The sequence below is a fragment of the Salvelinus alpinus genome, chromosome 31 (genome assembly GCF_045679555.1).
Source record: "Salvelinus alpinus chromosome 31, SLU_Salpinus.1, whole genome shotgun sequence".
Taxonomy (NCBI): domain Eukaryota; kingdom Metazoa; phylum Chordata; class Actinopteri; order Salmoniformes; family Salmonidae; genus Salvelinus; species Salvelinus alpinus.
In genome coordinates this window covers 19,963,415-20,169,823 of record NC_092116.1, presented here as the reverse complement: position 1 = coordinate 20,169,823, position 206,409 = coordinate 19,963,415, and the positions used below count along the sequence as shown (strand labels likewise).

The 206,409-nt window shown below is 42.5% G+C and overlaps 6 protein-coding genes and 2 pseudogenes across 20 annotated transcripts; 5 read left to right on the top strand and 3 right to left on the bottom strand.

Moving 5' to 3' along the window:
- Positions 1-20,942: 20,942 nt before the first annotated feature.
- On the top strand, positions 20,943-43,489 carry LOC139561581 (cell adhesion molecule CEACAM5-like; annotated as a pseudogene).
- A 5,502-nt stretch (positions 43,490-48,991) lies between these two features.
- Positions 48,992-72,761, top strand: LOC139561422 (leukocyte immunoglobulin-like receptor subfamily A member 3). 2 transcript variants are annotated; one of them, XM_071378496.1, is made up of 12 exons: positions 48,994-49,139; positions 55,906-55,950; positions 61,587-61,844; positions 61,928-62,209; positions 62,971-63,243; positions 63,346-63,624; positions 69,040-69,312; positions 69,511-69,783; positions 69,877-70,197; positions 70,472-70,720; positions 70,803-70,919; positions 71,085-72,761. In XM_071378496.1, the coding sequence occupies exons 1-12, from the start codon at positions 49,109-49,111 to the stop codon at positions 71,162-71,164; spliced, it is 2,481 nt and encodes an 826-aa protein (XP_071234597.1). In that variant the 5' UTR covers positions 48,994-49,108; the 3' UTR covers positions 71,165-72,761. The 2 variants fall into 2 exon arrangements, with proteins under 2 accessions (XP_071234598.1, XP_071234597.1); XM_071378497.1 differs by lacking the exons at positions 70,472-70,720; positions 70,803-70,919; positions 71,085-72,761 and adding an exon at positions 70,304-70,380 and having other exon boundaries at positions 48,992-49,139.
- A 3,585-nt stretch (positions 72,762-76,346) lies between these two features.
- On the top strand, positions 76,347-110,419 carry LOC139561420 (Fc receptor-like protein 5). 8 transcript variants are annotated; one of them, XM_071378493.1, is made up of 23 exons: positions 76,347-76,447; positions 85,643-85,728; positions 92,546-92,590; positions 92,755-93,024; positions 93,145-93,423; positions 96,651-96,935; positions 100,665-100,949; positions 102,747-103,019; positions 103,196-103,465; positions 103,565-103,885; positions 103,981-104,259; positions 104,434-104,682; positions 104,901-105,017; positions 105,135-105,159; positions 105,232-105,326; positions 105,595-105,645; positions 105,755-105,838; positions 106,129-106,191; positions 106,322-106,393; positions 106,816-106,878; positions 107,158-107,232; positions 107,651-107,713; positions 109,052-110,419. In XM_071378493.1, the coding sequence occupies exons 2-23, from the start codon at positions 85,698-85,700 to the stop codon at positions 109,057-109,059; spliced, it is 3,303 nt and encodes a 1,100-aa protein (XP_071234594.1). In that variant the 5' UTR covers positions 76,347-76,447; positions 85,643-85,697; the 3' UTR covers positions 109,060-110,419. The 8 variants fall into 8 exon arrangements, 7 of the variants coding, with proteins under 7 accessions (XP_071234594.1, XP_071234593.1, XP_071234589.1 ...); XM_071378492.1 differs by having other exon boundaries at positions 106,319-106,393; positions 107,161-107,232; XM_071378488.1 differs by having other exon boundaries at positions 106,319-106,393.
- Positions 110,420-112,868: 2,449 nt separating this feature from the next.
- LOC139561423 (SLAM family member 8-like) lies at positions 112,869-123,998 on the top strand. Its single transcript, XM_071378498.1, has 7 exons — positions 112,869-113,236; positions 116,826-117,122; positions 117,373-117,642; positions 118,619-118,738; positions 118,965-118,996; positions 123,295-123,366; positions 123,515-123,998. Exons 1-7 carry the CDS (start codon positions 113,170-113,172, stop codon positions 123,590-123,592), a joined length of 936 nt encoding a protein of 311 aa, XP_071234599.1. The 5' UTR covers positions 112,869-113,169; the 3' UTR covers positions 123,593-123,998.
- On the bottom strand, positions 123,703-131,459 carry LOC139561425 (SLAM family member 8-like). 2 transcript variants are annotated; one of them, XM_071378499.1, is made up of 6 exons: positions 131,306-131,459; positions 128,860-129,168; positions 128,254-128,526; positions 127,907-128,017; positions 127,699-127,732; positions 123,703-127,410 (listed from the first exon to the last, which is right to left on the bottom strand). In XM_071378499.1, exons 1-6 carry the CDS (start codon positions 131,352-131,354, stop codon positions 127,302-127,304), a joined length of 885 nt encoding a protein of 294 aa, XP_071234600.1. In that variant the 5' UTR covers positions 131,355-131,459; the 3' UTR covers positions 123,703-127,301. The 2 variants fall into 2 exon arrangements, with proteins under 2 accessions (XP_071234600.1, XP_071234601.1); XM_071378500.1 differs by having other exon boundaries at positions 123,703-127,380.
- A 3,500-nt stretch (positions 131,460-134,959) lies between these two features.
- On the bottom strand, positions 134,960-147,818 carry LOC139561116 (vang-like protein 2). The gene is made up of 8 exons (XM_071377994.1): positions 147,059-147,818; positions 142,288-142,549; positions 141,684-141,807; positions 140,837-141,444; positions 139,814-139,950; positions 139,492-139,627; positions 139,079-139,325; positions 134,960-137,729 (listed from the first exon to the last, which is right to left on the bottom strand). The coding sequence occupies exons 2-8, from the start codon at positions 142,356-142,358 to the stop codon at positions 137,469-137,471; spliced, it is 1,584 nt and encodes a 527-aa protein (XP_071234095.1). The 5' UTR covers positions 142,359-142,549; positions 147,059-147,818; the 3' UTR covers positions 134,960-137,468.
- Positions 147,819-150,738: 2,920 nt separating this feature from the next.
- On the bottom strand, positions 150,739-181,606 carry LOC139561788 (rho guanine nucleotide exchange factor 11-like). 6 transcript variants are annotated; one of them, XM_071379068.1, is made up of 43 exons: positions 181,078-181,606; positions 179,344-179,597; positions 177,513-177,527; positions 176,704-176,795; positions 175,936-176,040; positions 175,796-175,845; positions 175,628-175,685; positions 175,195-175,382; positions 174,811-174,882; positions 174,218-174,325; positions 174,035-174,083; positions 173,295-173,332; positions 173,101-173,187; positions 172,828-172,890; positions 172,585-172,689; positions 172,395-172,493; positions 172,200-172,242; positions 170,792-170,888; positions 169,963-170,085; positions 169,364-169,387; positions 168,528-168,657; positions 168,255-168,348; positions 168,042-168,071; positions 167,624-167,753; positions 167,298-167,504; positions 167,054-167,104; positions 166,792-166,940; positions 166,365-166,505; positions 165,987-166,063; positions 164,579-164,704; positions 164,371-164,488; positions 157,370-157,518; positions 156,868-156,943; positions 156,326-156,508; positions 156,009-156,090; positions 155,763-155,843; positions 155,502-155,560; positions 155,165-155,335; positions 154,798-155,031; positions 154,391-154,492; positions 153,761-154,086; positions 153,526-153,658; positions 150,739-153,340 (listed from the first exon to the last, which is right to left on the bottom strand). In XM_071379068.1, exons 2-43 carry the CDS (start codon positions 179,376-179,378, stop codon positions 153,282-153,284), a joined length of 4,359 nt encoding a protein of 1,452 aa, XP_071235169.1. In that variant the 5' UTR covers positions 179,379-179,597; positions 181,078-181,606; the 3' UTR covers positions 150,739-153,281. The 6 variants fall into 6 exon arrangements, with proteins under 6 accessions (XP_071235169.1, XP_071235173.1, XP_071235171.1 ...); XM_071379072.1 differs by lacking the exon at positions 154,391-154,492; XM_071379070.1 differs by lacking the exon at positions 168,042-168,071.
- A 3,956-nt stretch (positions 181,607-185,562) lies between these two features.
- On the top strand, positions 185,563-190,438 carry LOC139561787 (myeloid-associated differentiation marker homolog; annotated as a pseudogene).
- The last annotated feature ends 15,971 nt before the right edge of the window (positions 190,439-206,409 follow it).

Sequence of the window (206,409 nt, the reverse complement as noted above, 5' to 3'; positions counted from 1 at the left end):
GATTGACAATAGAAGGACTGCTCAGGGCAGGAGTATTGATAGAGATGCCCAGTGATTGCAATACACCCTTGCTACCTGTTCTTAAAGCCGATGGTAAAAAATGGAGACTGGTCCATGATCTAAGAGCTGTTAACGATATAGTGCAGGATTGTCCTGCTGAAGTCCCAAACCCTCACACTCTGCTGACCAATGTTCCCCCGGAGGCCAAATACTTCACGGTTATTGACCTATGTGGAGCGTTTTTTAGTATACCCCTGGCGGAGGAGTGCAGACATTTGTTTGCATTTAGATATAGGGGCAAAACTTTGTCTTATACTAGGACCCCACAGGGTTTTAAGGATAGTCCACATTTTTTCAATCAGATATTGAGAGCAGACCTGGAAGAATTAATGTTAGATGGCACACTGATCCAATATGTGGATGACCTGTTGATCTGTGCCTCCACTTTGGAACAATGTCATTCTGACTCACTAAAAGTACTGCAACGCTTAGCAGAAGGAGGACACAAAGTCTCTAAAACAAAACTACAGTACTGTCAACCTCAGGTTGAGTACTTAGGCAGAACAATAGCTCATGGAACTAAAGCAATAGCTCCTGGACAGCTAGAGGGTATTAGCAAAGCACCGTTACCACAAACGGTAGCTCAAATGATGACCTTTTTGGGAATGACAGGATTTAGTTCTGATTGGATAGGAGTGTATGTAGTTAAAACAGCTCCTCTGAGAGAAATAATGAAAGAAGCTGGACAGCTTAATCTAAGAGCAAGACTAGATTGGAACACTGATGCGTTGGTTGCATTTGAAACACTTAAAACAGAAATGCAAACAGCACCAGCTCTAGCCACCCCAGATTACACTAAACCATTCTTGTTATACGTCGCAAACAGGTGCAACAATTATGCAGCAGCTGTTCTTATGCAAGAAACTTGTAGTGGTAGGAAGAAACAACCTATTGCTTATTATAGCTCTAAATTGGATCCGGTAGCTCAGGGATACCCACCGTGTTATCAGGGATTAGCGGCATTGCATTATGCATATGACAAAGCATCAACTATAACCATGGGGTATCCGGTGATTATCAGCACTCATCATAAAATAGTGGAGTTGATAGAACAGGGTAAATTTGTGTTAACTAATGCAAGGACGATGGATTATATGAGCTTACTCACGTACCCTGACGTTCTCATTAAAAGATGTAACACTGTGAATCCGGCAGAAAGGATTCCATTTGATTTTGAAGGAGAAGCACATGATTGTGTAGCCGAGGCTTTAACATTTACCAAGCTACGTCCAGACTTAGAATCAATTCCATTAATAGGTCAAGAGGGATATGACCTGGAAAGTTACTTTGTAGATGGTTCTTGTTTTAAAGATTATACAGGTACTCATGCAGGGTTTGCGGTAGTTAAGCAAAAGGGGAAAGCTTTCACTGAGGAAATATTAGAGCATTGTCCTCAGCCTTGCTCTGCCCAGCTAGCTGAATTACAGGCTCTGACTGCAGCATGTGGGCTAGGAAGAGGTAAAACAGTTAATATCTATACTGATTCCGCTTACGCACATGGCGTATGTCATTTGTTTGGTGCTGTCTGGAAACAGAGAGGATTTCGAAAGAGTGATGGAACTCCCATCCAACATCATGCTCAAATTGTTAAATTAATGACAGCATTAATGTATCCTCGGAAATTAGCTATAATCAAGTGTCAAGCGCACAAAAAAGGTAATGATTTTGTAATTAGGGGCAATAATGCAGCGGATGAAGCTGCCAAAAGAGCATCCAAATGCATTGTTCCAATTCTCATTGCACCATTAATGGACATGGTTGCTATTGCACCTATTACATCTCCGGCTGAGCTAATTCAAATTCAGGCTCGTGCTGGAATTACTGAACAGAATACCTGGCTACAGAGGGGGGCCTCTGTAGATAGACATGGGATATGGAGAACACATGATGGTGCCATATTAGCCACCACCACTCTACTGACGCTACTTATTAATGATGCACATGATGTTGATCATTGTGCAAGGGGGGAGGTGATAAGAAAATAATCAAAAAACAAGGTTTTTGGTCACCTTATCTACAGGCAACAGTAGATGAGATTTTGTCAAAATGTGAAATATGTGCAAAAAACAACATACGTAAAGGTATAGCTACGCCTATAGGTCACATACCGGTTCCAGAAGGCCCGTTTAGACATATTGTGATGGACTATGTAGACATGATAAAACCTATAAGGGGTAAAAGGTACATGTTGGTTATCATAGACAGGTTCAGCAGATGGGTAGAAGCAGTACCATCAGTGGATCAGGGGTCAGGAACAGTGATAAAATTCTTATCAACAGAAGTAATTCCCAGATTCGGGATTCCGTCCGAAATTAGCTCAGACAATGGTTCAGCGTTTATACAAAAAGTTGTAAAAACAATAATACAGCAGCTAAGGATGAAACAAAGGCTGGGATGTGTCTATCATCCCCAATCGCAGGGGATGGTTGAGAGAGTTAACGGTTTTCTGAAAAACAAGATAACAAAGATTTGTAGATCTACAGGGCTTAATTGGGTGGATGCTTTACCGCTTGCACTAATGAGTTGCCGCATGGAAACTAACAGAAACACGCATCTATCGCCGCATGAAATGCTTACGGGTCGACCCATGCCTATACCAATGTTAGGAGGATTGTATAAAGGTCCCTCCTTGGATATATTGCAAAGTGAATTAAAATCGTATGTGATGTATCTAACCAAAATACACAAAGTTATATATTCACAGGAGAAAAAGACGGTGCCGGAGCCTGGACCTGAAGGACCTCTCCCAGTGATACCAGGAGATCTGGTCTACGTTCGAGTGTTCCGAAGGAAGTGGGATCAGCCGAGGAGAGAAGGACCCTACGAGGTGGCCGCAGCCACAAAAACAGCAGTCCAGGTGAAAGGAAGCAAGACGTGGTATCATCTAAACCACTGCACACGAGTCCCAACAGAGAAAAGGATACAACCACATAGAGATGAGAACACAGAGGATGCTGATACACCAGGCGGGAGCTCGGAGGGAGCAGGAGCAGAGGAAACGATCAAAACACCAGGGAGGAGTCAAGAAAATGGCAGACCAGATACAAGCCAAGATACGACGAGTGCATCAATTAAAGCTCTCAGAAGAAGTACCAGGGGAAAACAGTCTAAACAGGAAAGGGACAAACAACCAAAGCTTCCTCAGGTATGGTCAGAGAGCCCAGAAATGGGGGGGAGTAACATGCCTGCTACTCCTGATGACATACCTGCTGTGGCAGACCTCTTTGATAGAAGCCCTCCACAATGGGATCCCGAAGTACCACCTGCAGAATGGGAACATCTCTTCCCTGAAATTGATACCCTTCCAGATGAAAGCCCAGTCCGGCCTGAGGAGGGAGCCTCAGGGGAAGAAAGAGGAAGAGAAGCCTCACAAGAGAGGGAAGGGGATTTCCCCACAATTGACTTTTCAACTCTTGAAGGGTCCCCCTAACAAACAATTTAAGTTAGAATGGCGGAAGAAAGACATTGACATAGCAAAAGTAATAATGAACACTAATACAGAAACAACAGACTCACACACGATCAAGAAGTATGGTGGAGGCAGGAAGAGAAGAGAGGAATCAGCCGAACAATTAAAAAAAACTGACAAGGTTAGAATTTCTGTTCCACCTCAACTCATAACTGAAACAGGAGAACAGAAGACAATCTCAATCAAAAGGATCAGGCCTCTACCTGAGATTGCATTCTGTGGATGGACACATCACCAAACAAAGGGAGAAGTCATTTGGGACCCAAAAGGATGTGACCTGACATTAACCAAAGAAGTAGATGAGTGGGTGCTCACCATGAATCAGATTGAACCAGTTGAAGGTGAAGACTTAATAGTTGAAATAACGAGAACCAGATTGACCAAAGGGAGTAGCACCACAGTCATTAGAATTGGTCCTACGCCAATACCTAAACAGGAAGAGCTGGTGATAACTAAAACGACAACAACAGTGGAAACTGCTGCAAGGATTACAGCGGTTACTACCAAGGTATCATCCATTTCTATTAACAAACAGTCTAATGTACCCACAAAGAAACCTGAGGCATCAGAACCAAAAGGGTTTTTTACTGACATTTGGAACTTTCTGAAAAACACTAACAATCTGCCTCGAGAAAAGGACAATGTGTCTCCAACTGATGCTTTAGCCCCAGAACTATACAAGGACAAATCATTGAAGAAATTAGTAGGAAATGAATGGTATGAATGGGCTCAATATACAGCAATGAAATTAAAATTGACAAATTGCTTACTATGTGCACCCTCTCCGCTGACAGAATTAGTGGTGGTACCAAGTCCTTATGATTACAAGGACTGTGCTGATTTTAATAAGAACTTTTGTCATTTGAGTAGACCAGAAAGGCCTTATTGCCCAGCTGAATGTTTGTCATATTTGGGTAATCCATATTATCATCAGTATTACAATCAAACTGGTTGGGGAAAGTGGTGTAAGGAATTGGATATAAGGATGGAAGTACAGAAGCTAGAGGTCCCACATAAATATCGGATAGATTATCAACAAACATATGAATGTTTTAACAGCACAAAAGGACAGAATGAGATGGGGAAGTTTAAAGGTCAATGCGAGATCACATGGCACTTAACTACGGATACCACATGGAATGCAGACACTCCAAGAAGGGCTACTTATCAAGCAGCTGGAAGTTGGGTGGGAAAAGTGGTCATTCATGATAGTTGTCAAAATCAAACTCTAGCACTACCCTTAATTGCACCATATGAAGAACAGACCAAGGTAGTTGCAGATTTCTTCTGGATATGTGGGGGAAAGAGATTAAGGGCAACATTGCCAAAGGGATGGACAGGTCTCTGTGCAAGAGTTAGGTTGATTCAACAGATAACTATCATTGAATGGGATCCTAGTGATGCTAGGAAACAAAATACTAAAAATAGAGTAAAAAGAGAATATGAGTCTGACCCCAAGGTCTATTTGGATGCAATAGGCCAACCTAGAGGTGTTCCTAACGAGTACAAAGCAAGAGATGAGATTAAATCAGGATTTGAATCAATCTTTTTGTGGATAACACCTAATAAGAATTTAGAGTGGATTAATTATATTTACTATAACCAACAGAGATTTATTAACTATACCGACTCGGCTCTAACAGCGTTGGGGGAACAGGTACAGGCTACCAGTAAAATGACTTGGCAAAACAGACAGGCTCTCAATTGGCTATTAGCGGAGAAGGGTGGAGTTTGTGTTATGTTTGGAGATGATTGTTGCACTTTTATTCCCAATAATACTGCGCCTAATGGATCCTTCGCAATTGCTATGGCTAAACTTAAAGGTTTACGAGCAGAGGTTAAGGCAAATGCTGGGTTTGACTCTCATGTTTGGGATTGGTTGGATCTAGCATTAGGAAAGTGGGGAGCTATGTTTGCTAGGATGGCTATTGTGCTGGGAGGGGGGTTATTGGCTCTGGGTATTGTATTTTGTTGTGTTTTACCCTTGATAAAATCACTTGTGGTCCAGACAACAGTTAAACAGATGTCTGTAAGGAGTGCTGACCCTCTAGTGATAATTAATCCTGTACCTGGGAGCCCAGGCCATTATACCAATAAATATGGAAAACTTTGCAATGCAGTTGGTGGACCTCTGGACTGCCCCTTTGGCAATCCAAACTGTCTCTATGGAGTGATGCCGGGAGGTGGTTATGCTTGCCATGATTTCAGTAAGGATGGTCTACCTGTATATGCTGTATTCCCAAATTCAGACGACTGTCTACTGGTACATGTCCACAAAAAGTGTCATTTGCGCCGTAGGTGCAAGTGGTGCACAAAATTTAATGTGGAAGGCCATGACCATCACGGAGACCCCGTGTTTTGCGCAAAATGTCAAAGAGGTGATTGTAGAATCTGTCAGGATGAGGACTGTGCTCCTATGTAAGGATTTTAGTATATCTATTTTTGTTTAAGGCCTTGTGTTTCTGTATGTTTGGTTGAATTTTTAGATATGTATATCAATGAATATATATATGGTTTCCTTTAATTAAAGCTAGTTATGCCTTCTAAAAAACTAGGTTACTTTCAAAAACATGTTAGGTAACAAAGGGTATTCCGGTTACAAGTGTCTATGGACCATGTCCTTAATCTTCTAAAACAAAGGTTGATATCATTGATATCACTTTATTAGAGAGGTGTCTGCGAGGGAGGATCATGTTGAAATGCTTAAATTTAGAATGATGTTGTGTCAATTTTCTTTTGTAACTGCATGTAGGTCTTTTATTTTTTTCTTATTCATTTATTATTATACTCCTTGTATTATTTTGATTTTCACATAACTGAGATAACCTCAGGCAAGGCTATTTACCTACACGCTCATGCGTCATCAAATATGTAATATTTTATCCTTATATTTTTATACCAAATTTGATCTTTTACTCTTATGAATATTGGAGATGTTTGGTCTAGTTGGTTTTCTTTAATGTTTCTGATTGGATCTTTTACTCCTATTTCACATTGGAGATGTTTGGTCTAGTTGGTTTATATGCTTCACTTTGTTTTTATTTTTTGTATTTTCTTGTTTATCATAGGTATTTTAATTTACTATCCCAAAGTCTTATTTGTATCATTTATGTGGCTAAATAGCCCCAGAGGGGGGATTGTAGTAGTAACATAAGACACATGGATAACATATAAAGACATAAGACAGCTGAACATTAAAGTAACGAACCACATGTTCACGTTGATCATGAGACTGTGGTAATGGAGATATACTAAGAGACGTTCTGGCCCTCTTATTTTCTCCATTGTGCTGACAGACTGACCAGACACATGGGCACCTAAAACAATTGGACACACTAGACTTATAGTCTACACATTCCACTAAAAGCACACATACCAGAGAAATATGCTTAAGGCAACTGGACACTAATGATAAGAAGAGACATAGAGTCTGCCAATTCCAATAAGGACATACCAGAGAACATGCTGGGGCATTGAATTAAATACAGGGTTGAGTCATAGGCCTAGAGGGTAGATGGACATAGATTATTTTTAAGACAAGCATGGGTCTGGCCACTATTATAATTTAACTGAAAGCAGATAATGGGCGTTAGTAGGCGTGAACAAGCAGGAAGCCTGAACTAAAAAGATAATGATGGCAGGAAGAATTAGGGGAAGTATGCTTATTTGCATATGGGGTGGACCCATATGCTATTTATGTATAAATGTTGGAACCGGGGTTGGGAAGCGGGGTGTGTTCCGCGGACATTCCAGATTGTGATACAATTTGTATTAAAAATCATATTTGAGTTCACAAAGTTCTTGTAAGAGTTATATTTGAAGTGATTTTCTACGACACTAGCATCCACCTGCAAGGTAAATGACAAATCCACACGAGGAGCAGCCAGCACCGGAGTTGAGGTAAGCAACCTCTTGGCATCTTCAAAAGCCTGTTGACAACGAGTAGACCAAACGTAAACAGCCTTTGCTTTCAGCATATCTGTCAAGGGAGCGACCACAGTAGAGAAGTTATTACAAAAACTACGGTAATAACCAATCATGCCCAAGAAACGCATCAGTTCCTTTTTAGTAGTTGGTGGTGGAAAAGCATCAATAGCTACCACTTTAGCCCGAACAGGACACACTTCACCCTGCCCAACCACCTTTCCAAGGTATGTAACGGTCGCCTGAGCAAACTCACATTTAGCCAGATTGATCGTGAGGTGACCCGCAGCCAGACGTTCGAACAAGGATTGAATACGGGACAGATGTTCTTCCCAAGTATCTGCATATATCACTACATCATCCAAATAAACAGCGCACCCGGTCAGAACGGCGACAACCCTGTTCATAAGTAGCTGAAAAGTGGCAGGTGCATTACGCAGACCGAAACTCATAACCGAATAGAGTACAGACCAAAGGGTGTAATAAAGGTAGAGATTTCACGTGCCCTAGTCGTCAGTGGCACCTGCCAATAGCCTTTTAACAGGTCAAATTTGCTTACAAACCTAGCTGCTCCGACTTGATCAACGCAGTCCTCCATCCGAGGAAGAGGAAATTAATCTGGCTTTGTGACACTGTTTACCTTACGGTAGTCCGTACAAAATCGGTTTGTTCCATCCGGTTTACTGACCAAGATACAGGGAGAAGCTCAACTGGAGAAAGAAGGCTCTGCAATATCACTCTCCAGCATGTACCTGACCTCAGCATCCAGACAACGCAGTTTCTCTGAAGAAACTCTATAGAACCGCTGACGAATGGGGTCAGCATCTCCAATGTCAATATCATGTTCTATTAAGTTTGTACGTGTAGGTGTATCAGAAAACAATCCGGGAAATCTCTGAATCAGACCAACCATCTCTTTCCTCACATCAACAGGTAGGTGAGTGAGAAGACTGTCTAAAATAACCATTGTCTCTGAATTTTTCAACCTACCCTGCAATATACAATCGTCAGGACCAGGCACATCTTCCTCCTCATGCACAGATCTAGCATGACAAAAACCCAAGGAAACAAGGGTATCAGCCAAAAGAACAGGTTTACCATCCTCTGTAGACTCCCACTGTTCATTCTTAGAGGAAGGTGCATAATAGGGTTTTAACAAATTTACATGGCACAGCTGGTGTGCTTTCCTCCGTTCTGGAGTGGCAACTAGATAATTTTGCTCAGTGTACTGGCGCACCACTGTATATGGACCTTGAAACTTGGCTTGAAAAGGAGAACCAACAATTGGCAGCAGAGCAAGAACCTGGTCACCCGGACTAAAGTGACGAGGCTCAGTTCGGCGATCAAATATGCCCTTCATCCTCTCCTGTGAATAAGATAACTTCTCTTTAGCCATTTCACAAGCGGCGTACAGGCGTCGCCGGAAATCACACACATACTATAACAGGGACTGAGGAGGCTCGGGAGACTTCCAGTCATCCTGGAGAACAGATAGAAGTCCACGCACCTTATGTCCAAACACAAGGTCATTTGGACTGAAACCCGTGCTCTCCTGTGAAACCTCCCTAGCGGCTAACAGTAACCAAGGCAACCCCTCCTCCCAATCATTATCCATCTCAGTACAATAAGCTCTCAACAAAGACTTAAGTGTTTGATGGAAACGTTCCAGTGCTCCTTGACTTTGCGCATGATAGACGCTAGACAAATTGTGTTTAATATGGAGCTGTTGGAGAACCTGACCAAACAGATTAGAGGTGAAATTAGAACCTTGATCACTCTGAATGACCTTAGGTATTCCAAACATTGAGAGAAACTGAGTCAAAGCTTTTAACACAGACTTAGTCGTGATAGACCGGAGAGAATAGGCAGCAGGAAACCTAGTGGTCTGACACATCAGTGAACAGGTAACTACTACCCTTTTTAGAACGAGGCAGAGGACCCACACAGTCAATAATCAGATACTCAAAAGGTTGGCTGAGTACAGGAATAGGAAACAATGGTACCGGCTTAATAGCTTGATTAGGTTTACCAGTTAATTGACAGGTGTAACAAGTTTTGATAAAATCAGAAACATCCCTCTAATCTAGGCCAAAAGAAATGTCTTAATATGCGAATGTAGGTTTTCCTCACCCCCATATGTCCTGCAACGTCATTGTGAGAAGTTTCCAACACCAACTTACGAAGTTTAATTGGTACAACAACCTGACTAATTGCCTCCCCCAGAAAACAACTACCGAGACACCCACTTTCTCATCAGCACATCCTCTTGGAGAAAATAGCCATGGGCGACATCTCCCAACTGTTCCACAGGCACAATTTGGTCACGCAACTCTTCTAATGTGGAGTCATCCCATTGCGCAGTGATTAGATCTGAGCGGGTTACAGATAACGGGATAACAGGGAAAACAGGGACATGCTTCTTTGTATTATTAGTCGGAGCAGTGACCAGTTCGCCACGGCTCATAGAACGTGTCACTGCACACGCAGAGAACACCTCTGGGAAACTCTGTACACTCTCATCAGGAATCCCAACAAATGACGGCTTAGTGGAAACAACTAGAGATGGAACCTCGACAGGCCATACACGATCACCAGCCAAGTTATTCCCAAGGATAACGTCGATACCCTCAATAGGCAACGAAGGACGCACCCCCACAACAACTTCACCCTTCACCAGCCCACAATCCAACATCAGTTTATGCAATGGAACTGACAGTGTGTTCAAACCTATTCCCCTAATTAGAACACTATTCCCTGAATCAGTCTCGGCAGAAAAGGGTAACAGACTCCAACACAAATGATTCAGAGGCACCTGTGTCTCTCAGGATCTTCACTGGCACTAGGTCCTTACTTCCTAACAGACACAAAACCTTCCGTAATGAAAGGTAAATAGTCTGGATCAATATGTACCTTCACATGCTCCTGGACCTGAGGCAATGAGTCATGAATGAACTGATGTAGAATAGGCGCAGCTAACGCGGTAGGCTTAGATTTAGCGTAAGCACCCTTTGATCTGAGAAGTGGACATTCGTTTTTCCAATGACCTGAACCTTGACAGTAGTGACACTCTTGCCCAAAGTCAGCTTTACCACAGGAGTCAGGCTCAACCCTAGTTGAATTGAACTCTGACCGTGAACCAAAGTATCTCGGTGAGCGAAGCCCAAATCTATCCGAACGCCCCCACTCATTCCGAATACGGGGCTCTGCAGAAACACTTTTGTGAGTCAACACATACTCATCCGCCAAAACCGCAGCTTCAACGACATTCTTTACTTTTCGTTCGTTAATATACGTGGCAATACGATCAGGTATTGTGTCCTTAAATTGCTCTAACATAATCAGATCACACAGCCCTTGGAAAGTCACAACTGCAGAGGCAGAACACCAGCGATTAAACTGTAAAGATAATTGTCGCGCAAACTCAACATGAGTCTGTTTATCATCCCTTTTTAAAGTTCTAAATCGTTGGCGGTAAGCCTCAGGGACCAATTCATAAATTTGTAACACAGCCGTTTTAACCTTATCATAACTGGCACTGTCGTGTACACTAAGAGATGAATATGCTTCCTGCGCTTTACCAGTCAGCACACACTGCAACATTAAGGTGCGGTCAGAATCAGGCCAACTCCTAGCATCAGCAACACGCTCAAACAACAAAAAGAATGTCTCAGGGTCCTTTTCATTAAACTGAGGCAATAACCGTAAGTTCCCAACAATATCAACTGTGTCCGGGGCACGACCAAAAGAGGAACGACCCCTAGGTAAATCTGGGTCACCTTCCCAGAACAAACTCTCCCCTGAAATCTTTCCTTCCCTAACCAACTCTATCCGTTCTTGTTGCAACTTGATTTTAACATGCTCCACATCTAATTCCTTTTCATACTTTACACGATCATACTATAGCTTCTCACGATCATGCTGCCGATCATACTCTAGCTTCTCACGATCATGCTGCTGCTGTAACAGAAGCAGTTCTTTCTGCTGTTCAAAAAGAAGACTACTAGGACTAACCGATGGAATGGCCATTGTAACATTACGGGGAGATGATTCCTCAGCAGAGGCTGGCCCAGTGGTAACTTCAAGAATACCGCTCTCCATCAGATTGGCCTTCAATATCAACCTAATAGAATTCTTTAGACGTTTATCACTAATTTCAACCTTGTAGTATTCGGCAATTTTCAACAGCTGTTCTTTAGTACCTAATTCTAACAATTCCTCTGATGGAAAGTGAATGAACTCAACAAAAGACGCCATAGTTATAAAAAAAAAAATCTCACTTCCCCTCTGCTGAGCACACCAGACCACAACCCAAGAAATGACAATCACCCTGAGCACCACAGAAGAGAGATGAGATACGGAGCTTCCCCAAAACCTACATTAACTCAACCCTAGTCTTCGTGCGGATTTGCGGTGGGTATTTACGCACTGTAGCCCGCTGGCAAGGAAATAAACCCCCCAGCACGCTGGCAGATTCCACCAAGCCATGGATGTGCCCCCGAGACAACTGCTCAGTCCACAGACACCACACAAAAATAACAAACATTAACCATGCCCAACATATTCCAAAAAGGAAACACGTCGCTAAGCCTATCAGGGGTAAAAGGCTATAGCTCCGGGTAGCAAATTCCACTACCCTAACCAAATCTCCCACTGAGGTACACAGCCGATTACTCACCTCAGACCGATGTCCCAACAGAAAGTAGAACAAGAGTTTCCAGGCTGGGCAGGACCCTGGAAACTAACCAATGTACTCTCTCCAACGCAGCACACAAACCAAACAACAAAGGCAACCAATACTGGGCCTATCAAACTCAAACAAAATATGCAAACCAAACACGTACCTCCACGTTCTCCCAAACCAATACATTCAATTATCCCGGATGAGCCCCCACTTGTCACGAACCAGCTCAAAGCCCGTAACAAAAGGGAGACAACGTGGAGATAAGGAGTAACAAAAAATATATTTATTAAATAAAATAACCTAAATGCAATTAACAATGGTGTGTGTAATCAGTAGTGTAAGTGAATGTTTTGGCATGCATGAATGTGATAATGCGGTGTGTTGAAAGGTGCTAAAGCAAACAACCAAAAAGTCACAAAAAACCACAACAAAATCTATCAAGGTGTCTGCATGGAGAGAGTCTCCTCCATGAATGGGGAAGTGGTGTATTTATCCTGGGAGACACCGGGCCCAGGTGTTTCCCATGTAGCTGACGACCCTCCCAACTCTGCCCACCGACATCCTAATAAGGGAACAAGAACAAAGAGAGAATACGGCAGACAGAGTGGGAGGGTCGTCACAACCCACAGAAAGAACACAGTTTTGCTGTTTCCACTCCTTTTACAGAAATAGGAAGTTGACTAGAGATAAACAGGACATCAGATGCTAATTTACTAGGTTTCTCTTTAAAGCATCTGTAGCTTTCTTATTCTGACAAAGCCCCATTTGTGTCACAGACACAGGAACTGTAGGGGACACTGGACACTAACTTTGAAAAGCAATGTTCCAATTGCAACTCTCAACTTGATATAGAGTGTTATGTAGTAGGTAGTTTAGTGTTCGCACACAGTTAGGCAACACACTCAGGCACAGGCCGAGGGCATGAGACGTGAAAAAACTACCCCAGCTCCTAGTCAGGTCAGTAGGAAAATAGTCTAGAGACGCTGCTGACACTGTTTGTGAGATGCCGGACAAAAGGCATTTTTTTAACCGTCCCTCGACTCCTGCCATGTCACCCAAGCAAACAAAAATAGTCAACCACCAAACCCCTGAGAGGAGTTAGTTACTTAGCATGCTGACTGTGGTTTTGACATGCTCTCCAAAGCAGCAGTGTGACAGTGAGAGGTGAGAAGAGCTGTGTGTGTGTATGAAGGGAGGGGGTGGCTGAAGATGTCCATTTCCTTTGTGGGCAGTGGAACAATTTAGGTTAGCTAGCTAGGCCTGCATATATATATATATATATATATATATATATATATCGTTGTCTATTGTCTGTACTGTAATGACTTTTTTTGTCTTTGTTGAATCTACTGTGAACACTGTGGTGAAGATGATGGTAGATATTCATTTATTTGATCAAACCTCCATCTTAATGTTTCATCCTCTTTGTCTCTGTCACTGCTTTTCCTTTCTCACAGTCATTGTTTTTGATGAAATAGGTGATTTAGTTGAAATAGGTGATTGATACACTATTTATATTGAGTCATTCATGATGTATGTGTCAGTATTCGGTTGTGTTTGTATGCTCTGTATAGAAAAGTAAAACAAATGAGTTTTATTTGTCTCATGATACTGTAACAAGTATAAGGTAATGGTATTGTGTTGATTGTGTCTATGCAGAGAAACCTGTTCTGAACATCCAGCCTAACAGCACTGTACCCTGGAGAGACAGTTACTCTTACCTGTTCAGTAGGGTCTATGTCAGTTCCTGACATGTAATCCTTGTAAAAATTCCCTGTCTTCCCTGTCCACAAATCTTCGATAGAATTGAGGTCAGGGCTTTGTGATGGCCACTCCAATACCTTGACTTTGTTGTCCTTAAGGCATTTTGCAACAACTTTGAAAGTATGCTTGGGGTCATTGTCCATTTGGAAGACCCATTTGCGACCAAGATTTAACTTCCTGTCTTGAGATGTTGCTTCAATATATCCACATAATTCTCCTCCCTCATGTTGCAATCTGTTTTGTGAAGTGCACCAGTCCCTCCTGCAGCAAAGCACCCCCACAACATGACGCTGCCACCCCCGTGCTTCACAGTTGGGATGGTGTTCTCCGGCTTGCAAGCCTTCCCCTTTTCCTCCAAACATAACGATGGTCATTATGGCCAAACAGTTCTATTTTTGTTTCATCAGACCAGAGTACATTTCTTCATGTGCTGTTGCAAACCGTAGTCTGGCATTTTATTGCTGTTTTGGAGCAGTGGCTTCTTACTTGCGATATGTCGATATAGGACTCGTTTTACTGTGGATATAGATACTTTTGTACCTGTTTTCTTCCATCATCTTGACAAGGTTCTTTGCTGTTGTTCTGGGATTGATTTGCACTTTTCGCACCAAAGTACGTTCATCTCTAGGAGACAGAACGCGTCTCCTTCCTGAGCAGTATGATGGCTGCGTGGTCCCATGGTGTTTATACATGCATACTATTATTTGTACAGATGAAGGTGGTACCTTCAAGCATTTGGAAATTACTCCCAAGGATGAACCAGACTTGTGGAGGTCTACAATTTTTTTTCTGAGGTCTTGGCTGATTTCTTTTGATTTCCCATGATGTCAAGCAAAGAGGCACTGAGTTTGAAGGTAGGCCTTGAAATACCTATCAAAAGCTTCTAAAGCCATGACATCGTTTTCTGAAATTTTCCAAGCTTTTTAAAGGCACAGTCAACTTAGTGTATGTAAACTTCTGACCAGCTGGAATTGTGATACAGTGAATTATAGGTGAAATAATCTGTCTGTAAACAATTGTTGGAAACATTACATGTGTCATGCACAAAGTAGAGCGGAGTGGTTGAAAAATTAGTTTTAATGACTCCAACCGAAGTGTATGTAAACTTCCGACTTCAACTGTATGTTGGTCATATTGGTCATGGCTCCCGAGTGGCGCATAATGGGATTGCTTTGCAGTTCTCCAGCTGTATCCACAGAAAGCGTGCAAGGTTCAAGGGATGAGGGCAGGGAGCATGGGATGGGCCGCAGAGCCACACACAGAAGACGGACCTAGCCCATGGGATACCCCGCCACACTGGGTCGCACAGAGCAACACTTTAAGGGGCATTGCACTAATAATGGCACTGACAAGGGAAACGTTCCCACTGTTCTTAGTGCCGGTCTGCACGTTCAAACTAAAACAATGTAACTAATAATGGCATCTTTATGCTTTCGTTAATTAAATAATGATACAAATACTCTTTCAAAATGCCAATGTTTATTTTGTTATGGATCGATAATGAACTACTATGGGAATAAATATCACTGAATTACAGAAATATTTAAACAAAGTTGTCTAATGAAGGTAAACAAATTGTTGCTTACTGGAACATACTCTTTCAAACACACACACGGTCACGTTGTACAGCGTCATTATGGCCATTAGCAGGTAGCTGGTCAATAAACTTGCATAGAAGGAAGGTAGGGGGAGAATTCTATCGTCAAATGTATTTCTTAGTTAGGTTGGCTGTATCACAACCGGCCATGATTGCTGCCTGCCATCCAAGACCTCTACACCAGGTGGTGTCAGAGGAAGACCCTAAAAATTGTCAAAGACCCCAGCCACCCCAGTCATAGACTGTTCTCTCTACTACCGCATGGCAAGGGGTACCGGAGTGCTAAGTCTAGGACAAAAAGGCTTCTCAACAGTTTTTACCCCCAAGCCATAAGACTCCTGAACGGGTAATCAAATGGCTACCCGGACTATTTGCATTGTGTGCCCCCCCCAACCCCTCTTTTACGCTGCTGCTACTCTCTGTTTATCATATATGCATAGTCACTTCAACTATACATTCATGTACATACTACCTCATTTGGCCCGACCAACCAGTGCTCCCGCACACTGGCTAACCGGGCTATCTGCATTGTATTCTGCCACCCACCAACCCCTCTTTTACGCTACTGCTACTCTCTGTTCATCATATATGCAGTGTCACTTTAACCATATCTACATGTACATACTACCTCAATCAGCCTGACTAACCGGTGTCTGTATATAGCCTCGCTACTGTTATTTTCAACTGTCATTTTACTGTTGTTTTTATTTCTTTACTTACCTATTGTTCACCTAATACCTTTTTTTTTGCACTATTGGTTAGAGCCTGTAAGTAAGCATTTCACTGTATTGTCGACACCTGTTGTATTCAGCACACGATACAAATAAACTTTGATTTGATTTGATTAGATTGGTTTCACTTTAATCCACCAGAAAAGACAAAACAAATAGTACAACAAAAATAATTATAATTATAATTATGTATCACATCCGACCATGATTGGGAGTCCCATAGGGCGGCGCACAATTGGTCCAGCGCTTCTCTCCCTCTAAAAACAGAAATGAATGTTTTGGCCTTTACAAATACTATTTTGGCCTTTATTCAGATTACAATCGCTCATTTTTGTTTTTTTGAAAACGAAATAACCTCCAAAATATCGTTATATATTGTCAAGTTGATGGCAGAGTCATATACTGTAGCGGCACCTACATAAAGCTGAGTGACTCACTCATTCATGGCTTTGGATGAAAATAAATAAGTACCAACATTCTTTCTGATAATCTTTAATAAAGAAATGTTTTGATTATCCTGACCTGGACACCATGTAAAATATTATAGTAGCCCATTATGGGCTAGCTGCAGGATAATATACCTTTACCAACACCTCTCTGTATTTTCATACTTTGTGGATGGGTCCTCCCCGGTGGCGCAGCTGTCTAAGTCACAGCAACCCAATACAAAATGCGTTGCTACAGATACCCGTGCCGGCCTCCACCGGGAGACCCATGAGGCAGCTTTTGGTTTTAATTTAGAATCCTCCAATCCTCTATATGTAATTATTGACGGAGAGTCACGTCATATTTTTCGATATACTGTAGGCCTACCGTAGGCAAAATGAGTCTCACTAGTGTTGAGTAATGTGCTGTTAAAAGTGGTGTGTATTATTTATTTAAAGAGCAAATTGAAGTTAGAACCAATAGGATTTGAAGCAATAGCCGTTTCGCGCTGCTCTGATGCAAGCATGGGGACTGGTCATGATAAATCAATGAGATTTTTATTTTGACTCCGTTTGGGTATTGGTTAGACTACAATTATACAATTAGGGTGTAGAAATGTTATGCTCATAGTGAAACCTTTATTTAACTAGGCAAGTCAGTTAAGAAAAAAATATTATTTACAAGGACAGCCTACTCCTTCCTCCCCGTCAGGGAATTGAACCCCCGTCTCCCGCGTGCCCGCACGACACAGGATTCTTTAGCTAAATAGTCCAGTACTGTAGCCTACTCCTGACGTCAGGTTGTACAGTGCCATATTATCCGTTCCATCACAACGGAAACCCAAAGGGTTTTTAGTTTTCTTGGAATACAAACACCATAATATTATGAAATTTCACCAAAATTTCTTAAAATCAGTCCCATATACTATGTTCTTACAAAAAAAGTACAGCCACTATTGAAGGCTATCAAATGCTTCTTAAAGATGCCCTCTCGTGGTCAAACTAGCACTAACTAGCATTAATGGCACCAGTGGTTGGCACTTAAATAACGTGCCATAGAATTCTGCGGCACCATGCAAGCTGTGCCGCAGTACACTGTAACTTTTAAAGGAAAAACCACTGTATGTTTACCGATCACTGCAGCTGATCGCTGCAGCTGTACACAGCCCATCTGTAAATAGCTCATCCAACCAACTACCTACCTCATCCCCATACTTGTTTTTTGTTTTTTCTGCTCTTTTGCACACCTGTATTTCTAATTGTACATCATCATCTGCACATCTATCACTCCAGTGTTAATTGCTGAATTGTAATTACTTCGCCACTATGGCCTATTTATTGCCTTACCTCCCTACTTAATTTGCATACACTGTATACAGATTTTCTATTGTGTTATTGACTGTACATTTGTTTATCCCATGTGTAACTCTGTGTTGTTGTTTTTGTCGCATTGCTTTGCTTTATCTTGACCAGGTCGCAGTTGTAAATGAGAACTTGTTCTCAACTGGCCTACCTGGTTAAATAAATGTGAAATAAAATAACAAATAAAAATTGTTGTCTAAATCAGATTTTCTGTATGATAGCAAGAACAGATTCCTGTTCAGATTCCTCCATTATCTCATTCTCATTTCATGTAATAATTGAAGCAACATGGTGGTCATACACTACATGACCAAAAGTATGTGGACACCTGCTCGTCGACCATCTCATTCCAAAATCATGGGAATTAATATGGAGTTGGTCCCTACCTTTGCTTCCAACGTTGAGGTCAGGGCTCTGTGCAGGCCAGTCAAGTTCTTCCACCACGATCTCGACAAACCATTTCTGTATTGACCTTGCTTTGTGCACGGGGCATTGTGATTTTGAAACAGCAAAGGTCCATCCCCAAACTGTTGCCACAAAGATGGAAGCACAGAATTGTCTAGAATGTCATTGTATAATGTAATGTGGAGTTAAGATTTCTCTTCACTGGAGCTAAAGGGTCTAGCACGAACAACAAAAAACAGCCCCCGACCATTATTCCTCCTCCACCAAAGTTGACAGTTGGCGCTATGCATTCGGGGAGGTAGTGTTCTCTAGTATCCAGAATCCAGAAACGCCCATCGGACAGCCAGATGGTGAAGTGTGATTCATCCCTCCAGAGCACTCATTTCAACTGCTCCAGAGTCCAATGGCAGCATTGTCATTTAGTGTTTTTTTTCAAATATTAGACTTACCTCCCTTTATTTCATTTTTTTAATTAAACAAGAGCATAGTGTCTCTTTTTACATGCAGGTGGACATAAACTATATGTGAATCGTTTCCATTTTTAATTCGTATTTTAAAACCTAAAGATGTGTTTATACTTGGTTGGTCGACCTACTATAACAGCTAAGATGGAACACGTAACTATAGTTTGTTATTAAAAATGTATATTTACATAATGCAGCTTTAATGCTTATTTTTATAATAAAGATAGAATCAGCAAAATCATGTTGCCACGAGTAGCACCGTAGATGTTGAGATGAGCGAGATGCAGGACTTCACTCTCTCACAGTCACACACAGTATCTGCACATATGCACGGGTTCATTTCATGTTCACAGTCTGGAAGTCACAGGACCAAAACAGAGGAGAAGTTGAGCCTCATGCTTCAACACTCTTAGTTGTTATGGAAATTGAACCACTATGCAGTTTACTTTCTACATCTACATAAAATTGCTGAGTCTACCTTTAAACTCCACTTACTTTTGACTTATATTCATTTTTAAATAGTGTAAAGTATTTTGTAAAACATTTTCAACACGTAAGTCTTTTGTAATATCATTTCAGAAGTTGTTATAGGATCCAGATGAGTGTTCCACCATGGAACTTAAAATGGGAGAAGGTATGTTATATTTTGTGTGAATTCTCATATATCAAATAAAAGTGATGATTCAACTCATCATTGTATTGCTTTGAAATATAACTTGATTTAAGTACATATTAATTTTACTTTCTGTATTTCTAAGTTGAAACAATGCATTTACATCTTGAACGTTTCTATATATGTCTTATTATGTAAAGCAACACTTTCTAACTAAATCTCTATGCACCATATTGCTGTCAGTCTTCTGTAAAGCACATTCAGATTGACTTCTACTGATATGAACCCATACAGTAGTGTTCCATGTCTGTACTATTATGATGAGATAGAGAGAGGAAGGAATAAGAGGGCAGAACCAGTAGACTGAGGGCTTATGCTGTTGCCATGTGACCAACGACCATATTAGTTTCTACGTTGTGATCCACTAGAATGTGGAGTAGTTACAGGCCTGTCCCTGAAGGGGAATATAAGAAACCCCAGATGTTAACCTGGCTATACCAACTAAAGGTGAAGTCTGACTGCTTTTCCCCTGTAACCTTCCTCTCTCTATTTAGGTTTGCTCCTTCACATGTCGCACGTGTGTCACACACTACACTCTACAAAAATACACTTTCATATACTTAGAGGTAAACTGTTGGAATAAATGGGAAAATTCTAAAATGTTTTGATTCATGTACCCAGTTACAGCTTTGGAACTCCTAGCTGACTGGTTTTTACACATGCTATTACTGAGCAGTAGTGTGTGTGAAGACAGGGGGTGAGGAGGGGGAAGGAGGTGGGGGTGAAGATGTCTATTTGGGCTCAGTGGAACAACTGAGGTTAGCACCCTAGGCTTGAAGGGAGGCCTATAGTCAGTATCTATCTATCTATCTATCTATCTATCTATCTATCTATCTATCTATCTATCTATCTATCTATCTATCTGTCTGTCTGTCTGTCTGTCTGTCTGTCTGTCTGTCTGTCTGTCTGTCTGTCTGTCTGTCTGTCTGTCTGTCTGTCTGTCTGTCTGTCTGTCTGTCTGTCTGTCTGTCTGTCTGTCTGTCTGTCTGTCTGTCTGTCTGTCTGTCTGTCTGTCTGTCTGTCTGTCTGTCTGTCTGTCTGTCTGTCTGTCTGTCTGTCTGTCTGTCTGTCTGTCTGTCTGTGCATTGTGGGTGGAGAGATGAAACAACCATCAACACATTCTGATATCAAACTACAAGCTCTGATCTCATCCCATCTCTATTCTCATTTCACCCTCCTTTATTCCAGTAAAGAGGAAGGAACCAGTGTGAGGTCATGTAGCTAATCATAAGTTGGTCAGAAAATAATCTTGCCAGCAACTGTTACTCTTTTTTTCAGTCTTCGTACATTTCTGTAGAATGCTTCTCTCTATTTCTCTGTATGTCGGTAAAGAGGCGTGAATTAATCCATCTGTCATCTTATAAGAAGTAGAAGGGTTTGTCAGAAGAACTGTAGTTCAGAGATCGTCGGCAGGACAGAATGGAGCACACCTTGCTCTGTGTGTTACTCTGTAAGTACTGAGTTAGTGTGTTTGTGTATGAACACTAATTACCTGATTTAATAAGCCTTAGATTGAAAAAAAGGAATAAGACATTCATGTAAATTAAAACAGTTTCATGTTTTAGCTTTTTAGTGTATTTTGTACCTTATTGATATAACAGTGCAAATACTTATTAGTAAATTGCACTACAGTTGGATAGCAGCAAATTTGGTGTAGGTCTACAGATGTAGGATCTTAATTTGGTCACTCTTTTGTTGCTAAGAATTGTCGTTAACCACAGGAAATGCAGATGAGCTTTTTGATTTACATAAATTAACTGAAAACCAACACATGGTTGAATTAACAGTATAGCACTTTTCATGTAGCCTACTTTTGCGCAGCTAATAGCCTAACCACCAATCAATCAAGCAACATTTTGGACTAAACATTTAAATCCGGTTACTGCAGGATTATTTTGCTGTGACAATATAGTTTAAATTAATATCATATACAGTATCTGTATATGAGGTGGGGGTGAATGACCACCCTATATTGAAGTAGCATCTCTGTGAGAACCTGAGCTTGTATAGCAGATGGTGTGGTGGTGTGGTGTGCATTTAACCAGGTCACCACTCAGGAACTAAAGAGTAGCTCTAACTCAGTGGTTGCTAAATGTGCTGTCAATGACAATGAATGCAAAATGCTATATTTGTTGGATGTGTTCTAGTATCAAGTTGTGATTATTGTAAATGGTTGAGAGTTCCGTCTCTACAGTTATAGTAAACTCTACTATGAGATTATTGAGTGTTGACCAGCTATACCTCATGGTGCTATGGACAAAAGAGTCTATCAAGACTGGAGACTAACAATGCTATTCATAAGGTTGTCTTCAGCTAACGTGGTACTATCTAGCTAGGCTATTAGCCAACTAGGTGAACACTAGCTAGCTAACACCAAAAGCTCACGGCTAATCATCGAATTGCACACGCAAAACCCGGTTAAGCAATGCTTTTCCCCCAAAGTTATTATGGGCCCCTGTACCCAGTGGAAAACAAACATTCTTAGGATGCTCTCGAACAAGTCCAGTGAGTTTTGTAAGGTTTTACTGAGTACCGGCCTGTGCTGAGCTTAAGCCACACTCCTAGTCCTCATGACTAATGAAAGCTAGCTAACCACCGTCTGGGTATAGCTATTTTAGCTCTTGTATTTAGTTCACCTTGCATTGAGTTGCTTTGTGCCTACTAACTGAACCAGCCCCACTTTGTGGGGATTCGGTCCACGTGAGTTATTTTGCTTCAAGTGCTTGTTTGATGTCACCTCTTTGACACCAATTAATCTGGTGAGCACGAGTCACCTGGCACCTGATGCACACTAATTACTGTCTACTATTACCAGTCGCAATTTAAGCATGTAAATCTTGGTGGGGCAAATAAAAAGTGGAATGCATGCCAGCAAAGCCACTTCACAACACAACACTAAACAATACATGAATTGCACTATAACGGTGACAAACGTAGCCCACAAACTGTTAGGGCCTACATAAAACAGTGACAGAATTCAGAACATGAGCCGTTCTTACAGTGTTCTCCCTGTACACCAAGTCAGAACCGTAGGATATATAAAGGGGGCATATAAGCAGACAATGAAAGCTCTTACAATATTCAATGATTACATTTCTCAAAAGCAGGTTATAGGCTACATGTGCACCACCAAGTCACAACAGTAGACAAAATTAAGAGGTGAATATGGACCACATTATTAGGGCGAGGCACATGTTCTTCTAACAGCTTACTACACAACATACACTTAAGTATTACTTTCTTAGCTACAGTATACATATATCCCTGTCATATGACATAATTTATGCAGCAGCATACAATACATTTTTGGACTCACCTTGTTGTGCTGTGTTCACTTGAACAGGAAGGTGGCGCGGCGGTCCTTCGTGAACAAATTTTGTCATTAAAGTCTGGCATTCTCTGGATTTATGGTCCTTTCAAGATAACTGGGAACTCTGGAAAGAAAAAGGTTGATGACATAAGTGATGTTCAAGTCGTAGCTCTAGAAAAAGGCCCGAGTTGGATGAAAGTTCAAAACGTATATTCCCAGTCGTAGCTCGTTTTTCCAGATTTCCCAGTTGTCTTGAACTCCCTAAAGGCAGATTTTACAGTTCTGAGTTAACAGTTCCTTTGATAAAGGCACAAATCATGCTTCATTGACAGCATGGCCAATGTTGATTGTTTATCATTTTAAACTAGGAAAATAGACCCCTAGTCTTAGACTTGGGACCACACAGCCACTCCCCTGAGTAGCAGGCTAGTGATTGCTTTGCAATGCTTACAGTTAGCCACTGATCCCTTCCAAACCACTCATTGTTGAATTTGCAATTTCCAACTTGTTGTGTAATGTTTATCTCCAACGGCCGATGAGCACCGATATGTTTTATCTATAATTTCTCTTCATTATTTCTCTTCATATGACAAGGATTAAAAAGGATTTGCCAGTAGATTGTCAACTTTTGAGAGCATTTCTCTACGGCTGGCCATGCGTTCCACCTGGCTACCCCTACCCCGGTCAACTGCCCGGCACCCTCCACAGCAACCCGCCAAAGTCCCCACCATTTATCCTTTACCCAAATCCAGATAGCTGATGTTCTGAAAGAGCTGCAAAATCTGGACCCCAACAAATCACCCGGGCTAGACAATCTGGACCCTCTCTTTCTAACATTATCTGCCGAAATTGGTGCAACCACTATTTCTAGCCTGTTCAACCTCTCTTTCGTATCGTCTGAGATTCCCAAAGATTGGAAAGCTGCCGCGGTCATCCTCCTCTTCAAAGGGGGTGACACTCTAGACCCAAACTGCTACAGACCTAAATCTATCCTACCCTGTCTTTCTAAGGTCTTCGAAAGCCAAGTTAACAAACAGATTACCGATCATTTAGAATCCCACCGTATCTTCTCCACTATGCAATCTGGTTTCAGAGCTGGTCATGGGTGCACCTCAGCCACGCTCAAGGTCCTAAACGACATCATAACCGCCATCGATAAGAGAAATTACTGTGCAGCCATATTCATCGACCTGGCCAAGGTTTTCGACTCTGTCAATCACCACATTCTTATTGGCAGACTCGACAGCCTTGGTTTCTCAAATGACTACCTCACCTGGTTTACCAACTACTTCTCTGATAGAGTTCAGTGTGTAAAATCGGAGGGCCTGTTGTCCGGACCTCTGGCAGTCTCTATGGAGGTGCCACAGGGTTCAATCCTCGGGCCAACTCTCTTCTCTGTATACATCAATGATGTTGCTCTTGCTGCTGGTGATTCTCTGTTAAACCTCTACGCAGACGACACCATTCTGTATACTTCTGGCCCCTCTTTGGACACTGTGTTAACTAACCTCCAGACGAGCTTCAATGCCATACAACTCTCCTTCCGTGGCCTCCAACTGCTCTTAAACGCAGGGAAAACTAAATGCATGCTATTCAACCGATCCCTGACCGCACCTGCTCGCCCGTCCAGCATCACTACTATGGACGGCTCTGACTTAGAATACGTGGACAACTACAAATACCTAGGTGTCTGGTTAGACTGTAAACTCTCCTTCCAGACTCACATTAAGCATCTCCAATCCAAAAATAAATCTAGAATTGGCTTCCTATATCGCAACAAAGCATCCTTCACTCATGCTGCCAAACATACCCTCGTAAAACTGACCATCCTACCGATCCTCGACTTAGGTGATGTCATCTATAAAATAGCCTCCAACACTCTACTCAACAAACTGGATGCAGTCTATCACAGTGCCATCCGTTTTGTCACCAAAGCCCCATACACTACCCACCATTGTGATCTGTACGCTCTCGTTGGTTGGCCCTCGCTTCATACTCGTCGCCAAACCCACTGGCTACAGGTTATCTACAAGTCTCTGCTAGGTAAAGCCCCGCCTTACCTCAGCTCACTGGTCACCATAGCAGCACCCACTCGTAGCACGCGCTCCAGCAGGTATATCTCACTGGTCACTCCCAAAGCCAATTCCTCCTTTGGTCGTCTTTCCTTCCAGTTCTCTGCTGCCAATAACTGGAATGAACTGCAAAAAATATGAAGTTGGAGACTCATATCTCCCTCACTAGCTTTAAGCACCAGCTGTCAGAGCAGCTCACAGATCACTGCACCTGTACATAGGCCATCTGTAAACAGCCCATCTATCCACCTACCTTATCCCCATACAGTATTTATTTATTTATCTTGCTCCTTTGCACCCAAGTATCTCTACTTGCACATTCATCTTCTGCACATCTACCATTCCAGTGTCTAATTGCTATATTGTAATTACTTAGCCACCATGGTCTATTTATTGCCTTAACTCCTTATTGCCTTATCTTACCTCATTTGCACTCACTGTACATAGACATTTTGTTTTCTTTTGTTCCGCTGTATTATTGACTATGTTTTGTTTATTCCATGTGTAACTCTGTGTTGTTGTATGTGTCGAATTGCTATGCTTTATCTTGGCCAGGTCGCAGTTGCAAATGAGAACTTGTTCTCAACTAGCCTACCTGGTTAAATAAAGGTAAAAAAAAATAAAAATAAATAAAATAAAACTTGATTCATGATGATGACTGCTACCTAAGATTTTGAAAGGATAAGTCCAATCAAAGCTACTGTACATGATTTGACGTCATTTTATCTGTGTCCAATGACCTTGAGGCTTCTTGGATGGGCACTTCTAATGTAACTCTATGGCAGCACCCAAGGGGCTAGAATTTTAGAGGTCTACCCTTAGACTTGGTGGTGAAGTAGTGTCCCCGTGATTGACAGAACACTGAGACAATCACAGCGCAACGCTCCGTATTTTCTGCTGGCTTGCCCCACCACCACAGAAAGCACTGAGCTAGGCTGAAACACCTTCATTTTGGAGCTGCCTTACTCAAGAAAATGAAAAAAGAGACCATGGCTGTGTTTGAATACTCAAACTAACCACACTAACCTACTAAAGTTCCCGGATGTCGTACTACATTTGCCGAATCAAGAAGTATACACGCAGTGGACACTATTTCCATACTTTCAGGGCCCATAATGCAATTCTTTAGAAAATGGGTGTGGCTTCACAACATTTTCAAATTTGAGGAAAAAGGTGGAAAATATGCAGCCGAAGTCCAACGAGAGCGGATTCAAATTCATTGCTTTAACTAAATATGACAAAGCTAAGACAATGTTGAGCAATGTAGTAAAGTAATGACTTTTCAAATAAGTTACACTACACGTTTTTTTGGCTGACAATGTGTTGGCTACGCTATCGTTACGAACCACATAGCATATCATTACAGCAGTATAGTTCGCTAACGCACTTCTGTATTGTAATGCCCGGGGTGTAGTAGAGGAAGGAGTCAAACGCAGGAGACAGAGTGTTCAGAGTAGCGTTCTAATTTAATCACACAAAAATAGGTGAACACGACGCCACTCCAAGTGAATGCTCCACCACATAAACGAGAACACTAATATCCAAAGAGACAACGTACACTAACCGTGACACACAAGCATGTACAACCTGTACACAAAACAATCCCGCACACAAAGCCACACTAATCACCCTAACCACAAACAGGTGTAACCACTAAACAATTAAGGAGGGGGAGGAAAAGTCAGTAGCAGCTAGTAGGCCGGTGACGACGACCACCGAGCACCACCCGAACAGGAAGGGGGGCCACCTTCGGTAGGAGTCGTTACATGTATATTGCGCTGTAACGTACAATTGACCTTTTTTTAATGCCCAAAAAACGTAATACTTCCAGGTCAAAAGTAATATGAATATCATTGTAAAGTACAATTTCTCCCCTTTCCAGCAAAATCAATGATGAGACCTTCATGCTGCCCGGCTCTGCATAATTAAAGAAGGCAATGAGCTCTGTCGAGTCTTTTAAAAAATAGCGTGAAACCTAGTGAAAGGGCCAGGGGGAGATTAGCCATGTGGGAAAATAGCTTTTTCACCCGATCTGTCCAACTTCTCATCTCTAAAATGTAAATAAAACACTATAAAGAGTTTATATGTGTCATTAAATACCTATTTGAAGATTTGTGTTGAATTTGAATCTGGCTTTTAGGGCGGCGCTAAAGTTATCTTCAGAAGTAAACAGCGGCTGTCGCGGCTTTTGAGAGTCATGATGGCTTGCAATGATGATGTAAAAATGAATGCATTCAGTTGTACAATTGACTAACTATCCCCCCTTACCCTGTCCCTGTACAAGGTATTTCCATAGCTGATAAAGAAATTATTATAAGCCAGCTGGCTGATGATACTACACTTTTTCTGAAAGACGCTAACCAAATTCCCATATCAATCAATGTGATACAATCCTTTTCCAAAGCGTCTGGTCTATATCTTAACATTAATAAATGTGAACTCATAGCTGTCAAAGATTGTGTGACAATTATGGTATTCCAGTAAAAGAAGAACATACATATTTAGGCATAACCATTACAAAGGATCAGAAGTCTAGAGGCTTACTAAATTTTAACCCTCTTATTAAAAAAACCCAGAAGAAGCTAAATCAATGGCTACAGAGGGACTTATCTTTAAAAGGTAGAGTCCTAATAACCAAGGCCGAAGGTATCTCTAGACTAACATATGGTGCTCTATCTTTAAATCTTGACAGTAAAATAAGCAAGGAGATAGACCAGATGCTTTTCAACTTTCTGTGGAGAAACCGTACCCATTACATTTGAAAAGCTGTTGTAATGAACACTTATGAGAATGGTGGACTGAATTTTCTGGACTTTACTACTTTAAATAATACTTTTAAGATCAATTGGATAAAACAATTCCTAAAAAGACCCACTTCTATCTGGAATTGTATTCCTCATCATGTCTTCTCTACTTTTGGTGGCCTTCATGTTATTTCGCAATTATAATATTGACAAAGTTCCAGTGAAACTTTCTGCTTTTAATCGGCAGGTTTTCTTGTCATGGTCCTTAATTTATAAACACAATTTTTCTCCACACAGATATTATATATGGAATAATCGGGATATATTGTATAAAAATACGTCTTTGTTTTTAGAATATTGGTTCCGAAATAATATCCTATTGGTGAGCCAACTGGTAAAGGGCCATTTACTCAGATATATAGAATTCTTATCACTTTACAAGGTCCCTGTAACACCTAAAGATTTTGTAATTGTTTTAGATGCCATTCCCTCAGGTGTTGCTGTTATTCAGGAACGTGTCAAGACCTGACCCTCAGAGCCTACCTTCTATTGACCCTGTTGACTCATCAGTAGGAAAGATTTGTTTCTCTTTTGGTCCATTCAACAACAGAGCGATACGAACCTTGTTTCAGCAGGATGTTGTATCTATACCTTATGTCATGCCATGACGATCTCCCGGGTGGCGCAGTGGTCTAGGGCACTGCATCGCAGTGCTAGCTGCGCCACCAGAGTCTCTGGGTTCACGCCCAGGCTCTGTCGCAGCCGGCCGCAACCGGGAGGTCCGTGGGGCGACGCACAATTGGCATAGCGTCGTCCGGGTTAGGGAGGGTTTGGCCGGTAGGGATATCCTTGTCTCAGTATGTAAAATGTAATAAAATGTATGCACTCTACTGTAAGTCGCTCTGGATAAGAACGTCTGGTAAATGTAATGCCTTATTGGAATGGATTTATTGATAATATCTGTTGGAAAGAAAATTGGGATGTTGCCACACATACCTTCTTGTTAACAAAATTAAGGAAGTTTCCTTTAAAATTATTTATAAATATTATCCTGCCAACCACTATATGAAGAAGTTTAAAGAAAACATCAACTCAAATTGCTCCTTTTGTAATGACCACCCAGAAACAGTGTTGCATCTTTTTTGGCATTGTATTCATGTAAGAAAACTGTGGCAAGACATCAGTATAATTGAACACATTTATGAAGATTTTATACTATTGTGGAGAGATGTACTGTTTGGATTCTTTACATACAATATAAATAAGCTGAAACATTTTTATGTAATTAATTTCATTATTCTTTTGGCCAAATTTCATATACACAAATGTAAATTTACAAACAGAAAACCACATTTTCGTACCCTACAAAAATAAATTGAACTGTATTTTAAGACAGTTAAATACTCTACTAACAAAAAAGCTGTTAGAATTGTAAGTATATGTATGTCCCTTAAGGTCCTTGTGTAATTGTAATGTGATATTATAATCCCTAGCTCGATTGTCCATTGTTTGTAATCTATGTATGCTTGTGTTCCCTCATGTGCTTTATGTATTGATTTGTTGTTAATAAAAATAATAAGAATTAAAAAAATATATATATAATAATAATAATTAATTAATATATATATATATATTTTTAAACAGAGTGAAAAAGAAAATTGACTAGGTATCCCCCCCTTACCCTGTCCCTTACTTGTTTTTAACGAGTTGTATTGTGCGCGCTGTACATTACGTTATGAAACGTCACAATTTAACGTCAACTTTTCTCCAATACTATCGGGCCAATACCATGTCAATCAACGCTTGGATAGAAACACACCCCAGATTTTGAAGTCAACACATTCGCTACAGTCCCATTAGTTTTCATTGCAGTCTCATTTGAATGTAGCCTCGCAAATTTGTTCAGAATGGGGTTAGTCAACAGTAGGTAACAGTATGTTAGCTAGCTACCTAGTAAGTTGGCTACAAATACAACAAACTTGCCTATATGCTATCTACCTAACTACCCAACATTTATTGACATCATTCTTAGCTGAGTGGTATAGTCTTTGTGCGTTCACAATGAACATACATTCGCTCAGGCTATCTACTCTAATTTTAGAGCACTCTGGTCTGAGTGTGCGAGAGCGCAGAACAATTGATGAATTTGTGAACGCTCAACACACGTTGAATATGGCCGGTGTCAGTAAACGTCGGCAAAAAAGCTTCATTAAATTGTTGCCAGCAACACAGTTACAGTCACCAACTCTCTGGATAACATGAAAACAGCCTAACCAGCTCTGCTGTGGTGAGTAAAATTGTCAGAGTAAAGTGTTCTCTCATTTGTGCCTGGAAGTAGCTAGCCAGTTAGCTTGTGATGTGTGTTTGACTGCCATTGTGATGGTCAGAACGCTCGGATCAACCCTAGTCCTCTGCCAGTGTGCGCTCTGAACGCTCCGACTTCCAGCATCAACTTCCAGTAGACAGGAATAGTGCTACGCTAGTATGCTCAACTGAAAGGATATCGTTCATTTGCAGTATACTTAAATTACTAAATAGTAAACTCAGCAAAAAAAAATATATTTTTCAGGACCCTGTCTTTCCATATATATATATATATATATATATATATATATACCCTTGTGGGGCCTCTGTGTTGAGAATCTGTGTTGATGAGGTAATGTTGCCTATCTTCACCACCTGAGGGCTGCCCGTCAGGAAGTCCAGGACCCAGTTGCAAAGGGAGGAGTTCAGTCCCAGGGCTCTGAGTTTTCTGGTGAGCTTAGAGGGCACTATGGTATTGACGAGCTGTAGTCTATGAACAGCATCCTCACATATGCATTCCTCTTGTCCAGGTGGCTGAGGGCTGTGTGCAGTGAAATGGTGATTGTGTTGTCCGTGGATCTGTCGGGGCGGTAGGGGAATTGGAGAGGGTCGAGTGTGTCGGGGAGGGAGGATGTGAATGTAGTCTTTGACAAGCCCCTCAAAGTATTTCATGATGACGGAAGTGAGTGCAATGGGTCGGTAGTCATTTAGTTAAGTTACTATCTCTTTCTTGGTCAAGTGGATATCTTGAATAATAATTACACTATAAATAAACAATCACAATGTAATCATGTCAAAGTGTGTCAAACACTGTGAATGTGTGACGTTCCGGGGACATCCTAACAAAAATTTTTAGGGCATCACCTGTGAAATGTAATGTTAAAAATATCCACATCTGAAACTTCATATGAAATATTCTCACGTGAAATGTTCCAAAACCAAATGGTTTTCATTGATTCCACATGTGAAAGGTTATGTGATCACATGTGAAGATCCATGTACACAGTTCTCACCCACCTGGAAAAGAGGAATACATATGTGAGGATCGGCAGGACAGAGAAGCTATGTCTGGTAAGACGAGAGGCGGGGGTGTGTGTCCGTTTGTAAATAACAGCTGTGGCATGATTTACAATATTAAAGAAGTCTCAAGGTTTTGCTCACCTGAGGTAGATTACCTCATGATAAACTGTAGACCAAACTATCTACCAAGAGAGTTCTCATCTATATCATTCGTAGCCATCTATTTACCACCACAAATCGATGTTGGCACTTAGACCGTACTCAACGAGCTGTATAAGGCAATAAGCAAACAAGACATTGTGCATCCAGAAGCGGTGCACCTAGTAGCCGGGGACTTTAATTCAGGCAAACTTAAATCAGTTTTACCAGATTTCTACCAGCATGTCGCATGTGCAACCAGAGGGAAAAGACTCTAGGCCACCTTTACTCCACACACAGAGACGCATACAAAGCTCTCCCTCGCACTCCATTTGGGAAAATCTGACAATAATTATATCCTCCTGACTCCTGCTTAAATGCAAAAAACTAAAGCAGGGAGTACCAGTGACTCGCTCAATACGGGCGTGGTCAGATGACCAATGACGGAGTATACCTCCTCAGTCACCATCTTCATCAATAAGTGCATCGACGACGTCGTCCCCACGGTGACCGTACGTACATATCCCAACCTGAAGCAATGGATTACAGCGAACATCCGCACTGAGCTAAATGCTAGAGCTGCCGCTTTCATGGAGCGGTACACTAATCCGAACACTTATAAGAAATCTCGCTATGCCCTCAGATGAACCATCAAATAGGCAAAGCGTATAGGGAGGAGGTCAGAGACCTGGCAGTGTGGTGCCTGTTCTTTTTCTTTTAATTTGACTATTTATTACTTTAGTTTATTGAGTAAATATTTTCTTAATACTTTCTTGAACTGCATTGTTGGACTTGTAAGTAAGCATTTCACTGTAAGGTCTAACCTGTTGTATTCTGTGCATGTGACAAATACAATTTGATTTGATATGTGTAGTTTTCCAAAACATTTGATTTGATGTGGAATCATGTGTTATTTCCTAATGAAGCAATTAAAAGTGATACTCTTTCAGAATGAATGGCTAGTATTCATATAAAAGTGCTAAAATCTATGTGGAAATTGCAGATTGCACCTTTAAAATAAAGTACAGTAAGTATAAAGTATTTGGTAATCAGTACCTGAATATGGCATGTTGTTATTTATTTCAAGCTAATATTGGTGCAATATGACTTTCTTTGTTGTAGTGCTGAATACACACATCTACTCTGGACACTCTGAAGATGATGATGGTAGATATTTGTTCCCTTCATCAAGCCTCCATCTCTTTAGGCTTCATACAGTTTCTTTATTTGTGATGTTTAAAGTTGATTTTGGCTGGAAATATTTTGAGTTTTTGTGTTTCGAAATAACATGTGTAACATAATTGTATCATCCTGGTTTGATTTTGAGCAGGAGTGGTGAAGGCTGTTCTGACCATACACCCCAACAGCTCCCAGATATTCAGTGGAGAGTCTGTCACTCTCAGATGTGTCATACAGGGGGGTGGAGTCACTGACTGGGAGTACAGATTGTTAACACCCAGACCAGATCAATGTTCACGGAAAGAACATGTAGTAACCTGGTATATTTATGTTTACCAATAGATGGCAGTATTGACTCAAGACGGGGGTTTGCTTTCCGCTATCCGTAGCTATTTCCTATGTCTGCCTATTTAACTATGATTAAGAAAGCTTCAGGTAGTTCAAGCCAGGTGCATAAGATAATGTAAAATCTAAGTTACAATTAAATACTAAACCGTACGTAAGTCTCATGAGTCGTAATTCTAAGAAGCCTTTAAGGATACTACAGAACATTAATGTATTATCAGTGCAGCTGAGTTTTCCCACAGTGGTGACTACAGATGTCTGGGTTCACATCAGCAGCAGGATTCTAAACGGAGTGATGCAGTCACACTGACAGTGACACGTACGTCTTCTAATCTCTCATTCACATCTGTGCCTCCATTCTTTTAACCACTTGAATTTGGGCCCCATTTAAAGGATGCTGTTAAGTTGTTTTAAAAATGTATGTCGTGTGTTTTCACAGCTCTTCCCAAAGCTACACTGACTGTGAAGCCAAACCCTGTGTTCCCTGGAGAGACAGTTACTCTGATGTGTTCAGTAGAGTCTGACAGTATCTGGAACTATCAGTGGTACAAAGACAGGAATGATAATGTAGTATCCCAGTCTGTCAGACACACTATAACAGGAGACACCCTCACCATCAATGGAGCAACAGTGAATGAGGGTCCCTACTGGTGTCAGGGAAAAAGAGAGTCCAGACCCACTTCTTCATCCATCAGTGACCCTGTCACTATCACTGTCAATGGTGAGTAGTGTCATACAGATACACACTATTTATATTAAGTCAATCATGGTCTGTGTGTCAGTATTCATAGTTATGATAGAAAAACAAATACTTATTTAATTAAAGAAGTATGGTGATCATACTTTGTAAAGATTGGTGCTCTAACTACATTTAATCATGATAGAGCAGATTCTATGTATGAATCAACTAACTACATTAAATCATGATAGAGCAGATTCTATGTATGAATCAACTAACTACATTAAATCATGATAGAGCAGATTCTATGTATGACTCAACTAACTTCATGTGTCTTTCCACAGCTCTGCCTGTGGCCTCAGTGAGTGTCTCTCCTCAGGGTCTCCTCTACTCTGGAGAGACAGTCACTCTGCAGTGTGTCGTACCAGGCTACACAGACTGGACGTACTACTGGTCCAAAAACAACCAACACCTTCCCAGTCAGACCAGTAAAGCCATAGATATCACCATCCCCATCACTCTGACTGGTCAGGCTGGTCAGTACAGATGTGAGGGGTTGAGGACAGATCGGCACCAGAGGTCACAACCCAGTGATGACATCACCATCAGTGTCACTGGTAAGTTCACTATAGTCAGTATCACTATAACAGTGTAAATTCAAATAGCTACTCATGTATCCAGTTTAGGTATTATGTCTAAACTGTGACATGTTTCCTCAGCTCTGCCCAAAGCTACACTGACTGTAGAGCCAAACCCTGTGTTCCCTGGAGAGACAGTTACTCTGATGTGTTCAGTAGGGTCTGACAGTAGATGGATCTATCAGTGGTACAAAGACAGGAATGATAATGTAGTATCCCAGTCTGGTTACAGTAACATTGGAGTCTCTCACACCATCAGTAGAGCTGGTGTGTCTGACCAGGGTCAGTACTGGTGTGAAGGGAACAGAGTGTCTAGACCCACATCTTCACAACCAAGTGATCCTGTCACTCTCACTGTAAAAGGTGAGTTACTTTGTTGTGCTTTATTGATGTTGTTGACTATTTATATTGAGTCAATCATGGTCTGCGTGTCAGAATTCTTAGTTACAGTGAGTTCTAAAATGATTGGGACAGTGAAATATTTTCTGTTCTGTTAAGCAATAACAAACATATTGTTAATTTAGTATAGAACAGAGTCATTGTTTATACACCTATTTCTATTGAAACGAGTCTGTCCTGTACACTGACTCATAAACTTCATGTTTGAACATAAAGGAAAACATTTATATAGAGGTTTCATCTTTGTATCTGTGCCATTATGGTGTCTGTTACAACACAGGCGGCACATCTACATGTTAATGTTGCATGTGCCATAATCTACCAACTGTGTTACAGAGGACCACCATGTGGGTAGTGGACACTTCAGGAAAAAGAGTAGAGTATTGAGATGTATAGACAACAGGGGGGTTCCAACCCTCCAAGACCCCAAACATTGACATCTATTTGACCAAAACACTACTACTATATACTACTCTACTGTACTGTACCCTACATTACTGTACTGTACCCTACTGTACTGTACCCTCCTCTACTGTACTGTACCCTACTGTACTGTACCCTCTACTGTACTGTACCCTACTCTACTGTACCCTACTCTACTTTACTGTGCTCTACTGAACTGTACCCTACTCTATTGTACTGTACTGTACCCTAATCTACTGTACTGTACCCTACTCTACTGTATTGTACCCTCCTCTACGTTACTGTACTCTACTGACCTGTACCCTACTCTATTGTACTGTACTGTACCCTAATCTACTGTGCTGTGCTCTACTGAACTGTACACTGTTTCTATTGTATTGGTTATCTTATGCTTGTGTGCGGCTTCTCGGCCATGGAAACCCATACCATGAATCTCCCGACGAGCATTTATTGAGCTGAGTTTGCTTCTAGAGGCAGTTTGGAACGCAGTAGTTAGTGTTTCAACTGAGGACAGACAATTTTTACGCGCTCCGCACTTCAGCACTCGGTGGTCCCGCTCTGTGCGCTTGTGTGGCCTACCACATTGCAGCTGAGCCGTTGTTGCTCCTAGACGTTTCCACGTCACAATAATAGCACTTACAATTGACCGGGTTAGCTCTAGCGTGGCAGAAATTTGACAAACTGATTTGTTAGAAAGGTGGCATCCTATGACGGTGTCACGTTGAAAGTCACTGAGCTCTTCAGTAAGGCCATTCTACTGCCAATGTTTGTCTATGGAGATTGCATGGCTTTGTGCTTGATTTTATACACGTCAGCAACGGGTGTGGCTGAAAAACCAGAATCCACTCATTTGAAAGCGTGTCCACATACTTTTGCATATATAGTTTATATGTCTAAAATAATACTTACCGTACTACTTACTGAAGTCAGATCATACTTTGGAAAGATTGTTGCTCTGACTGCATTTGTCTTCATATAACTGTTTCCACAGCTCTGCCCACCGCCTCAGTGAAGATAGTCACTCCACAGGGTCTCCTCTACCCTGGAGAGACAGTCACTCTGCAGTGTGACATATCAGACTACACAGACTGGACGTACCGCTGGTTCAGATACAATAAAGAGCTTCCCATTCAGACCAGAAAAACCATCACCATCTCTCTCCCTGACCAGGCTGGTCAGTACCAGTGTGTTGGGACGAGGAGAGGTCGGCCCCAGAAGTCAAATCTCAGCTCAGCTCTCCCCATCATCATCACTGGTGAGCTCACTGTTTGTCTTCAATCTGGGCTTTCTAAATTTAGAGCCAATGAGGGTTAATCTAATTGCATCCACTGTAAATTCTAACTGAACGGAGTCAACATATGTAAAATATACTTTTATCACAATGTTACACCTTCAGCTGAATCACCAGGCAGGTATCCAGATGTTTTGTGTTTATTTCCACAGCTCTTCCCAAAACTACTCTGACTGTGAAGCCAAACCCTGCATACACTGGAGAGACAGTTACTCTGACCTGTTCAGTAGGGTCTGACAGTATCTGGAACTATCAGTGGTTCAAAGACAGGAATGATAATGTAGTATCCCAGACTGGTTACAGTAACATTGGAGTCTCTTACATCAGTAGAGCTGTTGTGTCTGACCAGGGTCAGTACTGGTGTGAAGGGAACAGAGTGTCTAGACCCACATCTTCACAACTTAGTAATGCTGTTACTCTCACTGTAAAAGGTAAAGTACTTTGTGTTTTTGTCATAAAGATGGACACTATATTGTGTCAGAATTCTTAGTAAAAATATTGGGACAGTGTTGGGACAGTGAAGTTCTGTGAAGTCTCCAAACTCCAAAGCAATAACAAACACATTGTTAAATTATTTTAGTACAAAGTATTTGTTTATACACATACTGTATTTCTATTGAGAGGAGTCAGTCCTGTACACTGACTCCTAAACTTGATGTTTGAACATAAAGGAAAGCATTTGTATAGAGGTTTCATCTTTGTATCTGTGCCATTATGATGTCTGTTACAACAAGGGCAGCACCATTGAGGATATCTACATGTTAATGTTGCATGTGCCCTGCTCTACCAACTGTTACAGAGGACCACCATGTGGGTAGTGGACACTTCAGGAAAAAGAGTAGAGTATTGAGATGTATAGCCTACGGGGGGGCTCCAACCCTACAGGACCCCAAACATTGACATCTATTTGACCAAAACACTACTACTACCATATACTACTGTAACCTACTGTACTCTATTGTACTGTGCTCTAATGAACTGTACCCTACTCTATTGTACTATAATGTACTGTACTCTACTGAACCGTACCCTACTCTACTGTACTATACTGTACTGTACCCTACTCTATTGTACTGTGCTCTACTGAACCGTACCCTACTCTATTGTACTCTACTGTACTGTACCCTACTCTATTGTACTCTACTGTACTGTACCCTACTGTACTGTACCCTACTCTACTGTACTGTACTGAACTGTGTTCTACTGAACTGTACTCAAGTTTACTTTACTTGAGCATCTTACAATTGCAGAAAGGGCCCATGTGCTCGGGATCTAGTGGTCTTGGCCTTGAGACCACTCAGGATCTAGTGGTCTTGGTCTTGAGACCACTCAGGATCTAGTAGTCTTGGTCTTGAGACCACTCAGGATCTAGTGGTCTTGGCCTTGAGACCACTCAGGATCTAGTGGTCTTGGCCTTGAGTCCACTCAGGATCTAGCGGTCTTGGTCTTGAGACTACTCAGGATCTAGTGGTCTTGGTCTTGAGATCACTCAAGAACACTCACATTTGGTCTTTATCTTGTTATGGTCTCAATTCACTGGTTCTGGATAGTGGGACCAATGTTCTGGTCTGAAACTTGATTTACAAACCATAGGCAACACATGGACTTAGATAGACATCACATCATTGTCTACATGTATGTCCCATCATGGCATATGTGAGAGCATGGTCAGCTTCATTGAGGCCATCTCCATTTAGAAATTGTCAATTGTCTTCTTCTACTATTTCTATGAGTTGGTAAACAAACAGAAAGGGTTCACACTGCCACCTAGTGTGTTGTTTGAAATGGTAAAAAAGGTTGGCGATTTACTGCCACCTGCAGTTATGGAATGTTTACTCACAATTATAATTAATTGGCGATCCCCTTGACGACCTGAATGGAATTATGTGATCCTTTCTTAACCCATAGGAAGTCCAACCCAGATGAATACTTAAAAATTGTGAAAGTCCTCAATAGTGCTGCCCATGCTAAAACATGCTTTTGGGCACTAGAGTCCTCTATCTTTCTCTATGAGGCAACCAAACTGGAGGAAGACAATACTCTCTGATCATTGGCTGATCATTGGCTGATCTCTCCCAAACCATAGGAATACCCACCCAGTTGACTACTTTTAAATGGTGGAAGCCGTCAATGGCAATGTTTATAGTAAAATGAGTTATATCCATCTAGCGTTGTCTATTTATCTCTATTTTTAAAACCTTACACCAAAACACCTGCTATTTTGCCAAAATAATGAAAGGAAAAGTGATAATTAAACATTTAACAACATCATGAATTAGTAATTAAACCAATCAACAACTTCCAGATTCAACAATCAACATTTAAGATTTTAGAGAGAACAATAGAGTTTATATTTCTGTAAATTCAATTTAAAGGTTATGAAAATTGGTTAAACATCATGTTTCTACTATTTAGTTAATTAGTTATGCAAATACATTTTCTAAAATTAATCTGTAATAGATTAATCAAAATGATCACTACTGTCCATGGTGCTCCCTTTACTGCTTATATGTCACTATGTTTCTGTAGTGACCAGTTTAGTGTGGTGGTAAAGAATTCAGGTATACAATAGAAACAAAGTGTGTGAGAAGTATATATGTCTATCTGACAGATGCTGGAAGACGTGTGTTGAAAGTTGGGAAAATAGGATACAACTTAGGAAAAAATATATAAACCCCCAAAGTGCACCAGTTCTGTAGAACGACCCATAAACAAATTATAGTTTTAACAATGTTTTGAGGCTTTACATTGTCTGTTTACATTTACATTGTTTACAAACATTGGAGTAAAAACAGATTATATTCTTCAATAATCAATGGTTATGAATGGGTATACATTATATTTCATTTATAAGTAGAAAAATGGATGTAGAAACTAAGTATTCTAGCTTTAAATTCAACATACACCTATAATGAACTTTCCAAAACCGCTAAATTTATGGAAATGTCTAAGGTGTCCATATGTTTTGATATTCAGTGCTCTTTTCTCTCAGCTCTGCCTGAAACTACAGTGACCGTAGATCCAAACCCTGTGTTCCCCGGAGAAACAGTCACTCTGACGTGTTCAGCTGGGTCTTACAGTGACTGGAGCTATACATGGTACAAAGACAACAGTGAGATTAGCTTGTCCCAGTATAAATACCTTAATACCAGATCCACCATCAGTAGAGTTACTGAGTCTGACCAGGGTCTCTACTGGTGTCAGGGAGAGAGAAGATCCAGACCCACATCTTCATTCATCAGTAGAGTTACTGAGTCTGACCAGGGTCTCTACTGGTGTCAGGGAGAGAGAAGATCCAGACCCACATCTTCATCCATCAGTAGAGTTACTGAGTCTGACCAGGGTCTCTACTGGTGTCAGGGAGAGAGAAGATCCAGACCCACATCTTCATTCATCAGTAGAGTTACTGAGTCTGACCAGGGTCTCTACTGGTGTCAGGGAGAGAGAAGATCCAGACCCACATCTTCATCCATCAGTAGAGTTACTGAGTCTGACCAGGGTCTCTACTGGTGTCAGGGAGAGAGAAGATCCAGACCCACATCTTCATTCATCAGTAGAGTTACTGAGTCTGACCAGGGTCTCTACTGGTGTCAGGGAGAGAGAAGATCCAGACCCACATCTTCATCCATCAGTAGAGTTACTGAGTCTGACCAGGGTCTCTACTGGTGTCAGGGAGAGAGAAGATCCAGACCCACATCTTCATTCATCAGTAGAGTTACTGAGTCTGACCAGGGTCTCTACTGGTGTCAGGGAGAGAGAAGATCCAGACCCACATCTTCATCCATCAGTAGAGTTACTGAGTCTGACCAGGGTCTCTACTGGTGTCAGGGAGAGAGAAGATATAGACCCACATCTTCATCCATCAGTGATGATGTCACTGTTACTGTGAATAGTGAGTCATTTAGTTGTTGTTGTTGTCTTATCAATCAAACATATTGAAATACCAACAGATTATCAGCCAAAGACCACACTGAGTTCTGACAAAGAGAACATATTCACAGGAGACCGTGTGACACTGAGCTGTACTGTAGAGTCTTCTGGATGGAAGTTTTACTGGTACAGACACAGACCAGACTCTACACCAGTAACCACAACCTCTGGATACTCCTACACACTCAGCTGGGTCAGTGTCTCTGATGGAGGACAGTACTGGTGCAGAGCTGGGAGAGGAGACCCAGTCTACTACACCCTGTACAGTGACCCAGTCCAGATAAACATTACTGGTGAGTCTAAAACAGTTTTAGGATAAATTGTTATTTTATATGGAGAGACGGTAATCTATGGTATAATATCTATGGTATAATATTTTTTTATCACAACAATGATAGCTAACTTGAAGCTATAGTGCAACTGTTTATTCAGTTAGTTGTCTGTGTTGTGTCTGTGCAGAGAGACCTGTTGCTGTTCTGACCCTCCAACCCAACTGGACCCAGATATTCATTAGAGAGACTGTTACTATGAGATGTGACATACAGGGAGGAGGAGACTCTGACTGGAACTACAGATGGTATATGAATAGTCAGTTAGTGATCCCCTTTAACACAACGCCTGAGTACAGAATCAGTCCTGTCTACAGGTCTAACAGTGGTTCATATACCTGTGAGGGTGTAAAGGGAAACAAGTTCTCCAAGACCAGTGAGGCTGTAAAACTGACCGTGTCTGGTAAGTCTATCTAATCATGAATAAAATCATTTGGGTTCACTAGAATACTTTCTAAGACTAAATGGTTGTAACCTGTCCTCTATCAAATCCCAGATCAACCCAAGGCTGTCCTGAGTATCTCTCCTCAGTGGCTGAATCCTGGAGACTCAGTGTCTCTGAGCTGTGAAGTTGACAAGGCATCTACAGACTGGAGGATCTCCTGGTACAGGACTGTTCCCTACAGAGCTGGGTTACCCTCCCTATCAGACAAGTCTTACTCTCTACAGCACCTATCTGACAATGGGACTAGTGAAGACTCCTACACTCTGATCCCTGCTGGTCCTACTCCCACAGGAGGATATGTGTGTAGAGCTGGGAGAGGAGACCCAGTCTATGATACAGTCTACAGTAAATCTCAGTTTCTCTGGTCAGGAGGTAACTAACTGCATTCAAACTGTATTGAATTATATTTAAGTCACCCTCATGTGTCTATATAACTATAGTTTGACTCTGTCTCTCTTTGTTTCAGATCTGCAGCCTTCAGTGTCTCTTACAGTAAATCCCAACAGAACTCAACACTTTAGATCGAAGTCTCTCTCACTGAGCTGTGAGGTGAAGGGGAACTCTACTGGATGGAGACTGAAGAGATACACAGAGACAGCATGGCCATCAGTGTCCATCTACCTGGAGATCAATAACAGAATCCACCTGCACCATCACATCATTGAACACATGGTACAGTGGAGTGTTCTGGTGTGAGTCTGGATCAGGAGAGTACAGTAATGCTGTCAACATTACAGTGAATGGTACGTCTATTGTACAACATTCACTAGCGTTTTTACATTTCAATGCATAATGTTATAATTCATTCTGTAACTGAATGATTGCATGTCATAAAATAAAATACAAGCTCATAAGATGTTGATGTATTGTGAGTGATGATTCCAGATTTACAGTATTATTTATATATTATGTTACACAGATGGTGATGTGATCCTGGCGAGTCCTGTCCATCCCCTGACTGAAGGAGACTCTGTGACTCTGAGCTGTACATTTAGATATCAGGAAACAAATCCTAACCTCAAGACTGATTTCTACAAAGATGGAGAACTCATCAAGAATGAGACCACAGGAGAGATGACCATCCCTACAGTATCCAAGTCAGATGAAGGATTCTATAAGTGTAAATCTGGTCAAGGAGAATCACCAGAGAGCTGGGTGACAGTGAGAGGTCAGAAGACCAGTGTGCGCTTGTGAGAAGAGCAGTGTTTGTGTTCAAGTTTCTTGATGGTAAAACATGTGTTTTTCTAGTCCCTCCAGGTTCCGTTGTCTCCATCTCTCTGACCAGGCTGCTGTGTGGTCTACTGGTGATGTCTCCCTTTCTACTGGTGTCAATCGTGCTGACGGTGAAATGCTGCAGGGCTCGAGGTGAGAACTTTATTTCAGTGTATTTACAATCAGTTTATCCAGCTGGATTATCTCCTTCTTTATGTCATGCTCTGTGATGGGATACATTGTATAACTGTGTACAGTTGAAAGAGCAGTTTGATCAGTTTATCTCTAATGCTGCTTTCATCCATTATATTCCTGTAGGTTTGTATTCAACAGTCATATCTCAAGACCAGATACCATGTGAAGATGTCATCGAACAGAACGAATCATCCGTGTGATCATTACAGTATTAACTGTAAACTGAACAACCATTTTATGATTGTAAAGTTTTTACCATTGATATATGATAGTGTTTACTGAGTTTAATATCACTGAATGGAATTTCACAAATGCTGAATGTTATGATTTTGTAAGTTGACGATTTCAGCTTTTGGTGGATTGTAAACTTTCCTTTGTTATTGTTGATTGATGTAGATTTTTCTTGAAATATTACACTTATCTGTCTTTATTTCAGTGTGTTAATTAAACAAGACTGTAGTTCCTGCTTTTGTTTAAAAGTAGAATTTGCTGTATTTGTTTGCTGCATATTTGGGGAATATGTTGTATTTTAAATAATGTCATGCTTTTTACATGCAGGTGTATATATACTGTATGTGAAACTTTTCAGTTTTTTATGTTAAATGAAAATACTAAAGATGGGTTTATATTTGGTTGGTCGACCTACTATAACAGTTAAGATAGAACACATAGCTATAGTTTGTGATTAAAAATGTATATTTACATAATGCAGCATTAACACTTATTTTTAAATGAAATGTACATTCAGCGAAATTACATTACCAAGAGTAGCACTACAGATATTGAGATGAGCGAGATGCAGGACTTCACTCTCACACAGTCACACACAGTATCTGCGCATATGCACTTCACTCTGTTCGCAGTGTCGTAGCCACGGGACCAAAACAGAGGAGAAGTTGAGCCTCATGCTTCAACACTCTTAGTTGTTGTGGAAATTGAACCACTATGCAGTTTACTTTCTACATCTACGTTAAATCACTGAGTCTACCTTTAAACTCCACTTACTTTTGACTTATATTCTTTTTCAAATACTGTCTACTAAGTATTTTGTGGAAAAAAAGGTTTTACAGCAGATGTATATTTTCATGTATTTTGTAAATCATTTTCAACATGTAAGTCTTCCGTAAAATGGTTTCAGTAGTTGTTATAGGAGCCAGATGAGTGTTCCACTATGGAACTTAAAATGGAGAAGGTGTGTTTTGTATTAATTCTCATATATCAAATAAAACGTTATGATTCCCCACATCATTGAATTGCTTTGAAATATAACTTGATTTAAGTACATATTAATTTTACTTTCTGTATTTCTGAGTTGAAACAATGCATTTACATCTTGAACGTTTCTATATATGTCTTATTATGTAAAGCAACACTTTCTAACTAAATCTCTATGCACCATAGTGCTGTCAGTCTTCTGTAAACCACATTCAGATTGACTTCTACTGATATGAACCCATACAGTAGTGTTCCATGTCTGTACTATTATGATGAGATAGAGAGAGGAAGGAATAAGAGGGCAGAACCAGTAGACTGAGGGCTTATGCTGTTGCTATGTGACCAATGACCATATTAGTTTCTATACTGTGATCCACTAGAATGTGGAGTAGTTACAGGCCTGTCCCTGAAGGGGGCGATAAGAAACCCCAGATGTTTACCTGGAAATACCCACTAAAGGTGAAGTCTGACTGCTTTTCCCCTGTAACCTTTCTCTGTCTATTTATGTTTGTTCCTTCACATGTTGTACGTGTGTCACACACTCTACAAAAAAACACTTTCACATATTTAGAGGTAAATTGTTGGAAAAAATTGGGAAATGCTAAAATGTTTTGATTCATGTACCCAGTTTCGATACTCCTCCCATCTCTGGTTTGTGGTAATGCATGTGTATGCCTCTGACGTACACACACACACACACACACAAAATAAATGAACAATTACCCTGATACACATCACATAAACAACACAATAACAAATACATATCTATATCAGTATTTAACTAAACATATCCCTCAGAACCATCTGAGTAATGAAGGAGTTAGCTAGCTGACTGTGGTTTTGACACATGCTACTACTGAGCAGTAGTGTGTGTGAAGAGACGGGGTGAGGAGGGGGAAGGAGGTGGGGGTCTAGGTGTCTATTTGTGGGCTGTGGAACAACTGAGGTTAGCACCCTAGGCTTGTATGGAGGTCTACACTCAGTAAGGGATATCTATTCTATCTATCTTTCTGTGCATTGTGGGTGGAAAGATTAAACAACCATCTACACATTCTGATATCAAACTACAAGCTCTGATCTCATCTCAGGTATCTATTCTCATTTCACCCTCCTTCTATCCAATAAAGAGGAAGGAACCAGTGTGAGGTCATGTAGCTAATCATAAGAAGTTAGTATGAAAATAAACACGCCAGCAACTGTTACTCTTTTTTTCAGTCTTCGTACATTTCTGTAGAATGCTTCTGTCTATTTCACCTGTGTGTTGGTAAAGAGGCGTGAACTAATCCGTCTGTCATCATATAGGAATGAGAGGGGTTTGTCAGAAGAACTGTAGTTCAGAGATCATTGTCAGGACAGAATGGAGCACACCTTGTTCTGTGTGTTACTCTGTAAGTACTGAGTGAGTGTGTTTGTGTATGAACACTAATTACCTGATTTACTAAGCCTTTGATGGAAAAAAGGAATAACACAATGTAAATGAAGACAGTTTCAATGCTTTAGATGTTGTGTGTGTTTTATCCCTAATTGATAAACCAGTGCAAATGCTCATTAGTAAATGGTACTAAAGTGGGATTTCAGCAAATAGAGTATAGGTCTACAGATGTAGGATCTTAATTTGATCACTATTTTGTTGCTAAGGTTTGTCCTGCACCACTGGAAATGCAGATGAGCTTTGTGATTTACATAAACTAACTGAAAACTAAATTAACAGTATTGCACTTTTCATATAGCCTACTTTTGGCCAGCTAATAGCCTAACCACCAATCAAGCAACATTTTGGACTTAAACGTTCAAATCCTGTTGCTGCAGGATTATTTTGCTGTGACAATATAGTTTATATTAAGATCATATATCTGTATATGAGGTGGGGGTGAATGAACATCCTACATTGAAGTAGCATCTCTGTGAGAACCTGAGCTTGTATAGCAGATGGTGTGGTGGTGTGGTGAGCATTTAACCAGGTCACCACTCAGGAACTACAGAGTAGCTGTAACTCAGTGGTTGCTAAATGTGCTGTCAATGACAATGAATGCAAAATGCTATATTTGTTGAATGTGTTCTGGTATCAAGTTATGATTATTGTACATGGTTGAGAGTTCCATCTCTACAGTTATAGTAAACTGTGCTAAGAGATTAATGAGTGGTGTTTTGATTATTTTGGTCTCTGTATTCTCTCTGTGTGCAGAACATTTGAAATGTATGAACATTATGAAAGCTTCAGTCCCTAATTCAAACTATCACCAAATGTTCCCCCTTCCACTTGTTGTGGTATATGACTGAGGGATGGGGCTAGGGAAATTCATTCATCTATGTTGTTTACAATAATTGCAAAATAATAACCGTATATTTAAGGTTCTCTTTCAATGATTCGTTTCAGTAACTCTAAATGGGAATTTATAGGAACGCCTACTCTCAGAAGAAGCGTCTGTTGGAGACAGACAGGTAGAGTGGAGAATGAGGTGAGCCACTCACCTTTAAAAAGAGCCAATGTCCCGCCCTCTGATTATTCTGACTTTTTATCACGAAGAGCATTACTCTCAATCTCTCCTCAGATTGACTGGATCCCTGTTTACTGCAACCCTCTAGAGTCGATTGACTAACCAGTGCATCAATCTAAGTTACATAACAAAAACATCCCCATTCAAATCTGTTTGTTTAAGCTAGATATATCTGTTTAAGCTAGATACATCCACTGCATCCGCCAGTGTCACACTTCCGGTCTTCTCACTTAAACATCTGTAGCCTATTACCACTCTGTGGAAAGTTGAGACTCTCATGAACATGATGGTGTTCTCTGTTTTGCTCATTGACCCCCAAAGGTACAAGGAGACTCGTCTGAAGTTGGTAACGTTGATGTGCAAACTTCTGAACACTGCTCACTTCAGGAAGCCATTAGCCATGAGGCATCTATTGAGCTAGCTCATGCCTGTCAAGGCAAATTCACAGCAATGCTGAAATGTATTTAGTTCGCCTTGCATTGAGTTGCTTTTTGCCTATAAACTGAACCAGCCCCACTCTGTGGTAATTCTGCCAACGTGAGTTATTTTGCTAAAAGTGTCTATTTTTGATAACATCTCTTTGACACCACTACCTCTGGTGAGCATGAGTCGCCTGGCTTGTACACAGCTTCTTCTCATAGCGGAGATTTGATGTGCACGCACAGTTACTCACAAATGCTGTCTATTGTTACGAGTGCGTACAAGATTCAGTTTGCTATGAAATTATTTTCTACTGGGTTCTATTTTCAATAGCCAACGGCGACAACAAAAGCCTCGACCATACAGCAGAAGTGTGACATTCACAGGAAAGAATGTGAAGCCTTCAACTTCTGCATGCCCCACAGACCTGGGCCCCATGGCAGCCTGTTTGTTCTGTGTTCCTGCATCTCGCCCCAGCCTCACAGCTCGGGGGGGGCAACAAGCTGGCCTTAGGGACTGAGGTCCCGGCGACGCAGCAGTCTGACAATTCTCAGGCTAGGCCCCTGAACCAGGCCAAACCTGTAGGGAAGCTGTCCTACGCTGCAGCAAGGACAAGTCCCTCTAATTCTCCTAAGAGAGGTAAGAAGGGTCGTCCAACCTAGGGCATAGCCCTGGAGGCTGAGAAGGATAGAGTGCAGAGCCTATGGCTCCCTGCCCTACCCTTTCTCTTTATGTTTAATATTAGTCACTCCTTCCACTCTCTGAGTTTTGCAGCAGTGGGAAGGCAGGGCTGCGTTAAGACAAAACCCTATTCTCTGTGCAGCACCTGACTTCAGTGGCTGTGTTGTGCTCACATCAGAAAATGGAGGACACACACTTTTTGTTCCCCCCAAATGCCCATCTCCCTCAGGCTCTCCTCGTGGCACTTTCTCATGTTTTCATCCAGGGGTGGATTCAGCATGTCAGCCCTCCCTCCAGTCTCACCAACACACAGAGCAGGAGGGTAATATGTCTTTCACTCTTCACCATGGCCCTTTTTGCCTCTAACTGTTGGCGCAAACAATCACAGTCAAGGGACTTCTTTGTCATTTGCACAACTGAACACATTCAACCGAAATGTGGCTTCCGCATTGAGCCCAAACCCTCTGAATCAGAGTGGTGAGGGGGGCTGCCTTAATTGACATCCATGTCTTCTGCGCCTGGGGAACAGTTGTTGTGGGGGTTAACTGCCTTGCTCAAGGGCAGAACGGAAGATTTATCCACCTTGACGGCTCAGGGATTCAAACAACCAACCTTTCAGTTACTGTCCCAACGCTGTAACCGCTAGGCTACCTGCCACCCCTCCGTTTTCCTATCAGAGGGCGCTGTTACTCTGTACAACAAGGCATGTGAAACCATATTGGCTTCCCTGTTCTACGGGAGAACAGGTTTCCAGCGCTCACTGTTAAAGCCCCTCAGCCCTTTTAAGGATTCTGAGAGATTTTTTTGGCAAAGGCGACTTGACGCTGTTATGGATAACACTCTCCTTTGAGCTAGAGATCAGTCAGTATATTCATTTCTTACTTTACTTCTGGGTCTTAGGGAAGAAGGGGGGTCGTGGTTTACTTCACCCTCATTGGGCGGCAGAGCCACAGACAGCTATCTGGTACTCCCCTAGAGAAAGAAGCGAGGTCAGATTTGTCATCGTCATGGTGGGACCAGTAACGCAGCAAAAGTGGCTAGCTTCTAGCCCAACCAGTTCAAAAGACCCATATTACCAACATTTTTATCTCCTTATAGCGAATCGCCGTCATTAACGTCATTAACCATTTGTTTACACTTTGTTCAGTCACCTGACATTTTAAAGAGACACTGTACAATTTTCAATGTAACGCATCTCAATAGGAAAATAGTGCCTTTACACAATTTAGAATCCTAATCCACAAATTACTGTAATTTCAATGACAGGTATTTGGAAACACTTTTTAGCTTTTATAATAAACAAATGTCTTTACAGTGTTACATATTAGTTTGTAGGGCACACCATGTCCTTCAAAAGTAACTAGAATTCATAGCAATAGATCTTGGCAGCTATCATCATGCAGGGTTTATAACCTAGCGAACAAAGCAATTCTCTATGGTGCGTGCACAGGCCTGTGTGCACATGTGTGTTTGTTATAAAAACAACTTTATTTAACTAGGCAAGTCAGTTAAGAACAATTTCTTATTTACAATGACGGCCTACCCCAGCCAAACCCTAACGACGCTGGGCCAATTGTGCGGCACCCTAAGGGACTCCCAATCATGGCCGGTTGTGATACAGCCTGGAATCAAACCAGGGTCTGTAGTGACGCCTCTAGCACTGAGATGCAGTGCCTTAGAACGCTGCACCACTCACGAGCCCTGTTAAGTTAGGGGGTGGCTAAAGTCGTTATATTTCCTGTGTGGGCAGTGGAACAACTGAGGTTAGCTGGCTAGGCTTGCTACTTGACAACTTAGCAAAGGGCCTACAAGCATCTATTCTATTCTCGTTCCATCCTCCTTTCCTCCAATAAAGAGGAAGTAACCAGTGTGAGATCATGCAGTGTGGGGCCATACAGAGAAGTTGGTCAGAAAATAAACACGCCTTTAACCACTACTATCACAGTCTTCGTACATTTCTGTAGAATGCTTCTCTCCATTTCTCTGTGTGACGTTAAAGAGGCGTAAACTAATCCGTCTGTCATCATATAGGAAGTAGAGGGGTTTGTCAGAAGAACTGTAGTTCAGAGATCATCGTCAGGACAGAATGGAGCACACCTTGCTCTGTGTGTTACTCTGTAAGTACTGAGTGAGTGTGTTTGTGTATGAACACTAATTACCTGATTTACTAAGACTTTGATGGAAAAAAGGAATAATACATTCATGTAAATTAAGACAGTTTTATGCTTTAGCTTTTTGGTTTTATTCCCCTTATTGATAAAACAGTGCAAATACTTATTAGTAAATGGTACTAAAATGGGATTGCAGGACATGGTAAGTCTCTGGCCTTTTTGAAGCTGCAGTCCGTAATTGAAACTACCACAAAACGGCCACTTGTTGTGGTATACAGCTGAGGAATGTTGCTAGGGGAATTCATTCATGTACATTGTTTGTTTACACTGATATTGTTAACAAGACTGTGGCACTACCCGTATGGAAAAACACATGAATTTCACATGTGATCTCATGTTATCACGTGATCTTATGAGAAGTTACTGTGATAACAAAATTAAAAGTTGATTGGATTTATATAGTGCTTTTCTACTAACTGAGTTACTCAAAGTGCTTTACATAGTAGGGGGAAACTCACCTCTTCCACCAGCAATGTGTTGCACCCACCTGGGTGATGCAAGACAACCAGTTGTGTGTCAGAACGCTCACCACACATCAGCTATTAGGTGGAGAGGTGAGGAGTGATAGAGTGCCTTCAGAAAGTATTCATACTCCTTGACTAATTCCACATTTTGTTGTGTTACAGCCGGAATTCAAAATGTATTAAATTATGTATTTTTCTCACCCATCTACACACAATACCCATAATGACAAAGTGGAAACATGTTTTTAGAAATGTTTACAAATCTATTGAAAATGAAATACAGAAATATCTTACTTACATCATTTTTTTGCAGAATTTCTTGCAGAATTACTTTAGTGCGTTGTTGCAATCAGGATGCATGTTGTGGAATATTTGTATTCTGTACAGGCTTCCTTCTTTTCACTCTGTCAATTAGGTTAGTATTGTGGAGTAACTACAATGTTGTTGATCGATACTCAGTTTTCTCCTATCACATCCATTTAACTCTAACTCTTTTAAAAAGTCACCATTGGCCTCATGGTGAAATCCCTGAGAAGTTTCCTTCCTCTCCGGCAAGTTAGTGAGGAAGGACACCTGTATCTTTGTAGTGACAGGGTGTATTGATACACCATCCAAAGTGTAATTACCAACTTCGCCATGTTCAAATGGATATTCAAGTCTGCTTTTTTATTTTATTTAGCCCATCTACCAATAGGTGCCCATCTTTGAGAGGCGTTGGAAAACATCCCTGGTCTTTGTGATTGAATCTGTGTTTGAAATTCACTTCTCAACTGAGAGACCTTAGAGATAATTGTCTGTGTGGGGTACAGAGATGAAATGAGGTTGTCATTCAAAAATCATGTTAAACACTATCATTGCACACATAGTGAGTCCATGCAACATATTAAGTGACTTGTTATGCACAATTCACTTCTGAACTTATTTTTTCACGTGAAAATGCAATTCTACAGAGAGTTAGGTTTTCCCATGTGAAAGTTTTTCACACGTGAAATTGTTGCAATTCACATGTGAGGTGGAAACGTAATTTTTCTCTCGTTAAAAGGTGGTGTTAATATGAATTTAATACATGTGAACATATGGTTTCAAGATCTACCTCACATGTCTCTGGTTTTCACATGTGAAAATGTCAGCTCAACATGTGAAAACAGCAGTGCAATTTTCATGTGAAACTGCACATTTCACCAGAGTCTTTTTTGCAAGGGATGTAATTAAATGGTGTAAGAGTTTTAAGGTGAGTGACATGCTGTACATTTGACATGATCACTTCAATATGACCCCACCTGGGATTTGAAACTCACAACCTCTACATTTGGGGTACGCTGATCTTTCTGCTGCGCTAACAAGTCTGTACAGTCGCATTCTCAGAAGTCCCCCACAGATGAATTACCTATACATCTACGCACATCTGCCATCTGCACCTCTATTTTAGTTATCAGTTAATCTGACTATTCTGTCATCATTGATTTAATTTACTGGATTCAGCAATTTGAGTGTTTTCTGTATAATTGTCTAATGTTGGTGGGGCATATTATTCTGTTTTAATGTTACTCCTGAATAACTATGAAAAATATAATAGGTTTAATTGAGTGTATTTTAAACAAAGCTGAGATTTACAGTAAAGTTCAACGTTTAGGAATACAAGTGAAATCAGTTATCAGACACAGAAACGGTGCCGTGGAAGACTGGAATGCCATGAACCAAGAGATTGTGAGTTTCAATCAAATCACATTGTATTGGTCACATACACATATTTAGCAGATGTTATTGCGGGTTTGGTGAAATGCTTGTGAGGACATGTTGCATTTCGATTAGATTAGTTGTTTATTTAGTCACATACATAAGGTCACAGATGTAATTGCAGTGTACGGTGAAATACTTCAACTCTGAGATCCAACAGTTCAGGTGTAAATGAAACAATAATATAAACATTAAAAATTATATATACATATTTACAACTGTGACAATGAAAAATACAAATGTCCTTTAGGGTGTGGGCAGGGTAATTGTTGGTATCAGGCTGTGATGCAGTTGACATACTAGGCTGTAATGCAGCCCGACAGCATGCTCTTGATGGTGCTCCTGTAGGGAACTGTGAGGCCCCTTGGGAAAAGGCCGAATTTTATCATCCTCCTGAGGTTAAAGAGTTGCATTCGAGCCCTCCTCACCACGGTGTCTGTGTGGTTTGACCATTTCAGCTCCTCTAACATATGTACGCCAAGGAACTTGAAGTTTTTGACCATCTCCACGGCGACCCCATTGATGAGGATGGGGGCGTGTCCAACCTGGTTCCTCCTGAGGTCCGCAATCAGCTCCTTTGTTTTGCTGAAGGTCAGGGAGTGGTTGCTTACCTGGCACCAAATCGGCAGAGTGCCTACCTCCTCCCTGTAGGCTGTCTAGTCGTTGTTGGTAATCATCACTACTGTTGTGTCGCCAGTGAACTTGATGGAGTTGGAACTGTGTGAGGCCATGCAGTCGTGGGTATACAGGGAGTACAGCAGTTGACAGGGAGTACACAGGCACCCTTGTGGGGCCCCTGTGTTGAGAATCCATGTTGATGAGGTAATGTTGCCTATCTTCACCACCTGAGGGCTGCCCGTCAGGAAGTCCAGGACCCAGTTGCAAAGGGAGGAGTTCAGTCCCAGGGCTCTGAGTTTTCTGGTGAGCTTAGAGGGCACTATGGTATTGACGAGCTGTAGTCTATGAACAGCATCCTCACATATGCATTCCTCTTGTCCAGGTGGCTGAGGGCTGTGTGCAGTGAAATGGTGATTGTGTTGTCCGTGGATCTGTCGGGGCGGTAGGGGAATTGGAGAGGGTCGAGTGTGTCGGGGAGGGAGGATGTGAATGTAGTCTTTGACAAGCCCCTCAAAGTATTTCATGATGACGGAAGTGAGTGCAATGGGTCGGTAGTCATTTAGTTAAGTTACTATCTCTTTCTTGGTCAAGTGGATATCTTGAATAATAATTATAGATAAATAAACAATCCCAATGTAATCTTGTCAAAGTGAGTCAAATATGAAAGTTGAAAACACTGTGACTGTGACGTTCCGGGGACATCCTAACGACACATTTAGATGAATCACCTGTTAAATGTAATGTTAAAAATATCCACATCTGAAACTTCATATAAAATATCATCACATGTGAAGTCTTTCAAAACCAAATGGTTTTCATTGATTCCACATGTGAAAGGTTATGTGATCACATGTGAAGATCCATGTACACAGTTCTCACCCACCTGGAAAAGAGGAATACATATGTGAGGATCGGCAGGACAGAGAAGCTATGTCTGGTAAGACGAGGGGCGGGGGTGTGTCCCCGTTTGTAAATAACTGCTGGGGCACGATTTCTAATATCAAAGAAGTCTTGAGGTTTTGCTCGCCTGGGGTAGAATACCTCATGATAATCTGTAGACCACACTATCTACCAAGAGAGTTCTCATCTATATCATTCGTAGCCATCAATTTACCACCACAAACCGATGCTGGCACTAAGACCGTACTCAACGAGCTGTATAAGGCAATAAGCAAACAAGACAATGTGCATCCAGAAGCGGTGCACCTAGTGGCCGGGGACATTAATGCAGGCAAACTTAAATCCGTTTTACCAGATTTCTACCAGCATGTCACATGTGCAACCAGAGGGGAAAAAACTCAAGACCACCTTTACTCCATACACAGAGACGCATACAAAGCTCTCCCTTGCCCTCCAATTGGCAAATCTCACAATAATTCTAACCTCCTGACTCCTGCTTACAAGCAAAATCTAAAGCAGGAAGAACCAGTGACTCGCTCAATACGGAAGTGGTCAGATGACCAATGACATTGAGGAGTATAACACCTCAGTCACCATCTTCATCAATAAGTGCATTGGCGCCGTCGTCCCCACAGTGACCGTACGTACATATCCCAACCTGAAGCCATGGATTACAGGGAACATCCGCACTGAGCTAAAGGCTAGAGCTGCCGCTTTCATGGAGCGGTACACTAATCCAGACACTTATAAGAAATCTCGCTATGCCCTCATACGAATTATCACATAGGCAAAGCGTATAGGGAGGAGGTCAGAGACCTGGCAGTGTGGTGCCAGGTCAGAGACCTGGCAGTGTTGTGCCTGTTCCCGGGAACAGGCGAATTGGAGTGGGTCTAGGGTTTCCGGGATGATGGTGTTGATGTGAGCCATGACACAAGATGGCGCCGGAGAATAAGGCTGAAGTTTTACATCTTCCTAACCAATTGTGTTTTTTGTTCATTTCTTTGCGTTGTTTGTAACTTATTTTTAAACTTATTTTGTACATAATGTTGCCGCTACGGTTTCTTATGACTGGAAATAACTTCTGGACATCAAAACTGCAATTACTCACCACGAACTGGCGTTCTCCTTTTTTTTCCCTTTGAGTCCGACGAGCCCGATGTGAATGACATACTGCTTTCCCAGGAACAGGCCCAGATCCCCGTCATTTGCATGAAGAGAGGGCAGAGAAAAAGGGGCCGGAGGGCAGGCTACCTTCTAAGAATTCGTAGGCTATCGAATAAACCCCCACTGCCTTCCATTCTGCTAGCAAACGTGCAAACGTTGGAAAATAAATCGATGATCTAAGCGGAAGATTAAACTACAAGCAGGACATTCAAAACTGTAATATCTTATGCTTCACGGAGTCATGGCTGAACGACAACATTATCAACATACAGTACAGCTGGCTGGTTATACGCTGTATTGGGAGGATAGAACAGAAGCGTCTGGTAAGACAAGGGACGGCAAACTATGTATTTTTGTAAATAACATCTGGTTCGCGATATCTAAGCAAGTCTCAAGGTTTTGCTCGCCTGAGGTAGAGTATCTCATGATTAACTGTAGACCACACTATCTACCTAGAGAGTTTTCATCTGTATTTTTCGTAGACGTCTACATACCACCACAGACTGATGCTGGCACTAAGACCGTACTCAATGAGCTGTATTCCGCCATAAACAAACAGGAAAACGCTCACCCAGAGGCTGAAGCTCCTAGTGGATGGGGACTTTAATGCAGGGACACTTAAATCCATCTTACCAAATTTCTATCAGCATGTTAAATGTGCAACCAGAGGGGGAAAAAAACTCTAGACCACCTTTACTCCACACACAGAGATGCATACAAAGCTCACCCTCTCCCTCCATTTGGCAAATCTGACCATAATTCTATCCTTCTGATCCTTCTCCTGCGTAAAAGCAAATATTAAAGCAGGAAGCACCAGTGACTCGATCAATAAAGAAGTGGTCAGATGAAGCAGATGCTAAGCTACAGGACTGTTTTGCTAGCACAGACTGGAAAATGTACCGGGATTCCTCAGATTGCATTGCAGAGTACACCACATCAGTCATTGGCTTCATCAATAAGTGCATCAATGACGTCATCTCCACAGTGACCATACGTACATACCCCCAAATGGAAGCCATGGATTACAGGCAACATCCGCACTGAGTTAAAGGCTAGAGCTGCCGCTTTCCTGGAGCAGGACTCTAACCCGGAAGCTTATGAGAAATCCCGCTATGCCCTCCGACGAACCATCAAACAGGCAAAGCTTCAATACAGGACTAAGATCGAATCGTACTACACCGGCTCGTACTACACTGGCTCTGGCGCTCGTCGGATTTGACAGGGCTTGCAAATCATTAAAGTCTACGAAGGGAAGCACAGCCGAGAGCTGCCCAGTGACACGAGCCTACCAGACGAGCTAATCTACTTCTACGCTTGATTCGAGGCAAACAACACTGAAACATGCATGACAGCACTAGCTGTTCCGGAACACTGTGTGATCTCGCTCTCCGCAGCCGATGTGAGTAAGACTTTAAAACAGGTCAACATTCACAAGGCCACAGGGCCAGACGGATTACCAAGACGTGTACTGGGACAACTGCATTGTTGGTTAAGGGCTTGTAAGTAAGCATTTCACTGTAAGGTGAAACACCTGTTGTATTTGGTGCATGTGACAAATACAATTTGATTTGATATGTGTAGTGTTGCAAAACATTTGATTTGATGTGGAATCATGTGTTTTTTCCGAATGAAGCAATTAAAAGTGATACTCTTTCAGAATAAAAGGATATTATTCATTTAAAAGTGCTAAAATCTATGTGGAAATTGCAGATTGCACCTTTAAAATAAAGTACAGCAAGTATAAAGTATTTGGTAATCAGTACCTGAATATGGCATGTTGTTATTTATTTAAAGCTAATATTGGTGCAATGTGACTTTCTTTGTTGTAGTGCTGAATACACACATCTACTCTGGACACTCTGAAGATGATGATGGTAGATATTTGTTCTCTTCATCAAGCTTCCATCTCTAAATGCTTCTTCCTATTTCTTTATTTGGGATTTTTAAAGCTGCTTTTGTCTGGACATATTTTGTGTTTTTAGTGTCTCAAAATAACATGTGTAAGGCAATTGTATCATCCTGGTTTGATTTTGTGCAGGAGCGGCAAAGGCTGTTCTGACCATACACCCCAACAGCTCCCAGATATTCAGTGGAGAGTCTGTCACTCTCAGATGTGTCATACAGGGGGGAGGAGTCACTGACTGGGAGTACAGATGGTTAACACCCAGACCAGATCAATGTTCACAGAAAGAACATGAATGTATTATAAGTGTAGCTGAGTTTTCCCACAGTGGTGACTACTGTACCCTACTCTACTGTACTGTACTCTACTGAACTGTACCATACTCTATTGTACTGTACTGCACAGTACCCTGCGCTAATGTACTGTACTCTACTGAACTGTACCATACTCTATTGTACTGTACTCTACTGAACTGTACCCTAATCTACTGTACTGTGCTCTACTGAACTGTACCCTACTCTATTGTGCTGTGCTGTACCCTACTCTATTGTAATGTACTCTACTGAACTGTACCCTACTCTACTGTACAGTACTCTACTGAACTGTACCCTACTCTATTGTACTGCGCTCTACTGAACTGTACCCTACTCTGTTGTACTGTACTCTACTGAACTGTACCCTAATCTACTGTGCTGTGCTCTACTGAACTGTACCCTAATCTACTGTACTGCGCTCTACTGAACTGTACCCTAATCTACTGTACTGTGCTCAACTGAACTGTACCCTACTCTATTGTACTGTACTGTACAGTACCCTGCGCTAATGTACTGTACTCTACTGAACTGTACCCTAATCTACTGTACTGTGCTCTACTGAACTGTACCCTACTCTATTGTACTGTGCTGTACCCTACTCTATTTTACTGTGCTGTACCCTACTCTATTGTACTGTACCTAACAGTACCCTGCTCTACTGTACTGTACTGTACTCTAATCTGCTGTACTGTGCTCTACTGAACTGTACCCTACTCCATTGTACTCTAGTTGAAGTGTACTGTGTTCCACTTAACTCTACCCTACTCTATTGTGCTGTGCTCTACTGAACTGTACCCTGTTCTACTGTACTCTTGTTGAACGTATTGTACATTGTTCTATTGAACTGTACCCTACTTTGTTGTGCTGTGCTCTACTGAACTGTACCCTACTCTATTGTACTGTGCTCTACTGAACTGTACCCTACTCTATTGTACTGCGCTCTACTGAACTGTACCCTACTCTACTGTACTATACTTGAATGTATTGTACTGTGTTCTACTCTATTGTACTTTACTGTACTGTACCCTACTCTACTGTACTCTACTTACTGTACTCTACTATGCTCTGCTGTACTGTACTGTGTTCTACTGTACTGTACTCAAGTTTACTCTACTTGAGTTTCTTACAATTTAAGAAAGGGCTCAGGATCTAGTGGTCTTGGTTTTGAGACCACTCAGGATCTAGTTGTCTCGGTCTTGAGATCACTCAGGATCTAGTGGTCTTGGTCTTGAGACCACTCAGGATCTAGTGGTCTTGGTCATGAGACCACTCAGGATCTAGTGGTCTTGGTCTTGAGACCACTCAGGATCTAGTGGTCTTGGTCATGAGACCACTCAGGATCTAGTGGTCTTGGTCTTGAGACAACTCAGGATCTAGTGGTCTTGGTCTTGAGACAACTCAGGATCTAGTGGTCTTGGCCTTGAGACCACTCAGGATCTAGTGGTCTTGGTCATGAGACAACTCAGGATCTAGTGGTCTTGGTCTTGAGACCACTCAGGATCTAGTGGTCTTGGTCATGAGACCACTCAGGATCTAGTGGTCTTGGTCTTGAGACAACTCAGGATCTAGTGGTCTTGGTCTTGAGACAACTCAGGATCTAGTGGTCTTGGTCTTGAGACCACTCAGGATCTAGTGGTCTTGGTCTTGAGACAACTCAGGATCTAGTGGTCTTGGTCATGAGACCACTCAGGATCTAGTGGTCTTGGTCTTGAGACCACTCAGGATCTAGTGGTCTTGGTCTTGAGACAACTCAGGATCTAGTGGTCTTGGTCTTGAGACCACTCAGGATCTAGTGGTCTTGGTCTTGAGACAACTCAGGATCTAGTGGTCTTGGTCTTGAGACAACTCAGGATCTAGTGGTCTTGGTCTTGAGACCACTCAGGATCTAGTGGTCTTGGTCTTGAGACAACTCAGGATCTAGTGGTCTTGGTCTTGAGACCACTCAGGATCTAGTGGTCTTGGTCATGAGACCACTCAAGAACACATACATTTGGTCTTTATCTTGTTATGGTCTCTATTCACTGGTTCTGGATAGTGTGGACCAATGTTCTGGTCTAAAACTTAGATAGACATTGCATCATTGTCTACCTGTATGTCCCATTATGGCATATGTGAGAGCATGGTCAGCTTCATTGAGGCCATCTCCATTTAGAAATTGTCAATTGTCTTCTTCTACTATTTCTATGAGTTGGTAAACAAACAGAAAGGGTTCACACTGCCACCTAGTGTGTTGTTTGAACCGGTAAAAAAGGTTGGCGATTTACTGCCACCTGCAGTTATGGAATGTTTACTCACAATTATAATTAATTGGCGATCCCCTTGACGACCTGAATGGAATTATGTGATCCTTTCTTAACCCATAGGAAGTCCAACCCAGTTGAATACTTACCCAGTTGAAGTCCTCAATAGTGGTGCCCATGTAAAAACATGCTTTTGTGCACTAGAGTCCTCTATCTTTCTCTATGAGGCAACCCAATTGGAGGAAGACAATACTCTCTGATCATTGGCTGATCACTCCCAAACCATAGGAATACCCACCCAGTTGACTACTTTTAAATGGTGGAAGCCGTCAATGGCAATGTTTATAGTAAAATTAGTTTAATCCATCTAGGGTTCTCTTTTTACCTCTATTTTTGAAACCTTACACCGAAACACCTGCTATTTTAACAAAATAATGAAAGGAAAAGTGATAAACATCTAACAACATAATTAATCTGATGCATAAGTAATTAAATCAAACAACATGTTCCAGATTCATACAATCAACATTGACAAACTGACTTGTTAGACAGGTGGCATCCTATGACGGTATCGCGTTGAAAGTCACTAAGCTCTTCAGTAAGGCCATTCTACTGCCAATGTTTGTCTATGGAGATTGCATGGCTGTGTGCTTGATTTTATACACATGTCAGCAACGGGTGTGGCTGAAAAAGCCGAATCCACTAATTTGAAAGCGTGTCCACATACTGGTCTGTGTGTCAGTATTCATAGTTATGATATAAAAACAAAGACTTGTTTAATTAAAGAAGTATGGTGATCATACTTTGGAAAGATTGGTGCTCTAACTACATTTAATCATGATAGAGCAGATTCTATGTATGAATCAACTAACTACATTTAATCATGATAGAGCAGATTCTATGTATGACTCAACTAACTACATTTAATCATGATAGAGCAGATTCTATGTATGACTCAACTAACTACATTTAATCATGATAGAGCAGATTCTATGTATGAATCAACTAACTACATTTAATCATGATAGAGCAGATTCTATGTATGAAACAACTAACTACATTTAATCATGATAGAGCAGATTCTATGTATGAAACAACTAACTACATTTAATCATGATAGAGCAGATTCAATGTATGAATCAACTAACTACATTTAATCATGATAGAGCAGATTATATGTATGACTCAACTAACTACATTTAATCATGATAGAGCAGATTCTATGTATGAATCAACTAACTACATTTAATCATGATAGAGCAGATTCTATGTATGAATCAACTAACTACATTTAATCATGATAGAGCAGATTCTATGTATGAATCAACTAACTTCATTTAATCATGATAGAGCAGATTCTATGTATGAATCAACTAACTAAATTTAATCATGATAGAGCAGATTCTATGTATGAAACAACTAACTACATTTAATCATGATAGAGCAGATTCTATGTATGAATCAACTAACTACATTTAATCATGATAGAGCAGATTATATGTATGAATCAACTAACTACATTTAATCATGATAGAGCAGATTCTATGTATGAATCAACTAACTACATTTAATCATGATAGAGCAGATTCTATGTATGAATCAACTAACTACATTTAATCATGATAGAGCAGATTCTATGTATGAATCAACTAACTACATTTAATTATGATAGAGCAAATTCTATGTATGAATCAACTAACTACATTTAATCATGATAGAGCAGATTCTATGTATGAATCAACTAACTACATTAAATCATGATAGAGCAGATTCTTTGTATGAATCAACTAACTGCATTTAATCATGATAGAGCAGATTCTTTGTATGAATCAACTAACTGCATTTAATCATGATAGAGCAGATTCTATGTATGAATCAACTAACTACATTTAATCATGATAGAGCAGATTCTATGTATGAATCAACTAACTACATTTAATCATGATAGAGCAGATTCTATGTATGAAACAACTAACTACATTTAATCATGATAGAGCAGATTCTTTGTATGAATCAACTAACTGCATTTAATCATGATAGAGCAGATTCTATGTATGAATCAACTAACTACATTTAATCATGATAGAGCAGATTCTATGTATGAATCAACTAACTACATTTAATTATGACAGAGCAAATTCTATGTATGAATCAACTAACTACATTTAATCATGATAGAGCAGATTATATGTATGAATCAACTAACTACATTTAATCATGATAGAGCAGATTCTATGTATGACTCAACTAACTACATTTAATCATGATAGAGCAGATTCTATGTATGAATCAACTAACTACATTTAATCATGATAGAACAGATTCTATGTATGAATCAACTAACTACATTTAATCATGATAGAGCAGATTCTATGTATGAATCAACTAACTACATTTAATCATGATAGAGCAGATTCTATGTATGAATCAACTAACTACATTTAATCATGATAGAGCAGATTCTATGTATGAATCAACTAACTACATTTAATCATGATAGAGCAGATTCTATGTATGAAACAACTAACTACATTTAATCATGATAGAGCAGATTCTATGTATGAATCAACTAACTACATTTAATCATGACACAGCAGATTCTATGTATGAATCAACTAACTACATTTAATCATGATAGAGCAGATTCTATGTATGAATCAACTAACTACATTTAATCATGATAGAGCAGATTCTATGTATGACTCAACTAACTACATTTAATCATGATAGAGCAGATTCTATGTATGAATCAACTAACTACATTTAATCATGATAGAGCAGATTCTATGTATGAATCAACTAACTACATTTAATCATGATAGAGCAGATTCTATGTATGAATCAACTAACTACATTTAATCATGATAGAACAGATTCTATGTATGAATCAACTAACTACATTTAATCATGATAGAGCAGATTCTATGTATGGATCAACTAACTACATTTAATCATGATAGAGCAGATTCTATGTATGGATCAACTAACTACATTTAATCATGATAAAGCAGATTCTATGTATGAATCAACTAACTTCATGTGTCTTTCTACAGCTCTGCCTGTGGCCTCAGTGAGTGTCTCTCCTCAGGGTCTCCTCTACTCTGGAGAGACAGTCACTCTGCAGTGTGTCATACCAGACTACACAGACTGGAGGTACCTCTGGTTCAGAGACAACCAACACCTTCCCAGTCAGACCAGTAATAGCATCACATTCCCCATCATTCAGACTGGTCAGTACAGATGTGGAGGGATGAGGAGAGATCGGCCCCAGAGGTCACAACCCAGTGGTTATGTCACCATAAGTGTCACTGGTAAGTTCCCTACAGTAGCTTGTATCACTATATCAGTGTAATATGAAATAGCCAATGTATATGTCTAACCTCTGTTTCCTCAGCTCTGCCCAAAGCTACACTGACTGTAGATCCAAACCCTGTGTTTCCTGGAGAGACAGTTACTCTGACGTGTTCAGTAGGGTCTGACAGTATCTGGAACTATCAGTGGTACAAAGACAGGAATGATAATGTACTATCCCAGTCTGTCAGACACACTATAACAGGAGACACCCTCACCATCAGTAGAGCTGCTGAGTCTGACCAGGGTCTCTACTGGTGTCAAGGAGAGATCCAGTCCAGATCCATATCAATCATCAGTGATCCTGTCACTATCACCCTGAATGGTGAGTAAATTTGTTGTGTGTGTTTTTCTTTGTCAAACAGATGGACACTATTTATACTGAGTGTACAAAAAATTAAGAACACTGCTCTTTCCATGACATAGACTAAACAGGTGAAACCTATGATCCCTTATTGATGTCACTTGTTAAATCCACTTCAATCTGTGTAGATGAAGGGGAGGAGACAGGTTATTAAAGAAGGATTTTTAAGCCTTGAGACAATTGAGACATGGTTTGTGCATGTGTGACATTCAGAAGGTGAGTGGGCAAGACAAAATACTTTAGTGCCTTTGAACGGGGTATGGTAGTAGGTGCCAGGTGCACCGGTTTGTGTCAAGAACTGCAACGTTGCTGGGTTTTTCACACTCAACATTTTCCCGTGTATATCTAGAATGTTCCACCACCCAAAGAACAACCAGCCAACTTGACACAACTGTGGGAATTATTGGAGTCAACATGGGCCAGTATCCCTATGGAATGCTTTCGGCACCTTGTAGTGTCCATGCCCCAACAAATTGAGGCTGTTCTGAGGGAAAAATGGGTGGGGGGTGCAACTCCATATAAGGAAGTTGTCCTTAATGTTTTGTACTCTCAGGGTATATTGAGTCCATCATGGTCTGTGTGTCAGTATTCTTCGTTATAATAACAAAAATATAATTTTTTTTCTTGTTTTTTTCTCTCACAATTAAAGAAATATGGTAATCATATTTTGAAAATATTGGAACATGAACTGCATTGGCCTTAATGTTTGTGTTTTTCTACAGCTCTGCCTGTGGCCTCAGTGAGTGTCTCTCCTCAGGGTCTCCTCTACTCTGGAGAGACAGTCAGTCTGCAGTGTGTCATACCAGGCTACACATACTGGACGTACTACTGGTACAAAAACAACCAACATCTTCCTGATGAGACCAGTAAAGTCATCGATATCACCATCCACACCACTCAGACTGGTCTGGTTGGTCAGTACAGATGTCAGGGGACGAGGACAGATCAGCCCCAGAGGTCACAACCCAGTGATGACTTTCCCATCAGTGTCACTGGTAAGTTCACTATAGTCAGTATCACTATAACAGTGTAATTTGAAACAGCTACTCATGTATCCAAATTAGGTAATATGTCTAAACTGTGATATGTTTTCTCAGCTCTGCCCAAAGTTACACTGACTGTAGAGCCAAACCCTGTGTTTCCTGGAGAGACAGTTACTCTGACGTGTTCAGTAGGGTCTGACAGTAGATGGAACTATCAGTGGTACAAAGACAGGAATGATAATGTAGTATCCCAGTCTGGTTACAGTAACATTGGAGTCTCTCACATCAGAAGAGCTGATGTGTCTGACCAGGGTCAGTACTGGTGTGAAGGGAACAGAGCGTCTAGACCCACATCTTCACCACCAAGTAATGCTATTACTCTCACTGTAAAAGGTGAGTTACTTTGTTGTGCTTTATTGATGTTGTTGACTATTTATATTGAGTCAATCATGGTCTGAGTGTCAGAATTCTTAGTTACAGTGAGCTCTAAAATGATTGGGACAGTGAAATATTTTCTGTTGTTCTGTTAAGCAATAAAAAACATCTTGTTAATTTAGTATAGAACAGAGTCATTGTTTATACACCTATTTCTATTGAAACGAGTCTGTCCCAAACACTGACTCCCAAACTTCATGTTTAAACATAAAGGAAACCATTTATATAGAGGTTTCATCTTTGTATCTGTGCCATTATGGTGTCTGTTACAACACAGGCAGCACATCTACATGTTAATGTTGCATGTCCCATAATCTACTAACTGTGTTACAGAGGACCACCATGTGGGTAGTGGACACTTCAGGAAAAAGAGTAGAGTATTGAGATGTATAGACAACAGGGGGGTTCCAACCCTCCAAGACCCCAAACATTGACATCTATTTGAGCAAAACACTACTGCAACTATATACTACTCTACTGTACTGTACCCTACTCTACTGTACTCTACTGTACTGTACCCTACTCTACTGTACTGTACCCTACTCGATTGTACTGTGCTCTACTGAACTGTACCCTACTTTATTGTACATGCGCTGTACTGAACCCTAATCTGCTGTACTGTACCCTACTGTACTCTAGTTGACCGTATTGTACTGTTTTCTGCTAAACTCTACCCTACTCTAGTGTACTGTTTTCTGCTGAACTGTACCCTACTTTGTTGTACTGTGCTCTACTGAACTACACCCTACTCTTTTGTACTGTGCTTTACTGAACTGTACTCTACTCTACTCTACTTGAATGTATTGTACTGTGTTCTACTGTACTGTACCCTACTCTACTTTACTGTGCTCTACTGAACTGTACCCTACTGTACTGTACTCTACTCTACTCTACTTGAATGTATTGTACTGTGTTCTACTGTACTGTACTGTACCCTACTCTATTTTACTGTGCTCTACTGAACTGTACCCTACTCTACTGTACTCTACTTGAATGTATTGTACTGTGTTCTACTGAACTGTGCTCTACTTTGCTATATTCTACTGTTCTCTACTGTACTGTGTTGTACTGTACTCAAGTTTACTTTACTTGAGCTTCTTACAATTGCAGAAAGGGCCCATGTGCTCGGGATCTAGTGGTCTTGGCCTTGAGACCACACAGGATCTAATGGTCTTGGCCTTGAGACCACTCAGGATCTAGTGATCTTGGCCTTGAGACCACTCAGGATCTAGTGGTCTTTGCCTTGAGACCACACAGGATCTAGTGGTCTTGGCCTTGAGACCACACAGGATCTAGTGGTCTTGGCCTTGAGACCACACAGGATCTAGTGGTCTTGGCCTTGAGACCACACAGGATCTAGTGGTCTTGGCCTTGAGACCACTCAGGATCTAGTGGTCTTGGCCTTGAGACCACACAGGATCTAGTGGTCTTGGCCTTGAGACCACACAGGATCTAGTGGTCTTGGCCTTGAGACCACACAGGATCTAGTGGTCTTGGCCTTGAGACCACACAGGATCTAGTGGTCTTGGCCTTGAGACCACTCAGGATCTAGTGGTCTTGGCCTTGAGACCACACAGGATCTAGTGGTCTTGGCCTTGAGACCACTCAGGATCTAGTGGTCTTGGCCTTGAGACCACTCAGGATCTGGTGGTCTTGGCCTTGAGACCACTCAGGATCTAGTGGCCTTGAGACCACTCAAGAACACTCACATTTGGTCTTTATCTTGTTATTGTCTCAATGCACTGGTTCTGGATAGTGTGGACCAATGTTCTGGTCTAAAACTTGGTTTACAAACCATAGGCAACACATGGACTTAGATAGACATTGCATCATTGTCTACCTGTATGTCCCATTATGGCATCTGTGAGAACATGGGCATCTTCATTGAGGCCATCTCCATTTAGAAATGGTCAATTGTCTTCTTCTACTACTTCTATGAGTTGGTAAACAAACAGAAAGGGTTCACACTGCCACCTAGTGTGTTGTTTGAAATGGTAAATAGTCAAGGTTGGTGATTTACTGCCACCTGCAGTTATGGAATGTTTACTCACAATTATAATGATTTGGCTATCCCCTTGACGACCTGAATGGAATTATGTGATCCTTTCTTAACCCATAGGAAGTCCAACCCAGTTGAATACTTAAAAATTGTGATAGTCCTCAATAGTGCTGCCCATGCTAAAACATGCTTTTGGGAACTGGAGTCCTCTATCTTTCTCTATGAGGCAACCCAATTGGAGGAAGACAATGCTCTCTGATCATTGGCTGATCACTCCCAAACCATAGGAATCCCAATCTAGTTGATTACTTTTAAATGGTGGAAGCCGTCAATGGCAATGTTTATAGTAAAATTAGTTTTATCCATCTAGGGTTCTCTTTTTACCTCTATTTTTGAAACCTTACACCGAAACACCTGCTATTTTGCCAAAATAATGATAGGAAAAGTGATAAACATCTAACAACATAATTCATCTGATGCATAAGTAATTAAATCAAACAACATGTTCCAGATTCATACAATCAACATTGACAAACTGACTTGTTAGACAGGTGGCATCCTATGTCGGTATCGCGTTGAAAGTCACTGAGCTCTTCAGTAAGGCCATTCTACTGCCAATGTTTGTCCATGGAGATTGCATGGCTGCGTGCTTGATTTTATACACATGTCAGCAACGGGTGTGGCTGAAAAAGCCGAATCCACTAATTTGAAAGGGTGTCCACATACTTTTGCATATATAGTTTATATGTCTAAAATAATAGTTACAGTACTACTTAATGAAGTTAGATCATACTTTGGAAAGATTGTTGCTCTGACTGCATTTGTCTTTATATACATTTATGTAAATTCTAACTGAATGGAGTCAACATATGTAAAATATACTTTTATCACAATGTTACAGCATCAGCTGAATTACCAGGCAGGTATCCAGATGTTTTGTGTTTATTTTCACAGCTCTTCCCAAAACTACTCTGACTGTGAAGCCAAACCCTGCATACACTGGAGAGACAGTCACTCTGACGTGTTCAGTGAGGTCTGACAGTAGATGGAACTATCAGTGGTACAAAGACTGGAATTATAATGTAGTGTCCCAGTCTGTCAGACACACTATAACAGGAGACACCTTACATTTACATTTACATTTAAGTCATTTAGCAGACGCTCTTATCCAGAGCGACTTACAAATTGGTGCATTCACCTTATGATATCCAGTGGAACAACCGCTTTACAATAGTGCATCTAACTCTTTTAAGGGGGGGGGGGTTAGAAGGATTACTTTATCCTATCCTAGGTATTCCTTAAAGAGGTGGGGTTTCAGGTGTCTCCGGAAGGTGGTGATTGACTCCGCTGACCTGGCGTCGTGAGGGAGTTTGTTCCACCATTGGGGTGCCAGAGCAGCGAACAGTTTTGACTGGGCTGAGCGGGAACTGTACTTCCTCAGAGGTAGGGAGGCGAGCAGGCCAGAGGTGGATGAACGCAGTGCCCTTGTTTGGGTGTAGGGCCTGATCAGAGCCTGAGCCAGAACCTTCACCATCAGAAGAGCTGCTGAGTCTGACCAGGGTCAGTACTGGTGTGAAGGGAACAGAGTGTCTAGACCCACATCTTCACAACCTAGTAATGCTATTACTCTCACTGTAGAAGGTGAGTTACTTTGTGTTTTTGTCATAAAGATGGCCACTATTTATATTGTCAGAATTCTTAGTTAAAGTGTTGGGACAGTGTTGGGACAGTGTTGTTCTGTGAAGTCTCCAAACTCCAAAGCAATAACAAACATATTGTTAAATTAGTTTAGTACAGAGTAATTGTTTATACACATACTTTCTATGGAGAGGAGTCTGTCCTGTACACTGACTCCTAAACTTGATGTTTGAACATGAAGGTAAACATTTATATAGAGGTTTCATCTTTGTATCTGTGCCATTATGGTGTCTGTTATTACTACTGTACTGTACCCTTCTCTACTGTACTCAACTGTACTGTACCCTACTCTATTGTACTGTGCTCAACTGAACTGTACCCTACTCTTTTGCACTGTGCTCAACTGAACTGTACTCTACTGTACTGTACCCTACTCTACAGTGCTCTACTGAACTGTACTCTACCCTACTCTACTGTACTGTACTGTACTCTACCCTACTCTACTGTACTCTACTGTACTGTACCCTGCTCTGTTGTACTGTACTGCACACTACTCTACTGTACTGTACCCTGCTCTGTTGTACTGTACTGCACACTACTCTACTGTACTGTGCTCTACTGAACTATTCCATACTCTATTGCACTGTACTGTGTTCTACTGAACTGTACTCTACTGTACTGTACCCTACTCTATTGTACTGTACTGTACTGTACCCTACTCTATTGTACTGTACTGTGCTCAACTGAACTGTACCCTACTCTATTGTACTGTACACTACTCTACTGTACCCTACTCTACTGAACTGTACCCTACTCTATTCTATTGTGCTCAACTGAACTGTATACTTTTGTACTGTACCCTACTGACCTGTACCCTACTCTATTGTACTGTGTTCTACTGAACTGTACCCTGCGCTACTGTACTGTACTGGACTGAACTGTACCCTACTCTATTGTACTGTGCTCAACTGAACTGTACCCTACTCTATGGTACTGTACTCTACTGAACTGTACCCTACTCTATGGTACTGTCCCCTACTGAACTGTACCCTACTCTATTGTGGTGTGCTCTACTGAACTCTACCATACTCTGTTGTTCTGGGCTCTACTGAACTGTACCCTACTCCTCTGTACTTTACTTGAATATATTGTACTGTGTTCTACTCTACTGTACCCTACTCTATTGACCTGTGCTCAACTGAACTGTACCCTACTCTTTTGTACTGTACTGAACTGTACCCTTCTGTACTATGCTCTACTGAACTGTACCCTGCTCTATTGTACTGTACTCTACTGAACTCTTCCCAACTCTATTGTACTGTGCTCTACTGAACTGTAGATCCAAACCCTGTGTTCCCTGAAGAGACAGTTACTCTGATGTGTTCAGTAGGGTCTGACAGTAGATGGAGCTATCAGTGGTACAAAGACAGGAATTATAATGTAGTGTCCCAGTCTGTCAGACACACTATAACAGGAGACACCCTCACCATCAGTAGAGTTACTGAGTCTGACCAGGATCTCTACTGGTGTCAGGGAGAGAGAAGATCCAGACCCACATCTTCATCCATCAGTAGAGTTACTGAGTCTGACCAGGGTCTCTACTGGTGTCAGGGAGAGAGAAGATCCAGACCCACATCTTTATTCATCAGTGATGATGTCACTGTTACTGTGAATAGTGACTCATTTAGTTGTTGTTATTGTTATCTTATCACTCAAACATATTCAAATACCAACAGATTATCAGCCAAAGACCACACTGACTTCAGACAAGGAGGACGTATTCACAGGAGACAGTGTGACACTGAGCTGTACTGTAGAGTCTTCTGGATGGAAGTTTTACTGGTACAGACACAGACCAGACTCTACACCAGTAACCACAACCTCTGTATACTCCTACACACTCAGCTGGGTCAGTGTCTCTGATGGAGGACAGTACTGGTGCAGAGCTGGGAGAGGAGACCCAGTCTACTACACCCTGTACAGTGACCCAGTCCAGATAAACATTACTGGTGAGTCTAAAACAGTTTTAGGATAAATTGTTATTTTATATGGATAGACAGTAATCTATGGCATATTTTGTCTGTTTACTGTATCACAACAATTATAGCTAACTTGAAGCTATATTCATGAGTAGACCTATTGATAAATTAATACATTTCAAATTGTGCAACTGTTTATTCAGTTAGTTGTCTGTGTTGTCTGTGCAGAGAGACCTGTTGCTGTTCTGACCCTCCAACCCAACTGGACCCAGATATTCATTAGAGAGACTGTTACTATGAGATGTGACATACAGGGAGGAGGAGACTCTGACTGGAACTACAGATGGTATAAGAATAGTCAGTTAGTGATCCCCTTTAACACAAAGCCTGAGTACAGAATCAGTCCTGTCTACAGGTCTAACAGTGGTTCATATACCTGTGTGGGTGTAAAGGGAAACAAGTTCTCCAAGACCAGTGAGGCTGTAAACCTAAGCGTGTCTGGTAAGTGGATCTAATCATGTATAAAATAAATTGGGTTCACTAGAATACTTTCTAAGACTGAAAGGTTGAAACCTGTCCTCTATCAAATCACAGATCAACCACAACCTGTCCTGAGTATCTCTCCTCAGTGGCTGAACCCTGGGGCCTCGGTGTCTCTGAGCTGTGAAGTTCACAGGACGTCTACAGACTGGAGGTTCTCCTGGTACAGGACTGTTCCCTACAGAGCTGGATTACCCTCCCTATCAGACAAGTCTTACTCTCTACAGCCCCTATCTGACAATGGGACTAGTGAAGACTCCTACACTCTGATCCCTGCTGGTCCTACTCCCACAGGAGGATATGTGTGTAGAGCTGGGAGAGGAGACCCAGTCTATGATACACTCTACAGTGAACCTCAGTTTCTCTGGTCAGGAGGTAACTAACTGTATTGAATTATATTTAAGTTAATCTTGTGTGTGTGTGTATATGTGTATATATATATATAAAACTATAGGATTGACTCTGTCTCTTCTAGTTTCAGATCTGCAGCCTTCAGTGTCTCTTAGAGTAAATCAATGCATGACGTTATGTTACATTCTGTAACTGAATAATTGCGTCTCATAAAATAAAATACAAGCTCATAAGATGTTGATATATTGTGAGTGATGACTCCAGATTTACAGTATTATTTATATATTCTGTTGCACAGATGGTGATGTGATCCTGGAGAGCCCTGTCCATCCCTTGACTGAAGGAGACTCTGTGACTCTGACCTGTACATTTAGATATCAGGAAACAAATCCTAACCCCAAGACTGATTTCTACAAAGATGGAGTCCTCATCAAGAATGAGACCACAGGAGAGATGACCATCCCTACAGTATCCAAGTCAGATGAAGGATTCTATAAGTGTAAATCTGATGAAGGAGAATCACCAGAGAGCTGGGTGACAGTGAGAGGTCAGAAGAGCAGTGTGTGTGCTTGTGAGAAGAGCAGTGTGTGTGTTCAGGTGTCTTGATGGTAAAACATGTGTTTTTCTAGTCCTTCCAGGTTCCGTTGTCTCCATCTCTCTGACCAGGCTGCTGTGTGGTCTACTGGTGATGTCTCCCTTTCTACTGGTGTCCATCGTGCTGACGGTGAAATGCTGCAGGGCTCGAGGTGAGAACTTTATTTCAGTGTATTTACAATCAGCTTATCCAGCTGGATTATCTCCTTCTTTATGTCATGCTCTCTGATGGGATACATTGTATAACTGTGTACAGTTGAAAGAGCAGTTGGATCAGTTTATCTCTAATGCTGCTTTCATCCATTATATTCCTGTAGGTTTGTGTTCAACAGTCAAATCTCCTCAAGACCAGATACCCTGTGATGATGTCATTGAACAGACTGAATCATCCGTGTGATCATTACAGTATGAACTGTAAACTGAACAACCATTTTAATGATTGTAAAGTTTTTACCATTGATATATGATAGTGTTTACTGAGTTTAATATCACTGAATGGAATTTCACAAATGCTGAATGTTATGATTTTGTAAGTTGACGTTTTCAGCTTTTGGTGTCTTGTATGCTGTCCTTTGTTATTGTTGATTGATGTTGATTTTTTTTTTTATATTACACTTATCTGTCTTTATTTCAGTGTGTTAATTAAACAATAGTGTAGTTCCAGCGTTTGTTTAAAAGTAGAATTTGCTGTATTTGTTTGCTGCATATTTGGGGAATATGTTGTATTTTAAATAATGTCATTTACATGCAGGTGTATATATACTGTATGTGAAACTTTTCAGTTTTTTATTCTAATTTAAAATACTAATATATACACATATATATATATATATATACGTTCTGACCATAGTTCTTGTGTGTTTTGCTTGTTTTAGTGTTGGTCAGGACGTGAGCTGGGTGGGCATTCTATGTTGTGTGTCTAGTTTGTCTGTTTCTATGTTTGGCCTAATATGGTTCTCAATCAGAGGCAGGTGTTTTGGGTTGTCTCTGATTGGGAATCATATATAGGTGGCTTGTTGTGTGTTGGGATTTTGTGGGTGGTTGTTTCCTGTCTCTGTGTTTTCTCTGCACCAGCTAGGACTGTATCGGTTTGCCACATTTTGTTATTTTGTAATTGTTAAGTGTTCACTGTTTATCAGTATTAAATATGTTGAGCACCAACTACGCTGTGTCTTGGTCCGATCCCTGTTACACCCTCTCTTCTCGTGAAGAGAGGGAAGGCTGCCGTTACAGAACCACCCACCAATCTCGGACCAAGCAGCGTAGCAACGGGCAGCAGCGGCAGCAGCAGCGGTACCAGGAGGAATGGACTTGGGAAGAGGTGTTGGACGGAAAGGGTTGCTACACATGGGAGGAGATCCTGGCTGGTAAGGATCGCCTTCCATGGGAACAGGTGGTGGCAGCTAGGAGAGCGGAAGCAGCCGAGAAGGGGAACCGGTGTTATGAGGGAAAACGGCTGGCCAGGAAGCCCGAGAAGAAACCCCAAAAAGTTCTTGGGGGGGGTCTAAAGGGGTGTGTGGCGAAGTCAGGTAGGAGACCTGCGCCAACTTCCCGGGCTTACCGTGGAGAGCGAGAGTACGGGCAGACACTGTGTTGTGCGGAAAAGCGCACGGTGTCTCCTGTACGTGTGCTTAGCCCGGTGCGGTACATTCCAGCTCCACGTATCGGCCGGGCTAGAGTGGGTATCGAGCCAGGTGCCATGAAGCCGGCTCAACATATCTGGTCTCCAGTACGTCTCCTCGGGCCGGTGTACATGGCACCAGCCTTACGCATGGTGTTCCCGGTTCGCCAGCACAGCAAAGTGCGGGCTATTCCACCTCGCCGCGTGTCTACAAACCGGTACCACCAGTTCCGGCAACACGCACCAGGCCTACTGTGTGCCTCAGCAGGTCTGAGCTGCCTGCCTGCCCAGCGCCGTCTGAGCTGCCTGCCTGCCCAGCGCCGTCTGAGCCGCCTGCCTGCCCAGCGCCGTCTGAGCCGCCTGCCTGCCTAGCGCCGTCTGAGCCGCCTGCCTGCCCAGCGCCGTCTGAGCCGCCTGCCTGCCCAGCGCCGTCTGAGCCGCCTGCCTGCCCAGCGCCGTCTGAGCCATCCGTCTGTCCCGAGCCGTCAGAGCCGCCCGTCAGTCAGGAGCCGCCAGAGCCGCCAGCCAGTAAGGAGCCGCCAGAGCCGGCAGCCAGTAAGGAGCCGCCAGATCCGCCAGCCAGTCAGGAGCCGCCAGAGCCGCCAGCCAGTCAGGAGCCGCCAGAGCCGCCAGCCAGTCAGGAGCCGCCAGAGCCGCCAGCCAGTCAGGAGCCGCCAGAGCCGGCAGCCAGTAAGGAGCCGCCAGATCCGCCAGCCAGTCAGGAGCCGCCAGAGCCGCCAGCCAGTCAGGAGCCGCCAGAGCCGCCAGCCAGTCAGGAGCCGCCAGAGCCGCCAGCCAGTCAGGAGCCGCCAGAGCCGCCAGCCAGTCAGGAGCCGCCAGAGCCGCCAGCCAGTCAGGAGCCGCCAGAGCCGCCAGCCAGTCAGGAGCCGCCAGAGCCGCCAGCCAGTCAGGAGCCGCCAGAGCCGCCAGCCAGTCAGGAGCCGCCAGAGCCGCCAGCCAGTCAGGAGCCGCCAGAGCCGCCAGCCAGTCAGGAGCCGCCAGAGCCGCCAGCCAGTCAGGAGCCGCCAGAGCCGCCAGCCAGTCAGGAGCCGCCAGAGCCGCCCGCCAGTCATGAGCCGCCCGCCAGTCATGAGCTCGCCCGCCAGTCATGAGCCGCCCGCCAGTCATGAGCCGCCCGCCAGTCATGAGCCGCCCTCCAGTCATGAACGCCCTCCAGTCATGAGCCGCCCTCCAGTCATGAGCCGCCCTCCAGTCATGAGCCACCCTCCAGTCATGAGCCGCCCTCCAGTCATGAGCCGCCCTCCAGTCATGAGCCGCCATTCAGTCATGAGCCGCCATTCAGTCATGAGCTACCTCTCTGTCCGGAGCTACCTCTCTGTCTTGAGCTACCTCTCGGTTCGGAGCTGTCTCCTCAGTCTAATGGGGCCCTTTGTGAGGGTTCCTAGGCCAAGGTCGGCGGCGAGGGTCGCCACTCAAAGGACGCTAAGGAGGGGGACAAAGACAATGGTGGAGTGGTGTCCTCGTCCAGCGCCGGAGCCGCCACCGCGGACAGATGCCCACCCAGACCCTCCCCTAGAGTTTTAGGGGGTGCGTTCGGAGTCCGCACCTCAGGAGGGGGGTACTGTCACGTTCTGACCATAGTTCTTGTGTGTTTTGCTTGTTTTAGTGTTGGTCAGGACGTGAGCTGGGTGGGCATTCTATGTTGTGTGTCTAGTTTGTCTGTTTCTGTGTTCGGCCTAATATGGTTCTCAATCAGAGGCAGCTGTCAATCGTTGTCCCTGATTGGGAATCATATATAGGTGGCTTGTTGTGTGTTGGGATTTTGTGGGTGGTTGTTTCCTGTCTCTGTGTTTTCTCTGCACCAGCTAGGACTGTATCGGTTTGCCACATTTTGTTATTTTGTAATTGTTAAGTGTTCACTGTTTATCAGTATTAAATATGTTGAGCACCAACTACGCTGCGTCTTGGTCAGATCCCTGTTACACCCTCTCTTCTCGTGAAGAGAGGGAAGGCTGCCGTTACAAGATGGGTTTATACTTGGTTGGTCGACCTACTATAACAGTTAAGATAGAACACGTAGCTATAGTTTGTTATTAAAAATGTATATTTACATAATGCAGCTTTAACACTTATTTTTTAATTAAATATACATTCAGCGAAATTACATTACCAAGAGTAGCACTGCAGATACTGAGATGAGCAAGATGCAGGACTTCTCTCACACAGTCACACACAGTATCTGCACATATGCACAGGTTCACTTCACTCTGTTCACAGTGTCGTAGCCACGGGACCAAAACAGGAGAAGTTGAGCCTCATGCTTCAACACTCTTAGTTGTTATGGAAATTGAACCACTATGCAGTTTACTTTCTACATCTACGTCATATCACTGAGTCTACCTTTAAACTCCACAAGCTTTTGACTTATATTCATTTTGAAATACTGTCTACTAAGTATTTTGTGAAAAAAAAGGTTTTACAGCAGATGTATATTTTCAACATGTAAGTATTTTGTAAATCATTTTCAACATGTAAGTCTTCCGTGAAATGGTTTCAGTAGTTGTTATAGGAGCCAGATGAGCGTTCCACTACGGAACTTAAAAGGGAGAAGGTATGTTGTGTTTTGTATTAATTCTCATATCAAATAAAAAGTGATTCCCCACATCATTGAATTGCTTTGAAATATAACTTGATTTAAGTACATATTAACTCTCTGTATTTCTGAGTTGAAACAATACATTTACATCTTGACTGTTTCTATACATTTCTTATTATGTAAAGCAACACTTAACAAACCCTCTATGCACCACAGTGCAGTCAGTCTTCTGTAAACCAAATTCAGATAGACTTCTACTGATATGAACCCACACAGAAGTGTTCCATGTCTGTACTATTATGATGAGATAGAGAGAGGAAGGACTAAGAGGGCAGACCCAGTAGACTGAGGGCTTATGCTGTTGCTATGTGACCAACGACCATATTAGTTTCTATATTGTGATCCACTAGAATGTGGAGTAGTTACAGGCCTGTCCCTGAAGGGGGCGGTAAGAAACCCCAGATGTGTACTTGGCTATACCCACTAAAGGTGAAGTCTGACTGCTTTTCCCCTGTAACCTTCCTCTCTCTATTTAGGTTTGCTCCTTCACATGTTGTACGTATGTCACACACACTACAAAAAAACACTTTCACATATTTAGAGGTAAATTGTTGGAAAAAGCTAAAATGTTTTGATTCATGTACCCAGTTTTGATACTCCTCCCATCTCTGGTTTGTGGTAATGGATGTGTATGCCTCTGACGTACACACACACACACACACACACACACACACACACACACACACACACACACACACACACACACACACACACACACACACACACACACACACACACACACACACACACACACACACACACACAAAATAATTGAACAATTACCCTGATACACATCACATAAACAACACAATAACAAATACATATCTATATCAGTATTTAACTAAACATATCCCTCAGAACCATCTGAGTAATGAAGGAGTTAGCTAACTGTGGTTTTGACACATGCTATTACTGAGCAGTAGTGTGTGTGAAGAGACGGGGTGAGGAGGGGGAAGGAGGTGGGGGTCTAGGTGTCTATTTGTGGGCTGTGGAACGAATGAGGTTAGCACCCTAGGCTTGTATGGAGGTCTACACTCAGTAAGGGATATCTATTCTATCTATCTTTCTGTGCATTGTGGGTGGAAAGATTAAACAACCATCTACACATTCTGATATCAAATTACAAGCTCTGATCTCATCTCATCTCTATTCTCATTTCACCCTCCTTCTATCCAATAAAGAGGAAGGAACCAGTGTGAGGTCATGTAGCTAATCATAAGAAGTTAGTATGAAAATAAACACGCCAGCAACTGTTACTCTTTTTTCACAGTCTTTGTACATTTCTGTAGAATGCTTCTGTCTATTTCCCTGTGTGACGGTAAAGAGGCGTGAACTAATCCGTCTGTCATCATATAGGAAGTAGAGGTGTTTGTCAGAAGAACTGTAGTTCAGAGATCATCGTCAGGACAGAATGGAGCACACCTTGCTCTGTGTGTTACTCTGTAAGTACTGAGTGAGTGTGTTTGTGTATGAACACTAATTACCTGATTTACTAAGCCTTTGATGGAAAAAAGGAATAACACAATGTAAATGAAGACAGTTTCAATGCTTTAGATGTTGTGTGTGTTTTATCCCTAATTGATAAACCAGTGCAAATGGTCATTAGTAAATGGTACTAAAGTGGGATTTCAGCAAATATGGAATAGGTCTACAGATGTAGGATCTTAATTTGATCACTATTTTGTGGCTAAGGTTTGTCCTGCACCACTGGAAATGCAGATGAGCTTTGTGATTTACATAAACTAACTGAAAACTAAATTAACAGTATTGCACTTTTCATATAGCCTACTTTTGGCCAGCTAATAGCCTAACCACCAATCAAGCAACATTTTGGACTTAAACGTTCAAATCCTGTTGCTGCAGGATTATTTTGCTGTGACAATATAGTTTATATTAAGATCATATATCTGTATATGAGGTGGGGGTGAATGAACATCCTACATTGAAGTAGCATCTTTGTGAGAACCTGAGCTTGTATAGCAGATGGTGTGGTGGTGTGGTGTGCATTTAACCAGGTCACCACTCAGGAACTACAGAGTAGCTCTAACTCAGTGGTTGCTAAATGTGCTGTCAATGACAATGAATGCAAAATGCTATATTTGTTGAATGTGTTCTAGTATCAAGTTGTGATTATTGTAAATGGTTGAGAGTTCCATCTCTACAGTTATAGTAAACTGTGCTAAGAGATTAATGAGTGGTGTTTTGAATATTTTGGTCTCTGTATTCTCTCTGTGTGCAGAACATTTGAAATGTATGAATATTATGAAAGCTTCAGTCCCTAATTCAAACTATCACCAAATGTTCCCCCTTCCACTTGTTGTGGTATATGACTGAGGGATGGGGCTAGGGAAATTCATTCATCTACGTTGTTTACAATAATTGCAAAATAATAACCGTATATTTAAGGTTCTCTTTCAATGATTCGTTTCAGTAACTCTAAATGGGAATTTATAGGAACGCCTACTCTCAGAAGAAGCGTCTGTTGGAGACAGACAGGTAGAGTGGAGAATGAGGTGAGCCACTCACCTACTTAAAAAGAGACAATGTCCCGCCCTCTGATTATTCTGACTTTTTATCACGAAGAGCATTACTCTCAATCTCTCCTCAGATTGACTGGATCCCTGTTTACTGCAACCCTCTAGAGTCGATTGACTAACCAGTGCATCAATCTAAGTTACATAACAAAAACATCCCCATTCAAATCTGTCTGTTTAAGCTAGATATATCGGTTTAAGCTAGATACATCCACTGCATCCGCCAGTGTCACACTTCCGGTCTTCTCACGTAAACATCTGTAGCCTATTACCACTCTGTGGAAAGGTGAGACTCTCATGAACATGATGGTGTTGTCTGTTTTGCTCATTGACCCCCAAAGGTACCAGGAGACTCGTCTGAAGTTGGTACCATTGATGTGCCAACTTCAGAACACTGCTCACTTCAGGAAGCCATTAGCCATGAGGCATCTAATGAGCTAGCTCATGCCTGTCAAGGCTAATTCACAGCAATGCTGAAATGTATTTAGTTCGCCTTGCATTGAGTTGCTTTTTGCCTATAAACTGAACCAGCCCCACTCTGTGGTAATTCTGCCAACGTGAGTTATTTTGCTAAAAGTGTCTATTTTTGATAACATCTCTTTGACACCACTACCTCTGGTGAGCATGAGTCGCCTGGCTTGTACACAGCTTCTTCTCATAGCGGAGAATTGATGTGCACGCACAGTTACTCACAAATGCTGTCTATTGTTACGAGTGCGTACAAGATTCAGTTTGCTATGAAATTATTTTCTACTGGGTTCAATATTTTCAATAGCCAACGGCAACAACAAAAGCCTCGACCATACAGCAGAAGTGTGACATTCACAGGAAAGAATGTGAAGCCTTCAACTTCTGCATGCCCCACAGACCCGGGCCCCATGGCAGCCTGTTTGTTCTGTGTTCCTGCATCCCGCCCCAGCCTCACAGCTCGGGGGGGGGCAACAAGCTGGCCTTAGGGACTGAGGTCCCGGCGACGCAGCAGTCTGACAATTCTCAGGCTAGGCCCCTGAACCAGGCCAAACCTGTAGGGAAGCTGTCCTACGCTGCAGCAAGGACAAGCCCCTCTAATTCTCCTAAGAGAGGTAAGAAGGGTCGTCCAACCTAGGGCATAGCCCTGGAGGCTGTGGAGGATAGAGTGCAGAGCCTATGGCTCCCTGCCCTACCCTTTCTCTTCATGTTTAATATTAGTCACTCCTTCCACTCTCTGAGTTTTGCAGCAGTGGGAAGGCAGGGCTGCGTTAAGACAAAACCCTATTCTCTGTGCAGCACCTGACTTCAGTGGCTGTGTTGTGCTCACATCAGAAAATGGAGGACACACACTTTTTGTTCCCCCCAAATGCCCATCTCCCTCAGGCTCTCCTCGTGGCACTTTCTCATGTTTTCATCCAGGGGTGGATTCAGCATGTCAGCCCTCCCTCCAGTCTCACCAACACACAGAGCAGGAGGCTAATATGTCTTTCACCCTTCACCATGGCCCTTTTTGCCTCTAACTGTTGGCGCAAACAATCACAGTCAAGGGACTTCTTTGTCATTTGCAGAACTGAACACATTCAACCGAAATGTGGCTTCCGCATTGAGCCCAAACCCTCTGAATCAGAGTGGTGAGGGGGGCTGCCTTAATTGACAACCATGTCTTCTGCGCCCGGGGAACAGTTGTTGTGGGGGTTAACTGCCTTGCTCAAGGGCAGAACGCAAGATTTATCCACCTTGACGGCTCAGGGATTCAAACAACCAACCTTTCAGTTACTGTCCCAACGCTGTAACCGCTAGGCTACCTGCCGCCCCTCCGTTTTCCTATCAGAGGGCGCTGTTACTCTATACAACAAGGCGGGTGAAACCATATTGCCTTCCCTGTTCTACGGGAGAACAGGTTTCCAGCGCTCACTGTTAAAGCCCCTCAGCCCTTTTAAGGATTCTGAGAGATTTTTGGGGGAAATGCGACTTGACGCTGTTATGGATAACACTCTCTTTTGAGCTAGAGATCAGTCAGTATAGTCATTTCTTACTTTACCTCTGGGTCTTAGGGAAGAAGGGGGGTTGTGGTTTACTTCACCCTCATTGGGCGGCAGAGCCACAGACAGCTATTTTTTTATTTTTTTATTTCACCTTTATTTAACCAGGTAGGCTAGTTGAGAGCAAGTTCTCATTTGCAACTGCGACCTGGCCAAGATAAAGCATAGCAGTGTGAACAGACAACACAGAGTTACACATGGAGTAAACAATAAACAAGTCAAAACATGGTAGAAAAAAAGAGAATCTATATACAATGTGTGCAAAAGGCATGAGGTAGGCAATAAATCGAATAATTACAATTTAGCAGATTAACACTGGAGTGATAAATCATCAGATGATCATGTGCAAGAAGAGATACTGGTGTGCAAAAGAGCAGAAAAGTAAATAAATAAAAGCAGTATGGGGGGTGAGGTAGGTAAATTGGGTGGGTAGTTTACAGATGGACTATGTACAGCTGCAGCGATCGGTTAGCTGCTCGGATAGCAGATTTTTAAAGTTGTTGAGGGAGATAAAAGTCTCCAACTTCAGAGATTTTTGCAATTCGTTCCAGTCGCAGGCAGCAGAGAACTGGAAGGAAAGGCGTCCAAATGAGGTTTTGGCTTTAGGGATGATCAGTGAGATACACCTGCTGGAGCGCGTGTTGCGGGTGGGTGTAGCCATCGTGACCAGTGAACTGAGATAAGGCGGCACTTTACCTAGCATAGCCTTGTAGATGACCTGGAGCCAGTGGGTCTGACGACGAACATGTAGCGAGGGCCAGCCGACTAGGGCATACAGGTCGCAGTGGTGGGTCGTATAAGGTGCTTTAGTAACAAAACGAATGGCACTGTGATAAACTGCATCCAGTTTGCTGAGTAGAGTGTTGGAAGCTATTTTGTAGATGACATCGCCGAAGTCGAGGATCGGTAGGATAGTCAGTTTTACTAGGGTAAGTTTGGCGGCGTGAGTGAAGGAGGCTTTGTTGCGGAATAGAAAGCCGATTCTTGCTTTGATTTTGGATTGGAGATGTTTGATATGAGTCTGGAAGGAGAGTTTGCAGTCTAGCCAGACACCTAGGTACTTATAGATGTCCACATATTCTAGGTCGGAACCGTCCAGGGTGGTGATGCTAGTCGGGCGTGCGGGTGCAGGCAGCGAACGGTTGAAAAGCATGCATTTGGTTTTACTAGCGTTTAAGAGCAGTTGGAGGCCACGGAAGGAGTGTTGTATGGCATTGAAGCTCGTTTGGAGGTTAGATAGCACAGTGTCCAAGGAAGGGCCGGAAGTATATAGAATGGTGTCGTCTGCGTAGAGGTGGATCAGGGAATCGCCCGCAGCAAGAGCAACATCATTGATGTATACAGAGAAAAGAGTCGGCCCGAGAATTGAACCCTGTGGTACCCCCATAGAGACTGCCAGAGGACCGGACAACATGCCCTCCGATTTGACACACTGAACTCTGTCTGCAAAGTAGTTGGTGAACCAGGCAAGGCAGTCATTAGAAAAACCGAGGCTACTGAGTCTGCCGATAAGAATATGGTGATTGACAGAGTCGAAAGCCTTGGCCAGGTCGATGAAGACGGCTGCACAGTAATGTCTTTTATCGATGGCGGTTATGATATCGTTTAGTACCTTGAGCGTGGCTGAGGTGCACCCATGACCGGCTCGGAAACCGGATTGCACAGCGGAGAAGGTACGGTGGGATTCGAGATGGTCAGTGATCTGTTTGTTGACTTGGCTTTCGAAGACCTTAGATCGGCAGGGCAGGATGGATATAGGTCTGTAACAGTTTGGGTCCAGGGTGTCTCCCCCTTTGAAGAGGGGGATGACCGCGGCAGCTTTCCAATCCTTGGGGATCTCAGATGATACGAAGGAGAGGTTGAACAGGCTGGTGATAGGGGGTGCGACAATGGCGGCGGACAGTTTCAGAAATAGGGGGTCCAGATTGTCAAGCCCAGCTGATTTGTATGGGTCCAGGTTTTCCAGCTCTTTCAGAACATCTGCTATCTGGATTTGGGTAAAGGAGAAGCTGGGGAGGCTTGGGCGAGTAGCAGCGGGGGGGGCGGGGCTGTTGGCCAAGGTTGGAGTCGCCAGGAGGAAGGCATGGCCAGCCATTGAGAAATGCTTGTTGAAGTCTTCGATTATCACGGATTTATCGGTGGTGACCGTGTTACCTAGCCTCAGTGCAGTGGGCAGCTGGGAGGAGGTGCTCTTGTTCTCCATGGACTTTACAGTATCCCAGAACTTTTTGGAGTTAGAGCTACAGGATGCAGATTTCTGCTTGAAAAAGCTGGCCTTTGCTTTCCTGACTGACTGCGTGTATTGGTTCCTGACTTCCCTGAACAGTTGCATATCGCGGGGGCTCTTCGATGCTATTGCAGTTCGCCACAGGATGTTTTTGTGCTGGTCGAGGGCAGTCAGGTCTGGAGTGAACCAAGGGCTATATCTGTTCTTGGTTCTGCATTTTTTGAACGGAGCATGCTTGTCTAATATGGTGAGGAAGTAACATTTAAAGAATGACCAGGCATCCTCAACTGACGGGATGAGGTCAATATCCTTCCAGGGTACCCGGGCCAGGTCGATTAGAAAGGCCTGCTCGCAGAAGTGTTTTAGGGAGCGTTTGACAGTGATGAGGGGTGGTCGTTTGACCGCGGACCCGTGGCGGATACAGGCAATGAGGCAGTGATCGCTGAGATCTTGATTGAAGACAGCAAAGGTGTATTTGGAGGGCAGGTTGGTCAGGATAATGTCTATTAGGGTGCCCATGTTTACGGATTTAGGGTTGTACCTGGTGGGTTCCTTGATGATTTGTGTGAGATTGAGGGCATCAAGCTTGGATTGTAGGACTGCCGGGGTGTTAAGCATATCCCAGTTTAGGTCACCTAACAGAACAAACTCTGAAGCTAGATGGGGAGCGATCAATTCACAGATGGTGTCCAGGGCACAGCTGGGAGCTGAGGGGGGTCTGTAGCAGGCGGCAACAGTGAGAGACTTATTTCTGGAGAGATTAATTTTTAAAATTAGAAGTTCGAACTGTTTGGGCATAGACCTGGAAAGTATGACAGAACTTTGCAGGCTCTCTCTGCAGTAGATTGCAACTCCTCCCCCTTTGGCAGTTCTATCTTGACGGAAAGTGTTATAGTTGGGTATGGAAATCTCAGAATTTTTGGTGGCCTTCCTAAGCCAGGATTCGGACACGGCAAGGACATCAGGGTTGGCAGAGTGTGCTAAAGCGGTGAGTAAGGCAAACTTAGGGAGGAGGCTTCTGATGTTGACATGCATGAGGCCAAGGCTTTTTCGATCACAGAAGTCAACAAATGAGGGTGACTGGGGACATGCAGGGCCTGGGTTTACCTCCACATCACCCGAGGAACAGAGGAGTAGTAGGATGAGGGTGCGGCTAAAGGCTATCAAAACTGGTCGCCTAGAGCGTTGGGGACAAAGAATTAAAGGAGCAGATTTATGGGCGTGGTAGAATAGATTCTGGGCATAATGTGCAGACAGGGGTATGGTGGGGCGTGGGTACAGCGGAGGCAAGCCCAGGCACTGGGTGATGATAAGAGAGGTTGTATCTCTGGACATGCTGGTCTCAATGGGTGAGGTCACCGCATGTGTGGGGGGTGGGACCAAGGGGGTATCAGAGGTACGGAGAGTGGAACTACAGGGTCCATTGCAAACCAAAACAATGATAACTAGCCTGAACAACAGTATGCAAGGCATATTGATATTTGAGAGAGACATACAATAAGGCATAAAGTGATTGCAGGTCTTGATTGGGAGAGCTAGCTAAAACAACAGGTAAGATAACAGCAGCAATAACAGGGTGCTAGTCTAACACAGCAACAACAGGTAAAAATGGCGGCGACTAGGCAGAGAGGGTCGGATTAACTACACACAGATCCTGAGTTAAAGCACAGAGCCGACAGATAAAACACAAATAAACAGAATGGAGTACCGTGAATTAATGGACAGTCAAGCATGCATCAGCTATGTAGCCAAGTGATCATAGTGTCCAGGGGGCAGCCGTAGATGGAGCAGGGAGGCCTCCACTAAGCTAGCACGCGGCGTTTAAAGTTAGTAGCCCGGGGGGTGGTCTGCTCAGACGGAGGGGGTCTGCTCAGACGTGGAAATGTCGACAGAGAATCCAAGCCAGATGGCGATGGCGAAAGAGAGGTTGTGAATTGTAGAATTGTGTTTGCTAACTGGTGCTAGCTTCGTGGCAGTGGCACTAGCTACAAGCTAGCTGTGAGGATCAGAAGTAGTGGCTCAGGGATTACGGCAGGAATCCGGCGTTGTTGTCGAGAGACAGTCCGATGCTGGTAAATTGGTGAGTAATATCCAGGCTAATAACAGGGCTGGTGTCTGTGCAGAAGGTAAAAGCTACTAGCAGCGGCAAAAAAAAATGGCTAAATTAGCTTGTAGCTGGTATTGTAGCCCAAGAATTCGCTGGTAGACCTCTTCAGCTAGCCGGCAGATGGGCCTAGCTCGAGGCTAGCTCAAGGCTAACTGGTGCTTGCTTCGGGACAGAGGTGTTAGCCAGTAGTAGCCACTCGGTTGCAGCTAGCTAGCTGTGATGATACGGTGTAATTGTCCAGAGCTTGCGTCAGGAATCCGGTGATGTGGTAGAGAAAAAGCAGTCCTATATGCTCTGGGTTGATATCGCGCTTGCAGACTGGCAGGTATTGGCCCGGTATTGAAGCTGGCTGTGTCCGAGTTGAGGGTGAAGACCGCAGCAGTGGCTAACTGACTACTAGCTAGTAGCTAGTTATCTGGCTAGCTTCTGATTGGGGTTACGGTTCTAAAGTATAAAAAAATAGCAGGTCCGTACCACATTGGGTGAGGCGGAATGTAGGAATGTATATTCAGTTCCTAGATGGAAAGTGAAATTAAAATATATACGAAATGTATACGAAAAATACGAAGACTATTTACACGGGACAGGACAAACAAAGACACGTCCGACTGCTACGCCATCTTGGATGATCTGGTACTCCCCTAGAGAAAGAAGCGAGTTCAGATTTGTCATCGTCATGGTGGGACCAGTAACGCAGCAAAAGTGGCTAGCTTCTAGCCCAACCAGTTCAAAAGACCCATATTACCAACATTTTTATCTCCCTATAGCGAATCACCGGAACCACATTTTATATTCATATACCACGTCGTGAGCCGTTCTAAAACTACTCTCCCGTCATTAACCATTTGTTTACACTTTGTTCAGTCACCTGACATTTTAAAGAGACACTGTACAATTTTCAATGTAACGCATCTCAATAGGAAAATAGTGCCTTTACACAATTTAGAATCCTAATATCCACAAATTACTGTAATTTCAATGACAGGTATTTGGAAACACTTTTTAGCTTTTATAATAAACAAATGTCTTTACAGTGTTACATATTAGTTTCTAGGGCACACCATGTCCTTCAAAAGTAACTAGAATTCATAGCAATAGATCTTGGCAGCTATCATCATGCAGGGTTTATAACCTAGCGAACAAAGCAATTCTCTATGGTGCGTGCACAGGCGTGTGTGCACATGTGTGTTTGTTATAAAAACAACTTTATTTAACTAGGCAAGTCAGTTAAGAACAATTTCTTATTTACAATGACGGCCTACCCCAGCCAAACCCTAACGGCGCTGGGCCAATTGTGCGGCACCCTAAGGGACTCCCAATCATGGCCGGTTGTGATACAGCCTGGAATCAAACCAGGGTCTGTAGTGATGCCTCTAGCACTGAGATGCAGTGCCTTAGAACGCTGCACCACTCAGGAGCCCTGTTAAGTTAGGGGGTGGCTAAAGTTGTTATATTTCCTGTGTGGGCAGCGGAACAACTGAGGTTAGCTGGCTAGGCTTGCTACTTGACAACTTAGCAAAGGGCCTACAAGCATCTATTCTATTCTCGTTCCATCCTCCTTTCCTCCAATATAGAGGAAGGAACCAGTGTGAGATCATGCAGTGTGGGGCCATACAGAGAAGTTGGTCAGAAAATAAACACGCCTTTAACCACTACTATTTTTTCTCACAGTCTTCGTACATTTCTGCAGAATGCTTCTCTCCATTTCTCTGTGTGACGTTAAAGAGGCGTGAACTAATCCATCTGTCATCATATAGGAAGTAGAGGGGTTCGTCAGAAGAACTGTAGTTCAGAGATCGTCGGCAGGACAGAATGGAGTCCACCTTGATCTGTGTGTTACTCTGTAAGTACTGAATTAGTGTGTTTGTGTATGAACACTAATTACCTGATTTACTAAGCCTTTGATGGAAAAAAGGAATAATACATTCATGTAAATTAAGACAGGTTTATGCTTTAGCTTTTTTGTTTTATTCCCCTTATTGATAAAACAGTGCAAATACTTATTAGTAAATGGTACTAAAATGGGATTACAGGACATGGTAAGTCTCTGGCCTTTTTAAAGCTGCAGTCCGTAATTGAAACTACCACAAAACGGCCACTTGTTGTGGTATACAGCTGAGGAATGTTGCTAGGGGAATTCATTCATGTACATTGTTTGTTTACAGTGATATTGTTAACAAGACTGTGGCACTACCCGTATGGAAAAACACATGAATTTGACATGTGATCTCATGTTATCACGTGATCTTATGAGAAGTTACTGCGATAACAAAATTAAAAGTTGATTGGATTGATATAGTGCTTTTCTACTAACTGAGTTACTCAAAGTGCTTTACATAGTAGGGGAAACTCACCTCTTCCACCAGCAATGTGTTGCACCCACCTGGGTGATGCAAGACAACCAGTTGTGTGTCAGAAAGCTCACCACACATCAGCTATTAGGTGGAGAGGTGAGGAGTGATAGAGTGCCTTCAGAAAGTATTCATACTCCTTGACTAATTTCACATTTTGTTGTGTTACAGCCGGAATTCAAAATGTATTAAATTATGTATTTTTCTCACCCATCTACACACAATACCCATAATGACAAAGTGAAAACATGTTTTTAGAAATGTTTGCAAATCTATTGAAAATGAAATAGAGAAATATCTTACTTACATATTTTTTTTGCAGAATTTCTTGCAGAATTACTTTACTGTGTTGTTGCAATCAGGACGCATGTTGTGGAATATTTGTATTCTGTACAGGCTTCCTTCTTTTCACTCTGTCAATTAGGTTGGTATTGTGGAGTAACTACAATGTTGTTGATCCTCAGTTTTCTCCTATCACATCCATTTAACTTGAACTGTTTTAAAAAGTCACCATTGGTGAAATCCCTGAGTAGTTTCCTTCCTCTCTGGCAAGTTAGTGAGGAAGGACACCTGTATCTTTCTAGTGGCTGGGTGTATTGATACACCATACAAAGTGTAATTACCAACTTCACCATGTTCAAATGGATATTCAAGTCTGCTTTTTTATTTTATTCAGCCCATCTACCAATAGGTGCCCATCTTTGAGAGGCGTTGGAAAACATCCCTGGTCTTTGTGATTGAATCTGTGTTTGAAATTCACTTCTCAACTGAGGGACCTTCGAGATAATTGTCTGTGTGGGGTACAGAGATGAGATGAGGTTGTCATTCAGAAATCATGTTAAACACTATCATTGCACACATAGTGAGTCCATGCAACTTATTAAGTGACTTGTTATGCACAATTCACTTCTGAACTTATTTTTTCACGTGAAAATGCAATTCTACAGAGAGTTAGGTTTTCCCATGTGAAAGTTTTTCACACGTGAAATTGTTGCAATTCACATGTGAGGTGGAAACGTAATTTTTCTCTCGTTAAAAGGTGGTGTTAATATGAATTTAATACATGTGAACATATGGTTTCAAGATCTACCTCACATGTCTCTGGTTTTCACATGTGAAAATGTCAGCTCAAAATGTGAAAACAGCAGTGCAATTTTCATGTGAAACTGCACATTTCACCAGAGTCTTTTTTGCAAGGGATGTAATTAAATGGTGTAAGAGTTTTAAGGTGAGTGACATGCTGTACATTTGACATGATCACTTCAATATGACCCCACCTGGGATTTGAAACTCACAACCTCTACATTTGGGGTACGCTGATCTTTCTGCTGCGCTAACAAGTCTGTACAGTCGCATTCTCAGAAGTCCCCCACAGATTAATTACCTATACATCTACGCACATCTGCCATCTGCACCTCTATTTTGCACCTCTATCAGTTAATCTGACTATTCTGTCATCATTGATTTAATTTACTGGATTCAGCAATTTGAGTGTTTTCTGTATAATTGTCTAATGTTGGTGGGGCATATTATTCTGTTTTAATGTTACTCCTGAATAACTATGAAAAATATAATAGGTTTTATTGAGTGTATTTTGAACAAAGCTGAGATTTACAGTAAAGTTCAACGTTTAGGAATACAGGTGAAATCAGTTATTGACACAGAAACGGTGCCGTGGAAGACTGGAATGCCATGAACCAAGAGATTGTGAGTTTTAATCAAATCACATTTTATTGGTCACATACACATATTTAGCAGATGTTATTGCGGGTGTAGTGAAATGCTTGTGAGGACATGTTGCATTTAGATTAGATTAGTTGTTTATTTAGTCACATGCATAAGGTCACAGATGTAATTGCAGTGTACGGTGAAATACTTCAACTCTGAGATCCAACAGTTCAGGTGTAAATTAAACAATAATATAAACATTAAAAATTATATATACATATTTACAACTGTGACAATGAAAAATACAAATGTCCTTTAGGGTGTGGGCAGGGTAATTGTCGGTATCAGGCTGTGATGCAGTTGACATACTAGGCTGTAATGCAGCCCGACAGTATGCTCTTGATGGTGCTCCTGTAGGGAACTGTGAGGCCCCTTGGGAAAAGGCCAAATTTTATCAGCCTCCTGAGGTTAAAGAGTTGCATTCGAGCCCTCCTCACCACGGTGTCTGTGTGGTTTGACCATTTCAGCTCCTCTAACATATGTACGCCAAGGAACTTGAAGTTTTTGACCATCTCCACGGCGACCCCATTGATGAGGATGGGGGCGTGTCCAACCTGGTTCCTCCTGAGGTCCGCAATCAGCTCCTTTGTTTTGCTGAAGGTCAGGGAGTGGTTGCTTACCTGGCACCACATCGGCAGAGTGCCTACCTCCTCCCTGTAGGCTGTCTAGTCGTTGTTGGTAATCATCACTACTGTTGTGTCGCCAGTGAACTTGATGGAGTTGGAACTGTGTGAGGCCATGCAGTCGTGGGTATACAGGGAGTACAGCAGTTGACAGGGAGTACACAGGGGAGTATACAGGGAGTACACAGGCACCCTTGTGGGGCCCCTGTGTTGAGAATCTGTGTTGATGAGGTAATGTTGCCTATCTTCACCACCTGAGGGCTGCCCGTCAGGAAGTCCAGGACCCAGTTGCAAAGGGAGGAGTTCAGTCCCAGGGCTGTGAGTTTTCTGGTGAGCTTAGAGGGCACTATGGTATTGACGAGCTGTAGTCTATGAACAGCATCCTCACATATGCATTCCTCTTGTCCAGGTGGCTGAGGGCTGTGTGCAGTGAAATGGAGATTGTGTTGTCTGTGGATCTGTCGGGGCGGTAGGGGAATTGGAGAGGGTCGAGTGTGTCGGGGAGGGAGGATGTGATGTAGTCTTTGACAAGCCCCTCAAAGTATTTCATAATGATGGAAGTGAGTGCAATGGGTCGGTAGTCATTTAGTTAAGTTACTCTCTCTTTCTTGGTCAAGAGGATATCTTGAATAATAATTACAGTATAAATAAACAATCACAATGTAATCATGTCAATGTGTGTCAAATATGAAAGTTAAAAACACTGTGAGACGTTCCGGGGACATCCTAACAACAAATTTTAGGGCATCACCTGTGAAATGTAGTGTTAAAAATATCCACATCTGAAACTTCACATGAAATATCATCAGAGAAGCTACGTCTGGTAAGACGAGGGGCGGGGGTGTGTCCCCGTTTGTAAATAACTGCTGGGGCACGATTTCTAATATCAAAGAAGTCTCAAGGTTTTGCTTGCCTGGGGTAGAGTACCTCATGATAATCTGTAGACCACACTATCTACCAAGAGAGTTCTCATCTATATCATTCGTAGCCATCTATTTACCACCACAAACCGATGCTGGCACTAAGACCATACTCAACGAGCTGTATAAGGCCATAAGCAAACAAGACAATGCGCATCCAGAAGCGGTGCACCTAGTGGCCGGGGACATTAATGCAGGCAAATTTAAATCCGTTTTACCACATTTTTACCAGCATGTCACATGTACAACCAGAGGGAAAAAACTCTAGACCACCTTTACTCCACACACAGAGACGCATACAAAGCTCTCCCTCTCCCTCCATTTGGCAAATCTGACCATAATTCTATCCTTCTGATCCTTCTCCTGCGTAAAAGCAAATACCAGTGACTCGATCAATAAAGAAGTGGTCAGATGAAGCAGATGCTAAGCTACAGGACTGTTTTGCTAGCACAGACTGGAAAATGTACCGGGATTCCTCAGATGGCATTGCAGAGAACACCACATCAGTCATTGGCTTCATCAATAAGTGCCACAATGACGTCATCCCCACAGTGACCATACGTACATACCCCCAACCGGAAGCCATGGATTACAGGCAACATCCGCACTGAGTTAAAGGCTATAGCTGCCGCTTTCAAGGAGCAGGACTCTAACCCGGAAGCGTATGAGAAATCCCGCTATGCCCTCCGACGAACCATCAAACAGGCAAGCGTCAATACAGGACTAAGATCGAATCGTACTACACCGGCTCGTACTACACTGGCTCTGACGCTCGTCGGATTTGGCAGGGCTTGTCAACCATTACAGTCTACAAAGGGAAGCACAGCCGAGAGCTGCCCAGTGACACTAGCCTACCAGACGAGCTAATCTACTTCTACGCTTGATTCGAGGCAAACAACACTGAAACATGCATGACTGTGATCTCGCTCTCCGCAGCCGATGTGAGTAAGACTTTAAAACAGGTCAACATTCACAAGGCCACAGGGGCAGACGGATTACCAGGGCGTGTACTGCGAGCATACGCTGAACAACTGGCAAGTGTCTTCATGACATTTTCAAACTCTCCCTGTCCGAGTCTGAAAAACCAACATGTTTTAAGCAGACCACCATAGTCCCTGCACTCAAGAACACTAAGGTAACCTGCCTAAATGACTACCGATCAGTAGCACTCAGTAGTCTGTAGCCATGAAGTGATTTGAAAGGCTGGTCATGGCTCACATCAACGCCATTATCCCAGAAACCACTCCAATTTGCATACCGCCCTAATAGATCCACAGATGATGCAATCTCTATTGTACTCCATGCTGCCCTTTCCCACCTGGACAAAAGGAACACCTATGTGAGAATGCTATTCATTGACTACAGCTCAGTGTTCAACACCACAGTGCCCTCAAAGACCATCACTAAGCTAAGGACCCTGGGACTAAACACCTCCCTCTACAACTGAATCCTGGACTTCCTGACGGGCTGCCCTCAGGTGGTAAGGGTAGGTAACAACACATCTGCCACACTGATCCTCGACACAGGCACCCCTCAGGGGTGCGTGCTCAGTCTACTCCTGTACTCCCTGTTCACTCATGACTGCACCACATCTGCAGTCCTCATGCCTCCTTGCATCATGCCTAAGGCACGTTCCCGCAGATGAGCATTGACCTTGGGCATCTTTCTTTTGGTGTTTTTCAGAGTCAGTAGACAGGGTTCTTTTGTGTCCTCATTTTTCATTACTGTGACCTTAATTGCCTACCGTCTGTAAGCTGTTAGTGTCTTAACGACTGTTCCACAGGTGCATGTTCATTAATTGTTTATGGTTCCTGGGAAACAGTGTTTAAACCCTTTACAATGAAGATCTGTGTAGTAATTTGGATTTTTACGAATTATCTTTGAAAGACAGTGTCCTGAAAAAGGGATGTTTCTTTTTTTGCTGAGTTTATATACTATAAGGTGTCAGAGGAAGGCCCAAAAAATTGTCAAAGACTCCAGTCACCCAAGTCATAGAGTATTCTCTCTGCTACCGCAAGGCAAGCCGTACCGGAGCGCCAGGTCTAGGTCCAAAAGGCTGCTTAACAGCTTCTACCCCCAAGCCATAAGACTGCTGAACAATTAATGAAATTGGAATCCAGACAATTTACATTGACATGTCTTCCCTACCATTGTTTTTACACTGCTGCTACTCAATGTTGGTTATCTATGCATAGTCACTTCACCCCTACCTACATGTACAAAATAACTCTACTACCATTCCACCGCATATTGACTTGGTACCCATACCCCCTGTATATAGCCTCATTATCGTTATTTTTATTGTGTTACTTTTTACTTGACTATTTATTACTTTAGTTAATTGAGTAAATATTTTCTTAACTCTTTCTTGAACTGCTGTCACGTTTGTTTTGATGGACGGACCAAGGTGCAGCGTGTCTTGAGATCCACATCTTTATTTAAGTGAAACTTGTAAAACAAAAACAATGACCAAGCAAACGACAAGCACATACACAAACAAACAATATCCCACAAACACAGGTGGGAAAAACAGCTGCCTAAATATGATCCCCAATTAGAGGCAACGATTACCAGCTGCCTCTCACTGGGAACCATACAAAACTCCAACATAGAAAATATAAACTAGAACACCCCCTAGTCACACCCTGACCTACTACACCATAGAGAACCAAGGGCTCTCTATGGTCAGGGTGGGACAACTGCATTGTTGGTTAAGGGCTTGTAAGTAAGCATTTCATTGTAAGGTGAAACACCTGTTGTATTTGGTGCATGTGACAAATATAATTTGATTTGATATGCGTAGTGTTCCAAAACATTTGATTTGATGTGGAATCATGTGTTTTTTCCTAATGAAGCAATTAAAAGTGATACTCTTTCAGAATGAATGGCTATTATTCATTTAAAAGTGCTAAAATCTATGTGGAAATCTCAGATTACACCTTTAAAATAAAGTACAGAAGGTATAAAGTATTTGGTAATCAGTACCTGAATATGGCATGTTGTTATTTATTGGTGCAATGTGACTTTCTTTGTTGTAGTGCTGAATACACACATCAACTCTGGACACTCTGAAGATGCTGATGGTAGATATTTGTTCTCTTCATCAAGCCTCCATCTCTTAATGCTTCTTGCTATTTCTTTATTTGTGATTTTTAAAGTTGATTTTGGCTGGACACATTTTTTGTTTTTAGTGTTTTGAAATAACATGTGTAACATAATTGTATCATGCTGGTTTGATTTTGTGCAGGAGTGGTGAAGGCTGTTCTGACCATACACCCCAACAGCTCCCAGATATTCAGGGGAGAGTCTGTCACTCTCAGATGTGACATACAGGGGGGAGGAGTCACTGAGTGGAAATACACATGGCGCAAGAATGGTAATTCTGATTCCTCCAGTACGAAGAATGAACATGAGGTCAGTGCAGCTGAGTTTTCCCACAGTGGTGACTACAGATGTCTGGGTTCACATCAGCAGCAGGATTCTAAATGGAGTGATGCAGTCAGACTGACAGTGACACGTACGTCATCTTATCTCTCATTTACATAAGTGCCTCCAATCTCATAACCACTTGACATTGGACACAATTTTAAGGATGCTGTTCAGTTGTTTTAAAAACATCTGTTGTGTATTTCCTCAGCTCTGCCCAAAGCTACACTGACTGTAAAACCCAACCCTGTGTTCCCTGGAGAGACAGTTACTCTGACATGTTCAGTAGGGTCTGACAGTAGCTGGAGCTATCAGTGGTACAAAGACAGGAATTATAATGTAGTATCCCAGTCTGGTTACAGTAACAATGGAGTCTCTCACATCAGTAGAGCTGGTGTGTCTGACCAGGGTCAGTACTGGTGTGAAGGGAACAGAGTGTCTAGACCCACATCTTCACAACCAAGTGATCCTGTCACTCTCACTGTAGAAGGTTAGTTACTTTGTTGTGCTTTATTGATGTTGTTGACTATTTATAATGAGTCAATCAAAGTCTGCATGTCAGAATTCTTAGTTACAGTGAGTTCTTAAATGATTGGGACAGTGAAACATTTTCTGTTGTTCTGTTAAGCAATAACAAACATATTGTTAATTTAGTTTAGAACAGAGTCATTGCTTATACACCTATTTCTATTGAAACGAGTCTGTCCTGTACACTGACTCATAAACTTCATGTTTGAATATAAAGGAAAACATTTGTATAGAGGTTTCATCTTTGTATCTGTGCATTTATGATGTCTGTTACAACAAGGGTAGCACCATAGAGGATATCTATGTGTTAATGTTGCATGTGCCCTAATCTACCAACTGTTACAGAGGAACCCGTGTGGGTAGTGGACAAGTGCACACTTCAGGAAAAAGAGTAGAGTATTGAGATGTATAGCCAACAGGGGGGCTCCAACCCTCCAAGACCCAAAACATTGACATCTATTTGACCAAAACACTACTATTACTATATACTACTCTACTGTACTATACTGTACTGTACCCTACTCTATTGTACTCTACTCTATTGTACTGTACTCTACTGAACTGTACCCTAATCTACTGTATTACTATTGTAGTGTGCTCTACTGAACTCTATCCTACTCTATTGCACTGTGCTCTACCGACCTGTACCCTACTCTATTGTACTGTGCTCTACTGAACTGTACCCTACTCTATTGTACTGTGCTCTACTGAACTGTACCCTACTCTATTGTACTGTGCTCTACTGTACTGTACCCTACTCTATTGTACTGTGCTCTACTGAACTCTACCCTACTCTATTGAACTGTGCTCTACCAACCTGTACCCTACTCTATTGTACTGTCCTCTACTGAACTGTACCCTACTATATTGTACTGTGCTCTACTGTACTGTACCCTACTCTATTGTACTGTGCTCTACTGAACTGTACCCTACTCTATTGTACTCTACTTAAATGTATTGTACTGTCCTCTACTGAACTGTACCCTGCTCTACTGTACTGTACTCTACTCTACTGAACTGTACTCTACTATATTGTACTGTACTGTACTGTACCCTAAACTACTGTACTGTGCTCTACTGAACTGTACCCTACTCTATTGTACTGTGCTCAACTGAACTGTACCCTACTCTATTGTACTGTGCTCTACTGAACTGTACCCTAATCTACTGTACTGTGTTCTACTGAACTGTACCCTACTGTACTTGTATTGTGCTCTACCGTGCTGTTCCATACTCCATTGTACTGTGCTCTACTGAAGTGTACCCTGCTCTACTGTACTGTGCTGTACCCTAATCTATTGAACTGTACTCTACTGCACTGTACCCTACAATACTGTACTCTTGTTGAACGTATTGTACTGTGTTCTATTGAACTGGACCCTACTCTATTGTACTGTGTTCTACTGAACTGTACCCTACTCTGTTGTGCTGTGCTCAACTGAACTGTACCCTACTCTACTGTACTCTACTTGAATGTATTGTACTGTGTTCTAATGTATTGTACTTTACTGTACTGTACCCTACTCTACTGTACTCTACTTACTGTACTCTACTATGCTCTGCTGTACTGTACGGTGTTCTACTGTACTGTACTCAAGTTTACTCTACTTGAGTTTCTTACAATTTAAGAAAGGGTCCATGGGCTCAGGATCTAGTGATCTTGGTCTTGACACTACTCAGGATCTAGTGGTCTTGGTCTTGAGACCACTTGGGATCTAGTGGTCTTGGTCTTGAGACCACTTGGGATCTAGTGGACTTGGTCTTGAGACAACTCGGGATCTCGTGGTCTTGGTCTTGAGATCACTCGGGATCTAGTGGTTTTGGTTTTGAGACAACTCAGGATCTAGCGGTCTTGGTCTTGAGACTACTCAGGATCTAGCGGTCTTGGTCTTGAGACCACTCAGGATCTAGTGGTCTTGGTCTTGAGATCACTCAAGATCCCTCACATTTGGTCTTTATCTTGTTATGGTCCCAATTCACTGGTTCTGGATAGTGTGGACCAATGTTCTGGTCTAAAACTTGGTTTACAAACCATAGGCAACACATGGACTTAGATAGACATTGCATCATTGTCTACCTGTATGTCCCATTATGGCATCTGTGGGAGCATGAGCAGCTTCATAGAGGCCATCTCCATTTAGACATCGTCAATTGTCTTCTTCTACTATTTCTATGAGTTGGTAAACAAACAGAAAGGGTTCACACTGCCACCTAGTGTGTTGTTTGAACTGGTAAAAAGTCAAGGTTGGCGATTTACTGCCACCTGCAGTTATGGAATGTTTACTCACAAGTATAATTAATTGGCTATCCCCTTGACGACCTGAATGGAATTATGTGATCCTTTCTTAACCCATAGGAAGTCCAACCCAGTTGAATACTTCAAAATTGTGAAAGCCCTCAATTGTGCTGCCCATGCTAAAACATGCTTTTGGGCACTAGAGTCCTCTATCTTTCTCTATGAGGCAACCCAATTGGAGGAAGACAATACTCTCTGATCATTGGCTGATCTCTCCCAAACCATAGGAATCCCCACCCAGTTGATTACTTTTAAATGGTGGAAGCCGTCAATGGCAATGTTTATAGTAAAATTAGTTTTATCCTTCTAGGGTTCTCTTTTTACCTCTATTTTTGAAACCTTACACCAAAACACCTGCTATTTTGCCAAAATAATGATAGGAAAAGTGATAAACATCTAACAACATAATTAATCTGATGCATAAGTAATTAAATCAAACAACATGTTCCAGATTCATACAATCAACATTGACAAACTGACTTGTTAGACAGGTGGCATCCTATGACGGTATCGCGTTGAAAGTCACTGAGCTCTTCAGTAAGGCCATTCTACTGCCAATGTTTGTCCATGGAGATTGCATGGCTGTGTGCTTGATTTTATACACATGTCAGCAACGGGTGTGGCTGAAAAAGCCGAATCCACTAATTTGAAGGGGTGTCCACATACTTTTGCATATATAGTTTATATGTCTAAAATAATACTTACCGTACTACTTACTGAAGTCAGATCATACTTTGGAAAGATTGTTGCTCTGACTGCATTTGTCTTTATATAAATGTATGTAAATTCTAACTGAATGGAGTCAACATATGTAAAATATACTTTTATCACAATGTTACAGCATCAGCTGAATTACCAGGCAGGTATCCAGATGTTTTGTGTTATTTTCACAGCTCTTCCCAAAACTACTCTGACTGTGAAGCCAAACCCTGCATACACTGGAGAGAAAGTTACTCTGACGTGTTCAACGCGGCCTGACAGTAGCTGGAACTATCAGTGGTACAAAGACTGGAATTATAATGTAGTGTCCCAGTCTGTCAGACACACTATACCAGGAGACACCTTCACCATCAGTAGAGCTGCTGAGTCTGACAAGGGTCAGTACTGGTGTGAAGGGAACAGAGTGTCTAGACCCACATCTTCACAACCAAGTGATCCTGTCACTCTCACTGTAAAAGGTGAGTTACTTTGTGTTTTTGTCATAAAGATGGCCACTATTTATATTGTGTCAGAATTCTTAGTTAAAGTGTTGGGACAGTGTTGGGACAGTGTTGTTCTGTGAAGTCTCCAAACTCCAAAGCAATAACAAACATATTGTTAAATTAGTTTAGTACAGAGTAATTGTTTATACACATACTTTCTATGGAGAGGAGTCTGTCCTGTACACTGACTCCTAAACTTGATGTTTGAACATAAAGGAAAACATTTATATAGAGGTTTCATCTTTGTATCTGTGCCATTATGGTGTCTGTTACTACTACTGTACTGTACCCTTCTCTACTGTACTCAACTGTACTGTACCCTACTCTTTTGCACTGTGCTCAACTGAACTGTTTCCTACTGTACTGTACCCTACTCTACAGTGCTCTACTGAACTGTACTCTACCCTACTCTACTGTACTGTGCTGTACTCTACCCTACTCTACACTACTGTACTGTACTGTGCTCTATTGTACTGTACTGCACACTACTCTACTGTACTGTGCTCTACTGAACTATTCCATACTCTATTGCACTGTGCTCAACTGAACTGTACTCTACTGTACTGTACGCTACTCTATTGTACTGTACTGTACTGTAATGTACCCTACTCTATTGTACTGTGCTCAACTGAACTGTATACTTTTGTACTGTACTCTACTGTACTGTACCCTACTCTATTGTATTGTGCTCAACTGAACTGTATACTTTTGTACTGTACTCTACTGTACTGTACTGTACCCTACGCTATTGTACTGTACTCTACTGAACTGTACCCTACTCTATTGTACTGTGTTCTACTGAACTGTACCATACTCTGTTGTACTGTGTTCTACTGAACTGTACCCTACTCTATTGTACTCTACTGTACTGTACCCTACTCTATTGTACCGTACCCTACTGACCTGTACCGTACTCTATTGTACTGTACCCTACTGACCTGTACCCTACTCTATTGTACTGTGTTCTACTGAACTGTACCCTGCGCTACTGTACTGTACTCTACTGAACTGTACCCTACTCTATTGTACTGTGTTCTACTGAACTGTACCCTACTCTATTGTACTCTTGTTGAACGTATTGTACTGTGTTCTATTGAACTGGACCATACTCTATTGTACTGTGTTCTACTGAACTGTTCCCTTCTCTGCTGTACTCTACTTGAATGTCTTGAACTGTGCTCCACTGAACTGAACCCTACTCTATTGTACTGTGCTCCACTGAACTGTCCCCTACTCTATTGTACTGTGCTCCACTGAACTGTACCCTACTCTATTGTACTATACTCTAATATACTGTACCCTACTCTACTGTACTGTGTTCTGCTGAACTGTACCCTACTCTATTGTACTATACTCTACTGTACTGTACCCTACTCTACTGTACTGTGTTCTGCTGAACTGTACCCTACTCTACTGTACTATACTCTACTGTACTGTACCCTACTCTACTGTACTGTGTTCTGCTGAACTGTACCCTACTTTGTTGTGCTGTGTTCTACTGAACTGTACCCTACTCTATTGTACTATACTCTACTGTACTGTACCCTACTCTACTGTACTGTGTTCTGCTGAACTGTACCCTACTCTACTGTACTATACTCTACTGTACTGTACCCTACTCTACTGTACTGTGTTCTGCTGAACTGTACCCTACTCTATTGTACTATACTCTACTGTACTGTACCCTACTCTACTGTTCTGTGTTCTGCTGAACTGTACCCTACCTTACTGTACTATACTCTACTGTACTGTACCCTACTCTACTGTACTGTGCTCAACTGAACCGTACCCTGTACTGTACTGTGTTCTACTGTACTGTACTCAAGTTTACTCTACTTGAGTTTCTTATAATTTAAGAAAGGGCCCATGGGCTCAGGATCTAGTGGTCTTTGTTTTGAGACCACTCAGGATCTAGTGGTCTTGGTCTTGAGATCACTCAGGATCTAGTGGTCTTGGTCTTGAGACCACTCAGGATCTAGTGGTCTTGGTCTTGAGATCACTCGGGATCTAGTGGTCTTGGTCTTGAGATCACTCGGGATCTAGTGGTCTTGGTCTTGAGATCACTCAGGATCTAGTGGTCTTGGTCTTGAGATCACTCGGGATCTAGTGGTCTTTGTCTTGAGACAACTCAGGAGCTAGTGGTCTTGGTCTTCAGATCACTCAGGATCTAGTGGTCTTTGTCTTGAGATCACTGAGGATCTAGTGGTCTTGGTTTTGAGACCCCTCAGGATCTAGTGGTCTTGGTCTTGAGATCACTCAGGATCTAGTGGACTTGGTCTTGAGATCACTCAGGATCTAGTGGTCTTGGTCTTGAGACCACTCAGGATCTAGTGGTCTTGGTCTTGAGACCACTCAGGATCTAGTAGTCTTGGTCTTGAGACCACTCAGGATCTAGTGGTCTTGGTCTTGAGACCACTCAGGATCTAGTGGTCTTGGTCTTGAGACCACTCAAGAACACATACATTTGGTCTTTATCTTGCTATTGTCTCATTTCACTGGTTCTGGATAGTGGGACCAATGTTCTGGTCTAAAACTTAATTTACAAACCATAGGCAACACATGGACTTAGATAGACATTGCATCATTGTCTACCTGTATGTCCCATTATGGCATATGTGAGAGCATGGTCAGCTTCATTGAGGCCATCTCCATTTAGAAATTGTCAATTGTCTTCTTCTACTATTTCTATGAGTTGGTAAACCAACAGAAAGGGTTCACACTGCCACCTAGTGTGTTGTTTGAACTGGTAAAAAGTCAAGGTTGGTGATTTACTGCCACCTGCAGTTATGGAATGTTTACTCACAAGTATAATTAATTGGCTATCCCCTTGACGACCTGAATGGAATTATGTGATCCTTTCTTAACCCATAGGAAGTCCAACCCAGTTGAATACTTAAAAATTGTGAAAGTCCTCAATAGTGCTGCCCATGCTAAAACATGCTTTTGGGAACTGGAGTCCTCTATCTTTCTCTATGAGGCAACCCAATTGGAGGAAGACAATGCTCTCTGATCATTGGCTGATCACTCCCAAACCATAGGAATCCCAATCTAGTTGATTACTTTTAAATGGTGGAAGCCGTCGATGGCAATGTTTATAGTAAAATTAGTTTTATCCTTCTAGGGTTCTCTTTTTACCTCTATTTTTGAAACCTTACACCAAAACACCTTCTATTTTGCCAAAATAATGGTAGGAAAAGTGATAAACATCTAACAACATAATTAATCTGATGCATAAGTAATTAAATCAAACAACATGTTCCAGATTCATACAATCAACATTGACAAACTGACTTGTTAGACAGGTGGCATCCTATGACGGTATCGCGTTGAAAGTCACTGAGCTCTTCAGTAAGGCCATTCTACTGCCAATGTTTGTCCATGGAGATTGCATGGCTGTGTGCTTGATTTTATACACATGTCAGCAACGGGTGTGGCTGAAAAAGCCGAATCCACTAATTTGAAGGGGTGTCCACATACTTTTGCATATATAGTTTATATGTCTAAAATAATACTTACCGTACTACTTACTGAAGTCAGATCATACTTTGGAAAGATTGTTGCTCTGACTGCATTTGTCTTTATATAAATGTATGTAAATTCTAACTGAATGGAGTCAACATATGTAAAATATACTTTTATCACAATGTTACAGCATCAGCTGAATTACCAGGCAGGTATCCAGATGTTTTGTGTTTATTTTCACAGCTCTTCCCAAAACTACTCTGACTGTGAAGCCAAACCCTGCATACACTGGAGAGAAAGTTACTCTGACGTGTTCAGCGCGGTCTGACAGTAGCTGGAACTATCAGTGGTACAAAGACTGGAATTATAATGTAGTGTCCCAGTCTGTCAGACACACTATACCAGGAGACACCTTCACCATCAGTAGAGCTGCTGAGTCTGACAAGGGTCAGTACTGGTGTGAAGGGAACAGAGTGTCTAGACCCACATCTTCACAACCAAGTGATCCTGTCACTCTCACTGTAAAAGGTGAGTTACTTTGTGTTTTTGTCATAAAGATGGACACTATTTATATTGTGTCAGAATTCTTAGTTAAAGTGTTGGGACAGTGTTGGGACAGTGTTGTTCTGTGAAGTCTCCAAACTCCAAAGCAATAACAAACATATTGTTAAATTAGTTTAGTACAGAGTAATTGTTTATACACATACTTTCTATGGAGAGGAGTCTGTCCTGTACACTGACTCCTAAACTTCATGTTTGAACATAAAGGAAAACTTTTATATAGAGGTTTCATCTTTGTATCTGTGCCATTATGGTGTCTGTTACTACTACTGTACTGTACCCTTCTCTACTGTACTCAACTGTACTGTACCCTACTCTATTGTACTGTGCTCAACTGAACTGTACCCTACTCTTTTGCACTGTGCTCAACTGAACTGTACTCTACTGTACTGTACCCTACTCTACAGTGCTCTACTGAACTGTACTATACCCTACTCTACTGTACTGTGCTGTACTCTACCCTACTCTACTGTACTCTACTGTACTGTACCCTGCTCTATTGTACTGTACTGCACACTACTCTACTGTACTGTGCTCTACTGAACTGTACTCTACTGTACTGTACGCTACTCTACTGTACTGTACTGTACTCTACTGTACTGTACCCTACTCTATTGTACTGTGCTCTGAACTGTACTGTACTCTACTGTACTGTACCCTACTCTATTGTATTGTGCTCAACTGAACTGTATACTTTTGTACTGTACTCTACTGTACTGTACTGTGCTCAACTGAACTGTACCCTACTCTATTGTACCTGTACACTACTCTACTGTACCCTACTCTACTGAACTGTACCCTACTCTATTCTATTGTGCTCTACTGAACTGTACCCTACTCTATTGTACTGTACTCTACTGAACTGTACCCTACTCTATTGTACTGTGCTCTACTGAACTGTACCCTACTCTATTGTACTGTACTCTACTGAACTGTACCCTACTCTATTGTACTGTACTCTACTGAACTGTACCCTACTCTATTGTACTGTACTCTACTGAACTGTACCCTACTCTATTGTACTGTCCTCTACTGAACTGTACCCTACTCTATACTGTGACGAACTGTGCTCTACTGAACTCTACCATACTCTGTTGTTCTGGGCTCTACTGAACTGTACCCTACTCCTCTGTACTTTACTTGAATATATTGTACTGTGTTCTACTCTACTGTACCCTACTCTATTGACCTGTGCTCAACTGAACTGTACCCTACTCTTTTGTACTGTACTGAACTGTACCCTTCTGTACTATGCTCTACTGAACTGTACCCTGCTCTATTGTACTGTACTCTACTGAACTCTTCCCAACTCTATTGTACTGTGCTGAACTGAACTGTAGAGCCAAACCCTGTGTTCCCTGGAGAGACAGTTACTCTGACGTGTTCAGTAGGGTCTGACAGTAGATGGAGCTATCAGTGGTACAAAGACAGGAATTATAATGTACTGTCCCAGTCTGTCAGACACACTATAACAGGAGACACCCTCACCATCAGTAGAGTTACTGAGTCTGACCAGGGTCTCTACTGGTGTCAGGGAGAGAGAAGATCCAGACCCACATCTTCATCCATCAGTAGAGTTACTGAGTCTGACCAGGGTCTCTACTGGTGTCAGGGAGAGAGAAGTTTCAGACCCACATCTTCATCCATCAGTGATGATGTCACTGTTACTGTGAATAGTGAGTCTTTTAGTTGTTGTGGTTGTTTTTGTTGTTGTTGTTGTTGTTGTTGTTATCTTACCATTCAAACCCATTGAAATACCAACAGATAATCAGCCGTCGACTACACTGACTTCAGACAAGGAGGACGTATTCACAGGAGACAGTGTGACACTGAGCTGTACTGTAGAGTCTTCTGGATGGAAGTTTTACTGGTACAGACACAGACCAGACTCTACACCAGTACCCACAACCTCTGGATACTCCAACACACTCAGCTGGGTCAGTGTCTCTGATGGAGGACAGTACTGGTGCAGAGCTGGGAGAGGATACCCAGTCTACTACACCCTGTACAGTGACCCAGTCCAGATAAACATTACTGGTGAGATTAAAACAGTTTTATGATAAATGGTAAATTATGATAAATTATTTTATATAGATAGACGGTAATCTATGGTATAATATTTTGTCTGTTTACTGTATCACAACAATGATAGATAACTTGAAGCTATATTGCAACTGTTTATTCAGTTAGTTGTCTGTGTTGTGTCTGTGCAGAGAGACCTGTTTCTGTTCTGACCCTCCAACCCAACTGGACCCAGATATTCATTAGAGAGACAGTTACTATGAGATGTGACATACAGGGAGGAGGAGACACTGACTGGCAGTATGAGTGGTATATGAATGGTTATTCAGTCTACTCCAACACAAAGCCTGAGTACAGAATCAGTCCTGTCTACAGGCCTAACAGTGGTTCATATACCTGTGAGGGTGTAAAGGGAAACAAGTTCTCCAGGATCAGTGAGGCTGTACAGCTGACAGTGTCTGGTAAGTCTATCTAGTGTCTGGTAAGTATAAAATAAATTGGGTTCACTAGAATACTTTCTAAGTCTGAAAGGTTGAAACCTGTCCTCTATCAAATCACAGATCAACCCCAACCTGTCCTGAGTATCTCTCATCAGTGGCTGAACCCTGGAGACTCAGTGACTCTGAGCTGTGGGGTTAAAGAGTTGTCTACAGACTGGAGGTTCTCCTGGTACAGGACTGTTCCCTACAGAGCTGGGTTACCCTCCCTATCAGACAAGTCTTACTCTCTACAGCCCCTATCTGACAATGTGACTAGTGAAGACTCCTACACTCTGATCCCTGCTGGTCCTACTCCCACAGGAGGATATGTGTGTAGAGCTGGGAGAGGAGACCCAGTCTATGATACACTCTACAGTGAACCTCAGTTTCTCTGGTCAGGAGGTAACCAACTGTATTGAAACTGTATTGAATCATATTTAAGTCACCCTCATGTGTCTATATAACTATAGGTTTGTCTCTGTCTCTCTTTGTTTCAGATCTGCAGCCTTCAGTGTCTCTTACAGTAAATCCCAACAGAACTCAACACTTTAGATCAAAGTCTCTCTCACTGAGCTGTGAGCTGAAGGGGAACTCTACTGGATGGAGACTGAAGAGATACACAGAGACAGCATGGCCATCAGAGTGTCCATCTACCTGGAGATCAATAACAGAATCCACCTGCACCATCACATCATTGGACACATGGTACAGTGGAGTGTTCTGGTGTGAGTCTGGATCAGGAGAGTACAGTAACGCTGTCAACATCACAGTGAACGGTACGTCTATTGTACAACATTCACTAGCGTTTTTACATTTCAATGCATAATGTTATGTTTCATTCTGTAACTGAATGATTGCATGTCATAAAATAAAATACAAGCTCATATGATGTTGAAGTATTGTGAGTGATGATTCCATAATTACAGTATTATCTATATTATGTTACACAGATGGTGATGTGATCCTGGAGAGCCCTGTCCATCCCGTGACTGAAGGAGACTCTGTAACTCTGACCTGTACATTTAGATATCAGGAAACAAATCCTAACCCCAAGACTGATTTCTACAAAGATGGAGAACTCATCAAGAATGAGACCACAGGAGAGATGACCATCCCTACAGTATCCAAGTCAGATGAAGGATTCTATAAGTGTAAATCTGGACAAGGAGAATCACCAGAGAGCTGGGTGACAGTGAGAGGTGAGAAAACGTTTATCATCACAACTTAGTTACCTTTTTATTATCTGTGTGAAAAACATGTGATTTAAGTGTTGATGTTAATGTAGTTTGGGATTTGCACTCTCCTAGAAAATATGATCTGTCAACTAAATTGTGAAAAGACGGGCCAGCCTGCTTTCTTTTCATGCTCTGTACTCTTAACCTATATAACCTCTCTATCTGTCATGTTCTCTCTCCAGTCGTAGCTCCTGGATCCTCTACATCAGTCCTAGTAGGAGTGGTTGTGGGTGTGCTTGTTGCTGGTGTTCTACTGGTCATTCTCCTGGTCCTGCTTGTTCGATATAAAAACAGAAAAGGTGAGACTTTTTAAATGTATCAGTTAATATTATTATGTTTAGGATAAAAATGTCTAAATAAAAATGTAAATAGTTGGAGAAAGTTCAGTACATAACACAATGTGTTTGTCATTACAGGTTCCTGTTTCAACAGAACATTCTGGTGAGTACACCTGTCTCTCAACCATATTGATACGTACAGTATAACATCTTCTCTGTGCTTCTCTCCCTGTAGGCCCCCTCAGCCCCAGAGCACCAACCAGGACCCCCAACAGGACCAAGGATCTACCCAGGGCCAGGCTCCTGATACTGTTTATACATGTCTACATGGTCAGTCTCTCAGCCCAGACCTCTACCAGTCTCCTCTCTGTAAACTCATACACTGACTCATCAACATGCACTTTTTATAACAACCAGCTTTGGGGACAAAATCATTTAAATTCCGGTCAATTCAGAAAGTAAACCAAATTCATTATACTTCCTGAATTGACTGGTATTTAAATGGAATTGATCCCATTGATCTCAATTGATCCCTAGTCAAGCTTAGGATAACCAACCTAAAAACCAAAACAAAATATCTTTCTTCTTTGACCAACAGGTGACACTAACATCTACGATACGATCAATCCCTCAGACCACCATGATAATGGTAGTGTAATGTAATGTTTTCAGTATGAATGTGTAGTAGTGTGCTGCTCTTCATTTAATATGACATGTAGAGTTTGACTAAGTGGAGGTGTTTGTGTATTATGTCTCAGATGCTGCTGGTGCTTCTGCTGCTGGACCAAGTCATGTGACTTACGCCCAGATTCAACTGAAGAAATTGGACAAGAAAAAGAAAGGTGACTCTCAACTGTGACATATGTAGCAGTGTATCCCAGAGGGAAAAATCATCTAATGTAATTGTACTGAAAAGAGTTGTGTGAGAAAATGTCGCTATGATTTGAGAACTGAAATACTGATGGTTGTTGTTGCTGGCTATCCTTGTATATTCTGCAACAATTGGCTCTTGAGACTGTTCTGTCATTTTTTTTCATGGCAATTCACTACAAAACTGTAATCTACATTTCATGTAGATGTGTGTACATAAATATATATTTACAAATTCTCTGCTCTTCCTCCTTCTCCTCAGAAAAGAGAAATTATCCTGAAGAAAATCCAGTCTACTCTGAGGTGAAGACAGGGAAAGCCACAGGTAAGACTCATTCTATAGGTTGGCAGTCATTAAAACCTTAATTCATAATTTCTGAGTTTGGGACGAGGAGGCAGAATATGCAATAATCTAAGTCCTTCATTTGTTGACTGGAAATGTCCATTGTCAGCAGCAGCTGGACCTGTTGCTGTGACCTATGCTGAGGTTGACCTCCAAAAGAAGACCAAAGCCAAGAAGAAGAGAAGTAAGTCTGGATATCCCTCCCTCCATATTCCCCTTATCAGAACCTCATATCTCTTTGACCCCATATTGAATAATTGTATAAATTATTCTGTACTTAACTGTATATTATTCTGTTTATTATTCTAGATATTAATCTGTATATAACTTCATATTACTCTCTATGTAACTCTATATTATTCCATATATAACTGTATGTTAGTCCATAAATAACTGTATAGAACTGTATATTACTCTGTATATTATTCCATATATAACTCTATATTACTCTGTGTGTAACTGTATATTATTCCATATATAACTGTATAGAACTGTATATTATTCTGTATATAACTGTATTATTCCGTAAATAACTGTACACTATTCTTTATATTATTCTGTATATAACTGTTATATTATTCTGATGTGTTATCCTCACCCCTATAGAAACAGCAACCCCACCTGAGGCAGAATCTGTCTATTCTCTAGTGAAGCCATACACAGCCCCCGGTAAGACTACATCAACAATCTATTAAACGGGTATGAAACTATATCTAAGTATGTCCTAACAAATTGGTGAGAAAACGTTTCTGATCACGTTACCTTTTTATCATCAGTGTGATGAACTATGGATTATAGTGTTGATGTTAACATACGTTTGGATTTGCACTCTCAAACCAAATATTATTTTGCAACTAAATTGTCTGAAGATACAGGCCGGCCAATTGGAAAGCAGAATATGCATTAAGCTAATTCCTTCATTTGTTGACTGTAAATGTCCATTGTCAGCAGCAGCTGGACCTGTTGATGTAACCTATGCTGATGTTGATCTCCAAAAGAAGAACAAAGCCAAGAAGAAGAGAGGTAAGACTGGACATCCCTCCCTCCATATTCCCCTTATCAGAACCTCGTAACTCTTTGACCCCATATTGAAAAGCTGGATATTATTCTGTATATCATTCTGTATATGTCTGTATATTATTCTGTACAGTGTTCTGTATATAACTGAAATATGATTCTGTATATTATTATGTCCATAACTGCTATATTATTCTGTATATTATTCTGTATATATCTGTATATTATTCTGTACAGTGTTCTGTAAATAACTGTATATTATTCTGCATATTATTCTGTATATTATTCTGTATATAAGTGTATATATTTCTATATATTACTCTGTATATATCATTGTAATATTCTGCGTATTATTATGTATATATCTGTATATTATTCTGTATATAAGTGTATATTATTATGTATATAACCCTGTCCTCTATAGAAAGAGCAACCCCGCCAGAGACAGATTCAGTCTATTCTCGATTGAAGCCACGCTCATGCCCCGGTAAGACTAATAGCCATATATTATTGATACTAAAATTATATAACAGAAAGGGAAAGGGGGATACCTAGTCAGTTGTCCAACTGAATGTATTCAAATATAAATATGGAACTAATGTTCTGATGTCAAATTCTAATGTATCTATTTAAAGTATGTCTCTATGTTTTATTCTTAGGAGTTTGTTTTACTGCATGCAGGTCCTTGCGGGAGATGGAGGGATAAATAACTTTGTGTGGTGATATGTTACAGGTCCTTGAGGGAGATGGAGGGATAAATAACTTTGTGTGGTGATATGTTACAGATCATTGAGGGAGATGGAGGGATACATAACTTTGTGTGGTGATATGTTACAGGTCCTTGAGGGAGATGGAGGGATAAATAACTTTGTGTGGTGATATGTTACAGGTCCTTGAGGGAGATGGAGGGATAAATAACTTTGTGTGGTGATATGTTACAGGTCCTTGAGGGAGATGGAGGGATACATAACTTTGTGTGGTGATATGTTACAGGTCCTTGAGGGAGATGGAGGGATACATAACTTTGTGTGGTGATATGTTACAGGTCCTTGAGGGAGATGGAGGGATAAATAACTTTGTGTGGTGATATGTTACAGGTCCTTGAGGGAGATGGAGGGATAAATAACTTTGTGTGGTGATATGTTACAGGTCCTTGAGGGAGATGGAGGGATAAATAACTTTGTGTGGTGATATGTTGCAGGTCCTTGAGGGAGATGGAGGGATAAATAACTTTGTGTGGTGATATGTTGCAGGTCCTTGAGGGAGATGGAGGGATAAATAACTTTGTGTGGTGATATGTTACAGGTCCTTGAGGGAGATGGAGGGATACATAACTTTGTGTGGTGATATGTTACAGGTCCTTGAGGGAGATGGAGGGATAAATAACTTTGTGTGGTGATATGTTACAGGTCCTTGAGGGAGATGGAGGGATACATAACTTTGTGTGGTGATATGTTACAGGTCCTTGAGGGAGATGGAGGGATAAATAACTTTGTGTGGTGATATGTTACAGGTCCTTGAGGGAGATGGAGGGATAAATAACTTTGTGTGGTGATATGTTACATGTCCTTGAGGGAGATGGAGGGATACATAACTTTGTGTGGTGATATGTTACAGGTCCTTGAGGGAGATGGAGGGATAAATAACTTTGTGTGGTGATATGTTACAGGTCCTTGAGGGAGATGGAGGGATAAATAACTTTGTGTGGTGATATGTTACAGGTCCTTGAGGGAGATGGAGGGATAAATAACTTTGTGTGGTGATATGTTACAGGCCCTTGAGGGAGATGGAGGGATAAATAACTGTGTGTGGTGATATGTTACAGGTCCTTGAGGGAGATGGAGGGACACTTCATCAGAGGAGGAGCAGGATAAACCTGGGAATATGGATTATGCACACACACACACACGCAAGCGCACTCACACATACACATAAGGATTTATATGTATATATAACAACATATATATTTTATTGAATGATGGTTTAACTGTGTATAACTGCAACAGCTTTTTAAACAATGATATGGTGTAAAGATGATGGATCTTATCTGCAGCTACAGTAATTGTATAAAAATGTAAAAAAAATAACTATACATTTTGAGAGTAATGGAACTGGAAGGGATGATGGATGATCAGGGAAGCAGATCTGATGACACAGAGGTCTGAGGAAGCATTGATGGTCTGATGATACTATGAACAGAGGAGGGAGCCGGTCAGAATAGAAAGACAGTCAGTGTCCGTAGCTTCAGCAGCGCACCATGCTGTCCCCTCATGTCCTCTGTGCTCTGGCCTGGTGATGGTTAGCTTAGCTTAGCCACTCCTCTCCACTAACTCTATGTAACTCCCACTTGGGTGATGCTATTATGCTGCCATAAAGATGCTGGAAGAATAACATTAGCAGTCAGAGTAGCTTATCCACTAGTCCCAGTTATCTCCTCATGCAGTCCTCTCACGTCTTCTGCTTCTCTCCAGTGTTGTGGCATTCTAGTCCATTCACAGCCAAACAGTCTCCAAGCTAGCTTGTTAGTTAGCAATTGAGCCAAAACTGGCAAATTCGAACTTTAAAATCATTATTGATGACCAATTAATTATGGATTCTAAATGACCAATCAAAAAGCTGATAGAAAAATGGCACTACAAATAAACTTAAAGGCCCAATGCAGTCAAATGTGATTTTCCTATGTTTTATATCCACTGAGTATACCAGACATTAGGAACACCTACCTAATATTCAGGTTCCCCTTCCCACTCAGACCACTACCAGACATTCATAGCATCACTCTTGTTTGACAAATTGCTCTTTGCTTAGAAACTATTTTTTTATTTTTTTTACCACAATCACAGTAAGATTCTTACTTGTTACCCAGAAATGATTTGATTGAGATAAAAGTGGCTGCATTGGACCTTTAAAAACCACTAAATATGATTAAATATACAAAACATTTATGGGAGCGATCATCCATGGCTTCCATAGCGGCACCATCATACTTTGTATTTATTGTTTATGTTGTCAATGTCTGAAATGTATTATCTTTGATTCATTATTTCTGTCATTCCATGATATAATAACATATTTCTTTAGGAATTTTACAGAATATTATCAGTATTATACATGTTTTTTTTTATTCAACTGTACTTTTTGAATATCTTTGCATTGCGCTTTTTTAATAAACGTAAGTTTTTCATCCACAAGATAGAATGAGTGGATGTTGTCATCATTGTCAACTCTTCCATACAACCTGCTTTGTCCAGCCCTCCCTTCAGCCTAATCAAGTTATTGGGCTCGTCAACGTGTGAGTGAAAGGGTCAATCTGTGATTGGTACATCCATTTTGTGACTTTTAAATTAAAGACATGCTCTGGAAATTTGGAGTCTACAAAGTACACTGCCTGACCAAAAGCATGTGGACACCTGAACATCGTTGAACATCTCATTCCATAATCATAGGCATTAATATGGACTTGGTCCCCCCTTTGCTCCTCCACTCTTCTGGGAAGGCTTTCCACTAGATGTTGGAACATTGCTGCCGGCACTTGTTTCCATTCAGCCACAAGAGCATTAGTGAGGCCGGGCACTGATGTTGGCCGATTAGGCCTGGCTCACAGTCGGCGTTCTAATTCATCCCAAAGGTGTTTGATGGGGTTGAGGTCAGGGCTCTGTGCAGGCCAGTCAAGTTCTTACACACCGATCTCGACAAAACATTTCTGTATGGACCTCACTTTGTGCACGGGCGCATTGTCGTGCTGAAACAGGAAAGGGCCTTCCCCAAACTGTTGCCACAAAGTTGGAAGCACAGAATTGTCTAGAATGTTATTGTATGCTGTAGCGTTAAGATTTTCCTTCACTGTAACTGAAGGGCCTAGCCCGAACCATGAAAAACAGCCCCAACCATTATTCCTCCTCCACCCAACTTTACAGTTGGCACTATGCATTGGGGCAGGTAGCGTTTTTCTTGCATCCGCCAAACCCAGATTTGTCCGTCGGACTGCCAGATGGTGAAGACTGATTCATCACTCCAGAGAATATGTTTCCACTGATCCAGCGTCCAACGGCAGTGAGCTTTACACGATTCCAGACGATGCTTGGCAATACACGTGGGGGATCTTAAGCTTGTGTGCGGATGCTCTGCCATGGCAACCCATTTCATGAAGCTCCAGATTAAAAGTTATTGTGCTGATGTTGCTTCCAGAGGTAGTTTGGAACTCGTTAGTGAGTGTTGCAACCGATGACACACGATTTTCATGCACTATGTGCTTCAGCACTCGGCGGACCCGTTCTGTGAGGTTATGTGGCCTACCACTTCACGACTGAACCGTTGTTGCTCCTAGACGTTTCCACTTCACAGTAACAGCACTTACAGTTGACCGGGGCAGTTTTAGCAGGGCAGAAATCTTTCTAAATGACTTGTTGGAAAGGTGGCATCCTATGACGGTGTCACGTTGAAAGTCACTGAGCTCTTCAGTAAGGCCATTCTACTGCCAATGTTTGGGTATGGAGATTGCATGGTTGTGTGCTTGATTTTATAGACCTGTCAGCAACGGGTGTGGCTGAAACAGTCAAATCCACTCATTTGAAGGGGTGTCCACATATTTTTGTAAATATACTGTAGTGTAATATGTAGTATGAGCAGAAGTACTGTCTTACCCTAATTAGCAAGGAAGTCTGGGGTTTTTCTGGAAGCTGTGCTGCACCGTTTTCCCTTAATTTCCCCCACCTGGGCCAGCCCCCTAGCAATTTGAGTTCAACCAATGAGCTTCAGCCCCTTGCCATATGAGTGACTTCTAGCAAGAGGTACATCATGCACCCATAGCAGAGTGAGAGAGAGAGCAATCTGCACATATGTGACGTAATACGCAATTTCAAGGACCACTTTTGGCTCATGAGCGATACTTTCACAACTACTGGCTAAAAAGTATACAAAAGTGCACATATACCCATTGAATCTTGAAGAATATAACTTATAAATGCCTCATGAGCTTAGTTCAACTGCTGTACCCCATCAGCTGAAGACACATTGAGATTTTCATAATGACTTTTTAGGGAAGGGTGTGTCTGAAAAGGACATTTTTCTAATGTCATATCCTCTCTGCAGCAGTTCTGATGAGCTGGTCAGTTCTGGTACTGTGTATCACTTCCTCTTTAACAAACCAGGAAAAGTGCTGCGGTGGCAACATTTCAGTTTCAACCACATATCTGATAACAAAACTCTATAATTGAATGTCTGGCATTACATTGGAATAGCGCTGGTAATGAAACGGAATAGAATATTATATACTATTATAGATAGACTAGAAGAGAAATGTCAAACATGTATTTAATCCATTTTAGAATAAGGCTGTAATGTAACTAAATGTGGAAAAGGTCAAGGGGTCTGAATACTTTCTACATTCAGACAGACAGATAGACTGTCTGACAGTGTGTCTGTGTGTGTGTGTCACGGATATCACCAGACAGGAAGTGACACAAGATGTTACCTGAAACGTAGAAGGGGACCTTTGTCAGTAAGCTGGGACCCACTTCCTCCCAAAAACACACAAGTTGCCGAGTTTTTCATGTACCTCAGTCACACTGAGCAATGGGCATGGAAGATAACTCATGCAAACCCTTCTGCAGGCATGCAACATCTACATGAAAATACACACAGACACTGTTCTGATACCAACAGTCTGATCAGCACAGTAACAGACCCCAAACACACCCACTCCTGATGGTCTAACTCTCAAGCTGAGTGAAGGGGGATTTTCAGAGAACGACTATAGAGTGTGACTTCCTTTTCAACTAACATACCGGGAGTATTCTAGAACAGCAGCCCTCATCAAAGGAAGTCATTCTCTTTTCTCTACTCTTCTCAGTGTGTGTTTGTGGGTCTCTAGCTACCAGTCAGTCACAGAGAGATAGGGAGGACGTACAGCCAGAGGAAACAGACATACAACTCCTAACAGAGATGTCTGTTGGACCCCTCTCCTCCTTCTCCAAACAGGGAATACTCCTACTCTCTATCCTCCACTATGGTTAGTATTGTATGGAATCTTTACTTTCTGTTGCTCATGTTTTGTATCAATAACATTTGCTTGCTTTCATGATAAAGTTAGGATTAAACGGTTAACTTCCTTGTTGGTTTTAACTAACTTTAACCCTTATCCTAACCTTAACCTTTACCCTAAACATTATTTTAAACCTAACCTTAACTTAACTTTAGCAAGCAGATGCTTATCAAATTATATTTTGTTGATAGTATGACCATCTGTAGATCATCTACAGTGCATTCAGAAAGTATTCAGACCCCTTCCCCTTTTCCACATTTTCTTAAGTTACAGCCTTGTTCTAAAATTGAATAAATAAATACACATTCTCATCAATCTACACACAATACTTCATAATGACAATGTGAAGACAGGTTTTTAGAATTTAAAAAAAATATATAAAAAATTAAGAAACGGATTCCTTACTTGCATAAGTATTCAGACCATTTGCCATGAGACTCGAAATTTAGCTCAGGTTCATCCTGTTTCCATTGATCATCCTTGAGATGTTTTACAACTTCATTGGAGTCCACCTGTGGTAAATTAAATTGATTGGACATAATTTGGAAAGGCACACACCTGTCTACATAAGGTCCCACAGTTGCCAGAGCAAAAACCTAACCATGAGGTCGAAGGAATTGTCCGTAGAGCTCCGAGACAGGATTGTGTCGAGACACAGATCTGGGGAATGGTACCAAAAAATGTCTGCAGCACTGAAGGTCGCCAAGAACACAGTGGCCTCGATCATTCTTAAATGGAGGAAGATTGGAACCACCAAAACTCTTCCTAGAGCTGGCCTTGGTCATGGAGGTGACAAAGAACCCCATGGTCATTCTGACAGAGCTCCAGAGTTCCTCTGTGGAGATGGTTGTCCTTCTGGAAGTTTCTCCCATCTCTGCAGCACCTCACCAATCAGGCCTTTATGGTAGAGTGGCCAGACAGAAGCCACTCCCCAGTAAAAGGCACACCCTCTTGGAGTCTGCCAAAAAACACCTAAAGGAATCTCAGAGCATGAGAAACAATATTCTCTGTTCTGATGAAATCAAGATTGAGCTCTGTGGCCTGAATGCCAACCATCACATCTGGAAGGAACCTGGCGCCATCTCTACGGTGAAGCATGGTGGTGGCAGCATCATGCTGTGGGAATGTTTTTCAGCGGCAAGTACTGGGACACTAGTCAAGATCGAGGGAAAGACGAACAGAGCAAAGTATAAAGAGATCCTTGATGAAAACCTGCTCCAGAGCGCTCAGGACCTCGGACCTGGGCGAAGGTTCGCCTTCTAACAGGACAACGACCCTAAACACACAGCCAAGACAACGCAGGAGTGGCTTGGGGACAAGTCTCTGAATGTCCTTGAGTGGCCCAGACAGAGCCCGGACTTCAACCCGATCGAACATCTCTAGAGAGACCTGTTAATAGCTGTCCCCATCCAACCTGACAGAGCTTGAGAGGATCTGCAGAGAAGAATGGGAGAAAATGCCCAAATACAGGTGTGCCAAGATTTCAGAGTCAAAACCAAGAAGAATCGAGGCTGTAATCGCTGCCAAAGGTGCTTCAACAAAGTACTAAGTAAAGGGTCTGAATACCTATGCAAATGTAATATTTCAGGGGGGTTTTTATATATAAATTTGCATACATTTATAGAAACCTGTTTATGTTTTGTCATTATGGGGTATTGTGTAGATTTGATGAGGGGGAAACCATTTTTTTATCCATTTTAGAATAACGCTGTAACGTAACAAGTGTGGAAAAAGTAAAGTGGTCTGAATACTTTTCTGAATGCACTGTATTTGGGACTATCCAAATAAAGTGTGACCAAATAACTCTTGCATAATAAGTTACACTGCAGGACAAGAACAACTGCTGTTATGTCCTACATATTAAAGTCTGCTTCATTGTAACTGTATTCTTTAATTCTTACTTAATGAAAGAAAACATTGTTTAAAGGTTAATAATATATGATTGATTGTAGACTGCCATGTATTTATAATGTTGCCCATGCAGTGTATGATGCATTTCTGGTGCATAATTACACTGTAAACACATTATGTAATAATAATAATAGTTCAAATAATAATAAAAATTCTAATAATAACAATAATAATAATAAACTTTGGCATTTATGTAGCGCTTTTCAAGGATCCAAAGTCTCTTACATGTGGTGTTTGCATTTCCACATAAACTCAGCAAACATGAAACGTCCTCTCACTGTCAACTGCGTTTATTTTCAGCAAACTTAACAAGTGTAATTATTTGTATGAACATAACAAGATTCAACAACTGAGACATAAACTGAACAAGTTCACACAGACATGTGACTAACAGAAATTGAATAATATGTCCCTGAACAAAGGGGGGTCAAAATCAATAGTAACAGTCAGCATCTGGTGTGGCCATCAGCTGCATTAAGTACTGCAGTGCATCTCCTCCTCATGGACTGCATCAGATTTGCCAGTTCTTGCTGTGAGATGTTACCACATTCTTCCACAATGAAACCTGCAAGTTCCCAGACATTTTTGGGGGGAATAGCCCTAGCCCTCACCCTCCGATCCAACAGGTCCCAGACGTGCTCAATGGGATTGGCTCTTCGCTGGCCATGGCAGAACACTGACATTCCTGTTTTGCAGGAAATCACGCACAGAACGAGCAGTATGGCTGGTGGCATTGTCATGCTGGAGGTTCATGTCAGGATGAGCCTGCAGGAAGGGTACCACATGAGGGAGTAGGATGTCTTCCCTGTAACGCACAGCATTGAGATTGCCTGCAATGACAACAAGCTCAGTCTGATGATGCTGTGACACACCACCCAGACCATGACGGACCCTCCACCTCCAAATCGATCCCGCTCCAGAGTACAGGCCTCGGTGTAGCGCTCATTCCTTCAACGATAAACGCAAATCCGCACATTCACGCAGATGAGCAGGGACCCTGGGCATCTTTCATTTGGTGTTTTTCAGAGTGAATTGAAAGGCCTCTTTAGCGTCCTACGTTTTCATAACTGTGACCTTAATTGCCTACCATCTGTAAGCTGTTAGTGTCTTAACGACCGTTCCACAGGTGCATGTTCATTAATTGTTTATGGTTCATTGAACAAGCATGGGAAACAGTGTTTAAAGATCTGTGAAGTTATTTGTATTTTTACTAATTATCTTTGAAAGACAGGGTCCTGAAAAAGGGAAGTTTATTTTTATGCTGAGTTTAGTTGATTTGTACGTGAGCAGAGGAGCATTTATTTATAAAGATCCAGCCCCACTTCTCTTTTCCTGTAATCTCATCCTGTTCTGCTGAATGTGGGGGAGGAGTGGACTTGAATAAAGTAAAGTATGAAACCCATTAAATAATGAAATCCATTATTATCTATTCAGTGATGGGGTAAGACTTTACATTGCAGTCTATTATTGTGCCATTATTTGTGTAGGCTGTAGGTACACTGTGTACAGTGTAACATGAGTAATTACAATACTTTCTACACTCTACTTTCATTAACAATAATTACACAGTAATAAGAGCCCTGTAGTGTAAAGTGTAACCATTGATCATTGTCAGGATGTCATGTTGTGTATTTGTGTGTTTCAGGTGTGGGTATTTCTCTGTTCAACAAAGCAGTGGGGGACTCAGTGGAGCTGCCCTCAGGCTTAGAAAGGGAAGCTATCAAGTCAATGGAGTGGAAGTATAAAGAAATGGTCATTGCAGAATTTGATGGGAACTTTTCCTTACCAAGATCACAGTTTAAGGGGAGACTAGAGATGAACGACAGTAACTTCAGTTTAACAATCCAAGAACTGACACTGCAAGACTCAGGGGAATTTCTAGTTTCTGCCGCATCAAACAGAAGCCAGATTCCAACCAAGACCATCCATCTTCAAGTCCATGGTAGAATGCTTTGTGCTTTCTCAAGGTTTTATCTTGTATAGTCTTTCTCCTGAAGGTATGGTCCATTTAGAATGATTATCTCTCCATCTCTCTATCTCTCTCTCTATCTCTCTCTCTCTCTCTTGCTCTCTCTCTCTCTCTCTCGTTTTCTCTCTCTCTCTCTCGTTTTCTCTCTCTCCCTCTCTCTCTCTCTCTCCCTCTCTCTCTCTCGTTTTCTCTCTCTGTTTCTATCTCTCTCTCTCTCTCTCAGAGCCTATATCCAAGGTGGTGATCCAGAAGGAGATTACGCTATTGGCCAACCAGTCCTGTTCAGTGTGGCTGCTGTGCAACGTGTCAGTCGGCTCCAACCTCTCCTACACCTGGGAGAGAGGGAATGAGACGTACAGGGATGACCAGCAGATACACTTCTCTCTGTCACCAGCAGACGGAGACATCAGTGTAACCTGCAACGCCTCCAACCCAGTCAGTGAGAAATCTGCCTCTACAACAGTGAAGTGTAGTAATGACACAACCACCCCAGGTAACTAGATATCATAATAATAACATTGGGTAGATGTAATATACAGTATTATGTAATACATGTGATGACATTGGGTAGATATAATGTACAGTATTGTGTAGAACTTGTGATGACATTGGGTAGATAATATATACAGTATTATGTAATACATGTGATGACATTGGGTAGATATAATATACAGTATTGTGTAGAACTTGTGATGACATTGGGTAGATAATATATACAGTATTATGTGGTAAATGTGGTAACATTGGGTAGATATAATATACAGTATTGTGTAGAACTTGTGATGACATTGGGTAGATATAATATATACAGTATTATGTGGTAAATGTGGTAACATTGGGTAGATATAATATACAGTATTGTGTAGAACTTGTGATGACATTAGGTAGATAATATATACAGTATTATGTAATACATGTGATGACATTGGGTAGATATAATATACAGTATTATGTGGTACATGTGATGACTTTGGGTAGATACAATATACGGTATTATGTGGTACATGTGATAACATTGGGTAGATATAATATGGAACTCTGTAGGCTTTAGCATATTGCATAGTCTAATCCAGTAGTTCCCAGCTCCAGTCCTCCAGTACCCCCAACAGTACACATTTGTATTGAAGCTCCGGTGACAAGCACACATGATTCTACTTGTCATTAATCATCAGGCCCTCAATTAGTTAATTTAGGAAAAATACATTCTGGTGCTACAACATAAAATGTGTGCTGTTGGGGTACTAGAGGACTGGAGTTAGGAACCACTGGTCAGTGTTAATCCTGGTCCTGGGGACCCAAAGGGGTGCACATTTAGGTTAATGCTCTAACACTACAGGAGTGATTCCACTAAGGTATGATGATGAGTTGATTAGTGGAATCATGTCTAGGGCAAGAAATAAAACGTGGACCCCTTTGGGTCTCCATGAGCAGGTTTCAGAAACACCAGTCTAATCACATCTGTGTTATAGAGTATGATACATGGATGAAGTGGTATAGGATCTACATCGTGGTACCAGTAGGCGTCGCTGTGGTGCTGATCCTCACTGTAGCTGTGGCAGTGTATTACTGCAGGGGGCGCTGTAACACGGGTATGTACAGCATAGGGGTCTCATCTATACTTAAAGTGACATTTAAGGCTCTGGAAGTATTCTTAGTATCCCTTAACCCAAATTGTTGGCCTTGGGAATATTATGGATATCAGAAAAAGAGTGTGGAACCTCATAAGTGTGTAATTTATTCATTCTTGGGTATGTTTGTAGATATCCGGTTTGGTATCTATCTGATTGTTTGATATTTTGTTCTTGTCATACACAGCTGATCTAACTGACGACACAAGAATGAAAGATGTGAGTATGCATTGCCGTTATTATGTATCTGAATGTGTCTAAGCCCATGTGGGTCGTTCCACCCACGGTTGCAAAGGGAGGGAATATTGCTGGAAACTTTCGAAGTTAACCAGTAAACTACCAGAATTTTGGTCACTTTCAAGATTGTTATGTAATTTATGTAACTAGTGCCCCTTCTGGGTATTTCAGATTTTCACATGTGTCTGTAATTATCTCTGGCCCCCTGTGTGGCCTTATCACATGTAAAATATATGAAATAATTAATTAAGATGATTTTAAAATATAAAAATCGAATCACAAAGCTGTAAAAATGTATCTGAAATATAAACCATCAACTTAGTGAATAACATTGATGTTTAATATGAGGGTTTCAGCATGAAATATCCTTTATATGTGGAGTGAATATTTAATTAATAACAGAACGAAGTAAATGCAGACACGGGAAGAAACTGAGGAAGTGACAGATATAGGGGAGGCAATCAATAAAGTCCAGGGGAGTCCCATGAAACACTGAAGCGAGTAACGATGGTGACAGGTGTGCGTAATGATGGGCCGCCTGGCACCCTCGCGCACCAGAGAGGGGGAGCTGGAGCAGGCGTGACATTATATTTGTTTTACACACTTTAAAAATAATGGGGTCATACTGTTGTCTGTTGTGAAAAATGTTAATAGAAGAGTTACAGAGTTAATTGCTATTTTTTTTATGAATTACTCTATTTTCTCTTGAACCATATGGTCTATCCACTAGAAACTCACAGACAATATGGACACAGCAGAGGTGTAAAGTACTTAAAAGTACTACTTAAGTAGTTTTTTGGGGTATCTGCACTTTACTTAACTATTTATATTTTTGACAACTTTTACTTTTATTCCACTACATTCCTAAAGAAAATAATGTACTTTTTTCTCCATACATTATCCTTGACACCCAAAAGTACTCGTTACATTTTGAATACTTAGCAGGACAGGAAAATGGTCCTATTCATGCACTTATCAAGGGAACATCCCTGGTCATCCTTACTGCCTCTGATTTGGGGGACTCACCAAACACAAATACTTTGCTTGTAAATTATGTCTGAGTGTTGGAGTGTGCCCAAGGCTATCAGTAAATTTAAAAAACAAGAAAATTGTGCCATCTGGTTAGCTTAATATAAGAAATTTGAAATTATTAATACTTTGAATTTTGATATTTTAGCAATTAGCAATTTGATATTTTAGCAATTACCTTTCATACTTAAGTATATTTAAAACCAAATACTTTTTATTGTAGTATTTTACTGGGTGACTTTCACTTTTACTTGAGGCATTTTCTACTAAGGTATCTTTACTTTTACTCAAGTATGACAATTGGGTACTTTTTCCACCACTGGGACACAGATATATATATAAAAAGGAATACTATATGTAATATATCTTTTTTAAAGTTATTCAAATATAAATTACCAAATTTACCATAGATTGACATATATTTTCTGTTGACTACCAAAATTACTGAAGATTCAGAAAGCTTTGGTAAATTACCGGTAATTTTGTAACCCTAGCCCTTCTACCAATTTAGTGCCTTTTGAGAAAGCGTATCTTAGTCAAAAGAAAGTCGTAGATTTCACAAAATGTTTACATTCTGTCATAAAAAGCATGTTCAACTCCCTGAAAAACATGTTTTCCAATCTCAGAGGTATTTTTTTTAAATATATACCATAGTAAGTGCATATTAAGTGTGTTTCCTCCAACACATTGTTGCGGCTGGATTCCGGGTTAAGCGAGCAGTGTGTCAAAAAGCAGTGAAGCTTGGCAGGGTCGTGTTTTGGAGGACGCATGGCTCTCAACCTTCGTTTCTCTAGAGTCCGTATGGGAGTTGCAGCAATGAGACAAGACGGTAGCTACCAATTGGATATCACGAAAAAGGGGGTAAAAGTAAAAAAATAAAAAATAATCTTCCTAGCACAACCCAACCAAGCAGGGTGCACGAAGGGACATTTTCAATTTTGCCACTTTAGCAAATTTGTATTCATATAAAAATGCATATTTATGGAATTTTCCACGTAGTCTAAAGGGTATTTCATGTAATATGACAGCCTTTTAAAATTAAGATTTACAATTTACAATTTATACATAAAATATTAATGGGATGGGGCCTCCCGGGTGGCGCAGTGGTCTAGGGCACTGCATCGCAGTGCTAGCTGCGCCACCAGAGTCTCTGGGTTCGCGCCCAGGCTCTGTCGCAGCCGGCCGCGACCGGGAGGTCCGTGGGGCGACACACAATTGGGCGTCGGAGGCGCGCTGTGTTAAGAAGCAGTGCGGCTTGGTTGGGTTGTGCTTCGGAGGACGCGTGGCTTTCGACCTTCGTCTCTCCCGAGCCCGTACGGGAGTTGTAGCGATGAGACAAGATAGTAATTACTAGCGATTGGATACCACGAAAATTGGGGAGAAAAGGGGATAAAATGTAAAATAAAATATAAAAAAATATTAATGGGATGTTCCTCTGGATTATACAGTTGAAGTCGAAAGTTTACATACACTTAGGTTGGAGTCATTAAAACTGTTTTTTCAACCACTCCACAAATTTCTTGTTAACAAACTATAGTTTGGGCAAGACGGTTAGGACATCTACTTTGTGCATGACACAAGTAATTTTTCCAACAATTGTTTACAGACAGATTATTTCACTTATAATTCACTGTATCACAATTCCAGTGGGTCAGAAGTTTACATACACTAAGTTGACTGTGCCTTTAAACAGCTTGGAAAATTCCAGAAAATGATGTCATGACTTTAGAAGCTTCTGATAGGCTAAATGACATCATTTGAGTCAATTAGAGGTGTACCTGTGAAACTCACTGCATGACATCATGGGAAAATCAAAAGAAATCAGCCAAGACCTCAGAAAAACAATTGTAGACCTCCAAAAGTCTGGTTTATCCTTTGGGAGCAATTTCCAAAAGGCTGAAGGTACCACCTTCATCTGTACAAACAATAGTACGCAAGTATAAACACCATGGGACCACGCAGCCGTCATTCCGCTCAGGAAGGAGACGCAATCTGTCTCCTAGAGTTGAACGTACTTTGGTGCGAAAAGTGCAAATCAATCCCAGAACAACAGCAAAGGACCTTGTGAAGATGCCGGAGGAAACAGGTACAAAAGTATCTATATCCACAGTAAAACGAGTCCTATATCGACATAATCTGAATGACCGCTCAGCAAGGAAGAAGCCACTGCTCCAAAACCGCCATAAAAAGCCAGACTATGGTTTGCAACTGCACATGGGGACAAAGATCGTACTTTTTGGAGATTTGTCCTCTGGTCTGATGAAACAAAAATAGAACTGTTTGGCCATAATGACCATCGTTATGTTTGGAGGAAAAAGGGGGAGACTTGCAAGCCGAAGAACACCATCCCAACCGTGAAGCACGGGGGTGGCAGCATCATGTTGAGGGGGTGCTTTGCTGCAGGAGGGACTGGTGCACTTCACAAAATGGATGGCATCATGAAGGAGGAAAATTATGTGGATATATTGAAGCAACATCTCAAGACATCAGTCAGGAAGTTAAAGCTTGGTCACAAATGGGTCTTCCAAATGGACAATGACCCCAAGCATACTTCCAAAGTTGTGGCAAAATGGCTTAAGGACAACAAAGTCAAGGTATTGAAGTGGCCATCACAAAGCCCTGACCTCAAACCTATAGAAAATTTGTGGGGAGAACTGAAAAAGCGTATGGAGGCCAACTAACCAGACTCAGTTACACCAGTTCTGTCAGGAGGAATGGGCCAAAATTCACCCAACTTATTGTGGGAAGTTTGTGGAAGGCTACCCGAAACATTTGACACAAGTTAAACAATTTAAAGGCAATTCTATCAAATACTAATTGAGTGCATATAAACTTCTGACCCACAGGGAATGTGATGAAAGAAATAAAAGCTGAAATAAATCATTCTCTCTATTATTATTCTGACATTTCACATTCTAAAAATAAAGTGGTGATCCTAACTGACCTAAGACAGGTAATTTGTACTAGGATTAAATGTCAGGAATTGTGAAAAACTGAGTTTAAATGTATTTGGCTAAGGTGTATGCAAACTTCCGACTTCAACTGTATGTATCAACTGGTAACTATGGAGACTGTCTCTGATGTCCAGGCACTCTTTCGTGGAACGACCCATGTTTGTGTACTGTATTACACTATACTGTGTACTGTAATTGTTGATTGCTGTGTATTTTTTAGCAGTATTTTTATGTTTTTGTGCAATATTCATCCATTTTGTTTATGGGTTTAAGTACCTTTTGCTGTTTTTATTCCAGACAAGATCAAACAGTCAGCTAATGTCCATCTATGAGACCGTAGAAGATCTGGCTGTCCCAATACTGAACATGGTGAGAGCGAGACATGAATGGTCATACCTGATATCTTTGAACATAAATAAAACAGTCTCTGTGAAAGGGAGACTATGTAGTCTACTTGGAAATTGTATACATTTCATAATGCTGAAACAGTTTGTTCTTGGTTGCTTTTAACATTTAGCCGCAGACTCTGTATGACAAGATCACATTTGGACGCCAGCCAGAAACCCCCTCTTCTTCCTACCAGGAAGTACTGTGAGCTGAACAGGACGTGGTCATAAGCTGGGCTTCTATAGATATAGAACCCTCTGCACCCTCTGCATCCTACATGTGTACCTTCTGTAACAGATGTTTCATTTTATCACAACCTGCACATCACTGTTTTTATTTTCTTACTTGTTCAGAACTGCAACCTTCGTCTGTTCATGGTCATTGTGTGGTACAACTTGTTATTTTCAAGATATTCAGAGTTACATAACTTTTTGTTAGGTTCTATTGCATTCTATTGTTGCATTAATTGTTTATATTTGTGTAATAACGACTAATGGCAATTCAAAACTATATTCTTAAAGATGACCGGTGTTTCTGTTTGAAAACAAGTTATTTATGTTTGTATGTATTTTAGATGTGCCTATTGTACAGTAAAACGTTTTACATTCCACAGACATGCTTTGTAGAAATCACATAGGCCACATTCACCTCAAGCATATGCTCACAAACTATCTTTTGTTGTTGTGTGAAATCAGACAATGAATAGACCTTAATAATACAATAATACCATCTTTACAGATTGAGAAAAGGGAGAGAACATCCTAATAAATATAATGATTTGTAGCAATCATAATGCATAGATCATATAATGATTCACAGTAAAGAAAAGAGTGCAGTATTTGAGAAAAGCTACCTTCAAGTGATAGAAACACATGAATTACAACAGAAATAAAAAAAAATCAATTTTTCAGGTGTGTGAATAAAAATAATATATGTATTATATATAGCACTTTCATTTAAGAACCTCAAAGTCACTGTAAAAAACAAACACAAAAACAAAAGGATCTGGTAGATTCTTGGGCGATTGGCTTCAACAGCATCAGATGATAAGGCATTGAGCTAGTATGGGTAGGCAGTAGCTTGAGTGGGGGAACATACAGTGGCTTGCGAAAGTATTCACCCCCCTTGACATTTTTTGTATTTTGTTGCCTTACAACCTGGAATTAAAATAGATTTTTGGGGGGGGTTGTATCATTTGATTTACACAACATGCCTACCCCTTTGAATATGCAATTTTTTGTATTATTGTGAAATAAGCAAGAAATAAGACACACAAAAAAGAAAACTTGAGCGTGCATAACTATTCACCCCCGCAAAGTCATTACTTTGTAGAGCCACCTTTTGCAGAAATTACAGCTGCAAGTCTTGTGGGGTATGTCTCTATAAGCTTGGCACATCTTGCCACTGGGATTTTTGCCCATTCTTCAAGGCAAAACTGCACCAGCTCCTTCAAGTTGGATGGGTTCCGCTGGTGTACAACATCCTTTAACTCATACCACAGATTCTCAATTGGATTGAGATCTGGGCTTGGACTAGGCCATTCCAAGACATTAACATGTTTCCCCTTAAACCACTCGAGTGTTGCTTTAGCAGTATGCTTAGGGTCATTGTCCTGCTGGAAGGTGAACCTCCGTCCCAGTCTCAAATCTCTGGAAGACTATAACAGGTTTCCCTCAAGAATTTCCCTGTAATTAGCACCATCCATCATTCCTTCAATTCTGACCAGTTTCCAGTCTCTGCCGATGAAAAACATCCCCACAGCATGATGCTGCCACCACCATGCTTCATTGTGGGGATGGTGCTCTCGGGTGATGAGAGGTGTTGGGTTTGCACAACTAAATTTTAGTCTCATCTGACCAGAGTACCTTCTTCCATATGTTTGGGGAGTCTCCCCTTTTTGGAGTTTGTGCTACAGGATGCACATTTCTGATTGAAAAAGCTAGCCTTTGCTTTCCTGATTAATGTCCTGCTTGCCTGGTCCGTGAGTTTTGGTGGGTGGTACTCTCTTGGCAGGTTTATTGTGGTGGCATATTCTTTCCATTTTTTAATAATGGATTTAATGGTGCTCCGTGGGATGTTCAAAGTTTCGGATTTTTTTTATAACCCAACCCTGATCTGTACTTCTCCACAACTTGTCTCTGACCTGTTTGGAGAGCTCCTTGGTCTTCATGGTGTCGCTTGCTTGGTCGTACCCCTTGCTTAGTGGTGTTGCAGACTCTGGGGCCTTTCAGAAGAGGTGTATATTTATTTTGATAAATGTTTTATTTATTTCACCTTTATTTAACCAGGTAGGCCAGTTGAGAACAAGTTGTCATTTACAACTGAGACCAAGATAAAGCAAAACAGTGCGACAGAAACAACACAGAGTTCCACATGGAATTAGCAAATGTACAGTCAATAACACAATAGAAAAGTCTATATATAGTGTGTGCAAATGAAGTAAGATTAGGGAGGTAAGACAATAAATAGGCCATAGTGGCAAAATAATTACAATTTAGCAATTCAACACTCGAGTGATAGATGAGCAGAAGATGAATGTGCAAGTAGAAATACTGGTGTACAAAGGAGCAACAATGAAAAAATAACAATATGGGGATGAGGTAGTTGGGTGGGCTATTTACAGATGGACTATGTACAGGTGCAATGATCTGTAAGCTGCTCTGACAGCTGATGCTTAAAGTTAGTGAGGGAGATATGAGTCTCCAACTTCAGGGATTTTTGCAGTTCGTTCCAGACATTGGCAGCAGAGAACTGGAAGGAAAGGCGGCCAAAGCAGGAGTTGGCTTCGGGGATGACCAGTGAAATATACCTGCTGGAGCGTGTGCTACGGGTGGGTGCTGCTATTGTGACCAGTGAGCTGAGGTAAGGCGGGGATTCACCTAGCAAAGACGTATAGATGACCTGGAGCCAGCCGTAGAGAAACGCTTCTTGAAATTCTCGATTATCGTAGATTTATCGGTGGTGACAGTGTTTCCTAGCCTCAATGGGCAACAGGGAGGAGGTGCTCTTATTCTCCATGGACTTTACAGTGTCCCAGAACTTTTTGGAGTTTATGCTACAGGATGCAAAATAAATTCTGAAAAAGCTAGCCTTTGCTTTCCTAACTGCCTGTGCATATTCGTTCCTAACTTTCCTGAAAAGTTGCAAAAAACTAAAAAGTTCATGTGACAGAGGCTGTAGTTTTGGTTTGACTACTTCGATATTCAACTCCTCTCTATAGGTAGGCTGGAGTTTTGGTTTGACGGCTACAATGTTCAGCTCCTCTCTATAGGTAGGCTGGAGTTTTGGTTTGACGGCTACGATGTTCAGCTCCTCTCTATAGGTAGGCTGGAGTTTTGGTTTGACAGCTACGATGTTCAGCTCCTCTCTATTGGTAGGCTGGAGTTTTGGTTTGACAGCGATGATGTTCAGCTCCTCTCTATAGGTAGGCTGGAGTTTTGGTTTGACAGCTACGATGTTCAGCTCCTCTCTATTGGTAGGCTGGAGTTTTGGTTTGACAGCTACGATGTTCAGCTCCTCTCTATAGGTAGGCTGGAGTTTTGGTTTGACGGCTACAATGTTCAGCTCCTCTCTATAGGTAGGCTGGAGTTTTGGTTTGACAGCTTCGATGTTCAGCTCCTCTCTATTGGTAGGCTGGAGTTTTGGTTTGACAGCTTCGATGTTCAGCTCCTCTCTATTGGTAGGCTGGAGTTTTGGTTTGACAGCTACGATGTTCAGCTCCTCTCTATAGGTAGGCTGGAGTTTTGGTTTGACAGCTTCGATGTTCAGCTCCTCTCTATTGGTAGGCTGGAGTTTTGGTTTGACAGCTTCGATGTTCAGCTCCTCTCTATAGGTAGGCTGGAGTTTTGGTTTGACGGCTACGATGTTCAGCTCCTCTCTATAGGTAGGCTGGAGTTTTGGTTTGACAGCTACGATGTTCAGCTCCTCTCTATAGGTAGGCTGGAGTTTTTTTCAACTCCCGAAAGTGTAGGACCCACCTTGTTGATGCTTTGACTCCTGTAAAAATGCCCAAAAACACCAACACACCTTGGTACAGACATGTGATGTACATAAACACTGGTCAAACACTGGTTGAATCAACATTGTTTCCAAAACAGTATGTGTGAGGAGATTGAATCAATGTGGGAAAGTGATTGGATTTGCAAAAAATCATCAACGTAAGAGCATTTCATCTTTTTTTCCCACCTAACTTTGAACCTAAATCCAATAACATGCAGATTTTTGGGGGTTGATTTCATGTTGAATTCACATTAGTTGACAACTGATTGATGTCTGTGCCCAGTGCGAAGTAGATTCTAAAGAAAAGCTACTTACTTGTTGAACCTGGTTGATAAGCATGTGAGGGACTCTATGATAGACATAAAACAAGCCAGTCAGTGATATCTTCTATTTTGCACCTAGTACACAAAAGATTGCGTCTTCATTTCAGCTTGAATTTAAATTAAGGGAGCATATATTTATACACAAGGCACTGTGAAATTTGATAGAGATTAAAATGTGTTGTCATTTAATTCCCACTCACCTCTGAAAATATATGTTAAAAGACATCCGAACAGAAATCCTAAGAGCAACTTTACGATCCCGGGGACGCGGTTCTCTCCCTCCACCACCACGTCAGGCTTGGGCTGTTCATCTGAAGACATAGGGAGAGAAAAAATGTATGGTAGCAAGGTAAGAACACAAGTAAGGACTCACTTTGTTCAAAAATTCAACCGCAAGCATGACAAGCATCTACAATAATTCCTTCCTGTCTCACTGCATAGCTGGCTGGCGTTAGAATTCCCCGCCCAAAGGTTGATGAATACACCATTTTTTCCTGGTCAGGTCATGTGTTACTGAAATAAATCCTGGCCCTAGAAATGACTGTACCTTGGCATGTCTCCCTCACAACCTTAGATGCGTTAGTGAGCCCGTTGCTGGCAGTACAGATGAAGGTGACATTTCTGTTGGGGCTGTAAGACGTCCAGACAATAGAGACGTTGGTGTTGGGACTCCCCCTCCAGAAGGCGCCGTCAAACGAAGCCTCTGGTTCCCAAGAAAAGCTGGTGTCCTTCACCGAAGAGGAGCACTGAAGAGCCATCACACAGAGTCCGTCCTTCAAAACGCTGAAGACCTTTCGAACACTAGGCTCAACGAGACGCTCTGGACATTTGAAGAGAAACAAAGGAAGTTCATGTAAATAGATAACACATTTTATATACACAAAACTGGCAAGGAAATTTGAATAAAGTAGAGATAAAAATGAACACTTTGAAATTATTTTAAAGAACAGTTTTGTCTATAATAGGCTGGCAAACTAGTGAAATGTACAAAATGTAAAATTCCCAAACTGTGGAGGGTGATTAATGTCCAATGAGTTACATTTTTGGGGACCCTTGACATTTTTGCTCACTTTGCACCCCTAGAGGCAAATCTTGTATAGATCTTACAGAGTACACCTTTAAAACCGGGTACAGTTGTGATTGAGACCCTTACCTGTCACAGTGAGCGGTACCTTACTGATCTGCTGCTCCCCCTGACTGTGTGTGAGGAGGACAGAGTAGACCAGTTCATCCCCTCTCCGAACATCTCTGATCTCCAAGTCACCAGACGAGGTGTTGAGACTCAGTCGACTCTTAAACTGCCTGAACCATTCTGTGTTGCTATTTTTGCCCTTGAATGTTGCGATCCAGGTGTCGTTGTTGTATATGGACCACGTTATCTTGGTGATGTGCCAGGATGGATTGGCTCCAGAGGATAAGGTGACAGACTCTCCCAGGTAACCAATGGTATCTCCTATCACCACTGAAACATAACAACCAATCTGTTACTGTACTAGAATGTCTGTTCTGATGGTGGTGGTAATGTGTACAGGAATAACTAGATGAAACACATCATTTGTATAATAGCAATATAACAGTATATGTTTCTCTTTGGATATAAAATAATAATCATCAATATTCTGATGGTATCAACATAAATTACTATATACATTATTAGCTAAATTAATTATTATTCAGCAGAAAAAACTGCATAGCAGGTTTTATGATAACTGTCCATTAATTGAAACAAGAAAAGTATAGATTTAGGACACATAGGACATCATTCACATGACCATGTTTTTTTAAATTTGGAACTTTCTCTGAGTTTCCTTTTTCTGTTTCGATCATGTGGTGAGACTTTCGCAATACATATCAAATGGAGGATTTGGTATCTTAACCTTTAACACATTGTATCAAAGCTAGAACAATGTTGTCAAGACACAGAACTCTGTGGCCTTTTAAAAAACAGGAAACACATTTTTCAAAATGTATTTGCCTTCTCAAAACGTAAATGCATTCATCCAAACTATATTATACTTCAAAATTGCAAATACATTCATCAAAAGAACACGACTCCCTGCAACAAGATGAACGCAACCACACTTATCTCTTGAGTCCAAGCAGACAAAACAGTAGGTTTTAAAAATCCCATTAGATCAATAAAAACAATTTGCAGTCACTAAATCATGATGTTCAAAATTGGAAGTATAACTATTCAAAGGTGCAACATTATGGGAAATTTCTCTCCATTTTATGCATAGATCACCAAACTATTTCATACACATCAAATCAAATATTATTACAGATTTTTTTTTAAGTATTAAAATAAGAACATTGTGTACAGGATTAATTCATCAGTATCATCACAATTAAATTCCATGTATTCAAAACAAAGGTTGGTTTTCTCATAGTTTTGTAGACTTTCCATTGGCATACGGAAACACAATCCACAATAGAAATAGAAAGGAGAGGTGAATAGACTGGAGCAACACAACAGAGGCCTCGATCCACACCAAAGCAAAGCTCTATAATGGAAGCTCACAATGTTGGACACATAGGAGTAACCCAAAGTTACATATAGGTAACACAACTTGAGTCTCTGCATCTCTTCATGCCTAGATCTTTACATATATTGTACATGGTTTGACACTGATGAGAGTATTTACAATTCCGTGCTGTAGTATTTACTGATTGACGGAAACAGTGAACAAAATTGCAGACATTTCTCTTCTGATGAAAACAATGTGTTTATGTTCTGTGAACAAAACACTTAGCAGTGAATTGTGTATTCAGTTATGCCATTTGCATTTAATATTTTGTAAAAGGTGATCTAACATATGCAAGTCAGGTACGAAGGCAAGAAACTGATCAGAAGTTCTATACATGTATTTGATCAGTTGATCATTGCTGTTCTGCTATGGATACAGTACGTTAAATGCAATTGAGAAAACCTATAGTCACCCAGTTAAATTCTACTTGAGTAAAAGTCTAAAAGTATTTGGTTTTAAATATACTTTAGTACAAAAAGTTAATGTAATTGCTCAAATTGACTACAGAGGCAGTAGGGATTACCAGGGATGTCCTCTTGATAAGTGTGTGAATTAGAATAATGTTCTGTCCTGCTAAGCATTTAAAATGTAATAGTACTTTTGGGTGTCAGGGAAAATATATGGAGTAAAATTATTTCATTTTCATTAGGAATGTAGTGGAGTAAAAGTTAAAGTTGTCAAAAATATAAATAGTAAAGTACAGTACAGATACCCCAAAAAATGACGTAAGTAGTACTTTAAAGTATTTTTACTTAATTAAGTACTTTACACCACTGCACACCATTAGATTTCTTAAAGTGATAAGGATGACATCATGGCAAGTGCCCTCGTCAGGGTTTGAGGTCAATCCCATTTAAATTCAGAAGATAATTTAAAAGTCCAATTCAAAGATTTTCTTTAAATTCCAGTAATATAATTTCAATTGACATCCTAGATTGAAATGGAATTCACCCCAATCCTGCCTCTTGTAGCTAATTTCTCAAAGATGACAGACAATATCAACAACGACAGACATTTAGAATAGCCCTCAACACTACCAAGCAAAATGGAAAAGTACAGTAAGCAGCCTACCTGATAAGACTGTTAGGAGAGAGAGAACTAAAAGTTCTACACGTATCATCTTCAACAGGACTTTTAAAATGGAGCCTGTTCCTCTCTGACATAGCGTCTTACTTATAGCGTCAACTTCCTATTTCTGCTATTTACAACACCTCCAGAATGTGTTCACACCACTCTACTTTTTAGACATTATGTTGTGTTACAGCCTGAATTTAAAATGGATTAAATTGACATTTTCTGTCACTGATCAACACACAATACCCCATCTTGCCAAAGTGGAATTTTGTTTGAAGATCTTTCTTTTTTTTAAGTCAATAATTATTCCACTTTGTTATGCCAAGCCTAAATAATTTCAGGAGTAAAAATGTGCTTAACAAATTGCATAATAAGTTGCATAGACTTATTCTGTGTTCAGTAATAGTGGTTAACATGATTTTTGAATGACTACTCCATCTCTATACCCCACACATACAATTATATGTAAGCTCCCTCAATCGAGTAGTGAATTTCAAGCACAGATTCAAGCACAAAGACCAGGGAGGTTTTTCAATGCCTCACAAAGAAGGGCATCAATTGGTAGATGTGTTAAAAATAAAACAAAATAAAAAGCAGCCACTGAATATCCCTTTGAGCATGGTGAAGTTACTAATTAGGCTTTGGATGGTGTATCTATACAACTAGTCACGACAAAGATAAAGGCGTCCTTCCTAAGTCAGTTGCTGGAGAGGAAGGAAACTGCTCAGGGATTTCACCATGAGGCCAATGGGGATTTAAAACTGTTGACATTGAGTGTTCATAAGTGGTCTAGTACAGTTTTTGTTGTTGCATAAATCGACTTTGAAAATCTATGGTAAGACTTAAAAATGTCTGTCTAGCAATGATCAACAATCAACTTGAAATAGCTTGAAGAATTTTAAAAAGAATAATGGGCAAATATTGTAAATTTCAACTGGGCAAAGCTCTTAGAGACTAATCCCAAAATACTCACAGCTGTAATCGCCAGCAAAGGTGCTTCTACAAAGTATTGACTCATGGGTGTGAATACTTATGTACAGTTGAAGTTGGAAGTTTACATACACTTACGTTGGAGTCATTAAACCTCGTTTATCAACCACTCCACACATTTCTTGTTAATAACAAACTATAGTTTTGGCAAGTCGGTTAGGACATCTACTTGTGCATGACACAAGTAATTAATCCAACAATTGTTTACAGACAGATTATTTCACTTATAATTCACTGCATAACAATTCCAGTGGGCCAGAAGTTTACATACACTAAGTTGACTGTGCCTTTAAACAGCTTGGAAAATTCCAGAAAATTATGTCACGGCTTTAGAAGCTTCTGATAGGCTAATTGACATCATTTGAGTCAATTGGAGGTGTACCTGTGGATGTAAAAACAGGTACAAAATTATCTATGTCCACAGGAAAAAAGAGTCCTATATCGACATAACCTGAAAGGACGCTCAGCAAGGAAGAAGCCACTGCTCCAAAACCGCCACAAAAAAGCCCGAAAACGGTTTGCAACTGCACATGGGGACAAAGATTGTACTTTTTGGAGAAATGTCCTCTGGTCTGATGAAACAAAAATTGAACTGTTTGTTTGGAGGAAAAAGGGGGAGACTTGCAAGCCGAAGAACACATCCCAACCGTGAAGCACGGGGTGGCAGCATCATGTTGTGGGGGTGCTTTGCTGCAGGAGGGACTGGTGCACTTCACAAAATAGTTGGTATCATGCCAACATGAAAATGATGTGGCTATATTGAAGCAACATCAAGACATCCGTCAGGAAGTTAAAGCTTGGTCGCAAATGGGTCTTTCAAATGGACAGTGACCCCAAGCATACTTCCAAAGTTGTGGCAAAATGGCTTAAGGACAACAAAGTCAAGGTATTGGAGTGGCCATCACAAAGCCCTGACCTCAAACCGACAGAACAGTTGTTGGCAGAACTGAAAAAGCATGTGTGAGCAAGGAGGCCTACAAATCTGATTCATTTACACCAGTTCTGTCAGGAGGAATGGGTCAAAATTCCCCCCAACTTATTGTGGGAAGCTTGTGGAAGGCTACCCGAAACGCTTGATGCAATTTAAACAATTTAAAGGCAATGCTACCAAATACTACAGTGTATGTAAACTTCTGACCCACTGGGAATGTGATGAAAGAAATAAAAGCTAAAAATAAATTATTCTCTCTATTATTCAGACATTTCACATTCTTAAAATAAAGTGGTGATCCTAACTGACCTAAGACTATATTTATACTAGGATTAAATATCAAAAATAGTGAAAAACTGAGTTTAAATCTATTTGGCTAAGGTGTATGTAAACTTCTGACTTCAACTGTACATTAGATACTTATGTATTTCATGTTTTATACATTTGCCAAAAAGTTCCTTTTGAATTATTCCTTAGCGTGAACTCTAACTATGAAAATAATTATCAATATAATCCCAATACTAGGCTAGCATAAACAAAAAGATGCTCATTTGACAACAATTCTAGGGCACGTGCTATAACAGAAACGTTGGTGGCGTATAACAGAAATGTTCCTCTCCCAGCCCCCTTTCACAGTAGTTAACCACAGTAATTTTCTGTTAAACTTGCACCTGCAAAATGTTCAGTGGTGGAAAAAGTACACAATTTTCATACTTGAGTAACAATAAAGATAACTTAATAGAAAATGGCTCAAGTAAAAGTGAAACTCACCCAGTAAAATACTACTTGAGTAAAAGTTTTTAAAGTATTTTGGTTAAGTATCAAAAGTAAATATACTTAAGTATCAAAGTAAAAGTAATTTCAAATTCCTTATATTGAGCAAACCTGAGAGCACTATTTTATGCTTTTATTTACAGATAGCCAGGGGCACTCTCCAAAACTCAGACATAATTTACAAACAAAGCATTTGTGTTTAGTGAGTCCGCCAGATCAGCTAAGCATTCAAAATGTAACGAGTACTTTTGGGTGTCAGGGGAAATGTATGGAGTAAAAAGTTCATTATTTTATTTTGGAATGTAGCGAAGTCTAAGTAAAAGTTGTCACAAATAAAAATAGTAAGGAAAAAATACAGATACCCCAAAAAACAACTTACTGTAAGTGGTATTTAAAAATATTTTTACTTAATGAAGTACTTTACAGCACTGAAAATGTTTACAGAGACGTGATGACGGCCCAGTGGAAGCAGTTGATAGAATGTTTAAGACGATTAATGTATTAATATTAGCAGAATTGAGAAGTGTTTCAGTTGAGGAAGTATCTTCTGCGTGACCGGCGTAACGTTTCTTGTTTCCACCCACCCCTTTTTCTACAGAACTGACTGACATTTAAACAGCAAATAAATCATGCCCACACACACACCCACGCAGCGCCCACACTAGCTTCCATGACAATGTTTGTGGTCTGTAGGGTCTCTCTCCTGACGTGAAACTTCCCTCCTGTTCCAAACATTTTTGAGGTCAACTCTGCTCTCACTAAGAACATACAATACATTGTGATAGAGAGAGAGCGAGAGAGCAAGAAAGAGCGAGAGAGCAAGAAAGATTGAGAGGGAGAGAAAGAGCGAGAGGGAGAGAAAAACAGACAGAGAGAAACAGGCAGAGAAAGAGAAGAGACAGTGAGCAAGCGAGAGGGGGGTTAGGGGGCATTAAACAACGCCACATAGCATCATATCAAGAGAGATCATTTATTAAAAAGGCTGTAACAATTTTGTCCTAAAATTATCCAATATTAAAACATTTTTTCAACTTCAAATGTCTTTACATCACATTGGTCTTAAAAAAAAGTTAGGGACTTCACTTCGACATGAAATGAATCGCAAACATGTAGCTTTTCAAAACGTCATGTAACTACATGCATCAGGGTTCATAATGAAATGAAGGTCTAATAAACATACGGTACACATATAAAAAAAAGTGATAAAACCATTTATACACAACATAGGAAACTACTGTAGCTGTTAGCCGCCAAAAAAGACAAGAACCATTGTGTGTGCAGGACCTATCAGGACTGTTACTGATATTCACCTCAGCCTATGAATCAAACAAATCATCAAGCACAATGTTTCCATACGAGTCACATATTAGTCACACCTTAGCCACACCATACACTCAACACAAGAGGCTGCTGAGGGGAGGACGGTTCACAATAATAGCTGTAATGGAGAGAACGGAAAGGTATCAAATAGGGAAACCATGTGTTTGAGGAGTTCGATACTATTCCATTCCAGGCATTACTATGAGCCCGACCTCCCAAATAAGGTGCCACCAACCTCCTGTGACAACTGTGTTTTTATTATTTTGTACTTCTGTGTTTTGGTCACATGTTCAGAACAGTAGTCATGTGGTACACTATGGCTGTGTCCCAATTATCGCTCCTTCCTCAAAGTGGTCACTTGACTTGTTCACGTCCCTTCACTGATTTGATGACTGGTATATGAAATATGGTGGAAACTCCCTCTAGCCCATGACTTTACCAATCCAATGCTTGTAGACTTGTGGGAAGTAGTAAAACAATTGCACACTTCAGGAGAAAAATAGATGTTATTGGGACGCGCCCCTGTATCTGGAATGGAGTGGGATTTGGCACGAAAAACTAAATAATGTCTCATGACAAGTGGTTCTGTTTTTTTGTATCTGTTCCTCCTCCTTCATTATAAAACCAACACTGGATTACACATAAAAAGTCCAACATCCATTAACGTCACAAAAACATTCTTTTTCTTATTAAAAAAAAACAGCCGGTTAGTGTTTCACCTAAACATTCGTCAGCTGTCTCTTGAAGAACCCACTTCCTTGGGACCAGTAAGCAGATTTAGTCCAATGAAAATAACAGTCCGTTTATTGGTCTATTCAGTGATATTTCAATCACCTGATTGGTTGATGTAGTAGCTGATTTGCAACTACAGTTTCTACTTGAAACTTGACTTTTCAAGTAATTTTTCACATGTAAGTGTTTCCTATTCACATGTATCTGTTCGTTGAGCCTATACTGCTTAACAGCCCATCAGCTTATTGGTTAGTAACATCAGATTAGGTATTAGAAGTGGGGGGGGACCTAATTATTATTATTATGTTATTTTTTTGTCTGAAAAACACTCCAAACATCCTGCCTGACCGCTCGGAGGCGTCCGCATGGTCCTAAAGCGCACCTTTTCCATCGTTTTGTATCACATGCCAATGACAAAACTGGGGGGGACAAAATGCAATTTCAGAATGTGGGGGGGACATGTTCCCCCCGTCCCCAGGAAAGTTGCGCCCCTGAGTAGCATAGTAATGTCAACTTCAATTGGCTGGTTGTGAATTTAGTGCAGTTATTGCCAAGGAATGAGAAACATACAGGTCCCAATGACTGTAACAAAGTAACACACACAGTTCATTAAACAGGACGGCCAGAGGTCTCTGCTCCAGCCCTTGGTGGCAGACGCCACATACATTTCCACTGCTTTGTGTGAAAAGAGATAGCTGTCTAGACAGTGCTACACCTAGGATGCGTCTGAAATAGCACTCCATTCCCTATATAGTGCACTACTTTTGACCAGGGCCCATAGAAAATAGGGTACAAAAGTAGCGCACTATATAGGGTATGGGGAAGTATATATGCTGTGGAATGTAGAACAAAGAAAGTCTACTATGAGGTTTTCTAACCAAAATCCGGGGATCTTGAGAAAACAGCAATTGAGTTGCGTTGAACAGTCATCATCATCATCATCGTAAAGGGTTTGGGGTGGATTTAAATCACACAAGGTGGTTATTACATCGTTATAAACAGAGCTATGAGCTGTATTAAGGTCTGTGTAAGTGTAATAACTCCCTAGGACTCTGCACAGTCTTGGTAACAGTATCAAGCTACATGGTGTCAACACGCTCAGGTCTAGGTGAAGCTCATGCATTGTGGGAATGATCAGCTCATGGGAGTGTCTGATTGGTCAGTCAAAAACAGTAAGAGAGGACCCAGAGAGAGTTGGGCTCTGAGTAAAATTGAAAATGTGTCGCTCTCTCTGTTCCTTTCCCCATCTCATATTCTCTCTACCTCTCTTCATTCTCTCCACCTTTGTGTCTTCTCTCCCTCTATCACACAGAGGTCAACGCTGAGTTGGGCTTTGAGCAAATTTGAAACATAGTCTCTCTTTTCCTCACTCGTATCATCTCTATCCTTTAATTTCTCGTCTTCTCTCCATTTCTACACAGAGGTCTCTGACTGCAGCCTCATGACAAACTTGTGGCTCTTGGGGTCGATAAACTCCTCCCCCAGGTGGAGGAATGGGAGGGGCGCCACAGTGACGACCAGGGAGAAGTCGAGTCGGCGCAGGGAGAAAACCAGACCCGGGCGCAGGGCGGACGTCACCGGCTCCTCGCTCACCAGGGTCCACTGGCGCCCCCTACCATTCTCCCGTTGGTACTGCATGGTAGGGCCTGGGGAGAGGTAGCGCTCTAGAAAGGCCTGAAAGAAACACACAGAGAGAATGAGATAAGACAGTCTGACAGGGTGCCACATCTTGTCATGGGTTCACTTTCTCTCAGGGGAATGTTAAGTAGGCTAGATATGATTCATCAAGTGAATCATGCTTGTTCTAATCCCGTTATGGTCATGAACACCTCAAGTTGAATATTAGGTCATGTATGGCTGTTATTTTTAGTGGTCATGTCAAGGGTATAGATATCACATCAAGAGTGTATGAATCTAAGGGGCCATGTTGTAAGTGTGTAGGGGTTATATTAAGGGTATAGGGGATATATTAAGAGTATAGGGGCTCACCATGGGGGTCATGTTAAGGGAGTAGTGGTCAGGTTAAGGGAGTAGTGGCTCACCATGGGGGTCATGTTAAGAGAGTAGTGGCTCACCATGGGGGTCATGTTAAGGGAGTAGTGGCTCACCATGGGGGTCATGTTAAGGGAGTAGTGGCTCACCATGGGGGTCATGTTAAGGGAGTAGTGGCTCACCTTGGGGGTCATGTTAAGGGAGTAGTGGTCAGGGTTAAGGGTGCAGTGGCTCACCATGGGGGTCATGTTAAGGGAGTAGTGGTCAGGGTTAAGGGTGCAGTGGCTCACCATGGGGGTCATGTTAAGGGAGTAGTGGTCAGGGTTAAGGGTGCAGTGGCTCACCTTGGGGGTCATGTTAAGGGAGTAGTGGTCAGGTTAAGGGTTTAGGGGCTCACCTTGGGGGTCATGTTAAGGGAGTAGTGGTCAGGGTTAAGGGTGCGGGGGCTCACCATGGGGGTCATGTTAAGGGAGTAGTGGTCAGGGTTAAGGGGCTCACCATGGGGGTCATGTTAAGGGAGTAGTGGTAGGGTTAAGGGTGCGGGGGCTCACCATGGGGGTCATGTTAAGGGAGTAGTGGTAGGGTTAAGGGTGCGGGGGCTCACCATGGGGGTCATGTTAAGGGAGTAGTGGTAGGGTTAAGGGTGCGGGGGCTCACCATGGGGGTCATGTTAAGGGAGTAGTGGTCAGGGTTAAGGGTGCGGGGGCTCACCATGGGGGTCATGTTAAGGGAGTAGTGGTAGGGTTAAGGGTGCGGGGGCTCACCATGGGGGTCATGTTAAGGGAGTAGTGGTAGGGTTAAGGGTGCGGTGGCTCACCATGGGGGTCATGTTAAGGGAGTAGTGGTCAGGGTTAAGGGTGCGGTGGCTCACCATGGGGGTCATGTTAAGGGAGTAGTGGTAGGGTTAAGGGTGCGGGGGCTCACCATGGGGGTCATGTTAAGGGAGTAGTGGTCAGGGTTAAGGGTGCGGTGGCTCACCATGGGGGTCATGTTAAGGGAGTAGTGGTAGGGTTAAGGGTGCGGGGGCTCACCATGGGGGTCATGTTGTATGTGATACAGAACTGCAGGTGGTTGATAATGCTCTCCATGCTGTGGTAGGGCTGCTGGCGCGTGGTCCTCAGGTACTTCTGCATGGCCCGGGCCATGGGGGCGAAGATGGCCTGAGCCGCCTCCCGGGGGTCCATCACCTCGCGGGGGTGTTTGGGGGACGAGGCGGCTGGCTCGTCGTCCTGGAGACGCTTGATGTGCGTGAAAGCCTCCTCTACCGCCACCACCAGCCTTGGAGGAGGTAGGGCATGTGTTATGGATATGACGTTTTAGACTGGTATACACTTCCTGTATGTCTTGTCTTGGGGGCACCAATGGCATCCTTTTTAAGCATAAATGACAAGTTTTAAGTATTGCCATCGCTGTCTGACAAGCTCAGTGTGTCTCCTCTCCTCACCTGGCCTTGCGCTTGCGGACCCTGCGCTCCATCTCTGCCTCCTCGTAGTAATACTCGTTGTGGGAGTTGTCTCTCCTGCGGGCCGCAGCAGCGATCATCGCTCTGGACTGACCCGTAGAGTTGTTGGTGCTGTTCTCTGGAAGATAAATCACCATCAAGAAAAACGCAATCAACATAGAAACGTGCTATTCATTGAGCAAAGAAATCGTATCACTATTGGAAGACAATGAAGACAGGGGTGAAAAGTGAATGAGGGGAAAAAGGGATGAGAGGAGGAGAGGAGAAGAGAAGGAAGGAAGGATAGTATCGAGTCAAGTCTTACCTTCTCCCAGAGTGTAGACTTTGAAGCCAGAAATCTTCTTAGAGAGGATGGACTTGGGCAGGTTGAGGAGAGCAGGGTTGTAGACTGGGAAATCACTGTAGTACTGGTCCAGCACCCAGACTGCTGCTCTCTGGATACTGGAGAGAGAGAGACACACGGGAACCTATAATAACCTGCCATTACTATTTCAAAATGGGTTTTATTAATTTAACTAGGTAAGTTAGTTAATAACAAATTCTTATTTGTTTGACCTACACCGGCCAAACCGGCACAACTGTGCGCCACCCTATGGGACTCCCAATCACGGCCGGCTGTGATACAGACTGGATTCAAACCAGGGTGTCTGTAGTGACACCTATAGCACTGAGACGCAGTGCCTTAGACCACTGCGCCACACGGGAGACCCAAGTGGAATACGTTCTAATCATCATCAACACTAAGATCAGCATCATCCTCATTAACATTACCACCATTATCATCAGTAGCATCATCCTAATTATCCCTTCTGCAACGTATTCAAACATCAGACAAGCGTTTAACCTTCAATAGCGGCACCTGTAGCACAGACTACAGGACAGATGTGGTATTGCAGCTATTATAGATCACCTGTCAGCGCCCCTCCAAACCCACTAGGGTGGGAAGCAGATAACTACTGGAGCAAACAACCTCTCCCATTGGACCATACTCATGAGTGCTATGCAAATAGCTTGATGCAACCTAAACACTCACCATACAAATGACACACATATGCAAATAGCCCCAACGAACAGGCTGATGAGGTAATGCAGGTTTCAGTTCAGCTGACTGAATGATGGGACCAACCACGTTGCTATCATAACTGTCTCTGAAACTAACACCGAAGCTGAGATTATGGTATGAAACATGCAAATAAACATCCCCAAAAATAGCACCTGCAGATACAGGAAAACCACACTAACACACATGAATAAACTCACATTCCATGCTTTATGAAAAACTACACATGCACAAACAACATTCATGAAACGTCACAGACACACCCACCTGAGGTGTCCCACGTTGTAGAAGCGACTAGCCCCGTCTGTGGTGCGCACCATCTTGAGGCAGAAGGCAGGCTGCAGGTGTCTGACCTCCAGCAGCACTAGGGCCAGGTATTGGATGAAGAGCAGCGCGTCCACCAGCGACGCTGCGTACCCAACGATACCCCTGTAGTCCCTCTCCCGGGGCTCCAGCACGCGCACGCCATAGAACAGCCAGTAAGACGCTACGAAGAGGAAGACGAGCGCCAGCAGCAGGCAGCGGAAGACGTAGAGGCGGGGCAGGGTGGCGCCCGGCGGGCGCAGGAACAGAGCCCAGGTGGAGATGAGGAGGACCAGGAGTTTGAAGGCCAGTGAGACGTAGAGGCCCTCGCAGGGCGTGCCGCAGGGCTCCAGGGACTCACGCCACAGCAGCTGGGGCAGAGCCAGGAAGGCCAGGGGAGTGACCAGGGCGAAGAGGCCCAGGACGGCGCCCAACGCAGGGCCAAGGAAACGACGGCATTCCAACGGGGAGGACTCCTCGAGCTCCTTGGAGACGCGCGTCAAGTCCTCGTTAGAGACGCTGTGTTCTGACGTGCCAGTCTGCACAGTGGTGGTCTCACCCCAGTTATCATCCTGGAGAGAGAGAGCGAGAGAGAGCGAGAGAGAGCGAGAGAGAGAGATTATTTGAGCATTTGTTTGGAGGTCATAGGGAGAGGAAATATTACCTGAACAAATGAGACAAGAGGATAATGAGAAAGAGAAAGACAGATTAGAGAAGGACATAGAGAAAGTCAAGTAAAGGATGACAGAATACAGACAGATGGTCAGGGTAGTGATGGGAATTGTATTGAAGGAAAGGGCTGAACTCTGACCCTGTCATCTCCACGGGTGGACTCTGTGTCCAGTAGAGGCTCTCCAGGGGCCTGGATGGTGACTGACTTGTCTCCACGACTACTGCCGTCTCTGCTTTTGGAGCGGTGCCTGTCCCGCCTATCCCTGAACATCACACACAGAGACAGAGACAAAGGGTTAACCCTAAAACAGGGCCTACTTTCTAGAGGTTAACCAAACCCCATCGTCTAAATAATCACACACACTCAAAGCTTCTATAACGTAGGATGTGGTCACACGCAAGTTAAAATGTATTTACAAGAGACTGAGCGTGTTCGAGTGTGAGTGTGCTCTGCATAAGTATACACTGAGTGTACAAAACATTCCTAATATTGAGTTGCACCCCCCCCCCCCCTCTGTATGGCACACACACACAATCCATGTCTCAATTATCTCAAGGCTTAAAACCTTCTTTAACCTGCCTCCTCCCCTTCAATCAGTGTAGATGAAGTGGATTTAACAAGGGACATCAATAAGGGATCATTGATTTCACCTGGATTCACCTGGGAAGTCTATATCATGGAAAGTGCAGGTGTTCTTAATGTTTTGTACACTCAGTGTATATATCATGTGTGGGTTACCCACCTGTGCTTCCTGGAGCTGCGGGAGTGTGAGGACTTATAGGAGTAGCCTGAATACTGCGACTCGTTGTCCATGTCAGAGACCGGTGGGTGGGGTTTGCCCCTGTGGGTCCCTCCTCCCCCCGTGCCGCGCTCCCCGGCTCCGCCCAGCTGACTCTTGCGGTGGCTGATGGACTTGGAAGAGAGGGCCAGAGGCAGGCGGAGGAGCTCAACCTTACTCCTGAGGGAATCTATCTTGGAGGCCGGAGGAGAGGGGGAGGACAGACCTGACGGCAGGAGGGAGATAGGGAGGGAGAGGAAGAGCAAAGGGAGAGAGAAGGAGGGGAGAGAGGGGGGAGGAAGAGAGAGAGGGGGGAGGAAGAGAGGAAGAGATATAAAACTGTTTATTAATCAAATCAAACTTTATTTGTCACATGCGTCGAATACAGCAAGTGTAAACCTTACCGGGAAATGCTTACTTACAAGCCCTTAACCAACTGTGCAGTTCAAGAAGAGTTAAGAAAAGATTTGCCAAATAAACTAAAAATAATTTAAAAAGTAACACAATAACGAGGCTATATACAGGGGGTACCGGTACTCAGTCAGTGTGCGGGGGTACAGGTTAGAGGTCATTTGTACATGTAGGTAGGGGTGAAGTGACTATGCACAGATAATAAACAGCGAGTAGCAGCAGTGTACAAAACAAATTGGGGGTCAATGTAAATAGCCAATGTAATCATGATTAATTGTTCAGCAGTCTTATGGCTTGGGGGTAGAAGCTGTTAAGGAGCCTTTTGGTCCTAGACTTGCCGTTCCGGTACCGCGCGGTAGCAGAGAAACCGTCTATGACTTGGGTGACATAATATGAACATTTTATCACCATGTAATGTATTATATTACCATGTTATTAGTCCTATCAGATAGGCAGGCTGTCACAACAGGACTGAAGGGAAGGTGGTGGAAAACACCAGAGCTCAAAGGGATGTAACCTTGACATAGCGCTCTTTAGATAGGATTCCAAACAGCAATGTCTGTCTGGGATAGTGTCATGAAACTACTCAGTGAGTTGTCAGTTTGCTTTCATCTGATAAATTAGGATTATTTAACAACTCTCACAAGACACACATGGAAGGATGTTCCATCAATGGGAGCTGGGTTAGAATAAAGTCCTTTCTAGAAGCAGCTGAAGAAGCCTCACGATGAAGCTGTGGAAGGACTTCAGAGGTTTTAACCTCTATGGTATCCCCCTGTGGTACAAGCCCAATATTACCCCTCATATATTAGTTCAGATGGAAAATACACACCATTTAACAGCAACAAATTAGTTTCACCAAGCTGACAGGAGCTTGTTACTGCCTTTCATATTCCCGTTTGTGCATGCACTACACACACACACACACACACACACACACACACAGACACTGCATTCCCCTACCATCCCCTGTGGTCTCCGGGGCAACAGAGCTTGGCTATTACTAAGGGGATGAATGAGAGGCGATGGGTGAGAAGATGGGGGGATTGTTGCCATGGTGACCTGACTATCAACTCCCCACCCTCTCTCTCCCTTGCCTCTTCGTCTAAAAGCACTCGATCAGAAACACTTTCCCCCCCCATTTTGATTCCGCTAGAATGTGTTGCAAAGATCATGTCCAATGCCATTTTAGCTGGACCAGTATGTTTCTCTCTTGTCAGAAAGGCACTGATTCCTAATGTGATAATGTGTAGTGAATAACCACCTCTTTGCACTCTATTTCTGTCGTTCTCCCTCTCCCACTCCAATTCACTCAACTGTTTATGGGACCACATAATAGGTTTCATGTGAGAGTAAGACATGAGCTCCCTGGTAAAAAAAAAAAAAACACACACACACACAATACATACAAATGCCAATGACATTAGCTGGAATTCGACACAGGGTTTTTAGAGGCCTAAGAGGCATGATGTGAGTTACGACCAAACCATTTAAAGAGCAACGAGAACACAGTGAGGCCTTTTGCAGAAACACCTACCCAGAAAAATCACCTGTGTGCCCAGGCGTTTTAACCATTGAATGAAATCGCTGAAGAAGAATGAAACACTTATAAGCGACAGCAACCCACATCTAAAAACAGACGTGGCCATGTATCACTCCCAGGGGAATAGAGTTGTTTTGAGAAGAACTGAGCTACACGAGCCTCGCAGGAATCATAGGTCTACTCAAACTGATCACAACAGACAGCTTTTGAAACAGGATGATGCTGGGAAGTTATACATTGGGTTATTAACATTGCTAACAGAGGGTGTAAGTTAATAGTAATGTCAGCCGTAAAGGTTATAACTTGAGGGTGCCTGGACCACCATTACAGAGTTCAATCAGAGTTCACCCTCTGAACTGTTTCCTAGATGTCCTCCACTTTGTCAGAATGGACTACTGTTGATTACCTCCGCACGCCTCCCCCACTATGGGCTCTCTCTCCCAAAAGCAAAACTGACTTCATTCTTGACCTGATTTTCAGCTAAAAGTAGTATGACCCCCTTAAGTTTGGTTTAATCAATGATTCATCCAACTCAGAACTGAACTCTTGAAATAAGCCTACAGACACTGTCCTGTCGCTCTCTGTGTCTCTCTCACACACATCCTAATTAGAGTGGCTGGCATTGCTTCCCAAGCAGCAAGGTATTATTGTGATGGGTGTGTGGTCACGGGTGTGTGGTCACGGGTCTGTGTTGTAGCCTATTGAGGATATTATATGCACTATTATTCTCCATTTCCTCTGACCCATTTAAACCCAAACACCTGTTTGTTCATTTTTTAAATTTAACTAGGGAAGTCAGTTAAGAATACATTCTTATTTTCAATGACGGAACAGTGGGTGAAATTCCTTATTCAGGGGAAGAACGACAGATTTTTACCTTGTCAGCTCAGGGATTCGATCTTGCAACCTTCCGGTTACTAGTCCAACACTCTAACCACTAGGCTACCCGCCGTATTAATACAACGCAACAACACAAGTCTAGAACCCAACCACCAGTTTGTGGGACTAGTGAGCGTGGAATATTGTGTGTTGTAGGCTCTGTGTGTGGGTGTGTGTGTTCCAGCCCTCTGCAACCATTTAACTGTAGGTCCCTGATTTAGGCAACACACAAATGCTCTGAGTGTTCCATCTAAAACCTCAACAGAGACCACCTGTGACTTCAAAATACTTCAACATTGTTTTTTGGGCTAAAAACAACCAAATTTGGGTTATTTAGTAACCCAGCGCTGGTTAAATAGTAGACAGAACATGTTATTTTGACCCAGCCAGCTGGGTTGCGTTGGGATTACCCAAACATGGGTTACTTTATCCATCAGTTGGGTATTTTTACTCTCACGCTGGGTTGACCTAGCAGCTGGGTCTTTTTAATATAACCCTTAGGTTCTGTTCAGGAGGCGTGCCTTATTAGTGGTGTGTCTTTCAGCAAGATCTTATTGGTAACTCATGAGAGTAAATGTCATTCCCGTTCATCATGCTAAGTTTACATAGTGCAAATGCAGACTTTATTATTATTCATCATTTTTACACATTATAATAAGGTACACCACCTTATTGTATCCCAACAATAGGCTTTTAGGGAACTCATACACTTCTGTAAGCATCATTAAAAATGTCAATGGTCAACCTTAGCATATGATAACTATGCAACAGAACAGATGAACAGGAATGACATTTAGTCTCATGGGTGGCTAAAAATAACTATCTGAAAACCACGCCCCTACTAAATTAGGCCTCCAATCTTCTGATCTGACCTGCTGGGTCATATCTCAATAACCTAGCAGTTTTTTTAAAGAAAACAATCCAACTAAGTGACCCAACACCTGCAACCCAGCAGTTAGGTCAACCAAACAAACCAGTTTTTTTTGTGTGTAATAGGCTTTATTAAAAGTTCTACAGTCCCAGGTGGCACTGCTGTGTCTGAATGCCTGCGGTTCCCATCTCTTCCACAGGCCTAGATGAAAGCCTCGGTGAGGTAACCGGGATCTGGGGCGTGGCGGCGCCTCAGCACAGAATAACTAAATTAATCGAGCCACAGGCTTCATGGGGCCTATCCATTACGCACCGGCTCCTTCCTCTGGTTGACACAATGAGCCGCATGCAACTCAGACACGCAGGAATTACGAAAGGGTGAGATTAGCCTATTTTACTGTAAACCTATTATTGGTGTTTACCCAAAATATTACGTTTCTCAGTAAAGGTTAATGGGAGGCGACATGTCAAACCTCGACTTGAAATAAAGTATCAAGTCTCACGCCCATGCAGCAGCACGGAGATGTGGGTTGTCGATACAGATTTTAGGGGACTAGGCTACATTGAGTCTGGTTGGAAAACCACAGCATGCTGCATTCGTCAATATAAACTATTCTAAACCAGTGTTATACATGTGCGCATATTTGGCACACGTACGTAAAAGTGCCATTTGGGTGGAATACTTAATGTTGTTGCCTGGAGACATGCAACTCATCATGAGATTCAAATCTGACATTAATTTTTCTGACTGAACCGCAAATCAAGCCAGATTGGCGCATTACCTGTAAAACAATGCCGAAGGATGAAGTTATAATTAAATATGCAAATAAGTTGGCCAATTGTCCTTTCCATCAATGCCACTTATTCATTAATCATAAACAACCAGCCAGCAATTCAAGGACTTCAATTGAAAAATTAACGGTCTCGGAGTGCTTTAGAGGCAATGAATGACAAACCTGGCAGGAGAAAGAAAACATATTTTTAAATGAATTTTACCAAGAAATAACGCTCCGAGCAGTTCAGAAAGCTTACCTTTATTTTCAAATGTGCTACCCAAATTGGTAAAAAGGGAATTGTAGCCAAAAAATCTCGACACAAAGAAAATCCCAAACAGTAATTCAAATCAGGCGGCTGGGATGTACACATATCCACATTCAGTTTCCTTCCCAACTGCACCTTCCAGGGACGAAGGGTTTGTAACTTAATCGCTCTTCAAATACGATATCCTTTTCTCAACTGAAAATCATCCAGGCTATACAAAAGACATGAGACGCATCCCATTCTCGGTTTCTGCATCTGTTCTTCGCTGGGAGCCCCGCTGCGTGTGTGAATACGGACATTCATCAGCGAGAGGGGTACGCAACACAGTTAAACGCTCCACATGATACGCAAAGCTTTTGTGTTGCATTAATAATCACAGAATAAAATTCATAGAGAAAATCCAAGTGTATGTTATATCAGGTAAATTATATAAATTCAATTTTTCAGTTATGAGAAGTCAAAATATATTGCGCTTTTGTTCTGTGGTTCCGTTTAACGGCAAAACACCGCCGCCGGGTATGGGACAAACGCTCGCTCCCCTATCCAAAGGGCGAAAATCCGCTGCAAGGTCCCTTCAGCCACAGTTTTTTGTTTGTTTCTGTATCCTAGTATGGAAACGGTTACCCTCTCACTCTTTCTGGATAACTAGGATTCGATTCGTTTTTCATTCATTCAAAACCCTCTTGCTCTTTGCTTTCCAACCGTAAAATCAATGGCCGGCCTCCCTCCACTCTCTGGAGTCCTCAACAACGATGCTCCGCCTCTTTACTCCTCCACCGCCCCCTCTATCTCTCTCTCCCCTCCTCCTGGTTCTGTTCATTCTCACCTTCACTTTCGCTGTTAGACGAGCCGAGTGCAAGGCATAATCCTTGCTCCCATTTCACCTCTATGAAGGACAATCACAGAACTGCAGTTTGTCCAATGAGTTTTACTACAGACGCTTAGACCTAATCCTCCCCAAACTGTCCGTTTAATTTAAAGCTGCCTCTGACCCGTGGATGCTCCTCAATTTCGCAAACCTAACAGATGTAGGCCTATTCCACGTATTCTGTGCTCCAGAATCAGGCCTATGATCCAAAACCCTACACTTTTGTATTAATTAAATGTCTGAGCTCTTGAATGTAACCGAATATGAATTTGGAAAGACATATAGATAAGCCTCAACCCAAAGGAATATAATAAATAAATGTTGATTTCTATGGCTCAACAGCTCCAGTGAGAGCGTGGCTCGCGGCGTGTGCAGCAGTGCATTGAATGTGATTTCTCATGCGTCAGTTGTAGTGCAACAACACCTGTGCCGCATTATAAAACACATCAAGTTTAAACACACTTTACTTTGACATGCATTGTCTGCTCGACTGGAAAGTGCTAGGCCTACTCAACAGAAACCTACCACCCATGCCCAAATCCCCATAAAGGGTCAAATATATCCTCTTCCAACTCCAGCATGTGAATCTCAATTGTTTTTCGCTCTCCTCACCTCCTTTTCAAAACGCATGTGACCTTAGACCACTGCTCCCGAGTGGTGCAGTGGTCTAAGGCACTGCATCTGTGTGAGAGGCGTCACTACAGTCCCTGGTTTGAATCCAGGCTGTATCACATCCGGCTGTGATTGGGAGTCCCCTAGGACAATTGGCCCAGCGTCGTCAGGGTTTGGCTGGGGTAGGCCATCATCGTAAATAAGAATGTATTCTTAATTGACTTGCCTTGTTAAATAAAAGGTTAAAAAATATATAAAAACATTTAAATTGGAGAAAGTCTGTGGTTCCTCCCCTCATACACGACATGACCAAAAGTATGTGGACACCTGCTCGTCGAACATCTCATTCCAAAATCAGGGGCATTAATATGGAGTCCCCCCTTTGCTGCTATAACAACCTCCACTCTTCTGGGAAGGCGTTCCACTAGATCAGGGGTGTCAAACTCATTCCACGGAGGGCCTAGTGTCTGCAGGTTTTTGGTTTTTCCTTTCAATAAAGCCCTAGACAACCAGGTGTGGGGAGTTCCTAACTAATTAGTGATGTTAATTCATCAATCAAGTACAAGGGAGGAGCGAAAACCCGCAGACACTCGGCCCCCCGTGGAATGAGTTTGACACCTGTGCACTAGATGTTGGAGCATTGCTGTGGGGACCTGCTTCCATTCAGCCACGAGCATTAGTGAGGTCGGGCACTGATGTTGGGCAATTCGGCCTGGATCGCAGTCTGCTTTCCAATTTATCCCAAAGGTGTTCGATGAGGTTGAGGTCAGGGCTTTGTGCAGGCCAGTCAAGTTATTCTACACCGGTCTCGGCAAACCATATCTGTATGGACCTCGCTTTGTGCACAGTTGCATTGTCATGCTGAAACAGGAAAAGGCATTCCCCAAACTGTTGCCACAAAGTTGGAAGCACAGAATCGTCTAGAATGTCATTCTATGCTGTAGTGTTAAGATTTCCCTTCACTGAAAATAAAAGGGGCCTACCCCGAACCATTATTCTTCCTCCACCAAACTTTACAGTTGGCACTATGCATTTGGGCTGGTAGTGTTCTCCTGGCATCCGCCAAACCCAGATTTGTCAGTCAGACTGCCAGATGGTGAAGTGTGATTCATCACTCCAGAGAATGCGTTTCCACTGTTCCAGAATCCAATGACGGTGAGCGTTACACCCCTCCAGCCGACGCTTTGCATTGTGCATGGTGATCTTAGGCTTGTGTGCGGCTGCTCAGCCATGGAAACACATTTCATGAAGCTCCCAACAAACAGTTACTGTGCTGACGTTGCTTCCAGAGGCAGTTTGGAACTCGGTAGTGAGTGTTGCAAATGAGGACAGATTATTTTTACGCACTACTCGCTTCAGCGGTCCCGTTCTGTGAGCTTGTTGCGGCCCCATTATACCACTTTGCTGGTTGCTCCTAGAGGTTGCTACTTCACAGTAACAGCACTTACAGTTGACCGGGGCAGCTCTAGCAGGTCAGAAATGTGACGAACTGACTTGTTAGAAAGGTGGCATCCTGTGACGGTGCCACGTTGAAAGTCACTCTTCAGCTCTTCAGTAAGGCCATTCTACTGCCGATGTTTGTCTATGGAGATTGCATGGTTGTGTGCTCGATTTTATACACCTGTCAGCAATGGGTGTGGCTGTAATAGCCGAATCCACTAATTTGAAGGGGTGTCCACATGATTTTGTATATATTGTGTACCTTCTCCTCCAATGCATTTTGAGAAGGAAGCAAGGAGAGGACGTGAGCACTGAAGGCAATACAATTGAGATTCACCCATCATGTTAGTGGATGAAGGTCAGTTCGGATTTCCCCTACTGAATATAATATTTCCTGGCCCTCAACATCAATACTTGGCTTACTTGACTTAAGCCCTTGGCTCCTTTCCTATAAGGCGAATACAGTAGGCCGTTCAGGGCAAGTTTTCCCAGGTCAAACCAATTGAGGCTGCTCACTGTCACCTCCACAGCTCTCCTCAAAGTGGTCAACTTCAATGATACGGGAGGCCCTAAAAGACAATACATTTGTCGGGCCCTTGAGAGAGAAATTGGCCCGATATTTCTGTACTCAAGAGTGGATGTATAATGTGTGAATAAATATGCTTACTGGTAGCTTCAGGATCTGTAAATGTTCAAGGTAGAGTTAGTTTCTTTCTCATATCAACGAAGGTGGGCGAGTTAGGACTCAATCCTTTTTTCAAACAGTTCTTTTTAATGTCACAAAACACATGAATCTGCAACAAGACTTAATTTTCCTTCTTCGCAGCTAACAAGCTCACCATTTATTAAAACGTGAGAGAAAATAATGTACACTTTTTCTTCGTATCTACAAAAATCAAATCAAAAGGACTAAGGCTTTACAGGAAAAAAACAAAAACGATTGTGATTTCTATATTACATAAGTGAACGAGATTAAAAGAATAAAGGATCATTAAAGACATGTGTATGCATACCGTAGTTTGTTGTGCAGCGGTTTGACAAAGGGAGGAACCATCAGTTCTAACCTCTATACGAGAGAGATGGTTAGAGAACTCAAGACAGAAATGTAGGAAAAACACAGACAAAAGACCAGAAGAAAAATAACTTACTCAAAAGAGTGGGTAAACGAATGTCGAGCTAAGAGACAGAATGAAAGTAAGAGTCTGGAATCATCCACCGTGCCAAGATAAACGAAAAATCTGCATCCCCTCTGGAGGGGCTCCAGTGGATGATTCCAGACTCTTACTTGAATCTCTTAGCTCGACAACACACACACTGTAGTGTCACACAGACATATCGTATGCTGACAACACACACACTGTAGTGTCACACAGACATATCGTACGCTGACAACACACACACTGTAGTGTCACAGACATATCGTACGCTGAACACACACACACACTGTAGTGTCACACAGACATATCGTATACTGACCACACACACATTGTAGTGTCACACAGACATATCGTATACTGACAACACACACACTGTAGTGTCACACAGACATATCGTATACTGACAACACACACACACTGTAGTGTCACACAGACATATCGTACGCTGAACACACACACACACTGTAGTGTCACACAGACATATCGTACGCTGACAACACACACACTGTAGTGTCACACAGACATATCGTACGCTGAACACACACACACTGTAGTGCCACACAGACATATCGTATACTGACCACACACACACACACTGTAGTGTCACACAGACATTTCGTACGCTGACAACACACACACTGTAGTGTCACACAGACATATCGTATACTGACAACACACACACTGTAGTGTCACACAGACATATCGTATACTGACAACACACTTAGAGGGTTAACAGACTTCCTCTCCCAATGAATACAAGTTGTCTGTGCAAAAGGTGTCTTCCAGTTCAAACCTATGCTACTCTGTATGAAGTAACATCCCTTCATGTTGTTTTGTGGCAGTACAGCAAACACTAGTCATGGTATAGTAGTATAGAGGGGATTCACAGTATTACACACACAATACAGTAGAGCGTTCTTTAGGAAATTATGACGACATGATAGACAGACATCTGTGTATTCATTGAACATGTATCCTTTTTCGTAGTGGTCATCGCTGTATGTCTAGGAGTAGCGCTGCAGACGAGACAACAGCCATTCAGTAGAGGACAGTGCGGTAGTAGTGTTACCACGGCGCGTTACTGAGGTCACCGGGAATAGGTTGTCGCTACAGACAACCCATCCCGTAGCTTAGCAGCTGTACATACATGCAGGACTTGCTGCATACGTCAGAATGACCGACCGACCGCCATCTTGGTTATCCCTTAACAACAACAACCAACCTCTTCCTTCATGGTGTTTCTCTCCTCTCGTGTGTGATTATCAAACATATGTATCACATAACATGAATGATATTATGGATGAATGAGGACTGTGCATGTTGTGATCTCTTTACTCCTTCCTTCCTCTTGATCCAGTGCAATAAACCTGAATATATAGATATATAGACACAGTCCTTCGATCAGCCTCCATGGCAGGCATACTGTAAAGCAACCAGCGGTAAAGAACTACCATCTTGGCTCAAACTAGGTGCAGCTTTGACTCACAATGGAGCCGGTGATCTGTCCAGTGTCCTATCCCTCACCAATCCAATCAGCTTTGGCGTATGGATACGTGACAGAGGATGCATTGTGGGTAAAGTGCTGGGTTCCTTCAGTCGTTGTTATTTTATCAAAACACTTTCTGTCACTTCTCAACTCTCCCGTGTTCTTTTCAAAGTATACTAACTTTTCCTTCCAATGTAGCCAACCTTATTCATTCCATTCAACATTTCATCCTTGACATTACTCAATTTAGATTCCTCTCACTTCTAGTACTCTCTTTGCTTCTTCACACAACCGTTTCATCACTGCTTCTCTCCGTTTCCCCCCTTCATCTGTCCATCCTCTCGTCCCAGGACTCCTTCCTGCTCCGCAGAGGTCAGAGTTCACCCTAACCCCATGCTGGGGGCAGCCCCTTGGGTGTCAGGGGCATCAGTCCTGCATCAATTCCTGGTCTCCCAGGGCAGCGCCAATGACATCCCGGTACTTCCTGGATTCTGCTCCCATGAGCAGTGCGTGCTGGGATTGGGCTGATGGTGAGGAGTGTGCGAGGGGGTTAGGGGGTAAAGGCTGGGGTCCCAGTCCATCAGTGTGTGTGTGCGTATGTCTACGGCAGGGTGGGGGTAAGTCTTTTAAGTCCTCGCTGAAATGACAACGTTAGAATCCAGTGGAGAGGATCTTCAGCTTGGCTGGCTCTGCTGGGCTCGCCTCCTTTCCTGGAGAGATGTCAATAACAGAGCTGATGTGAACACAGACAAACACAAACTAACAACCAGAAAGGTCCATATTGAATTTCAAGGTTAAAGAAATGCCTTTATGAAAATGTGGTATCCAGACCAAATCTTTCCACAAAACCTCTTCTGTATGACCCTGACCTCCTCTATCTAACCCCTGAACTCACCGTCCCCCGGGTCCCGGTCCAGAAACGGTGTCCTGACGACGGTTGCCTGGATACAAAAGAGGTCACCAGACTCTGGATTGACAGGCGGCTCTCTCAGTGTTTTCAGGAGCTGGTGATGAGCTGTCTCTATGTCCTGAGGGGGGTATGAGGGGAGAAAACGACAAGTAAAGATTAGCATGGAAATAACGTTCAAGTGTGTGTGTGTGTGTGTGTGTGTGTGTGTAAAACGCCTTACCCTCAGCTGGTGTAGCTTTCTCATCAACTCCTCGATGGTGTGGAAAATGTAATCCACGTTTTTGATTATATGGCTCTGGAGGCTCTTTCGTGATTGACTCTGCCCTTCCTGCAGACTCAGATTTCCCCTCTCCGATTGATTGCCCGCAGACATGATGGAAGCGACCTGCCCTTCTTTCTCATGAGTCTGTACGGGCGATGAAATCACTTCCTGTTCCAGATCAGGAAGTTCAGTGGTGGTCGGGGGGTCGTTGACCTCATCTGTGTGACTCTCGTCCAGCAGTCCCTCTCCCTGCTCTGTAGGCATCACCAGGTAGAACACGTTTCCTGCAGCACAGTGGGTTTACAGAGTTGCAATGAGCACCCGCGGGAACAAAAGTCAATCTCCATGTTAAATTGACACTACAACTGTGAAATCTTATAGTATGCAGCCATTCAAAAATGGAAAAACGAAGTTGAGTGTCCTTATTGGACAAATTCAGGAAGAACCATACGATCTGCGTTTCAAAATAGTTCTCTGGAAACAACTCTGGTGTAGTAGTCACAAACCTCAGACAGAGAGACTTGGACCTAATGGAAGATATTCATGAAGGTTTGAAGAGGACAACTAGACTGACGACTGGAGCATTACCCCGTACACTGGCCTCGCCTCTCGGCTCAGGTGATTGGTCAGAGTGGAGGGTGACATCTTCAGTGATGTCAACAGGGATAGAAGGGGAGCCCGCAACCACAGCTGTGCATAAGAGGACAGATGGAGTGAAAGAGTGAGTGTAAGTGGAGGGAGGTGATATTGTATGAGAGTGTGACAGACAGAAAGAAAGAGATCCGAAAACCAGATCAGTTGAATCTAACTTAGGAGTGTGACCATGCAGAAGGTAAAAGGAGTGTGTATTATCAAACATTCAGATGTCATTCTGTAGAGTCTGACTTCATTTGATCATATTAGACACCAACGTGGCTCCACAAAGAAACAAGCAGTAATTTAATGAAAATGGACAACAATATTAGGTTACTGTCTAAATCTTCTGTCCTCGTTACCTTTCCTCACAACATGCACACTGGGGGACTCCACCTCCGAGGGCGGGGCTTCTGCGTGCTCAGCCTCCCATTGGCTGGAACTGACGCTAAGGAGAGTCTCAGAGGACGTCGGCCTCTGTTGGTCATTAAACAGGCTGCTCTCATTGGCTGCCTCGTTTGTGGGCGTGCCATCTGAGCCGTGACTCCACCCATCTTCTTCCAGGTCGCGGAAAATCAGCTGCCTTAGCGTCTCCACTGAAAAGGCAGAAAAGTGGTATTGAATAGGTGGGAAAGTTGATTCTCAACCAAACACATTCTAGTGACGCTAGTACATACGTATACAAAATCATATTTTAATATGTTCAAGTCAAGTCTCTTGCTTTCTCACCATCTTCCAGAGCTGCCTCTGCTACTCCAATTCGTCGCTTGACGTAGTCCCGCCCCTCCCCGCAGAGGAAAGCTCCTGATTGATCCGTTGGTGTGGTGCGTGCGAGCTCGTTGTCTTCATCGTTAGGGGAGTCCGTCTCCATGAGAACCACCTGCTCCGTCATCGAGTCGTCTAGGGAGATTAAAGATCATCAATGTGATGAACGACAGAGCAGATTAGGGGAATGATAGAGAATATTACTGTACAGAAATATCCTACAGAATTAAATATTTATATCTGTAGTCACTATAATCCACTCCAAAAACATACACTTCCTTACTAACACAATTTGTCTCACCTGATTGATAGACATGGCTGCCAGTTGAGACAGGGGAAGCGTTGCCAAGATTTGGGGAGCTGAGAGAGAGATAAAGGAGAGAGAGATAAAGGAGAGAGAGAGAGGGTGAGGAAAAAGTGAGAAGACAGAAGAGAGAGAGAGATCAATGAGATGGAATCTGTACTGCTTAGGACAACTATAGCGAATGGTCTGCAATACTATCAGAGTCTACAGGTCTTCAATGTTAATTGATAGAAATGGGCCAGTGTAAGGATTACTCACAAAACAGGTGTGGATCTGTTATTGGTCGAAGGTGAGGAGCCAGCAACCAATGAGATGGTCTTTTCAAGTTGGTCTTTCCAGCTGTGACATAAATAAATAAAATGGCACTCAAAACATCCACCAAAGCTTTTCCATGTGATGAGTAAAATGCTGCAGGTTAAAATCCTGATGAACCTCTATCGTGTATATTATCTGTAAACTAATCTACATCATCCATATCTATAACAGGAATATAGATGTGCTCACGTGTTTTTCTCTGAGGACGTCCCCGCTACCAGTTCATAGATCTTTCTCTCTGTGGTGCTGATGATGTACAGGGCCTTGTTGTCTGAGGAGGAAAATCAGACACAATCAAACCATCATCATCATCATCACCACAGGGATAATAAAGCCATTATCTCATAATTATCTTGCAAAATTATTGAGATCCCATTTTCTGTTATTACATTGTTGTTATAGCATTAAACTGTTGTCTAAATCTAACCCAGATCACTGATTCATCTATACACAACCATTGGCCACTCCACACTTTGTCCCATAACCCCTGACCTCTAACCTCTTACCTGTGGCCACAGAGCGCACCAGGAGGGAGTCTAGCTGGACCACGGGGCTGAAGGAGGCCTTGGTGTCCCCGCTACCTCCTCCTCCTCCCCCCAGCCAGCGGGACGGGCAGCGCAGCAGCAGCCGGTCATCTGGACCTCTCTGGAGCAGAACCAGCAGGTCTGATAGCAGCAGGGCCTGGATCTCTGAGAGATGAAGGAGAACCAGAACCACATGGTTAGAACCCTTACAGAACACTGAACACTAGAACTTAGAACCTGCAGGTCTGACAGCAGTAGGGCCTGGATCTCTGGGAGAGGGAAAAGTAATCAAGTCGAAGATAGTCACCCAAAAAGTCAAGGCACAAATGATTCAACTCCCAGTGTATTATCTCGTGACTGAAGCAACATTACAGCAGAATCAGAACAGTGACTCCAATATGGAATACATGTCTGGGACAGTGTCTCCCGGGGTCTCTCGCAGCTGATTCCTTTTAGCTCTGGACAGAGTAGCCAACAGAATCTAAAGCACAACGGTTCTATCTGTGGAGTGTTGTGGGTCTTACCTAAAGTTTTGTCTTTATTGACTTTCCAGGTGAGAGGACCCTCATGGATCATTGTCTTACTGGTCAGGTCCAGACTCTGACAGGACAGAGGACATCATCAGAACAAAGATATTATACTATGTGTTGGAGGAAGAGACTAACTTTGAAGAGGAGGAAAATAACTTTGAAGTGGAGGAAGAGACTAACTTTGAAGAGGTGGTAAATACTAACTTTGAAGAGGAGGTAAATACTAACTTTGAAGAGGAGGAAAATACTAACTTTGAAGAGGAGGAAAATACTAACTTTGAAGAGGAGGAAAATACTAACTTTGAAGAGGAGGAAAATACTAACTTTGAAGAGGTGGTAAATACTAACTTTGAAGAGGTGGTAAATACTAACATTGAAGAGGTGGTCAATACTAACATTGAAGAGGTGGTCAATACTAACTTTGAAGAGGAGGAAAATACTAAAAACTCTGAAGAGGAGGAAAATACTAAAAACTCTGAGGAGGAAAAGGAGGTACCTTGAACTGTGGCGTGGGGTCCAGCCTGCGCTGGTATTGGTTGAGCCGTTGCCGGTGTTCAGTCTCCCTGACGACTTCATTGACGGCCTGCAGAATCCCGCGGCAGCAGGCCTGTGCACGTTGGAGAGGCGGGAGGTCTGTGGAGCCAGCTGTAGGAAGACGTTACACCCAGTGACATCACAACATCAAATAGGACCAGTTAGTTCAAAGCAGTAGCTATTCTTAAAACACTACTAAGACTAACCTACTCGCCTAACTACTAAGACGAACCTACTCGCCTAACTACTAAGACATCACCTAACTACTAAGACTAACCTGCTCGCCTAACTACTAAGACTAGCATATCACCTAACTACTAAGACTAACCTACTCGCCTAACTACTAAGACGAACCTACTCGCCTAACTACTAAGACATCACCTAACTACTAAGACTAACCTGCTCGCCTAACTACTAAGACTAGCATATCACCTAACTACTAAGACTAACCTGCTCGCCTAACTACTAAGACTAGCATATCACCTAACTACTAAGACTAGCATATCACCTAACTACTAAGACTAACCTGCTCGCCTAACTACTAAGACTAGCATATCACCTAACTACTAAGACTAACCTGCTCGCCTAACTACTAAGACTAGCATATCACCTAACTACTAAGACTAACATATCACCTAACTACTAAGACTAACATATCACCTAACTACTAAGACTAACATATCACCTAACTACTAAGACTAACATATAATCTAACTACTAAGACTAACATATCATCTAACTACTAAGACTAACATATCACCTAACTACTAAGACTAACATATCACCTAACTACTAAGACTAACATATCACCTAACTACTAAGACTAACATATCACCTAACTACTAAGACTAGCATATCACCTAACTACTAAGACTAACATATCACCCAACTACTAAGACTAACATATCACCCAACTACTAAGACTAACATATCACCTAACTACTAAGACTAACATATCACCTAACTACTAAGACTAACATATCACCCAACTACTAAGACTAGCATATCACCTAACTACTAAGACTAACATGTCACCTAACTACTAAGACTAACATGTCACCTAACTACTAAGACTAACATGTCACCTAACTACTAAGACTAACATATCACCCAACTACTAAGACTAACATATCACCTAACTACTAAGACTAACATATCACCCAACTACTAAGACTAACATATCACCCAACTACTAAGACTAACATATCACCCAACTACTAAGACTAACATATCACCTAACTACTAAGACTAACATGTCACCTAACTACTAAGACTAACATGTCACCTAACTACTAAGACTAACATGTCACCTAACTACTAAGACTAACATATCACCCAACTACTAAGACTAGCATATCACCTAACTACTAAGACTAACATGTCACCTAACTACTAAGACTAGCATATCACCTAACTACTAAGACTAACATATAATCTAACTACTAAGACTAACATATCACCTAACTACTAAGACTAACATGTCACCTAACTACTAAGACTAACATGTCACCTAACTACTAAGACTAACATGTCACCTAACTACTAAGACTAGCATATCACCTAACTACTAAGACTAACATATCACCTAACTACTAAGACTAACATATCACCTAACTACTAAGACTAACATATCACCCAACTACTAAGACTAGCATATCACCTAACTACTAAGACTAACATGTCACCTAACTACTAAGACTAACATGTCACCTAACTACTAAGACTAACCTGCTCGCCTAACTACTAAGACTAACATATCACCTAACTACTAAGACTAACATATCACCTAACTACTAAGACTAGCATATCACCTAACTACTAAGACTAACCTGCTCGCCTAACTACTAAGACTAACATATCACCTAACTACTAAGACTAGCATATCACCTAACTACTAAGACTAGCATATCACCTAACTACTAAGACTAACCTGCTCGCCTAACTACTAAGACTAACATATCACCTAACTACTAAGACTAACATATCACCTAACTACTAAGACTAGCATATCACCTAACTACTAAGACTAACCTGCTCGCCTAACTACTAAGACTAACATATCACCTAACTACTAAGACTAACATGTCACCTAACTACTAAGACTAACATGTCACCTACCTACTAAGACTAACATATCACCTAACTACTAAGACTAACATATCACCTAACTACTAAGACTAGCATATCACCTAACTACTACATTTACATTTACATTTAAGTCATTTAGCAGACGCTCTTATCCAGAGCGACTTACAAATTGGTGCATTCACCTTATGATATCCAGTGGAACAACCACTTTACAATAGTGCATCTAACTCTTAAGGGGGGGGAGGGTTAGAAGGATTACTTTATCCTATCCTAGGTATTCCTTAAAGAGGTGGGGTTTCAGGTGTCTCCGGAAGGTGGTGATTGACTCCGCTGACCTGGCGTCGTGAGGGAGTTTGTTCCACCATTGGGGTGCCAGAGCAGCGAACAGTTTTGACTGGGCTGAGCGGGAACTGTACTTCCTCAGAGGTAGGGAGGCGAGCAGGCCAGAGGTGGATGAACGCAGTGCCCTTGTTTGGGTGTAGGGCCTGATCAGAGCCTGAAGGTACGGAGGTGCCGTTCCCCTCACAGCTCCGTAGACAAGCACCATGGTCTTGTAGCGGATGCGAGCTTCAACTGGAAGCCAGTGGAGAGAGTGGAGGAGCGGGGTGACGTGAGAGAACTTGGGAAAGTTGAACACCAGACGGGCTGCGGCGTTCTGGATGAGTTGTAGGGGTTTAATGGCACAGGCAGGGAGCCCAGCCAACAGCGAGTTGCAGTAATCCAGACGGGAGATGACAAGTGCCTGGATTAGGACCTGCGCCGCTTCCTGCGTGAGGCAGGGTCGTACTCTGCGAATGTTGTAGAGCATGAACCTACAGGAACGGGTCACCGCCTTGATGTTAGTTGAGAACGACAGGGTGTTGTCCAGGATCACGCCAAGGTTCTTAGCACTCTGGGAGGAGGACACAATGGAGTTGTCAACCGTGATGGCGAGATCATGGAACGGGCAGTCCTTCCCCGGGAGGAAGAGCAGCTCTGTCTTGCCGAGGTTCAGCTTGAGGTGGTGATCCGTCATCCACACTGATATGTCTGCCAGACATGCAGAGATGCGATTCACCACCTGGTTATCAGAGGGGGGAAAGGAGAAGATTAATTGTGTGTCGTCTGCATAGCAATGATAGGAGAGACCATGTGAGGATATGACAGAGCCAAGTGACTTGGTGTATAGCGAGAATAGGAGAGGGCCTAGAACAGAGCCCTGGGGGACACCAGTGGTGAGAGCACGTGGTGCGGAGACAGATTCTCGCCACGCCACCTGGTAGGAGCGACCTGTCAGGTAGGACGCAATCCAAGCGTGGGCCGCGCCGGAGATGCCCAGCTCGGAGAGGGTGGAGAGGAGGATCTGATGGTTCACAGTATCAAAGGCAGCCGATAGGTCTAGAAGGATGAGAGCAGAGGAGAGAGAGTTAGCTTTAGCAGTGCGGAGCGCCTCCGTGACACAGAGAAGAGCAGTCTCAGTTGAATGACTAGTCTTGAAACCTGACTGATTTGGATCAAGAAGGTCATTCTGAGAGAGATAGCAGGAGAGCTGGCCAAGGACGGCACGTTCAAGAGTTTTGGAGAGAAAAGAAAGAAGGGATACTGGTCTGTAGTTGTTGACATCGGAGGGATCGAGTGTAGGTTTTTTCAGAAGGGGTGCAACTCTCGCTCTCTTGAAGACGGAAGGGACGTAGCCAGCGGTCAAGGATGAGTTGATGAGCGAGGTGAGGTAAGGGAGAAGGTCTCCGGAAATGGTCTGGAGAAGAGAGGAGGGGATAGGGTCAAGCGGGCAGGTTGTTGGGCGGCCGGCCGTCACAAGACGCGAGATTTCATCTGGAGAGAGAGGGGAGAAAGAGGTCAAAGCACAGGGTAGGGCAGTGTGAGCAGAACCAGCGGTGTCGTTTGACTTAGCAAACGAGGATCGGATGTCGTCGACCTTCTTTTCAAAATGGTTGACGAAGTCATCAGCAGAGAGGGAGGAGGGGGGAGGAGGGGGAGGAGGATTCAGGAGGGAGGAGAAGGTGGCAAAGAGCTTCCTAGGGTTAGAGGCAGATGCTTGGAATTTAGAGTGGTAGAAATTGGCTTTAGCAGCAGAGACAGAAGAGGAGAATGTAGAGAGGAGGGAGTGAAAGGATGCCAGGTCCGCAGGGAGGCGAGTTTTCCTCCATTTCCGCTCGGCTGCCCGGAGCCCTGTTCTGTGAGCTCGCAATGAGTCGTCGAGCCACGGAGCAGGAGGGGAGGACCGAGCCGGCCTGGAGGATAGGGGACATAGAGAGTCAAAGGATGCAGAAAGGGAGGAGAGGAGGGTTGAGGAGGCAGAATCAGGAGATAGGTTGGAGAAGGTTTGAGCAGAGGGAAGAGATGATAGGATGGAAGAGGAGAGAGTAGCGGGGGAGAGAGAGCAAAGGTTGGGACGGCGCGATACCATCCGAGTAGGGGCAGTGTGGGAAGTGTTGGATGAGAGCGAGAGGGAAAAGGATACAAGGTAGTGGTCGGAGACTTGGAGGGGAGTTGCAATGAGATTAGTGGAAGAACAGCATCTAGTAAAGATGAGGTCAAGCGTATTGCCTGCCTTGTGAGTAGGGGGGGAAGGTGAGAGGGTGAGGTCAAAAGAGGAGAGGAGTGGAAAGAAGGAGGCAGAGAGGAATGAGTCAAAGGTAGACGTGGGGAGGTTAAAGTCACCCAGAACTGTGAGAGGTGAGCCATCCTCAGGAAAGGAACTTATCAGGGCGTCAAGCTCATTGATGAACTCTCCAAGGGAACCTGGAGGGCGATAAATGATAAGGATGTTAAGCTTGAAAGGGCTGGTAACTGTGACAGCATGGAATTCAAAGGAGGCGATAGACAGATGGGTCAGGGGAGAAAGAGAGAATGTCCACTTGGGAGAGATGAGGATCCCAGTGCCACCACCCCGCTGACCAGAAGCTCTCGGGGTGTGCGAGAACACGTGGGCAGACGAAGAGAGAGCAGTAGGAGTAGCAGTGTTATCAGTGGTAATCCATGTTTCCGTCAGTGCCAAGAAGTCGAGGGACTGGAGGGAAGCATAGGCTGAGATGAACTCTGCCTTGTTGGCCGCAGATCGGCAGTTCCAGAGGCTGCCTGAGACCTGGAACTCCACGTGGGTCGTGCGCGCTGGGACCACCAGGTTAGAGTAGCAGCGGCCACGCGGTGTGAAGCGTTTGTATGGTCTGTGCAGAGAGGAGAGAACAGGGATAGACAGACACATAGTTGACAGGCTACAGAAGAGGCTACGCTAATGCAAAGGAGATTGGAATGACAAGTGGACTACACGTCTCGAATGTTCAGAAAGTTAAGCTTACGTTGCAAAAAATCTTATTGACTAAAATGATATAGTACTGCTGGCTGGTGAAATAGGCTAGCTAGCAGTGGCTGCGTTGTTGACTTTGTTTGAAAGTGTAGCTGGCTAGGTAACCTCTAACTGGCTAGGTAACCTCGACAATTACTCTAGACTACACAATTATCTTGGATACAAAGACGGCTATGTAGCCAGCTAAGATCAAACAAATCAAACTGTTGTACTGTAATGAAATGAAATGTAATACTACCTGTAATACTACCTGTGGAGCAAAGCGGAATGCAACTACTCGCTCCAAACCAAACCGGAAGTGCGTATCGTAAAGGGAGAGGCAATAGAAGTGTTGTTTCTTGTATTATTGTCTTTTGTGTCTTTAGAGGACTGCTTCACCTTAATGTCCCCTTTCCCTTTTTTTCTGTCCTTATTTTGTCCCACTTTGTCCCTTCTTCTCTTCTGCCAACTAGACACTCCTTGTTAGCTAGCTAGCTTCTTTCAGGAATGTCCCTAGCAACTGCCTAGCAACAGGTAAACAACTTAGCTAGCTAAGAAAACGGTATAATTTTATGAAAAATTGTTACTTTTTCAAAAGCCTTTCTTCTTTGTTTGCTGCTTGTTTGGTCTCCTATTCAGTTTGCAGTTTTCTTTAGATTTTTTTCGATGTACTTTACTCTAAAAAAACATTTAAATTTCAATATTTGTAGGAGCTCATCTTTTCAGCTGCTGCTGCTTAATTTGGAACTCCGGAGTTCCAAATACTAAGACAATCCATACTAAGACTAGCATATCACCTAACTACTAAGACTAACATGTCACCTAACTACTAAGACTAACATATCACCTAACTACTAAGACTAACATGTCACCTAACTACTAAGACTAACATATCACCTAACTACTAAGACTAACATGTCACCTAACTACTAAGACTAACATATCACCCAACTACTAAGACTAACATGTCACCTAACTACTAAGACTAACATATCACCTAACTACTAAGACTAACATATCACCTAACTACTAAGACTAACATGTCACCCAACTACTAAGACTAACATATCACCTAACTACTAAGACTAACATATCACCTAACTACTAAGACTAACATATCACCTAACTACTAAGACTAGCATATCACCCAACTACTAAGACTAACATATCACCTAACTACTAAGACTAACATATCACCTAACTACTAAGACTAACATATCACCTAACTACTAAGACTAACATATCACCTAACTACTAAGACTAACATATCACCTAACTACTAAGACTAGCATATCATCTAACAGTAACTTAATGAAGACCACTGGTGCTAAACTGTCAGACTATCAGTGTGTGTGATGTCCAGTAACAGAGGGTACTTGGTGAGAATGAGTGTGAGAGATTCTCTATATAAATAAGAGAGAGAGAAAGAGAGATATGGAGGCGGATGATGGATCCTACGTACCCTCTGTGTGTTTGATGATGTTGTCCAGTAACAGAGGGTACTTGGTGAGTATGAGTGTGAGAGATTCTCTATATAAATAAGAGAGAGAGAAAGAGAGATATGGAGGCGGATGATAGATCCTACGTACCCTCTGTGTGTTTGATGATGTTGTCCAGTAACAGAGGGTACTTGGTGAGTCTCTGTGTCTCAGACACCAGCAGGTCCTTCAGCTGCAGCCTCCTACAGTGAGGACTGGCCTCACACTCCTGACAATACATCAAACAATCAAATCAATTAGCGGAAAAGCCATTGTGACTGCATGTATGTGTGTTACCTGGGTGATGCGTGTGTGTTACCTGGATGATGTGTGTGAAGCGAGGGTCTTTGCGCTGCTTGTTCTTAATGAGTTCCAGAGCCTGAGACTGCTGGCTGCACAGGTGGGACGCCTGCTCCTGAAACTCCTCCCCCGCCACGCCCTCAAACTAACACACAGGTACACACCGATATCCCAGTCAAAACACAACACAATATACACTGTGTGTACAAAACATTAAGGACACCTGCTCTGTCCATGACAGACTGACCAGGTGAAATCTATGATCCCTTATTGAAGTCACTTGTTAAATTCACTTCAATCAGTATAAATGAAGGGGAGATAGGTTAAAGAAGGATTTTTAAGCCTTTTTGACAATTGAGACATGGATTTTAGTTTAGTTTATTAATTTGACCATTTAAAAAAAAAACAAGCACACATAAAACTTGAAAAAGCCATACATACACATGAATAAAATCATCGAGGATAACACACAATAAAGTCTGGGACTTATTTCCATTGTGGTCCTCTTGAGATAAGATGGCTAGACAAGATCGAACACAGTATGGCAGTGAAATAATTAAACAAAAACAGAGAAGAAGAACATCTATCTCGTCATTCCAGTTACATCATAGGGGTTATTCATATGGGCACAGAAGACATCAAACAGATTTTACTTTATTTTTAAAGCTGCCCAGAGAGGATGTTGTTTTTATAGGCAGAGGCAACTCATTCCATTCTGAGGCTCCAGTATACATGGATTGTGTATGTGTGCCATTCAAAGGGTGAATGGGCAAGACAAAATATTTAAGTGCCTTTGAACGGGGTATGGTAGTAGGTGCCAGGCGCACCAGTTTGTGTCAAGAACTGCAACGTTGCTGGGTTTTTCACTCAACAGTTTCCCGTGTGTATCAAGAATGGTCCACCACCCAAAGTACATCAAGCCACCTTGACACAACTGTAGGAAGCATTGGAGTCAACATGGGCCAGCATCCCTGTGGAACGCTTTTAACACCTTGTAGAGTCCATGCCCGACCAATTGAGGCTGTTGAGAGCAAAGGGGGGTACAACTCAATATTAGGAAGGTGTTCCTAATGTTTTGTTCACTCAATAAGCATATGATTGAAAACTATTGGACAGGTGTTATCAACAGCTGAGCCCTCAAACTGACCGCTAACAACGTAACACTCCATCTCACTGATGAACATGCTAACACTGCTAAATATGTAAATATGCGACCAATAACATTTGATTTGAAGGGATAGTAAAACAAAGACTGAGGGAGTCATTTAGCAGACACTCTTATCCAGAACGACTTACAGTAGTGGGTTCATACATTTTCATACTGGTCCCCCTGGGAATAGAACCCACAACCCTGGCGTTCCAAGCACCATGCTGTACCAACTGAGCCACACGGGACCGGGATGACGTGATTAGCTAGTTCAACTCACCCTGGCCAGCATGATGTCACCGATGCCCTGAACGATGGGAGATTCCCTTTTCTTTTTCATGGCTTCACACAGGCTCACTGCAACGCAATAACAACGGTGGAACAACGTTGATCAAACAAAAGCATTGAAGCAACGTTGATCAAACACAATAACATTGAGCTTAACGTCAATGAGACTGACTACCAAATCAAAGGCAACGCTAAAACAGTGCTTCTCTACCATGCAGCACCTAAAGCCATTAAAACATATTATATTTACACAGCGATACCACAAACGGAGAACCTCTTTAATGCAACACAATCTTATCAGATCTTTAGATTCACATTTGCCTGAATACCTATTGACAGAACTGAGTAACACACAAGCACACACACTGACCATGTAGTTGGTAGACCTGAGGCAGGTTGGGGAAGATGCAGGCCAGCTCGTCAGAGCTCAGAACACACCTCATCTTCTGGAAAAACACCTGATCCAAGACCCTGAGAGTACGCAGGTGAGACGCCTCTGTCGTCAACAACTCTGAGGAGAGAGAGGGGGGGGGGAGAGGATGGAGGGAGGAATGGCGGGAGAGGTGAGAGGAAGGGGGAGACAGAGAGAAGAATGTAAATATAACAATCTAATAATATTTACTTCTGAAAATAACAGAATAGAAGTTGTTAGTTCCAGTCAGATATACAGTGGCTATGTTTAGACAGGATAAAGGCCCAGTTGTAGATGCATAAAGTTTTCACGTGTTCCTCTAGGCCTGAATGTATCCTTGCACATTCCTCTGCTGCTACCCAATGGTCAAGCAGTGTTTGTTTACCGTAGATGATGGCCTGTCGGTCCACCTCTCGGGGACAGAGAGTAGCCAGGACCTGAGGGGCCACTGTCTCCTGCCAGTTATGACTGTCCACCACGTCATCCTCTAGGGCTGGGGCATCAGGGAGCAGGGCCACCGGGGACTCCTCAAACCTACACACACACACGCGCGCGCGCACAGAAGCACAGAGAGAGAGAGAGATGTTTTAATATACTTCCAGGTCCATCAAAGTTGAAGACCTCAGTAGGTTGTAGTGATGACTTACTGTCGTCTAGACGACCGAGGGGTGCATGGAGGCGTGGGGTTCTCCAAGGATCTGAGGAGGAAAAACCAATCAGATCTGGTTCTATTCTGTTTTCTTTATTCTGTGCTACAATGATGCTGCTCAACCACCCCATCAGGAGCATGTGGATCCTACAGTGTGTTCCGAAACAGTGTCTGTGTGTGAGTTTGTGCAATGTGTGTGGTTTCATATATGTGTGTGTGTGTGTGTGTGTGTGTAGTCTCACCGTGCTGAGCTACTGGTGGCTGAGGAGGAGGCGCTGTGGTGTAGGGGTGTCAGGCCCGGCCCCTCTATCTCCTCCCCACAGTCCTCCATGTCCACGTCGCTACGGGAACGAGGGACTGTCTCCACTCCTGAAGCCCCGCCCCGCCGACGCCCCTCCCCTTGCGCCTTCAGAGACTCACTACGAGCCAGACGCACCGACACCATAGGGCTGAGAAAGAGACAGCGAGAGAGGAAAAGAGAGAGAGAGAAACACATAAGTAAAAATGTACAATCTTGACACACAAACAATTGTGCACAATAGACCTGACACACCGCTCTCTCTGATACCTGTCCATACTGTCCTCTCCCAGGCTGCTGGAGGACAGTCTCTGGAGGTCTCCCTCGTCCCCCTCCTCCCCGGGGATCTCTGGGTGGTTCTCAAACTGCTGGATGATGTTCCTCACACTGCCAGGACGCACTGAGAGGAGACGAGACAGGGTACACACACACAGAACATCAAATGAATCAAATGTATTTTATAAAGCCCATTTTAGAAATCAGCAGTTGTTACAGAGTGCTTTACTGATACCCAGCCTAAAACCCCAAAGTGAAAGCAATAACAGTACATCAAGTCTCTTTGGATAAAAAAAGTGTTTGCTAAATGGCATTTATTATTATATATTATCATGTTTTAAAATAAGCTGAGAAAACACTGAAAAAAAGAAAAGAAGATAAAATAAGATATTCAAAATAATAAATGACATACCTTCAGTGGGCGACAAGGGGACATGGAACGCTGGGAAATCAAAGTGAAGCAAAAGAAAACATGAGACGAAAAATTGATCAACGAGGGTCAAAACGAAGGATGAGGTAACGGGAATTAAATCATACTGTTACGATGAAAACAGAATGTGTGTGTGTTTGTCTGTGTTTGTGTGTACCCGTCTGTGTGTCTGTCTCAGTGTGTGTGTGTAGTTACTGGACTGGGAGGTGCTCCTGGGCTTGCCGATATACTTCAGGATGGGGTTTCTCTTCCTGTCCTCTCCATCCTTCTCTTTCTTTGCACTGCTCAGCTGTAGAAGTAAACAACAGTAAAGCTCTGTGATGTAAAACAATCATTTCAAGCACAACTTGGACATTGAGAACGTTTTTTGTTTTGCATAGTAAAAATTCAAGCAAACGTTTCTTATTGGACAAGTGCCTACTGAATATGACCCAGAACACAGTATTCGACCTTTGACCCAGCTCCTACCTTCTTGGTCTTGGGGAAAAAGGCGAGCCACTTCTCCTTCTCAGTGCTGAGTCCTGGAAACACCCTGGAGTCCCTCAGCTTAATGCCTGAGTGACGGAGGTACAGCAGCACCGCAGAGGCTAGAGGAGAACTGAGGAGGGAGAGGGAAGGAAAGAGAGAGGCAGTGTGAGGGCGAGAGAGAGGGGGGAGAGGGAAGGAAAGAGAGAGGCAGTGTGAGGGCGAGAGAGGGGGGAGAGGGAAGGAAAGAGAGAGGCAGTGTGAGGGCGAGAGAGGGGGGGGAGAGGGAAGGAAAGAGAGAGGCAGTGTGAGGGCGAGATAGAGGGGGGAGAGGGAAGGAAAGAGAGAGGCAGTGTGAGGGCGAGAGAGAGGGGGGAGAGGGAAGGAAAGAGAGAGGCAGTGTGAGGGCGAGAGAGAGGGGGGAGAGGGAAGGAAAGAGAGAGGCAGTGAGAGGGGGGAGAGGGAAGGAAAGAGAGAGGGGGGAGAGGGAAGGAAAGAGAGAGGCAGTGTGAGGGCGAGAGAGAGGGGGGAGAGGGAAGGAAAGAGAGAGGCAGTGTGAGGGCGAGAGAGAGGGGGGAGAGGGAAGGAAAGAGAGAGGCAGTGTGAGGGCGAGAGAGAGGGGGGAGAGGGAAGGAAAGAGAGAGGCAGTGAGGGTAAGAGAGAGGGGGGAGAGCGAGTGTGAAAAAGGTAACGGGAAAGAGAAAGAAACGCGGAAAAGAGACAAAGAAAGAGAGGAAGATAAATAACAGAATGGAGAAGGGTACGTTTACACAAAAAAACAAGCATTATTATTCAATCACGTTCCAGCAACAGACATGAGACGCTCCGACTTTTATTACCTTCTGTCGTCTTCGTGCTTCGAGCTGCAACACACAGAAAAACAACTGTTAGCTTCTTCACTCTCGCACTCTTCTGCACAAAAACAACAACCTCTCTTTTAATAAGGTCTCTGGCTTAGTTCCAAAGTGGCTCGGTCCTGTTGAACAAGGTGTAAAAAAAAAAAATCCTTGCTGATAAAAAACAAGGTGACCTGTTTTGTTTCTACCTAGCAGTGAGTCATGTGATAGGAGTGAGTAGGTGTGTGTAACAAACATCATGTGGGTAGGGCCGCCGCGGCTCGAGGTTACCTGCAGAGCCTCCCGAGTGATCAGTGATCACACTCTGACCTTTGGTACGGTGAGATGTTGAGGCTAGTTGAGCTCCCTCTACTGCCAGCTGGCTCAGTCACTGTCCTACCGTAGTTACTGTTTTGCTATGCTAACACTGAACCATCGCAGCAAAGCACAAAAGTAACAATGTCTGTTATTTGTTGCCATCTTAGCAGTCCTATTTACTGTATCTCCCTTAGAATGCATTGCATATATAGGGGCCCAGAGTTTTTCCTGATAAGGTCACATGGGATAAACATGTTGTTTCATAGCTAAACGTTCCAACTCACAGTATCTCCCAGAGAGCAGTGACCTGTCTGTCCACCACCTGTTTCTCCTTGGCTGGGTCTCCATCCAGCTGCTGCAGGTCTCCCTCTCCAAACAGAGAGCCCAGACCCATCATCTGCTTGTTCCTACACAAACACACACGTCATACCACACAAGTTCAAAGGTCACACACATAACCTTCAATACACACAAACTACAGCTGAGACGATAAACTGAAAATGATCCAAACCGACCGATCCACTCGTCGCAGGCATTATGCTGATATCGTTCCCGAGCTGACAAGGCAAAATTACATCGTTCTGCCAGTTAACCCACTGTTCCCCGGGCGCCGATGACGTGGATGTCGATTAAGGCAGCCCCCCCCCCCGCACCATTCTGATTCAGAGGGGTTGGGTTAAATGCAGAAGATACATTTCAGTTGAATGTGTTCAGTTGTACAACTGACTAGGTATCCCCACCTTCCCTTTCATTACGATAAGTAGCCTATAACAGAGAAATGTGAAGTTTGAAATGAAATAGGTTTGATAATATGGGTGATTGTTGATGGGACAGTTGATGGCTACAACCATCAAACTAGTAGTAGTTTAAAGGATCGTTTAAAACCTGTGTTGCACATGAATGTTCTAAAGTTAAATCGATCCAGTCAGGCAATTTATCACAATCTGTTTTTGTCCATATCGCCCAACTCTAACAAACACAATAACATACACACGGCCATTATCTGCATTTAGCACAAGCCTCAATGCACACACCAATGGGTTTCATATACACACACACACTGTCAAACACAGACACCCCTCCAGATGATTCAGCTTGTCCCATAGACTGTACCTGTAGTCCTGTATTTGGTCCTGAATGTCAGGCAGCACCTGCTGTTGGAGCTCAGACAGAGGTCCCCTGATGTCCTCCTGGGCATGGAGACGACTCTCTGGGACAGGACACAACACCTCACAGTAAGACTTACTACAGACTGAACTAGAATCACAACCCTGTACTGACAGAGTTAAGACTGACCACTTTACACAACTACCATTACTGGTCATGCGCTGGAGGGGTTTGTAAACTACCAGTCAAATCAAACCCAGTGTGTTAAGGCAGATGGTTGTAAATCTGACACCATAGAGCTGCAATTAGGTGTTCCTCAAGGATCCATTTTAGGTCCCCTGTGGTTTATTATCTAGATCATCAACATTGGGAGCCATATTGAGACTAAAGGTGTACATTTCTATGCAGGTGACACTGTTTACTTATTAAGTGGCAGCAATTTCCCTTCAGCTTTTGACAAAGCTCAAACGGCTTTAAAACATCATTCAACAGAATCTGGAAGATTTGAAGCTTGTTCTGAATTCCTGTAAAACAAAATGCATGGTATTTCCCCAAGAGTAAACACTCTGAAAAACATGTAATTAGTACCTTGGAAGGACATTCTATAGAGCATGTCAAAACGTACAAATAACTGGGAGTTTGGGTGGATGAGAAGTTGAGCTTGTTTTTCCTTTGCCGCCAGAAAATAGTTGATTAGTTGTGCTTTTCTCTCCGTGTTGGACTATGGTGATACTGTTCATGTGCAATCCTCAAGCTCTATACTGAAGGCTCTTGACTGTGTATCATGCAGCCTTAGTTTTGTCACCAATCTCTACAGTGCTGTCGGGTGGACATCACTAGCAACACGCAGGCTCAAACACCGCTCATTTTATCTATCCTCTCTTCTAGCTCGAAATTAAAACAAGCTCAGATCTTAATCTTGTTTTATGCTAACAGTCCCAAAAATGTTTACAGAGCATGGAAAAAGGTCATTTCATTACTCAGCCCCCTGGTCGTGGAATTCCCTCCCTCCCAGCCAACCTAAAACCCCATGACCTGGTGTCCCTGGAGGAGGTCAAAGGGCAAATAGATGAACAGGTTGTTGAGACATGTAGCTGTTTATAGTTGTCACCCCATGTCACTAGTTTGCGTTGCCTTCTGTGAGGAAACATGTTTTACTTCACACACATGCCTACACACACACAGTTTGTTTGCTGTTGTATTTGTGCTGTTGCCAGTCTTCTGTCTGTGTTGTCCGTTTTGTCTTACATTGTTGTTTTTTATTGTAACCCCCGTCCCCACAGGAGGCCTTTTGCTTCTTGCCAGGCCATCATTGCAAATAAGAATTTGTTCTTAATTGACTTGGCTGGTTAAATAAAGGTTAACTCAAAATAAAACCATCACAGTAACGTTAGTATGTTGAGTTGGATCTTACCTATATCAGTCAGGTACTCTTCTCGTACTCTGATTTTTAACAGCTGAAAATTAAATAAAAAATGTAAGGAACCGTAACTACAACCGTTACTACAAGAATACTTTAAAATCTTGCAAGATTATTAAATGGTCCGGTCTAATTGATTAAGACTAATTCACTGAATTAATTAACTGAATAAACCAATGAGAAACGCACAGCGTCAGGGTCCAGGAAGTGGGAGCAGATCTGAGGCGCGAGGGCACGGGCGTCTTTAGGGCTGGAGCCCAGGTAGGCCTCCACCGACAGGTAGAACAGCTGTTGTAGAGAGACGACACACACACCAGATAAGTTCCCATGTAAGAGGTGGAACAACAGTCAATAGCAGTCCTTAGGGTCAGACACTGACCAGTGAGTTGGGATCCAGTAGCTGGCTGAAGACATATCTCATGAACACCATCATATGGGCCGGTCGCGACTTGAGAAGCTCTATGTCCTGAAATGGACCGTCCATCTGAAGTAGGGAAAGAGAGAGGAAGGGGAAAGAGAGGGAGAGAGACGTAGAGAGAGAGAGATTCATATAGTTCCACAGATGTGAGATGCAGGATACGTAGATGAGGTAAGTGATGTTTGCTGATAAAGACGGTCTCACCTCATTGAGTGCATAGCTGTCGTCCTCTTCCTCCTCGGGGCCAATGATCTGAGTCTTCCCAGCCTGCCAAGAGACATGTCACAGAGGTCAGGATTAGGAAAATAAAACCTTTGGCGTGTGTGTGTATTTGTGTAGGAGACATTGTTCACATCACTGACTCAGACTAGAGGGTATATATGCAGTGCATGTGTACAAATCTTCTCACTGAATCAGAATCAGAATGCGTGTGTGTGAGTGGAAGAGTGTGTGTGTGTGTGTGTGTGTTGGTATCACCGAGTCAGAGAAGGTGTGTGTGTCGGAGCCCTGTCTCCAGCGTAGGGGGGTCCTGAAGGAGGGGGAGGAGTGGGGGCTCTCACAGGTCTGGGGGAGGAGAAGGACACACTCTCTCTCATATATATATATATATATATATATATATATATATATATATATAAAGGTCTGGTGCATCTGGTGCTAACATTACTTACCTGAAAGTCTCCTTCACTTGAGTCCACCGACAGCCGAGCTGCCGATAAATGGAGAAATTATATACATTTGTAGTGTTGGGAAAAGTACCCAATTGTCATACTTGAGTAAAAGTAAATACACCTTGGACACTGATCCTGATAGAAAGTGACTCAAGTAAAAGTCACCCAGTAAAATACTACTTGAGTAAAATGATTTGGTTTAAAATATACTTAAATATAAAAAATAAATGTAACTGCAAAAATATACTTCCGTATCAAAAGTTAAAGTATAAATCGTTTAACATTCCTTATATTACACAAAGCAGAGGGCACAATTTTCGAGTTTAATTATTTTTTTTACTGATAGCATGGGCTCCAACACTTAGACATAATTTACAAACAAAGCATTTGTGTTTAGTGAGTCCGCCAGATCAGAGGAAGGAGGGATGACCAGGGATGTTCTCTTGATAAGTGCGTGAATTACACGATTTTCCTGTCCTGCTAAGCATTCAAAATGTAACAAGTTCTTATGGGTGTCAGGGAAAATGTATGGAGTAAAAAAGTACATTATTTTCTTTAGAAATGTAGTGAAGTAAAAGTTGTCAAAAATATAAATAGTAAAGTACAGATACCCAAAAAATCTACTTAAGTAGTACTTGATTTATTTTAATTGTTTTACTTAAGTACTTTACATCAGTGCATTTGTATCATAAAAACGCACACAACTCAGAGAATCATAGACAAACAAATCATATACAAACCATCTCCTGCTATTACATAGTTGGACACAGCTTCGGGGCGAGTTCCATCCTTGAGAGACATAGAAATAACAAAGACGTTATAAACTAAGGTAATGACAATCTAATATATAGTATCTAGTGGGGAAATGAGAGATCTAGTTAAGCGTTGTTAGGGTTCTGTTGTCATGCACACAGGCATCTCACCAGATCTTGCTTGATTTTAACCCGCACTTGTTGGGCGCGCCTCTTGGCACTTTCGATTCGCTCCTCCAGTGATGGGGAGGGGTTCCGTGACAGCTCCTCCATCAAGTCCTGCGGGATTGGTCAGAGTGACATTAACAGAGGCACTGATAATGGTCAATGATGATTGGTCAAACTAAATAGATACTCTCATAAGCAGTGTCCTTACCATTGCATATTCAGTGGGCCACAACATTACAGCTAGAAATGCAACATATAGAACAGGTATGTCTATATTCCAGATCAGTGTCCATTCTAAGTGGGTTTGATTGTATGGGTTTGCAACATTTCTCCATATTCCCAGGTTTTCCAAAAATCTTGGTCGGAGAATTACAGATTTCCTAATAATTCTCTACTGATTCTGGGAATCGTTTAACAGAGACTTGAAACCCTGTGACTTAAATTAGATTTTTTATTTTTTTTCTTCGAATTTTCACTTCCTTGTTTATATTGTCACGATCAGCAAGGCCCCGCCCCAAAGGAATTTTCCAAGGGCGGGAAAAACCAGACCCCGCCCGAGCGCACCCCTGAAAACGAGTGCATCCTATGACTGTTACCTGGAGCTCAGCCTCTCCCTGTTCCAACATGTTCCTGAGGATCTCTGTGGCGTGTTTCTGTACATCTAGGTTCTAACACAATGGCAGAAGAGGAGAGGGAAAAGAAACGTTAGGCTCATAGGCTCATGTTGACCCATGTTATACCACATTGGTTTGAACATCTGGTCAGTATTATGGTCAAGCTGGTACACCAGTCAGTGTTTGTAAGGCAATGGTCCAGGAACAGTATTTATAAAGTGTCTGAGAATAGGAGTACTGATCTAAGATCAGTTCCCCTTTGTCTATATAATCTTATTCCTTATGATCCAAAAGCTATAACTGATCCTAGATCAGTACTCATTGTCTGAGACGCTTTATGAATACAGACCCAGATGTGGTGCTCACCTGTAGTGGTTTGTTAATTCTTTGGGAGGGGGTGCTGGTAAGTCCAGGGGGCAGGGGTGGAGGTGGTGGGGCTTCACCTTCCAGTGACGTCGTCTGATTGGGTAAGAGGTCAGCGGGGAGGGGTTGTAGGACGAGGGCGGCTGCTGAAGGGGGCGGTCCTTGAAGTGTCAGGGCAACATAAGGCCCAGCTGGAAAGAAAGAAAAATAAAAAGAGAGAGAGAGAAAGAAAGAAAGAGAGAAAGAAGAAGGAAAGGAGAAAGAAAGAAAAGAAAGAAAGAAAAAGGAAAAAAAGAGAAAGGAAAAAAAGAGAGAAAGGAAAAAAAGAGAAAGAGAATTTAATAAACAGCTGTTGGCAACGACAGCATACTGACAGCATAGACCTAAAGTCATCATAACCTTAACCATCATCGTTACAGAAACCAGTGACACTCACACTTGATGAGCTTCACCACCTCCTGGTGAGACATGGACGACACCAGCGAGCCGTTCACCTGAGAAAAAGAGAGAGAAGGAGAGAGAGAGTAAGAAAGAGAGATTGTATTGAGTCTCTGATGACCTAGACAGAGATGGTTTTTAGTTCAAGTTTGAAATGAGGAGTAACCTTTATGATTCTGTCTCCCTCGTGGACCCCTGCCTTGACCGCTGCACCACCTGCATGAAGAGACAGGTGAGAAACATTCCAGAACCATCATATAAGACGTGTAGAAATTAAGTCAGTTACTGTGTGGATGTGTGTCTGACCTGGTCGGACATTCTGCACCAGCTTGATCCTCTCGCCACACACGGTGAAGCCAAACCCCAGCTGGTCTTTCTGTACCACCACACATCTCTGAACCAGACCTGGACCTGAGAGAGGGAGGGAGAGAGAGAAGTAGAGAGAGAGAGAGAAGTAGAGAGAGAGAGAGAGAGAGAGAGAAGTAGAGAGAGAGAGAGAGAGAGAAGTAGAGAGAGAGAAGTAGAGAGAGAGAAGTAGAGAGAGAGAAGTAGAGAGAGAGAAGTAGAGAGAGAGAAGTAGAGAGAGAGAGAGAGAGAGAGAGAGAGAGAGAGAGAGAGAGAGAGAGAGAGAGAGATTAAGAGAAGACCATTCAAGTCAGTTGGGCATACCATGAACCAGTACTAAACTGCTATATCAAATCACATTTTCAAATCAAATTTTATTTGTCACATGCGTCGAATACAACAGGTGTAGACCTTAGCGTGAAATGCTTACTTACAAGCCCTTAACCAACAATGCAGTCCAAGAAATAGAGTTAAGAAAATATTTACTAAATAAACTAAAGTAAAAAAATGTAAGAAACAAAATTACATAACGAGTCTATATACAGGGGGCACCGGTGCCGAGTCAATGTGCAGGGGTAGAGGTTAGTCAAGGTAGTTTGTACATGTAGGTTGGGGTATGCCACATCTGTGCTACAAAACTAGCCTCATAATTACCAGACGGATGCATGAAACATTCATGTAAACTTGTGAGATCAGGTGGCTTGTGAGGCTACTACAAACCCCATGTACCTGTGTTCTCAGGGGGGATGTCAGCTGGAGGCTCCCTCTGCTGGCCGCTGGAGGTGTTGCGCTCCGAGTCTCCTATCGTCAGGCTGCTTAGCCTGGAGGGAAAGGCAGGACATGAGGAACGTGAGACAGAGTAGGGTGAAGTCGCCCCTAGACTCTGATCTTGGGTCCGTTTAGCATTTCCCCCACCAATGGTTAAGGTTAATACTGGGGGAGGGGAAGCTGATCCTAGATCAGTACATAGGGGGAACGTCACCCCAGAGCATGTGAGACACAAATAGGCTACACTGTGGAAGGATTAATCAATCAGGATCACTGGGAGGGCTGGGGAGAAGGAGAGGGATGTCTGGCAGTAGGTAGGAGAACGAGGGCGTGAAGAAAGAAGGAGCAAGAAAGGAGGGATAGACAAGATGAGATGGAGTGAGGTAGGAGGGGGAGAGAGTAAAGAAGAGTGGTATAGGGCAGGGACACAGAGGCTGCATCTCAAGTCGCCTTTCCCTGGATCCTATCTCCTTGCCTCCTTCTCAACCATATTGGAGAAGGTCCAAGATCCAAGATCCCTCTCCAATACATTTTGAGAAGGAGGCGAGGAGAGAGGATGTGAGCAATTGAGGAAATGTTTATTGAGCCAGAGCTATAGGTAGGTGGGGGTGGAAGGAGAAGAGAGGACACCAGAGGGTGGGTAGATAGATGGACAGAGTGCCAGAGCTTGGAGGAGAGATCATGTGAGGAGAGACTGCTGGAAGTAAAGTGCAGTATTGTAATCTGTGCTTAGTTTCTACGAAGCTCAACCAACTGAGCAGAAAACTCACCAAGCAGCAAAAGGGCTGAAAGCGAAGCGTCAGAAAGAGAGGGAACAACAGAGAATACAGAACGGGACCAAGAGAGAAAAGGAAAGAAAATCAGTTTAGGATAAAGTAGAAGACTTAAAGTGGAGAAACTCTGACAGACAGGAGATAGGGCTGGGAGATGTGGCCTAGCAATCATATCTCCATTATTTCAAACTTATGAGCCATTCACAATATATAAAGATATACCATTTTTTATGTTCTCTCTAAATAAGCGTTGTTGTACAATTAAAGGTCAAATACACTGCATTTCAAACAGTCAGCAATAATCTATGAATTCAGGGTTTGTGAAGTTATACCTAGGCTAAATATAAGCCTTCCACAACAATAAGACCCACTAATAATTTAATGATTTTATCAAAATAGTTTAACCTCTCCAACTGTCTGAAAAGCATGTTAGCCTGTCCACCTTGTTCAGATGTTGAAATCAAGTGGCCTACCTTATTCCTCAGAATGAGAACGAGTTGCCAATTCCTTATATAATTGTTCTTTATGCTTATTGCACATTTATAAAACACAGACTAGACAGCTAGTATAACAGTATTTGGCTAAAATGCTGCTAGCGGTACGTGGTATCCCAATGCAGATTATTCGTTATCCAGAATCAATGTTAATTGATACTCTTGTTTTATTAGTGTCTGTTCTGTGGGCAATTTGAGGAGTTGAGACTTAAAAATGGAAGAGTTAATTTATCCTCTATTACAGCAAAAATAATGTCTCAATGTGTTTTGGGGTCCATATGACCTACTCTGTTGGACCAAACCTCAAATGCAAATAGCGGAAGATGTGATCTCTCAACATTGAAGAATTTGTTCTTAACTGACTTGCCTAGTTAAATAAATGTATAAATAAATTGTTGGCGTGAGGCAGGGGGAGGGGCTTGGTGTGTGTGTAAACCATAGAGGAAGAGGCTAAGCTAGAGGTTTCACTCTCGCTAAAATATGTCCAAAATAAGCTGTGTTTCTATAGGCTTATTTTGGACCTAAACTTGTCGCCTGCCTTCCCGACTTTGGGACAACGATTCCCCACAGACAGACAGGCATGCACACAGAATAATGGGCAGTGAGCCATAAAGAACTTCACATCAAAGGTGATAAAGCTGCCTCCCAGCTGAGAATAGCCCTGTACAGAAGGCTAAGCTGAGGGGATCCCAATTTAACACAACATCCAACAGAGATGCACAAGCTTACAACTAGGCCTTCAATTTGTAATGGTAGAAGTAATAGGCTAATTAAGCAATAAGCCATGAGGGGCTGTGTGTGGTATATTGCCACGGCTAAGGGCTGTTCTTAAGCACGACACAATGCAGAGTGCCTGGATACAGTCCTTAGCCGTGGTATATTGGTCATATATCGCATACCCCTGAAGTGGCTCTTTGCTATTGTAAACTGGTTACCAACGTAATTAGAACAATAAAAAGTTATTTGTCATACCCAATCAGCATTCAGGTTTCAAACCAGTTTATAATATATTATGTTCAAATATCAGGGTTCTCCCCAGGATTGTTTAACAAGGTGGTACTTATTTATTTTCATTACAAAGTGGCACAGGTAGTCCACAAGGTGGCGCAGTGTCACTCTTACACACTTTAGGGAGAACCCTGATAATAGTCACTGGCTGCCTATCTGCAGTCACTGCCTCTCCCCTTCTCAAAGCACATTGCATTTCCCTCCCCTCTGATATACTCCTCCAAGGCATTTTGGGAAGGATACAAGGAGAGAGGACATGAGGAATTCGAGGATATACATTTGTCCCATCTGTCATTAGCACCACCATCACCAGCAGTCAGTCCTACCTGTCCAGTGTTGAGGTGGGGGTGCGGAGACTCATGGCTGCAGACGGCTCGAGCGCGTCCGTGTCGTCTCCTGCGGTCCAATTATGTCACAGCAGGGTGACCATCTCCTTTGTTCTTCAAATTTCTTTCGCAGAGTTCCACAGGGCTGCCGCCTGCTACGTTTCAACTCCTCACGTCAGCTAGTGGGGAGCTTATTCTGTTCCGAGAGCGCTCTGAACATCTTCCTCATGTTTTCACAGGCAATCTCCAAGTACCTTACAGTAGACAGTTGAAATGGGGACCCCGGCAAATTGATACAGTGTTAGAACTATCTAGTGCCACAGGAAAATATTAGAAATAGCTGGTGGGTGGGGGACACCTTTAAGGTGGGTGCCACCTTCAAGCAAGATGCATGAAATTCAGACACCACTGACTGTGCAATGTCTACTTTGTTCATTCAGTCTTAAGACAAAGTGTCATTACATAGCAATCAACACTAGCAACATGAACAAAAAAATGTAAATAAAGATTAATTTTTTTTAAAGGTAAAAGGCTTGTTGTTGGGTTTCCCCGTCTATTTTTTTACTGTTGTTTTTTTATCTTTACTTATCTATTGTTCACCTAATACCTTTTTTTACTTAAAAATTGCACTCTTGGTTAGAGCCTGTAAGTAAGCCTTTCACTGTAAGGTCTACCTACAACTGTTGTATTCAGCGCACGTGACAAATACACTTTGATTTGACGTGATAGCTGTCACAATAACTTCATCAATTATGACCTAGTGACAGTGATGCTTGGTTCACTGTCTGATATCTATGTAAACAGCTCCTATTCTATTTTCTGAGATACATCAACTAGTAAGCATCCAAAACGAATGACACAAATGCAATTCAAACTAGTATCCCAACATTAATATCATTCAAATCTAAATAACGTTTGAAAATATATTCTTCTAGTTGATTATGTTGACACTGCCAAGCCAATTAACGTCAGACAACTCTACTCGCATTATCCTCAGTAAATTGGTTTCCATCCCCTGCGAGCTAAATTTAGTTACAGAATCCTTAATGCTAGTTTACTGGTGTGGCTCTTTCAGAAGACCAATAGTACATGTTTGTCTGTTTCAAGAACTTGGCTAACGCTCAATGTGTTCCAGTGAACTGTTCCAAGAAGCTGGCTAACTGCAACAAAGATATTGCACAATTCAAACCGTCTCGTTCAATACATACACTGGTGCAGATTACCTAGCTAAGTGTCCAGTTTGTTATCTAGCTTGTTTGAGAGAAGGCTATCCGCTGTAAACAGAATGGCATCTGACCTGACTGGACGTTGCACTGCAACACTACACCACTAGCTTGACATTGTGGCTAGAAGCTGGAGCTTGTGTATTGCTAGTTAGCAATGCAAAGTTAGTTAGCTACTTTGCCAGGGCTAGCTGTTGGCATGTCAGTGAACGATGCAAGGAAATGTTTCTGATAAACTATCCCAAGCAGACAAGCTAGCTGATGTTATTGACATCCAGGATAAAATGCAGTGATGTTTGCCAGCTGACTAGCTAACTAACGTTAGTTAGCGCCTTACATCAAGTTAGCCATAACCATAAGGCTGGCTTACCATCATTTCAAGCACTATAGACAAATATTGTTTTGATGTAAATGAAACACTTGCTGTTGCCAACAAACTGACGGTTATTACTGCAGCACTCACTTGTGTAGAGAATACTTGTTTTTTGATAAGCAAATAATGGATGGTTACCTAGTTAATTCTGATAGAGGCCGAATGCCATCCGCGACATCACGTACGCTCTGTGACTGGGCACAAGCGCGTTCTCGTCGTCTATAACGCTGACGCGACAGGGGTCTAGCTCAAATGCATTCGCAAGCTAGAATCTGAAACGCAGCGACTGAGGCCAGTTATCCCTCTGGAATGTAATAATATGTCCAGTGCCCTCTTATTCGTACAATGTGTTCATTAAACTTGCATTCATTTCTTTATGGAAAGACAGTCCATTCGATTCGTCGTGGCTTTCCAAACAACTCGCTTCATATGATCAAACTGGTTCATTCCATTAGGTGAGGTCCTATATTTCCTCGCATTCCCTGATTAATCCACATTTCTGATTGCATTAATATGTTCATGTATTTAATTGCAGCCTTCAACCCGATGTTCCATATTATGTTGTTATTAACCAATCTAAATCCATTAGCTAGCTAGTCCTCTCCCAGACAGTATTTGGTAGTTGTGTATGGATATCACACCATGTCCGAAGAGCAAGACAAACACAAGACGTCACCAACTGGTCATACTCCAGTATTGCAACAGTCCATACAGAATGACCGGTCACCAGAATGACCGGTATTGTATCAATACAGCCTATTAACAGCTAAAACGTTATGTATAATTTGTTATTTATTAATGTTTTTAAAGAACAGTGTATCGAGATGGAAATTACCTTTGCGTTGGTGCAGTCAGATCTATAGCAGGCATGCTCTCTGATGGGAGGCAACAAAGTGATTAACTGTTTGTTCCATCAGAAGATGCGTCCCCATCAGAACATTCCCTCAATGAGCTTCCACCACTTCTCCACACATTTAGGCCATGTTCAGTTGCCAAACGTTGTTGAACGTTTCCATGAATTAACACAGACACATGCATACACACACGATAACATACGCACTAGACACACGTACACATGGATTTTGTGTTGTGGATATGTGGTACAGTAGTAGAGTAGTGGCCTGAGGGCACAGCACACACTTAATGCGTTGTGAAAACTTTTGTGGACGTATAGTAATGTTTTTAAAATGGTATAACTGCCTTCATTTTGCTGGAACCCAGGCGGTGTAAGATCTGACCTGCGTCAGCAACGCCTAGGCACAGGAATGTGACCTATGTCTGCAACTGGGGGCTGAACCAGGACACAAAGTTTTGGAACGTTTAGACATGCAGTATGTGTTAACATGCCTCGCCGACATGTAGAACAACGAATCATTGTCAGTTCTATTTGTATTTGTATTTAAACTGAGCAATCAGGGGAGAAGGGCCTTGGTCAGGGAGGTGACCAAGAACCCGATGGTCACTCTGACAGAGCTCCAGAGTTACTCTGTGGAGATGGGAGAACCTTCCAGAAGGACAACCATCTCTGCAGTAATTCACTAATCAGGCCTTTTTGGTAGAGTGGCCAGACAGAAGCCACTCCTCGGTACATGACAGCCCGCTTGGAGTTTGCCAAAAGGCACCTGAAGGACTCTCAGGCCATGAGAAATAAGATTCTCTGGTCTGATGAAACCAAGATTGAACTTGTTGGCCTGAATGCCAAGCGTCACGTCTAGAGGAAACCTAGCACCATCCTTACGGTGAAGTATGGGGGTGGCAGCATCAAGCTGTGGGGATGTTTTTCAGCGGCGGGGACTGGGAGACTAGTCAGGATCAAGCGAAAGATGAACGGAGCAAAGTACAGAGAGATCCTTAATGAAAACCTGCTCCAGATCGCTAAGGACCTCAGACTAGGGCGAAGGTCACCTTCCAACAGGACAATGACCCTAAGCACACAGCCAGAGCCCAGACTTGAACCCGATCGAACATCTCTGAAGAGACCTGAAAATAGCTGTGCAGCGATGCACCCAATCCAAGGTGACGGCGTTAGAGAAGATCTGCAGAGAAGGATGTGAGAAACTCCACAAAAACATGTGTGCCATGCTTGTATCATCATACCCAAGAAGACTCGAGACTGTAATCACTGCCAAAGGTGCTTCAACAAAGTACTGCGTAAAGGGTCTGAATACTTATGTAAATGTGATATTTCTGTTTTTTATTAGTGATACATTTTTTTAAATAAAAAAAAATGTTTTTGCTTTGTCATTATGGGGTGTTGTGTGTAGATTGATGAAAAATAACAATTTAGTCAATTTTAGAATAAGGCTGTAACTTTAAAAAAAATTATATATATATATAAATATATATTTAAAAAAATCTGAATGTACATTATAGCAATCCGCAAGTCTATGACGTGCACGCAACCATTGGTTGATGCATGCAACGTCTAAGCACGGGAGCGCGACCATAACCTACTCTTTAAATACACGGGGACATTCCAGAACATCGCCGATGGGGGCATGAGGATGAAGGCATGAATTCATATCATACTACCAAATGTCGCATGGGAATTTGTGAGAAAATCATTTTCGCTAGCTAGATGAAGTGGTTGTGCTGCGTAAAAGTGCGCGTCCCGGCTCCGAAAAGGTAACGGGAAGAAATATGAAAATGCGAGATAAAACAAGTAGGTAAGAATAACATGTATTATTTTTATATTGCTATTCATATCCCAGTGGCATCTAGATGAGAGAGAGATGATTTGGGCAAGTACCACACCTACCACTGCATCCAGCACATCCTCCTAACCACACTTCTATCTCATCTCAGTTTGGTTGTTTCGCTCCCTCTACCTCTAGATATGAGTAACTAGGCCCCCATTGAACAGGGGGATGGAATACGGTATTGACACTATGGGACAGTTTCCCAGACACAGATTTAGTTAAGTCCTGGACTAGTCTAGGAGTATCCTTGGTCTATCTGAGTCCGAGAAACCAGCCAAGGTGGTCCATTTGTCTTACCCAGTTTTATATCACAAACTTGTCATTTCTGTGTGGACCCGGTCTACAGGACAGTACGCTACATTTGTATCTGGGCCACATGAGATTGGTGGCATCTTAATTGGGGAGGACGGGCTCTTGGTAATGGCTGGAGCGGAATCAGTGGAATGGTAACAGAAACACATGGTTTCTATTTGTTTGATGCCATTCCATTTGCTCCGTTCCAGCCATTATTATGAGCCGTCCTTCCCTCAGCAGCCTCCACTGGTCTAGGTCCCTCTAGATCTGAGATGTAGACATTAGTTCAGCTTCCTGTGTATTTCTCCCTTGCCCCAGAGAAGAAGGGAGGCTCTTAAAGAGCTCTTCTCTGGCTAATAGACCCAGTAATGAGGGACTTACAGTAACAAGGCATTAGGGAAGCCAGGCTTAGAGCTAAACACACTGAAGAGGAATGTGTTGCTGAGAAGCATATGATGAGGATGATTGTGAAGTATCAGACTGATGCTATCAGTGTACGTTGCATTCAGTTAATTGAATGAAAACATTTGATGAGTATATTAGATGTGAGTAAAACACTGCGTCCCACATGGCACCCTATTCCCAGATATAGTGCACTACTTTTGACCAGGCCCCATATGGCTCTGGTCAAGAGTAGTACCCTATATAGTGAATAGGTTGTCGTTTCAGACACCGGCAATGTCTAGGAAGGCTAGTTGATTTAGGAGAATATTAGCTTTGGCCCAATGAAAAAGGATGACGCTGAGAGACTAGTGGTGAGCTGTGAGACTGACAGTAAACACCAACGCCACCAGAGGGCGACGACGTCAAGGAAGACATGCCTTCTTCTTTCAGACTGAATTCAAGGAGTGCATCTCAATTGTAATTTCTTGACTCCTCGCATCCTCTCTTCTTGCCTCCTCAAAATGGAGGAATCAAGGAAATACAATTGAGATTTACCCCAGGGCTTTCTATCTCCTCATTACTGTGTGTATACTGACTAGCCTAGTACAGGTTACAGCTGGAAGAGTTTTCTCTCTCTGACTGTCATATCATCATTAGTGTGAGAATAAATGTACTGGAGTAGAACATGTGACTAGGAGGGCGACGTGGTAATCAATTAACAGGCCTAACAACCAAAATAAGCTGGGTTGTATTTGTTAGTGCATAACGTAGCAAACATGTATTGCACCATAGCAAAAGGTTATACACCGTAGCAAAAGGTTTTACACCGTAGCCAAATGTTTTGCAATGGAAAACAAGTTTCTGTTTAGACCAATTGAGGTAGTCCCTCTCAGTTTCAACCCATTTGCTTTAGTGTCGTCCTAGTGAATATGACGACCCTGCTCTCAGGCATATAAACATTTACTGAGAGTCATGTTGATGGAATGTGTGTACCAGACTAGGAGAGTATGTCCTCAGGTGCAGACAGAAAATAAGTGGCTGGGAACCATTTCCAAGAATTGCTCTCATGTATAGAAATGTAAAACCGAAAGTCATGTTAATAGTTTCAGTTTCCCAGTTCTGGATGCTCTGTGAATCACCTGGCCCTAAATCTCTCTTTGTTTCTTATGTTCTTGCAGAATACTGGATGAGGACAGGATAACACTGATCCCCTCCTCAGACACAACTAAAGATTCTGAACAAGTGAACTTCTACTGTATTAATACTGTATTACAGTACATATTCCCCACTCCCTTGTATAACACCTCCCATCATACCGTTGATAGTGTTGCTCATCTCCCAGCTGCTGTGGGTGAGTGTGGCTGCCCTGTTCTTCTCCTGCGTCATCTTCAGTGTGTCGGCCCACGGGGCCTCACTCTCCCTGGTGGGAGACTGGTGTGTGTTCTGCTAAGCTTTCAGCTTCACCAGAACCCTGCTGGTGCTGCTGGTGGAGCACTTTGGCCTCCAGGCCCGAGGCCCCGTCTCCTGGAATAACGTCCACATCACCATGGCCTGCTACGCCACCCTGCTCTGGCTCTCTGCCTCCATCATCTTCCCCGTCTACTTCCTCAAGGGACAGCAGAACCACAGGGAGGCCCGAACAAACGCATCTCCTCCAAAGTCTTCTCCTGCCTGGCCACGTGGCCTACCTGTGGGAGTTGACCCTGCAGGGTGAGGTGGCGGGCTGCATGGCCACAGCTTCAGGCCTGCTCAAGGTGTAAAAGACCTTCATGGCCTGCATCATCTTCATGCTGGTCAGCGACCTGGTGTCGTACGATCAACACGCAGCTCTCAAGTGGTGCATGGCAGTCTACTGTATCTGGTTCATCCTGTCTGTGGGTGTGGTGGTGCTGTGTGTTGGAGAGTGTATTGGCTGCCTCCCATTCCACTTTACACGCTTCCTGTCAGCCTACGGTCTCCTGGCTGATGTCATGTACCTGACCACCACCATCATCTGTTCCGTGTTCCAGTTTGACAAGCGTTCCAACCAAACCTGGCAGCAGCCCACACTGGTGACAGTTGCCGTGCTCACTGCTCTCAACTTCCTGCTTTACCTGCCCGACCTGGCCTACTCCGCACACCTGGTGTTTGTCAGTGTGTCAGAGAGGAGAGAGGAGGGAGAGGAGGAGGGAGAGAAGCTACTGTGTAAAATGTATTCAGTTGCTCTTTGAAAATGTGAAAGTTTATCTTTATCTTCATCAAGCAAATGAAAAGACAGCTCAATAATATCTGACTGACTGTAGATCATTTATTATTTGGGCTACAGTTAGGATAATAAAACATTTTTTTAAACAACAATGCTGGAATGTGAATATACCTGCACCATCAGAGGCATATTTCAGAAATGTCACCTATGTATTTCATTACATAGGTTATTGTTAGGTGATTGTCACATTAACAATGTACCGTTGCAACAGAACAGGCATTTTGAAAGTTATTTCCCACCAAGGTATCTATGTGTGCTGATGTGATCAGCCTGTCAGAGTGTCTGAGTGTCTGTTTGAGCTGCTCTGCTAGTGTGTTGCTCGTGTTTTGAAGCTAAAATGAATTTTTCTGCCGTGTTTGATGCTCTTTACCTTTCTGTGTCACCAGAGGATTTTAACTCCACAGATAAATGATTAGACTGTATTAGTGATCTAAATACTTGAAAGGCTCACAACTTCCTCCAGCTAAATCAAGACAAAACAGAGGTACTTATTATTGGAGCCAAAGCACAGAGACAGAATCTGGCCGCACATTTTAATTCATGGGCAATAAAGATAAAACACCAGGTTAAAAACCTTAGTGTTATTTTTGAATCTGAACTCAATTTCAAATCACACATTAGAAATGTGTTCAAAATAGATTTTGCCAAAGTGTGTCCGTTTTTATCTCACGCTGATACAGAGAGACTCATCCATACTTGTATTACGAGTAAGCTTGACTACTGTAATGCTCTCCTGTCTGGTCTACCCAAGAAAGCCATTAGTCAACTGCAAAACCATACAGGATGCTGCAGCACTGGTACTGACCAAGATCAGATGGAGAGCACACATTACACTGGTTTTAAAGTCTCTGACTGGCTGCCTGTGAGTTTTAGAATACATTTTAAGATGATTCTATTGGTTTTCAAATCAATCCATGGTTGTGCACCCCAATATATATCAAACATGCTTTTAAATGATGTACCCAGTAGGTCCCTCAAGTCCTCTGGCAATGGCCTTTTAACTATCCCAAAGCCTAGAAACAAGAGACATAGAGAGGCAGCCTTTAGTTACTATAACCCCTGCCTCTGGAATAGCCTGCCGGAGAACCTGAGGGGGCCGAAACTGTGGACACATTTCTAAGGGATTTTAAACCACACCGTTTTAGCTTTGCTTTTCCTTAGAGTGCTTTCTAGTCATTCAGCTGTAATATTTTGTATTTAATTGTTTTATGCTTGATGTGTAGTAAATATTAAAATATGTTATTTTCTTATATTAAAATATCTTTCTTTTCTTATATGTTCTTTTCTCATTTAAACTCAGTTTTTCACAATTCCTGACATGTAATCCTAGTAAAAATGCCCTGTCTTAGGATCACCACTTTATTTTAAGTATGTGAAATGTGAGAATAATAGTAGAGTGAATGATTTATTTCAGCTTTTATTTCTTTCATCACATTCCCAGTGGGTCAGAAGGTTCCATAAACTCAATTAGTATTTGGTAGCATTGCCTTTAAATTGTTTAACTTAGGTAAAACGTTTCAGGTAGCCATCCACAAGCTTCCCACAATAAGTTTGGTGAATTTTGGCCCATTCCTCCTGACAGAGCTGGTGTAACTGAGTCAGGCTTGTAGGCCTCCTTGCTCGCACACGCTTTTTCAGTTCTGCCCACACATTTTCTATAGGATTGAGGTCAGGGCTTTGTGATGGCCACTTCAATACCTTGACTTTGTTGTCCTTAAGCCATTTTGCTACAACTTTGGAAGTATGCTTGGGGTCGTTGTCCATTTGGAAGACCCATTTGCGACCAAGCTTTAACTTCCTAACTGATGTCTTCAGATGTTTCTTCAATATATCCACATACTTTTCCTCCCTCATGATGCCATCTATTTTGTGAAGTGCACCAGTCCCTCCTACAGCAAAACACCCCCACAACATGATGCTGCCACCCCCGTGCTTCACGGTTGGGATGGTGTTCTTCGGCTTGCAAGCCTCCCCCTTTTTCCTCCAAACATAACGATGGTCATTATGGCCAAACAGTTCTATTTTTGTTTCATCAGACCAGAGGACATTTCTCCAAAAAGTGCGATCTTTGTCCCCATGTGCAGTTGCAAACCGTAGTCTGGCTTTTTTATGGGGGTTTTGGAGCAGTGACATATTCCTTGCTGAACGGCCTTTCAGGTTATGTTGATATAGGACTCGTTTTACTGTGGATATAGATACTTTTGTACCTGTTTCCTCCAGCATCTTCACAAGGTCCTTTGCTGTTGTTCTGGGATTGATTTGCACTTTTCGCACCAAAGTACGTTCCTTTCTAGGAGACAGAACGTGTCTCCTTCCTGAGCGATATGACGGCTGCGTGGTCCCATGGTGTTTATACTTGCGTACTATTGTTTGTACAGATCAACGTGGTACCTTCAGGCATTTGGAAATTGCTCCTAAGGATGAACCAGACTTGTGGAGGTCTACAATTTTTTTCTGAGGTCTTGGCAGATTTCTTTTGATTTTCCCATGATGTCAAGCAAAGAGGCACTGAGTTTGAAGGTAGACCTTGAAATACATCCACAGGTACACCTCCAATTGACTCAAATGATGTCAATTAGCTTCTAAAGCCATGACATAATTTTCTGGAATTTTCCAAGCTGTTTAAAGGCACAGTCAACTTAGTGTTTGTAAACTTCTGACCCACTGAAATTGTGATACACTGAGTTATAAGTGAAAAATCTGTCTGTAAACAATTGTTGGAAAAAGTACTTGTGTCATACCTTTCTTGCCTTTCTTATTGTGCTTAGAGTGGAGAGGTACACAGTCCACGAGGAACAAGTCATCACAAAAATTGAGGAATATTTGTCACCAGAGACCTTACAATATTCTACAGTCCTATTCATTCATGGTTACCAGCTCAAAAGTACAACCATTGAGGATTTTGTGAAAACAAATAAGAAACTGAGTGAGCTTGTGGAGAAAGGTGGAGGCCGTTGTCACGTCATCGATACCTGGAACAACAGTCAGCAGGGTCAGTACAGGAACAACCAGTACCAAGTAGCAGAGTTACTCAGCACCATAGAGAAGATGGTGAGAGAGAACAGAGGAGGGTGCTACACCAACAAGTTGCTCGAAGCAGTGAAGGGGGAAATAACAGTAGAGATAGAAAGTCTTACAGAGGAGTCAAAAGGCCAGAAGTCACCGGAAGAGGCCAATAAACAGGCCACTGAAAATGTGTGGAAGAGACTCCTGATCAAATTGGCAGGGATAGCAACAGGGACAATAGTGGCAGCTCTCCTTGGGGTTGTAGGGGCAGTAGCATTAGTTTTCTCAGTACCCAAGATAACTGAACTTGAGGCAGGAGGACTAGGAGCAGCAATAACAGTAAGCATCGCTGGAGGATTTGTTGCTGGGGGAGCAATAGGAGGGGGGATGATAGGAGCTGCTGCAGCAGAGGATGCAGAGACACCAGGAGAGGCAGCAAAGAAAACAGCTGAGGCAGTCTGGGAAGTGGGTAAGTATATCTTGGAGGAGGGTAAAGGTATTTTGGACAGTGTAAGAGGTGTGTCGGAGGGGTACAGCAAACTGAGGTTGTGTGAAGAAAAGAAGATGCAGGAGCACTCTAGGTATAAAAATACACAGGTGAAATGAGTGAATGAGTGATCACAACATGTTTCAATAGTTTACTAAACACATCAGCCACTACTATATGACAGAAGAAGAAAAACTGTTCAAACAAATAATAAACATTTCAGACAAATCAAACCTTATGTTATTGTTTTAACATAATTACAGTAGCAAATGTTTGATTTCAATGTTTTAACAGAATTACAGTAGCACATTTCATATTTCAATGTTTTACAGAATTACACTAGCAAATGTTTGATTGCTAATTTAAAATGATTAAAAGAAAACATTTTGTTTCAATGTAAATGATGTAATGAGTAAAATGAAAAAAAGCACATACAAAAATAACACATTATATATAACATGAATGATTATAACATGTCATTATAACACTGTATAAGTTGAAAGAACTGGAGACAGAGAAGTGGCTCATAAAATCGTATTTCCCAAGGCATAGATTTGATATCAGGGTTTCCCTTTTTACAGCCTAATAGCTTATAGTTCATGGAAATGTAGTCAGTGACATCACATCAATTGTAGAAATATTGACTTTATTACAAACAAATCTTGATTACTTTTTATATGATTACTTTGATTAAAAAAATATTTACTCTTTTAAAGGATTACAGTAGGATTGTGGACTGGCTTGTATTCCATACTCTGTTTATTATAATTGCTTGCAAAAACAATAAAAGAGATAAAATAAAATAACATTTTATTGGTCACATACACGTGTTTAGCAGATGTTATTGTGGGTGTAGCGAAATGCTTGTGCTTCTAGTTCCGACAGTGCAGCAATATCTGACAAGAAATATCTAACAATTTCACAACATCTACCCAATACACACAAATCTAAGTAAGGAATGGAATTAAGAATATATAAATATATGGACGAGCATTGTCAGAGCAGCATAGCCTAAGATACAGTAGAATAGTATAGAATACAGTTCATACATATGAGATGAGTAATGCAAGATATGTAAACATTATTCAAGCAACATTATTAAAGTGACTAGTGTTCCATTTATTTAAGTGGCCAATGATTTCAAGTTTGTGTATTTAGGCCTCTGTGCTAGTGGTGGCTATTTAACAGTCTGATGGCCTTGAGATAGAAGCTGTTTTTCAGTCTCTCGGTCCCAGCTTTAATGCACCTGTACTGACCTCGCCTTCTGGATGATAGCGGGGTGAACAGGCAGTGACTCAGGTGGCTGTTGTCCTTCATGATCTTTTTGGCCTTCCTGTGACACCGAGTGCTGTAGGTGTCCTGGAGGTCAGGTAGTTTGCACCCAGGGATGCGTTGTGCAGACCTCACCACCCTCTGGAGAGCCCCGCGGTTGTGGGCGGTGCAGTTGCCGTACCAGGTGGTGATAAAGCCCGACAGGATGCTCTCAATTGTGCATCTGTAAAAGTTTGTGAGGGTTTTAGGTGACAAGTGTCGTGGCTGAATCAGAATTAGTTAGGTAACATAGATAAATAAGATGTTTTATTTTATTATTGTCATTAGAACGTCTTCTTTTGGACTATACTGTTGGCAGTTGCAGTTATCCCTTCTCAACTAGGGCTTAGCCACTTGGGGCCCAGAGAGGGGAGAGGTCAGGCTTGTCTTCATATGTCAATGTATCTGTTAAACCATGTGATGCTATGAAGAATATCAGAAGGGGAGGAGGACAGAATGGAGGCTTGTCTTCTTATGGGAATGTGTCTGTAACTATTGTATGTCCCCTCTGAAGTTGCCCTTATCTTGCCTAGTATATGACCTAAGAGGCTCACTGTCTTTTCTGAGCTTGTCCAGGAGGGGGTGTATTTGAGATGGGAGTATCTAGAATTGACAATTGATATATGCCATTGGATGAGGTAATGTTTTGGTACCAAGCACGAGATTGGAACCTCGTCTAAAGAGACCAAACTGAACGATAATTTATAGCTAATGCTATCTGGATGGGATACTCCTCTTTCAAGTAATAGGTTCTTTGTAATGTTCCTAAGATCTGTTGTTCGTCATGTGAGTTGAGAGAGGTGTGTCTTGGCTATAAATGATACTAAGAATTGTTTTGTAGGGACTCTCAGAGAATTCATTTATAGACACTGAATTGATCTGAGAGTCAAAAAGGGCTATGGTGAAGCTCATATATAATTAAAGATGGACTTTATAATATAACTCTGTGTGTGGTTGGCTCTCTCATCATTGAGTAATACAGGAAATTACCACGACACAAGCCAAATTTCTTCAGCCTCCTGAGGTTGAAGAGGCGCTGTTGCGCCTTCTTCAACACAATGTCTGTGTGGGTGGACCATTTCAGTTTGTCAGTGATGTGTACGCCTAGGAACTTAAAACTTTCCACCGTCTCCACTGCTGTCTCGTCGATGTGGATGGGGGGATGCTGCCTCTGCTGTTTCCTGAAGTCTTCGATCATCTAATTTATTTTGTTGACGTTGAGTGAGAGGTTATTTTCCTGGCACCACACTCCCAGAGTCCTCACCTCCTCCCTGTAGGCTGTCTCATCGTTGTTGGTAATCAAGCCTACTACTGTTGTGTCGTCTGCAAACTTGATGATTGAGTTGGAGGCTTGCTTGGCCACGCAGTCATGGGTGAAGAGGGAGTACAGGAGGGGGCTTAGTACGCACCCTTGTTGGGGCCCCAGTGTTGAGGATCAGCGAAGTGGAGGTGTTGTTTCCCACCTTCACCACCTGGGGGGGCCCGTCAGGAAGTCCAGGACCCAATTTCACAGGGCGGGGTTCAGGCCCAGGGCCTCAAGCTTAATGATGAGCTTGGAGGGTACTATGGTGTTGAATGCTGAGCTATAGTCAATTAACAGCATTCTTACATGCTGTTAATTGACACCTGAAACCCCACCTCTTTAAGGAATACCTAGGATAGGATAAAGTAATCCTTCTCACCCCCCCCCCCCCCCCTTAAAAGATTTAGATGCACTATTGTAAAGTGGCTGTTCCACTGGATGTCTTAAGGTGAATGCACCAATTTGTAAGTCGCTCTGGATAAGAGCGTCTGCTAAATGACTTAAATGTAAATGTTAAATGTTACATAAGTATTCCTCTTGTCCAGATGGGATAGGGCAGTGTGCAGTGTGATGGCGATTGTATCCTCTGTGGACCTACTGGGGCAGTAAGCAAATTGAAGTGGGTCCAGGGTGACAGGTAAGATGGAGGTGATATGATCCTTGACTAGTCTCTCAAAGCACTTCATGATGACAGAGGTGAGTGCTACAGGGCTAATTGTTCACAATCTGGTGGATATTTCTGTGTACATTACAACATGCAATTATCGAAAGCATAAGAGGTAGAGCAGATTAGAGTTGATCTTCTGTCTGCATATTTCTGTCTGCATATTTCAAAACATGGCATATGAGGGTGCGATAAGATACCCAATGGGGTATGTCAAAGATTTTGAAAAAACATCTACATAACAACTGTATCTACTTCCGGCGCCGACAGAGATGGCCGCCTCGCTTCGCGTTCCTAGGAAACTATGCAGTATTTCTTTTTTTTACGTGTTATTTCTTACATTGGTACCTCAGGTAATCTTAGGATTCATTACATACAGTCGGGAGGAACTACTGAATATAAGAGCAACGTCAACTCACTATCATTACGACCAGGAATATGACTCTCCCGAAGCGGATCCTGTGTTTTGCCTTCCACCCAGTACACTGGATCGGATCCCAGCCGGCGACCCTAAACAACGACGCCGTAAAAGGGGCAAACGAAGCGGTCTTCTGGTCAGGCTCCGGAGAAGGGCACACCGTGCTCCACTCCCTAGCATTCTACTCGCCAATGTCCAGTCTCTTGACAACAAGGTTGATGAAATCCGAGCAAGGGTAGCTTTCCAGAGAGATATCAGAGACTGTAACATTATTTGCTTCACGGAAACATGGCTCACTCGAGAGACGCTAACGGAGTCGTTGCAGCCAGCTGGTTTCTTCACGCATCGCGCCGACAGGGAATTCTCTTCGATTATAATCACAGCCGTATATATTCCCCCTCAAGCAGACACATCGATGGCCCTGAACGAACTTTATCTGACTTTATGTAAACTGGAAACCACACACCCTGAGGCTGCATTCATCGTAGCTGGGGATTTTAACAAGGCTAATCTGAAAACAAAACTCCCTAAATTCTATCAGCATATCGACTGTGCTACCAGGGCTGGTAAAACCCTAGATCATTGTTATTCCAACTTCCGTGACGCATATAAGGCCAGCTTTCGGAAAAGCTGACCACGACTCCATTTTGTTGCTTCCAGCCTACAAACAGAAACTAAAACAAGAAGCTCCCGCGCTCAGGTCTGTTCAACGCTGGTCTGACCAATCTGATTCCACACTTCAAGACTGCTTCGATCAGGCGGATTGGGATATGTTCCGCATTGCGTCCAACAACAACATTGACGAATACGCTGATTCGGTGAGCGAGTTCATTAGAAAGTGCATCAGCGACGTAATACCCACAGCAAAGATTAAAACATTCCCAAACAAGAAACCGTGGATTGATGGCAGCATTCGCGCAAAACTGAAAGCACGAACCACTGCGTTTAACCAGGGCAAGGTGACCGGAAACATGACCGAATACAAACAGTCTAGCTATTCCCTTCGCAAGGCAATCAAACAAGTTAAGTGCCAGTATAGAGACAAAGTAGAGTCGCAATTCAACAGCTCTGACACAAGAGGTATGTGGCAGGGTCTACAGTCAATCACGGATTACAAAAAGAAAACCAGCCCAGTCGCGGACCAGGATGTCTTGCTCCCTGACAGACTAAATAACTTTTTTGCTCACTTTGAGGACAATACAGTGCCACTGACACGGCCCGCTACCAAAACCTGCGGGCTCTCCTTCACTGCAGCCGAGGTGAGTAAAACATTTAAACGTGTTAACCCTCGCAAGGCTGCAGGCCCAGACGGCATTCCCAGCCGCGTCCTCAGAGCATGCGCAGACCAGCTGGCTGGTGTGTTTACGGACATATTCAATCAATCCTTTTCCCAGTCTGCTATTCCCACATGCTTCAAGAGGGCCACCATTGTTCCTGTTCCCAAGAAAGCTAAGGTAACTGAGCTAAACGACTACCGCCCTGTAGCACTCACTTCCGTCATCATGAAGTGCTTTGAGAGACTAGTCAAGGACCATATCACCTCCACCCTACCTGACACCCTAGACCCACTCCAATTTGCTTACCAATAGGTCCACAGATGATGCAATCGCAACCACACTGCACACTGCCCTAACCAATCTGGACAAGAGGAATACCTATGTGAGAATGGTGTTCATCGACTACAGCTCAGCATTTAACACCATAGTACCCTTCAAACTCGTCATCAAGCTCAAGACCCTGGATCTCGACCCCGCCCTGTGCAACTGGGTACTGGACTTCCTGACGGGCCGCCCCCAGGTGGTGAGGGTAGGTAACAACATCTCCACCCCCCTGATCCTCAACACTGGGGCCCCACAAGGGTGCGTTCTGAGCCCTCTCCTGTACTCCATGTTCACCCACGACTGCGTGGCCATGCACGCCTCCAACTCAATCATCAAGTTTGCGGACGACACTACAGTGGTAGGCTTGATTACCAACAACGACGAGACGGCCTACAGGGAGGAGGTGAGGGCCCTCGGAGTGTGGTGTCAGGAAAATAACCTCACACTCAACGTCAACAAAACAAAGGAGATGATTGTGGACTTCAGGAAACAGCAAAGGAAGCACCCCCCTATCCACATCGACGGGACAGTAGTGGAGAGGGTAGTAAGCTTTAAGTTCCTCGGCGTACACATCACGGACAAACTGAATTGGTCCACCCACACAGACAGCGTTGTGAAGAAGGCGCAGCAGCGCCTCTTCAACCTCAGGAGGCTGAAGAAATTCGGCTTGTCACCAAAAGCTCTCACAAACTTCTACAGATGCACAATCGAGAGCATCCTGTCGGGCTGTATCACCGCCTGGTACGGCAACTGCTCCGCCCACAACCATAAGGCTCTCCAGAGGGTAGTGAGGTCTGCACAACGCATCACCGGCGGCAAACTACCTGCCCTCCAGGACACCTACACCACCCGATGTCACAGGAAGGCCATAAAGATCATCAAGGACAACAACCACCCGAGCCACTGCCTGTTCACCCCGCTATCATCCAGAAGGCGAGGTCAGTACAGGTGCATCAAAGCAGGGACCGAGAGACTGAAAAACAGCTTCTATCTCAAGGCCATCAGACTGTTAAACAGCCACCACTAACATTTAGTGGCTGCTGCCAACATACTGACTCAACTCCAGCCACTTAATAATGGGAAATGATGGAAATTTATTTAAAAATATATCACTAGCCACTTTAAACAATGCCACTTAATATAATGTTTACATACCCTACATTATTCATCTCATATGTATATGTATATACTGTACTCTATATCATCTACTGCATCTTGCCATCTTTATGTAATACATGTATCACTAGCCACTTTAAACTATGCCACTTTATGTTTATATACCCTACATTACTCATCTCATATGTATATACTGTACTCTATACCATCTACTGCATCTTGCCTATGCTGTTCTGTACCATCACTCATTCATATATCTTTATGTATATGTTCTTTATCCCTTTACACTTGTGTGTATAAGGTAGTAGTTGTGGAATTGTTAGGTTAGATTACTCGTTGGTTATTACTGCATTGTCGGAACTAGAAGCACAAGCATTTCGCTACACTCACATTAACATTAACTAACCATGTGTATGTGACAAATAAAATTTGATTTGATTTGATTTGAAATCAAATATAATCCATTTCTCCAGGCCCATCCCACAGCTTTTTACCAAAACAGAGGCGGTGCGGCCGTTTCGTCATTGTTTCATCTGTGAACAACAGAGTAGGGCTGTCACGAATGTCGTCGGGAGAAAGAGAGGCGGACCAAGGTGCAGCGTGGTAAGTGTCATCTCTGTGTGTCATCTCTGAACAAAAACAACAAAAACGACAAACTAACAGTCCCGCAAGGTAAACATACAGAAAACAATCACCCACAACTCAAAATGGAAAACAGGCTACCTAAGTATGGCTCCCAATCAGAGACAACGATAGACAGCTGCCTCTGATTGGGAACCACACCAGGCCAAACACAAGGAAAACCACCAACATAGAAAAAAGAACATAGACTGCCCACCCGAGTCACACCCTGGCCTAACCAAAATAGAGAATAAAAAACCTCTCTATAGCCAGGGCGTGACAAGGGCTGGCTAATAAGTCCTTAGTTTTGGGGTTATGCTCAGGAAAAAACAATTTGGCTAATCTATACTCCCACATTTCCAAGTCCTATTCTTGAATATCAAGGGGTATAACATTTATTGGAATGACTGGAATTCTGATAGACTTTGTTTTTTAATGTAAATATATAATTTAATCGTATTATTGTATGTAGTAAAAAGTGTAAAGTAAAGTAAAATGTCACATCCATATATGGCCAGATATGTAAACTTTAACATTGATTTATCCTGCAATAGATGTCGTTCAATTGGTAACATACATTTATGTCTTCTTCTAATGCCTCTTAAGGGGAAAGTATTCTAAAAGTAACAATGTAATCAGATTACATTACTGAGTTTGGGTAATCCAAAACTTACATTACTGATTACAATTCTGGACAGGTAACTAGTAACTGTAACGGATTACATTTAGAAAGTAACCTACCCAACCCTGGTTATATGAAACTCTGCCTTGGTCTTTTCTGACTCCAACCTGACCAAGAGTTCAAAAAGCATCAACTCCACCATCTTCTCCTGCCTGCTTGGTTGAACAAGTGATGTAGCTTACTATACATTTAACACAAGTGTTGTGATGCCACTGATATTTTTTTGATTTAACAAAGAGTTTCTCTGTACAGAAAAATACAAGGGTTTGAGAGAGAGGATGTCTCCATGTGACCACACACCTCTCCAAAGTGTGCAGAGTTCATAAGCAATTTCAATGTATGTTACAAAGCAGAGTGTTCAACTATAAGGTACCTTTTTGAGCTCTCCAAGCTGTGCCATTGAGGAACTAGAGAAATCACACTTTTAGTTGTTACAGAAATTAATTTTGGTGCGCATAGAAAGGAGTCATGAGTGCATTCAGGTGCGTGTGCTGACAAATGTTCCTTACAATATAAAAAATATAGGATCATTCTGTTCAGAATAACCCAGGGTATGACACCATGTCATCTTGTAACTGTACAGTACATCAAACATAGTTATCATAAACATTGACACTGTATTTGACATGAGTTTTATCATTTGGAAACTAGAAGTGCACATTTGGATTCATGGGTGTTGGCTTGCTTGTATGACATCAAAGTGGTATTTATTATAATCCTCAGTCTCATCTTTCAAAATAATGTACATATTCATCTTAATTTACAGCACTCACTCAGACAACAATTTTGCAAAAGTTGCCCAATTAGCAGGAGGGATGGGGGCAACTTTTTGTTGCGAACAGTGCTCATGTTCAGAACGGCTGTCAGTCAAAACCAATGATGTGTATTAACCCTGGATGACGAGGAAGGGGGGGCGCTGTATTGAAGCTAACATGCAGCCATCTTGGAATTTCTCCTCAAAATATTTTGGAAGAAATGCCTGTATTAATGTCTACATTAATTTTTGACACATGTATTATATTACATGCACCTTAATGCATACTTTTAAATTATATTATGCGAGCTAAACTGTTAGTAAAACGTTTACTGGAGACAGGAGATCAAGTAGAGACATAGGACGAGGTGGATAATTATATAATAAGGCCTTTATTCTTATGTAAAAATATCTTAGTAAATCGTGCAGCACGGTCCCTTTCTGTCTGATTCGTATGGAATCGTCTGGAAAAGAGAGCCCTCTAAACAGTACATACAGATTATATAGGCAACAAGCAAAGTAGGTTGATCTTGTCGTCTGGCCTTCCGATTGGTCGATCTGGGTCGTGGGTAGTCCTGCTCGGACCTGATGTCGATGTTTCCATTGGCCCTTCCCACAGTTCTTTGTCTTAAAGTCTCATCCTTGAGCAGAATGCATGTGCGTCTGTTTTAACAGGGGCCTATTCATGGGGGAGGGTTGAGTGTGTGGGTCTGTGGTTACTTAATAGGGTACAAAGTGTGGGGGTATATTGGGGGATGGGTGCATGTTGTGCCAAGTATAGCTTATGTTGAGAAGTGGTTAAAACAAGTTACCAGTATCTTATACAATTTCTTACAAAACATAAAATGAATTTTCTTTAACATGATTGAGTAGGTGGGGGCGGTACGTCCTGTATGAACTTCCTTGACAACTTCCTTCACAACAGCTCTGCTCCACGAAGCGCAAGATGTATGAATGCCCTGACATCTACAGAGGCCACATCGTAGTAAATGCTGTACGGCCTATACAGTTGCAGGATTGACCATCAATTGGCTTTTAGTGTACAGCCACTACTTTCCAATTTAATAGTGCCCAAATCTGCCATTTTCAACTCGTATACAGGTACGAGTGTAAAGGGTTACGACTGAGTCTGAGTGTCTGGTTGAGGTGCTCTGCTAATGTGCGCTAGTACTGTATTTTTCTAAGTACCTAATAAACTCTGTGTTTCATATAATATTTCTGTGCTATAAACGTCATGAGTCTTAGTAGGCTTATATTCTTGTTACAGTGTTTACATTTCAACAAGTATTTATAGTTATTTCTGTCTGTCTGTCTGAGAGTGAACAACAGTCCAAATGGCTCAGCAGGGAGTTTTGAAATGTAAAACAGACCTCTGCTACAGCTACAGGTGGGTTAAGAATAAAAGGTTTTGATAAACATCAAGTCCTGTAAGAAAATGTTCATCACTGAACACTCCTACAGCCATCACTTTACATGTGTAGTATGTTATGATGATAACATTCCCTCCCTCTGGAATGTGTTTTTGTGTCTGTAGTGAATACCATTGTCCACATATGTGATGCTTTATTCTACACTTTAACTCTATGCATTTATTGTTCACAATGATTTGATATTTTTACCATCATAAACCTGTCCATCTGATGGCGCTGTTTACCAAAGAAGAAACAGCATTGCTAATCTCTTGACTGGATGTTCAGTAACTCAGTAATTTGCTTAATGTTTTATGAAATCTTTGGAAATGTATGTTGTTTTAAGTCCACTATCTGAGGATACGAAACTGATCTGAGTCTCTGTGTCATCTGTCTGGTGTAATTTCAGAAAAATCCAATTACTCAAAGCCTAGTCCTCGGAGGATCTTAGCTTTGGCCCAATGAAAAGGGATGATTCTGAGACAAACGAGTGGTGAGCTGACAGTAAACCCCATCGCCACTAGAGGGAGTTGACATCAAGGAGGACATGCCTTATCTTTTCAGCCTGACTTCAAGGAGTGCATCTAAATAAATTGTATTTCCTTGATTCCCCTCGTCGTCTCTCGTTGCTTCCTTCTCAAAATGCAATGGAGAAGAAGGGAAAGGGGAGGAACCTCAGATCTTCTGCACCAATGTGTTTTGAGGGGGAGACGAGGAGGGAGGATGTGAGGAATCAAGGAAATACAGGGCTTTCTATCTCATTACTGTGTGTATACTGACTAGCCTAGTTCAAGTCACAGCTAGAAGAGCTTTCTCTCTCTGACTGTCATATCATCTTTAGTGTGAGGATAAATGTACTGGAGGAGTAGAACATGTGACTAGGAGAGTGATGTGGTAATCAATTAATAGGCCTAACAACCAAAAAAAGTTGGGTTGTATTCATTAGTGCATAACATAGCAAAAATGTATTGCACCATAGCAAACGTTTTACACTGTAGCAAAAGGTTTTACACTGTAGCAAAAGGTTTTACACCGTATAAAAATATTTACACCGTAGCAAAACGTTTTGCATCAGTCAGGCGCATGGCGTGTACCTGACCGTAGCCAAACGCTTTGAAATGTTTCTTGTTGGACAAGTTGAGGTAGTCCCTCCCCGTTTCAGCCCATTTGCTTAAGTTTCGTCCTGAATACGACCCTGCTCTCACGCATATACAAATGTACTGAGAGTCAATTCATGTTGATGGAATGTGTGTGCTAGAACAGGAGAGCATGTCATCAGGTGACTCACTAGAGAGAAAGGGAGATGTAGAGTGCATCCCAAATGGTAGCATATTCCCTATATATTACACTACTTTTGTGCCTATAAGGCTCTGGTCAAAAGTAGTGCACAACATAGGGAATACGTTGCCATTTGGGATGCAGTTATAGAAAACTACTGACTGGGAACCATTTCCAAGAACTGCTCTCATGTATAGAAATGTAGAACCGAAAGTCATGTTAATAGTTTCAGTTTCCCAGTTCTGGATGCTCTGTGAATCACCTGGCCCTAAATCTCTCTTTGTTTCTTTATGTTCTTGCAGAATACTGGATGAGGACAGGATAACACTGATCCCCTCCTCAGACACAACTAAAGACTCTGAACAAGTGAACTGCTACGGTATTCCTACTGTATTGATACTGTATTACAGTACATGTTCCCCAGTCCCCTGTATAACTTGACCGTAAAACACCTCCCACCATGCCATTGATAGTGTTGCCTACGTGTGGCTGCCCTGTTGTTCTCCTGTGTCATCTTCACTGTGGCAGCCCACGGCCTCACTCTCCCTGGTGGGAGACTTTTGTGTGTTCTACTGGGCCTTCAGCGTCATTGGGACCCTGCTGGTGCTGCTGGTGGAGCACTTTGGCCTCCAGGCCCGAGGCCCCGTCTCCTGGAATAACGTCCACATCACCATGGCCTGCTACGCCACCCTGCTCTGGCTCTCTGCCTCCATCATCTTCCCCGTCTACTTCCTCAAGGGCCAGCAGAACCACGGTAGGCCTTGACAGACGCATCGCCTCCAATGTCTTCTCCTACCTGTAGGAGGTGACCCTGACACTGGCGCGGCAGGGCGAGGTGGAGGGCTACATGGCTGAAGCTACAGGCCTGCTCAAGTTGTGAAAGACTTTCATGGCCTGCGTCATCTTCATGCTGGTCAGCGACCTGGTGTCGTACGATCAACACGCAGCTCTCAGGTGGTGCATGGCAGTCTACTGTATCTGGTTCATCCTGTCAGAGGCTGTGGTGGTGCTGTGTGTTGGGGAGTGTATCGCCTGCTTCCCGTGCCCCTTTACACAATTCCTGTCTGCCTATGGTCGCCTGGCTGTTGTCATGTACCTGACCGCCACCATCATTTGGCCCGTGTTCCAGTTTGACAAGCGTTCCAACCAAACCTGGCAGCAGCCCACACTGGTGACAGTTGCCGTGCTCACCGCCCTCAACTTCATGCTCTACCTGGCCGACCTGGCCTACTCCGCACACCTGGTGTTTGTCAGTGTGTGAGAGAGGAGGGAGAGGAGGAGGAGGGAGAGAAGCTACTGTGTAAAATTCATTCAGTTGCTCTTTCTACATTGCCTTTATCTTCACCAAGCAAATGAAAAGACAGCTCTATAATATCTGACTATAGATAATGTATTATGTGGGCTACAGTTAGGATAATGTATTTTTTTTAAACAACAATGCTGGAATGTGAATATACCTGCACCATCAGAGGCATATTTCAGAAATGTCACCTATGTATTTCATTACATAGGTTATTGTTAGGTGATTGTCACATTAACAATGTACCGTTGCAACAGAACAGGCATTTTGAAAGTTATTTCCCACCAAGGTATCTATGTGTGCTGATGTGATCAGCCTGTCAGAGTGTCTGAGTGTCTGTTTGAGCTGCTCTGCTAGTGTGTTGTTAGTGTTTTGAAGCTAAAATGAATTTTTCTGCCGGGTTTGATGCTCTTTACCTTTCTGTGTCACCAGAGGATTTTAGCTCCACAGATAAATGATTACTGTATTAGTGATCTAAATACTTGAAAGGCTCACAACTTCGTCCAGCTAAATCAAGACAAGACAGAGGTACTTATTATTGGAGCCAAAGCACAGAGACAGAATCTGGCCGCACATTTTAATTCATGGGCAAAAAAGATTAAACATCAGGTAATAAACATAGGTGTAATTTTAGATTCTGAACTCAATTTCAAATCACACATTAGAAATGTTTCCAAAATAGATTTTTTACAACATGAGGAACATTGCCAAGGTGTGATCGTTTCTGATACAGAGAGACTCATCCAAGCTTGTATTACAAGTAAGCTTGACTACTGTAATGCTCTCTAGTCTGGTCTACCCAAGAAAGCCATTGGTCAACTGCAAAACATACAGAAGGCTGCGGCACTGGTACTGACCAAGACCAGACGGAGAGCATACATTACACCGGTTTTAAGGTTTCTGCACTGTCTGCCTTTTAGAATTAATTTTAAGATTCTTCTATTGGTTTTCAAGTCAATCCATGGTTGTGCACCCCAATACATATCAGACATGCTTTAAGTTATGTATCCAGTAGGTAACTCAGGCCCTCTGGCACTGGCCTTTTAACTATCCCAATGCCTAGGATCAAGAGGCATGGAGATGCAGCTTTTAGTTACTATAACCACTACCTCTGGAATAGCCTGCCTGAGAACCTGAGGGGGCCGAAACTGTGGACATATTTAAAAGGGATCTTAAAACACACCTTTTTATCTTTGCTTTTCCTTCGAGTGCTTTCTAGTCTTTCAACTGTAATATTTGTATTTAATTGTTTTATGTTTGATGTGCAGTAAATATTAAAACTATTCTTATTTTTTTCTGCATTGTGTTGCCTTCATGTTTGAAATATGCTATATATATATATACAGTGATCCCTCGCCACTTCGCGGTTCACTTATCGCGGATTCGCTATTTCGCGGATTTTCATAATGCATTTTTTTTTTTTTTTTGGTGCATTGTGCTCTGCATTCTGATTCGCTAAAAACTCACTCCCGCTTCTTGTATCAAAACATGCTACGAATTGTGCTATCATTTTGTCGTCTCGTGCAGTTATGTGTACGTACATAAAACAGCTTGGCAAATTTACATTAAGTTGGCCAAATTATCTTGTAATTTCGAACATCTCCTAAACCCATAATGTCGACGAAACGGCCTACACGTGAGTCACTGTATTTGTATACATGTAATAGTTGCTAATTGTAAAAAAAAAAAAGTTTTCTATTTCGCGGATTTCACTTATCGCGGGTCATTTTCGGAACGTAACCCCCGCGATAAACGAGGGATTACTGTACTGTATATATACACTGCTCAAAAAAATAAAGGGAACACTAAAATAACACATCCTAGATCTGAATGAATGAAATATTCTTATTAAATACTTTTTTCTTTACATAGTTGAATGTGCTGACAACAAAATCACACAAAAATTATCAATGGAAATCAAATTTATCAACCAATGGAGGTCTGGATTTGGAGTCACACTCAAAATTAAAGTGGAAAACCACACTACAGGCTGATCCAACTTTGATGTAATGTCCTTAAAACAAGTCAAAATGAGGCTCAGAAGTGTGTGTGGCCTCCACGTGCCTGTATGACCTCCCTACAACGCCTGGGCATGCTCCTGATGAGGTGGCGGATGGTCTCCTGAGGGATCTCCTCCCAGACCTGGACTAAAGCATCCGCCAACTCCTGGACAGTCTGTGGTGCAACATGGCGTTGGTGGATGGAGCGAGACATGATGTCCCAGATGTGCTCAATTGGATTCAGGTCTGGGGAACGGGCGGGCCAGTCCATAGCATCAATGCCTTCCTCTTGCAGGAACTGCAGACACACTCCAGCCACATGAGGTCTAGCATTGTCTTGCATTAGGAGGAACCCAGGGCCAACCGCACCAGCATATGGTCTCACAAGGGGTCTGAGGATCTCATCTCGGTACCTAATGGCAGTCAGAATACCTCTGGCGAGCACATGGAGGGCTGTGCAGCCCCCCAAAGAAATGCCACCCCACACCATGACTGACCCACCGCCAAACCGGTCATGCTGTAGGATGTTGCAGGCAGCAGAACGTTCTCCACGGCGTCTCCAGACTCTGTCACGTCTGTTACATGTGCTCAGTGTGAACCTGCTTTCATCTGTGAAGAGCACAGGGCGCCAGTGGCGAATTTGCCAATCTTGGTGTTCTGTCAAATGCCAAACGTCCTGCACGGTGTTGAGCTGTAAGCACAACCCCCACCTGTGGACGTCGGGCCCTCATACCACCCTCATGGAGTCTGTTTCTGACCGTTTGAGCAGACACATGCACATTTGTGGCCTGCTGGAGGTCATTTTGCAGGGCTCTGGCAGTGCTCCTCCTGCTCCTCCTTGCACAAAGGCGGAGGTAGCGGTCCTGCTGCTGGGTTGTTGGCCTCCTCCACGTCTCCTGATGTACTGGCCTGTCTCCTGGTAGCGCCTCCATGCTCTGGACACTACGCTGACAGACACAGCAAACCTTCTTGCCACAGCTCGCATTGATGTGCCATCCTGGATGAGCTGCATTATCTGAGCCACTTGTGTGGGTTGTAGACTCCGTCTCATGCTACCACTAGAGTGAAAGCACCGCCAGCATTCAAAAGTGACCAAAACATCAGCCAGGAAGCATAGGAACTGAGAAGTGGTCTGTGGTCACCACCTGCAGAACCACTCCTTTATTGGGGGTGTCTTGCTAATTGCCTATAATTTCCACCTGTCTATTCAATTTGCACAGCAGCATGTGAAATTTATTGTCAATCAGTGTTGCTTCCTAAGTGGACAGTTTGATTTCACAGAAGTGTGATTGACTTGGAGTTACATTGTGTTGTTTAATCTTCCCTTTATTTTTTTGAGCAGTGTATTTTACCTCGTGGTGATGTCATTCGAAAACATAATGTTAACTTTCACTGGTATGCGGATGACACACAGCTGTACATTTCAATGAAACATGGTGAAGCCCCAAAATTGCCCTCGCTAGAAGCCTGTGTTTCAGACATAAGGAAGTGGATGGCTCCAAACGTTCTACTTTTAAACTCGGACAAAACAGAGTTGCTTGTTCTAGGTCCAAAGAAACAAAGAGATCTTCTGTTGAATCTGACAATTAATCTTGATGGTTGTACAGTCGTCTCAAATAAAACTGTGAAGGACCTCCGCGTTACTCTGGACCCTGATCTCTCTTTTGACGAACATATCAAGACTGTTTCAAGGACAGCTTTTTTCCATCTACGTAGCATTGCAAAAATCTAAAACTTTCTGTCCAAAAATTATGCAGAAAAATTCATCCATGCTTTTGTTACTTCTAGGTTAGACTACTGCAATGCTCTACTTTCCGGCTACCCGGATAAAGCACTAAATAAACTTCAGTTAGTGCTAAATACGGCTGCTAGAATCCTGACTAGAACGAAAAAATTGG

Bases quoted from the DNA above. Each gene is read 5' to 3' on its own strand.
- LOC139561788 (XM_071379068.1), bottom strand. From the start codon at position 179,378: ATGAGTCTCCGCACCCCCACCTCAACACTGGACAG. The intron at 174,084-174,217 runs GTGAGATGCCTG...ATGTCTCTCAAG, and splicing joins TTAAAATCAAGCAAGATCTG to GATGGAACTCGCCCCGAAGC. The intron at 173,188-173,294 runs GTAAGTAATGTT...CTCCTCCCCCAG, and splicing joins CAAGTGAAGGAGACTTTCAG to ACCTGTGAGAGCCCCCACTC.
- LOC139561420 (XM_071378488.1), top strand. From the start codon at position 85,698: ATGGAGTCCACCTTGATCTGTGTGTTACTCT. The intron at 103,466-103,564 runs GTAAGTCTATCT...ATCAAATCACAG, and splicing joins TGTACAGCTGACAGTGTCTG to ATCAACCCCAACCTGTCCTG. The intron at 104,260-104,433 runs GTACGTCTATTG...TATGTTACACAG, and splicing joins TGTCAACATCACAGTGAACG to ATGGTGATGTGATCCTGGAG.
- LOC139561423 (XM_071378498.1), top strand. From the start codon at position 113,170: ATGTCTGTTGGACCCCTCTCCTCCTTCTCCAAACAGGGAATACTCCTA. The intron at 117,123-117,372 runs GTAGAATGCTTT...TCTCTCTCTCAG, and splicing joins CATCCATCTTCAAGTCCATG to AGCCTATATCCAAGGTGGTG. The intron at 118,739-118,964 runs GTATGTACAGCA...TGTCATACACAG, and splicing joins CAGGGGGCGCTGTAACACGG to CTGATCTAACTGACGACACA.
- LOC139561116 (XM_071377994.1), bottom strand. From the start codon at position 142,358: ATGGACAACGAGTCGCAGTATTCAGGCTACTCCTATAAGTCCTCACAC. The intron at 139,951-140,836 runs GTGGGTGTGTCT...CTCTCTCTCCAG, and splicing joins TACAACGTGGGACACCTCAG to TATCCAGAGAGCAGCAGTCT. The intron at 137,730-139,078 runs GTGAGCCCCCGC...TGTTTCTTTCAG, and splicing joins CATACAACATGACCCCCATG to GCCTTTCTAGAGCGCTACCT.
- LOC139561422 (XM_071378496.1), top strand. From the start codon at position 49,109: ATGGAGCACACCTTGCTCTGTGTGTTACTCT. The intron at 49,140-55,905 runs GTAAGTACTGAG...TCTTTGTTGTAG, and splicing joins CTTGCTCTGTGTGTTACTCT to TGCTGAATACACACATCTAC. The intron at 63,244-63,345 runs GTAAGTTCACTA...ATGTTTTCTCAG, and splicing joins CTTTCCCATCAGTGTCACTG to CTCTGCCCAAAGTTACACTG.
- LOC139561425 (XM_071378499.1), bottom strand. From the start codon at position 131,354: ATGATACGTGTAGAACTTTTAGTTCTCTCTCTCCTAACAGTCTTATCA. The intron at 128,018-128,253 runs GTACAGTCATTT...CTATGTCTTCAG, and splicing joins TGTGAGGGAGACATGCCAAG to ATGAACAGCCCAAGCCTGAC. The intron at 127,733-127,906 runs GTGAGTGGGAAT...TGTCTATCATAG, and splicing joins TTTAACATATATTTTCAGAG to AGTCCCTCACATGCTTATCA.